Below are 288,358 nucleotides of genomic sequence, written 5' to 3'. Positions count from 1 at the left end.
TCTCAAACTCTAGTTTCCACGACCAAGGTAACCTCCTTGTTTAGATACCCTACATTCATGTTCTAGGCATCAAGTTCGAGGATAGCTGTAATATTACTTAGCAACTATATACAGCAATAACATGACTGACTACAAAACAATCTGACGAAAAACCTAATCACTAATTAGTCAATAACTGGTGATTATCCACTGATATGTGAAACAAGGTCATTCCTAATGGATTTTAAAGAATCACAGCATCAAGGGTCATGAATCAGTTTCACCGAGCCTAGAAACTGACAATGCGGAACTCAAAGCCTCTCATCTTGTCACTGAGCTTCTTGGAGCCATAGACGGGTCTGAAAACGAGGCCTCCCAGCGCCACCTCCTGCATTTGGAGGAACACACGTCTCAAAATACATTCTGAACAAAAGGGTTCCATTGCAAAGTAAGCCTAGCAGCCTCTTGGGTTGTCAGCATACTCGCCTCATAAGAGATCCCCAGTTAAATAAGCTTTTTTAACCAGCGTTTTCCAAACCTCCCTTATCCCAGAACCTAGAGCCCCACAGCTTGAGAATTTGGGGTAAGGAACTGGTTTTAGAATTTGCACATTTAGCAGGAGGAGAGGGTGGAGATTTAGTTTCATCTTTCTTTTATAGTTTGCTATTTTAATGACCAATTCTTCCACAATCAATGTAATCAATCATGCAGTCTATGCTTATTTACATTAATGACAGAAACTAGAGAGAGAGATAATTCAAAACAGCAGGTTGTTAAAACAAATAACAAAGAATTGGCTTTGGAGTGAGTTGTTGAGCTGATATTAACTTATGATGAAGTATGGCTGACTGGGCCAGACAGTGGCCCCAACACTCCAGCAAGCTCGAGGCCTTGTGAGCCACCACGGAAGATGGTGGGGTCTTTACACCATGTGGCCCCACATACAAATATGCACAGGTCCTTTATTCCAGGATTCAAACAAAAGCCTCAATATGAAGACATCACTCAGGTAAAACAGAAGAATCTATCTCTCCCAATCACTCCCAACAGTCTGCTCCAGACTTGGTAATACCACGTCTTTAAGACAAAACCAAGAATGTCGCTGCTGTGCTCAAAAAATTCACTCACTCTTTTTCTGCTTTACCGAGTAAAGGCGAAAATCCGGCGTGGTTCTTAAGGCCCTCTCACATCTGACCCAGGTCCACATCTGGCTCTGTTGTTTCTCCACAGGGAAGCCTCCGTCACCCCTGCTCTTTCCTTCCCTAGTCCACTTGCCTGCAGTGACTTTCTCTCTCCTTCCCAGATGTCGTGCATCGGTTTCCAATTGCTGCACAACAAGCCTGATATAATGGCTTATGACCACATATGTGTGTCTCCCTGTGGTTCCGTAGGTGAGAAGGCTCACATGGGTCTCGTGGGGATAACGCTAAGATGTCAGCAGAGCTGCTTCCTTTCTGGAGGGTTTAGGGGAGACTTCATTCCCTTACCTTTTCCAGATTTTAGAGGCCATTAAATTCCTAAGGCCATGGCCCCTTCCTTCATCTTCAAATCCAGCAACGTTGCGTCTCTCTGCCCAGCTTTCCAGAGTCATCTCTCTCTGACTCTCTTCTCACACCTCCTTCTTCTGTTTTAAAGGACCCCTGTGATTATACCGGGCCCACCCAGATAATTCAAGACCACCTCCCTACCTTAAGGTCAGCTAATTAGCAACATTAATTCCCACATTAATTCCCTGCAACTTTGATTCCTCTTTGCCTTGTAAGGTAATGTACCCACCAGTCCTTGGAATTAGGATACAGAAATCTGTGGCATTGGGAGGGATTATTTTGCTACTACATACGACAAGAGCACTTTACTTGTGAAGGTTCTGTGCCTCTGTAGTGTTTGTTTATTGCTTCTATTATACTTCTCATCACAGACTTATTTGTACTATTATTTACTTACAAACGTATCCTCCACTTCGTTACAAGCTCCTGAAGAGCAGGGACCACGTTTTAATCCCATTTTTGTCTTCTGAGGCCAGGTCCAGTCATTGGCACAAAGAATTTTTTGATGACTGGCATTTTCCCTGACTTTTGCAAATTCTGCCTTCTGTATAAGTTTCTTGCTCAACTTAGAATCAATTAGCAATCTGCAGCCAAAGCAAATGAAACTAGTGTTCACAAAGCCTTCACTTAGGAGATTAAGTGGTAAACATCTTGAATTATCAACACAGATCAAAGAATAATCCCAATGAACACTACAATTTTATAAGATCTCTTTATAAAATAAGGCCAGCGGCTTTCCAGGCCCACAATTTCAAACTGACTTTACCAAACCAGCTTAATTTTAGCCACAGATCCATGGCAGAAGAACATGTTCACACGTTCCCTACAAGTCTTTTTAAAAATTTGAAGAATGTGGCCAGGCATGGTGGCTCAAGCCTGTAATCCCAGCACTTTGGGAGGCCAAGACGGGGGGATCACGAGGTCAGGAGATCGAGACCATCCTGGCTAACACGGTGAAACCCCGTCTCTACTAAAAAAATACAAAAAAACTAGCCGGGCGAGGTGGCGGCGCCTGTGGTCCCAGCTACTTGGGAGGCTGAGGCAGGAGAATGGCGGGAACCCGGGAGGCAGAGCTTGCAGCGAGCTGAGATCCGACGACTGCACCCCAGCCTGGGCGACAGAGTGAGAGACTGTCTCAAAAAAAAAAAAAAAAAAAATTGAAGAATGTGTTAAAATTCGGAAATAAATGACAAGAATGTGTATCTGCAGACAAGACCCAGCAGGAAACAGCACACCACACTGACTGAGTAAAGGGGGTGTAATGAAGGGGCATTTCTAACCATGTGGGCAGAGTTAGGAATGGCAGCAAGGGGTGAGGCAGGATCTCAGGGCTGAGGATGGTGGGGGGTTCTCACTACTCTTTGGCCGGAAGGGGAAAGGGAAAGGAGAAGTTCCTGCAGCCCAGAGAAGGAAGCCCAGTGGGAGCCGTGGCCAGGTGGGGACTTCGCTCTTCCCATTGCCTCCCGCCTCCCGCTCCTGCTTCCCAGTAGCCCCAAGTAGGCAGAGGGAAAACAAGTACTGGACAAATCCTAAGTCAATAAAATAGAAAATGCAAAAACAAGAGAGAAAATTGTGAAAACAAGAGCTGATTGAGAGGCTGAACAAAGTGGATAAACCTCTAGCCAGACTGATCTGGAACAAGAGGAGACACCAATGAGTGATGGGAGGAATGAGAGTGGACCTCTCCATAGATCCCACAGACATTGACAGGGTGGTTAGGGGACATTAGGAACCACTGTGTACTCATAAATTCCACCACTTCAGATGAACAGGCAAGGAAATGCGTGTCCTTGAAAGACACAGGCCAACAAAACTCACTCAAGAGGAGGCTCCTTGCCAGCTGACTGGGACATCTGGCTGACAGTACACACCACGTCACACTTCGGGTAAGGGGTAGGCGTCCAGGCCCCACTAGAAAGGAGGAAAAGAAGGAGGAGGATAGAACATCTGGCTGACAGTACACACCACATCACACTTCGGTTAAGGGATAGCCATCCAGGCCCCACTAGAAAGGAGGTAAAGAAGGAGGAGGAGGAGAAGAGACCTCATTAGAAGGTAGGTAAACAGGTTGCCCCTAATAGGCCCATTCTAACTTCCCCATTTTTCCTGGGCCGTTGGATGGAGAAATTCCAGAATTTGAGCCTCCTTGACTCCAGGTCACCATTGAGTCCAGGCTTCACTCAGCCAACCTGGTAGACTCAAGCCAACATATTACATTCCAAATCCTGAATATTTATACCCACGTCAATAAATACAGCCCAATCACTGCTTCCATTTGATTTTTATTAGTCTAACAGCCTTCAAAGGCATCCCATAATGCTCCCCAGGCCCCAGCAGATGTACATTGGCAAGACCTGTAATTCTCTTGGTAGACAGACTATCTCCTCCAGAACAAGGATTTGTGCTTCTCCATCCGGGCTGTGCTGGGATCTAATCGTGTTATGCGCCTGGTGGCAATTGGGGTGGTAGGGCTTACAGCCGAGAGGGACGTGCACCTGTTTGTGAGCAGATCCGCAGGTGTATTCTCTGAAGGGCATTTATACCTGGAGAAGGAGTTGCCTGAAGACAAGTTCAGGGAGAATTGGAGGTTTAAACTTCTTAGTCTCTTGCATGTCTCGGTCTCCCACCTCTCCCCAACCAGCCATTACGTGAGAGTGACGGCCGTGGGGCTGTGCCTTCATCGAAGCTACAACTCCACAGCCCATACATCAGGCAGAGCTCAGCCACATCTGCCATGACTAGGAAGTGAGGAGCTCCCACCAAGCTGCCAGGCTTTCTCACTGTCTGAGTGTGCGCTGAGTAAAACACACGTAATACTAATCAATAATAATAATCCTCACAATCTCCAGTTTCTCCTTTTCTCTGTATACAATGTCTAGAGTCACCAGAAACAGCCAGCTGACCTCACAATCCTGATCTCACTTTTGTTGTCAAAGCAACCAGGACTATTGCCCTTTGATCCCATCCCTCGTCCCTGCATCTGCACTTCCTCTCACGCCACCACTGAGGACAATTTGAGAAGCTGGTGCTACCGTGTGGAACCGCGTACCAGGGCCTCATCTCCTGCAAAGCTATCTGTATACTTCTCCACTGTAGGAGCAGCCAACGCCAGAAGTCTTTTTAGAGGGTTTGTTTGCTGGGGCCATTTCTGGAACCAACAACCGTCAGTCAGATGCTATAGATGTTACACTTAATGCAGGAATTGAGAGAATTCAGTGAAGAAGCTATTTTGAAGGGTCTGCGCAAAAATGGAGATACATCGGTGACAGATTATTGATCGACTGATGACAGATAAACAATAACTAAATCATATATAGACAAATGACATAGATGATAGATAACTGTGAGATAGATAGATGGCATGGAAGGGGTTTGGGGAAATCTGTTAGGGAAAATGAGGGATCCAATTACGTTACAACAGTATGAGATCTACCTAGAGAAAACTGTGGCCTTGACAGAGGCATGCAGTCAAACCAAGGTCCCTGGATGCAGCCAGAGGAATCAGCAGCCCAACCCCACTCTTCTCACTGTGCCTCCATAAAAAGCCGCATTGAGGAGGAGCGTGTGGGTTACCCTTTGGAGAGAAGGGTGGAGCAGGGACCTGGAGGCCCAGAGAGTAGATGCCCAGCACATGATTCATCCAAAACCTCGCCTTGCCAGGTCACTAGATCATTCAGCCACTGAAGCTTCCCTCTGACTCCAGCTCACTTTCTCCCATCATGACCCATGCAGTCCTCTGATGCTCCAACAAGGACACCAAAAGGCAAATCAGTATTCACCTAATTTTCATTGTAAATGACTATCTTGTTAGTGAAGAGGACCCTCTCCTGCATCCTGTTTCCTTAGAGCCATCACTGCTCTTGGTGACCTGAATAATCCAATAAATCAATGTGTGTTCATGAGGTCAATTGTGGTAAGAACTTCATGCATTGCTTATATCACACAAAAGCCCAGACCGGACAGCACTCCACCCCAGTGCTCACTCCCCTGTTTACAGATTTCTCAGTGTAATATCCTTGGGAATACCACTATTCTCTGTCCTTTAAATAACTGTACGGTGCTTCCAAAGTTAACCAGATTAAATACATTTAAGCATTTTATTTAGAAAAGAATCTGATGGAAATAGTAACTCAATAAAATGAAAACAATACCTGTTTTTTTTTCAGTAGGACGCATATCTTTAAAAATTCCAGTGTTATATTCCTTTTAAAAATCTTCCAACTTAGGATAAAATTTCATTGGGAATTATCATAACCTGTCTTTAAAAAATCATGCTCTGGGTCGGGTGCAGTGGCTTATGCCTGTAATTCCATCAATTTGGGAGGCGAGGCAGGTGGATCACCTGAGGTCAGGAGTTTGAGACCAGCCTGGCCAACATGGTGAAACCCCATCTCTACTAAAAATACAAAACTTAGCTGAGCGTGGTGGCACATGCCTGCAATCCCAGCCACCCGGGAGGCTGAGGCAGGAGAATCCTTTGAACTTGGGAGGTGGAGGTTGCAGTGAGCTGAGATCGCACCACTGTACTCTAGCCTGGGCGACAAGAGCAAAACTCCATTTAAAAACAAACAAACAAACAAACAAAAAACATGTTCTGGAAAGTTAAGTAGTCTGCCTCTAATAAAACAGGACAGTAGGAAAAAAATGCTTAGTCACCATAAAGCATAGAATGAAGAGGATTTTGGAAACCAGAAACAGAAGGACATTTAGAAAACAAATGAAATGGAAGATGCCTGGAGAAAATATTTGTCTTACTCAATCAAGAAATCCATGCCATGTAGCATTAGGGTTAATTCCAGGTGAAACTGTGAAATAAGCAAAGTTGATATTTGATGATTTCATTGTTGAGTTGTTCTCTAATTGTTACCAAATCTTATTTGACCCCATAGACATTGCGTTTTCTTCCTCTCATCTCCTCTTTCTCCTCCTTCTCCTTCTCCTTCTCTTCTGTCTCTCTCTCTTCTCTTCTCCCCCCACCTCTTTGACAATTACCACCCTAATCTATCTCTCCTCACTCCATTTATATTTTAATTTCAAGAATCGGGAAAGTATCTCAGCAATTCATTCACATTGATGGTAAAGTGACTAATAAATCTCAGTATGTTACTATTTTATGAACTGTTACCATTTCACAGGTGACAATGGCTTTTTAAAACTCCAGGTCAAACTTATATAATTGGGGGAATTTAGGCAATAATAAGTGCAGTGAGGATGTCCCTATGATTGCAGGTGGGCTACAGCCTTCTGGTCAACGAACACAACACACAGCAAGTGCCTCCGTTGAGCCAGGCACCCTGCCAAGAGCTGGAAATGCAAATGCGATAATACACAAACTCAGCTAATTGAGAAAGCTCTCACAGTGCAATCTTCCCATAAATGAGCCAGGTACAGACCACTTCACCAGTAAATCGTTTCAAATATTCAAAGAATGTATACTTCTATTTCAACTCTCATAGAACATTGAGAAAAGTTTCACACCACTTTTACCATTATGTGAAATACTTATATTGAAACCTGAGACAAATAGCACTAAAAAGAAAAATAAATACAAGGTTTTCACTAGTAGAATGGCTGTTCACAGAAATTACCCAAGTGCAATAAGAGGAAACAGAAGGGCAAGTGCAAATTCCATCTTTGACACAACCAGGATACATCTCTAATAACCAGGATACATCTCTAATTCCTGATCACAATATTTGAGAATGGGCTGCCAAATGTCCACCCTCGAAGATATTCACCAGCCTCTCTGATGAACACAGATGAAAACAATCCTAGATAAATGAAACTGAGCAGTGTTTGTCCAAAATGAATTCATTATAGTCAAGTAGAGTTTGTCCCAGCAATAAAAATCTATTTGTATACCATATTAACTAAAGAAAAATTGTCTTATCTCAATAGAGGCAGAAAAATCATTCACTAAAATTAAACATTCACTTCTGATTATAAATAAAAATAATGATCTATATCTAGTAATAGAAGATATCTCTTTTAATTTGATATAAGTCATTAAAGTAGGGCTACATCGTGTGTAATGATGAAAATGCGCGACCATTCCTATTAAAATCAGAAATAAGGCAAAGATGGCTGCTATCATTATTTCTATTCCACCTTGGACTGAAGGCCTTAACCATGTAATATAGCAAGAAAAAGAAATACTAGGCATGATAATTGAAAAACAGTGATACATTGCCTCATAGAAAACCCTAGAGAATCTATGGAAAGACAACTATAATGAATAAGAAAGTTCAGCAAGATTGCAGGATTTTAAAAGCAACTCATAAAATAATTGGCATTGCAGTATGCCATAACACATTTTTTAAATGGAAAGGAAAAATGATAGATACAAAATTTCCAATAACAACAAAAACTGTAACTGACACAGATTTGATCTAGCAAAAGTTATAGGCCGGGCGCGGTGGCTCACACCTGTAATCCCAGCACTTTGGGAGACCGAGGCAGGTGGATCACCTGAGGTCAGGAGTTCGAGACCAGCTTGACCAACATGGAGAAACCCCGTCTCTACTAAGAATACAAAATTAGCCGGGTGTGGTGGTGCGTGCCTGTAGTCCCAGCTATCAGAAGGCTGAGGCAGGAGAATCGCTTGAACCTGGGAGGCAGAGGTTGCAGTGAGCCGAGATGGTGCCATTGTACTCCAGCCTGCGTAACATGAATGAAACTCCATCTCAAAAAATAAAAATGTTTTAAAAGGCTTTTTTGTCGTTGATTACCAAACATTACTGAAAGGCAAGAAGAATTGAGTAATTAGAAAGCTGAACTATACCCATGGATGAAGAGACCCAAAATCATAAGAATATCAATTCTCCCTTATTTAAAATATAAATTAAAAGCAATTACAACATAAATTCTAATAGAGTATTATAGACTTTGGCAAGATGACTCTTGCCAATATGGAATGTGGAAGAATAGTTAAGAAATGTTGAAGAATGAGGAAAAGTGTGGGCGAAGGATTACCCAGGTGCCGAGGCAAGAGACTGAAGGCACAAACTGTAGCAGTATAATAAAGCAAACGTTAGAATAAAGAAGAATTATAATACAAATTAGATATAGAGATGATCATGGACAATTATCAATCATTACTATAAACATTATTAATCATTAGCTTTTAATATTACCGTTTGTCGTATTACTAATATAACCTGGGAATAACCGGCGGGTATAGGGTCAGGTACTGAAGGGACATTGTGAGAAGTGACGAAGAAGACAAGAGGTGAGCCTTCTGTCACGCCCACGTAAGGGCTGCTTGAGGGCTCCTTGGTCAAGCGGTAATGCCAGTACCTGGGAAGGCACTTGTTACTTAGCAGACCGCGAAAGGGAGTCTCCTTTCCTTGGAGGAGTCAGGGAACACTCTGCTTCACCAGCTTCTTGTGCGAGGTTGGATATGACCCAGGCCTGCCCACAGTCATCCGGAGGCCTAAACCCCTCCTGTGGTGCTGTGCTTCAGTGGTCACGCTCCTTGTCCACTTTCATGTTCCTCCCGTACTCCTGGTTCCTCTTTGAAGTTCGTAGTAGACAGCAGTAGAAGAAATAGTGAAAGTCTTAAAGCCTTTGGTCTTTCTTATAAGTGTAGAGAAGAAAACGCTGACGTATGCTGCCTTCTCTCTCTGCTGCGGCTGCCTATAAGGGAAGGGCCCCCTGTCCCATGAACGTGTGACTTGCTTGACCTTATCAATCACTTGGATGACTCACCCTCCTTACCCTGCCCCCCTTGTCTTACATGCAATAAATATCAGCATGCCCAGCCATTCGGGGCCACTACGTGTCTCCGCGTCTAGGTGGTAGTGGTCCCCCGGACCCAGCTGTCTTTTCTTCTATTTCTTTGTCTTGTGTCTTTATTTCTACAATCTCTCCTCTCTGCACATGAGGAGAAAAACCCACAGGCCCAGTAGGGCTGGACCCTACAGAAAAGCAAATTACTTTAACAGTTAATGCAGCGTATGAAGCTATTGTAACTAATTTAGTGTTTTATTGGCATGGAGATAGTCTAATATACAAATGAAGCAGAATCCAGAAATAGGGCAGAGTGTATGTGAAAATTTTATCCCTAAAAGCATTGGTATTAAGCACACGGAGGCCAGGATTTCCTTCAAAATCAATATGGACATATGAGATATAAGGCAGGGGTAAGCATTGAATGGACGGGAATTAGCCAAGCGCTGGTGGTGGCTGGGGTTGGGAAACAGGCACATGAGTGTTCACTGTTTTTTGTCTCCTTTCACCAGAAAAACTTCTGTTATAAAAAGTATTTTAAAAGTATATCATACAGTAATATATCTTTGTTAAAATAAGTTTGTATTGTGTATTTTTGAGGTTTATAACATGACGTTATGGGATACATATAGAGAGTAAGATGGTTCTAGAATATATAATGGGCAAAAAATGTCCATGGTCAAATGAGAGATTATGCAATAAACAGTTATTGAACAATAAGTTATACTGTAGAAAACAAGACAAAATTCTTACTTTCGCAAACTCACATATACTCACCCCCCTCACATACAGGCACAGGCACACACCCTCCAGAGGAATTAAAGACTTAGATACAAAAAGCAAACTTTTGGAAGAAAATAAAGGGGAACATTTTCTAATTCTAGGGTAGATTATTATTTCTTTAACATGAAACACACATAAAAACACTACTAATAAAGGAAAAGAAAAATTAGTTTAACCATACTCACTGAAATTGAAAACCTCTCTAACACAAAAATGACTTAGAACTTTTTCTTAAAGCCACGAACTGGGAAGAGATATTTGCCATAGCTAAAACAGAGGATGATAATCCATAATATAAAAAGGACTCTTATGAATCACTAAGAAAATGGTAAAGAATTTTTAAAAACTAGGCAAAATTAATGAACAGCAAATACACAAACAAGAAATCCCAAATGGCAATTAACAATAGGTAAAGATTCTCATCCTTAATAAAATCTGACCAATGCAAATTACAACATCAGATACAATTTCATACTCACCAGCTGGATAAAAATTTTAAATCTGACAACAATTAACATTGTTAATTTGAAGTACTGGAAATGCACATGTAATGCTGGTAGAAATGTAAAGTGTTAAACTTATTTTGGAGAGAGACTTGGCAATGCCTATTATATAATGAAGATGTGTAAAACCTAAAACACAAATCAATCTAAAAATAAATGGCACAGTGGCTCACGCCTGTAATCCCGGCACTCTGGGAGGCTGAGGCGGGCAGATCACAAGGTAAGGAGATTGAGACCATCTTGGCTAACACGGTGAAACCCCGTCTCTACGAAAAATACAAAAATTAGCCAGGCGTGGTGGCGGGTGCCTGTAGTCCCAGCTACTTGGGAGGCTGAGGCAGGAGAATGGCGTGAACCCTGGAGGCAGAGCTTGCAGTGAGCCTAGATTGCGCCTCTGCAATCCAGCCTGGGCGACAGAGTGAGATCCATCTCAAAAAAATAAATAAAAATAAAAATAAATAAATAAATAAATGTATAAGAAAAGTAAAGCTCAAAATTATAATATTAAATATAGTGACATGTACAAATGGCATGAGACATGTCCACAAACGTAAATGGGAAAAACATTCCTAATAACAGAAAAAGGCTTACAAATCGTACCACAAAGCAAAACCCAATATTATGCTGTATGTAATCATTAAAAATAAAATTATCAGTGAAAGTGTGTTAGGCAAATACAAATAAAAAGAAGAGTTTGTTACTTTACTATGACTTCATTGATTTCAAGGCAAAAGTACTCAGTGAGGCAAAGAGCAAAGTGGGAGGAGTGGCACTACCCGACTTCAAGAATTCCTAGAAAGCTGCAATAATCAAGGCAACGTGGTACTGGTGGAAGAAGAGACCGGTGGAATTATAGGCCAGAAATAGATCCACACAAATATAGCAACTGATCTTTGGCAAAGCAACAGATACAAGTCGATGGAGAAAGGATAGAGCTTAAAACAAACAGGGCTGGAAAAACTGAACATCCACGCACAAAAAAACAAATCTAGACAAACACCTTATAACTGTCACAAAACTGACCCCTAAGGGATTATAGCCCTAAATGTAAAAGGCAAAACCAAAGTTCCTAGAAGATGCCAGAGGAGGAAGGTCTTGGTGTCCTCGGCTTGGTGGTGACTCTTTAGACACAAACTTCTTTTCTGAAACAGACACTCCTAAGAGAATAAGCAGACAAGCCACAGACTGGTAGGAAGTATTTGCAAAACACATATCTGATAAAGGACTGATAAGCACAATATCCAAAGTTTTCTTAAAACTCAGTAACAAGGCCGGGCGTGGCGGCTGACGCCTGTAATCCCAGCACTTTGGGAGACCGAGGCGGGCAGATCACTTGAGATCAGGAGTTCAAGAGCAGCCTGGCCAACAGGGTGAAACCCCATCTCTACTAAAAACACAAAAATCAGCTGGGCGTGGTGACACGTGCCTGTAGTCCTAGCTACTAGGGAGGCTGAGGCAGGAGAATCGCTTGAACCTGGGAGGCGGAGGTTGCAGTGAGCCAAGATTGTGCCCCTGCACTCCAGCCTGGGTGACTGAGCAACACTCTGTCTCAAAAAATAAATAAATAAATAAAACAAAAACTCAGTAATAAGAAGGAAAACAACCCAATTACAAAATGGACAAAAGATCTGAACAGACACTACACCGAAGTACACATACAGACAGCAAGCAAGCATGTGAAAAGATGTTCCACATCAGATGTCATTAGGGGACTGCAAATTTCAACGACAATGAGACACACCACCACACACCTATTAGGATTCACACAATTAGAGTAGCAGTCCAGGGATTTCAGTCATTTATCTGTAGAGTAAAAGTGGCTGTGAACTTTCATAAGCTGTTTCAAAAAAGCATGATTTTTCCAGACAGCCCAGGGGAGATCGTCTGTCTACTGGAAACAGTACGATCCAAACTGAAGAGCAGACAAACCAAGCTGCTGGCAAGATGAGGAAAAAGCGATGAGAATAAGACCCACCTGCGTATCAACTAAAGGGAATAAAATACTTTGACATCCACGACTAATTTTAATTGTATTTTAATTGTCATTTGCCCTACTAAATATAATCAAAGCCCTATCTGTCAATCATCAGTATCACAATGAAAATATTCTACAAATAAAACTGTTACAAATTTCATATACATGTAGAAAATATATATATATTTGTAGAATATTTTTTATATAGAGAGTTGTTTTCTCTTTTGAAGGATGTGGCTCTTTATTCTCGACTGTGCCTTAGATCACCTGGGAGCTCTGAAATGTCCTGCCAGGCCAGGCGCGGTGGCTCAGCCTGTAATCCCAGCACTTTGGGAGGCCGAGGCGGGCGGATCATGAGGTCCAGAGATCGAGACCATCCTGGCGAACACAGTGAAACTCCATCTCTACTAAAAATACAAAAATTTAGCCAGGCGTGGTGGCGGGCACCTGTAGTCCCAGCTACTCGGGAGGCTGAGGCAGGAGAACGGGGTGAACCCAGGAGGCAGAGCTTGCAGTGAGCTGAGATCGCGCCACTGCACTCCAGCCTGGGCAACAGAGCGAGACTCCATCTCAAAATAAAGATAATAATAATAATGATGATGTCCTGCCAGTAATATCAGAATCCTTGGAGGATTTTGAGTTTAGCTTACTTAAGAGGATAATTACCACTGGAAGATGCATTTCTCCTATTTCATTTTTTTTCTTTTTTTTTCTCCGAGACAGAGTCTTGCTCTGTCGTCCAGGCTGGAGTGCAGTGGCGCGATCTCGGCTCACTGCAACCTCCGTCTCCTGGATTCAAGCAATTCTCCTGCCTCAGCCTCCCAAGTAGCTGGGATTACAGGTACAAGCCACCATGCCCAGATATATATATATACACACATATACATATACATATACACACACACACACACACACACACACACACACACTTGTATTTTTAGTAGAGATGAGGTTTCACTATGTTGGCCAGGCTGGTCTTGAACTCCTGGCCTTGTGGTCTGCCCAACCCAGCCTCCCAAAGTGCTGGGATTACAGGCGTGAGCCACCGCGCCTGACCCTACTTCATATTTTTGACGAGCTCGCCTTTCACAGAAAAATGCTGACAACAATAATAATAGCTAATACTTTCACAGTGCCTATCATCTAATAGAAGATGTAAGAAAACATCATCTTCTTTACACAGAGCTACATTCTTAGCTTCTTCATGTACAACTAATTCCTCTTGCCCTTTGAGAAGATAAAATCCATTCACTTGGTTATGTTTAATTTGGGGAACAAAATGGAAGACATTGAACCTGTCCACATGCAAAAGCAGGATGAAGCAGGATGGAAAGCTATCTATTTTGTATGCTCCCAGTGGCATGAAACCTAAATTATGAAGAACTTAAATAATCCTGGGAATATTTTTAAAGCCATATTCCATTCCACCACAGTAATAGGACACTCTCCTTGTAGCTCATCTTGCCATATCCTTCAGATGTCTGACACGACATTTCCTCTCCATGACTATTTGTTAACATGTAGGCAAGCCCCCGAAATGGGACGACGGCCCTATCTGAAATGCAATGTGATCTGAAAACCACACTCAGCACTTCTACCTGTCTTCAAAACAGTCCAACGAGGCAATGCATGGACACACATGGGATGGTTCACTTAAGATTTGTGGGTAAAAGACTAAGGCGCGTTTCCCAGAGGAAATTGAATCCAAAACCCCATTAAGCAGTTTTGTTCTGTCCCTTAAAGTTTCTCTTGCCTGACAACTATCTCAACCCCTGTCTTCTCTTCCCTAATAAGACCTAATCCAAATATTAAGCTCTTGTCCTCGCTTTGCAAAACCCACTCAGGAGAACAAAACCCCACAACCAGCCTTCCAGTGGCAATCTACCATCGTCTCACTAGCAGTGCCCTTAGGGATCTTACCTCCCAGGACAAGCAGCCTCTCACAACACACCTCCCTACGAGACGGAGAAAAGATCTTTTCCCATTCTGTGCACACACAGTTGAACTTGTTTCCAAGGGGTTTTATGGAAGTCATATGACTAAATACTCCTTTCAACTCTACATCTACAGTTCTGAAGATACAAAAAGGCATTGAACTTACAGATGCCAAAACAAGGGCACTGAAAAAAGAGAGGGATTATCCAATATGCCACAGCTAATGGCAAAATTTATACCATAACCTAGTCCTCTGACTTACAGCCCAACTTTCTTCCCACTAAGGAGCTCTGCCTCCCAGCAAGGACCAACGTTTCTGCTTGCATTAGGCCCTTAATCTTTATTTTCTCATCCATAAACTGAAGCTGCACCTTGCCCTTGAAAATTGTACAAGGAGCCACACTGTGAATGTGTGCACACTTTGTGTTTCATAGAGGAAACATATTTAATCAGTACAAGGTGTTTCTCTAACAACGATCTATGTTTTGACCTCTGATATATGTCAATGACTGTTGTCATACATTTCAAAGCAAAATACAGCCCAATATTGTCCTGGTAAGCCAGGCATGTAAATTAACTCAGCCATAAAACCTTTAAAAAATTAAAGGAGGGGGCTTTAGCAACTAGATTAAAATATGGAACCACATAAGTGTTTCAGGCTGTTGGTGCTCCTCACTGCCATCCTGTATGCCACTGTCATGACATTGACAAGCCTGACTGGGACTGGTGACTCTGCTATGGGTTAGCAGATATTTTCAATCCTTTCAGATCATTCGTGTTAATGTATCTCAAACTGCATCAGCTCAAAGAAGAAGAGGAAATTGAAACTACCAGCTGAGATCAAGTGGATTATCGGTCTCACCTCCTCCCTCCCTTCTCCCGGCACTTTGCCTATCAGGGTACTGTGGCAAGCTGAAGCGAAGGCATAGCCAGTAAATCATTTTTCTTTATAATGTGGCTGATTCCTCTGTGCCAAGAGAAGCATGACATCTTAAAGCAGGTGACAGTTGGTGACTCAATGGCATTAACTTCATGCCCGGGAAACTGAATTTGCTGGGTTTTTTTTAAATATAGAAAACACATTTGAAATATATGTGTCTGGCAGGGGGGTGAGATTGGCATTAAGGTAAACAGCCAGCAAATTGTTCGTAGCAATGAACTGGGGTGGCGCCTTTTCATTCCAAAACTGCAGAAATTAGAGACTGTTCACCAGATGTTGTTTAAAAAAATAGATTTTTTGAAACTAATTTAACTACTAAATTGCTAAAAGGTACATTCTGGTAAGTCCTCTTTTAGCTGAAAATGTCTGTGTCTTGTTAAATGTTTATTGAATAGTGTAATTATATTGCTTTTGCTGTTAAATGATATTGACATTCTTGAATAAGAAAGATTTTTATTCAGGCAAGATGAAATGTGAACATCTGGCACCAGCCTTATGTGGAACGTTGAAACAAACAAACAAAAATCTTGACCAGTGTGTTCCTTTTTTTTTCTTTTTCCCTTTCCCAAGTTTTCTGGATGTGACTCACATCAGAATATACTTAAACCTGAGGACTCTGTCACTTACCATCGAAATGTTCAAAGTAAATCCTTAGCAAACCAGTGGCTGCCGAAGAGGAGTCGATTCACCCGTGAAACAACTGTTTCTCCAACAATGAGCCGGCTGTTTGGTTCACTTCAAACTATCATGAGAGTAAAAAGGAAAAACTAATTTTAAAAATAGATGGAATACAATGGCCATTTGTCATAATATTACAAGAAGCTTCATATTTTATACAACAAATTTATTTGGCCTCTAAGACACTACAAACAGGTAAGAAATTAATACCAAGGTGATATTCTTCTGCTTGCTAAGGGGCTTCTTCTCTACACAGAATGTCTCGCTTTTAGGAATCTCCTCATTTGATCCGTGGCATGACTGACTCTCATAAAGTGACTGGAAGAGGCTCAGCAGAGTGGCTGGCTCTCTGTGTTCCAGCACGTTTCTTTCTTCTCTTTCCCATTTCCCAATGTGTAATGGAGAATGACAGAAACTTGGCTCTCCTGCAACCCGAGAACTCTTTATTAATTTAATAGCAAGATTTTGATTCATAGGGAAAAAGAAGTTACCTATAACCCCGAGTGTTTCACAAGGAATCTTCAATGCAGAACTTTTGTTCTTTTAAGTATTCCTGTCAAAAGATAGATTTAGACATCAGAACAAGTAAAATATAATCAAATGCAAATGTCTAAGACCAGCTGTATCTACACAGCAAAGCAACAGTTGGCAGACCAGTTCCCTTCGTCCAAGCCCAGCTCTGAAGGCTTTTGTTCCTCTGAAATATCCACGGTGGTTATCAAGAATGTCCCCAGTTGGCCAATTTCTCAGCTTCCTGTTTGCTTTAGTTGCTTCCTCCCATACAACCATGGCGTGACAAGATAGGACCAGAGGTCTCGCTCCTGCTCTTCCGCTCATCCACACAAAGGCTGTTCTAGTTTGTCAGGAAGGCCCTGGGCAAGAGGGAAGATCCAAATTCTATAGTCCCTGAACAGGTTCTGACTCTAAACTATCGCCACTATCTATCAAAATAGCCTCGGAATCTCCACTGTCTGTTAAAATAGGCCTGGAAAGATGAAGAGAATTAATAGGGACATTCAAGTGGGGGAACAGCATATGAACGCACGTGTTGCTGTTCACAGGGTGGTGAAAAATGAGTAGCTGAAGCAAGTCAGAGCAGGGGTTGTGTTCAGTCTTGAGCATTGTGTAGGTGGAGGGTGGAAGTGAGTAACATAAGAGAACCACACGTACAACGGCTTACGTTAACCTCGCGAGTGAAGACGACTGCAAGAAACTTGGCATGGCTGGAGCACAGATCTTGAATAAGAAGAGATTTAACCAGCAATAAATAAATTAAGTAGGCAGGAGTCAGGTAAACACGTCCCCGGCAGGCTGTGAAGTTTGAATTTAATCCGAGAGGCAATGGTACTTTTGACAAGGGTATAATATGATCAGCTTCGTGTTTTAGAACGATCACCCCTATGATTTTAGAAGAATGGATTGGAGGGATAATAACATAAGGATGAAGAACAATATGGAGAGGAGAAATTCTGCAAAGTTAGCACACACAGGCCTCCTTGTGTGATAGAATGAGGATGGAGATGGAGAGCACCTCTGTGGTTTCAGTCACTGTCTCCATGAAGATGCTAGTCTTAAGTTGGAGGAAGAAGATGAAGGAGTTTGGTTTGAGATAGGATACACCAGAGCTTCTTATGAAGCTGTGCAGTGGAATCCCCAGTGAAATTCATGAAAGATAACTACAGAAAGAGAGAGAGAGAGAGAATGTATAATATATATACATACATATACATGCATATATATAAATTATTTGATTAAAATAACACATGTTCATTTTAGAAAACTGATATGCAGCTGGACTGGATATTACAGATTCAGTGGTTAAATATCTTAAGTAATAATCCCCATCCAGCTCATATGTGGAGCATACATTTCAAAGTTAGTATAGAATAAAATGTATTTAAAAGTAGAACTGAATGGTACTGATGACATAGTTTGACTATCGTGAACTAACGATGACTTTAAACAGCCAAGTTACCACAAGGAAGTATAGCTCAATATTAACTATGCCAAAATCTAAATTACATTCAAATGGGAGATACTAAGGAACACAGAATAAAGCCAGGTTAACTCTTCACCTTCACAGAAATATCTCCGCAGCCAGCTCATCTTGGCAGACCTGTTACAAAACAGCTGCCCAAGACACATATCCTCAGGTCCATCTACAGTTGGGGCAACTAACTCTACCCCTAGGATTTTCCATTTTCTATGAATGGAATCTGAGGATCTCAAATAATAATTGCTGAAATACATGAGCAAATCAAAGACTTTCTTTAGGGAAAAAAGTTAACTTTTTTTTTTTCTCTCTATAGCTAACTTCCATTGGGAAGTGAAGTGGAACCTCCTCGGGAAAGAATAAAAGTCAGGACCTGTCATTTTCTTTTTTAACTTTTAGGTTCAGTGGTACATGTGCAGGTTTGTTATATAAATAAATTGCATGTCATGAGGTTTGGTATTCAGATTTAATTCATCACCCAGGTAAGAGGCATAGTACCCAATAGGTAGCTTTTCAGTCTTCACCCTCCTCCCACCCTTTACTCTCAAGTAGGCCCTGGTGTCTGTTGTAGGATCTGCTGTTTTCATAAAAGATCATAAACTTTAAGATTCCTATATCAGTATCTGATGTCCATGGGAACTCTTCTCTCTCACGCACATAGAATATATGCACCCCAGGCACCTCAGAAAACTGCTCAATGTTTTCTTTGTTTAATGAGGTGTAACTTACATAAAATGCACAAACCTAGACGTGCATCACTTACATGTGAACTCTTACATGGGTATACACCTGTGCAATCATCAGGGCAAGACAGAACATTTTCAACATCCAAAAATATTCCCCATGGATTTACCCGGTAACCACTGACCTGGACGCTACAGATAAACACTGTTCTGACCTCTGCTGTCACAGAGTTGCTGTGCCTGTTCTTGAAATGCAAGTGGAATCACACAGTATCTTTTTTATCTGGCTTCTTTTGTTCGACACGTTGTTTTTGAGATTCATCCATGTTGTTGCATGTGTCAGGAGCTTGTCCCTTCTTACTGTTGTGTGGTATTCCATTGTATAAATATACCGCAGTGTGTGAATTCATCTTCCTTTGATGGACATCTGAGCTGCTTCCAGTTTCTGGCTCTATGAAAAGCTGCCACAAACATTCTGGTGCATATCTTTTGGTAGACATAAGCACTTCTTTCACTTGGATATTACCTACAATGGGTAGGTGTATGCGTAGCTTTGGATATACTGTAAAACAATTTTCTAAAGTGGTTGCACACATGTATGCTTCCACCAGCAGAAAATTTAATCATGACTTACACACCATTTATTTCCATACTAGTGTGGACAGAATTAATATTATATTGGAATAATAAATGAACCATGCCAACTTCTTATTCTCCTTGGTCATTAAGTGCAGACCTCGTTTCAAGCTAAAGCACCAGAAATGCTTGCGTTTATTATACTGTTTTTGATACCCCAAACAATATCTCATTGTATTTCATTAAAAATACATATAAGAAATAGACATAAGAAGAGTGAGAATTTCTCATTGTTATGACAGACAGCTGAAGGACCTTCCAGCTTACTCAAAACCAAAGACAGTTGGATTTGGTCATTTAAACACATTTTAATTTTTTTATTTATACATAATAATTATACGTATTTATGGGGTACATGTAATAGTTTGATATATGCATATAACGTGCAGTGATCAAATCATGGTATTTAGGATACCCATCACCTCAAAATTTATCATTTATTTGAGTTGGGAGCACTTCAAATCTTCTCTTCTTGACATTTTAAACATAGCCAACCTCAAAAGTAAGAATTTTAAAAATCCTTTGTGCCCTAAATTAAAAAGGACACTAAAATCAGAGTACGATATTGGAGTTGACATCAAATGACCTATGCAAATATCATAATAAATGCCCAAAGTAGAGAAGCCTACACACTCACTTGAGAATCAAGAGTCAAATGTTCACATCGACACTGCCAATTCATCTTGTCCCAAGGTAAACTACTTATCTTGTGGATTTCCAAACTTAGTGAATTTCATTCACCCAGTTACCCAAGCCAGAGTCAGGGATTAGCAAACTTTTTCTGTAAAGACTCATACAGTAAACAGTTGAGGCTCTGCAGACCGGATGGTCTCTGTCACTCAACTCTGCCTCTCACAGTGCAAAAGCAACCACAGACAACGCATAAGTGAACAGCCATGGCCGTATTCCAATAAAACTTTATTCATAAAAACAGGCAGCAGATCAGATTTGCACCAAGCGTTACGGTTTGCTTACCCCTGCTAATTAGGGAATCTAGGCTCCTCCAACTTATTTAATCCTTATTAAAAATTGCACTATAACTTGTTCCCTCTTCTAATGTGTTGACTATTCAAATTTATTATGTTTCTGAGTCTTTCCTGTTATTGTGTATGCTTCACTCACTTTTAGCCATTGCATAATATTTTGATGTGTCAACATTTTTTTAAAAACCTATTTATCCATTTGATCATCAATAAATATTTGGGCTGTTTCTACTTTGGGACCTCAATTTCCTCAACTAGAGAATATAATACTATCTACTTTATATGTTTTTATGGGTTAAATAAGACAACATACGTAAACTGCTTGAAAATGTGTCTGACACATGATACATCCAATAAAAAGTTTGCTATGATTGTTGTATTATAGTTATGTCTGGATGCCTCACTCCTACTTTACTGCTACTTAACTGAGTTTGAAGGTCATGTTCCTTCTCTGTCTTATTCGCAGGACCCACTATAGTGACTCAATGAATGATTATTAAATGTTGAAAATGAATGAAAAATTTAGGAGAAAATTGAACATGATCCTTATTTAACAAACGCATGCTAAGAAATTCCACCCAAAATCTCAACAGGGCTTCTGTGGAATTTGATAAAATAATTCTTAAATTTATATAACATAACCAAAGACCAGAAACAGGTAAAATATTTCTAATGAAGGAAATGAAGAAAGTGGAGGAATATATCCCATCAGACGTCAAGAATAAATATAAATATAAAGCTACTGAAATTAAGAAAATGTAGTATTTACATAGAAAATATAAAGCTACTTGAAATTAAGAAAACATAGTATTTACATAGAAAATATAAAGCTCCTGAAATTAAGAAAACGTAGTATTTATATAGAAAATATAAAGCTCCTGAAATTAAGAAAACGTAGTATTTATATAGAAAATATAAAGCTACTTAAATTAAGAAAACGTAGGATTTATATAGAGATAAAAACATTGAAAAAAATAACAGAAAAGAGAGCCTGAAAGAGGTTTGTGCATTTGAGGAACTATGATAGTTGTTGGAGGTGGCATTTAAAATCAGCCAGTGGGAAAACTGAGGGCTAAATAATAAATGATGCCAGGCAATTAATTATCAATATGGAAAAAAAATAAAATTGGCTCCCTACATCCCACCATATACAAAAATGAAGGGCATAAATATATGAAACAATTCTCTACAATTTTTTAGAACCATAAATATAAAACATAATATATGCTAAAATTAAATATTTCTCTTAATCATATGGCACTCCTTAACAGGGAAATTATGTTGGTAAACTAGGAGAAATTATTTGCAATCCATACAGGCATATACCTTATTTCATTGTGTTTCACTGTATTGCATTTAAGGGGTACTGCTTTTTTTTTTTTTTCTCCCACAAATTAAAGGTCTGTGGCAATGCTGCATCCAGAAAGTCTACCAGCACCGTTTTTCCAGCAGCATGTGCTCACTTTGTGTCCTTCTGTCACATTTTGGTAATTCACACAATGGTTCAAACTTTTCAGTTGTTATTGCATCTGTTACGGTAATCTGTGATCAGTGGCAGTTGTTGTCACTATTTTAATGGTGCCACAGACTGAGCCATGGAAGAAGGCGAACTTCCTTGATGAGTGTTGTGTTGTTCTGACCGCTCCATCAGCTGGATTTCCCCATCTCCCTCCCTCTCCTCAGGCCTCCCTATTCTCTGAGAACAATAATATTGAAAGTAAGCCAATTCATAACCCTACAACGGCCTCTAAGTGCTCAAGCGAAAGAAGAGTCATCTCTCATTTTAAATCAGTTAGGCCTCTTGTGGCAAACAATTAACCAAGTTCTGAACGCAAAGGAAAAGTTCTTGATGAAAATTAAAAATGCTACTCCAGTGAACATTTAAATGATAACAAAGCAAGAGAACCCTATTGCTGATATGGAGAAAGTGTGAGTAGTCTAGGTGGACCAGACCACAATAAACCAGCTACAACATTCTCTTAGGCCAAAGCCTAATGCAGAACAAAACTTAAACTCTCTTCAACCTTTTGAAGACTGAGAGGAGCTGCAGATAAAAAGGTTGAAGCTAGCAGAGGTTCATGAGGTTTATGGAAAGAAGTTGTTTCTAGAATGTACAATTACAAATGAAGCAGCAAGCGCTTACGCAGAAGCTGCAGCAAGTTATGCAGAAGGTCTAGCTAAGATCACTGACGAATGTGGCTATGTGAAACAACACATCTTCAGTGTAGTTGAACCAGGCTTCTTTTGGAAGAAGATGTCATCCAGGACTTTCACAGTTAGAGAGAAGTCAACATCTGCTTCAAAGCTTCAAACCACAGGCTGACTCTCCCGTTAGGGGCCAATGTATCCAGTGACTTTCAGCTGAAGCCAGTGATTAGTTACTGTTCTGAGAATCCTAGAATGCTTGAGAATTATATTAAAACTACTCTGCCTGTGCTTTGGAAAAACAAAGCCAGGTGACAGCATATCTGTTTACAGCATGGTTTACAGAATATTTTAATCCCACTCTTGAGAGTGACTGCTCAGAAAAAATATATATATATATTTCTTTCAAAATATTACCACTCATTAATAAGGCACCTAATCACCCAAGAGTTCTGATGGAGATACACAGGAATACGAACGTTGTTTCTACACCTGCTAACACAGCATCCATTCTGCAGTCCATGTATCAAGTAGTAATCTCAACTTTCAAGTCCTACAATCTCAGAAACACATTTTATAAAGGCTATCGCTGCCACAGATAGTAATTCTTCTAATGGATTCGGTCAAAGTGATTGAAATCCTGGAAAGGATTCACTGTTCTGAATGCCATTAAAAACATTTGTGATTCATGGGAGGAGGTCAGAATATCAACATTAACAGGAATTTGGAAGAAGCTGATTCCAGCCACTATGGATGACTTTGAAGGGTTCAAGACTTCAGTAGACAAGGGAACTGGAGATGTGATGGAAATAGCAAGATAACTAGAATTAGAAGTGGAGCCTGAAAACATGACTGAATTGCTGCAATCTCGTGATCAAACTTGAATGGATGAAGAGATGCTTCTTATGGAGGAACAAAGAACATGGTTCCTTGAGGTGAAATCTACTTCTGGAGAAGATGATCTGAACATTGTTGAAAAGACAACAAAGGATTTAGAATATTAAATCAACTTAGTTGATAAAGCAACAGCAGGGTTTGTGAGGATTGACTCCAATTTTGAAAGTTCTACTGTGGCAAAAGTGATGTCAAACAGCATCACATGCTACAGAGAAATCTTTTATCAAAGTACGAGTTGGCCGGGTGTGGTGGCTCATGCCTCCCAGCACTGTGGGAGGCCGGGGTAAGTGGATCATCTGAGGTCAGGAGTTCGAGACTAGCTTGGCCAACATGGTGAAACCCCATCTCTACTAAAATAAAAAACTACAAAAAATTAGCTGGGTGTGGTGGTGGGTGCCTGTAATCCCAACTCCTCGGGAGGCTGAGGCAGGAGAATTGCTTGGACCCGGGAGGCGGAGGTTGCAGTGCGCCGAGACTGTGCCACTGCACTCTTGCCTAGAGGATAGAGTGAGACTCCGTCTCAGATAGATAGATAAATAAATAAATAAATAAAGGAAGAGTCAATTGATACAGCAAACTTTATTGCTGTCTGATTTTTAGAAATTACCACCGGCCAAGCCTTCAGCAACCACCACCCTGATTGGTCAGCAGCCGTGGACATTGAGGTGAAACCCTCCGCCAGCAGAAAAATTATGATTTGCTGAAGGCTCAAATGATTGTTAGCATTTTTGGCAATAATTACAGTATGTGGGTGTATATATATAAAATACATATTTATGTATAAATATATAATCTTTAAGTATACAACATATATTTTATATATATACACATTTTTATATATATAGCATTTAAACATATGCTACTTCACACCTAATAGACCACAGTATAATGTAAACATAACATTTCTATGCACTGAAAAACCCCAAAATTCTCGGTTGTATTGTGAGATTCGCTTTATTGTGGGTTCTGGAACCAAACCTGCAATATCAAGGTATGCTGGTAACACTGACGAATGGCTCATATCTAGAATATATGCAGAAATTCTAAAACTCTAGATGAGGACAAATGACCCACTAGAATTACGAGTAAAAGATTAAAACAGGTGCTCCACAGAGGAGGAAATACATATGGCCGTGTCCTCAGCCTCAGCAATCGTGAGAGTGTAAACTAGGACCACGTTAAGAGGCAAAACCTGGCAAGAGTTAAGAAATCTGGGCTGGGCAAGGTGGCTCACGCCTGTAATCTCAGCACTGTGGGAGGCCGAGGTGGGTGGATCACCTGAGGTTAGGAGTTTGAGACCAGCCTGGCCACCATGGTGAAACCTCGTCTCTACTAAAAACACAAAAATTAGCTGGGTGTGGTGGCGGCGCCTGTAATCTCAGCTACTTGGAAGTCCAAGGCAGGAGAATCATTTGAACCCAAGAGGTGGAGGTTGCAGTGAGCATAGATTACGCCATTGCACTCCAGCCTGGGTGACAAGACCGAAACTCTGTCGAAAGAAGAAAGAAAGAGAGAGAGAGAGAGAGAAAGAAAGAGAGAGAGAGAGAGGAAGGGAGGAAGGGAGGAAGAGAGAGAGAGAGAAAGAGAGAGAGAAAGAGAGAGAGAGAGAAAGAAAGAAAGAAAGAAAGAAAGAAAGAAAGAAAGAAAGAAAGAAAGAAAGAAAGAAAGAAAGAAATCTGACAATACCAAATGTTGCAGAGAAGGGGAGCAATGGGAGTTCTTACAGACTACCAGTGGAAGTGAAAGTCACTTTGGAAACCAATTTGGCATCATTTATAATATGTAACATTTACCCAGTGACTACCTATATACCATAGATAAAGCCTCACACACGTACACCATGAGGCACATAGAAGAATGTTTACAGCAATACTGTTCGTAAGAGCAAAAAACTAAAAACAGCCCAAATATTCAATGGAAGGAAAATTGGTACATTGATTTTCTTTCTGTTTAGACAATGGACTATTGTACAACAGTTTAAAATAAATTAATTCTACATGACACGGAAGACTCATAGAAATATAATATTGAGTGTAAAAAGAAAGTCTCAGACCACTTAAAATTACAATTATCAAGCCCCAAAAAGTTGAACAATTGTTTAGAAATATAGACAAACAAGATTATATTTTTTAAGGTAAGAAGATGATAAAAATTTAAAAATTGAGATAGCATTCACTTCTGGCACCTAACAGGCACGTGTGGGAAAATGCCAGTTAGTGGAAACACCACTGGTTTCTGTGTGGGTTTATATTCTACCATTATACTTCAGTTTCCATATGTGTTACATATATTCTTTAATATCAAATATTATATAAAATTATAATTTTAAAAATTAAAGAATGAATGAACCAATCTCATTGGTGGGATGCCAGGCAAGATACTATTATTTGTATCAAACAGAGTTTAATCTCCTGCTCAGGCTTGGGAGGGAAAAGCAGCACATCCACCAGCGTAACGAGGAATAGATGACTTTCTCTGGGAACGTCTTGGAGTGACCAGATTTTCCCCAGCGAAAACCAAGCATCATTTCAGGTACGGAAGTAGGAAAAATGGTTTTGAAAAATATTCAGAATATAGAGGAGTTCACTCAAAGTTAAAGAAGAAATTCACAACCGTGGTCAAACTTCTATTTAGATAAGGAATTATACACACATGCAAAGGCCCAAATTATAGATGCTGAAGAAACCACGCATTTCCCCTGATTCTGTATAGTCGTGATAATGTGCTCTTCTCTTTAACCTGGTCTCCACTTGCTGATAAGGAGGTAAATACTTTATTAGATCATTTCTTTGCTAATTACAATTTTAAATCATTACAAACTTTAGTTGACAGTCCTACAGCTTATCAAATGCACTGTAATCAAATGCAGTAATTAATATACTTCTGCCAGAACTTCAAACCCAGTGAAAGAATTGTGTGAATCAACTCACTTTTCTAGGCTTAAGTGTAAAAAGATTGTTCCGTATCAGCTAAGTTTCACAAGCTGGAGATACATTTTAAAAGTACCCAGGTACTAAAGTTTTAATATGAGGTGAAAATTGATATAGAATTTTTTCCCACTAGAAACTTCCTAGACTCTTTCTAATATGTTATATCAGGAAGAACAAATAATTGTCTTGCTTTGATGCTGTCATGAAATTGGCACTAGAAAGAAACCTGTGACTTTTAAAGTGATCTGGTCTCAACAGCACCTAAATTCTTGCTCTCATTCCCCTCGCCACATTGTAGCATCTTTAAAAGATCTCTTGTTTTTCCCTGTTACAGAACAAGAACATTCCTCTAATGCTGATGCCCTGAAGCTCATTTTTTCCCTCATCATGAATTATTGAAGTCATGTGGCCTAAAAACGTGCACACTGGGTAAGAAGAGGCCAAAGCTATGACAAGGTTTTCTTTTCAGAACTGGTTCTTATTCTTAAAGCATATGATCTGAAAATCTAATATAAGATAGGGTAAACTTAATGTTCACAGAAACCACTCCTGGTACAACACAATTAAAAGAGAAGACGCAGGAAGTTCTAGTACAATGCGTGACTGAGCTGGCAGAAGGGAAGGGAGCTCCGAACAGAAAGTCCTTATCCCAGGAAGTGAGCAGGTGGTCACCAGAGCCGGGCTGTGCCTTGGCATCTCTGCCCAATCCTGGTGGCCGAGCTCCTGGATCGTAAGGGACCACGCACCAGAAGAGAGGAGGCAAAGCTGGGACCTGAACAGGCTAGAAGATTCGATCAGAGCATAGACAGATACACTGGGGAGCAGTGGCTCCTTCAAGTGAGGCGGAAACACGGTGGTGGAGGAACAAACTGGAGCCTCCATGCTACTCGTGCCGTTTTACTGTTCAGTTGCGTGGTGGGTACATGGGGCATGTTCTTTCCATGATATTTTTTTCTGTAATATGAAATAACTTTGCAGACGTCAAACCCATGTCAAAATATCAAGGGCAATTTCAGTTCAGAAAGCAATCTTTGTTGCCCATAAAAAGCACAGCTGGGCCGGGCGCGGTGGCTCCCGCCTGTAATCCCAGCACTTTGGGAGGCCGAGACGGGCGGATCACGAGGTCAGGAGATCGAGACCATCCTGGCTAACACGGTGAAACCCCGTCTCTACTAAAAAATTCAAAAAATTAGCCGGGCGAGCTGGCGGGTGCCTGTAGTCGCAGCTACTCGGGAGGCTGAGGCAGGAGAATCGCGTGAGCCCAGGAGGCAGAGGTTGCAGTGAGCTGAGATCACACCATTGCACTCCAGCCTGGGCGACAAGAGTGAAACTCCGAACAAAAAAAAAAGAAAAGAAAAAGAAAAAACAAAGAAATTCAAAGTAGGAAATGCAAAAATATGTTTAGCAATACCCTGTTACCAGAATATGTGTTCAGTTTCCCAAAGGACAACTCCAAAAAGGCCAATATTCATTAGAACATCAGAAACCTTGTGGTATGTTTCTAAAGAATTGGTTTCAAGTTGTTATACCCAAATGATGTTTTATTAATGAAAAATTGTCTCTGGCAATCCACAAACTAGTTAGAGAAAATGCCAGCTATTAAAATATTAAAGTTAATTCTTTTTATTTTGAGTATTTGAACAAATAAAAAAAAAACAACTTGCCATTTGCAATTTTAATTAGATTATTTTAAAATACAATCTGTAGTCTTGAGACCTAGCATCCCAGGGTATAATCTAAACTCAGAGTCGACCCCACTCCCCACCAGCTGTAATCTTAAAGGAAGACCTCCAATCCAATTTCACTGGCCTCTTGGCTCTTCCCAAACAACATCAGGCATATTCCACCTCAGGATGTTTATACCTCCTGTTCCTTTTCCCTGAATCACCCTTCAGCCTGGGACGCACAGAGCTCAATGGCTCATCCACTTGGCTGTTTAGCTCTTTTGCAAACTGTCCTCTTTTTTTCTGTGAGCCATCCCTACTATGCTGTTCACCACTGAACCCCTTCCTCCAGGATTCTCAATACCCCCGTCTTTCTTTATGTCTCCATACTATGGTCACAGCGATATACTGTGCTGTTGTGTATGTTTTTATTTTCTGTCTCTCACTGGAAGGTAAGCCGTGTGGGTGCAGGGATTTTGTGATTTTGGTCACACTGTGTGTTCATGTCCGGCCGCTAGGAAGTGCACCTGGCGTGTGTCAATCTGCACTAAATGGACTTGAATGAATGAGTGAAAGGAGGCTGCCTGTGCCCACCTATGTCGAACAATCATAACGGGGAAGCTTACAGGTAAAGATCTTTGAAATGAGCCCAGCCTTCCAGTCACCTTGGCTATGCGGGTCCACCAGCACGGTGGCGGCAGCATTCCCAGACACCGCCTGGCTTCCCAGCTGTGCTGCCCAATCCGAGTCAGTGAGCAGGGCACATTCGCGCAAAGAGTTTCTCCCTTTGTCCACTCCGAATCAAACAGGCATTATACAAACGTCCCTTATTCCTCTCGATCTTGCCAAAACCACCCAAAGGATGTCTCAGCACCAGCCCTCCGAAGACAGTTTCTCAGGTTGCTTTCCATGTCTGTTCTTCTCTCCCCATGTCAAATGCTTAAGCCTTCAAGTCCTGTACATTTCATCTGATGAGAGATTTAATTACTGGTATTTTGAGTGGTGCATGTTCACTACAGGAACGATGAAAGGCGCCTGGAATCCTTCCTGAGAGCTGTGAGCAGGCAGTGGTGATGATGGAAACGTGCAGGGCTGGGGGCTGCGTGCAGCAGCACCCGTCACCCAGGCAGGAGACCCCAGCCCACACCGTCATCCATCAGCTCAGAATCCCCCAAAGTATCAGACGATTTCATTTTCAGCATGATCCTCTCTTAAAAGGCTCAATGATAAAATCTTACTGAAACATGCAGCGGTGAAGAGCCAATTGTTGTTACTGTGTTCTTCCTCCTCTGTGCTACTTCTGAAGAAATAAAGTGGAATTGTTCAAACTGAAAATTAGTTCCTTGTACTCTGACATCCATCCATAACTCAGTTTCATTGGCTGGCTCAACGGTAAAATGAATATAAATAGAATAACCAACATTTTCTCCTTTAACACACTGGTTTCTTGGCCGTGTTCCATCCAGCTATTAATCCAATACAATTTACCGAATTTATGGAAGCTGAGAGTACACAGGTATTGGATGACAGTCACACACAGTGGAATGGAAACAAAATGATATTACTGACCAGCCACTGCTCGGTTTCCAAATCAGACAGAAACGGTGAAAAAAAAAATAGCTTCCCTCTTTATCTGCAGATCAGTGTGTGATGGTTACTGTCATCCGTGCTCGGGAATTCAAAAGAGAATATAACATTTTTTCAATTTATTCTATAGTGCTAATTACTCAAACTCTAGATGCAAAACTAACCTCCCACAGAAATCTCCTAAATCTACACAGACACATCCATATCCCTGATGGATGGGGCTTATTTTACGTATGAATCTTGCTCATGACTTAGAGTGCACAGAAAGTGCTGTAGCCTCACTTTTAAGTAGTTGCATGTAGAAGGGAACATGCTGTACACAATGCTGCCCACATTGAGGTCTTCTCATTCCCCTCCCGGGGTTCTCGTCATCTACATCACATCATCCGTACTTTCATGGTTTAATAGTTCCCTTCACATTCCCTCAATAATTGTCTTTACAAACCTACTTTTGTCTTCACTCCAAGTAATAATAAACCATCAGTTTTAGTCATTGGCTCATTTCGCAAGTATTTATTTGAGCATCTACTTTGTGAGGCACCTTCTGGGGAGCTGGAAATAAGAGCTGTGAATAGGCCAGACGAAGGCCCGCCTCACAGAGGTTACATTTTAATGGAGAGGAGAGTCAAAAAACAAATAAATACATGACATTCCTACACATGTGAAGTCCTCCACATTCTATCTGTAAGGATCACACACAGTGTTCAGGGACCCCGCGTTTGTGAGACGTTAGTTCAGTGCTTTGAACCCAGGCTCTGGAACCAGATGCTTGGGTGTGACTCCCAGTTACCCAGCTTGTTACCTGACAGAGCTTTTGCAAATCACTTCACCTTTCAAAGTTTCAATTTCTTTGTCTAGATAAGCAGGATGCTGATAGTTCACTCATGGGGGCTATTGTGAGTATTCAGTGGGACAATGTATATATATGTAGTACTTAGCAGAGTACCTCGTAAATCACAACTAGTAACCCCTGAATAACTGTAAGCAATATAACTAATGGTGACACCCAGTTCTTCTCACAATAACACAAACAACACTACGTTAATCTTGTAAATACAGGTGTTAATTTTTAGTTACTGCTGTCGTTAGCCCTAAGAAGAACCAATGTTTTTCTTTTTTATACTGGGCATTTAATAAACGGAATTCATATATTGAAATATTAACTGTTTTCGCATCTCGATTGGTGGTGGTATTGGTGGTGGTATTGGTGGTGGTGTTGGTGGTGGTATTGGTGGTGGTGTTGGTGGTGGTATTGGTGGTGGTGTTGGTGGTGGTATTGGTGGTGGTATTGGTGGTGGTGTTGGTGGTTGTATTGGTGGTGGTATTGATGGTGGTATTGGTGGTGGTATTGGTTTCCAAATAATTTTAGTGCTTCAGGTTGAAAGTTCCAGGAAGGCTTTTTTTTCGTTTTTGTTTTTTTTTCTCTCTCTCTCTCTCTCTTGCAGGTGAAATAACAGCTGGAACTTACCAGAATTCTCCTCCTCAAAGAGTCTGCATGCAGTGGCATAAAACTAACACAGGTGCCCCAGCATGCTGACAAAGAATAAATAGAAGCACATGTTCTGAAAGGTCCATAATACTTTGCTTCTCAGAATACTACTTATAAAACGTGGCCAGCTTTGTTCTGCAAATTGGCTGACACCTAACGTAGAGGCACCGCTGCTGGTGTCCGCGTGACCATGCCACCTGGATTCCCTTATCTCGTTTATTATTATTAACCGTTTCAAAAACGCTTTGGAGATTTAAAGAAAGGGATAGATTGTGATCTCTGCTCAGAGTGTGGTCCTGCCAGGAGGCCAAACGACTTGTTAAAGGTTCCTTTAGTGACATGGTAGGTCTTAACTGATATTTTCCTTTTAAAAACAACTGTCCTTTTGGGGGGTGCCCAGAGAGGATATGAGGAATTACATTTGAATAGAAACTTTGGAACTTGCTTTCCTGTGCCCCCTTTTATTTTCAGGGAAGAAATCCCCTTGGAATGTGGAAAAGAAATGAGTTTCAGCATACTAAATCCAAGTAACACAACGCTGATCTCTCTCAGCCACAAGTCAATACAACAGCAAAAGCCCCAATAATGTCAGACTCGCCATCAGGAGACGGGCACAGTGACATGCTGTGCCTGCGTGAGATGGATGGGTGGTCTGGAGGATGTGGTCCTGTAAAAACCGGGGCATATACACACACACGCTTATAAAAACTTCTCGGAGGAGACCTTCCAAGGAATCTCTGCGCCGCCACCTCCAATTCCTCCAACTACAATGGAAGAGCTACGTTTCCAGACTTTCACGAAGAAATAGCAAGTATTGGGCTTCCTGTGCTTTCCTGACTTGAGACTCACTTGACCCACCAATTGACCACCATGGGAGGGCCGCCTCCCCGGGCGGAATGCTGCACTTCTTCTAGTCATTGACATGCGGATGGCCCCACTTCATTGATTCTCCAACAGGAAATTCCATCAATTGAAATTCCGTCAAAAGACAGACTTTCAGAGTCAAGCTGAGCCCAGAGAGTGGGTTACCAAGGTCACTGATAAAATCGTTCACTGCAGCCCAAATTTACCTGAGGGTTCTTGCAAAGTTCTCACTTAGGTTGACCATGTGTAGATCTGCAGTTAAGCCAAAGTTAACCTAGGCTTGTGGTAGTAAAAAATACTAGAGAAAGTCTAAGGATGCAGTCTTTCCAACCTGGTCTCCTGAGTCTAAATGACACGCTGGTGTCAGAAATGCTTTCGGGAATTGGTGAAAGGCTAGATTTCTCTCCCTGGACTCTTTCTTCCTCTCGACTCTTATACTAAGTGAATCAACCCACATATTAAAAATGTAATAAGTTATGGATATTTATGGATAATTTTACAGCTAAAATGTAGAAATAGCATGGTCAGACTATTTTATGAAAGAGCCGAAACACATAGTAAATTAAGATTGATTTGCATGAAATGTTGCAGACATCCAGATGATATTTAAAAAAGGAAACAAACTTTGTTTGAACTCTGTAGCTGTTAGATTAGATTATCCCCCTTTGTCTGTACTCTACTCCTGTTCCCAATTTAACACCTGTAAATTGGCATGGAAATTGTATATAAAATGCACATTTCATATTGCAAACGTAGGAAGTTCAAATTGTGTGAGAGTCACAATTTTATTAGAAATTCTTCAGCTCATGCCTTTCCCCAGCCTTGAAAATATGGGCAATCCATTTTCTACTAATATCGTTTCTTTTTTGTACCTCATAGTGTTTGGCAATAGTCAACAAAGGTGGTCAGGAGAGCCCGGGCATTGGTAGGACCATAAACCATGGTGAAGAGATGGAACAGATTGAGTTTGGACTTAATAGTCTTCTAATTCACTATTTAAAATTAAGTTCTTGCCCTGAGGAATTCTCCACGTTTCTGTTGAACAAATAGACAAACTGAGGCAGCCCCCGGTAGCTCCGGTGATTCTAGACTCTTGAGATAAATGGTCGGCCAGGTCAGGGAAGGTGGGGCCGGCTTCTCTAACGTAAGTAGGTGGACTCTCACGGGCTGTGGTTTATTTAATGTCTCGTTATATTAGCTTTCTTCTTTCCACAAATGGACTTGCTGATTCACTGCTAAAAGAATCGAAAAGCTAAGGTGCCAATCAGAGAAATTATTTCCCAGGGGCACTTATGTACAGATTCTTCCAAAATGTTTCAGGAACTGGGGTTTTCCAGCAGGAGTGGTGAGACTTTGAAATCATTCTTGCCAATGTGCCTTTGCTCTGTTCTACTTTCTTGCCTGATCTCTCTCTCTCTCTCTCTCTCTCTCCCTCCCCCATTTTCTGAGGTGCAAGAGTACGGAATCAGCTTCCCACAAAATGCAGAGACATGTTTTTGAGTGTTACACGGATCTAGCCAGGCAGAGCTGTAGCGTGGGAGCCCTGCCTTGGAACGGGGCACTCCACCATCAATCAGGAGAGTGGCTTCTGCTCTTTAATCCTGTATCTCAGATGGTGTGACATAGGGATCACCCTGAGAGAAAGTTGTCACTGCCAGATTCCGGGATACACTGCCCTCATTTTTATAAATCCATGCAGTTAGCTATGACTTTAAATTGGTGCCATGGTGAACAAGCACGTCTTAAGCATACATGCCAAGTATTACAAGCCATTTTTCAATGACTTCAGCTTCCTCAGTTCCGAAACCTCAGATCTCACTCCAACTCAGCATCCACTATTACGTTCTGTGTCTCCATTATATTAGATTCGCAGGAGGTTAATGAGAAGCACAGCATATAATTCACATGAATAGGCTTTGAAAGCTAAGTGTGATGAAAAGTATTATTATTACTATTATGCAAAGTCCTTGCAGCAAAAATTACATTATCCTTTTTCCAAATATATCGTGAACCTATTGCTGAGCTGGAGTTCAGATCTAGGCTTTCTCGAAACTCCATCTGTGATGCTTGCTTTTACTTCATAAACTTCCCTGGGTATGGACACACTTAGGGTTTCTTTTCTCCCAAATGCCCCAGGCAGTTGACAGGTGGATAATGACATCAACAGGCAGGTGGCCATCAAAGACCCAGGATAGGTGTGTTTTTGTGAAACCCCAGATGGTTGATTTCTGTACGATACCTCTCCATAGATGTGAATTTCCCATTCTTTATTTCTTAATTTTAATAAATCACTATTTAAATAACAAAACTTAACATTCAATCATTATTTTAAAGATGACTTTGTAAAACAACTCAAACAGATGACGGCAAAACTTCCAACTAATTTGTATCTTTTCCCCACTTTTCTACCATATGATCAACTTCCAGTTCAAGGCTCATTTTTTCTCTGGCATTTGTCACATCTGTTGAGCTTCCCAAGAGCATCTCTCATGATCAGCTCATGGTCAAGGGCTAGTCATGGCTTCAGCTATTCACCTGGAAGGTCTTTGGTGACCGAGTGTTGATTTACACCTCCACAGACGTGTGGTAGGAGAGAGGCAAGGAAGAAACTGACAGGGGGAATCCTGCTGGAGCAGTCCTCCGCTGTCCAGTTAAGAAGTGGTCATTTCCACTCCATTCTTACGAGTTCCCACCACCTCTTAGTTCCTTAATTTTGCTAGGTAGCCCTAGGGGGCAGCCGGATTTGTGTATTAAGCTCATTTTTTGTGTGTCTTTACTGTTGGCAACAACCTGAATCCACAAACTACTTAACAAAGAAAAGTCTGGGCAAAATGTAGACAACTCTTACAACAGGCCTTTATTATCATTTGATCACACCATCCATCAACTGACGCTAATCTTCAACTGACAGTCACCTGGTCTTCCAGGGCAGGTTCCGGTAATGCAGTATAGCTTTAGCATAACTTCAGAACAAGAAATCCCAGTGGATCGTAGCTATCTACTTATAAATTATAATTTTCCCCTATGTAGAAGAAAATATTCAAGACCTATATAATTCACATACTTAGAAAAGAAAACAGCTTATTTTTTTCCCTCTCTCACATTGCCTGGAGGTAAAAAAAAAAAAAAAAAAAAAAAAAAAAGCTAAACGGATAATATCTTTCAACACTGAATTGATTTCTCAGCTTAATTTAAGCAAAGAAATTATGTGCCAGATGGCATAATCAACATGTTCTGTTGAAAGATTGCAATTTTATTCTTATAAGAAAAAATAAGCGTTTCTCCACGTGGTCTACGCAGCAGGGAAGAAAGTTTATATATGCCGGCTCTAACAATGCCATCTTTGACGAGGAAAAAGACAATAGCTTTGAATGTATTCACTGATCTGTTTGGAAAGCAGAAATGGTACTTTGTTTTATTCTGCCAAAAGTATTACATAAGACCTATGGTAAGTAACTGGAAAAAGAACTATTAAAATGAATAGTCATGAATATAGTAAAATTTATCTTTGCACAGTTGGGCATTTTAAAGATTTTCTGAAGTGCATTTTATTTCTAATCATGAAATAACTGTATTCATTCAATATCCTGAACCACGGTGCTATAAAATCTGAATATGCCCTTGGCTCCCCCTCCCAGGGAGGTCATTAAAAGATTTGCCTATCTTGGGGGAGATGGGAACTGCCTGTTTTCACAACTCATTCCATTTTTATGTGACATTTCTATTCCCTACACTTCCATAAAGCACTTTGCTAAGAAACTCGGCCATGAGCTAAAGAGAAAAGCACGATGTTTATAAGAAGGAAGAGTCCGAACAGCTCACTGATACAAGCGTTTGAGCACTCAGAGTTGCAAGGAGAGACGAGGAAAGGGGAGGAGGGAAGGAGGAGGGTAGAAGAGAGGAGAGGGAGCCACCAGCTCATAGAGAAAGAAAAGCACAGGTAAAATAATCAGTGACCTTGCTTCTGAAAAATGAGCCAGGCATGGTGGCTCATGCCTATAATCCCAGCACTTAGGGAGGCTGAAGCAGGAGGATTGCTCGAGCCCAGGAGTTTTGAGACCAGCCTGGGCAACATAATGAGACATCCTCTCTACAAAATATTTGTTTTTTTAGGTAGCCAGACACGGTGACACCACCGGTGGTCTCAGCTACTGGGAAGGCCGAAGTGGGAACGTTGCTTGAGCCCAGGAGGTCGAGGCTGCAGTGAGCCTAGATGGAACCACTGCACGCCAGCCTGAGCAACAGAGCAAGACCTTATCTCAAAACAAAAAAAGAAGAAGGTTGCCTCGCCTATGACAGGTAAATTATAGATAGAAAATATGGGGATCTCTCTGATTACTTTAGAACAATTTTTGTTTTTTAAAGACAAGGTTTCGCTCTCTCACCCAGGCTGGAGTGCAGTGGCATGATCATAGACCATGAGACTCACTGCAGTCTCAGCCTCCAGGTTTAACTGATCCTCCCACCTCAGCCTCACAAGTAGCTGGTACGTGCCACCATCCCTGGCTAATTTTCTTTTTTAACTTTTATTTTAGGTTCAGGAGTACATGTATAGGTTTGTTATACAGGTAAACCTGTGTCACGAGGGTTTGTTGTACAGATTATTTCATCATGCCAGTATTAAGCCTAATACCCAACAGATATTTTTTTCTGCTTCTCTCACTCCTCTCATCCTCCATCCTGAAGTAGGCCCCAGTGTGTGCTGTTCTCCTCTTTATGTCCATTGGTTCTTGTTATTCAGCTCTCACTTACCGGTGAGAACATGTAGCATTCGGTTTTCTGTTCCTGCATTAGTTTGTGAAGAATAATGACCTCCAACTCCATCCATGTTCCTGCAAAGCATATGATTTCATTCTTTTTAATGGCTGCATAGTATTCCATGGTGTATACCTACCACATTTTTTTAATCCAATCTGCCATTCATGGGCATTTAAGTTGACTCCATGTCTTTGCTATTGTGAATAGTGATGCAATGAACACACATGTGCATGTCTTTATGACAGAATGATTTATAGTCCTTTGGGTATATACCCAGTAAAGAGATTGTTGGGTTAAACAGTTCCATTTTTAGCTCTTTCAAGAAGCCCCACACTGCTTTCCACAATGGCTGAACTAATTTACACTCCCACCAACAATGTATAAGCATTTCCTTTTCTTTGCAACCTCACCAGCATCTGTTAGTTTTTTACTTTTTTGTAATAGCTATTCTGACTGGTATTTCATCATAGTTTTGATTTGCATTTCTCTAATGATTAGTGATACTTAGATTTTTTTCATATGCTGTTTGGCCATATATATGTCTTCTTTCAAAAAGTGTCTGTTGGTGTCCTTTGCCCACTTTTTATTGGGGTTGTTTGTTTTTTTCTTGCAAATTTGTTTAAGTTCCTTATACATGCTAGATATCAGACCTTTGTCAAATACATACTTTGCAAAAATTTTCTCCCATTCTTTAGGTTGTCTATGTACTCTGTTGATGGTTTCTTTTGCTGTGCAGAAGCTCTTTAGTTTAATTATACTCCATTTGTCAATTTTTGCTTTTGTTGTGATTGCTTTTGGCATCTTCATAATGAAATCTTCACCAGTTCATATGTCCTGAATGGTATTGCCTAGGTTGCCCTCAATATAGTAAGAGCCATCTATGGCAAACCGCAGCCAGTATCATACTGAATGGGCAAAAGCTGGAAGCATTCCCCTTGAAGACTGGCACTAGGCAAGGATGCCCTCTCTCACCACTCCTATTCACCATACTATTGAAAGTCCTGGCCAGGGCAATCAGACAAGAGAAAGAAATAAAGGGCATCCTAATAGGAGGAAAGGAAGTCAAATTATCTCTCTTTGCAGACAATATGATTCTATATCTAGAAAATCCCACTGTCTCAAACCAAGAGCTCCTTCAGCTGATAAACAACTTCAGCAAAGTTTCAGTATACAAAACCAATGGACAAAAATCAGTAGCATTTCTGTACACCAACAGCCAATCTCAGAGCCAAATCAGGAAGGCAATACCATTCACAACTGCCACAAAAAGAATAAAATACCTAAGAACACATCCAACCAGGGAGGTGAAAGATCCCTGCAGTAAGAATGCAAAGCACTCTTCAAAGAAGCCGGGGAGGACACAGACAAATGGAAAAAATGTCCATACTCATGGATAGGGAGATTCAGAAGCTACTGATTAGGAGTTTCAGTGGAAAAGTGGGGTCTGAAGCCATACCATCCTCTTTCCATGCCCATAGGTCCCATTCAATTGACAGGCGTTACACGTTTCACGTGGCTCAAAGATCAGTGATGCCCTTATCGAGGGTCATCTTTCCATTGAAGACTAGCCGTGTTCGTTCCCTCAGTCTAAACTGAACTCTGCAGCATCAGGCATGTCCTTTTCTTCTTTCTGATGGAACTCATCATGTTCTAAACCCTGTGGGACTCAAAACTTAGTTCTCACATCAAGAGCATCACCTGGAAACTTGTTAGAATACAGATTTTCTTCCACTCCCCAGACTTTATGAATCAGAAACTCTGGGATGGGGCCCAGAAATCGTGTTTTATTGAGCCCTCCAGCAGATTCTAATGCAATCTAACGTTTGAAGCCCACTGCTCTAAATGAGACCCTAAGGAAGGACTCAGCCATGCTACAAAGGCAAGGTACTGGGCAACGGAGCAGGCACAAGAACACATAGGAAGGCCAAATCCTAATGCTCATGATCTTGCATTCTAGGGAGGGTATTTGTGGGGACATGTAGGAGATGGGGCACATGCTAACTTTCGATAAAAAACTGAGAAAGGTTGACCTCAGATCCTTGGATAATCCATGAATGTTTCAGGCATCAGATGGTTCTAATTTAAGGATCTGGATTGAAAGTATGGAGTCCTTGTAGCTCTGAAAATCCCACAGGACAGTGGCTAAAATTCTAATTGTCAGGATAAGTTCTGTGGTTCTGAACTGACCTGTGGTTTCACAAGAGAAATACCCACAGCTGTAGAGGAAACCACGAAGATCTGGAAACTGCATGCAGAGGTCAACAGAGCCACAACATATTCTACAAACCATCCTAAGGAACCACAGAAAATCATCAAAAGAAAGAAAAATGCATTTCTTGGCTTGGAACTTATTGAATGTTTAAAATCAGGGAATGCACTGCGTAAGAAAGGAAAGACCTTGTTGGCTTTTTTTCCATAGAGAAATGGCAGTCGGATTCTACATATTCACTTCCCACTAAGGCTGCTTGATAGCAGAATACCAAAGAGGAGTTTCTTTCAGAATACATCATTATTGCATTTTGCATTTTGATTTCATTTTTCACCTCAAAAGACTTCAGGAACTTATACGCCTCTGCTAAAGCTTAACAATACTCATCTTTTTTGTTTAACAGATGTGCTTTTACAAAAGAAATGTTCAAGTAAGGAGAAAACTTCAGTTGTCTAACTTTAGCTTTCTGATCATTACCCTTAAATTCGCTGCCTAGGAAATAGCAACAAGTAAGTAATCACTGTTATGAAGCAAAACTGTTGACGTTTGGTTTCAGGCCGGCCTCCTGAGGAAAGGGCTCTGGAGCTTCCTTTGCGCGCCTGGAAAGGCCTTTGTGTGCGCCCCCTAGTGGGTGCTTGGAGCTCATAAGCAGAGGGTCATTTCCAAAGTCTGCAGTGGAAACGGACGCTGATTTTCAAACCCAAACCTCGGTCTATTGCTATTCTCCCCAAAAGGGACATTTTTCTCAATCTGCTATAAATATAGTGAAAGGCTGTTACTTTGTGGTACATTTTTAGCACCATATTTGAATAGTCATTACATTCATTAAATTATTCTTTAAAATTACAATTATAATGTTAGTACTTGCATTATACCTCATGTTTATATAGTACCATCAAAGTCAAACGGCATTTAATATTCATAGCATAAAAGATAAAAGTATCAGATAGTGATATTAGGAGGAAAACTCCTCCCGATATCATTAAGAGAACAATTTCTTCTAATGGAGAAAACCTCCATTCCCCGGCTTTAGCTTTTTCAGCACTATCACGTGTGCTCCGTGCCCCACCTCACCCAGCCATGGGACAGCCCAGCTCTTCTGACAGGCCCCGTCTCCTGCACCACCAGTTGGAAGGCTTCATTCCTGGCAGGAGATAAGCGAGCCTTGCTCTAGTTCAGCATAAATAACTCCTTTTTTCACCCCACATCCCTTGGAGATTCCCTACCCCCACGTCTCTACTCTTCTCCACAAAACTTTCTACCTCTGGCCTCACCTTCTCTCTTGAACATGCTCTGGTGAAAGCAGTTTTCATCTTCATGGCTCAGCGAAAATGGCGCTTTTCAAAAGCACCAGCGACTTTCCTCCGGCCAAATCCAGTGCTCCATCGGGGCCCTTTTCTTACTTCCTAAGTGGTATCTGTGAACGCACTGGCCGATCTCCCTTTCTGTAACATCTAGTGCTAACATCATGTGACACATAACAAAACTTTAGTCAATGATAGACTGCATCTATGATGGGGGCCCATAAGATAACAAGATACCATATTTTCGCTCTGCCTTTCTATGTCAAGATACACAAATACCATTGTGTCGCAATTGCACATGCTGTGCAGGTTTGCAGCCCAGAAGCAATAGGCTGCACTAGAATGTCCGATCTTTCGGCTTCCCTGGGCCACACTGGAGGAATTGTCTTGGGTCCTACATGAAATACATGAACACGAATGATAGCTGGAGGGCTAAAAAAAAATCGTAAAAAAAATAATGTGTTAAGAAAGTTTACAAACGTGTGTTGGGCTTGCATTCAAAACCATCCTGGGCCACGAGCGGCTGCAGTCAGCAGGCTGGGCAAGCTAGGGCTGCGTCAGGTTTGTGAAAGTTCACTCTGATGTTCACACAACAACAAACCCTGTGCATGATGAATTTCCTGGAGTGTGTCCCCATCACGAGGTAACGCACGACTGTATCTGCAACCCATCCAGGCTAAACTGTAGCTCTAAAACGACACACCCAAACCTGCTTCTCTCAGTTCATGGTACCACTGTCCTCGACACTTAAGGCCCCTCTTTCACTCACAAACATCTTCCACCTAACAGCAAATCCCAGCAGCTTAACTGCCCAAATAAACTCTACGCCTTCCATCCCCTGCCGATTCCTACCGCTGACACCCCAGTGTAGCAGCCACACCTCCACCCTCAGCAGCCAGGACCACCTTAAAATAGAGATAAAATCTCATCATCTCCCAGTTCACAATTCCCCAGAGGCCACCAATCTAATTAGGACAAAACACACCTCCCATGGCCAAGAAGATGCTATATCTAGTGCTACTTAGTCCACTACACCTGAAATCCCTCTGACCCTGCCTGTAGGCTCCATCCATCTTATCCACTTTTGCAGCAGCAGTTTCCTCTACATGGGATGTTATTCCCCTGCATGGCCAGCTCCCCCTCATCTTTCGGGAGAGGAGTCCTCATCTGACAGGACAGGAGTCCTGTCACTTCCTCTGTGCACTTATCTGATGGTGCTACCAGAAGCACCCCTTCCCACCATCCCACTGCCCTTTTCAGAATCTTCATAGCACCCCTCTCTATCCTAAATCATCTCATTGACTTGTGCCTGTGTTAAGAGTCTCCAGCCACCGGGATAGAAGCTCAACACAGTCAGAGACATATTTGTGCTTATGCAACATTATTGAGCAAATCAATGAATGAATAAATTCCACTCCCTGTGCCAAATGGCCACTGTGGCTGCCGGGGCTCACTCTTCCCAGCCTGTCTCTGGGTTTACAGCTTGTTTCTGTCTTTCAATACTGCTGTGGTGTTTAAGAACCTGCACCCACAGTGAGCATCCTCTTCCAATTTTCTCCAGCTCTGCAACAGGTGAAGTGCCTTAGAGGGAAGCTCTGACTCCAGTTAATCCTATTCCTGGCTCTGGTCCTAAGACAGATGACTTGGAAAGAGTGTAGGGAGCGGGCTGATTGGGGCAGACATGAAACCAGTATGAAGACTTTTGTCACGGTGCAGGAAGAAGGTAGTGAGCGCCTGAATGAGGGCACTAGCAGTGGGGTTGCTGGAGAGGGAAGAAATTAAAGAGGTGTCATGGAGGTCACATCATTCAAATAGGTATGTGATGTGAAGTGTATTAGTCAGCTCCAGCTGCTGTGACAAAGTACCAAAGACAGGTTGGCTACAACACGTTTTTCAGTTCCAGAGGCTGCAAGTCAGAGATCGAGATCAAGGTAGGCACGCCTAGTTTCTTCTGAGACCTCTCCTTGTCTTGCAGATGGCACCCCTTGCTGTGTCCTCCCATGGCCCTCATGCCTCTCTCTCTTCTTATAACGACATCAGTCCTGTTGGATCAAGGCCGTACCCTTCCAACCTCATTTAACCTCGGTTACCTCTTTATAGGTCCCATCTCCACAAAGACTCACTTCAACATGTGAATGTTGGGGAGACATAATTAAGTCCATAAAGGAAGGGACAGGTTAAGAAGCATTAGTGGGCCGAGCATGGTAGCTCACATCTGTAACCCCAGCACTTTGGGAGGCTGAGGCAGGCAGATCACCTGAGGTCAGGAGTTCGAGACCAACCTGGCCAACATGGTGAAACCCCATCTCTATTAAAAATACAAAAAGTTAGCTGGGCACAGTGGCGGGTGCCTGTAATCCCAGCTACTCAGGAGGCTGAGACAGGACAATCGCTTGAACCCAGGAGGCGGAGGTTGCAGTGAGCTGAGATTATGCCATTGCACTCCAGCCTGGGCAACAAGAGTGAAACTCTGTCTCAAACAAAACAAAACAAAAAAACAAGAAGCATTAGTGAGGAGTTCCAAATTACACGATTTGTCTGATTGCTTTTCATTGCTACTGCAGGTGTATTTATTGTGCACGTTCATGTTAAACACATAGGATCATTTTAGAGGCAGGAAAACTTTCTATTACCTGGAGGTCACCATCTGTACATTGGTTTTAGGACACAGAATCTCTCCATTTCCAAATCACATCCACAAATCCGTTTGTGCCAACTCGTGCACTATTCAGGTGAGTGTGCCAGTCGGTGTCACTAGTTTTAACCAACAGAACCATCACTGCTGACTCTGATTCCTTGCTGAAAGAACAGGGAGGGAACAAGTAAACCACGGGCCTTACCGCAGTGCCAACATGAAAATGAAGGGTTTGGAAAGCTCACGCTTGCACGCATCCAGGCGAAGGCACCCTGGTGGCTGCCTTTCCAATACACCATCTGTACTTTCTCACCTGCCTGCTCCCCACGCCCACTCCGCAAAGGCTTCTGACCTCACACAACACCGAACGCCCTCTTGTACAAGTTGCAGCACCCATGGCCAAGCCTCCAAACTTTACTGGACTTTGTGAGTTGACCTTGCCTCTTTCTTGAAGCACTATGTCTCCTAGAAAATGAATACTTTATTCCCTCCAACATTGTTGGCCCTCTCTGTTAACTCCCTTTGCTGACTCTTCCTACTTTCCCCAAGCTCTCAATGTTCCTCTCTTTCAGGAGTCATGCTTTAAAGATCACATCTATATTTCCAGTTCCTTTTTCCCTGGGACCTTCAGATTCCTACGTCCAGCTCAACACCTCTGTGTATAAATCTGATAAACACTGTAAACTGAACGCTTCGAAAACAGAATTGCTAAGATTTTCCCCAAAATTCACTCCTCCTCCAGTCTTCTCCGTCTCAGTAAATGTCACCAAATTCACCTAATTGCTTAATTCACCAATAATAATAATTACTAATACATATGTTCTTATTGGAGGCCAGATTCTGTTCTAAACACGTGTGTGTGTGTGTGTGTCCCGTGCACACTCACAATCCCCCGTTGAAGGAGATACTATGATCATCCCCATTTGACAGACGAGCACAGACAGGTTAAACACCTTGCCCAAATTTACACAGCGAGTAAGGAGCAAAGACAGGACTTGAACAACGTAGGCTCTTATCATCTCCTAACGCTAGGGTTAGGGTTAGTCTTTGCTCGTAAGCACTATGCTATAATAGTTTATCTTTTTTCTCACCCTCCCCACATTCACTCCATCAGCAAGGTCCCCAGTTCTACCTGCAAAGCACAGCTCAAATGCACCTGCTCCTCACATCTGCCTCCACTCCTTTCCGAGCCATCACTGTTGCAGGCCTAGGCTAATGCAAACGCCTGTGAATTCTTCTCCCTGTTTCAGACTCTTGCAACGCTATAGCCGATCTCTATACACACAAATCATCATCTTCTCCCCTGCCCACCACAATCCCAGAATTCCATGCAAACTCCTCATGTGCAGCCTGTGGGATCCGGCCTGACCTGCTTCCTGTATAGCTCATCCACCTCCACCCCACTGCTCTTGCCCTCTGTTCCCGTGATTGCCTGGAGGACCACTTTGCTCTTCCCGATCATATTCATGGATGCCTCGGGGCCTTTGCTCTTGCTGGTCCTTTCCACTTAGAACACTTCCCTCCTTCCCTAAATTCTCACGATTTTCTCACTTCATTAGGTCTCTTCCCAAATGTCATCTCCCTCAGATGTTTCCCACGACCTCCATGTGAAGTAGGCCCCCTGCCCTCCAGTGAGCCTTTGTCTCCTCCTCTTGCTCTCTGCTTTCTCAGTGGAATGCTCCCCCATCGGGCGTCATATTAACTATGCGTGTACTCATTATCGCTCTCTCCCTCCGGAACGCCTGTGCTACCTGGGCAGGAAAGAGTGCTGCCTCGTTTCAGGTGCCTCAGTAGAGCCTAGACCTGCGTCAAGCACGTAATTAGAGCTCGATCCACATGTATTGAATGAATGAATCTGCTGTTTTCTGGTTTCACGTTTTCTATGTTGGGCTTCCTTTCTGCCTTCGTTTCTAAGGGAAGCGTCTCGTGGGCAGTGGAGGCGCACACTCAGGTGACATGTGCACCGGCTCTCCCCACCCAGACTCCACTCATTCCAGCGCAGACTGCGAGTGCTGCCTGCCCACCTCCTGGCTTCGTCGGCTCCTAAAAACCTTCCCCGCCAGGCAGATGCCATGCTCCCTTTTCTGTGGTGAGAATTACCTAATGATAATAATTATCACGGCTGTTTTACAACTGGCATAAAAAGAATTCATGCAGACGATGTTGCCTTTGAACATTATAACAGGATAAACTATTAAAAGCACAACCACAAGAAAATACTCGAGCCAGAACTGGAGAGCCGCAAGGTAACAATAGGACACACAGTGCTTTCCAATACTTCCAACTACTGCTTTGTGTCACCTCCTTTCAGCCATGAGGAGCATGCTCTGAAAGACGCCAGCCCCGTGAGCAGCTGGGGCCTGTGATAGTGACCGGGAACACGCACTCTCTGCCTCAGCTTTTGGTGGCCATCTCTCATTGAAGGGCTCCAGGGCGTGCGGTTCAGTTTCATAAGCAATCCTGGGTCTGGGTAAACATGCTTGACTGATTAATGATAACAGCTCTTAAAACACCACAGACGTTTCCAGTGCCCAGAAATGTTTATTTTTTATACTAAATTAAATTCATTTTCCTTCTCATTCCCTCTAAGGAAAATGGTGACAAATTTAAATTCAGAGTGGACTGCTATATTGAAGATGGCCATGTGCCACAACCTCTAAACAGGCTATGGTTTCGGACTGTGTTTCATTAGGAGGATGGTGGGAGGGAGGAGATTCAAGGGCTGGGAAGGAAAGAGGAAAGCCCTGGGTGAGCATCATGCCAGCGAACATGAGCACGGAGCCGACTGCGCTGCTCGCCGAAGGAACGGTAACTATTTTGTATTTACCAAATACAGTCATGACCAAGGGCAACTGATTATGTAACAACTTAAAATATCGTCAAAAACCAAATAAAAGCCAAGTCAGTAAAAAATAATTAACTCATCGTCATGAAGAATAATTTCTTCTAGCACATAATAAATATTTATTTATGATGGAGAAAGGAAAGGAAACCAATATTTAAGGCACCTGCTTGTGCCATGCACCACGTTGCAGACGAGTAGAAAACATTATCTCCATCAAGCACCTTAAAAACTGAAGCTTAGAGTGGCTAATTTTCCCAAGGCAATAGAGGGCAGAACTAGTAGCTAATCCACAGCCCCATTTTTCCATCTGTTTACGCATGTCTACACTGCCTCCAGTGACGACGTCGACAATAGATACTTTTTATATGCAGTATCTATTTATTTTACTTCTATAAATCATTCTGGCCATTTTGTGCTTATAAATTAATTACCTCTTTTTAAAAGCTATATTAGACTATATTAGTCATAGCATCCTGACTGATGTGGGTTTTTCCACCACCGTGGCTCAGGTAATTCCTACCAGCGGTAAGTGGTCCAGTGGAGAGATCCTTCCAGAAAAGCACGCTGTCCACGGACAGCTGCCCCTGGTTTCTGAGGTTTAAAGCTCAGCCGTACGATTCAGAAACATGCACAGACCGTAGAAGGAGCTGGGGCGGGAAGACACATTCACATTATTGTGAATATCATTTTAAAACTGAGCTGAAATAAATAAGGGTTTGCAAATCAATTTCAAAGGATAATTACATGTTGCTTCTTCTCATTTTTTTGTGACTAAATTTTTGTGAATTTAGTCACAAATGGATCTGCAAAGGCACCCACAGTCACAAATAAAACAGGGAGATGCACAGCACAGCTGTGAACCCTCTTCCAAAGGAAAACATTTGACTCGCTGTTCGGGGGAGGCCATTACACATTTTGGGTGAATCATGATGATGATTTTGATTTTTCTACATGTTGAAGACAGGCATATAATTCCTTCATTTCGGAAAACGGGCATATTTTCTACATTTTAAGATTGAGGCAGGCTGGCCATATTTATTGATTTATTCCTCAATAAACATTCCCGCTTGTGTCAGGAACTGAGCTCAGCTTCAGGGTAACAGTTCGGCAAGACCCTCACCCTGCCTTTGAGTAGCTCAGTGTCCAGGACAGAGACACAGACGAACGTGGATGAGTTATCCTTACACACGATTAGTGCCAACGTACCAGTAAAATGCTACAAGCCATCGAAGACCAGGTAGACACAGGTGTGGTGACCCAGAGCAACCTCCTCTCCTTCATAAAACAAAAACAGAAAACAAAATACCTGGCCTAACCTAGTAGACATAATTAGATAGTTAGCATTAAATTCTTTGGGTTAAGGCTTTTTCTGCTGTTAAGAGGAACATGTTCCTGTAAGAAGTGATAAAAACTGCACTACCAACTTTCTGAAACATCCCAGGCCTTTCTGTTCTAATGTCTCTGATCACAATGAGCTTTTACCACAAACGGCTGTTTCCCGCTATCTCTGAAAGTCAAACTCTTATTCATTCTTCAAAGTCCAATAGAAAAGCCGCCTCCCCAGATAAGCTCTGCATGCCCTGGGCCTGCTTTCTCATAAGTACGTGCCCTTCTGGCCTATGTCATGGCTACGTTTTCTGATTTTTTCTTTAGGAACACATGGCTCAGGTTGAGGCTATCTGAAGTTACCAAAAATAGAAAGAGAGAAAGCACATCTGCATCCTTTTTTTCTGGAGAGTCTCTCCCACCTGGACAGCTAAGTTGGGGCCCTGAATTTCAAATGAAAGCCCCTCAAGGCCAAGGCGTGGGTACACCCGGCCACGGCAGGACAGCAGGGTCCGTGGCTTTCCAGGTGTGCCCTTCTCTGTCCACACCCGGCCTGGGAAAAGACCAGTCCATCCACGGAGCGCTGGAGCACACGGCACACGGGCGTCTTCCGTCCATGAACCCAAACTAGGATCCCAGTGCACATGAGGGTCCTAAGTAAGGTGAAACTGCACAGAACGGAACAATACCTGCTCTGTTTTGGCGACACGACGACATATCGGTCTGCTGAGGCTGTGTTAGGCTGCAGTTACAAGCAGCTCTGAAATCCCAGGGGCTTCCTGCAACAGAGGCGGCTCTCACTCCTGTTACAGGCATCTTAGCTGTGGCTGAAGAAGCAGTCTTTATTCAGATGAACGTGGAAGCCCTGGAAGGAAAAAAAAAAGGCAGATAGCTTCTGTCGCACCACGGCACAGGTCACTTCTGCTCTCATTCCACTCTCAAAGCAAGTCAGGGCCAAGGCTGACGTTAGTGGGATGAGGGTGTGTCATTCTCTCAGTGGGAGAAGCCTGTCAGAGGGGCAGTGAATATTTTAACAGCAATTTCATCTACCACAACATGTGAGAAAGATTTGGATATTGACGCAATCCAGAAAGAGCACCGGAGAGACCAGCAGATTTCTATGAAGTTTTAGTGGAAATCTGCTCATGTCATTGGCTGGTTCTAGGCCTTAACGTTCTCATCTATGAAATCAGAGGTTTGGTCTGTGTGGTGTCAAGATCCTTTCCAGTTCTGACACCGAGTCCAAAGCCTTGCAGGGTGGTGATTTATTTTGGTATTTTATCAAGTGCCAGCATCATTTCTATATTTCTCAGAGACCTCAACAAGTAGGGTGCTTGGAAACATCTGCACATTTGCTGAATAAATCAGTTAAACCCCATGAATAACTTACATGGGTATGAATTCATTAGATAATTTTCTGGAAGCCGCTGGATGGATGGAAGGTCCTAACAAACGCCAAGAGCTGCAGGTATGGTGGTGAAAAGACAGAAGACAAGAAGAGAAGCAGAGAGCGGCACCTGAGGGCCAGAGGGGCCAGGCTGGAAGGCCACGGCTGCCCACGCTCCACAGGCTGTTCCTCCCAGAGCTGCCCTGGGATTGGTCACAGTTCTTGATTTCTCTGTGGCTGGAAATTCCTTAACTTACAAAATCTCAAGCCATGTGTATTTTGAAACTACTGCAAATGGAAAGAGTTTTTTTTTTTTTTTTTTTTTTTTTTTTCTGTTCCTTGCTTTGTATTTGAAACCTAGACAAAAAACACACTCTCAAATCATTAGAATTCAATGATAGGAAATGCTGTAGTATTGTACAAAAATGAAATTCCTGATTTTACTCTGAAAAGGAAACGACAGCCTTTTTAACCTAACAAAATAGTCGATTTGCCAAGAAAATGTGCTCAACTGGAAGAAGCTGGCTAAGAAGAAATATACAGTCAGCGCTTTTGTTCTCATTCATTCTACCTTTGTGAGGTGATTAGAATTTTTTTAAATCTCTCCCATGATTTCCACAGATACACAGCACTGCTAACTGAAAAATTACAAAGGATAATTTGAATTTCATATTTGCTGTTTGGTTGGAGTGATGGCTCTTCATCTTCTCTTCACCCAGGCCATTCTTCCTGCTCACATAATCACAGCTTGGAGAGCTCGCTTGTGAGTTTCCTTCCTTTGCAACTGTGGTCCACACTCGCTACTCAATTAGTTCATTTCTTGGTTCTAAGAATAAATAGAATGTGTATATTTACTTCTTGTTTACCAATGCAACCTGAAGGTTTTAGAAGTAAAAAAGGTTTAGGCTCACAACAGATAAAATGTATCCCAAATAATCATAGTTGTCTGTTTTGTAAGCTGGGACACCACCGTGCTGCCGAAACACCCAACCTCATTGTCCCCTCGTCTTAAGTTCACCCTGATGAGCAGGAAAGCTGCAGACGCTGTCGTGACGATCTGAGAAGTGAAACAGAAAGCAAGTGAGGGGAAGCAGGAGTCTGTATACATGTTCCCTGAAGAATCCTTTGTTTTCATCTTTCCTTTTTCGGCTTTCAAGTGCTGCCATCACACCAGTGATTTGAACATTGCAGAGAAACATGATGGAGGGAAGGAGCCTGTACGCCCGGCCTTGTCAGCCCCTCAGAAGACCTGGCTTCTTCCCTGACATTCGCTCTGCGGAGGGGAGACATCCCTGTGCCTCTCTCCCTTACGGCCAGTGGCTTCCCCGGTCGGCTGGGGCATGTTAGCAAGGCATGCCCACCAAGGAGGAAACAGCGATTCTTAGGCCTAACGCTTTAAATCAAAAGCGTTTGATCCTTTTTACAACGGACCAGCATACTGCTGTTTCAGGAGGCTGACGCTTCCCATGGCGGGGAGGGGGTTAGGGAGAACGCTGGTTAAGCTTATCGTATAAGATGGGAAGTGCCCCTGGAACTCTCGAGTGTCACTTCACCAGGCAGCACCCTGCCCCGAACGAAGCACAGCTGCACCCTCAGTCAGAACGGACAGCCCGGCCGGGCTGATCCAGGAAGCCAGCCCAGCCTATTAGCACGCAGTTTTCCTTGGAGACGGGCCATCTTCACACTGCGCCTGTGTCCCCTCCCAGCCTTCGTCCCTGCTCTCTACCCACGACCCGGCCTAGGGTGCCTTGGACGGATCTCTTGCCATTTCCTGCATTCTGCCGGAGCACTAATTGAAAATTTGGGTGGCCTTGCTTATTTATTTTCCTGGAATGCAGTGGGTTATATTTTCATGGTATTTTCTCAGCAGTGCAGCGTTTCCATTTCAAACTACAACAGTAAGAAGAAAAGCCAGTCCCCATCAGCACGCAAACACACAACAGAAAAGAAAAAAGTCCCGGGTCTGACTCGCAGTCCTGCCTTTATGAATTGTAACTAAATATAAGCCACCAGAGTCGCCTGCTTTTTTCAGGAAGCTAAAAAGGCAAGTTTACTTCTTCAGGGAAAAGGAGAAAGCACAGTGATGTGCTCAGTTGCTGTGAAAAGCAAACGATAAATAAGAGGTGATATGAAAAGTTAGTTGGTACCATTGAACAATTGACACCGAGTGTCTAAAATCATCATAAAATGGACTGGCTCTAAATTTTGGTCGGGTTAATATAAAAAAACTAAAATTAAAAAGGAGCTTGCTTCATCACTGTAGCACTGGGGTTTCACGCTAATTTCAAAATGTGCATGTTGTACCAGCATTTTTTGTTAGGAATATGAAGATCGACGGTGAAATATTTTATTTTCTCAAGGTGCTACACCATGTCGCTCTAATAATCTACCATCACTATAAATTTCATATTGCCTGACATTCACAGGAGGCTCTAGTTCAGTGGATACATGTAAAAACACAACTTTGGCAAAAATTAAATTTATATACCTGGCTTAGATAATTTACACCTTAAAACTGACTTTTGATTTCATCTTGGACGTACGCATCTTTAATTTCTAAACTAATACAGAGAGAATAAATTGTTAACATCCGATGCATTTTGCACGATATATATTTTTTAAAAGATTTAGAATGGTTGAAAATATGTACACGTTTAGTAGACTTAATTATCAAAGACGATTACTTTAATTCAATACCCTGAAAGTGTGTCCATGAAAGACTAAGACATTTCCATTTTTCTATCTTTAAAATGAGACTGAACCTAGGTCATTTTCTTAATCTCCAGAGCTACTTTCTCTTGGTTGATACGCATTTCTGTTATTGGCGTAATTGATGAGCTTGGTAATTGTACATCAATTTACCTCGAAATGGAAAATGATAAGAACTTTCTGTGGAGCAAAAGGTGGCCGTGTCTGTGAGCTGAAAGTAAAACCTGGAAAAACACATGTGGGCAACCGATTTAAGAAAGAAAAGAAACTTCATCTGTACATATTAATCAAAAAATTAATGGTATAAACTTGCTATTTTTAGTTACTTTTTATAAATTGGTGATAGCACTAAATTGTCAAACAATCAAATTCTATCTTTACATTTAACAAAACATGTAAAGGTATCTGACTTCTTGGCTGAAATAACTTATTAAGGCCTTACTGTAATGCATAAATAGAATTTTTTCCATGCATATTTTGCCCAAAAATTAAAGGTGTCAAAGAGGGGAAAAAATCTGCTTGGACTTTGTCAATATTGCCAAGCTGAAGCACTTATTTTGAATGTACCCGTGTGAGCTAAATAAGATAATTAGGGTTTTTCACATGATACTGCTCATGCATTTGAAATGCAGAATTATAAGATATGCTGCACATATAATGGCAATACTTTATGTTTTTATAGCTCTTCATAGACGAAAGTATTTTTACATATGCAATTGAGATTCACAATGATTCTCTGAAGCTCACTTGTTTAAAAATATATTAAACTAAATAAGAAAAAGATAAAGGAAAATAAGTTTGTTTATTAAAAATATACACACAGTAATAGAACCGAGGATGAAAAATAGGAAATGTGTTGCAGTTTAAATAAAGAAGAGACTTAACCTTGGATGGCCCTGCAGAATATTTAATCCAGTACAGAGGGGGGTTCCTGCAGCAATTCCACTCTTGTGAGCAGTTTAGAAAACAAGCTAGAAAGCATTCATTCCCTTGGTAGATTAAAATATATTTAGCATTTTTTCTTTTCATTTAGCCTTTCTAAAATGAAAAGTTAAATGCAAATCACACTATTCGTGGCCATATTATTTTTTTCCCGGTCGTGAATCTCTGGATGTTTCTGTCCTGTTACATTAAATTACATCTTAAGAAAATAAATGACACCTGGGTTGTTACAGTCCCTTTGGCTGCTTGGGCTTTTGTAGATAAGTCTGAACAGATACGGGGAAAGGCATGTTTTACTATTTGTACAAAGCCTCAAAAAGTAAAAATTATACCTCTTTAATATTTTCCACTATCATTTCCACTTTGCTAGGCTTAACAATAAATTTTAGCAAGGCTGATGGTTTTCCTTCTGGGGTTGAAAAACTAAAATGTTTTCAAAGGAATGTACATCACAGAATAAACAAGAGCAAAATCACTTTTTGTGACTTACCCTTTCCTGGTATGGCAAGGGGCTGCCATTTCCTTTCAACAGAGACGAACGAGGCCAGAGCACGTTTCACAATCTGTGCACAGACTCATTCACAGCTGAATCTAGGCATTGCCCAAAAGAAATTAATTTCTGAAATTTCAAAACCATGCCTCACAAAAATGCGAAGTCTAGGCGGGAGGATTTATATGACAGAGGGTGGGGCCACCACCTGCAGAGCACACCAAGGAGGGACAAGGTTGCTGAATGGTACACACACAAAAAAACAAAACAAAACAGGAAAGCGTAAGTATGAACTACCCTCCCATCTTTGCTTTCCCTTGAAACTTAACGACTTAGACAGAACGTTGGAGTCTATGTACAATGTGGGTAACAGAGTTATTGGATCTATGTATCAGCTTTCTCTGTTTGACATTCAACTGTAAACAACAGACAACTCACCTGATTTGGATTAGTTTATCTAAAGCATCAGGCACAATACACCAGGTTTCTGATTTCTTTTTCTTGGGAAAATACATTGGTTCTTCTGAACACTTTCTAGCAACAGACGCAGAAAGAGGTACTATAAGAGAGCAAGGTACCTCTCAGACCACCAGGCCTGTGGATCGACCAGCGCAGAGACGGTCAACTTACTGCAAGATGGGAGAGAAGATGCCTCGTGGCCAGGAAGCCCAAACCCTCCCAAACACAATTCTCCAGTTACACAATCCACAGATGATCTTAAGGCCTGTTGAAAGCAAAGGACTAGTGAACAATCCTCCTATGATGAGTGGTTCAGCCACAAAAGAGAAATGTGTTAATCAGAGAGAATTTTTTTAAAAATTCGAATGCCGCCGTCAGCATTCTTTTTACATAAAATTCTGTCGAAGACCTCAATTTACAGAAAAAATCAAAGAGATGTAGAGAAAACAAATATTTAAATTATGATTGATGAGACAGAGTGATGCAAGGTAGGTTAAAACAAGGCTAAGACCAATGGAATCTAAACATCCTAAGGGCCTGGAGCCCCTGCAGCCTCTTCCCCCTAGTTCCTGACACCCACCGTTATGATTTCCGGTGGGACCTGTCCCCAGTTAGCTCACTGCAACTCTTATTGGTAGCTGCTACCTCCAAATTCAGTTTAAGTTTTTGATTTTTTCTTAATAGTGTGTGTGGGTGTGGACGTGGACGTGGATGTGTGCATGTGTGTGGGTATGTGTACGCATCTGTGCGTATGTGCCTGTGAGCGTGGGCATGTGGATGTAGGAGTGTTTGCATGTGTATGTGCAGGCATGGGTGTGCATGTCTGTATCTGTGTGTACCTGAGTGTAGGTGTGTGTTTGTGGGGGGTGCTGTGTGCATGTGCACATGTGAGCTTGCATACGTGCATGTGCGTATCCATGCCTGTGAATGTAGGTGTGTATGCAGGGGGTGGGGTGTGCATATGTACATGTGCACATGTATAGTATGGATGTGCTAGAAGACAGTGGTGGGCAGTGACCCACAGCCCTCCCTTGGGCTACCTGCCAGGTGGGCCTTGCCCATAGCTGAGGTGGGAGGCCCTCTGAGCAGGGAAAAGTGACTTGTAGTTGCAGGAGGCCTGCCTTCATCTGCCACTGCCTTGAGCTTCACCAAGAGTGAAAGCTAAAATGGCAAAGTCACGGAAGTTACTTGTTACTGCTTCAGAATAAAAAACTTCCAGTTTTCCCAGGAAAATTTGTTCTGTTAAAAAATAATATAACGGCGGGCTAGAAGGAAGAAAGGAAGAAGGGACAGAGGAACTTATAATCAGTTTATTGCCAGTTTTCCTCTCTGTCCACTTCCACTCTTTTTTTTTTTTTTTGATCAGTTAACTAATAGTTCTCACTTGCCTGCTGTCAGCCATTTTTGGTTTTGTAAAATTCTTTCTTCTTAATATTCAAGTGTGACTTTCAGGAAATAAAAAGGCACAGGAGGAATAATCAACCCTTATAAACTGAAGATGAATTTTTCATGCAAAAGGGATTTTGTAATTGACATCGGTTTCCTAATTGCTGTCTGTCGCCACCCTCATGTGCAGACCGAAGTGCTCGCTTCAGCCTTGTGGAATGTTCTGGGGGCCATCATCCACTCAGTGCTTGCGGACACGGGCACTCCTGGACTGGCCATTAGGATCTCTGTGCCGTATGCTTACCACGGCCTGAGGAGAACTCGGGGTGTGTCCGTAACCAAAAATACACGGCAATTTTCACATCTGGGACTCCCATAATTTCTATACATGAAAGAAGGCTTTCATCTCTAAGTGCTCCTCAGCAATTGGAAACTATTTTAAATTATAAATATTATTAGCAATGTATTAATAATATATTATAGATATGCCAAAAGGATGTCAGCGTAAGTTCACTGATCAAAACTGCTAAATGTTTTTATATTCAGTTATTTCACATTGAAATAAGCAGATTGCTAAGACTTCGTGGAAGTACTTCACTAAATGCTGTTTTCACATCACAAAAAGCTTCTACAATGGGAAATACTCTAATTTCTACTTTAAAATGTAAAGGAGCTTAGGTTTGTAAAAATTAAATTGATACTCCTATTAGTTTGTAAGCTAAGAAAACATGAAATTTCATTGAATAAACAAGAAAGCCTTGATTCCATTAAAAACTACCTGCATTTTATAATTATGTTTTATAAGGTTAGTATTCCAAATTATTTAGGTTCATTAAACGTTGTGAAACATAACATTTCTAATAATTTTAAATTTTAATATGTAGTTATTAGATTCCTAATCAGGAGGTACACACAGATTTCAAGCACTTTTGAATAATTAGCTATAATCATTTTACGAAAATCGTCATCATGATGTGTATTTAATTGTATACTTATCACCTGAAGATTACAAATGCCTACATAGTATTTCTACGTATTTCCAATAGAAGTCTCAATAATGTGTATGTGAATGTACACATATAATGTGAATTATAATATATATTTTTCCAGTATGAATAAGTTTGCATTAAAAGATGGAAAGATTAACAGACTATGGGGCACAACTAAAGTCGTGAGTTTATTCATCCTTGCCTTGTAAAAAGCTTAGTTGTGACAATAGCTTGTGCCTGGGACAATTTCTGCCCTCAAGTACTGCTTATATAACTGTGTTTACGTAAGCCTGACCAACAGGACAGACCTTTTTTCAGTTTCACTAGAAATTTGCTGATTTAAATATGTTAGAGTAAGCTTGAAAAATAAGCAGGAAAGACAGATTCTTCAGAGTTTCAGTAGCTATTTTCTCCAACAGATTTTCTCAGGTAACTGACTTGTATCGGTCCCAACTGTAAACACTGAGCGAACAAGACCTGGCACAAAAAATAAAAAGACAAACCTGGATTTTCCACTGATTGTCCACACCTCCCGCCATTCAAAATATGCTTTCCTTATTTTGTTTTTCGAAAATTAATATTGCAATAATAATTCGTGTTATCGTGTCTCTACTTTAATAGTGGATTAGCCTAACTTGTAGAAAGCAAGAAAGAATGTGAAGAAAAAAGAACAATGCCTGGAGTGTAACAGGCAAATGTCAATATTTGTTGACTTGAAAAACAGTTGAACATAAATTACTCCAATGTCCATACACAGAAGACCTCTCTGAATTAGTAGCTAGACAATTTGTGTGAACATAAACCTTCGTTGTAAGTGCTGTCCAGAATTGCACCGCCTCTAGGATCAGTGAAACACACATTTCTTAGACAGCTTTAAAGAAAAGAATTATTGAATTGTTGTAAACCAAGAAAAGAAAGTAATGCAAAAATTCTGTAAATACAGAAGATGGACCAAATATGAGAAAGACTCTCCTCTGTTTGATGTGGGAAGCTGACTCGTCTCTTTCTGGAAGAGCATCCTAAATTCTTTGAGAATTAATTTATATTTTATTTCTCTTAAAGTATGCCAAAACCCATTTGAGGGGCAAGGGCTGATACAGCCACGCATTTCATTCCCTTTTTTTTTTTTTTTTTTCTTGGCTGGGGAGTGGGGGCAATCTCTTACTTTACATTGTAGAGTTTCTGGCCTGAAAATATGTTTACTAGCAAAATCACTGCCAAAACTTAAGAGTCAGTAGTTACCAGCATATTTATGTAAAGCAAGAGCTTAGAAAGCTACATGGCGTTGAGGACTTTTTTTCTGGATACTAATCAGCATCGTGCCTCGTCACACAGTGCCTAGTCATCGTTCCACTCGGCAGCGCGAGAGGACCAGTGCTGTGAAGCAATCCAGCATTGTCACCACGGAAAGCATGGTCTATGAATTCTAGTTCAAAACTGGTTTTCCTAAAAACTGAAAATTTCCTTCTCAATGTGTTTTAACAAATACATGCTTGCAAACAGGAGGCCACTGAACAGCAGAAACAATTATATTTGAACATATCCAAAACAGAACAATGTGCAGGAACAAGCAGCGGTTACTGGCATTTTCTTTCACCAAACGAAGTCTGCAGAAAGGTTTACCAGCCACTGAGGTGCCTTTCTAGGATTTAATTCTAATTATGTAATTGAAGAGAGATTCTCCATTTGTTCTCAAATAAAGCTCTGTTGAGAATCCTCACTAGTCGACAGTCCTGAAAAGCTATTGTTTATCAGAAGGAAAGCAGACACGTGGGCTTAAATCTATCATTCACGTCTCTGCATTCATTTGAGTGCTAATGAATGTTAGTGGAATGAATATGCATCCTGTCAAACATATACATAAAGCATAACAATACTGCAAATCAACAAACACACATATCCCGCGTCAGAAAAAATGTGACCAAGCTCAGGGAGAATTACTTAATGGAAAAATAGGAATGCAATAAAAATGCAAAATTGAAAATGCAACCCACATATTTACCATCATATTGTTTTCCTCTTTATCACTACGCTTCACATCTAACCTATTGTGGTTTGGCTTTCTATGTCCATAACCCAGCCAGAGACTAAAAAGCAACGTTATCAGTTCTTGGAGCCAAGAGGTGTGGAAGTGGAAAGGACAGAGGAGCAAAAAGTGATAGAAACAGACAAGTACCAGCAATCTGCTTTAAGATCAGAGAAAGCAACCAAGTTCCCAGTTTAAAATGGATTGCCCTATAGCTAACACATTTAAAGAATGAAGCATCTGGAAGAAAAAAAATCCCTTTAATTGAATAGCAGAACAATAAGTGTGATCCACGACCACTGCTGGCATACAGAGTCATTTGGAAAAGCGCCACTACCGCCACCCACATGTCCTGTTCACACAGATGGCTAGACAGAGTCGCCAGAAGAGAAGGCCACACGGTTCAGCCAAGACTTGCGGTAGAATCGTTGTTTATTGAAAAGTGCAGCTGGGTGCGGTGGCTCCCGCCTGTAATCCCAGCACTCTGGGAGGCCAAAGTGGGCAGATCACGAGGTCAGGAGATCGAGACCCTCCTGGCTAACATGGTGAAACCCATCTATACTAAAAATATAAAAAACTAGCTGGGCGTGGTGGCGGCGCCTGTAGTCCCAGCTACTCGGGAGGCTGAGGCGGGAGAATAGTTTGAACCCGGGAGGCGGAGCTTGCAGTGAGCTGAGATCGCGCCATTGCACTCCAGCCTGGGCGACAAGAGCCAGACTCTCTCACAAACAAAAACAAAAAGAAAAACAAAAACAAAAAAGAAAGAAAGAAAAAGAAAAGTGCAGTGATGGGATTTTTGAGCTTACAGGAACTTTTGAGTTTCTCCTATCCAACCATCTTATTTTTCGAATGAGATAACTGGAATTCTCAAGAGGTGAAACAATCAGGGTCAGTATCAGACAGGATCCAGAACATAAGGTTTGAAATTTTTGATGTAATTTTTTTTTTTTTTTTAAACCAACAGTCCTATAGTCAACTCTTGATTTTTCAAGGGCTGTGGATATCTTTGTTTCTTCATTTTTAGTTTCTCACTGCTAAATATTTTTATTATTTTCTTTACCAGGTGTGAAAACGTAAATTTATACTCAAATTAACTGGCTATATTCTATGTTCTCATCTCTGTTACAAGGGCTCAGTCAGGAAGAACAAAGGTTCAGACTGTTGGCTAAAGTATGTCATGAAAATTATCTTTAATCCTGCATGTACGCCTCGTCCTTCAGTACCACAGAGAGTACAAAGAGGAGCTCACAGGAGGCAACTAGCTGCAGGGGGCAGGACAGATATCCAGAGACCTCCACTGGAGAGTGGCCAGGACACAACTGGTGGGCACTTGGAGCTGACGTCCTGCACGCCAGTGCATGCCATCACCTTCAGAAATTATAGCGCCTGCCTGCGAGGAGAACGCAGCTCAGGTAACGTCTTAAGGGAAACCTACCAAACACGGAGGGTGAGAAACCTGCTGTTAAGGAGTGAAAAATATTTTATTGGGTTTGTGTGAAACCAAGGTACTCGCTGAGCAATGAAAAACTCAGATAAAATTCGTGTCATGTTAGATGAAAAGAAATGAGGTGTAATGACAGGCTTTGTACCTCGTTTCATATGCCAGGCAACCCTGATGCTCCTGGGCAGTGGGAAGCCTTCATCAATGAGCTCAGATCCTGCAGCAAAGGCCAGAGGCCGGCACCGCGCCTCCCTCCGATGTGCGGCTGTAGCTGGTGCTTCTGCTCCGGGTGGGGTGCTGTGCCTGGACAGTGGAGGCACAGAGGGGCAAGCCAGCGGCTGCCCTAACACGCAGTCTACACGGCACACCACCCATCAGTGGGTGAAATCGGGAAGATGGTGCTTTTCCCATGTCTTTTCTATGACTGCTGACATCACTGACAAAATGCAGATTGGCCTTGTTCCCACTGAATAAAGACCTTCAAACAGAGAATTCCAAAAGACAAGACCAAACAAACCACTCCCCCCAAAAAATCAACCACCCACTCCCAGCTAGCAATTTAAGTTAAAATGCTATCATGCGGTCCGTTAGAAATCCTTCGTTTAGAACATAAAGAGATCTAAAGTCTTATTCACAGAAAATCACATAATTAGGTTATTCCTGCCCTCTGCAGCTCAAGGCAGGGCTGGCAGGGCCGGGAGAGAACCCCAGTCCTTGCTAAGCAGAGACATTTTCACATTCGGACCGAGTTGTTCCCTCTCTCCAGGTCCTGGCCTCTCGTATCTCTGGCAGCATGTGCCTCTCCTCAATTTCTCCTTTCCTTCTGGACCACCTACAGACACAACCCACTGCCAGAGACGCCCAGATATAAACACAGGTGCAAAACACATCTGCATTATTGTGCTGGATGGCAGCAGGGCCATATGGCTGGAGTAACACTACTGTAACACCATATCCCTGCTGTAGAACCAGCTTTATTTACAATTTTCTTATTAAAATATGCAAATAGCAAGTAAATAGAAAACCACAGAGCTCTGTTTTGCTGTAAAACTGATTGGAGACATTTGACTATTTTGAGGACTTTTGATATACAGAGCTATGAATATAAAAAGCTCTGAAGCCAACATAAAAGAAGATGGTTAAGTCCACTTAAAGGCATTTGCTAGGAGCACGACCATAGTAAGATGAAGGATAAAACAAAAGGATGTAAGGGGCTTCCTTAACCAATAGGTCCAATCCAGGAACTGCTAAAACAGAGTTGAAACTGTTGCAGTCCTGCAGAATTTCAAATTGTCCTGTGATCCTAAAACACAAAAGCCTCCAGCAAAGCGTGGCAATGCTGGGTGGTATGTGGTGAAACATCTCCATCATTCGTTTATTGTCAAGATGTGTACATACCAAATTTTGCTGATAATTTTGTGTCTTTAAGTGGCCACTCAGCATATTTTGAACTAGACAACTGGAAACAGGCATCTCCTCCAACTCTGCTACTATCTTAATGTACTGTACTCTTATTTTTGTTTTTGAGGCAACTCGTATTTATTGAGCATCTATTATGTGTAAGGCATGGATGAGCATTACAGCATCCCTCCTCATTTATATTCTAGTGAGGGGAGAGAAACACTTTTAGAAAACAAACAGATAATACTGTATTTGCAGGTTGTGGCGAGTGCTGTTCCTGCATGGTCAGCCTGATGTACTGAATAACTGGGCTAGGAAGCTCTGTGGTATCTACAACAGTGAATAAGGCAGGAATCTGCAAGCATGGAGTTGAGAGCCTGTGAATAACAGAAGGCCAAATAATCATTAGTCTTTGGTAAAAAGGATCTCTAAGATACAGCAAATTATAGTAGTTTTGAGGGTTAGGTTCTGTACTAATTATGGTTTACCACACGCTGATGTGCCATACAGTACAGAACACAAAAGGTGTTGATTTAACAGAAAAAAAAAAAAAAATCTAAGAACAGGGAATTGTGTCTCTCCTAGTACTTCTAAAGACTGTTTCCAAAGGGATTTCATGCTTCAAAGTTATTCTTTCTCTCCAGGTCAAACAAAACCTGAGACAGAATTGAAAACACAATGCTATGCAATGATATTCAATTGCTCCAACAGCTACCACTGCAGTTTTAGGTTTAATGATTTTATTTGCTGCCAACTTCTGCATATACTGCACTAATGTTTGCTAGCTGGTTTTGGAATTAGGACCAGAAATGTAAGAAAAAAGACAGAAAACAACACCAGTACTCTTTACATTAACAAAAGAGTCTCTTTCCTCTTCTGAGTGCTTTTGTTTCTGGAATACAGTGTTATTTGTTATTTTTCTAAACCAGGAAAAATCTGTGTGTTCTCAAGGCCCATACATCCTGGCTTAATGGCAGGATCACCTGACCTGGGAAACGGCGTCACTGCGACCGACAGGGTTTGGTTTCACTGCGAAGCGGGTGCGTCGCCAGGGATTTCTCCCTTTGTTTGTTCTCATGCTGCTGCCGAGCCTCGGATTCACATTTCCTAGTTTCCCCCTCGCTCTTTATAATTGATGATGCTGGGGACAGGCAAGTGATTGCGTACGGGGGCTGCACTTCAACACATCCTCTGATACAAAGGAGAGAACAATGGAGTCATGCTAGATTCCACATCACTTTTGTGTTCCAGGATGCATTTCCCTAAAAAGTGTGCAATTCAGCACATGATATTTGAGGCTGGGTGTGGTGGCTCATGCCATGGGAGGACTGCTTGAGCACAGGAGTTCGGGACTAGCCTGGGCAGCACAGCGAGATCCCGTTTCTACACAGACAGCAGCAAAAATAACCAGGCATGGTGGCACACATCTGTAGTCCTAGTTACCCTGGAGGCTGAGGAGGAGGATCTCTTAAGCCCAGGAGTTCCAGGCTACAGTGAGCTAGGATCTCACAATTGCAACCTAGCCTGGGTGACAGAGTGAGACCCTGTCTCTAATAACAAATATATATTTATTTGAATTGTAATACGTATAGGTTGTTTTTAGTCTGTGATAATAACAGCCTTGACTGGATTCCCCCAGAAGCTGACCCAGGGCTAGCATTTCACTTGGGAGGTGACAGCAGGAAAGAGCAGGAGGGGAGTGGGGAGGCCAATAAAGGTGTGCTGCGGGGCACTTCCCCGAGGGAGACTGAGGCAGCCTCCCTGGGACTCTGCCATGCATTGGAGCATGTGCAACCAGCCAAGCTACCCCCGCCAGGGGCAGCCACAACAGGGCATTTGCCCACCAACTGTTTGCCTGCCATTGGCCGAGGCCTTCTTCTGAATTAACTCTCCAGGGCTTCCGGCTTGCCGTGCTCCAGAAGGAAATCCCTCAAGCACAAACAGAGATGCAGGTGTTCCCAGAAAGCAGCCTTCAGTTGGGGGAATCTGGATGGGCACTGATGGCCTCTGTTGTCCTGCCTTGCAAGGCAGATCCACTGCTATAGATCTGTGTCCTGGCCCTGATTCCTCATCATGGTGTCCAGTCATACTTTACTGGGGGAGAAAACCCACCTCAGGAGGGTCAGCAGGTCGGGCTATACTGCCCACTGCTGCAGTTAGTCTTCAGGCTATAGTGATTTTCATCATCTTCCTTAATCACCCGGCTCGGTTCTCTTCACCTGCAGCCAGCACTTCTGTGGCCCACGCTGCTTCCTCGACGAAGTGACCCAGACCTTCTTCCCCGTGAGGTCTGGCCTTTGGTTATCATTCCTCGTCAGGCCAGGGTTGCTGCATTGCCCATCTACTGGCATCACCAGGCAAGGAAAAGATGTCCAGTGAGTCCCCTGCATTCCAGAAATAATCCTCCCTCCCGTGTCCTACTCATAACCAGGACCAAATTTTGTTGCCTGGGATCCATGAGGATCCCAAATAAGGAGAGGCTTTTAGATTTGGTGAACCTTGTGTCACCCAGGAGAGCATCTTCTGCACATCCCAGGGGCCAGGACTCCAGCTACTGGGGATGCAGCACCATACACTGATATTAGGTTCTGAATATAAACGGCATCCCACAGCACAGCTTCCAACCCCACTGCAGTGTTCGCTGTGCCTTTGTGGGGCCATGCTGATGTCCTATCAGGGTGGCAGTTCGGGGTGTGCGATCTATGGTGGAACCAGTGGAGCTTGCAGTCACATCCCCTTTGTCTGCCTCTTTCGCTCTTACAGGGTGCTTGGTCCAAGGTGGTCTTATGGGAAATCCTGTGATGATAAGGCAAGACATTCTGTAAGAAACTGGGTAGTCATGCCTGCCAAGGCTCTACCAGCAAGGAAGACAAACCCAAACCCAGAATATGCATCTGGAAATCAACTTGCCACCAACTGGCTGCTCGGTCTTCTTGAGGGACAGCAGCCACCACACCATGGGCTGCCCATTGGCCTCGCGGCGGGAGAGGGCAGAGGCACTGTCTAGATTTGCCTTGTTCAGTGGGTCCCTGTAGCCTCCGACCCTGTGAATGGCCATTCCATTTTCACAGGCCCGCTGTGCAGAGACTGCCTGACCCGCCCTAGCTGAATCATCCCATTTGCTCCATGCCTTGCTGTGGATGCTCTCTGCCGGGCGGGCGTTCGTGTAAGACACATGGATGGGCCAATGACTAAGTCTGTGTGAGGAGCACGTGTGAGTTCTTGAGCTGAGGCTGCAATATCCACAGCATGGTTGCGCAGCTGCTTCCCGGCCACCCTCCTCTCCATCCAGCTGCTGTGTTTCTCCAGCAAGTCTCCTACCTTAGGGAATTTCTGCACCAAAAGCAGGCACATACTCTTGGTCACATACAGTCCTGAGGGCAACCCAACTCTGCCAAGAACTCCACACTGATGCTCAGCTCCACTCTGACAGCAGCAAGCACAGGCTCATGGGTGCCTAGGGCCAGCAAGTACTAACCCACATTAGAACAGCCGAGTGAATTCCTCATAAGCTCCAAGAGGTGTCTTACCCAATTGCTTGGGGACTGTCTTTCTGTTCTTTCTTTCCTCCCTTCCTCCCTTCTCCTTCCTTCCCCTACCCTCCCTTTCCCTTTCTTTCTTTCGGTTTTTTTTTTTTTTTTTTTTTTTTTTTTTTTTTTGAGACAGCGTCTCGCTCTGTAGCCTAGGCTGGAGCACAGTGGCGTGATCTTGGCTCACTTCAACCTCCGCCTCCAGGGTTCACGCAATTCTCCTGCCTCAGCCTCCCAAGTAGCTGGGACTACAGGCAAGCGCCACCACACCTGGCTAATTTTTTGTATTTTTAGTAGAGACGGGGTTTCACCATGTTAGCCAGGATGGTCTCAACCTCCAGACCTCGTGGTCCACCCACCTTAGCCTCCCAGAGTGCTGGGATTACAGGCATGAGCCACCGTGCCCGGCCTGGGGGCTTTCTTTATAGTGCGGGGAGACTTTAGGGTGACCATATAGTGTCTAAAAGGAACGCTTTTGACAGTAAAAAGGGCACTCAATAATTAAGCCATCATAACAGACACAAATCAGAGTCATCCCAGGCAAAGTGGAACATGTGGTCACCTTAGTTATCTGCCTTCTTTCCCAGTGCAAGTGGCCAATTCCAGGATAACCAGAAAAATCCATCTAAATATTCTGTCATACCAGCTTAAACCCCATGATCCTGTCTAATGTCATTTCTCTGCATAGACCCCAAACTCCTCTGCTCCCGGCTCCTTCTTCTGTGTCAAACTCTAATCTCAGCTACAATTAATTTTCTACTAACTCCCTGCCTGCACTAGAGCAGTCAACACACACACAAGCAGGCTGACTGGTTCCATTTGAGACTTAAGACCACACATCCCAAGTGGGCATTCTGCCCTCCCTGGCAATCTGACTACATATGTTCAGTAATTTGCCTTACAATGTCTAAGACAACAGTCTCACCCCTTCTCAGTTCTCCCTTGCCCCCATTCCCTCCTCACAGGTGATCTTGTTGGTTCCTTTGCTAATAAAACAGAAGCAACAAGAAGAGTATTTTCTCACTTTCTCCTCACCATGTCTACCAACCCACCACAACTGTAGCTTCACATTCTGCTCACTCTCCTACTACACAGCTCAACTCTGTTGGCTCCTTTCTAAGAACGACGTCTGCCCTCGTGCAATAGGCCGTACCCTCTCTTACCTTTCTCAAAGACTTTACTCTGCAGTTGCTCCCTCTTTACCCGTTTCGTTAACAGCTCCCATCTTAAAACAGACCTTTTCCTTGATGCCATGCCCCTCTAGCAACCACCCGGTATTTCTGTTTCCTTTATCACAAAACTCCTCAGAGTGGTTGTCAAAGTAGCCAGATGAAAATACAGAACATCCAGTTAAATGTGAATTTCAGATAAATAATGAATATTTAGTATACCTATGTGATGTGCAATATTTGGGCCGTACTTACACTAACAAATACTAAAACAATGTTTTAGTAGAAGTATATCCCATGCAACATTACTTTAGTGATCTATCTATACTAAAAATTACTTGTTGTTTATCTGAAATTCAACTCTACTGGGTATTTGTATTTTTATTGCTAAATCTGCCAACCTAGGTTGTCGAAACTTACTTTTTTCCACTTCACTTAATATTCTTTTCACAGTCCACTCTGAAGAGATGTAGGTTCCCCTCACTCCTTTGAAACTGCTTTTGTCAAGGATGTCAATGACTGGCATATGCCAAACTCAGCTTTCTCTGGAGTCTTGGCCTCACAGCGCTTCTGAACATTGTCTAACAATTCCTCCTTCCTGAAACTATTTAGCTTCCAGAATCCACTACCCCCACTTTCCTGGTTGTCCTTCCTCCCTGACCACAGTCCCCTGACCCCGCATCCCTCCACCTGGAGCATCCCCTGACCCTGAGTAATCCCTCCTGACCCCAGCATCCCCAAGAACTCCTCGAACCTGAAAGATCCCTCTGACCCCGAACCCTGACCTCGAGATCCTCCACACTCCCGCATCCCCCGGACATCGAGCCCCTGACCCCGAAAAGCATCCTCTGACCTTCCCCACCCCGGAGCATCCCTCACCTCGACCTTTCCCCGACCCGAGCATCCCCTGACCTCGGTGAACCCTCGACCCCGGCATCCTCCCCTGACCCCCGACCTTCCCCGACCCAGATCCCCGACCTCGAGCATCCCTCTGACATTGAGCCCCTGACCCTGAGAACCCTTCGACCTCCTGAGATCCCCTGACCCTGACTCTTTCCTCTTCTGACCCAGAGTATCCCCTGACTCCTGAGCATTCTCACCTCGATCCTATTGTGAGATCCCCTGACTGGGTGGCGCCCTGACCTAGTGCAGCCCTTAAACCCCTGCAGCCCCCTGACCCCATGCATCCTCCTGACCCCGGGCTGCCCCTGACTCAGTGTTGCCCCCTGACCCCAGTGCCTCGTCCTGACCTGATGCAGCCCCCTGACCTGGTACAGTCCCCTGGCTCCAGTGCATCCTTTCACCTGCGCTGCTCTCCTCCTGACCTGGTGCATCCTTACCCAGTGTGGCCCCCCGGGGATGCACACTCCAGGGCCTCCTCCTGATCTGATGCTTCTTCCGGTCTCGGTGCAGCCCCCTGACCCGGTGCAGCCCTGTGATCCCATGCGTTCTCTGGACCTGGTACATCCCCCTGTCCCGGAGCGGTCCTCCGACCCGGTGCAGGCCCATCGTGCTGAACTGTGGTCCCACAAACGCACTATCATCCCAGTCTCTGAGACGACCCGAGGGCACGCGGACGGATGGCGCACCGGCCCGCCCCCTGAGCTTGTACCCTTCTCCTCCCTCACCGCTCCCCACTTCCCGCCGCCGCAAAGACGCCAGCAAAACCTCCTACGCGTGTCCATTCCGACAGCTGGGTCCCTCGGAACCCAAGACACGCCGGCGTCCACCGCCCACGGCCCCTGCTGACCTCCCGCCTCCGCGCCGGCCTGCTCCCCTCCTCCCAGCCTCCCCTGCGGGCGCCGCCCATCGAGGACTCGGCGCTCGACTGCCCGGCGGATCGATGCGCTCGGCGCTCGCGGCGGGCGGAAGTGAGGAGCCGGCAGCGGGCGGCCGCGGCGTCTTCGGCGAGACCTATCGGGCCCGGTCCCGGCCGGCCGTGGGCGGCGGCAGGCGGCTGGAGGTACGTGTGGGAGGTGGAGGGCCTGGCCGAAGGCCAGCGGGACACGGACGTCAGCTGCGCGGAGGTGGCCGCCGGCGGCGTCCGTCCAGGCCTCAGTTGTGAAGGGACAGCCGCGCCCACCCGCGCCATCGGTCACCTGCGGGTCCCGCGACCCCGCGCGGTTCCCAGCCCGCCGCCGCCATCCCCGCCGCCAGCCGCCTGCTGGGCTCCGCGTCCACCCCGCAGTGCCCATCCCCGCATTTCCCACCCCCGCAGTGCCCAGCCCCGCAGTCCCCACCCCCGCAGTGCCCATCCCCGCATTTCCCAGCCCCGCAGTCCCCACCCCCGCGGTGCCCACCCCCGCGGTGCCCACCCCCGCGGCCCCCACCCCCGCCGTCCCCACCTGCGCCGGTGCGGGGCGTGGGCGCCGAGCGCTGACTCCGGACTCCGGGCCCCGCCCCTCGCCCTTGCGCAGTCGCCGCCCGGTGAGATTGGAGAATGTCTCCGGCGAGTGAAGGCGGGGCCGGTTTGGCCTGTGTCTGCCTGGGAGCGCGTCCCGCTCCGGCCGTCCTGGGCTCTGGAGAGGGGCCCGCCGCTGTTGCCGGCGTTGCGTGCACGGACTTGGTCCCCGCGCGGGCGGACGCTGCCGTGTGAGCCCATTTTACAGATGGGGAGCGGCGGCTGCGAGTGCTTGGGCGAAGGGCCTCGGTCCGGTGGTGGCCGCCACTGAGGCCTCGCGCGACGGCCCCGGGTCCGCACACCGGCAGCCTGGACGCCTGGTGATGCCTAACCCTGTATCCCAAGATTGTTAAACAAACATTTTAGTAATTCCAAGAAATAGTTCTTGAAAGAACTCGTCACTGAATGGGAGTAAGTCATTTTTAATCTGCCAAAGGTCAACATACTAGTAAGTCTGAGAAATTTTAAGTTTGATGCCTGTATGAATCAGCAAGTGAACTTACAAGGAACACTTAAAGATATTTTTTTCTAAGTTAGCCACACTTTAATTAAATCATTTGTGTGCACTATGCGATATTGAAAGGTTAGTTCTGAACTTAGGTGGATCTGTCTTCTAATGCATAATAATGTTTTATGAATGTTAGTACGTACTGGCCCATGTTTTGTGTAACTGACTTCTTTAATGACAAATCAACTGAAAGCCAGAATCTTCCCAAAGATGATTTTTTTTGTGCTAAAAGTTGGTGATGCTCAGAGTAGTAATAGAAAGAGGGTGATGTGTGCTTAGTACTTTCATGCTCACTTCTTTGCCTAAGTAGAAACTTAATGAAGTTAAGCAGAGAAGCAGAGTTCCACCAGTGTGACTTGGAACAGCTCTTGGAAGTTTTAGAAAGTGATCTTTTTTTTCTTGTCAAGTATTTAATTTCCTGTACTGAATGACATTTTGAACTACAGTTGACCCATGAACAACCCTGGGGTTAGGGGTGCCCACACAGTCAAAAATTTCCATGTAACTTTTGACTTTCCCAGGACTGAACTACTAATAGCCTACTGTTGACCAGAAGCCTTACTGATACATAAACAGTTGACTTAGATGTATTTTGCATATGCATTATATACTGTATTCTTATAATAAAGTAAGCTAGAGAGAGGACAATGTTAAGAAAATCACAAGGAAGAGAAATGGAAGTGGAGCATCATGAAGGTTATTATCCCCATAGTCTTCATGAATAGATTGTGGAGGAGGAAGAAGAGGAGGGATAGTCTCAGGAGTGGCAGAGATGGAAGAGATGGAGGAAGTGAAGGGGAAGTGGGAGATGCAGGCACACTCAGTGCAACTTTCGTTGAAAAAATCCGTGTATAAGTGGACCTGCCTCATTCAAACCCATGTTGCTTAAGGGTCAACTGTATTACTTTTCTAAAAGATTATTATTAACTTGCTAAGTTCTTGGGAGGCCATTATGTAAGAATCATGGGAAATGAAGTTGGTAATGAAACAATTTTGCATGGATAGTCTTCTAGCAAAGAACTTTTAATAATTTCTAGTGTCAAGCAGCAGCTAGATTAGGCTGTACAGGAAATGCTAGTTACAGAGGTCCTCTCTCAGTTACTTTTCCACTCATTCTCCAGTTTACCCATCTGAATCTAGCCGGGGTTCCTAGTCCAGCGTCTGCCTTAAGTGTTTAAGTGTTTATCGAATGGATGAATTTTAGGTCACTGTTGAGAGGATTTTGAAACTGGGAAATAACATTCATTGACCACCCTGCTAAGCAGTGTGCTAGGATGTTAATTGTTCTCAGATCCTGGGGAATATGTTCTTGAACACTCTGGACTGCCTGCTGAAATCACATGGTGGTAGTGTTGACTTCTAATCATGTGCTTTAGAGTATGTTTATATTAGTTTAAAATTATTATTGATATGAATACACAAACTTAAAAGTAATTGTAGGGAAATTATTATGATTTTTTTTTTTTTTTTTTTGAGACGGAGTCTCACTCTGTTGCCCAGGCTGAAGTGCAGTGGTGTGATCTCCGCTCACTGCAAGCTCCACCTCCTGAGTTCACGCCATTCTCCTGCCTCAGCCTTAGTCTTTTACTCCTGCCTTAGTAAAAGACTAAGCTCATTCTGGATCAGGATTTGTTTTAATTATTTTTGTATCTTCCACTCTTACTGTATGCCTGACACATATATTAAAAATCAAATAATATTAGCCTGGATTCATAAGGGATATTTTTGCCCTCTCAATTAAAGAATAGCTAAGAACTAAACTCTGTAATATTGAGTGTAAGTCCAGCAGAAGCTGAGAGGTGGGAAGGATCCTTTGGGGCTAGAGTAATTGGGAAGCTTTGATGATAAGGGCCTGATGAAGGAAGGTGTGTGACCGCCTGGGCTGCACGCCAGGAGCAAAGGCCCAGAGGCTGGTAAGTGAGTGCATTTTGGATTATGGGTGCCTATTATGCCTTGACTGACAGGCAGAAGAGTTTGGAACTGATTTGTTAGTGTTTTTTTGTTTTTTTTTCCTGGAAAATTATATTAGGCCAGCTCAAAAGCTCTCTGAACATCCATTACCTTAATTCCCTTGGTAGCATTTCAGATTAAAAATACGGCATCCAGTTTGCTTTATTTTTGTTTTTGGGTTTGTCAGTTTTTCGATGTGACATTTTCCACAGTAAATCTTGGTGCCAGTAGTGGAAGGAGCACTGGACACAGGACCGGGGAAGACTGGATTTCAGTTTATGAGAAGGTGAGCAGGCTGGATCCAGAGAGCTTCGATTCTAGTGCCCGGCACATCTTAAGCGCTCAGAGACAAGTGCAGTGTCGAAGGCCGTTTTTCCCTTTGCTGCTTGCTAACAGTGCCTCTTTCCACAAGGCTGCCCCTTAGTTTCATTTGTAAGCATGGATGAATTTTTAAAGGCCTTTTTTTGTTTTAAAGATTTGTGATTTTGGAGGGTATATGATTTAACTTTCATTGTATTATAATTTTAGCAAAAGACAAAATGAGACAGAAGGCCATGTTTGGCTTTGGTTTAATTTTAATGAAAACCCTATGTGAGTGATGTGATGTATGTCTCAGCAGGAATCAGAAGTCATGCCAGATAGGTCAAATGAAGAAAGGCGCAGAGGGGATTAGGGACTCTACAAGGAGTGGTGAGGAGCGACGGGAAGCTGACCGTAGCTGGCAAGGACAGAAGGAGAAAGTATTGCTGTCTGGAGGAGGGTCCGACTATTGCCAGAGAAGTAGTGCTGGGGGCTGGGAGGGTAACACCAAAATCTCTCAGTGTTGGAGCTGGTCCACTTCTGAAATCCAAAGTGCAGGCCTCCCACCGTTTGCTTCTGGTCTCTCCGCTTTCGCAGTCTCACTCACCCCCACTGCACCTATCAGGAGCTTCTGTGGTCTTCAGTCACTGTCATGCCAGTGCGCTCGGTGGTGTCATCGTTCTTCTGTAGCATCCGCCCGGCGGGTTCTCAGCCTTGGGCAGTCTCAACTCTCTGCCTCCTGTAATGCTTGACCCGAGTTGCGGGGGCCAGCTGGGGAAATCACAGTGTCCAGATCTGTGCCCCTATAAATCCATGGTCACCAGCTCAGCGGGGCCATCACGGAATCTTCCAGAGTTTTCCTCGTCAGCACCCGCTTCTGACCTCTGCAGAATGTACTTCCAGCATTTTCACGCTTTTCAAACCTCTCATCCTTTCACATCATTTACACACACTCTTAGCAAGTGGTCTTGCCACCTACATCATAAATAAAAGAGACGTAAGTGGAGAATCCCAGGGGCTTCTGCCAAAAACTGTTCTTCTTCCCCCAGTCACAGTGGAAGAGGCTGTATTTATGCTAAGACCAATCCTCCACCCGGACTGTGGATCCCATCTACCCCTGCCTTTGTGAGGACTTCACTCAGGTGTGCATGTCTTACTGAAGGCTTCCTTCTGTTGGCCTTTAAACCTGCTTAGAGACAGACAACAGTAAAGCAAAACAGAAAAAGTAGAATCCTCCCTTGATTTCACATTGCCCTTTTAAAATTCCTCTGTTTTTCCCTTTCTGGCCACATTTCTTAAAATAGTTGTTTGTAGCCAAGTTCTCACCCATCCCAGTGCTGTCTGGTTTCAGCTACGATCACTCTACTGAAGGCCAAAGTCATTCTTGAGCTCCTGGTCACAAAATCTTGTTCCTGTCATTTCCTCAGGGTAGTGCCTGGGACATAGCAAGTGTATAGTAGACATTTATTTGACTGAATAAATCCAAGGATGTTTCCTCTTCACAGCCCTAGTGGATCTGTTTTTCTGGGGTATAGGAGTCCAACACTGTCATCTTTTGAGGATCTGGGTGACTAGTCGTTGCATCACAAATCTTCTTGATGGACTAGGTAAAGATAGAAATAAATGTTATTTGAGGGTAAGTTCCGTAGCTCAATGCCTGTAATCCCAGCACTTTGAGAGGCCGAGGTGGAAGGATAGCTTGAGCCCAGGAGTTTGAGACCAGCCTGGGCAACATAGTGAGACCCGTTTTCTACAAAAATTACAAAAAATTTAGCCGAGTGTGGTGGCACACGTCTGTAGTCCCAGTTACTCAGGAGGCTGAGGTGGAAGGGTCACTTGAGCCTGGATCACCTGAGGCTGCAGTGAGCCATGATTGCACCACTGCACTGCAGCAGCCTGGGTGACTGAGTGAGACCCTGTCTCAACAACAACAACAAAACAGAATATTATTTGATAATGATTTCTTCAATCTTGTTCAGGCAGTCTGTCTTTCTGGGAAAACAAAACCCTGACATGATTTTTTCTGAAAAACTATACTTCCTAAAATGCTAAGAATTATCTTAGCTACACCTATCCATGTAGATCTAATAGACTAGTAGGACATTGGGTACTACTGGCAATAGATTTGTGAATAAATAATGCTATGCTCTCGTGTGAAACTCTTTTGTTTTCCTATTAAGTAGTGTATCTTCTTTGAAGTTTCTGTCTTCATGTATTTGTTGGGGGCGGGGGGAGAGGGATGAATTTGCACTGACCTGGTTCAGTTCTGACATGTCATCAGTGTCCGGTGGCATCAGTTGGAAGTCCAGCCACCTTTAGACCTGCAGCCTTTCCCGGTGCAACATCGTGACAGCCCTTGTCCTCTAGGAGGAGACTTGGCATGCTAAGGCAGAGGGCTTTGTGGTTCCTGGGGAATAAAGGAGACCTCTGAGTAACTCTTCCAATTAAGACAGAATCCAGTGCTTGTTTTATGAGAATAGCCGAGTAATCCAGTATTTATGTAGCATGTCTTTTATACGGGGGCTCTGAGAGCTAAGTGGTCGGGCGTTCACTGTGTGCTTGTCTGGCGTCCAGTATTGCTTCCTGGTCATCTCAAGCACATTCTCGTCCCCTTAATCCGTTACCTCCAAACATTGTAGTGGGAGGGAAGGTCTTGATTCCCATTCCCAAAATAAATAAATACAAAGCAAGTGTCATTTATCAGTTATATGGTTTAAATTGTTGGATTATTTTCCCAAAAGAATTAAAATATACACAAATATGCTTTCATTTGAAACCGTAGATGATAGTTCATTTATTTTTGTTTGTAGAGGTAGAGAAAGGAAAAAAGTCTAAAAAGAGGTCCAGGAGGCTGGGCACGCGGTGGCCCACACCTGTAATCCCAGCTCTTTGGGAGGCCGAGGAGGGTGGATCTTGAGGTCGGGAGTTTGAGACCATCCTGGCCAACATGATGAAACCCCGTCTCTACTAAAAGTACAAAAAAATCAGCCGGGCATGGTGGCGCATGCCTGTAATCCCAGCTACGTGGGAGGCTGAGGCAGGAGAATCGCTTGAACCAAGGAGTCAGAGGTTGCAGTGAGCCCCTCTGCACTTCAGCCTGGCGACAGAGCAAGACTCCACCTCAAAAAAAGAGGTCCAGGAAAGCAGGACACATGGTCTCTTACCTGCTTAGTCCTTCTCTTCTGCAGATGGCCCTTCTGAGGCCCAGCGAGTCTTCTGCCTCTTCTCAGGCCCTAACTCTGTACAGTGTGGACCCCGTGGGTTCTTTCAGATCTGTGCATGGTTGTATTTTTGTTAACCATGATTTGGGGATGGAGCAGGAGGAACAAGATGATTAATTTGGAAAACTGGATTGCAGAGTTCATGACCCTGTCTCTGAGACTTGTCCCAGGGTGTGCTGTTATATGGTAGAATTTGTGGCAGTGCTGATGTAACTTGCTCTTGATCTCACTCAGGAAGACTGGAGTCTGTGTTTATAGAGAACTGGGGAAGAAAATCACCATTTTCCCAAACCCTTTTCTCAGTATCTCTGGGCCATCCCTTTGGGTCCAGCCCAGCCCAGCCCAGCGGGGACGAGTCTGTCTTAGGGGTAGGTTGAGCCTGATTCTAGAACGATTTGGTGAGTTCTCTACTTTGATTATATTTTAGGGTGCCCTGAGAGTCTGGCTGAGTCTAATTTTACTGTTGAAACTCACTAGGCAACTCCGCAACAGGATTCTTCGGGGGTCCTCTGGGCCCAAGATGGTTCTGGACAGGTAAAGCTACTGAGATTCTGCTCGATTTGTTCCCTGGTGATGCCAGTGCTGCCAGGTGGAGTCATATGTGGGGAAGGGTGGACGTTTGGGAGGGTTTTGTTTTTTTTTTAATGATTGTGGGGAAAATCACCTTTCTATAGTCTGATCTGTTAGGGAAATAGTGTTTTAACATCATGAGGCCTTCCGTGGCCTGTTGAGTAGAGGTTATCCTGGTCTTCAGTGAGTCAGAACTTCTGTATTTTTCCGGTTCCTGGCCTTCTCTAGCTGAGAAGAGCATCTGGGAGCATGACAAGGTGAGACCGTGATCACTCATTTTGTTCAGATTTCTTGTCTGCTATTGAAATTAGCGAAACTGTTCTTTACTAAAATAGTAAAAAGTACTGCTTTTATGATTCTAAAACTACTTTCAGTTGTGGTTTCATTTTGTGATTTTTTTCTTTATATTATTACTGCTTTTTTTCTATGTATTTTAAGTCTGAAGTTCTGTGAAAAATAACAACTTGCTGTCTTTTGTTCTAGTAGTAAATATTTTGGAAAATTAAAATTGTGCCACAGTTTTAATTTGAGATATTAAATATGGGAACATTACAGAATTAACATTTTCTGACTTCTATTGCAGAAAACACTTCAAATCCATCCCTGTGTGCTTCATTAAAGGAAAAGAGGCAGATGGTTTAATATTAATATAGTACATCTATAAGGAAAATGTATTTACTTAAGTGTACAGTATAAATTATAAGAAAATGTGGCCTTTTGTCTTGATTTTAGTGGAATGCTTTTGTAATAGTAATTTTCTCTTTTGCCCTGTGATGGATAGGAGGTTAATTGATGTTAAATGGATGCTTTGTTAATCCTTCATCAGCTACTAAATTGGTATGGGGGAGTACAGGTCAAGACTACACAAGGCCATGACCAGCTTGTTTTCTCAGGGAGGTTTATGGATTCCACCCGCCCCCTTCTCCAAACCACACATCACTCTCTCCAGCTGCACACAGGGAAGACTCTCCTGTCTCCCTCCCCCCTTCCTGCGGTGCTGTCTCCCCCCCCCAACCTCATCCTTCTCCCTCCCTGGGCTGCTGCAGAGTGACAGCTCGTAGACGTTGCGTGCGAGTGAGTTCAGCTGGCGCTGTGTGGTCTGAGTGTGTGGTCTCCCGCTCAGCCGAGAGGCTGCTAACAGGGTGGATGAGAGCGAGAGCAATACTGTTTACTTTAATTTATTTCGGATGCCGGAATTGTGCCCAGAGTTTCTCCTAAGCTTGATTCCATAGCGAGCAGCTTCAATCCCTCGCAGCTGTGGTGCGTTCTGAACTCTGGGCTGTCCTTTCCTGACAGGCACTTTCCATAGCATCTGCCTGCTTAATCCCTCGCGGCTCAGAAATGTTAACGGCACTGTTGAGTGCTGTGATTATTTTGCTTTCACTATGTCAAGATTTATGGCCTTCGAGAAGTTTCTTTTGAGATAGAGCTGGAGAAGTAAAGCAGAATTTGTAAGATCAGTGACAAAGTTGATGTATTTTTGGAAATTGGAAAAGCTATTATACAAAATTTGGGTCAAATTAATCCAACTTTGCTCATGTGAAAGAACCTGGGAGTTAGTGACATCCTGTCATGTTTAACAATTTTAATGAAATTAGCCAATTTAAGCTGACGGTTGGTTTCTTGACCTTTTCTGGAACTCTGCATTGATTTTGGCATGCCTGTTTACCATAGTTATTATATTTGTCAGCAGTGATATTGGTTTATTTCATCCTAGAGATTTGACAAGTTGAGACAAATGAAACTTTGTTTTTATGTAATAGTATAAATTTAGGAGAATATCTTTTTATCCAGTCCTTTCATTATGAATAGCTTAGTAATATTTTCTTGATTTTGTTCCTCTCTCATTCCTGAACATTCTTGTTGAGATGGTCAAGTATTTTGTTATTTGAGTAAACATATGTAGACTCTTGATATCACTTGGGATTTTGCATTGTTTAGCTTCTTTATTTTCATGTCTTCCTGGCAGTCTTGTTGGAATGGAGCTGGTGGTGTTGATGTTTGTCAAGGATTAGAAAGTCTAGGCCACTCACATCTTCCCACAAGGTCAACCTATTTAGCTTGGAGTTGTTCTGCTGCTTTTTTTGCTACTCTTCACCCTGGGTTTCAATACCTGAGCTCTGTTTTCATCACTATGAGGGTAAAGCTTTCTCCTACCCCCCTTGTACCTTTTCACTCCTGGCCCTGGTTTACTTTAGCCTCAACTGATCTGGAATCAGACTTCAGGAATGGAGTCATGTTGGGTACTTTTTTAAAAATGATATCATCTTGTATTTCCTTTTGTGTTACATTTTTTGGGTTCTGTGTTTATGGTGCTGATGATGTTAAACTAATGTTCAGAGGAGTTCTGAAGCACAGTTATTCACAAAGTTGAACAACCATCACCATTATCTAAGTCCAGAACAGTTTCATCACACCCAAGGAAAACCCGGAATCCATTATCAATCCTTTCCCACTTTCTGCCTCCATGGATTTACCTATTCCGAACTTTCATATAAGTGGAATCATATATGTGGCTTTTTATGTCAATTATGGCAAAATACATGCATGGTATTATTAGTCATTACCCTATGACTTTTACCTAGAAAGTGAAAATTCTTTGGAGAGAGAGAGAGGAAAAAATACTGATAAATGATGGTTATAGTCAAGTAATCATGTGTGGAAATGAACTTGTAATTTAGAAACTCGGGGCCGGGTGCGGTGGCTCACACCTGTAATCCCAGCACTTTGGGAGGCCGAGGCGGGGGGATCACGAGGTCAGGGGATCTAGACCATGCTGGCTAACATGGAGAAACCCTGTCTCTACTAAAAATACAAAAAAATTAGCTGGGCATGGTAGCGGGCGCCTGTAGTTCCAGCTATTCAGGAGGCTGAGGCAGGAGAATGGTGTGAACCCGGAAGGCAGAGCTTGCAGTGAGCCGAGATTGCGCCACTGCACTCCAGCCTGGGCGACAGAGCAAGACTCCATCTCAAAAAAAAAAAAAAAAAAAAAAAGAAACTCGGAAATATTTACTAGGAACTGTGGAACGCTCAAGGCTTGTGCTGGAGAGAAGTGCCCTGTGTGACTGGCTGTTGGTCATCGGCACTTTCCGCAGTGCTCTGTCGTGCAGGTTCCTGTTCCCACCCCTTCTGAAGCTTCACCAGTGCCAGTGCTAATTGGTTGTTTAAAATTCGATGTGGAACTCTCAGTGAATAAATCCTGATGGAACAGATTCCCTCCGTTTCCACCTTAGCTTTTACGGGCAGAATCCTCCAGGAGTTAACAGTGAGCGGGAAAAGGACCAGGGTTTTGCTCTCTGGTAACTGAAGTGGGAGCTGGCCTCGAGAGCAGCTGATTCTCTTGCCAAGGCCGAGAAGCAGAGTGTCTGGAGAACCCCAGTGCCTGGACAGCACTTTAAAAATCGTATTTCCGGCCGGGCGCGGTGGCTCACGCCTGTAATCCCAGCACTTTGGGAGGCCGAGACGGGCGGATCACGAGGTCAGGAGATCGAGACCATCCTGGCTAACCCGGTGAAACCCCGTCTCTACTAAAATAATACAAAAAACTAGCCGGGCGAGGTGGCGGGCGCCTGTAGTCCCAGCTACTCGGGAGGCTGAGGCAGGAGAATGGCGTGAACCCGGGAGGCGGAGCTTGCAGTGAGCTCAGATCTGGCCACTGCACTCCCGCCTGGGCGACAGAGCGAGACTCTGTCTCAAAAAAAAAAATCGTATTTCCGAATGCGTTTCTGTTGAAAACAGGTTTATCTTTAAGAAAAAGATTGCTACCTTTGTTTGGGCTTTTCTTTAGAACTGAAAAGTCAGAATTGTTTTATTTGTTCTCAGTACTATCCTATTCTCTTTTATGGCTGGATTTTTTAAATGGAAAAGTCAAGCTTAAATGAGTTTTGGCCTAGTTTTTGTAGGACTAAACGATAGTTGAAAAACAAGTTTTTCTGGTAACTTTTGTTATGAATATCTTAGTAATATTTTAAAATTTATTAGGGGCAAAATTCATTTTGGTTTAAACATTTAAAATACTTTTTTGGTGAGGGTGGAAAGGAGACACAGCATCAAAGGTCTGCACCTACAAATTAGAATCTCTGGATTTCGTGTAGTTCTGTGTGGAAGCAGTAATAGAATATCACACTTTTCACCTCTTGGGCCTTTCAGTTAAAGGTTGGATTTGAACTGGGCCTCTTGTCACCCAAACGTGGCCCATAGGAAAGGAGTTGTTCTGCTCAGATGTTTAGTTAATTTGGATTTATCTCATTGTTTTCCTTGGCGTGAATTGTACTGAAGATCAAGAGGAACTGTCACGGGTTGATTGTAACCTTTCAGGATGTAGTTAGGGTGCTCAGTTTTTACAGTGGTTTTGGCAGTTGCTCTTGTGACCAGATTTATTGGTTTAAAAGACAGTGCATGGCACACAGTACAGACTCAAGGAATGGCATCTGCCTGTGAAACAAATCTAACTGACACCCCTCTCAGAAGCCACATCTTATAGCTTCTTGTGGCAGGAATTTCACACAACCCTTGAGGGCTCTGCTGCCGTTGCTGAGGAGAAGAAAGAAAAGCCCTTCCAGAGAGCCCATGCATCCCCAGGTCTGGTCAGCCCAGCCACCATTTCACTGAGTGTCTGGCACTGGACTAGACACAAGGAGTGAAGAAAGAATATGACGACAGGCCGAGGCAAGCCCACGGAAGATTAGTGTCAGAGAGCTTGGCACAGTGGTTTTTTTTTTCTTCCCTTTTTCTTTAATGTAAAGGATACTGTTATTTGTTATAATCACTTTCTTAAGATAGTTAATTTACAGGAGAAATGGGCAACCCTCCAGCCCAGAAAAATGCATATAACTCAGAGCTGCCAGAGGAAGCCTCATGTGGTCAGCGTTCTTAAGGAGGCCCTCGGCTGCCTGGATCTCCAGCCAGCAGCTGCCCTGCAGTGCTCTGGAAATGGGCTTTTCTGTGTGGTCTAAGGCCTACCTACATTTCTAAAACATGTATATACATGCTTATTGCCACAGGGAAGGCAATATAAAAATATTTAAAAACACAATTTCCCTGGCCCCTTCACCCTTCTCCAGTCTCATTCTCAGGATAATTAACCCCTGGTGTGCATCCTTCTAGCCCTTTCTCTGTATTCCTTTAAGCATAGGCCCTTGTTTGTATAAAGGTAGCTTTTCTTCTTTTTTTAAATAGAAACATTGATTGGGTCCTGATTCTAACACATCAACTCCAAAATAACTTTTAGACCATATGGAAAAGTTGAGCTGGGACTGGGCGCAATGTCATTTGTAGAGATACAAACTAAATCATTTATGGGTGAAACGATACAACACTTGAAAGAGCTCCCTCAACAAACAACATAAAAGTATGTTGAGGAGGAGAGGCAGCTAAAACAAGAGATAGAATGTTGAAGCTGGGTGATGGGAACTTGGAGGTTCCTTATGCTAGTCTCTCTTCTTTTATGTATGTTTAAGATTTCCATAATAAATACTAAAAAAACAAAACAAAACAAAACAAAACAAAACAGTCGTCCGGAGAATAGCACAGAGCAAGGGCCTGGTTTTGAATGCCACCTCTTTCACTTAATCGCTGTGATTTTTGACAAGCTGTTTAATCTCTAATAATCCTACCCTTGTTAATAAAACCGTTTGGTCTTTTAGAATACTTCCTTCTAGGAACTTTTTCTGTACATCTGTCTGTTCATACCTATCTGCCTGTTTATTTAGACCTATGTCTATTTTACTAATTTGTTGTAAGCATTCTCTTGGTCTTGCATGTTTTTCATAATGTTTCGCTGGCTGCGTAATATTTCCTTGACTGAACCTTCACATTTTACTGGATGTTTTGGTGGATGTTTCCATTTTTTCCCCCTCTTGCTGTAATACATTTTTGCAGTTATGGGAATCTTCATGCCTAATAACAGTCCCCATGGTTTGAATTATTTTAGTCGTTGTTCACTTTTCAAGAATACGTTTTGAGTCAAAGTGTGGAAGCACAGCGAAGGCTTTGACGCACGTGGTCAAATTATTTTTCGGAGTATTGGAACCGTTTGTGCTGCTGCCGGTGATGTGTGCGAGCTGTGTGCAGATTCAGCTGAGAACGATGATCCTTTCAGATCATCTTAAAGAGCTTGTGTTGTTAATAGGCCGGCAGTGGAACCTCCATTTCAGTTGGCGTTTCTCTGAGGTTGGGTTTTGTCCATAAGTTTGTTGGTTGGTTGCATCTCCTCTGTTGTGAACTGTAAGCTTATACCTTCTCTATTTTTTTTTTTTTTTGAAGCTCTTGGTGTTTTCTGGATTGATTTTTGTGAGCTGTTTATATAATAAAGTTATTTGTATTTTGACATTTTGAATATTTTTGCAGACTTCCTGTTTGGCTTTTAGAGTTGTTGTCTTTTATTTAGTAACTTATAGAAGACGTATGTTTCTTTATGGCCAAGAACTTAGTGTGTTCACCGTTGTGATTTTTCTGTCAAGTCCAAATGTTGTCCTTCCACCCCCACAGCTGTAATATACACTTACTTTATGTTCTTCTAGTTTTTTAAATATACATATAATTAAAATTATATGTATATTTGGCTTTTTAAATCACCAGGAATTCTTTAACTATATAGATGTTTGAAGTTATGTAAGCAAGAACATTATGCTTTTGGACTGTGACTGAAACATTTCTTGGATTGGAGTTAATATGCTAAAAATTAAGAGGCAAGAAAATAAAGCAGTTGTTTGTTTAGAATAAAATTCAGCTTAATCTTTGGCTGTCCTGACTACGGCCCATCTTCAGTGTTTGGAATTTTCCCACCGTGTTACGTACTGCAGTGCTGTGGCTTTAAAGAAGCGCTTTCCCCACTTGCCCTGGAGCCCTGTGCCCTGCCTCTGGGAGATCATCACGGTTGTGTACTGTTTTGTTACTGTTACTATTTTGTGTCAGGCCTCTCTGCCTGCTGCTTTCATCTTTCTTAAGTTATGCAGCACAGATCTTAAACGGCTTTTGTATTTTCTCTGACGAAAATACTTTCTATCTTAAAACAATTGAAGGCCGTTCTCCTCCTTGCTCCCCCAGTCTCTCGCATGGCAGCACAGCTGATGACCCCCCGGCCCACGAATTCACCTAAAGTTAGTTTTTGAAGCGGGAATGGTAGCAACACTATGTTACTTTTATTTTGGGCTTTAAAGTTTGCAGAGATCTTTGGTACACATGATTCCATTTAATCCTTACAGGATTCCTGTGAATTTAGTTATTATTCCTATTTTAAGATGAGAAAACTGATAGAAATTAAAGGGACCTGAATAAATCATATAGTTAGGATTTGAATTTCTGCCGTCTGACTCTTGGTTAAATGTCTTTTCTACCTCTCCATAGCTGAACAATTTGATTTGTCTGGCAAAAGTGTGGTGTTAATGACGCCGGCGTTCTTTACCCCACATTGGTCAGGCCACTTTGCACTGATTAAACACTGTTGGTCGCGTCCTTTGTGCCAGGTAGCATCTCTCATTACATGCTCATGGTCACACTGAAGAACTGGTCAGGGAGGCAAGCACTTCAGGGAAAACAGTTCTTTTAGGGGGCCCTTTTCATATGTGAAGGACAACGTGAAGAGTGTGTGTGTGTGTGTGTGAGAGAGAGAGAGAGAGAGAGAGAGATTATAAGCACAGCTCCTAAGGCAAACTGCCTGGGTGTGATTCCTGCTGTGATAGTTATTGGTTGTGGAGTATTGGACAAAGTATTTAATGAGCCATCCTCATAGGGGAGTTTTGAGGATTAAAAGTTATTGCATGGCAAGAACATAGAAAAGTACCTGGATAAGGCCAGGCACAGTGGCTCACGCCTGTAATTCCAGCACTGTGGGAGGCCAAGGCAGGCAGATCACGAGGTCAGGAATTTGAGACCAGCCCGACCAACATGGTGAAACCCTGTCTCTACTAAAAATACAAAAATTAGTTGGGCGTGGTGGTGCACACCTGTTATTCCAGCTACTCAGGAGGCTGAGGCAGAAGAATAGTCGGGCGTGGTGGCACACGCCTGTTATTCCAGCTACTCAGGAGGCTGAGGCAGGAGAATAGTCAGGCATGGTGGCACATGCCTGTTACTCCAGCTACTCAGGAGGCTGAGGCAGGAGAACTGCTTGAACCCGGGAGGCAGACTCCATCTCAAAAAAAAAAAAAAAAAAAAAAAAAAAAAGGACCTGGATAAGTCATCAATGTTTGCTTAATATCTAAGTTATATTATCTGTTGATGGATGGCTAGTTGTGTCCTCATGTAATTTGTATTGTTTCTGATTTTATATTGAAAAATATTTTAAATAAAGGCAAGAGCCATGTGTATTCCTACATACACCACCTCAAATGCTAACTGTGCACTAAACACAAAAACTTTAACCCACTAATAAAGGGGTCAGAATCCCCATAAAGTATAATATGGGAAACCACAGAGTCACCAGAGGAACCTGTCCTCTCCATGATGTTGAAGAGGTTTAAAGCAGTGGGTTGACGTGGCACCCATTTCTTTTAGAATGGAGAACACGTCTGTTCAAGCACTCCTGAATGTCTGCGCACATTCACTGACCTTCTGTGATGATTTGAATAAAGGAACAAAAAGAAAAGCAAAAAACAATGCTATTACCATGACCAGTTCCCCCTAAAGTACTTAAAGGAGTTGAGAATTTCAAAATGTTTTTTGCTTTGTTTCCTCCGCCCCCAGCCTGAGAGTCTCGTTTTTTGGTGAAGAGGGAGAATTAGTATTGAGTCACGGTGGCTCAGAAAGGTTGAAAAGGGAAGACTTTTAAAATGTAGGTTTTATTATCATCTGGGTAGGGTGAGGCCAACAGAGTAGGATAAGATTGTTGTGGAAAACTGTGTTACTCACAGTTCCAGGAGGGTGGGCAAGCCGTGTCCCACAGGAAGCACTGGGGGTAGGTCAGGAGGCGGAGGGAGCGAGGGGAAAGCATGGGCCGCAGGCTTTGTTGTGGGTTTCTCAGGAAGGAATGGCTAGGCCGGGTAGGCAAGCTGAGCGAGTTCAGGATTGGATCATTTGAATAATTTTTTGGAGGGCTCTGGGCTGTAGGAATGGTCCCTAGTTGGCTGGCATCCGGGGTATGTAGGGCTGGGGGCAGTGTCCCTGATTGGAGGAGCCTAATTGAAGATGGGTACTCAGTCCAGGCAAGTAGTTTGTGACCTCTGGGAATTAGCCAGTTCTCAGAGGGGCAGTCCCTTCCCTGGTCCACAGGCTCCAAAATGTCAAAGCATCATAATGCACTGAAAACAAACGAACAAACAAACATGGTTAATACAAGGGCCAGGCCTTTTTGTACCACAGCTTCAGGATTTAGTAGCAGAGAGAAGAGATCAGTACGGTAGTTTCTCATTGCCAAGGAGAAGAGGCATGAATTTGATCTGGAAAAGAGTATGAGAGAAAAGCCTTTACAGTAGCTTACTCATTTCTCCCAGCAGTTTTTGAAATTATTGTGTTTTGCACATTTTCTTTTTTTCCACTATAGCTTACCCTCATTATTACTGCAAGGCTTTGATAAGTGTTCACAGTTCATATTTAGTACAAGGTAATTTTTTTTTAACCGAGTACATGAACTTTTTTGAGGAAACATGACCCAAAGGCTAGCTAGCTAAAAGAATAAATAAATAAGTCATTTTCAAGGCTCAGCAAATTCTGTCTTTATTATTTTTTTATAGAATTATTGAGGGAAAGGAAGTAATCATGTCAGCAGTCTTTATCATTCATTTGGAACCACTTGTTCTGTAATTATCATGGCAATAAAAAGCTCATTTTGGCCTTATCTATTTTGGTATAATGATTCAAATTTGGCTAATTGCATGTGAATTATGTAATCAATTTGGTATTTTCGCTTAATTTCTAGCTCAGAGTTTGTGCTGTTGTTCTTTGAACCAAGCATAGTAATATAAAATTTGATTAAATGTGTTGGTAGTTCTCAGTTTCTCATTTTTGGATTATGAGGAGTTTGGAGAGTTTGCAATCACACCTCGCTTGATTGCAGTTTGCTTTATTGTGCCTTGTGGATACTACATTTCACAGATAATGCTTGTTTTAAAAAAAACAAAATGAAGTTTGTCGTAACCCGGTATTTAAGCAAGTGTCTCAGCATCATTTTTCCAACAGCGTGTGCCCACTTCATGTCTCTGTGTCACATTTTGGTATTTCTTGCAATATTTCATACTTTTTAGTTATCATATTTTCAAGTTCAGTTGTGTTTCATATTGGGAAAGCAAATACAGATGAGAAAGATCCCTGCCAACATAGTAAAAATTTATATATGTTTTTTGAGTTTTGAAGTGTAAGTCTGATTTGTTTGGAGATTTCCTCGAGGCAGAACCCTTCGTTACTGATGGTGTCTAGTAAATGAGGCCTTAGTGCATTATGCTGTACTTTTGAAAACATAGATCTCAAAATATCTGTACTATTAGAAAAGGTTTTGCTCCTTCTCACCCTAAGGAATCTGTTCTTCCAAGAAATAGAGATCTTTTCTATTTCCAGATAGTCTAAAAAGGGCACTTTATATTTCTGAATAAATAAAATATGACTGCTGCAGTTTCACAGCTTAACTTTTGAGCCAAATACTGTTGAGGCATCAGTGGCACTAATTTAATGGAACACTAACCAGTGCAAATAAAAGACAATTGTATTGTTATCTTTTTTCTTTGATAAATGTGAATTTTTTTTGAGATGGAGTCTCACTTTTGTCACCCAGGCTGGAGTGCAGTGGTGCAGTCTTGCCTCACTGCAACCTCTGCCTCCCAGATTCAAGTGATTCTCCTACCTCAGCCTCCTGAGTAGCTGGTATCACAGGCGCCCGCCATCATGCCCGGCTAATTTTTTTTGTATTTTTAGTACAGATGGTTTTCACCATGTTGGCCAGGCTGGTCTTAAACTACTGACCTCAAGTGATCTGCCCGCCTTGGCCTCCCAAAGTGCTGGGATTACAGGGGTGAGCCACTGCGCCCGGTCGTGAATTTTAAAACAGAGTCTACAAACTTAATGAAATTTACCTTATCATTTAAATCACATACACTAAAGCTCTTAGTGAATTGTAAAATGTACTTTAATTTTATAAGAATGCAACTTACTTATATAAATACCGAAAACAAAACTCTTGCAGTTTCTGATCTGAGACGTAAGGAGCTTGGAGGTCACCACTCTAATCCTCACAATAAGGAAAAAACTAAACAAACTGAAAATCAGCCACTTTTCTTATATCTATCAGAAAATTGAGGTCACAGGGTAAACTACTGTCCCCCAAATAAGAGAGACAACAGGCAGATACAGAGCATCCCAACTTCTTAGTTGGGATGAAAATTTCTGTGGGAGACCAGTATTGAGTTGCTTTAACCAATACAGCATATCCAGCTTTGAACAAAAAATGACAAGGCAAAAACTAAAGACAACAACCCCATTTGGAAGAAACAGAGCGAGCATTAGAACCAGATTGAGGTGTGGTGAGGACGTTAGGATGATCGAACCGGTAATTTAAAACAGCTGTGATTACGTGCGGAGGGCCCTGATGGGAAAAGTGGATAACATGCAACAGATCAGTAATGTGAATAGAGAGATGGAGACTTGAAGAAGGAATAGAAAAGAAATGGTAGAAATAACTCACAGAAGAGAAGAGTGCCTTTGATGGGCACATCAGTAGACCGGACATGGCTGAGGAAAGAATCAGTGAACTGGAAGAAACGTCAGTAGAGTCTTCAGAAACTGTAATAGAGAAAAAAGGTTGAAGAAAATGGAATGGAACATCCAAGAATTGTGGGACAGTTACACAAAGTATAACATATGTGTAGTGGGAACCAAGAAGGGGAAGGAAGAAAAGAACAGAAGAAATATTTGCCATAATAATGGCTCAGAGTTTTTCGTAATTAATGATATTCCCAGATCTGGAAAACTCAGAGAACAGTAGGCAAGAAAGTACCCAAAAAAAAAAAGAAAAGAAAAGAAAAAATCTACACTTAGCATATTGTATTCAAACTGTAGAAAAATAAAAAACAAAATACTGAAGGATACTGAAGGAAGCTGGGGTTAGGGATGAAATGGACACCTTACATGAAGAGAGACAAGAATGGAAATTACATCAGACCTTTTTTCAGCAACCATGCAAGCAAGTAAGGAAAAGAGACCCACCTACATAGAATTCCTCATCCAGTGAAATTATCCTTCAAACATGAAGGGGAAATAAACATTTTTCCAGACAAAATTGAGAGGATTTATTGCCATTAGATTTGCCTTAACTATTAAAAGAAGTTAAAATGTTAGAAGTTGTTCTTTAGAGAGAAGCAAAATGATATAGGTCAAATACTTGAATCTGAAAAATTCAAGGATGAGTTTTAGAGAAGGAAGAAATGAAGTGGCTTCTGGTTCCTTCCCCTCAGGTCCTGGCACCTGGCACCGTGCCTAGCACCTGCACCCCCCATTGATGCTGAATGATATGGATGTGGAACGTAATGACTTAGTGGCTTAAAAAACAAATACAGTTTGTTGTTGTTGTTGTTGTTTTGAGACAGTCTCACTCTGTCACCCAGACTCGGCTCACTGCAACCTCCACCTCCCAGGTTCAAGTGATCCTCCTGCCTCAGCCTCCCGAGTAGCTGGGACTACAGGAGTGCATCACCATGCCTGGCTAGTTTTTGCACTTTTAGTAGAGACGGGATTTTGCCATGTTGGCCAGACTGGTCTCTAACTCCTGACCTCAAGTGATCTGCCTGTCTTGGCCTCACAATGTGTTGGGATTACAGGCATGAGCCACCGTGCCCAGGCTTAATTTTTTTTTTTTTTTTTTTTTTTCTGAGATGGAGTCTCATGATGTTACCTAGGCTGGTCTTGAACTCCTGGGCTCAGGTGGTCCTTCTGCCTCAGCCTCCTAAGTAGCTGGGACTACAGGTGTGCACCACTGTGCCTGGCTGAAAAAGACTTACTTTCTTGACCTACAGTTGCAACTTCTACATTTAAAGATACCCCAATGGACATAGCAAGTTCCCTGGCTCATGGAAAAGAGGAATTTATTCCAGAGACTTGGCAAAACTCTAAATAAGAAATGAAAATGTGTCTTACCCTCAGCTCTATAGATGTTAATAGTTACCTTATTGTGTCTTATGCAACAGAACATTTTCTTATGTGATGCAAGTTGTGGCATCATTTTGAGACCAATCATTCAGAGATTAAAGAGAAAGGAATATTTTCAGTGTGGACACTATGAGTTTTTAAAAGTCAAAATTACAGATTTTCAGACTGGAGGGAAGCATTCTATGGATTTAATTTGCCACACTGAAAAGTATTGATCACTTTCACCTGTGTGAACAGAAAGCCCTTTGAAGTCCTCCTCCCTGCCTTTTTTTTTTTTTTTAAATTAAAAAAAAAGTTCTTCAGACCAAAAATGAGAAAACCACAGTGGATTATCCTCAGCTGTGATTGGTCCATTTCTTGCTATGACCTCAGTAGGAGTCATTATTGTAAAATGCCAAGCACCTGTTTTAGTCCCTGGCTCTGCCTAAGTTTTTGGCCCAAGGCAGAATCCAACAGATAGTACTGCCCCCAGACGGGGATCCTGCACAGGGACATACAGCCAAAGAACCTGCTTGTGTGGACGCTGAACCGAACTTCATGTTTGCAGACTTTGGCTTTAGCAACGAGCTCACCTTTGGCAACAGGGTAGATAACTTCTGTGTCAGTGCTTCTTACACTGTCCTGAAACTCTTGTAGGCAACATACGCAGAAGTACGATGGCTCTGCGGTGGATGTGGGCGGCCTGGGAGTCACTCTCTATGCAGTGGTCGGTGGTCATCAGGTTTCTGTCTTACACTGGACAGAACTATTGCAGAGCTTCCAAAGCAGGTATATACCACATTCCCTTTACATGTTTGTGGAATATGAACACCTAAAGAAATTCCTGCTCCCAAACCCCAGTAAGAGAGGCACTTCAGAGGAAATCATGAGGGACCCACAGATAAATGTGGGCTATGAAGAGGAACTGAAACTACGTCCAGCCACTCCCTGACTCCAAGGACCCCTGGCACACTGAGTTAATGCTGTCCTTGGGCTACATGTCAGGGAAATTCTGGACTCATTAATGGGCTACCGGACACGTCAGCTGGAGGGCCACACCATCACTGTGAAGTCCTTTCCTTAGCCAATCCCACCAGCTGTTGCAGTCCTTCTCCATCCTTCCGGGTAGAGCCTAGGGTCTCTCCAGCCCAAAGCAGCGAGCCTGCTCTTCCCACATTTTCTTTTTCCTGTAACAGAAAGTCAGTGGCTTGAGGAGGATCAGGAGTCAGGTTGAAAGACCAGCAGAACAGTCAAAGTGCCTGCCAGTCCTCTGCCTCCCCTTGAGATGAAGACTGGCCCAGCACAGCCTCCAGCATGGCCTTGTGGCCTCCCCCTCCACCCACAGCACTAGCAGCAGTGGTGGAACCCCAGACAGAATCAGCTGTTCCTAGGGTGTGTCTTCCAAAGGAGACTCCCTTCATACTGGGCAGCTTTGGTTAGGACCAGCAGAATTTGCCAGAATGTATAACCTCAGCCATTGCCTCTAGCAACGTTCAGGGCTGGCAGGGGACCACAGGAGGTTCCTTATCTTCCTCCACAGACACCTGTGTTTCAGGTTGGCTGGAAAGATCTGGCATGTAGCTGGAATGTGGGGAGTTCAAGCTGTGATTGCTGCATTTCACATGGAGCAGGAAGAATCTGAGCTCCATGGAGTCCAAGGACATGGTGCGGGAGATCAGCCAGGTGCGGGATGCAGACAGGTGCGGGAGATCAGCCAGGTGCGGGATGCAGGCAGGTGTGGGAGATCAGCCAGGTACGGGATGCAGACAGGTGCGGGAGATCAGCCAGGTGTGGGAGATCAGCCAGGTGCGGGATGCAGACAGGTGCGGGAGATCAGCCAGGTGCGGGATGCAGACAGTTGCAGGTGGTAACACTTGTCCTTGAGGAGCAGACATACCAATTAGAGGTTCATTCCTAAGCATTTATTCAGCCCCTTCATGTGCCTCGCACCACGTAGGTAATAAAGAAATACAGTCAGCTCTCCATATCCATGGGTTCTGCATGGACAGATTGAACCAACCACAGATGGAAAATATTCAGGAAAAACAATGCAGCAATAAAAAATAACAAAAACAGTACAGTTTGATAACAGTTTACATTGTATTATGTATTATAAGTAATCTAGAGATGATTAGTAATCTAGAGTATGCTGGTGGATGCGCATGGGTTATATGCAAATACTATGCAATTTTATGTAGGGAACCTGAGAATCCCCAGATTTTGGTAACCACAGAATGTCCCAGGACCGATTACTCGTAGATCCCAAGAGAACACTCTTATCTCTACTTTTACTGGTTGAATGGTAGAGATTAGTATAGAGGGGGTGCGATTAATCCAGCCTGGGGCTGAGGGAGGTTAGGTTGGTGGGGAGTGAGGTGAGGGAAGGTGTAGCTTCCTACAGAAAGTGATGACTGAATGAGTGGATGGTGGAAGTTAGTTGGCTAAGGAGCAGGTGGGATAGGTGTTGAGAGACCCGATGCTGAGGATGACAGCAGAATGCAGATTTCAGCAGTGAGCACAGGGCTCTGCAGGCAATGAGAAGAGCACTTCTTTCACCTGAAAAGGTAGGGCAGAGGAATTAAGTTCTGGAATGCTGGAGGCCAACAGAGGGAGAAATCATGCGTCACCCAGAAGAGAGCGTGGGAAACAATGAGGGGACTGTAGGGGAGACATGATGGAGGCACAGCATGGCTGAGTCTCTTCCTGGGAATGACTTAAAGCATTAATGCCTGAAAATTTCCAAAATTATAATAGACAGCTATCCATAGATCCTGGGAGCTCAGAGAACATGGAGCAAGACAAATACCAAAAATCTACACTCAAACATACCCTATTCCAATTGCAGAAAATTAAAAACCAATAGAAACTCTTGAAAGAAGCAACTTACTATAGGGGAGCACAGATAAGAGTCATATGAGATGTCTCTTCAGAAACCATGCAAGGAAGAATAGAGTGAAGTGAAATAAAGTGCTGAAAGAAAAAAACCCAGTGTATTAGGGCTTTCCAGAGAAACAGAATCAACAGGATACGGATGGATGGATGGATGGATGGGAGGGAATTTATTAGGGGAACTGTCTTACATGACTGTGGAGGCTGAGAAGTCCCATGACAGGTGTTGGCAAGCCTAAGTTTGAAGGCCTCAGAACCAGGGGAGCCTACAGTGTGTCTGTCAGTGTGAGGCCAAAGGCCTCAGAACCTGGGGGGTGGGGGGTCACTGGTATAAGCCTGGGAATCCAAAGCTCAGAAGACCGTGGCATTCTGGTGATTCAAGAGCAGGAAAAGATGAGTGTCCCAGTTCCAGAAAAGAGAGAATTTGCCTTTTCTCTGCCTTTTCGATCAAGACCCTCAACCGGCTTTGGGGTGCCTGCTTACAATGGGTGAGAACAGAGCTTTCTTACTCAGTCCACTGATTCAAATGCCAGTTACTTCCCCAAACACCCTCACAGACACACCGAGAAATAATGCTTTACCAGCTCAGCTGTCTGGGTACGTCGTCTTCCAGTCATCACACTTATCACCATCAAATTCTGTATACAAATGAAATTATCCTTCAGAAGCAAATGAGAAATACTTTCTCAGATAAACAAAAGTTGAGGAACTTTGTTACCTGTAAACCGTCCTTGTAAGAAACACTAAAAGATATTCATCAAAAAACAACAAAACGATAATGATGTAGATTAGAAACTCAGATCTACACGAAGAAAGGAGGAGCATTGTAGATGAATGAAGGTAAAATAGTTTTTCTTAATTGATCTGACAGACAACAGTTCTGAAGAATAACAGCAACAAAACGTATGGTGATTATAGCTTATAGATAATTAAAATGAATGACACCAGTGTTGTAAGGGATGAGAAGAAGAAAGTGGGAATACTGTTACAAGGTACTTCCACTGTCCATGAATGGGGAAAGTATTATTTGAGAGTGAACTTGGTGTAGTTATAAATGCATATTGCAAACTCTAAGATAGCCACTGAAAAAATGTTTGTTTGTTTGGTTTTTTTTAACATAATTGCTATGCTAAGAGAAGAGGGAAAATGGGACTTTTAAGGCAGTGAAAGTATTTGGTATGATACTGTAATATTGGATACATGCAATTATAAGTTATACATTTGTCAAAACTCATAAAATGTACAACACAAAGAGCCCCAGTGTGAACTGTGGAACTTAGTTAATGGTGCATCAGTATTGGCTCATCAGTTATATAACAGCGGCCACACTAATGCAAGATGTTAATAACAGAGGAAACAGCAGGGACTGGTAGTGAAGGGGTAGATGGAAACTCTAATTTCAATTTAATTTTTCTGTAAACTTAATAAAACTGCTCAGAAAAAAAAGTTGTAAAGTGCCAAAACAAAACAGCAAAGCACCAAGTTTCCCAATTCTAAATAATAATTTAATAGACCTAAATTTTCTGAAAGTGATGCTGAACAGTTTTTGAAGTTCCTGTTGTAAACATAAGTAACATTTGAATCATTTGCTCAGTTTTGCATCAGTATGACTCCATGGTGAAGATGGCTTTACGTATTTTCCAGTGGCTTTGACTTTTCCTCCTAGTTTCTGATATATTCCAGTCAATATGAGGAAAATACCAGTGCTGGAAACAAGAGAAGTGTCTTCTACATCTGAAAATTAAGGAGTTACAGCTGAAAATGTTTCATGTGAGAATGTTATTGGGAGAAAGAATGCTGACTTACCATCACCTAACGAATTGGCACACTCTTTTTGTGAAGGGCAATGTAGTATTTTTTGGCCATGAGGTCTCAGTTGCTATTGCTCAGGTGTACTCTTTGAGTGAGAAAGCAGCCTTAATGACATGGAATCAAATGAATGTGGCTGTGTTCTGATAAAACTTTATTCACAAGAATAGGTAGCAGACTAGATTTCTCTTGATGACTATAATTTCTTGACTCTTATTTTTATTTGTATTTTCTGTAAGTTATTGGGATATAGGTAGTATTTGGTTACGTGAGTAAGTTCTCTAGTGGTGATTTGTGAGATTTTGGTGCACCCATCACCCAAGCAGTATACACTGCACCATATCCTGTAGTCTTTTATCCCTCACCTCCCTCCCCTTCTTCCCCCCAAGTACCCAAAGTCCATTGTATCATTCTTATGCCTTTGCATCCTCATAGCTTAGATCCCACATATCAGCGAGAACATACAATGTTTGGTTTTCCATCCCTGATTTACTTCTCTTAGAATAATAGTCTCCAATCTCATCCACATCACTGCAAATGCTGTTAATTCATTCCTTTTGATGGCTTCATAGTATTCCATCGTATATACATACCACAGTTTCTTTATCAACTCATTAATTGATGGGCATTTGGGTTTTCCACGATTTTGCAATTGTGAATTGTGCTGTTATAAACGTGTGTGCAGGTATCTTTTTTGAGTATTGAGTTATTTTGCTGTGGGTGGATCCCCAGTAGTGGGATTGCTCAATCAAATGGTAGTTCTACTTTTAGTTCTTTAAGGAATCTCCACACTGTTTTCCAGAGCAGCTGTACTAGTTTGCATTCCTACCGGTAGTGTAGAAGTGTTCCCTGTTCACCGCATCCGGACCAACATCTACTGTGTTTTGATTCTTTGATTTTTTGATTATGGCCATTCTTGTAGGAGTAAGATGGTATCGCATTGTGGTTTTGATTTGCATTTCCCTGATCATTAGTGATGTTGAGCATTTTTTCATATGTGTGTTGGCCATTTGTATATCTTCTTTTGAGAGTTGTTTATTCATGTCCTTAGCCCACTTTTTGATGGGAGTGTTTTTTTTTCTTACTGATTTGTTTGAGTTCACTGTAGATTCTGGATATTAGTCCTTTGTCAGATGTACAGATTGTGAAGATGTTTTCCCACTCTGTGGGTTGTCTGTTTACTCTGCTGTTTCTTTTGCCACGCAAAAGCTCTTTAGTTTAATTAGGTCCCAGCAATTTACCTTTGTTTTTACTGTCTTTGCTTTTGGATTCTTGGTCATGAAATCCTTGTCTAAGCCAATGTCTAGAAGGGGTTTTCCAACATTATCTTCTAGAATTTTTATGGTTTCAGGTCTTAGGTGTAAGTCCTTAACCCACCTTGAGTTGACTTTTTTATAAGGTGAGAGATGAGGATCCAGTTTCATTCTCCTACATGTGGCTAGCCAGTTATCCTAGCACCATTTGTTGAAATGGGTGTCCTTTCCCCATTTTATGGTTTTGTTTGCTTTGTCGAGGATCAGTTGGCTGTAAGTATTTGACTTTACTTCTGGGTTCTCTATTCTGTTCCACTGGTCTGTGTGTCAGTACCACGCTGTTTTGGTGACTATGGCCTTATAGTATAGTTTGAAATCAGGTAGTGTGGTACATCCAGATTTGTTGTTTTTGCTTAGTCTTGCTTTGGCTGTGTGGGCTCTTTTTTGGTTCCATATGAATTTTAGAATTGTTTTTTCTAATTCTGTATAGAATGATGGTGGTATTAGGCCGGGCGCGGTGGCTCAAGCCTGTAATCCCAGCACTTTGGGAGGCCGAGACGGGTGGATCATGAGGTCAGGAGATCGAGACCATCCTACACACGGTGAAACCCCATCTCTACTAAAAAATACAAAATTGGGGCCGGCTGTGGTGGGCGCCTGTAGTCCCAGCTACCGGGAGGCTGAGGCAGGAGAATGGCGTAAAACCTGGGAGGCTGGAGCTTGCAGTGAGCTGAGATCCGCCACTCCAGCCTGGGCGACAGAGCCAGACTGGCCTCAAAAAAAAAAAAAAAAAAAAAGAAAGAAAGAAAAAGAATGATGGTGGTATTTTGATGGAGAGCGCATGGAATTTGTAGATTGCTTTTGACAGTATGGCCATTTTCACAATATTGATTCTACCCATCCATGAGCATGGGTTGTGTTTTCATTTTTTTGTGTCATCTGCAATTTCTTTCAGCAGGGTTTTGTAGTTTTCTCTGTAGAGGTCTTCTGAAAGACCTACCTTTTTGGTTAGGCATATTCCTAAGTATTTTATTTATTTTTGCAGCTATTGTAAAAGGGGTTGAGTTCTTGATTTGATTCTCCACTTGGTTGCTGTTGGTGAATAGAAGAGCTACTGATTTGTGTACATTAATTTTGTATCTGGAAACTTTGCTGAATTCTTTTATCAGTTTTAGGAGCTTTCTGGTGGAGTCCTTAGAGTTTTCAAGGTAAATGATAATATCTTCAGCAAACAGTGACAGATAGACTTCCTCTTTACTGATTTGGATGCCTTTATTTCTTTCTCTTGTTTGATTGCTCTGGCTAGGACTTGCAGGACTATGTTGAAGAGGAGTGGTGAGAGTGGGCATCCGTGTCTTGTTCCCATTCTCAGAGGGAATGCTTTCAACTTTTCCCCATTCAGTATTATGTTGGCTGTGGGTTTGTCATACATGTCTTTTGTTACATTAAATATGTCGTTTGTATGCCAATTTTGCTGAGAGTTTTAATTATAAAGGGATGTTGAATTTTGTCAAATGCTTTTTCTGTCTCTATTGAGATGATCATGTGATTTTTGTTTTTAATTCTGTTTATGTGGTGCGTCATATTTATTGACTTGTGTATGTTAAACTACCGCTGCATCCCTGGTATGAAACCCCCTTGATCATGGTGGATTATCTTTTTGATATGTCGTTGGATTCAGTTAGCTTGTATTTTGTTAAGGATTTTAGCATCTATGTTCATCAGGGATATCGGTCTGTAGTTTTCTTTTTTGGTTATGTCCTTTCCTGGTTTTGATATTAGGGTGATGCTGGTTTCATAGAATGAATTAGGGAGGGTTCCTTCTCTGTCTTATGGAATGGTGTCAAAAGGATGGGTGCCAATTCTTTGAATGTTTGGTAGAATTCTGCTGTGAATCCCTCTGGTCCTGGACTTTTCTTTGGTGGTAATTTTTAAATTACCATTTCAATCTCGCTGCTCGTTATTTGTCTGTTCAGGGTATCTATTTCTTCCTGATTTAAGCTAGGAGGGTTGTATTTTCCCAGGAATTTATCCGTCTCTTCTAGGTTTCTAGTTTATGTGTGTAAAGGTGTTCATAGTAGCTTTGAGGGATCTTTCATATTTCAGTGGTGTCAGTTGTAGTATCTCCTGTTGCATTTCTTAGTGAGATCATTTGGATTTTCTGCCTTCTTTTGTTGGTTAATCATGCTAATGGTCTGTCAATTTTATTTATCTTTTCAAAGAACCAGCTGTTGTTTTTTTTGAAACAAAGTGTTGCTCTGGTGCCCAGGTTGGAGTGCAGTGGCATGATCTCGGCTCACTGCAGCCTCCACCTCCCGGCTTCAAGCAGTTCTCCTGCCTCAGCGTCCTAGAACTAGCTTTTTGTTCCATTTATCTTTTGTGTTTTGTTGTTGTTTTTTCAGTTTCATTTAAGTCTGCTCTGATCACGGTTATTTCCTTTCTTCTGCTGGGGTTGGGTTTGGATTGTTCTTGTTTCTCTAGTTCCTCGAGGGTGGCCTTAGAGCGTCTGTTTGTGCTTTTTCCGACTTTTGATACAGGTGGTTGGAACTATGAATTTTCCTCATAGTGCCACCTTTGCTGTATCCCAGAGGTTTTGATAGGTTGTTTCATTATTGTCATTAAGTTCGAAGAATTTTTTAATTCCCATCTTGATTTCGTTTTTGACCCAATGCTCATTCAGGAGCAGGTTATTTAATTTCCATGTATTTGCATGGTTTTGAAGATTCCGTTTGGAGTTGATTCCAGTTTTATTCCACTGTGGTCTGAGAGAGTGCTTGATATAATTTCAATTTTCTTAAATTTATTGAGGTTCATTTTATGGCCTATCATATAGTCTGTCATGGAGAAGGTTCCGTGTGGTGCTGAATAGAATACATATTTTGTAGTTGTTGGATGAAGTGTTTTGTATATATCTGTTAAGTCCATTTGTTCCAAGGTATCTTTTAAATCCATTGTTTCTGTTGACTTTCTGTCTTGATGACCAGTCTAGTGCTGTCAGTGGAGTATTGAAGTCCCCACTATTAATTGTGTTTCTGTCTGTCTCATTGCTTAGGTCTATTAGTAATTGTTTTATAAATTTGGGAACTCCAGTTTTAGGTGCATATATGTTTAGGATTGTGATATTTTCCTGTTGAATAAGGCCTTTTACCATTACGTAATTTCCCCTTTCTTTTAACTGCTGTTGCTTTAAAGTTTGTTTTGTCTGATATAAGAATAGCTACCCCTGCTGGCTTTTGGTGTCCATTTGCATGAAATGCCTTTTTCTACCCCTTTACTTTATGTGAGTCCTTATGCTGAGTCTCCTGAAGGCAGCAGATCATTGGTTGGTGAGTTCTTATCCATTCTGTGGTTCTGTATCTTTTAAGTGGAGCATTTAGGCCATTTACACTCAATGTTAGTATTGAAATGTGAGGTACTGTTGCATTCATCATGCTGTTGCGTGTGTACTTTTTTTGTTGTTTTTTTTTGTTTGTTTTTGCTTTGTAACGTGCATTTTTGTTATAGGTCCTGTGTGATTTATGCTTTAAAGAGGTTCTGTTTTGTTGTGTTTCCAGAATTTGTTTCAAGAGTTAGAGCTCCTTTTAGCAGTTCTTGTAGTACTATCTTGGTAATGGCAAATTCTCTCAGCATTTGTTTGTCTGAAAGACTGTATCTTTCCCTCATATATGATGCATAGTTTCAGTGGATACAGAATTCTTGGTTGATAATTGTTCTGTTTGAGGGGGCTGAAGATAGGGCCTCAAACCCTTCTAGCTTGTAGGCTTTCTGCTGAGAAATCTGCTGTTATTCTGATAGGTTTTCCTTTGTAGATTACCTGGTGCTTCTGTCTCACAGCTCTTAGTCTTAGCTCTTTCCTTAGTCAGAACTGGGTATAACCCGATGACAGTGTGCCTAGGTGATGATCTTTTTGCAGTGAATTTCCTGGGTGTTCTTTGTGCTTCTTGTATTTGAATGTCTGAGTCTCTAGCAGGACTGAGGAAGTTTTCCATGATTGTTCCCCCAAAATACATTTTCCAAGCTTTTAGATTTGTCGTCTTCTTCAGGAATACTGATTATTAGGTTTGGTCATTTAACATAACCCCAGACTCCTTGGAGACTTTGTTCATATTTTCTTCTTTTTTCTTTGTCATTGTTCGATTGGTTAATTTGTAGACCTTCGAGCTCTGCATTTCTTCCTTCTACTTGTTCGATTCTGTTGCTGAGACTTTCCAGAGCATTTTACATTTCTAAGAATGTGTCCAAAGTTTCCTGAATTTTTGATTGTTTTTTCTTTAAGCTATCTATTTCCTTGAATATTTCTCCCTTCACTTTTTGTATTTATTTGATTTCCTTGTGTTGGCTCCGCCTTTCCCTGATGCCTCCTTGATTAGCTTAATAACTAACCTCCTGAATTTTTTTTCAGGTAAATCAGGGATTTCTTCATGGTTTGGATCCATTGCTGGTGAACTAGTGCGATTTTGGGGGGGTGCTGAAGAGACTTGTTTTGTCGTATTACCGGGTTGGTTTTCTGGTTCCTTCTCATTTGGGTGGCCTTTGTCAGAGGGAAGGTCTAGGGCTGAAGGCTGTTGTTCTGATTCTTTTGTCCCACAAAGTGTTCCCTTGATGTAGTGCTCTCCCCCTTTTCCTGTGGATGTGGCTTCATGTGAGCCGAACTGCATGATTGTTGTCTCTCTTCCAGGTCTAGCCACCTAGCGAGTCTACCCGACTCTGCACTGGTACTGGGGGTTGCCCGCACAGAGTCCTGTGATGTGAACCATCTATGGTCTCTCAGCCGTGAATATCAGCGCTTGTTCCAGTGGAGGTGGCAGAAGGTGCAGTGGACTGCGTGAGGAGGGTCCTTAGCTTTGGTGGTTTAATGCTCTATTTTTGTGCTGGTTGGCCTTCTGCCAGGTGGTGCTTTCCAGAAAGCATCAGCTGTAGTAGTGTGGAGAGGGACAGGCGGTGGGTGGGGCCCTAGAACTCCCAAGATTGTGTGTTGTGTGTCCTTTGTCTTAGGCCAGCAGGTTGGGTAGGGAAGGACAATCAGGTGGGGTGGGGGGAGGGAGGGGTGGGTGGATGGGGGGGGGGGGGGGGGGGGGGTGGGGGGTTGGGGAATGGGGATGGGTGAGTCTTGGAGGATGGGGGTGGAGTTGTGTACCTAGGGGCCTTATGGCTGTCTCTGCTGAGTCATGCAGTTTGTCAGTGAAGTGGGGGAAAGCCTGCAGTCACAGACCTCACCCAGCTCCCACGCATAACTGAAGGGCTGGTCTCACAACCACCATGCCCCCCCACAACACCCCGAGTGGCAAGATAGGCATAAAAATCTGCCCCAGGCTACCTGCCTCCCAGCTGTGAACTAAAAAGGCTGGGTTCTCTCCCTGCCTGTGGAGTCTGCACACCGGATTTGCGTCCTCTCCCAAGTTCTGGCCAGGAGGCTTCTCACGCCGTTCAAATTGTTACAAAGTTCAGTTAGAGATTTCCTTCTCCCTGTGGAGTTGCACCCCCTGCTCCTCAGGCCACCTTCCAGATGAATCCCTGTGGTGCCAGGCAGGAATGACCTGCAAGGGGACACAGCGAGCTCCCAGGGCCTTTCTGCTGCTTCCTCTACCCCTGTATTTCACTCGCCTCTCCACATTGACTCAGCTCCAGGTAAAGTCGGAAACTTCTCCTGCAAACAGACCTTCAGCGTCTTCAGTGGGAGTGTGTGTTTGGGAGAGGAAGTTCCCCCTTTCCCACTTCCACAGCTGGGGCAGTCACAGTATTTGGATTGTCTTCTGGGTCCTGCAAGAGCAGTTTACTTCCTTCAGAGGGTCTGAGATTACTGGTATTGTTCTTGCAGTCAATCTGGGGCTAAAATTCACAATGCAAGCCTTCCCATGCTGCTCTGTCTGGGCCTGCGATCTAGTCCTGCCTCCTGTTGACACAATGATCTCTCCCCCTAAATCCGTTTCCTGACTCTTGATCTAAAATGTGCATCAGGGAAGCTCACTAAATAAGTAAATAAAGAGATTCGACAAAAGAAACTTTAGTGCATTCCTCAAGATTTCCTGCAAGGTCAGATATTACAGGTAAACAGTTTAGATTTTGGTTTGTGATTTGGAGACCTAGCATGAGTGACTCCATTTTGAGTTGCTCTGTTGGGTGTAATGCAGCAACTCAGTTCAAATCAGTGGCTTTTCATAATTTTATTTAATAATGCTATATGATCAAAGCTACAGGTAGGAAAAATAGTGGCTCTAAATGTTATTAAGCAAAGAGAATGAAAACAAATGGACTAAGTGTTCAGTCCAGAAAGGTAGGAAGGAAATAGCAAAATGCAAAAAGGAGTTAATACTGAAGTGGAAAGTGATGAATTTGATCATGGTTCTTCTGAAAAAGGAAAATAGAATTGACAACTTACATCAAAGACTATAAAAATTAGTAAAACAGTCATTGATTGGCATATCTAACTCTGAGAAAATAGATTTTTACATATAAAAGCATATTAAATTTGAAAATCAAAATGACATTTCTGACTTTCTCAAAATACAGTAAAATTGTCTTAAGACATACGGACATAGAAGCATGAAAGAAATTCCCAAATACTCATACCCAGCAAGGCACTAGAAATAGATGGTTTTAGAAGCTACTTACAGGAAACCTACAAGGAACAGATTATTCCTGTACTATTTAAGCTACTATAAGGTGAAAAGTATGGGAAACTTCACATTCTTTCTGTAAGTGAAACATAGCTGCTGTGGTTATAGAACTGCCCAATAATATTGAAATGTTGAATGTGTCTGGATACCAAAAGCAAATTAATAGTACAAGAGAAGATAATTCTAGACCAATTACAAGTAAAATTAAAGATGTAGAACTCCTAAGTAAAATGTTAGTAAATCAAATCCAGGAGTGTTTAAAGGACTGGAACATGGAACCCCAAGTACTGTTTATTCCTAGATTATACAGTAATTCAGTAATTGGAAATCTATTACTTTAATTTGCTATATTAGGTGAGAAATTATCTTGAAGGATGATGAAAAACTATTTGATAAAATTTAATATCCATTCCTAATTTTAAAAGTAGAACCCCAACAAATTAAGACTAAATATTTTGTTTGCATAATAAAGTATTAATAGCAAACATCATGTTAATGGTGAAATGTTAAAGCATGGATTATCAACAGGAGGAATAATTCTTGAGGGGACAAAATAAATCTTGACATAAAGTAAAGATATACATATAGTATATAATACAGATATATATTATATTAATGGTATTATTAATAAAATTTCATGAAGGGCAATTACGGAAAAAACCTAAAAAGACTCTTGGGGGCACTAATGACAATTTGGGAAACACTGCTCTATAGGATTCCTCATTAGTTACAAATAAGATGCTAGTACCACTGTTATTCAGCAGTGTTTTGAAAACTACATCAAACACAATGTCAGTTAAATAAATGACATAAACCTTGAAGAGTAAAAGCCATAATTATAGTACATGAAGATAGTAAGATTTTCTACATAAGAAACATAAAAGATCAGTTGAAAAATTATTTCAGGAGAGCTCAGTGACTTGACTGACTTCAAGATACTATATATTATGTGAATTCCCCAAGAACAGAACTGAATAATTCATTGACAGTCAAAAAAATGGTTTGAATAAGTGGGAGGATTTAATGTAAATATTTTAAATATCCTGGCTAGGTGCGGTGGCTCACACCTGTAATCCCAGCACTTTGAGAGGCCAAGGCGGGCAGATCACTTGAGATCAGGAGTTGGAGACCAGCCTGGCCAGCATGGTAAAACCTCGTCTTTACTAAAAATACAAAAATTAGCTGGGCATGGTGGCAGGCACCTGTAATCCCAGCTACTCAGGAGGCCGAGGCAGGAAGCAGAGGTTGCAGTGAGCTGAGATCGCGTCATTGCACTCTAGCCTGGGCGATGAGAGTCAGACTTTGTCTCAAAAAAAAAAAAAATATATATATATATATATACAAAATATCCTGAAATTACCTTGCAATTTATACATTTCATACATTCATGTAAAAATTTGTGTTGAACACCAGTTGCATGGCAGATACTGTTCTAAATGCTGGCTGTCCAGTGGTATACGGAACAAATAACTCCTCTAAGTTACATTATTGTGGTTAGAGCTAGACAGCAAACAAAGAAGTGTAAGTATGTACTATGTCAGGGTGGTGATAATTCCCAGCAAAATTCCAGGAAGATTATTTTTAGACTCTGACAAAATATTTTTGAGTTCCTCTGGAGCAATATCTGTGAGAGAATGAGAGAAGTTCTGAAAGATTGTCCTATTCGATATTGAAATATAATATGGAAATTAAATCACTGGTACAGGTGCAAGATAGGGCAGTGGGAGAAAATATAGAGAGGGCCAGGAAACATTGAGGCAAAAATGAGAATTTTTTGTCTAAAATAAAATTGACATTTCAGATTAGTGGAGAAGTGGATTGTTTAGTGAATTGTGTGTATCAGCTAGGTATTCGGTACTGCAAGATTTCAACTGAGTCAAACAACTAAGTCATAAAAACAGATAACATTAAAGTACCAGAAACAGGACTTTGAAAGCGATTCAATATTTCCCAAGAGCAAAGAGTACCAAAAACAGTGTGAAAAGTCACATGATAAACTGGGGAAGATATTTACAGTACATGTAATGGACAGAGGGTTAATGTTCTTGCTAGATATCTTGAAATCAAGAAAAATAAACTCAGTAAAAAGATGCGAAGGCCATAAAATGGAATTCACACACAGTGCAAGTTGAATTTTTTTTTTTTTTTGCCTGCCAGAGTGCCACAGATGAAACAGATTGCTAATACCCAGTGTTGCTGGTGGGCTAGAGTGTTCACGCAGCTTTCTGCAGACCAGTTTGAAAATATTTATTAGGATTTTAAAAGTGCATTCATTGACGAGCACTTCACTTCGGAATTTAACGCAAGGAAATACTTGGGTAAATGGGCAAAACTTATTTTGTACAAAAATATTCATTGTGTTCATAATAGCAAAAAATTGGAAATCATCTGAGTGCCACTTGTATTCTAACTTTATACATTGGAAAACTGAGCAGCCATGAAAATGATGTAGATTTGTTTCACCAACATGGAGAGATGCCTGTTACATATTTTATGTGTGAAGATGAGGTTGTAAAATGTATGCCTAGTATGCTATAATTTCGTACGACCCGTGGAACTCTATCTTCATGTACGATTGATGAAGATGGTATCAGTGTGTATGCCATAGAGATTAAAAGTGGTTATTTATCTGAGTGATGACTTTGTCTTCATAGTGGCGAGAATACTGAGGAGTGTCAGCAGTGGAATGCCTGCTCTTCTCATAACCGGAGCGGAAACGGAAGCGTTTTGTGAGAGGGCTGGCGGGCAGGTGAGAACGGCGTTGGCGCGCCCACCCGGCGTCGGCTCCAGGCCTGGGGCTGCGGAAGCCAGAACAGAGCCCGGAACCCGAGTGCCTGCCCTGCTGGGGCCCGGAGGGAGGGCGGGGAGGGCAGCGCCGGGGACCCCAGCGGACCGGAAGGACTTGTGGCACGTGGCATCCACCTCAGAGGCCCCGAGTTGCCTTCGCTGTGGCGTCATGAAGTTTCGCGCCAAGATCACCGGCAAGGGCCGTCTAGAGCTGTTCATCCACGTCAGCGGCACCGTCGCGAGGCTGGCGAAGGTCTGCGTGCTCCGCGTGCGCCCTGACAGCCTGTGCTTCGGCCCCGCGGGCTTCCGCGGCCTCCGTGAGGCCGGGCTGTGGTGCGAGGCCGGGCTGTGGTGCGAGGTGCGGCGGGGGGCCTTCCAGCAGTTTCGCATGGAAGGTGCCTCGGAAGACCTCGATGAGATCCACCTGGAGCTGACGGCGGAGCACCTGTCCAGGGCGGCGAGAAGCGCGGCGGGCGCGTCGTCCCTGAAGCTGCAGCTGACCCACAGGCGCCGCCCCTGCCTCACGGTGGCGGTGGCGCTGGCCTCGCCCCTGGGCCGCGCTCGCAGCGTGGTGCACGATCTGCCCGTGCAGGTGCTTCCCCGGAGAGCGTGGCGAGACTGCCCGCCGCCCAGCCTGCGCGCCGCCGACGCGAGCATCCACCTGCCGCGCTGGAGGACGCTGAGGAGCATCGTGGAGAGGATGGCGAACGTGGGCGATCACGTGCTGGTGGAAGCAAACCTCAGGGGCAGGATGACCCTGAGTATGGAGACGGAGGTGGTGTCCATTAAAAGTTACTTTAAAAATCTTGGAAACCCTCCGGAGTCGGCTGGTGTGCCTCCACACAGAGACCCGGAGAGCATGGTGCAAGTGCGGGTAGATAATCGGAAGCTCCTGCAGTTTTTGGAGGGACAGCAAATAAATCCCACGATGGCCTTATGCAATATTTGGGACAATAGCCTTCTTCAGCTTGTTTTGGTTCAAGAAGATGTCTCTCTCCAGTATTTCATTCCTGCTTTGTAAAAATTCAGCCAGCGTAGATTTCTTTTTTTTAAGCTTATGATCTTTTCAAAACTGAAACAGATCCTGAGTTAATTGGGTTGAAAGTTTGCACCTTCTCTGACTTATACAGGGCGTATATTTTGTGGAGCCCTTCCTCCTTTGCAAAATTTATATTAAAGCATTGATAAAACAGTTGGGTAATTTATGTTTTTGTTTGTTGGGTTTGTCAGGGTTTTTTTCCTGCTTAAGATTCTAACAAGAAAATTATTCTTCAACTCTTTTTTTCGGGGGGAAAAACAGGGTTGTAATGAAATAAATATTTTTGAATCCTGAAACAATTGCATCAGTATTTTATTATAAAATGCTGCTGTTGTAAAGCGGGAAAGTTCTCATTTTAAAATATGCATAAATGTTTTCCGAGGGTATTTCTTATGTAGAGAGCTGAATATATCTGCAAGATGAAAGGTATTTAGCGTGTGTGCGCATTACATATTCTTTGTTAAGCTGTGTTTTGTCGTAGGATATATCAAAGAATGTATCAGTATACATGGTTTTGAGATTTATTATCTACATAGTTTGAATTGCTTATTTATTAGATTCATTTTTCACAATTTTTCACATGTATCATATTCACATTAGGAATCAAGGAAATATAGGCATATCTCAGAGATATTCCAAGTTTGGTTCCACACCACTGCAAAAACCAAATATTGCAATAAAGACAGATGAGTTTTTGGATTTTCAGTACATATAAACCTTATGTTTGCATTACACTGTAGTCTGTTGAGAGTACAATAGTACTATGTCTAAAAAAGTACACATCTTAATTTTAAAATACTTCATTGGTAAAAAATGCTACTCATCATCTGAGCCCTCAGCAAGTCATAATCTTTTTGCTGGTGGGAGGTCTTTATCTCCCTCTTGATAGCTGCTGACCGATGCTAGTGGTGGTTGTTGGAAGGCTCAGGTAGCTGTGGCAGTTTCTTAAAATAAGGTAGTGAACTTGCTGGATCGATTGACTTTTGTGAAAGATTTATCTTTATCATTGGATGCTTTGGGTATTTTGTCCACAGTAGAACTTCTCTCAAAACAGTCAGTCCTCTCAAACCCTGCTACTGGTTTATCAACCAAGTTTATACACTGTACTAAATCTTTAGTTGTTATTTCAACAGTATTCACAGCATCTTCACCAGGAGTAGATTCCATCTCAAAAAAATCACTTTCTTTGCTTATCTATAAGAAGCAACTCTTCATCTGTTTGTTTTATCTTAAGAGTGTAGCAATTCCTTAAGGCTCTACTTTTTTTTTTTTTTTAAAATCAGGGTCTTACTCTGTCACCCAGGCTGGAATGCAGTGGCACAATCATGGCTCACTACAGCTTCAAACTTCTGAGCTCAAACAATCCTCCTTCCACAGCCTCCCCCGTAGCTGGGACTATAGGTGCATGCCACCATGCACAGCTAACTTTTTAATTGTATTTTGTAGAGAGGGAGTCTCACTATGTTGACCAGGCTGGTTTTGAACTTCTGTCCTCAAGAGATCCTCCCACCTTGGCCTTCCATAGTGCTGGGATTATAGGCATGAGCCACCATGTCCAACCTCCACTTCTAATTCTAGTTCTCCCGCTACTTCCACCACACTTGCAGTGACATCCTCCACCAAAGTCTTGAACTCCTTGAAGTCATTCGTGCTGGTTGGAATCATCTTCTTTTAGATTCCTGTTAATGTTGATATTTTGACCTCCTCCCATGAATCATCAGTGTTCTTAATGCCATCTAGAATGATGAATCCTTTCCAGAAGGTTTTCCATTTACTTTGCCAAGATCCATTAGAGAATCAGTATCCATGGCAGCTATAAATGTACAAAATTTATTTCTGAAATAATGAGACTTGCAAGATGAAATTACTCCTTGATCCATGGACTGCGGAATGGATATTGTGTTAGCAGTCATGAAAACATTCATCTTCTTTTGTGTCTCCACCAGAACTCTTGAGTGAGCAGGTGCATTGTCCATGAGCAGTAATATTCTGAAAGAAATCTTTTTTTCTGAGGATCAGGTTTCAACAGTGGTCTTAAATTATTCACTAAACCATGTGCTGTAAACAGATGTGCTGTCATCTAGGCTCTGTTGTTCTATTGATAGAACACAGGCAGAATAGATTTATCATAATTCTTAAGGGCCCTAGGATTTTCAGAATGGTAAGTGAGCATTGGCTTCCACTGAAAATCACCAGCTACATTAGCTCCTAACAACAGAGTCAGCCTGGCCTTGAAGCTTTGAAGCCAGGTATTGACTTCTCCTCTCTAGCTATGAAAGTCCTAGATTGCATCTTCTTCCCAGCTGTTTGTCTTCATTGAAAATGTGTCATTGAGTGTAGCCACTTTCATCAGTGATCTTATAATAGCTAGATCTTCTGGATAATTTGCGGCAGCTTCTGCATAAGTACTTGCTTCACCTTGCATTTTTATGTTCTGGAAATAGCCTCTTTTGTAAACCTTATGAACCATCCTCTAACTACAGCCTTTTCTTCTGCAGCTTCCTCGCTTCTCTAAGCCTTCATAGCATTGAAGAGAGTTAGGGCTTTACACTGGGTTAGGTTTTGGCTTAAGGGAATGTTGTGGCTGGTTTGTCTTCAGTTTAGATCACTCATACTTTCTCCGTATCAGCAATAAGGCTGTTTCAGTTTGTTATTATTCATGTGTTCACTGGAGTAACTTGATTTCCATCAAGAATTTTTCCTTTGCATTCATAACTGGGCTAATAGTTTGCCACAAGAAGGCCTGACTTTAGGCTGTCAGGTCGTTAGACATGGCTTCCTTACTAAGCTTATTTCTAGCTTTTGATTTGAAGTGAGAGACTTGAAACTCTTGCTTTCACTTGAGCACTTAGAGGCCATTGTAGGGTTATGAATTGGCCTACTTTCAATATTTTTATATCTCAGGGAATAGGGAGAGAGAATGCTGGTTGGTGGAGCAGTCACACACACATTTATCAATTAAGTTCCCTCTGTCATATGAGCCTGGTTTGTGGTGCCTCAAAACAGTTACAGTAGTAACATCAGAGAACACTGATCACAGATCACCATGACAGATAGAATGATAATGAATACGTTTGAGATAATGCAGGAGTTACCAAATGTGACACAGAGACATGGAGTGGCACATGCTTTTAGAAAAATGACACTGATAGGCTTGCTTGATGCAGGGTTGCCACAAACCTTCAATTTGTAAAAAGTGCAGTATCTGAGTAGTACAGTAAAGTGAAGCACAATAAAAGGAGGTAAACTGTAGTCAAGTTCATGTTAACTAAAATGTTGCTTTAAGGGTAATTTTTGGATAAATCAGGTTTCCATTCATCCTCTTCCCTTCCCCATCCCCAGCCCCACCAGTATTCCAGTACTTTACTTATAAAATAATTCTTACTGTTTCATTGTTTTGAGAAAAAGGAAGAGAGGGGTTATAAAAGGATGGTATAGTGATGAACAGTCTCAGGGAGAGGAGTAGCTCATATTCTTTTATACTAAATTTTAGTTTAGTTTTTTTGGTGGCTTATGCAGTAAGATAAGCCGTTAACTTGGCAACCTTTATATTTGCATAGTTAGTAAATTCCCATGACTACATTTTATCAGTAATGAAAAGTTTCCTACTACTAGATTTGGTGATAAAACACTTAAACGTGTTAATTTATTTTGTTTTGATGATTTCTAAATTCCACCTGTGGTGGTGTGGAAAGAACACACAAACGTTAGACCCAGGCAAGTCACTTGAACCCTCTGGCTTATTAAGATCTGTTTCCTTTGGACTAGATTCTGATTTAATGCTATTAAAGTTATAACATGGGAAGTTTAAACAGTTGTTTTCAAAAGTATTTCTGAAGTAGTCTTTAAAAATTATTAATAACCACTTTGGAGGTATAGTGTATGCTCTTTGAAACTATACCTTCTGAGTTACATATAAAAATGTGTGAATATTTTATTTGGTGAGCATTTTCAGAGCTGTTTGCGAAGTTTTTTTTGTTTTTTTGTTTTTTGTTTTTTGTTTTCTGAGATGGAGTCTCATTCTGTCATCCAGGACCGAGTACAGTGTCATGATCTTGGCTCACTGCAACCTCCGCCTCCCGGGTTCAAGCAATTCTCCTTCCTCAGCCTCCTAAGTAGCTAGGATTCAGGCGCGCACCACCACATCCAGCTAATTTTTGTATTTTTGGTAGACATGGGGTTTCCCCATGTTCATCAGGATGGTCTCAAACTCCTGACCTTGTGATCCGCCCGCCTCGGCCTCCCAAAGTGCTGGGATTACAGGCATGAGCCACCGCGCCCGGCCATAAAGATTTTTAATCAAGCCATTTTTTGGTTCATTTAAAAAATGTTCTGCCCTCATGAGCACTTCTGTAGACTTTATATTATTTTTATTTATTTATTTATTTATTTATTTATTTATTTTGAGACAGAGTCTTGCTCTGTTGCCCAGGCTGGAGTGCAGTGGCACAATCTCAGCTGACCCTAACCTCAGTCTCCTGGGTTCAAGTGATTCTCATGCTTCAGCTTCCCGAGTAGCTGGGATTACAGGCGCCCGCCATCACGCCTGGATAATTTTTGTGTTTTTATTAGAGATGGGGTTTCACCATGTCGGCCAGGCTGGTCTCAAACTCCTGACCTCAAGTTATGTGCCCAACTCAGCCTCTCAAAGTGTTGGGATTACAGGCGCGAGCCACTGCGCCTGGCCTTTTGTAGACTTTAAATGCAAGAGAAGAATGCAGCACACATGCCTTACTGCAGTGAGGAAGGTACAAGATCTGCAGGTATTGATTGATGTAACGGAAATTCCTTATCGTGTTTGTTTCAGGCATCACTTCCAAATTTTTTCCCTTTTCAGAGCAATTAAATGAAAATTTTCAAGCTCTAATAAAAAATATTTTTTACTGGTTTCATACTCTCTCTTCTTCTTTCCTCCAGTTGTCTGTCTCTAGTTCTGTTGCTTTGTCTTTATATACTTAATAAAACCAAGAGAAATGAAAAATCTTATGGTTTGTTTTAGAACATAAATAATTTTACAGTTTAATCTTTGATGGATTATTATGGTTTACTTTTAGTAATTCATTAACAAGAAGTATCTATCAAAAGTTTTATAGCCTAGTTTTGTAATGTAGCTTTTGAAAATGGAAAAGATAATTTATTATTCTACTTAGGTTATTTCCTAATCTGCAGAGATATGTTGCCTATAATATTAAAAATCAATAGAACATCTAAATATAATGTTTTAACTAATATTGTATAATTATACAATAAAAACATTTTACAATACAGAAATTTAAAAATGAATAGCATGCTATTATTATCATTTTTAGTTTAATTATGAAAAACTAGAGAGTGCCTGTTTCTATAGTCATGCATTAGTTGCTGAATTTAAAAGCTTTGTAAAGGACTCTCATAGGAACAAGAGCTCAGAAATGCCTTAGAGCTGATCTCATCCAATCATCTTGTTGGTAGATGAGAAAAGTTTCGCAGTGCGTAAAAGTCAACAAGCGTTTTTATTTCCTAATGCCAGAACTCAGTTTAGAACCCAGTCTCCAGACTCTTCATAAATGTTTCAAGAGACTTACAGCTTGGATATACTTTTGTTCATTACAATAAATCTAGAGTACCATATGAATGTTTTACTTAATTTATAAAGATAAAATTTAAATTTAAAAAACTCGAACCTTTTGGAAGGGCGTTGTCATTTTGTCCTTGTTTGAAGATGTCCTTTGCTCTTGCAGGCAGGCAGGAATTTATTTGCTGCACAAAATGATATTCAGTGAAAATAAAGTCTTACATTAAAAAAAGTCAAAGCCTCAAGTTTACAGATTATTTAAGCATCTTCCATTGTTTCTCATAGGGAGACTACTGAGAAGCAAGAAAACACTATGCCTTTTATGTTTCACTGTATCTGTAGAAAATAAGTGATTGGAAAATGTATTAAAGTGCTTTCTTATACCCAGAATTTATTGTCCCACTAGATACCATTTGCTGAAAGCTAAACTGACTTATTCATATGACAGACTTGTACTTTTTAAAAATTTTGCTGCTGAAAACAAATTACTCTTGAGTGTATATTTATTCAGTGAATATATTGCCATTATCAAAATAAATCAGACAAGTGTCTCTTACCCTGGTTAATTTCTATAAGGACCCTCCTGGTTCCGGTTATCCCCATTTGGGTCCAGGCATTTGAGAAATACTTGGTGAATTAACATGAGTCTAGAAACACATCAGCATTATGATTTTTTGTTTTTAAGCAAACCCGTAACTCTCTTTGGTAGTGGATAGTACATAAGTGTGTATTGTGGTTCTTAGGCTAGGAGTCAGTATGTAATAATTTGTACCCCATCTTATATACCTGTGTATATATGTGAAATTCCCAGTAAGTACTCCCATTCTCCCAACCTTTATTATTTTCCCATTTGCATTATTTAGTATTTTGTATATTGTTAGTTTTCTTGTGCCAGAGTCTGACCTAATAAAAATTCCTGATTCTTATCTGCATTAACTTTCCTTACATGAGTAATAATAGCTGTTTTACCTCTTTATCCTTCTGCTTTCCAAAGATAAAATTAGTTTGTGGCCAGGCACAGTGGTGCAGGCCCGTAGTTCCAGCTACTCTGGAGGCTGAGGAAGGAGGATCACTGGAAGCCAGAAGTTGGAGGTAGTAATGCACCCCGATCGCACCTGTGAATTTCCACGGCACTCCAGCATGGGAAACACAATGAGGCTCCATCTCTTAAAAAGAAAAGAGTTAGGGCCTGGTGCAGTGGCTTATGCCTGTAATCCCAACACATTGGGAGGCTGAAGCGGGCAGATTGCTTGAGCCTAGGAGTTCAAGACCAGCCTGGGCAACAGAGCAAGACCCTATCTCTGTAACAGAAAATATAAAAATTAGGCAGGCATGGTGGTGCATGCCTGTGGTCCCAGCTACTTGTAAGTCTGAGGTGGAAGGCTTGCTTGAGCCCAGGAGTTTGAGGCTGCAGTGAGCCGTGGTCACGCCACCGCACTCCAACCCGGTTGACAGAGCCATACCTTGTCTCAAAAAAACAGAAAAGAAGAGTTTTCAAAAGTTTGTGGTAGGTGCTTTTGGAATAGGCTTATTCACTTTATTCCTTAGTGCTTTTTTAATTGTCTTAAATGGCTATGAAGTTAAAAGACTGTATATTGCTTTAGTTAAACAAATGAAGTTTATGACAGGCAAAGTCAGACTTTTGTTGACCTCTGTTTAGCGTATTTATATAAGAAAGACCTTATGACAAATGTTTTATGTCATTGTTTTATGACAATTGGAATATTTGTGAGGAAAATTTGTAGACAATGACAGCTGTAGACTAGAGCGTTCCTTTAAACTCAAAGGAGTCTGGCATGGGTTGTCAGACTGAAAATATTCAGAAACTGAATTCTGTTTCCTTAAAGCCTTAGACTCTTTCCTGAAAGAAACAAATAATAAATTGTTTCATTCATTTGTGATTTTAAACATAAGAGCATTACCTATTGATAAGAACATATCAACAAACATAGCATACTATCACGTAGTATGTCTTTAACTGAAGGCAGGTTGAGAGGAGACATCTCTTCCTATAGTTCGTTCACAAATTACTGAGTGTATATTATGTCGCAAGAACTGTTGTATGTGCTATGCATACTGCATTGTGAAAGGCAGGGATGTTCTTATATTCGTAAATTAAATGACAGGTCTTCCTGGCATAATGGTCTGTTCTGGTTTGGGTATGTGTAGGTAATTCTTCATGGTAAGGAAATAGGATTGTTGCAAATGAACCAGTGTAATGCATGCTGGCTTTTCAGTTGTCTCTGCTTTGTGCGTCTGGAAGACACCTACATGTACTCTTGAGTCATAAGTAAGAAAATAGATCAGACTTTTTGATTTCATCACTATCCATGGTGGCCCAGACCTTACCTTTTATTACCAGACATTACTTTTAGTTGGACAGATTTTGAGGGTAACATAGTTAAGATTAAGAGCCCTGTGTAAATGACCTCAAAATGGATTTGAAATAGTGGGAGTAAACTGGAATTGCCCTGCCCTAGTTTTTTAGTTTTGCTTTCTGTGAGACCAGAGGTATTCTAATTGCAGTTATGTTTCACACCAGAGTGAGCCAGAGCCCCCGTCACTGGGGAAACAATGAAGGTTCTTAGAATGTGAGTGGTCACATTCACAAATGACCTCATAGGACACATGGTGGTTATAGAAGGAAGAGGATACTAGACTCTTATGAATCAGGACACCAAGGATCTGGTCTGTTTGACAGCTCGTCAGTTGTGTGCTCTTGAAAAAGACACTCAACAGCTCTAGGTTACAGTGTCTTCAGGTGAAGAGACTAGATGCCAGCTGGGTCAGGTCTCCTTTAGCTCTGATTCTGTGAAATACCAGCCCTACTGATAATCAAAACCACCAAGGATCTCTGACAGTCTGATATTTCTACTTACCATCTTTTCAGTAATATTAATGTCAGTGGTAATTATTTTTATTAGGTTTTCATACTACTGTTTTTCTGGAAACAAGGAGAGCAGTGTATTTCTACTGAAAAATTTGGTTCTTTATGTGATCTAGACCAGAATCTGAAAGTACTCTCTTGTAACCACATGCTTATTTAATTTGTGTTGTAATACTTAGGACATAGCTTAATCATGTCAAGAAGATAATTAAATCACCACCCAGTGGCAGCTTCATGTTCCATGCCAATTGAGGAAAGTATTTTCCTCTCACAAAGTGGTTTGTAAGCATTAATTAATGAGGTGGGTTGATTACCCACGTTTTGTTTAATACTTGCTTTCCCTGCAGTGTTTTGGTATCTTGGGGCAACATGATGTCTGTTTATTGAAGCTGTTGTTAAAGAACTTTGTGTTGAAATATGCCTTTGCTCTCCTATAATTTTTTATTAATATGTTACCATACTAAATCTCATGTTTATCAATTTATAATAGTTTTCTAGCACATTGGCAAAACAAGCTTTCCATACTTTTGTCTGTGTTTAGAAGCAAGTTCAAAGAGGTAGCAATAGTGTATTCCAGTAAAATAATACTTCCAAAACATGTAATTTTATATAAACTTAACTATTAAATTACCTAGTATGTTTATGTAATATCAGTTTATTTATTGCTTATTAGTGCATTTTGCTGTTGTCAAATGTGAAAATAAATATCTTTCAACTTTCAGGAACAATGAGCCTAACAGGTTGTTTAGCAGGATAATGTTAATGGGATGTGTTTGTGTTTAATTTCAAAATATTACCAAAGCATTATATTTGATAACTTTTTATTTTACTGTAACTTCAAACTTACAGAAAACTTTCCAGAATAGCAAAAGTACCTCCTATAAACCCCTTCCTTCCTTCCTTCCAAGTAATCAAGCAGCCCAGCAAGCCCCTTAACCACACCCCAACCAGCCGCTCCCAAACGTCCACATTATTCTTTCTCCGCTTCATATGATAGCTGTGGAACCACTTGGAAAGTGGGATGGGTATCATTCCTGGTCTTAACACACTTTAGTATGGCTATTAAGAATAAAAGACATTCCCGGTTTGTTTGAGGTTTACATGAATTCTAGGTGACTTTAGAGGCTGACGGGCGGATCACAGGTCAGGGGAGATGGGAGACTCATCCTGCTAACACGTGTGAAACTCCCATCCACAAACGTCCTCAATGGCCTGGTGGATGAAATGAAGCATTTGAGGTTGACGGCAGGAGAATGGCAGGAACCCAGGGGCGGAGCTTGCAGTGAGCCGAGGCTGAGGCAAGAGAATGGCGGGAACCCGGGGGGCGGAGCTTGCAGTGAGCCGAGGCTGAGGCGGAGGAATACCGGCGGGAACCTGGGGCGGAGCTTGCAGTGAGCCGAGGCTGAGGCGGGAGAATGGCGGGAACCCGGGGCGGAGCTGGTGAGCCGAGGCTGAGGCAAGAGAATGGCGGAACCCGGGGGCGGAGCGGGGCGGGGAATATGGAACCCGGGGGCGGAGCTTGCAGTGGAGCCGGAAGGAGGCGGAGGAATGGCGGGAACCTGGGGGCGGAGGCTGGAGGCGGGAGAATGAAGTGGAACTCCCAGGCGGAAGGAGCTGAAGGGAGGTGAGAATGGTTTGAATTTGGGGGGGGGGCGGAGCAGTGGATCTGGAGGGGGGTGGAATGGTGGACCTGGGGGAGCCAGGAAGGAAAGGAATGGAGGTGGAAAGCCTAGTGGAATGGAAGGAATGGAATGGAGGTGGAAGGAGGTGGAGAATGGAATGGAAAGGAAGGAAGGAGGAGAATGGAATGGAGGAAAGGAGGAATGGAAGGAAAGGAAAGGAAGGAATGAGCGGTGGAGCTGGACGGGCTGGGAGGGGCGGAGAATGGCGGGAACTTGGGAGGCTGGAGTTGCAGTGAGCCAGGCTGAGGTAAGAGAATGGCGGCGGAACCCGGGGGCGGAGCTTTGCAGGAGCCGCAGGCTGAGGCTGGAGAATTGGCGGGAATCCCTGGGCGGGATTTCGCGGTCGGCGGGCCGAGGCGAGAATGGCGACCCGGGGCGGAGCTGCAGTGAGCCGAGGCTGAGGCAAGAGAATGGCGGGAACCCGGGGGGCGGAGCTTGCAGTGAGCCGAGGCTGAGGCGGGAGAATGGCGTGAACCTGGGAGGCGGAGCTTGCAGTGAGCCGAGGCTGAGGCAAGAGAATGGCCTGAACCTGGGAGGCGGAGCTTGCAGTGAGCCGAGATCCGGCCACTACACTCCAGCCTGGGCGACAGAGGGAGACTCCGTCTCAAAAAAAAAAAAAAGAAGAAGAAGAATAAAGACATTCTCTTAAATTACAGTACAGTTACCAAAATCAGGAAATAAAATACTGGTACCGTACTGTCTAATCCAAAGTTGAAACAGACAGACATGAGGAGCCTTTCTTGATACGAATCACTGAGCAGGATCTGTGAGGTCCCCGCGAAAAATACAGACCCCAGATCACATCGGCAGGGACCGGCAGACAAAGCCGGATTGATTGACAGGCGCTCCGTAAAATCACCTGCACTCTTTGAAAATGTCAGGGTCAAGAAAAGACTAATTTGTAGTGCTCAGATTGTGTGGTTTGGACAGTGGGCGCCGCTTCAGTCGGCTCTGTGGCCTTTTGACACGTACTTCCTTACTGGCCCAGCAGAATCTTTCAGGCTTGTCTTGTCCTTGCCCTGCAGTCAGCCATTTCTCCAAGGTCACTGGTTCCTTTTATTGAAAAATGGTATTTGGGAGTTAGATATGCTAATTGCTACTGTTGTAGTGTTGCTTCTAGCTTCTCTCAGTGTACAAAGCTAGAAGATACACACTTGCACACACACAGAAATCTACCAGTACACCTCTTTGTCACATACCGTGTTAAAAACTGAGTTCGTATATCTGCCTTTGTTAAGTCTCCTCAGATCTTTTGCTCAAAAAACAAACAAAAATGGGTTGCTTCCTTCGTTACCAAATTTCAAAAGTTCTTTATGTATTGTTTGTACAAAGTCCTTTGTCATTTCTATCTATTGTGAATATTTCCTTCCAGGCAGTAGTTGCCTATTTATTTTATCTTGATCAGCAGAAGATTTTAATTTGGATGAAGTGAGAAAATTTAGTATTTTTCACTGTACTTGTGTTTGTCATATTGAACACAAGTCTTTAGCTACACCCCGGTAATGGAGATACTCTCCTATGTTACCTTCTTTATAGTTTATAATTTTAGTTTTTATGTGTATGAGCCATTTTGAAATAATTTTGTGTAAGTGATGTGAGGTTGCAGTTAACATTCTTTTTTTTTTTTTTTCTATGTAGCTATCCAGTTTTTCCAACACCATTTAAAATATTTTTCTTTCCCATTGAATTACTTTGGTGCCTTGTCAAAACTCATATAGTCATATGTGTTTGTTTCTGGATTCTAGTCTATTTCATTCATCCATTAGTTTATCCTAATGGCAACAACACTGCCTTGATTACTGTAGATTTGTTATAAGTCTCGAAGTCATGTACTGTGTTAAAACTTTTTTCCTCCTCCTAAAACTGGTTTGGCTCTTCTAGATCCTTTGAATATCTACTGGAATTTTAGAACAACCTTGACAGTATCTCTATATAAGCTTGCGTGAGTTTACAAATCAGTTTGGGGCGAATTGATACTTTAACAACATTGAGGCTTCTGATCTATGGTCATGATATAGATCTTCACTTATTTAGGTCTTTATTTTATTTCTGTAGTATATGTAGTTTTTAATGTAGAAGTCTTGTACATTTCATTTGTTAAGTGTATTTTTAGGTATTTGGTTTTATAGTGGTATTTTCAAAATGAATTTTAAAAATTTTATTTTCTAATCATGTCCTACTAAAATATATAAAAACTGATTTTTATATATTGACCATGAATACTAAGACTTTGCTAAATTCAGCTATTAGTGCTATTAGTTGCTTAGTACATTTCTTAGGATTTTCTATATAAGCAATCATGTTATCTGCAAATAGATATCTCCTTCATCATTTGCCATCTTTCTGCTTTTGATTTCTTTAATTCGCCCTATTGCACCACTAGAACTTCTAGAACAGTGTTGAATAGGCAAGGAAAGAGGGATATATCTTTTCTATACTACTGTTCAAAAGGGGGAAAGCATTCTGTATTTCACCATTAAGTGGGATGTTAGGTGATCCTCCCCACTCAAATAGTTCTTTATTAGATTGAGGAGATGCTCTCTACTCCTAGTTTGTTGAGAATTTGTAATCATGAATAGTTTTTAATCATGAACTTTGTCAAAGGCCTCTTTGACATCTATTTAGGGTAATATACGGTTTTTCTTTTACTTTTAATATGGTAATTCACAGTGATTGATGTTTGAAAAACTGGCCTTGCTTGGTTGGAATAAACCCTGCTTGATCATGATATATTCCTCTTTTGCTTTTTGAAATAATTCATATAGGCTTGATATTTCTGCTTCCTTAAATGTTTTATGGAATCCATCTGTGAAGCCATCTAGGTTTGAGTTTTCTTTGTAGGAAAGTTTTGATAATGAATTTAATTTAATCTTTCTGAAGATATTGAGATTTTCTATTTCATCTTGTTTAGTTTTGGTAACTTGTCTTTCAAGGAATTTAGTTCATCTAAGTTGTAAAATGTATCGGCCTAAAGCTGTTCATTATCTTTCTTTATTACTATTTAAATGTCTTTAGTATCTGTGGTTATCCCTTCTTTCATTACTGAAATTGATAATTTTTGTTTCATTTCTAGAGAGTTTTTTTTGAGATATCAATTCATTAATTATTGGTGAAGAACTTTCGGCTTTAATTTTTTTCAAATTCTTTTTACTTATGTTATTGCTTTCCATTGTTTATTTTTTTCCTATTTCTGTCTTTCTGCTTCCTTTTCCTGCTCTCCCTCCCCTTTACTTTGAGTTTACTTAGACCTTATTTTTCTAGTTTTTTTTAAAATGTGGAAGCATATATTCTTAATTTTAAATATTTTTTCTCTAATGTAAGATTTTAAGTTACTGCTTTGGTGGCATTCCACAAATTTTGATGTATGTTTCTTATTCATTTCAAAATATTTTGTTTCCCTCTTAATTTCTACTTTGAATGTTGGGTTATTTAGAAGTATATTAATTTCCAAATACTTGGATACTTTTCTGGATATTGTATTGCTATTGCTAACTTAATTCCTTTGTAGTCTTTGGAATTTCTATCTTTGGAATTGCCTGTGACTTATTTTATGGTCCAGCATCTGGTCTACCTTGGTGAACATTCCAGGGACACCTGAAAAGGAGTTTTATAAATGTCAGGTCATGATGACCAACAGTGCTGTTCATATCTTCTATGTTTTTTGCTTGTTTTTTTAATCTAGTTGTTATTCATATTGAAAGGGAATATTAAAACCTCAAACTATGATTGTATATTTATCTCTCCCTATCAATCAGTTTTTGTTTAATGTGTTTTGAAGCTCTTGTATTAGATGCGTACAGTTTTGATTGTTATGTCTTTCTGATGAATTTGTCCATTCATAATTATGAACTCTCCTACCAAATTGCTTTGTGGTATCACTTCCCCTTCAGACTGAAGAACTTCTTTCAGCATTTCTTGTCATACAGATTTGTTTGCAATGAACTTTTTTTTTTTTTAACTTGAAAATACCTTTTACAACTTTAATTTTGGACTTTTTTTCTTTCAGTACTTTAAAGAACTGTATATCTTTAGATAAATTTATTTCTATAACTATATTGATCTATAATCATGTTCACTGACTGTTTCTTCAAATATCTTCTACCTACTGTGCAGCCTAATCAGTGTAGTTTTCATTTCGGATAGTACACCTTTCAGTTCTAGAATTTGCATTGCATTTCTTTTTAAAAAATAATTTTATAATTTTAATTCCTCTGTTTAGAATAGCCATCTGTTTATTCATTATGATTACATATATGTTAATAACATTTGTTATAGACTCTTTTAAGTTCTTATCTACTAATTCTTCTGTCTGGTTCACCTTGGAGTCCGTTTTGGTTATCTGCTTATTTGCTTATAAAGAGATAGGAAAAAATCCCAGTGTTTTTCCTACTTTCTGCTTTCACACAGCCACTGACTCAGTACACAGTCCTGATACCAGGTGTGTGTGAAGTTTTCCCCACGCACCAAGCAAGCAGCTCTCCAGCAGACACCGGCTAGGGATCCTCTAACTCAGTTCAGTCCTGACATGATCATGTCAGATCCCACAGCTTGAGGAGCGGGGATATAAAATTGATCAAACATGTGTTTTCAAAGAAGAAACAGACAAAATATCTAAAATTTAACACAGTGGACGTTAAAATTATGTAGTAGAAGTTTAATAGAAGGAGGGATCAGGGAGACTAAACTAACATTTGAGCATGACTTGAAATATTGGTACAGATTTAATAAACTTGGAGATTTCTGTTTAGTGGAAACAGGGTGAATGACATGAATACAGGCACGTGGCAGGTTCATAAGAGGTGAATGGGCTCATGTGGGGAATGTCAGAGGAGAGGAATGGTGGAGATGAAGTAGGCAATGTTGACGAGTCTAGCTGTGACAGGCTTTGAACAGGATGTGGAGGAGGTTGTGGGCTGTGCAGACCACAGAGCAGTGGATTTCATAGAAGATTATTTTAAAGGTAGGGAGGATATTGATTAGCTCCACATTTTAGAGAACTAGCTCTGGCATTTGCTGAGGGTGGAATGCAGTGGAGAGATAATGGGGCAGAGTTACCAGCTATACGTCTGTTGCAGCATTGAGGGGAGAAGACGAAGGTCTTAAGTGGGAGAGCAATAGGAGGGAACAGTAGGATTGAGAGGAATAGTTGATTTTTGATTCAGACAAAAGATTCTGAGTATGTGATTCAGGTGGTGCCAGAGGCCAGGAGAGGAACTCAAGGTAACTTTGAGTTGTCTCATTGGGTTTATTGGATGAATGATAATGTTTTTCTGGACTTCCTTTTTTGTTGTTTCACCATTTTATTTGTATTAAATAAGTTACGTAGGCATGATTGATTAAATCTTGTTGGATTGAACTTAATCTCCAGCCCTGCCTCTCCACAGGAGGTTGGTTTGCTGGTGCTTTGCTCAAAACCCTAACCCTCTAATCCCATGGTCTTTCTGGAATGGCCAGTCCTGCTGTTGATTCATCTTGTTGGCCTGTACTATGGCATGGTTTGAGAGGATCATGAATAACAAAGACACTCCTATTGCCGGGAAAACACCAAGGATTTAAGACTCTCGCTCCCAGAAACCAGGGACAAGAGGTCAAATGCTCTGTTATATAACACACCCCAGACTCATTCCGCTGTCTCCTGCCATCCACGGCATTTCCAGATTCTTCTAATCTGCCATTTCTTGCTGGTTGGTTTTAGACATTGGCTGTCAGCCTCCCATTACGTGAGATAAAAGATGGTCACTCCCTAGTTTACCTGTCTTTCCTGCCCCCAAACACACACCCATCTTTTGTGCCTTATTTCAATTTTGTTTAAACTGGTGGTCAGTTACTACATTACTATATAAGTCATGTTTCTTTGGACCTTTTTGAAAATTTCAAGAGCTTTTATTCTTGGATTGATTTATTTTCATGGCATCTAGTTCTTTTAGGGGTAAAAAAAAATTCTAGATATTAATTTAAGTTCAAACTTTAGAATGATTTTGAAGTTTTTTTTTTTTTTCTGTGCCTGCTCTTGTTAGTTTGCTAGGGCTGTTATAACAAAGTATGCTAGACCAAGTGGCTTAAACAACATACATTTATTTTCTCACCTTTTTGGAAGCTAGAAGTCTGAGATGAGGGAGTCAATGGGGTTGTTTTCTTTTGAGGGCCGTGAGGGAGTGATCTGTGTTAGGCCTCTCTCCTTGGCTTGTAGACAGCGTCTGCTCCCGAGTCTTCATATGTCCTTCCCTCTGTGTGTGTGTCTGTCCAAATTCTTCTCATAAGGACACTTCTAATAAGGACACCAGTCACACTGGATTCGGACCCACCCATGGGACCTCATTTCACCTTGATTGCCTCTTTAAAGACCCCCTTTTTGAATACAGCCACGTTCTGGGCTACTGGGGCTAGGTTTAAAATATGAAATTTGGCTGTGGCGGAGTGAGGTGGGTGGGCATAATTCAGGCCATGCAACACCTGCAATATGTTTGTTCTGTGTTTTTTTCTTGTTTGTCTTTCTTCCATCTTTGTCTTACATATCTTTCTTCATTGCCTTTGGCTGCCCAGTGTTGGGGGTCAGAAAACGATACCCTAAAATACGTTGCTTTGACATTCTGCACGAAGGAAGCAGTCTCAAGCCCTCCCCGCAGTCCTCCTGTCTCTCCCGAAGCACAGGGTGAGGCTGTGCGTCTGAAGTTCCCTTACCTGCAGAGAAACTAGACTGACCGAAGAAGAACACATTTGCCTTCAGTTTCCTCCCTGAAATTTCATTAATCAGAGAAGATTAAAACTCACATCATAGAAAAGGAGACTGAAAATCAAACACTGCACCTGGAGCCCAGATGGACTTTGTTCTCAGGTCCTATTTAATTCTCAGAATTATTTATTAACTACCATCTGAGCATTGAACTCATTTATTCCCCCTAAAAATTATTTACTGCCCCTCCAAATGGCCACATTTCGCCCCTCCTCCCTTTCCCTTTGAAGAAGGGTCTGTAAGCATCTAGGCCCCACCGGTTTGAGAGGTGACCATACTCCTGCGAGTGCCCTGTGCTGATGCACATTAAAGAAACGTGTCTGCCCTTTGCTCCTGTTACCAGCCTCGTTCATCTCCAGCAGCCCTTGAGAGGGCAGAGGGGAGGCTTTTGCTCACGGCCTCTGTAGCTCCCGTGTTTTAGAGTGAGGCTGTTAACAGCCGATTTGATTGAGTTTGTGTGTGGGCAGTTTACAGCGAGTGGCTTTTCCATCAGGTGGTAGGAGGACAAGCGGCCCTTCCCTTTTTGCAGGGAAGACACTCAAGTGTCAGGATCTTTGGGTCTTACTTTCCTAGGACTCTTCAGTTTCTGCAGAGAATAATGCTTCAGTTGTGTGGACAGGGTGGGATTGGCAGGAGGGGCTTACACACCTCACAGTGGCGAGGGCAGGAGAAGGGAGGCAGCCCGAGGAGTGCCACGGCTTGCTGCACAGGTTCACCCCAAATCCCTGGTCAGCCTGCCCCCAGTTTCCCACACCTCTGCTGTGCTGGGGGTCTCTAAGTCCTGGTGCTCTTGCTTGGTTTCTTAAAAGACTAAACTTCTGTTCTCCTGACTGTGAAGGATGGAGGCAGGGGCCCGGGAGTCTCACTTTTTAGTCCATAAAGATACAGGTCACCAGCAAGTCTCACTGTTCTGCTCTGAGTCTCACCCCACCTTCTGGGGCATCTGAAACCCTGAGCACTTGAGTTCTCAGGGGTTTATTAGTAAAATATTATTATTATCATCATCATTATTATTATTATTATTTGAGACGAAGTCTCACTCTGTCACGCAGGCTAGAGTGCAGTGGTACTATCTTAGCTCACTGCAACCTCCGCCTCCCAGGTTCAAGCAGTTCTCCGCCCTCAGCCTCCTGAGTAGCTGGGATTACAGCCATGCACCACCACGCCCGGTTAATTTTTGTATTTTTAGTAAAGACGGGGTTTCACCGCATTGGTCAGGCTGGTCTTGAACTCCTGACCTCGTGATCCGCTCTCCTTGGCCTCCCAAAGTGCTGGGATTACAGGCGTGAGCCACTGCGCCAAGCAAAATTTTATTATTTATTGCTTGCCTCCTGTATGCCAGGTACTGTGCTTTCCAAGGATTATCCTATATATTCTTTACAATAACCTTATGAAATGCTTTCTGTTACTGGCTCCATTTTGCATACAAGAAGAGGGAGATTTAGAACAGATTTAGTAAATGGTAGCAACAGTACTTTATAACACAAGTCTACCTGGTCTCAGAAACTACACTTTTCCCTCCTCTGTTATACTCACAACAGTTAGCAAATTAATGCTTCTGCCTGTATCTACATTCTAGGTTTTGTAGAAATGTCAGTATATTGCATTGATTTGAGCATATTAAAAAACAGTTGCACACCATATAAATACAAAAGTAAAGTGAAATCCAATACACCTGTGGGAATGTAAATGTGTTTGTATTTTTGTGAGTATAGTTCTCCTTTAAACAGCCCTGGGGATAGAAGAGTAGAACAGTTCCTAGTATAAATTTAGGATTCAGCAGAGGTAGTCATGGAGCTACATAGTGACGTTAGTTTCTCTCTGCCCCTGTGCTGGAAGGTTTTAGAACCCAGGGCTTAGCTTTCTCTTATTCTCACGTCTTTCTTGCAATACTAACCAGAGTGTCCTTAGTAACTTAATGTTCAGTAGATGTTGGCTGATGGGCTAAATGACCCCTCAACACTTCAAAACTCTGTGTTTAAGAATACTTTTTATATTTGGTACTGACTGTCTAGCATTCTTATATTTTTAGTCAGTGCTTATCTCAGTTGGCTCTAATCCTTTTTTCTTTCTCTTTTAACAGATTACTTCTGTAACAGGATCACCAGTTTGCTCCGCAAGGCACGATGTCTCGATCACGACAACCCCCGCTTGTGACTGGCATCTCTCCAAATGAAGGGATCCCATGGACAAAGGTCACAATCAGGGGAGAAAACCTGGGGACTGGCCCCACTGACCTCATAGGTAAGGGCAGCGGCCCTGCGACGCACCCTGCTACTCGGATTCTTGTGTGGACGACGGAGACAAGAGATGTGATTTTCAAATAGTGAAGGTGATAGGACAAACATCTTTGTGGTCTCCACAGAACGCTCCAAAAAGATGAAAGAAGTATCTGGCTTTCTGATTTTTGTGTGAAAATCATATTTTGTCAAATCTTGCCTTATATTGTCTTTCACATCCTTCAGAAGGTTTCCCAGGGCTGAGATTTGCCTCCGAATTTTCCGCAGCTTTGATGCCTTGACTGCCGAAAGAGCTGCTTTTATATTTTGCTCTCATTAGTTTTCCTTCCCTTGTCTGCCTTGTCTGTTGCTTCTCAGGGGCTCTGTGAGTTACACCTTTTCTGTTCCTTATTGCTCTTCAGAGCAAGTCTCAGCCCCATCTCCCGGTGGCACGGGCAGCAGTTGGCTCTCTTCACTCCACCTGTGGGCGTGTGTCCTCGCTATGGTCTGTGGATCCTGTCTGCAGCAAGCCAACGTTTAGTTTTTAGGGTCAGTTTATGTTTTCTATCTTTTCTAGCAGAGTTTAAGCTCAAGGTCATGCATGGTTAGAACACCACACATCCGGTTGGTGTGGTGTGAATATTTTTGGATGTTGGCGTGCGTGGCACCCTTCCCCCTTCCATGATGTGGAGGCCTTTACTGATGGCCTGTTCTTGAAGCACTCAGGTCTGTCAGTGCTTCTCAGCCCTGGCTTTTCTGAATCTCCCTAGAAATTTAAAAGTAAATTATTTGGCCTATTAAGTTTCAGTCTCTAAAGATGGAGCCTAAACATTATTTTTTAAAATATACATGGGTATTAGGGACAGCCAGGGTAGAGAGTTTTAAATACAATTTTACGGCCAGTTATGGTTACCTGCCTGTGAACTGCTCAGGTGGGTATACGGATGCGTTCCAAACGAGGAAGGCCAAGACCTCTCTATGTGCTACGGAATGTATCTTCTGGCTTCCCATATAAATTTCTTCTAGACTCAGACATTCTCTCTAATCTTTTCTGCACTGATGACGGACTTGTTGGTAAGGTCCTGAAATCATGAGTTGGAACTTGCTTTTCCTGCGTTATGACTGCTGGTTGATAGATTGGTTTTTGGCCATCCAGAAAGCTCTTTAAAAAGAAAAAGTGAACGAGAGCTCAGCACTGTGTGTAGTGACTGAGTTTTGCACTGCCTAGCCAATTCTTTTTGCTGATATTATGTCTCATTTGATATTGTTTTCTTTTCTTTTTTTTCTTTTTTGAGACGGAGTCTTGCTCTGCCGCCCAGGCTGGAGTGCAGTGGCTGGATCTCAGCTCACTGCAAGCTCCGCCTCCCGGGTTCCCGCCATTCTCCTGCCTCAGCCTCCCGAGTAGCTGAAACTACAGGCGCCCGCCACCTCGCCCGGCTAGTTTTTTGTATTTTTTTTTAGTAGAGACGGGGTTTCACCGTGTTAGCCAGGATGGTCTCGATCTCCTGACCTCGTGATCCGCCCGCCTCGGCCTCCCAAAGTGCTGGGATTACAGGCTTGAGCCACCGCGCCCGGCCTGATATTGTTTTCTCTTAACTGTGACGGACATCTCTCCAAATGAAGGGATACCATGGACAAAGGTCACAATCAGGGGAGAAAACTTGGGTAGTTTTTGATTGTTTAGTAAACATCACTTCAATTTATTCCTGCAAAAGTAGTCTTATCTAATCCTATGCCTTGGTTTTTGATAAAGCTCATTCCAGATGTTTCTTTACCTAAGTGGAAAAATCCCCAAAATGTTTGGAAATCTACTCATGTGGGTGGGGGTTCTGTCCAGGATTTTTGCTGGCAGTCATTGTGAGCTCCAAACATGACAATGGTCTAGGTAAATTTTAATCTTGTTTTAGCTTCAGGCAATGCTGTTCTTATTTGACTAAGCGTGTATTACTTTTCTTTTTGTTATTTTTCGTTTTGAGATGGAGTCTCGCTCTGTCACCAGGCTAGAGTGCAGTGGTGTGATCTTGGCTGACTGCAACCTCCACCTCCTGGGTTCAAGCGATTCTCCTGCCTCAGCCTCCTGAGTAGCTGGGACTACAGGCGCCCGCCACCACACCCAGCTAATTTTTGTATTTTTAGTAGAGTTGGGGTTTTACCATGTTGACCAGGATGGTCGCAGTCTCTTGACCTAGTGATCTGCCTGCCTTGGCCTCCCAAAATGCTGGGATTACAGGCATGCCCCACCTTGCCTGACCCATGTATTACTTTTCTAAACCATGCTAGTTCAGGTTTCAACCGGCCTTATATATTGCCGAGAAACCATTTTTTTAAAAAGCCAACTTAACCTGCTAAATAATTTAAGTGTTTTTAGCTCAGATGATATCTACACTAGCCAGGCAAAGCACTATAAAAAGTACTTTACTTGGGATTCTATGAGTTACTTTTTTTTCCTAAAAGGTGCTATTATATTTCATGAAGCAGATTTCTTGCATAACTTAGGAAAAATGTGCTTAATAAATCAAGAAATAGGTCTTGTGATCTTTTTTCATAACGTTTAAAATGATCTACTTGGAGCTATGTTTAAATTATTTACTGATTATTCATTCTTTTGGAGTAAAAATGCGTAACAGATATTAAATCAGAGGAATCGTGAAAGCAGCTGAGACCCAAAGAATAAACTATTGTTCTAGGGGCACTTCTGTGCCCACGTGTACCTTCATGCATATCATTCAGGTTTGCTCATGTGAACGTTTTTTAATACTTTATATCTGAAGTTTGCTCTTATTCCTCAGTTTTAATCATAAGGTAGTTCTCTAGCAAGGAAATTTCATTAGGGATGACTTTTTTCTTTTAATAAAGATACTATTTGTATTTTTACATTGCTCACTGACATTAATTGTTGGGTTATTCTTCATTCTGAAGTGAGTTAATGTTTAAAAATCACAAAAATCTGATATTAAAATACTTAAAAATATTAAGTTTTCTGTTGACCTGAAATGATACCAAAATATCTACTGTTGAGAATTAAGCAGGTTACAAATTAAAACATTTGTTTAAAAATCATATAGACTGGTTTTTATATGCACAAAATCACTTGAGCAAGTGAACATTGACATGTTAGCAGTATATTTCTCTTGTGAGGTGGAGTTTGGAGAGACTTTTAGTCTCTTAAGTTATTTAAGTTTTTCGTAACAAAAATTATTAGGAAAAATATCAAAGACATGCCATCCAATTATTTTGAAAACAATAATTTTGAATAATGAATACATTTAAAAATGTGTTATTATAATTAAAATATACCAATAGAAACCATAGTCCCAAAGAAACCATTAAATGCCATTATTAGAAAAACAAAGTTGCAGACATTAGTGAATTACAGGTATTTTAGAGAAACCCCTAAAATTCATTATTTCAAGCAATGTATCTTTAAAGCATAGCTGCTTTTATCCCTTTGTGGTTTAACAGCCTTTACTAAATAGTTCTTTACGTCAGAACGAAAGATGGTTTGACTTTGTCCCTCCGTTTTAAAAGTCAGATTTGGCATTACTTGAGGTATTTCTGGTATCTGAAAAAAAGCCAAAAGAAAACGTTGCAATTGCTAAACCTTACTGCTGAGCATTATTGAAAATTAGATAATGAGAAAAGAAAGTGTGAAGTGTCTGCGGGGCATGGTGGCTCACGCCTGTAATCCCGGCACTTTGGGAGGCCAAGGCAGGTGGATCACTTGAGGGCAGGAGTTCAAGACCAGCCTGACCAACATGACAAAACCATGTCTCAAAAACAATATAAAAACAAAAACACAACAAAACAACTAGCCAGTCGTGGTGGTGACACTTACCTGTAGTCCCAGCTCCTTGAGAGGCTGAGGCTGGACAATGGCTTGAGCGTGGGAGGTGGGGGTTGCATTGAGCCAAGATCACGCCACTGCATTCCAGCCTGGGCAACAGAGCAAGACCCTGTCTCAAAAAAAAAAAAAAAAAAAAAAGAAAACGTCAAGTGTCTGTGTCTGTGCCACATACACTCTGGTTTCTTCTCTCCATAAATATTAATTCCACTGGTCTCTGCTTTGTGGAAACAGAAAATTTAAAGGCCATAAGTTGGAAGGCTGGCTGGCCCTGTGGTGCCGTGCTGGTACCTGTTCCGGGGTGTGAGTTGGAAGGCTGGCTGGCCCTGTGGTGCCGTGCTGGTACCCCCCGGGGTGTGTGCCTTATTCACTCCGTCTTTCGGTGCCTCTCGGTTCGGTTATTACCTAAATTTTGTTTCACGTGGTATGAGGGAGGTGACATCATGAGTTGACGTTTTGGGAGTGGAGGCTCCGTAAGAGCAGAATGTAGTGTAGCGACAGTTTCATCAGGAAAACACTAGGGCGGAGGAACTAGCTTGCTAGCAGCTATACACCGACGTAAAAGTGAGATAGTAATCCAGTAGTGCCTGAGCACACTTCACTAGACTACCATACTCTTGGTTATGCTTAAATAAAAAACCTACTTGAGTTCATTCTGTAATACTGTGTGTAAGTGAACACTAGAAAAAGTACGTGAAGTTTTTTCAGGAAGATGGGTGAATATAGAATGTTTTTAGAAAATGATACATAAATTTATTCATATACTTTAAAATTCTGCGGTAATAACTGAGACTTCAAATAATAGCAATAGTTTCCCTTTTATTACTTCTGAAAGCATTTTAAGATTCTCGTAATCTAAGTAATCTGGAATGCCTAGAACATAGTTATTGTGATTGTTCATTTTCTAATTCTACTGATGTTTGAAGAAACTTAAATGTAGCCTAAAATAAGTCTTAAATATTAGAGAAAAAAACAGATAAGAGGAAAAGTCAATAGAGATAACAGTATCTCTGCAAATAATATTGGGTATATTCAATAATAAATGTAATTATTGAACAAGAAAATTATTGCTAGATTTTAAAAATGTAATCTACATGATTAAGGTCTTATTGTTCTTGTCTTTGGATTTTTTAATGCACATGTGCTTTTTTCAGGCTTGGCAATTTGTGGACATAATTGCCTCCTGACGGCAGAATGGATGTCTGCAAGTAAAATAGTATGTCGAGTGGGACAAGCCAAAAATGACAAAGGAGACATTATTGTCACCACTAAGTCAGGTGGCAGAGGAACCTCAACAGTCTCTTTCAAGCTTCTGAAACCTGAGAAAATAGGTAAAGTCTCTCATGGGTTTATTTTAAAGAAGAAAGTAAACCTGAGTTTGTCTTTTAAGATGTAGAACTGGTGGATTCATGTAAAACTTACCTACTTGCATATCTCAACTTAGATTTAGTTTATGTTTATTTTGACAGGAGTGGAATGTTGGTTAATATTTGTATTACTTTCGGGAAGGCAGTGTGCTGAAATAACAGTCAGTGAAGCCTAAGGATGACGATCGTATGAGAACTACTTTTCTAAGTTCTCAAAATCTGTTCGTTCATTCGATATACCGGTTTTGCTTCCTTGATCTTGAATATAATGACATTGCTTTGAAACTCTTAAACAAGGTTTGAGGTGGAAAATCCTGATTTGGCCAAATTAGTAATAATATATCTAAACAACATTCCCTTTTCCTTCATTTTATCCATCCTTCAAGGCCCAGATGATACATTTCCTGGCTTGGCTGCTTCTAACCCCACGTGAGTGATACTCACTCTTCTTTGAACCACATAGCACTTGATGTTTTCCTTCTTTATGCACTGAGCACTTGCTGCCTTCTGTTAGCAGTGTTAGGAACTTGGTCTGAGAAGTCATGCTCTTCGAATTCTAACCTGGGCTGTCTTACCATGACTAAGTATGTAACTTTAATGCCTTGTTTCTCCATGAGCGAAAGTGGAATAATACTGGCTACCTCATAGGATTAGGTGAGTTAGAACACAAATGTCAAGTGCTTAGCCTAGTCCCTTACCCAACAAATTAATAATTTCTAATCATCTTTCTTGTAGCTATTTCTGTGCATGTCTCTTTCCCTTTTTAGAATAAGAGTAATGTCAGATTCATCTTTGTGGTCCTGTAATGTCTTGCACATGGTCAGCATTTGATAAATATTTGTATAATGTAGGAATATCTGAGGCATAATTAAACCCAGCCAGTACTTCTCTTTATGAAGAAAATAAATAATTTTGCAATTTTTTTTTTTTAATCTTAGAGCATAGAGGCTTTCTGCAGCATTGTTCTCCACAAATTCCTAGATTATTTTTATAAATAAAAATTCAAGGAATTTCAGGGAAAATTCAGAGTGGACTTTATGTATGTACATGCATGTGTACATATATACATATATAACATTTCCATTTTGTTTACTTTCTTTAGTGTCTTCCGAAACTAACCTGTGAAACTAAAGCAGGAACTTGTTACACAGCTTTCTAGAGGAACTTAAACATTTTGATAAAAATCTAGTATCTTATAATCTACATAGCAGATAAAGAAAACTTAGGTAAAAGTGGTAATTTTGTTATTCTAGAACACTCAGCTCAGGACCTGGCACATAGTAGGCTTAGTAAAGGTTTCTTTTTTCGTTTTTCTTTTTGTTTTGTGACAGAGTCTTGCTCTGTTGCCCAGGCTGGAGTGCATTGGCAGGATCTTGTTCTCGGCTCACTGCAACTTCTGCCTCCCAGGTTCAAGTGATTCTCCTGCCTCAGCCTCTGTAGTAGCTGGGAACAGGTGTGCGCCACCACGCCCAGCTAATTTTTGTATTTTTAGTAGAGACAGGGTTTCACCGTGTTGGTCAGGCTGGTCTTGAATTCATGACCTTGTGATTTGCCCACCTCGGCCTGCCAAAGTGCTGGGATTACAGGTGTGAGCCACTGCGCCTGGCCAGTAAAGCTTTCTTGAACTGAGCTCAAGAGTGCCTGGACTCGAGCAGAACCTCTGACAAAGCCCCTGTTGCATGCTGGCAGAACCACGAGTGCTGAGAGAATGAGTGGGTTCACAGCCTTGTCGCTACAGGTTGCCTGGTATTCAGACAGCCTTCCTCCATGAAGCTTTCTGACCCTCGCCTGGGGAGGTGGGCACGCTTTGTCTGTGCTCCCTGGCACTCGGCTCTTTTTCTGTTGCCCCCCAGGGCCCTGGAGGCCTAGCTGGTAAGACCTGTGCGAGGTTGAATGATAAGGACTTCGGTCCTGTAAAGGAAGATGCTGTTTTTAGAGCTTATGTTGTCTTGTTCACAGGGTCCACACCCAGTCAGTTTTCCCTGAGTAGCCTGGTCATTTCCGTTATACAAGCCCTGCCTTCCTTGAAAGGTGTTTGATATTTTATTGAATTTGCCAAATTGATTTCAGCCTAAATGGAAAGGAAGACCTGCTGCTTCTGCCATCTAGGACGTTTCCAGCACTGACAACAGTAGAAAGAATGAGAAATAGCAAGTAGCGTAGTATTTTTGCATAACTATTCTTGAAAACATGCCAGTGTTTGTAGAGGAAAAGAAAATAAAAGATGTTTCTTGAGAGCTTTCAAGAACCATTTAAAAAACATTTGGTTTTCATTTGTAGTGAAATGTCCTTAGGTAGCTTATGGAACCCAGAGGCAGAAACTCCCAGTATTAAATATAAAATCATATGTGCATAATGGTTTGTTGGCATTTGTCGTAAACCAGAAGCTTTCCACTGAGCTAACATTGAACGCAAATGTTTTGTGCTTGGGTGTCTCCCAGACGTTTTCCAAGAGTTCACATGATTTCAGAATATTCTCTTGAATAAACAGATATTGTAGGTCATATTTCATCTTACTAACTTTCTGAATTTTTGTACAGATTTAATCAGCTACATTTAACAATGTTTAATTGTAGAGTTTATTATTTGTAAAATACGTTTGTTATTGCAAAACTTTTTCTAAGCAGCTTAATTTGTCTTCTCTGTTGAGTAATGTACAATGAAGCCATAAGCCAAGAGGTGTTATTTTTGCCTTTTTATAGATTTTTTTAGTGCTTATAATTAAACTAGTAGTCATTTTTTTAAAATTTAGCTGTTATGTCCTCAAATCTCTTAAAAATTATCCAACTGGCATTTTGTATTAGGTCTTTAAGAAGCAAGGCAATAGGCCAGACTTAGAAGGTGCCTGGGGCAGCCTTCACTTTATTAAGCACATACTCCTCATTTCTGTAGGCATTTTGGATCAGTCTGCTGTGTGGGTTGATGAAATGAATTACTACGATATGCGTACTGACAGGAACAAAGGAATCCCGCCCTTGTCCTTACGTCCTGCTAACCCGCTTGGCATTGAGATTGAAAAGTGAGTACCATCTTGCTTTCAGTCTTCTTTATTTTTCAGTTCCTGAAAAGTTTTATATACTTACAGGAAAGGGACTCAAACTCCAGACACATCCCAGGAAGCACAACTGAAGACATCTCAGTTGTTTGGAGATGGGTGTTATTCACGAGGTCTGTTTAGCTTTGCTGCAAGTAAACTTTGCAATTAGTTAAAACTTCGGGCTAAAACTACTTTTACGTCTTTAGTGTTTTGATTTTGCATTTTGTGAAAAAGAAAAGTCTTTAGTATGTTATCTAGAGATGGTTAAGTTTAAATAGGTAGATGGCACCTGAAGTCAAAATAGAATACGTAATCTACTGTTTTCTTGATTTTTCTAGAAGTATTTTAGAATAGTCAGGTCTAATCTGGTCTTTAATTTTGTCTATAATGTCTACCTCTCATTCTTGCTTAATCCAGACTTATTTAACTTTAATCATCAGAATTCTGCCAGGTAAATGATATCTTTCAAGATTCCTTATAACTGAATCTAGAGTTTTTTTCCAAATTCCTAGTACAGTGTTTTAGTAACTTTTCTAAGTAGTGCCTTTCTACTTAAACAATTCACCTGACATATTAATCGCGGCTGATTTATCTTCTGGCCTTAGTGATTCTGCTTATGGAATTGTGTACTGAGTATTGCTCTGTAAACTCTCACCAAAAGTGACAGATTAGCACTGTTAATACTTTAACCATGGTTTTAGTTTAGGGTTTTCTAGGAATAGGGAAAATTCTCCAATTGTCTCTGTCTCTATGGTTGAAGATTGTTAGTAATTCAGACAGCACACTTCATTTCCACCGGCTGTTCTCCAATCGTCTCTCTCTATGGTTGAAGATCATTAGTAATTCAGACAGCACGCTTCATTTCCACCGGCTGGGGTTTGCCCCTGGCCGAGGGGAGGCAGCGTGCTTGTTTTGGGAAAGTTGAAAGAGTTGAGAAAGTCTGGGGCTTAGCAGCTTCGGGTGGACTTGGACTGTTCTAGGTAACGTCTTTGAAACATTTTGGCAGTAGGGGCCATTCTAGAGCTGGTTAAGGATTCCATGCCTCCAAAATTAAGAGTTTAAAGATTGGAAAGGTTTAGAAAAGAATGGTAACAGTTGGGTGTTTATTTGAGCGTAGTTTTAAGCATGAATAGACTTGCAGTTGATAGTAAGCCCCTTTATGGGCTGCTTCAAGGCTCTGGAAAGCCAGTCTCTTTCCAACCTGCCGCAGAAGTGTGGAGCCGGAGGCCCTCTGAGCTGTTCGTCATAACCAAGTGCCAGTTTTATACATGGGCAAAAGGAATATGCAGATATACAGAATACATTTTGTATGAGACTTGGACAAAGTTATCAAAGTTAGGATTCATTCGGATGTTTACTATCATAAACATGATTTCTTCCACTTTCGTTTTGGTGTATGCCCCTCACCCCTGTTCTCTCTGCCTCCTCACACCTTCTCAGCTACCCACAAAGTGGTTTGGCCTGAACTGCCTCTAACAGCAGTGTTCTTAATAAGTTTCAGGTTAATTATTTGATAACATTGGTAATGGCAGTGAAGAATAATGGCACTGAAAGTACTTAGCTTTCTTAAAATTTTCTTCTCTGAGAGGTCATTGGGTTTTGTGTGGGGCAAAACTCTCTCAATTTGAACTTGGGCTCTGCCACTTACTAGCAATATGACATTGAGTAGGTTACTTAGCTTCCTTTTGCCTCAGTTTCCTCAGGTGTACAATGCAGTACCTGTTCCTTAGGGTCGATGTGAGGAATCAGGGAGTGAGGAGGGTAAACAGCTTCCGAAGAGCATAGCAAGTGCCTGAGAAGTTCCATCCTTACAGGATTCTTTGCTCTTCTTGGATATATACTATTCATTGTTCTGCCACACGGGAAAAGTTTTTCTAATGACTTAGGATTCCAGGGTACTAAAGTGTTTTAAAATTTTAAAATAACGTTATGTACGTTTATTCAATAAGTACTTCAGTGGGAATAAAATTAACAGATTTCGTCTGTTACTGTACAGATGGTTACTTAAGTTTCAGAAATATTTGCTCAGCCATGGGATAAAGTAAAATATTAAAGGATAAGTTTTGAAAAAGGGAAAATCATGATTCTTACACAAATATAAAATGAATAGATGTCAGAGCTTTTATTTAACTCATAATTAAAGAAAGAACCAGTAAGATTTAATGTTAAATCCAGCCCAAAGGAAAGTCCAGAGGGGAGACATAACGCAACGAGAAATGCCTAAAGATGCACGACCATCACTCCGTCTCGGACGGGCCAGTGGTATCCTCACCTGACGTGCATTTCTGTGGGCAGGAGTCCCTGGCATCGCCGTTAGCCCTCCACAAGCCAGCTCTGTCTTTCTAACAGAGACTCAGAATAGCCAATGAACAGGAAGGCGCAGATCCTGTAGCATCTGGGAACACGGGGAGGGACCTGTAGGCCGTGAACAGACACCCAGTCATCCTTCTGTCCATCTGAAAGTGTTTGGCAAAAGACTTTCAAAAGAAAGACAGGCTAGATATAGAGATTCCAGGAGGCAAGAAAATGAAAGATGAAAGTAAGAATAGGTATAGAGGCCGGGCGCAGTGGCTCAAGCCTGTAATCCCAGCACTTTGGGAGGCCGAGACGGGTGGATCACGAGGTCAGGAGATCGAGACCATCCTGGCTAACACGGTGAAACCCCGTCTCTACTAAGAAATACAAAAAACTAGCCGGGCGAGGTGGCGGGTGCCTGTAGTCCCAGCTACTCGGGAGGCTGAGGCCGGAGAATGGCGTGAACCCGGGAGGCGGAGCTTGCAGTGAGCTGAGATCCGGCCACTGCACTCCAGCCTGGGCGACAGAGCGAGACTCCGTCTCAAAAAAAAAAAAAAAAAAAAAAAAGAATAGGTGTAGAAACAAAGAGAAGAAAATGCTTTTGACCAGAAAAATGCTTTTCCAGGTTTCTTTTTTTCTTTTTAGATACTGTCAAGAAAGTTGTGTTTGTCTTACTGAATTCTTTGACTTCCATTAGAGAAATCTTATTTTAGAGAAAGATAAAAGGAAGGAAAGGCAGATTGTAAAATATTAATGTGGGTTTTATTTTGCTGATTTCCTTACTATTTTTCAGATGAAGGCCTTGGTCTTTGTAGAGGATGGTGTTGTACTCAGGTCAGGATCCATACTGTCTTTTAGTTCTGTTTATTAATGTCATTTGCAGTTTTTAAAAAAATAATTAAAAACCTAGAGAGCACCTACTTTTTGAAAATGTCAGTATTGAAGGAATAATAGGGTTTTGGTATAATTTGTTTGTGGAAACATATTAACATATTAAACATATTAAAAAGGTTTGAGGCTGGGCGTGGGCATGGTGGCTCACGCCTGTAATCCCAGCACTTTGGGAGGCCAAGGCGGGTGGATCACTTGAGGTCAGGAGTTCAAGACCAGCCCGGCCAACGTGGTGAAACCCCGTCTCTACTAAAACTACAAAATTAGCTGGGCGTGGTGGCAGGCGCCTGTAAACTCAGCTACTTGGGAGGCTGAGGCACGAGAATCGCTTGAACTCAGGAGGTGGAAGTTGCAGTGAGCCGAGATCGCGCCACTGCACTCCAGCCCGGGCGACAGCGTCTGTCTCAAAAAAAAAAAAAGGGTTTGAAGAATTGTGAGTGCTGGCCATTAAATGCTCCCCTGTGGTTCCAGTGAGTTATCAGATTGCGGTGGGGAGGCGGCCTTCAGGAGATAAGTCCATTTGTGGTGATAAAGTCTCGACAGCTGACGGTCTAGTGTGCAAACTGAGAACCTGAGGGGCCCTGCAGGGTGGTGGCCGGTTCAGCTGAATGTGGCAAAGCCAGTGAGAGTAACAGTACAGTTGCCTTGTGGCTCTTTGGGGTGAGTCAGAGTTTAATAAATATTTTACTGGTGGACCCAGTGTGCATACTTTTTTCTTTCAGCCTACAAGTTTAATAACTTGGCATTTATTGGCTGTCTTTGGCTGTTAAGACCCTTCATATTCCTAAATTTGTAATTGATGTTTTTGCACACAGGGTGTCATGATACTTATAAAAATGTTACTAATTGCTCAGAAAAAATAACCACTTTGAATTGAGACTAGGATTTGCTTGTAAAAGGTCTATATTTCTGATTTACAATGGCAATTGTCACAAATATATGTGGTCTTTGCATGACTTCAGTTGTAATGATGACAAACTATTTAAACCAAAAAGGAAGGTAAAAACAGGTTCATGTTAAGTAAAAACCTTTGCTAGGCTTTGTTTCTTGAAATCAATACTCAATTGCCTAACGAGGATATTTATGGGTAATGTGTAGGAGACAGTCTGTATATGGGAGTGGGGACAGAAAACAGGAGCTTTGTGCTGTTTTTATATGATCTCCAACTGTTTTTGTGAATTATTACCTGGGAATGGCTGTCTAGAATAGTCAGTTGTTGCACCACTAGTATCTGTTTTATTTCTACGTGGGTTTTATGGGCAATGCAAACCTGATTTTCTTCTAATCGGCTTAGCGTTCAGACAGAAAAGACCAATTTCAATTTTCCCACCAAATTTAGAAGACTACATTTTAAAACAGGAAAACTGACAGCAAATTAATTCTTAATACAAGTGCAGAAGAAAAGAGCCTTAGGTGACTTTACCTTTAGAACTTGTGTAAAAATAGATGGGCAGTGAGAGTGCCTGCAAGTCCAGAAACTGGGTCAGACAAAAAAAAAAAGAATGGAAACAAACTTATGTTACTTAATACAACAGAGTGTAAACTATATTGCTAAAAAGTTAAAGCTACAAAAAATATGTGTAGCATGCACACAAAGAACTAGCAATGCCCACTTTCATTGTCGCCTCCCCCCTCCATCTTCCATCCACCAAATCAAGAAAGCGTGTTCTCTTCAATGCACACGCAGAATAAGACCACTGCAGCCAGGCCTCACTGTGGGGGCGGCGAGGGCGGCCTCAGAAGGAGCCCCGTTGATTTGCATGCTGCGTGGTCGTTGCTGCAGACAGTCCTCATACTGGAAAGCGAGTGCTGAGGTGTGAAGAACATGCCGGTTTGTGTCTCTTCGCTCAGTGCACAGGCCTGGGTCTTCCCCTGACTTGGGGCTAGCTGTTTTTTAGAAGGTTTAAATCTGACCTTACACTGCCATCTAATGGAAAATATATCTGTTCAGGGTGGCGGGAATTGTCAGTGACTGAAGCTGTGTGTTTTGATTCCTCGATGAAAACATTTTGTGAGTTTACACGTGGGGTCTATGTCACTTTCAGGCTCTAACTCTGTGCTAGTGGATTTAAAATGCAGGCTTGGTCTGAATTACTCAGAGCATATTTTGCTTTTCCTGATGTGTTTGAGCCAGCACTTCACTTGGAAATTGAGAGTCCAAAATCCAGTTATTCTGAACAAACATACGAGTTTTTACCGTGCTTCATTAGCTGTGTTGACATGCTACTTCTCCCTTTCCTATTGCTGTTATTAAGGACATTAGCACTTCTCTCCATTTGAAAGCAGCTCCCCTTTCACACTCTTCTGCATTGTCGTCTTTACGGATTTGTAGTTAGGATTATATTTCCTGTCTAAAACCCTCTGGTTCTCTGTTTGACAATAGAAGTACTAGGTTCAAATCTCAACTGTGTACATGTAACCTCTCAGAGGCCATTTCCTCATCCGGAATATGGAAATATTTAACTCAGTTATTGTCATGAGAATCAAATAATACTTAGGAAATTAGTCTGTAAGATATAAATAAGTATAAATAATAAAAATAATAGCAAATAACATTGTTGAGCATTTATCATGTGTCAGAAACTGCTACGGCTTCCACAAGCATTATCTACTCTGATCTTCAAAACATTCCTCAGAGGAATGTATTGTGATCCGTTAGTAATGGAATAACTTCTGGAGATTATTCAGGCGGATCGAGCAAACACTGAGACTGAACCCAGAGCCTGTGCCCTCAGCCGCTGCTTGTAACTGCTGCCTTCCGTTGGGAGTACTGAGATGAGCTGCCTGCACTTTTGCAGCTGTGTTACCTGTGGAGCTTCATGGACTCTGGCATTGGTATTCATTTTTTGTTTTTTCCAAGTCATCTATTTCACATTTTTGAGGTGTTTGCATAAAAGATCAGTATATTTAGGCATGTATTTTGCAATAGAATATTGAATCAGAATGCCTTCACCTGCAAGTAAGAGAAAATGAAGACATTTGATTTAAACAAAAATGCAATCTACTTTTTCATAATACACAATATTCACTGATGGTAGACTCCAAAGGTTGGTTGAGTCAGTAACTCAGTCATGTCACCGAGATGTGAGGAGCCTGAGTTTGCTGGCTGTTCTGTTGCCCTTAGCATAAAACACGTTTCCTTAGCAATTCCTGTGGTTGAAGCTGGACATAATGATGTTCTCAGGCAGAAAGATGCTCTCTCTTCTTGGTTTCCCTTCTTGAAAGTACGGAGACCTTTCCCAGACGTGCTCCAGCAGACCGTTCCTCAGGCATCACTGTCCAAGAACAAGGTGGCCCAGTCAGGAGCGGGGAGACACGACAAGTGTGGCTCATGGTGGTCCATCTCCCCCAGTTAAGGGGCAGGTGGGGGCTGTGTTCCAGCAGAGAGGTCCAGGGTGACTGGTGGGTCACAGCCAACGGTGTCCACTATACACGGGCTCTGGGTGTCCGGGCAAGGTTCGTCCTGGCCTTAATTGTGTGATTCGGGGAAGATTATTTGACATCTCTGTGTTAGAATTTCACCATCTTGAAAATAATGTCTGTCTTGTTCTTGTAAGTCTGATTTCTGCTGTAAATCTCAATACATGTCTTCCCATTAACATCAGCGAAAGAGTTTTAGTGTCTTAGGGGAGGTGGCATTTTGACCAAGAGATGTAGTGCTTTTCAAATTCTACCTGGCCCGCTTTAGGGGCCTTAAGGACCGATGCGTGCGGGGAGTGGCTGGTGGGCGGGCAGGGCTCGAGTCTCAGCGTCCCGCTCCGGGATCGTGGGCCTCGCTGCTCACTCCAGTGCGGAAGCCGAGTCTCAGGCTCTGCCTCCCGTGTCCTCCCAGCAGCCTGTGGTGCACGGGATGTTCGTGGCTGAAGAGCTGGGAGCGCGGGGCCAGTGGGGACCTCGCCAGACCCACTGCTTTCTCGCCAGGGGCCCCACTGCTAGGGACTGACTAGACCCATCCCTGCTCCTTCTGAGGATGAGGGAGGTGGGGACTCCTGGGGGCGGGAGAGTTTCTTAAAATCTTAATCCCTCTCCTGGAGCCCTCCGCTAGACGTCAGGCCTTTATATTATGATATAGCTGAGAGCAGTTTAGATTTGTAAAAATAACAATTGAGTAATGCATTGTAAGTGAGATGTTACCAGAGTTTAAGTGTCAGGGGAATTTTAAAAACGGAGTACTGAATGGAAAGCTCTGAGCTGCTGGTTCACGTTGTGCAGCACCGTCAGTCACCAGTGTAAGCTGCTGGTTCACGTTGTGCAGCACCGTCAGTACCACCGGTGTGAGCTGCTGGTTCAGGTTGTGCAGCACCCGTCGGTACCGCGTTGTGAGGCTGCTGGTTCGTTGTTGCGGCGCAGGTCGGTACCGCGATTGTGAACGCTGGTTCGCGTTGTGCGGCGCAGGTCGGTGCCGCGGTTGAGCTGCTAGTTCCGTTGTACGCTTACCGTCAATTACCACGGTGTGAGCTACTGAGTTCCGCGTTGTGCAGCACCCGTCAATTACCGGTGTGAGCTACTGAAGTTCGTTGTGCAGCTTACCGTCAGTACCACGGTCAATGAGCTGCTAGTTCCGCGTTATTGCAGCACCGTCGAAATACCACGGTGTGAGCTACTGGATTTCCGCGTTATTACCTTTGCGTCAGTACCACCCGGTGTGAGCTGCTAGTTCATTCAGCTTACCGTCAGTACCACCGGTGTGAGCTGCTGGTTCACGTTGTGCAGCACCGTCAGTACCACCGGCCATTGTGAGCTGCTGGTTCACGTTGTGCAACACTGTCAGTACCACCGGTGTGAGCTGCTGGTTCACGTTGTGCAACACTGTCAGTACCACCGGTGTGAGCGTTGTAACTGTTTAGGACAGAGCCCTTTTCTATGTGTGCTGTGTGCATTCTACTTTTTTAAAAGAAAAATTTATTTTGGCTATACACGTGGAGTATGATTTAGCTGCCAGACCTACGGGGACTCTGTGTTCTTAACTGTTTCTCCAGGGTGTGCAGCTGCTGTATTTTTGAGTTTTGTGTCTGCATTTTATACTTTCTTGGCCTACTTGCTACCACTGTATCTATCACAGATCCTTTCTTCACATTGTCAGCTCTTAACACTAGCAACCTCCATTCATTCCCTGTTTGCTTTTGGGCAGAGAAACACCAAGGCCCGGGGAAGTTCCACAGGTGTGGGGAAGGGGCACAGAAACTGTCTGACTTCTCAGCCTTCTTTCGTTTCTTTTTTCTCAGCTGTGTCCTATGTTACTTGGAATTCATTCCTGCTAGATGAGGCTTTCTTGTACTTAAATTATGTGTGAACACTGTTGTTAGTAGGAATTTAGTTGATATCAGTAGTGCATTTTGATTCTGTTCAGACCATTTAACTCTCTGACCCAGTGAAGCATGAGACACCACGTTGAATGGCCGTGTCTAGAAGGAAGGTTGACAGAAACATGGTCTGCAGCCACCGTGACTTCTCCTGCCCACGATGACACACCCTACTGATTGGTCATGTCGTTCTTTGTAGCCGAGTGGAGACGAAGCCGTGATCCCGCACGCCGTCTTCCAGGCAGATGCTGCTGCCGGTTAGAGCAGGACTGCAGAAGGAGGCACTTGTGGGTCACCTAGCCGGGGTTCCGCATGTCACAGCTTAGCCTAAGCCTCCACTCAGTCGCTACATTCCCCCAAAGCTCTAACTTGGAGGCGTGGGGTACAAATAAATAAAGTGAGGAAAACTTCCAAAGGTGAAAATTTTCTCACTAAGTAAAGTGTGAGAATCCAAACCAAAATGAACTTCTAAAACTCAGAGTTCTCCACCTCCCTCCCAGAGACTGCTGACTGGTGAAAACGACCAGCAAGCTCATGAATGCCACACGCATGTATCAGGATTCAGGCTGTAAATCTTTTAACTTGTGAAGCTGCTGAGGAAAGATGCGAGGTCCACTCAGTCTAAGTGGAAGTGGTGCCACCTCCTAAAATCTCATCTGTCTTCTCTTCTGTTATTCTAATTCTAAGCAAGGCATCCCCCACCCAATCAAAAAAGGAACACAGTGAAGCAGGGCAGTGTTACAGAACGTGAACGGGCTGCCCTGTCCTGGCTGAGATGCTCGTGCAGTAGGCATTTGACTTTAGAGTGAGGGGCGTCTCGCGGTGCAGGGTTGATAGAGGAACTCCTTGAGATCTGGTTTTGCAGCTCACATCCGCTGTTCTTCTAGGGACCACAGAGGGAGAGGATGTGTAGACAGGCGAGGAGGATTTGTGCAGAGGTACCTATGGGGAGCGCCGGCTAGGCCGTGAAGTGGGAGGATGCAGAGTGTGTGACCGTCTTCACTTAGGCCTGGTGAGTGGGACCTCCAGGTGCCAGTGTTCCCTGCAGCTGTGAGACACGGAGCCTGCATGGACAGTAGAGGTGGCTGCATTTTAGGGGTGTTCTCCATGCCCAGGTGAGCAAGCAGCGTGCTAGAGAGAGTGGGCTCCAGGCCGTTGGAAGTTGTGCCTGTGGGCACTGGTCACCTGAACGTGGAGGGGCTCCAGCAGGGAGTGTCTGCGGTAAGACTGAGAGACCCCTGGAGGCTGCGGGGTGGCAGGAGGAAGCAGATGCATCCGTGAGTCATGGCTGGAGGGGTCCAGAGCCCTTTAGGGAACCTGTGAAAGTGCCCACAAGACTCATGTGGGTTTGAATACCTGGCAGGCAGACAGCACAGGCCCCAAAGGACATTCCATTCTTACTTCTTTATCCATCCCACCCTTAACCTGTACGACAGAGCTGCCGTGTTTCCCCCAAACGAGCAAGCAGCCTGTTAACTACTGACTTTGGCCGGGAAGAGGGAAGAAAAACGTGTTACCTTTGGGTGAAGTTGGAGTGTTGACCACGGGCTAAGCTGCCTCATTTCTGAATTGAGGCTGTGTTTGTAATGATGAGACAGCAGGACTCTCCCAGAGAAGAGTAAGTACCACAGCCACCGGACCTACCCAGATTAAAAATTCTTTTGGGGCCAGAGTCATTTCCCACTGCGTAAGTGTTAAAGAGATGCTGCCCTATCAAATAATTTGTGTCTGGTTTATACCTTATGAGTTGGGCTTGTCCAGTGTTTCGGGTGGGGGACGGCAAGTCAGACGAGCAAAGTACATACCCACGTGGTGGAAACCAGCATGTGGACCGTGTAGTCCCTTTGAGGCTGCTGAAGCGTCAGGTTTCAGGCCTCGAGCGGCAGAGATGAGCCCTGAGAGACAAGCGGGTTCAGTTCCTGGACGTGCTTGGATTTCATCCAGTAAACGGGCGGCGGGGGCAGCAAAGGCCGCCAGCTTGTGGGCCTTGGTGGGCACATCTGGCATCCCAGCATGGAACGTGACCTATAGCAGATACTTGATGAGTGTTCGAATGAATATGTAAATGAATTGATCCAGAAGTCAGTCTTAAGCATGTCGGCAAGATGAGGGAGCAGCAGATGATGTGGATACCCTGTTGTTACCACAAGCTTTTCTTCAAGTCATGCTAGACATGGATGCAAATGTGGCTGCTTTGTGATTAGATGTGGTTTTATTAGTACTTTGATGATTTCTTAGGCAGTACGTCTTAACACAACTTTCATATAGGTTTTAACAAAAATCATTTTAACAAAGTGATTTAATATTTTAAAATTTCACTGTATTCAAATTTTGATTTTTATACATTGAGTGGGGATTGATGTCATATTTCGATAGGTTTAATAAAACCGACAACTCAGCCTGATGTCTTAATCCTCTTTAAACCTTATATTCTTTTATTGATGTAATTTCTGTATTTCAACTAGTTTCCTGTCTTTTCTATATATAATCAAAGTTTACATGTTAGAATAATCAGCCATGATGTGGGAAATGTATTTTGTACATATATACAAACATATTCTGGGTAATGTATGATTAATATGTATTGTTGTAATGGTTTGTATTCATATGTGTTACACTGGATACTCAGTGATACCTGTTCCATTTTTGTCATAATAACCACTGAAATCTATTTGAAACCTTTTTTCCCCTCAGAAGTAAATTTTCCCAGAAGGACTTAGAAATGCTGTTCCATGGAATGAGTGCCGATTTTACAAGTGAGAATTTTTCAGCTGCCTGGTATCTTATAGAGAATCACTCAAACACCAGGTTAGTGGATATGGGACTGTCAGCTGTAAAGGGTTTCACTCAGGTGCTAAAACTGGAATTACTCGGTAACTTGAGTTTTAGGTCTGGCTCTGCCTACAGTTGCATAGTTTTAGGTCTACGAGCTCTTTGACTTCGGGTTTGCCTGTGAACATCTTAGGGTGTCTGTTTCCTTATTTGTACAATGAGATGATTCTTTAGAGGCCTTTCATTTCCCACTGTCATTTTATGTTCAATATATTTCATTATTGGTGCAGGTTATTAAAAATTTATGGAGCCTTAGCTGGAGACTTAAACTGACACGTGTCAGTGTGATGTCTCCCTACTCACCAACATACAGATTTTAAGTTCTGGTGTAGAACGTGGAACGCGCTGCCTTGTCTGACCATAGGGCAAAGGAAGATGAGTTGGTTTATCATCATGTAAGGACCTGCCTTAAAATTAGCAAAAAAGTAGACAAAGTCATATATCAAATTTCAAGGTTCCCTTTTGTCTTCTAATTACATTTTACTCTCTGCAAGAGCAGGTTTGTAGCTTATTTGCAAGATTGATTTAAAATAATTATGTTCCACAAAAACGTTTGGATAAATCAATGGTTTATTGCTTAAAACTTAAATTATTGATAAATCAGTGTGCTAAAATATACCTTAATATAAATGTTTCATTCACTTATTAGGATGAAAAGCATTACTAGAAAACATGAAGAAAAGTTGGCATTTTAATACGTAGGGTAAATTTAACCTGATTGCTTTTTAAAGCAAATGTCCAAGGTGAATTTTTTCATTGTAGAAGATGATTCTAATTTTATATTACAGATGTAAAATTTCTATTGTTATAAGTCAAAATTGAGATCCGTTTCTTGTGTAAGTCTATCAAGAATACGTTTAAAGTTTTATAGCCAGATTTTCTTAGCTCAAATGGACATACAACTTCAGAAATACAGAGGCCTGCCTTCACTTTTCTCTGCTTTAGATATTGAGATAAGATACTGTGGTCTTCCTAGTTATTTAAGTTGTGAATTGACCCACAGGATTTACATAATTTTATTATTAAGGACAGAGGACTGAGTATTGATGAGTAGAACATTATGCTCAGTGTTCCACAATGCTTCAATGAATGTACAAAGCAGTTACACTTTTGAAATATTGTCTATCACTGGATGATCTGTGTCTTCTTATCTGGTACAGGATGTTCAAAACTCTTTATCCTGGTAAGTTGTATATATTATATATAGGTTATAAAAACATTACACATTTACTTCTTAGGGGTCTAATGTATTTGGAATTACCATTGAGGGCCCCAACACTCGTATAGCTGTTGTAATTTAGGCATTCGTAATAAAAGGTTTAGGTCTACGTAACAATTTGAAAGCGTTTAGTTTTCGTCTGGCTTCATGTGATATTAATCTGTATGCTGCTTAGCATCGGTTTTAGCATGTGAAGTGTTTTCCACCGAAGGAATTCTCTTTTCTTTTTTGCGTGTTAGGAGTGTCAAACGTTTGATTTCTTTATTTCCTTTCAGTTTTGAGCAGCTCAAAATGGCAGTCGCCAACCTCAAGAGACAGGCGAACAAGAAGAGCGAGGGCAGCCTGGCCTACGTGAAAGGCGGTCTCAGTACCTTCTTTGAGGCACAGGATGCCCTCTCAGGTAAGGCGATCCTCAGAGCCATCTGCCGGCGGCTTCCGCCGTGGAAACCTGACACTGCCTGCAGGGTGTTTACAGGGTGTGACATTCGGTCTGTTTTTATCAAAGTAGAGATCTAAAATGTGCTATAAATACTTGTTGCAGAGTAGGCTGGCATCTCTTTGAAGACTTGGTACTTTAAAAATTTATCTCTGAGGCTTTTGTTAACCCATCTTACATGTGTGAAATGGGAGACTACTTTAACTCTCTGTGATGCCCACTCTCCAGGGCTGATAAGAAATTAAATCCCAATGCGTAAAATTTGAGGATTTAAAAAATCCTCTCACAACCATCAATATCTTACAGATGTGACTAATTCTGTCAATGCCACCCACTGTGTGTTCACTTTGGAAAGGCGGATGACAGGATACCAGTCTCTTCAGCCCTTCTCGCCCAGGCCCCCACACGTGCACGCAGGTAGCTGTCACTGTGCCATCATCTGTGTATGGGAGGGACGTTGTGTGGAGTACAGATGTCATAGCTTTAGACATGTTAATGCAAGATGTTGGTAGGGTTTTTTTTTTTTTTTAAATAAAATTGCCTTTAATTAATAAAAGTTTAATTATTGCTATTTAGTAAAAAGCAATCTTTATTAATAAAAGTTAACTCAGTTCTTTTTAATAGCTAAGATACTTAAAGCTAAGTACCTGTATAGCTTAAGCATCCATCACTCTAACCGTACATTGAGGCCACATCTTCTTCAATTCGGAAAGGTAAATTTTAAAAAATTATTTTGTGTTCCTAAAGTATAGACATTCTTTTATTGTTTTAAAAGTCCCCCTCCCCCATCTCTACTAAAAATACAAAAAATTAGCCAGGCATAGTGGGTGCCTGTAGTCCTAGCTCCTCGGGAGGTTGAGCCTGGAGAATTGCTTGAACGTGGGAGGCGGAGCTTGCAGTGAGCCGAGATCGCGCCACTGCACTCCAGCCTGGGTGACAGCGCGAGACTCCGTCTCTAAATAAATAAATAAATAAGCCCCCCTCTTCCTGTGCCATATGTGCTTAATTGATCTCCGACACATTAAATGTGTATGTGATGCAGCTTCTTCCTTGCAGGAAGGGGTAAAATGTGAATGTCTAGAGGAGAACAGAGAAGGTCGGTGCTCTTCCTTGATAAATACATGTGCCTTATGTTTCTTGATGGTGTGCCATTCTTTATTTGTGCTTATTGCTGTTCTCTCTAAGTCACCAATAGTGAATCTTAGCATGTCAGGAAGAAAACCTGAGCATGTATGAACAGAGTTTGGTATTAATCAGATAAAGTGGTTATTCATATGCCCAGTAGCTGCACATATGTTTCCCACAAATTACTGTAATTAAAATGATTTATCTTAGCAACAAGACAAGTTTGGCGTTTCCACCCTTTTTAAAAAACATATTTACATCTGCATATATATTTGTATTTATGCTTTTTGCTTCTGTAAATGACTTCACTCTTGGCAGATCTTAAGAAGTTTTATTTGGTACCCCAGATTTATGTAGTCACATTTATTAGTCATTCACCCTAGACGTATGTTAGCAACTTTAAGTTTAATAAAGATAATGCTGACCAGCTACTAATGAACACATGAACTTATAGCATATAGGAAGTGATTATAATAGTAAATTTGTACTTTAGACACATGTATTTAGCTTTTGTTTTTTGAAATAAAGGAAATGCATATTATAGAAAATACTAAATAGATAATTAGCAAGAGTGTCTATTGTAGATATAATCACATTAACATTTTAATGTATTTCCTTTTATCTTCTTTTCTTAGCTTATATGAGTATCTATTACAAAGTTGGGTTTATATTGTATGTAGAATTGTGTGTGCTAGAAACCTTTTATTCTTTAGGTAAAACCTGTTGCACGCCTCTAAGTGATTATGTTAATTTACTATAGGATTCATACCTTTTTTTTTTTTTTTTTTTTGACAAGGAGTCTTGCTCTGTCGCCAGGCTTGAGTGCAGTGGCGCGACCTCGGCTCACTGCAACCTCTGCCTCCCAGTTTCAAGCGATTCCCCTGCCTCAGCCTCTGGAGTAGCTGGGACTACAGATGCACACCACCACATCTGGCTGTTTGTTTGTATTTTAGTAGAGACAGAGGTTCACCACATTGGACAGGATGGTTTTGATCTCCTGACCTCGTGATCTGCCCGCCTTGGCCTCCCAAAGTGCTGGGATTACAGGCGACAGCCACTGCACCCGGCCTATTAGCTTTTTATAACTTTTTCTAACTGTAGTCTTAAATGAAATTGATGTTTAGTTTTGTAAAAGGCTTTTTTGGTTAGGTTTGAGTGTTACTGTTACATGGTAACGTGGGGATCTCCATGTGTTGCTCTGTGTGCTGTCAGTGGCCATGTAGACTAGGAGTTACGTGGTTCAAATTTGACAGAGCTGATATGTAGTTGCTCAGGTAATTTGGTTTTACTTTTCTATTATGAATATTTTCGAACATGTGAAAAGCGGAGATGAAAGTATAATTAACTTCTGTGTACCTGTCACCTAGATTTAACAATTATTGCTCTTTTTTTATACTCACTTTTGAGGTTGGTTTGTTTGCATCTTGCTGATGTATTTTAAAGCAAACCTCAAGCAGCATGGTTTCCTCCTAAATACCTGAATGTCAGTCTCTCAAGTAAGGATAAAGACATTTATGTGCATAATCACAATGATATTATCATAGTTAACCAAATTAGCAGTAATTTTTAAATATCATCTCATTCCCAGTTCAGATTTCTCAAATTATCCCCAAACTTGTTTTTTCATAGTTGATATGTCCAAATCAAGATTCAAATAAAATTCAGGCATTTCACTTAATTTTTAAATCTCTTAATCCTCTTTTAAACTAAAACCATCCCCTCACCTTTCTTACCCTGTTTCTGGTTTTTCCTTTTTTTTTTTTTTTTAAATGGAGTTTCACTCTGTTGCCCAGGCTGGAGTGCAGTGGCGCGATCTCGGCTCCCTGCAACCTCTGCCTCCTGGGTTCAAGCGATTCTCCTGCCTCAGCCTCTCGAGTAGCTGGGATTACAGGCGCCGCCACCGCGCCCGGCTGATTTCCACACCCAGCCTGTTTCTGGTTTTTCATGCCACTGATTTGTTGAAGAAACAAGGTCATTTGTCCTGGAAGGTATCCCCCACTCTGAATTTGACCGATGACTTCCTCATGGTATCATTTAACTTATTTTTCTTGCCATTAAATTGCTTGGACTTACCTAATTGGATGTTAGATAGATTCACTTTCAGCATTTTCAGGCACGGATAGTGCTGTGCTTCCTGGTTCATCACACCAGGCAGGAGGGCGCTGGCGTCTGGGGCCTCTCCTGAGGACTGAATCAGTAGCTTCAAGGGGGGATTGGGAGCCAGCAGGTGAGACAGACAAGTGTGTGTGTACACACACACACACGCACACGCACACACACGTATGCTTTTCACCCCTCTACTATCTCTGCTTTATTTTGATTTTGTTTTCCCTGAAATTCTCTATTTTATCAAGATTTTCATGTTTTATTAGCATTGCATTCTAATTTTTAAATTATTTAAAATTCATGTTATAGGCCCTTTCATTATCTGTTTTATTTGTATGTTCTATGTGATTTTTTTTAACATTGATTTTTTAGGGATATCTTTTTTGTGTTTTTAAAATGTGTAATTTTAATTTTCCTCCTTGACTTAGTAGTTTTTAGTAAATTTTTCTTTTCGTAGTCTGTTCTTACCGTACTGTGAACAGAGAAAATGTTTCTTAATATATATTAAGTTTTTGTAAGTATGCCAAAAATTAAAAAGGATGGACAGACATGTTTTCTTCAGGGTCCACTATCTGATATAATATCAATGCCTGATTAATTATATTATTTAAATCTAGCTTCTTTATATTAAACATGACAGACAAATCTCCGTCTTTAATTTTGATTCTGTCAGCTTTTCTTTGTGTGTAAAGCATGTGTTTGCTTCGTAACTTCTGGTTCTTAGATTCTCTTGATGAGAATGTATTCTTAAGTAGTCCCCGAGATTTCCCTCAGTTTGGTGTTTTGCTAGGTGGACTCACAGAACTCAGGGAAAGCCGTTGTACTGAGTTACGGTTCATTACCGGGAAATTACAGATTACAGTCAGCCAGGGAGAGAGATTCATGGAGCAGATCTAGGCGATTTTCATCCATGGAGCTTCCAGTAGTCTCCCAGTGGAACTCCAGGCAGCACTGACTTTCCTGGTAACAGTGCGGACAACGCACGTGGAGTACTTCCATCCAAGGAAGCTACCCGAACCTTGTTGTCCAGATCCAGAGTCTCTAGTAGGGCCCCGTCACACGGACGTGGTCAAGGCTGACTTCAGTCTTCTCCCTCAGATCAGGCGGATATTGAGTGACCCTAAGTCCTCACCGTCAGTTCCACTGTTAGATTATCTAGTGTGGCCGGTGGTCCACAGGCAAACAAAGACACTCTTACCAGGCAGAACATTTCAAGAGTTTAGAGATTACCTCCCAGGACCTGAGGGCAAAGGCCAGACCTTTTGGGGGGCAAGATTAGATTATTTGATGCACAATAGCGTAATGTTAGCGTTTTATACCTTTCCTTTTGTATGCGTTTGCTTGGTATATTATTTGTAATATTCTTTGTAACCTTTTAGAGATTTTTCTTTTGACATGTGTCTTGTGTTGCTACATGTGGCAGGATTTTGATTTTTTAAATACTATTCTGAGAGCCTTTGCTTTTAAATAGAAGAATGGAAGCCATTTACATTTATCATAATTGAAATGTTTGTCCTGATATCTTTTTCTTTTGTCTTGTTTTGTTACCTTTTGTGCTTCCTTTTTTCTTCTTGGCAATGTAGACCATATTATTTGCAGATTTGAGAGAAATGTTTTAAGATTTTATTATAGGTTGTCTCGACTTCTGTTACATTGACAACAGTTTAGCATGTCTTTATTTCCCATACCTTTCCCTTTTTTTTTTTTTTTTTTTGCCTCAATTTAATTTGAAATTATGGACCCAGCTTATTTTACCTTTTCCAGTTTTAGATTTATTTTTTGTTTCTTACATTTAATTTTATATTTACCACAGTTATACAGTAAATATGTATATATAGTGTGTGTGTACATATCTATGTGTGTCTGTGTGAATATATGTGTGTGTGTACATACACACAAACATATACAGTACATATACACGTAAACTTAATTGGCTTTGATGTTTATTGCCTATGTTTTATATTTCATCTTTCCTATCCTTATCTTTGAAATTTTTTGTCTTGAACAATGTGTTACATCTTTTATGCTATACCTTTTGAATTCTGGTGTGTCTGGAAGTACCTCTTGCCTGTATGCATGAACACACTTGACTGTAAGAGAATTATTTTCTGAAGACATTGATCCAATGACTTTTAGTGTTGCAGAGACAAAATCCTGAGCCAACATAATTCTTCATTATTTGTAAATTGTTTGTTTTTCTCCCTATCTAAATGTTTAAAAGATGTATTTGTTTAGCCTTGGATTTTTTTAGAAACGAAAAAACACCTTTGCAGGATATACTGGAATACAGGTTCTGTTTTCATTCATTTTAGCCAACACTTGATAAGCCTTCCGAATCTAGAGACTCCCCTCTTCAATTCTCGGAGCTTTTCTTGTTTTCACGTTAGATAGAACTCATGGTTTTCCTCTGAATGTCTTGGGTTAACACGTCGCTCTCTTGCTTCTGCCCCTGCGCGCTGCCCAGCTGGCTTCTGTTTCTCAGCGGCTGCTCCGCTGACCAGCAGTGGATGCCTCCTCCCGATTTCCATCTGTTTTCCTGCCATTCTGGGATGTGGGGAAATTGTTCTCTAAATGGTTATCAAAGGAAAGGAGCTGTGTGGTTAAGAAAAATGGGGGAACAGAACTGTAGTCCTGAAGATAGTTACGGAAACATTGGAAGATGTTTCTGGTCTGTACCATCCTTGTGTTCCAGAGTTGGGCATAGGGGATAGGTACGAATCAGAGCTTTTCTCTGCTTTTTTTTTCATCATCTGCATGCTTCAGTTCCATCCAGTGAACTATTTCATACCCAGTCCAAGTCTGCTTTTTTTCAGTCCACCCAACCCGGTATACCGTTAATAGCCTTTACTCATCCTTAAGTTTTTATGCCATTGTCAGTTTTGTTTCTTCCTGTGGGTCCCCGCAGGTATTTTAATCAGAACTTGAGAAGAAATGTGTCTGGCATAACACCTGCCAATAGCAACCTTGGTATCTTTAGTACAGTTTTTTCTTTATTCTGCAAAAATGTTTCTAGCACCAGACTTCATTTTGCCATGGCCTTCCCTCTGTCATTCCCTTGTGTTCCCTTGAAGTGGGAGTGACCTGTGGGTCGTTAGCAGATGCTGCTCACACTGGCCCTCCGGGGTGGCGGTGAGGTTGGTGGAGCTGTTGGTAGAGGGTGAAAGGCCTTCCCGAGCTCCTCAGTGCCTCTGAGCACCACCTTTGTTTTGGTAGCGATTTCCCTGAATGCCCCGAGCTTGTGCATTTAATGACCTGTATAGTCTCTTGTTTTTAGTGACAAATCCACCATTATCACTTGCTCCTTTCAAGAACACCTGCAGGTCAAAACTATCTGAATGAATTTTGGTTACGGTTACACTAGCGTGAAAAGCCTGAGCAGAGCAAATGGCACATGTTGCTCCCGGCACTGTTTGTCTTATTTGTCTTCCTTCCCCTGTTCCTTGTCTTGCTGCTGCTTAACTCTGGGTGGCTCGAGCCATAATTGATTTTTTGACACGTTCTGTTGTTAGTGTCTGTTGATGTATGAAGATAATTCAGGTAAGTATCATTTTCAAGGACTCAGTTATCTAAGTGAGAATCATTCCTGTTAGACTTCTAGTTGCAATTATTTTATTATTTATTGATTTTCTTCAGTATAATTTGGGAAGAGAAGGAACCACAGAATACTTAACCCGTTTAAATATAATTTATATATGATTTGTCTACTCTGATAAAAGTTTGGTAAAATAAGAAATAGAAACTAAATGTTTGAAGGGCTCTTTGTCAATTTAAAATATTAATGCGTCTTACACTAACCCTTCCTCTTCTCCTACTTCAGTAAGTATAGTCCTCCTCAGAGGTCAGCATGTGAGCCAAATTAGGCCGCAGCCTTTGTACAGGCCGGGAGCTAAGCATGGCTGTGTTTTCCCATGCTAAAAACAAAACAAGAAGAATATGTGATAGAGGCCATATGCGGCCCATGAAGCCTGAAGTGTTTACTGTTTGGTTCTTCATAGCAATAGTTTGCTCATCTGTGATCTGGCTTGAATATTCCTGTCTCACACGGGCTAGCATTAACGTAGAATGCTTAGAGCATGTACATGCTTCTGTGCCCAACCCTGGATCCTTTAGATACTACCCTACACAGGCATTATTCCGTAGTGCCTCGTTTAACGACGGCATTTACATAAATGCATGGATGGGTATTATGAATTTTTTATTTCAATTGCAAATTTGACATCTACATCTTATTTGAGCATTAAAATGATCAAATAATCGTAGTGAACTAATAGTCTTTCTATAACCTTGATTTTTCTTTAAGAAGTGCTGTTATACATACTTTTTTTGTTTTCTCAAGTACAAACTTATAATGTTCAACTGCTTCACATATTTAAGTTTTAATAGATTAGAAACAATAACAAACCTATGATCATGTACCAAGTTGCTTACTGAGTTATTCTACTTAAAACTGTTTTCAGAGAAAATAAAAGGTCAAGTGAACCAGACATTGGGTTATTTGGTTTAATTTTCTGGAAAATAGGATTGCCTTTATCAGATGCCAGTGTCTCTCAGTCCTCATGCTTGGCTGACAGTTTGACAGTGACTCTGCTGTGGGGGAGACGGGTGGAGGAGGTTAGTCTGTCAACAAAAAGGGCTGTAAACTGAGCCAGGGGTCCGGGGTCACCTCACCTTGACCTGCTCATCAGTGATGGGTTTTGTCAATATCAGAAAACGTGGCTACATGATTCCCTTTAATGCTGATTTTGACTCAGACAGCAACCCGTGGAGCTGCTGTGGGGTGTGACATCTCAGCACGGCACCTGCTCAGTGAGTCCCGGTGTCCTCCTCGCCAGGACTGGCAGAGCGTCACAGCAGCACTTAAACCAAGAGGGAGAGCGGATCTGCACACACACAGGAGGGAGAGCGGATCCGCACACACACAAGAGCGGATCTGCACACACACAGGGGGGAGAGCGGATCCGCACACACACACAGAGGAGGGAGAGCGGATCTGGACACACAGGAGGGAGAGCGGATCTGCACACACACACACGGGGGAGAGCAGATCTGCACACACACACACAGGAGGGAGAGCGGATCTGCACACACACACACAGGAGGGAGAGCGGATCCGCACACACACACACAGGAGGGAGAGCGGATCCGCACACACACACACAGGGGGGAGAGCGGATCCGCACACACACAGGAGAGCGGATCTGCACACACAGGAGGGAGAGCGATCTAAAAATGTTACACAACAAGCAGGGGGGAGGTTTGACCCGGCACACACACATGGTGAGGGAGAGCGGATCCACATTACCACACACAGAGGGAGAATGGATCTGCACACACACAGGAGAATGGATCTGCACACAGGGGAGGAATGGATCCGCACACAGGACAATAGTGGAATGAAGGTGGAGGGAGTGGACGGTAACACAGGAGGGAGAATGGATTCGGGACACAGGAAGAGGAGATGGATCTGTCATCAACCACACACAGTAGTGGGAGAGCGGATCTGCACACACACAGGGAGAGCCTGGATCTGCACACACAGGAGGGGGAGAGCCGATCCCGCATACTACAGGGAGGGAGATGGATCTGCACACACAGGAGGGAGGAGCCGATCTGCACACACACACACAGGAGGGGAGAGTTTTGATCCAAGACACACAGCAGTGAGAAATGACCGCACACACAGGAGGGAGAGCGGATCTGCACACACAGGAGGGAGAGAGCGGATCTGCACAGCCACAGTGGAGGGAGAGCGGATCCATGTGACACACACACAGGAGGGAGAGCGGATCTGCACACACACAGGAGAGCGGATCTGCACACTCAGGAGGGAGAGCGGATCCGCACACACACGGAAGAGCAGATCTGCACACGCACAGCATGGAAGTCTTTCCGGTTTTGCTTTCTAGTACTTAGGCATAGCCTGACTCCTCTCCTTACAGATCGGGAAGGACGTTCCTTTCCATTTCACTTAGTGAGTTGAACCCCAGTTTCCACTTTGGTCTGTAGGAACATTTTATGTCACTGTTACCACACAGTTCAAATTCTGAAACGTGACAGAAATTACTTTCTCCTCCCTCTGAGTCAGCCCAACTCATTCAACTACAGTAGCTGGGTTTTCCCCAAATGTATTCCTTTTTTCTCTGAATGTGTTTCTTTGATAGAGGAGCAGTCTGTTTATTTTAGAATTTCAAAGAAAATTTGAGGTGGCTTACTGAAAGAAAAAAAAGATGAAAAATAACAGGATCATAATTAAAAACTAATTAAAAGGAGCAGAGAGAGAGACGTTAGCAGACATTGAGTGTGTGTGCGTGGTGCATTTGAGTACTCAGAGTTTTCTGACCAATTATCTGAAATGCCTGGGACCCAGCAGTGTTTCAGATTTTTAAATATTCGCATGACATAGTTATTGGTTGGACATCCCAAATCTGAACATCTGAAATGGGAAGTGCTCCAATGAACATTTCCTTTGACTGTCATGTGAGTGCTTCAAGTTTCAGATTTTGGAGCATTTTGGATTTTCGGATTGGAGATATTCAACCTGTAGTAGTGAGACCCAGGAGGCCTCAAGTCTCCCTTTTCTTTTTCAGTTCAGCTGTTTTTACCGCTTGGTCTCGAAGACAGATGATTGTGTTAGGTACTATTCTAATGGTGGTAAACTGTGAATAGCGTAGACCGGTGTCTGCTGGGTGCCTTGTACAGCGCAGCATGGTTTTACTCCTTTCCAGCAGTGAAAATACTGTGACCATTTAAAAAAGCTGTTTAAAAATAGCATTTTGATTTAATGTATCTTCACCCATTAAAATGGCCTACGTTTTAACTAGATTTTTTTTTTTTTTTTTCCTAGCCATCCATCAAAAACTAGAAGCAGATGGAACGGAAAAAGTAGAAGGATCCATGACGCAGAAACTGGAGAATGTTCTGAACAGTAAGTTTTGTGCTACTACCCATAACTATTTATGGACTTTATAACATGCTTTAAAATTAGTTCTTGGACCTGATATCACGGGATAAGGCAGTAAGTTGCATTTTAGTATTTATTTCTAAATGGTAATGATTTAATGAACACAAAGGGGAATAGAAACATTGAAAATGAATGTTCTGTTTCTGCTTGCATTTTATTTATGAGAAATCATAATTTGAAAACAGTCCACTTCTTGAGGAATAAAGTTTCCTACCATAAAACCGACCAGCATATAAACAGCATCTTCAAAGCTAGGAAAGCACTGAAGCAGTAGCCAGGATTGTCACTGACCAGCAACCTGGAGGAGCCGCCATCAGGTGTCTCCCAGCGTTAATGCAAATAACCTCAGCCGTGAGAGTAACAGATTCTTAGGGGCCATTTATTTGTGTATACCTTGCCTTTTTCCGAAAAAGAATTTAAGGCCGCTGGCTATTTAAGAATGTGTCTAAATCTGAGATATTTTGTAAAAATTATAGGCCCAGGGAAAATGGCTATGTGCAAAGTTTTGAGTTCTGTCCACCTTCCTGGTCTATCCGTTTTCTGACATCCTAGGTCCCAGCCCAGAAGAAACTGATCAGATGAATTAATCCTTACTATGACATTACTGGCTTAAAAATAAATCACTTAAAATAAATCTTTTCACACCTATAGTTTACATGTGATAGGAATGCCCATAGGAATCTCCTTATTTTTAAATACAACATATGATTTCATCATGAAGTAGAGTTAAGATTAATTGGAAAAATGAAGAAGCCTCACACCAGATCTTTAAAGATTCTATGAACGTAAGGCTGTGATGTGAAGCTAGTTTTGCGCTTCCAGCTTAAGTTAGTCCCATGGGTGAAACGTTCTGAGCCTTTATGTGAATATCTTTTCACAAACCTGAGTGATCCCTAAGAGAAAGCATTTTCTAGAAAGAAGTGTTCTCTTGGTAGTAGCGTTTGAGTACTTGGATATCATTCTAAATTTAGGAATTTAACAGCACTTAATTTTTTTTCCTCTGATTATTATTATTTAATTGCCTTGAGATTTTCCCTTGTTTTTATCTTTGAGAACCAAGTCACCAATTTTGTTAAAATGAAGATATTCTGAATTCAACTCGAAAGCTCATTGAAGCTGTTTCTGTGTTAGCGTAGTTAGAGATTTTAAGGTCTTGAAAGGATCTTTTCTACTCAAGGATGTTGTTTGCCCTGGAGAAGTTATCACACTATGATATCTGTATAAAAAACACGTTTACTTCAGTAATTTTTAAAAGGTGGCTTATAGGGCCAGTTGACATAGTAAGTATATCATGGTATCAGAGGAGACCCTTGTCAGGTTTGGGAAATTCTAGGGTCTGTTTCATGTGTTAGGCTTAGCGTAGTATGGTAATGCGATTTTTTTTTCTTTAAAGGAGTAGTTTGAGAAATCGTCCCTTGGGACTTGGGGTATTAAAAATTACCTTTTTCCATATATTCCTTTATAGCCATGCATTTTTTTTCCAGAAAAGCGTCATGTTAACTTTCTATTGAAGTTTGCTCTTTTTGGATAAAGTTCAGCTTAATATAAATGGCCACTTCTTTATGAGACCATTCGTCAGGACTTTTTGGTATTAAAATTTCCCTAAAATACCTTTCTTTATAACAATTCCCCCTTTTCCAGAAACATTTTTTAACAACATGATGTTGATGTTTGCTGTCCTAGGATATGTTTTTCCTAGTTGAGGCCAACTTGACAAACGTTTATTTAACTCCGGTTGTGTCAGGTTCCGTGCTAAGCCAGCCTGGGAGCAGAGCCGGAGGGGACGCAGCTCTGGCCCCCAGAGAGTCCTGCCCAGGCGGGTCTGTCGTTATCGGGGACTTCAGTGCTGCAGAACTGGTGAAAACACAGAATTAAAGTCACAAAAATTCAGTCAGTTCTGTTGAACCGAATTTATTTTATTTTAGAAAGGAAGGAAAGAATAAATGAGTACGAGCGTAACTTAGTTCGCTTAAATTATTACTAATGCTTTTCACCTTACGTATAATTATATACTAATGTATATGGATGCTACTTTACTTTTTTTTAAAGTTTTTTTTTTTTTGTCAGTTGGGCAATCTTTCTGACTTTTAAGATAAGTTTCTAAAGGATACTGTTGGCTGCAAGAAACTTAGGTCATTTATTCAGAGTTTATCGGTTTTGACACTTTTTTTGAAATTGTTAAAAAAACAGAAATTGTTTTTTGTTTTCATGGTGTGTGTTTCTCATGTTTGTGTTTGAACTTAATAACTTTTTCTTGATTTCAAGCCAGTGAGGACTATCAGTTTATTTATATCACATTCACATATTCAACTCTGTGTTCTTACCTGTTTCCAGTATATAGAACAGCATATTGTTCAGTAGAATTTCTGCAGTGATGAACATGTGGCTGCTGAGCTTCCAGTGCGACTGGTACAACTGAGGAACTGAATTTTAAATTCTTATTTAATTTTAATTAATTCAGCTTTAAATTGAAATAGTCCCGTGTGGCTGGTAGTTCCTGTGTTAGACAGTGCAGGTGTAGACATGCTGTGTAAGTATTTGTAGTAGTAGCTGTGGCAGTCATGGCTCACGCTTGTGGAGGGCTTACTGCAAGGCAGGTGTTGCTCGAAACTATCTACGTATATTTAGTCCTCACAACAACCCTTTGAGGTTTGTGCTATTATCTTCACCTTATTGATGACAAAACTAAAGCCCAGAAGATTAATTGAGCCACGTAAGGTTATATAAATAGGAAGCAGCAGAGCTGCAATTTATAGCCAGAACTCTGGCTCCAGACTTGTGCTTTGAACTGCAGGCAGGCCGTGCTGTGTGTGTGGTTTTGATAGGCACAGGTTTCGGTCATCGCGGTTCAGTTCATAACAGCCATTCCCCAGCAACACCAGAACTGCAGTTCCCACAGGGCAGTCACCATAGCTGCATAAAGTACGGTTCCCTCCAGCTCTTTAATTCACAGGTTGCTGTGTAATGACAGGTGCTGTAGATGATCGGCCACACTGCCTCCTTCCAGGCCACCGGAGATGGCCACTGTACGTCTGTTACCAGTTCTCAGCAGACAGCAAAGTGCGCAGTTGTGCTGCCTCCTTATCTCCCAGTGAGAAACCCTACTGACATTTTACAACAAATGGTTGATCGGGAAGGGATTGGTCGATAAAAATGAAAGTGTGTCCAAAACCAGAAAGCTCTAACACTGGAAGTGAAATGCAAATCCAACAAATGGAGAGTGACAGAAGCTGGCTGTGGGGATGTAGGCCCTGCTGCTGTTTGAAACTCAAGAGTAACTTGGTGGAGGGGAGCTTACCAACATAGGTGAGAAAGTGTGAAGAAAAGCAAGAGATGTCTCAAAGAAGTACTGCTCAGAGAACCTCAGAGATGTTTCATGATGTGGACGGTGCAAAGGAAAAAACATCAGAAGTTGATTCATAGTTAGAAAGGAGCAGGATAATCTGTCAGAGCATAGAAAAGAGGCTTGATTCATATTGTAAATTTTACAACAAAAAAGAAGGCAAACACTCTTGATCAGTTTTTCTACAAAGAAATATAGCATTTTAATTTTAAATGTTTCTGATGCTTTAAATTGTATATTAAATATTCTTTGTACTTCAAAAATTTTTGTTATTCGTTCATAAGCAACAATAGTGAGTTTTTAATGTTTGAACAAAAATTTCTGGGTATCACAGAACAAGTGCGATCTTCCCATTGATGATCAGATGCTCTTGCTGTGTTTTAGCTCGCACAGCCGCTGTCACAGTCCTGCACGCTGTGCAAAGCAAGGCCTGCCCGTGGGGTGTTGTCCCGCCTCTCTGAGTAGTAAGACACTGGTCATCGATTCACGCAGCAACTTTTAGTCAGGCATTTATCTGTAAGCATTTATCGAGCACGTTTGCTTTATCCTAGGGATATAAAAATAAAACGTGTGCTTTACCTCTGGAGATTATGGCTGAATGGAAGATACACACACATATTCAGGTGATCAGATGATGGTGTGATAATACTGCTCTGGTGGGAGTCCTCAGCTGTGGCTAAAGCCCACAAAAGGGGAAGCCAGCCAAAAAGTTGAGTGCAGAGAATACCAGGGGAGGTTACAGGAACCTTAAGAGAGGAGCAGGAAGTAGCCGGACAAGCAGAGGCTGGCGGTGGGCAGCTGAGTGGAGGGGGGCAGGAATGTCCCAGCAGGGCCAGCGCGTGAGTTCAGAGCAGAGATAGGCCGTAGCCCAGGAAGCAGGGTCCAGTGTGGCTATGTGCAGATAGGAGAGGTGTGGCCTCAGGGTAGACGGGGTCTGCCCCTGACCAACTTGCTGTGCAGTAGTGTGGAATCTGTCTTTATTCTCAAGACAAATAGTGAGCCATCGAAGGAGTTTCAATAACGGAACGATAGGAGATTTTTAAAGAGCAGTCTGCCATCTGTGTAGGGAATGGATGAGAAGGGAGGTACGTCAGAGGCAAGAAGGGAACAGCCAGAAGTGGATGGTAGGCATGTTACGCCGTGTCAGCAGTCATGTGTGCATGTTACGCCGTGTCAGCAGTCATGTGTGTAGTAGTGGAATAAAGTAATGTAAGGGTGACGTGGCTGCTAATGAAGGTAGAGCAAGTGGCAGGTGAGAAAGGGGAAGGGACAGGGAAGGTTTGATGTGTTACACAGGGAAAAGGAAGTAGTCGTTGGTGACTTACAGATGTCCGGCCTCAGATGGATGAAGGAGCATGTTTGGGGCATAAGGAGAGGCATGGAGATGAGAACATTCAGTTCAACTTACAGCACGTTGAATTTGAGATTCCTGAGGGGCGTGCCGATGGCGTTCTTGCTGGCTCTTCCTGTGTCCCACTGCGTCACGCTGGGCAAGTTGTAGAACCCCTGTGCCTCAGTTGCCTCCAACATAAAACGGGGGTAAAAACAGTGCCTGTCTTACAGCGACATAGCCATGTGCAGGTCAACTAATACACAGGAGGGTTTTAGAATCGCACCTGGCATAGCATCAGTGCTTCATGTCATGATTAGCTGTCATTATTGTATGTCTAGTGAAAATATTTTTAAGGATTGGTCTTAACGCTCGCAGACACATCTTGAAACACAGATTTGGGAGTCACCAGCATGAAGATGGTCGTTGAACAAACAGGATTGAATGATTTAACCCAAGTACTACGTGCAAAATGAAAGAAGAAAGCTAAGGATTTGGAACACTAGGGAATATCCAGAAGGGCCAGGATGTGGAAAAGAAACTGACATTTACTCAGTGGCTGGCCAGCAAATATTTCACAACGGGCATTCAAAAAAAAAAAAAGAAGAAGAGGAAGAGGAGGCGGAAGTGGAGAGAGAGAGAGACAGAGAGAGCCAGAGAGAGAAAGAAAGAAAGGAAAGAAAGGAAGAAAATTAGCCCTAATATTAGCATTTCCCAATTTCCAAGGTGTAAATACTCCCATTGGAGTTGGTTTCAAGCTGCCAGCTCAACTTGGAGATGAAGAGATGCTGGCAGCTGCTTTTGAGAAGGGCCCGTGCTGCCGTCAGCTCTTCCTCCTCGCCCAGGTTCCAGTTCCGGATACTGCACATAGAGGGTCGGGCGTGGTGCTGGGAACAGGCTTTCCGTGCTGTTAAGGATCTTGTCCGTGTAGCATCATTATGGTAGAGCCAACAGCCTATGTAGTCATTTTCTAGTCTGTTGAAATTGAGGTAGTTAAGTCTCTTTGTGAATTTGTACATTTTAGAGTTACCCTCATTTTCCAGGCGCCCTGATGTTTCGCTTCCTAATCTCATTCAACTTGCTTCTTCCTGGGATACGTTGCGCTGTCGTGGGTGGGGCAGCCGGTGAGGGGCGTTCCTTCTATCCTGCCTCTGACCTCTCCATTCCCATCAAGCAGAGAGCAGGTTAGAAATCACTTCCGTGGTCTGTCTCCAGTGTCAGTACCAAGGAAAGGACCAAATGGTCACTTTGAAATAAGAGAAAGCATAATATTTACTTTAAATAAACATGCTTGAAATTATAAGATACCATTAGAATTACAGGACTAGGTCTTCTAGACGACAGGAGTTCCTGGCACATGTAAAAATGCTTGTTCCCTTGTTAAGGATGTAAGATCACTGGGCAGGTATGAGTTCCACTGATTGGGGTGTAATGCTGGCTGGACTTTACTTCCCATCTTGCACCGTAGGAAAATTTTTCTGCTCCACAGACCCGACTGCACAGGTGGCAGCCACGCTGCGTTCACAACAGCATTGCTGTTAGTTCTTGCAGTTCCTGTGTGACTGAGACAGTGAGAGGCATTGTCCAAATTCACTGGTGTTGGAGACCATCTTTGGGTGAGGAGAAAGGACCAAGTTCCAGACCTTCGTTTGCCCAAGGCTGCCAAACGTAGATCAGGATTTGCTCTGCAGCCTCTGAGGCCAGAGTCATGGCCATCCACTCCAGTTAGACTTACTCTGTGGCTGGACACTGATGTTCAGACCCCTACCAGCTGCCTTAAAATTGGGTGTTCTTGGTGTGAGAATGTGTGTAGATTAGCACACGGGGGTTTTTATGGGATGACCTTTGTTGATGCCTTCCTGGTGGCATTATCTGTGACATTAGCCTCACGTGTGAAGAGCACCCCTTTTCTTTCATAATTTTGTTGTCTTATTAGTAGCCCTAGAGGAGAAAGACGTAAAATGCATTTTGTGAGCTACTGGTGATTTTTCTCTATTTGCACAAATCTTGGTTTCACTGCCCTCATGTATTTTATTACTGAATATATTATCTAAATGTATTTTGTTACTGAATATATTATCTAATAATCAGAGTTAGGAACTTCAGTTTTATTGTGAATACAATAAAATTTACAACAGAACAATAATTTATAGACAGAAGTTATCTCTAAATTAAATATTATAATCTCATAACTTATAAGTTCTCAGTAACTTATTTCTCAGTATAAATTAAAATTCTCAACATATAAGCACATAAATTTTGGCATAAACTTATAATTTTATAGTTTATAATTTTTCACACATAAATTTTTCTCTCTGTCTCTGTTTTATTTAATTATAAGTGGGTTTTCTTCCTGTACCTGTTTTCATACTTTTTAGAGGAGTTAAAATTATTAGTTGATAATATTTTACAACTTTAAAAATAAGATGAGAAAAATCTAATTTTGAACTCATACTTTTAGCCTCAAATTTCATTATACTAAAAACTAATAAAAAATGTAAAAACACAGTGCTTGGTGATTTAACATCCAAATCTAACATATAAGTAATTAACCTTTTAAAAAGATTCAGGCTCCTATACATACCTATTCATTTATGAGCCTCAATTCATGAAATTTGTATTTTTTAAATGATAAATACTTTAAAATAATTTTATTTGACCACAGAAAGTTTTAGCCCGACCAGATTTGAAATCCTAATTCAGCCTCCAGTATGTGGTATGGTGGCAAGAAGGAAATATATTTTTTCTCATCTTATAGTAGAAATGTAGTATTCTGCATTAAATAGCGTGTGGTGACAACAGTTATCCTGACAAAACAAAGCTTTTATATCAGGCCTTTAAAATTTCAACAGAATTTAAACATTATTTAGATAAAACAATCATGTTACAAAGATGACTTTTAACAGGATGAGGCCACCCACGGTGTGCACTAGAGAATATTGCATGCGAGCCACCCAGTGAGACTGAGGCAAGTTTTTCATCTTTGCTTAAAGTATAGTCACTAGACCAGATAGTGCAGAAACTTTTTACAAGCAGCGATCAAACAACCGAAAGCAGTTTATCTTTTTTCTCTCCTTTCGTTGTGGTTAATTAAAACTAATTCACAAGTTGCAAAATTTAAACTATTTTTGTACACAGCAAATTTTGCTTTAGATAAAGCAACTCTTTCATTACAGCAATTCATATAGTTTGAGGTCTTTTAGGTAAAAATTAAAAAAAAAACCTAGGAAATGTGCAGCTCATGTATACTTTTACAAGAATTACTGATTTAAGAAATATGATGCTGCCTTCACGTTTGTCATTTGTAAATTACTTACGTAATTTTCTTTGCCTGCTACGTAGAGATAATTCTGCCAAGAAATAGAATTCGTTTTAAATATTTCTTTTGAGCAACTTTTCTGAAAATGATTTTCTTGTTTTGTTTATTATCCCATGTGTAGATATTGAGTCCACAGAGTTTAGCTAATGTACATGTGTGTGCACACACATGCATATGTATGTGTTTTACCCTATTGTATGAAGTTCTGAAATAACCTCAGGGCCCATAATGGCTACAACATTTAGAAGAATAACGAAAATAAATGTAGGTTCACAGTAGAGAATTTATTTGGGCATGGTAAATATGGTTGTTTTTATATTGGATACCATTCTTAACATATGAAAAGACTTAGGCAAAATGGAAATTTTATTTTAGCAAACCATAAAAGAGACCCTAACCTTAAAACAGTCTGTTGAGTTTTCATGTAAAACTACAATAGCAGTCTTCACATTTTGTTTCTAGTGCCCAGTTACACATTTTCTGATGAAAATCAGCTTTCATCTCAGTTTCCTTTCCTCCCTTTAAAACAGGAGCAAGTAATACTGCGGACACATTGTTTCAAGAAGTACTAGGTCGGAAAGACAAGGCAGATTCCACTAGAAATGCACTCAATGTGCTTCAGCGATTTAAGTTTCTTTTCAACCTTCCTCTAAATATTGAAAGGAATATTCAAAAGGTAGAGTACATATTTATTTATGTACATATGGTTATAGATGTCATACATTTTTAAGATTTTTAAAGATGTTTTTTATATTAACCAAATGTCTTCATTTTGCTTTAATGACAGTTTTCAAAATGTTTCTTTATTTTAAAGGGTGATTATGATGTGGTTATTAATGATTATGAAAAGGCCAAGTCACTTTTTGGGAAAACGGAGGTGCAAGTTTTCAAGAAATGTAAGATTCATTTATTACTTTTAGATCTTCTACTTTCCTTTTATAGGAAGAATGTGGAGTGTGTTCTGCAAAGAATGTTATATGAGTTTTAGTTTTTGTTTATATGAGGCTCTCTTTAAAATGTAAAACATTACTTCAGAAATAACAGGATGACTTTTCTTATTTGATACGTAGTGAAAATGAGCAACCGTGACTAGGTTGTTAGCCTGAGACATTCTTTGCCATTTGTTAACCGCAATGCTATTAAAGAGTCTTAGTTTACTGGAAAGAATCAATGACAAGTATTTTATAGAGATGGAAACCTACATTTTAATCTTCCCATCTTCAGAGAGACCAATAGACTTATGAATTCTTAACTCATTTAAAGGAAACTCAACATCTTTTGAAATTATTTCCAATGCCAGAGTTACAGAAAAATATAAAAGTTTAAAATGCTTTTTGGTTAAAGCCTGATCCACCAGGAGAAATATCACAGGGCTTTATTAAATTTAAAAATGAAATCTGTAGGGACTCAGAAAACTAAATTTAGTGTTTTATTGTGGTAAAATATACATACAGTGAAGTGTGCAGACCTTACATGTTAGAGGTCAGTGAGTTTTGACGAATACAATCACCCTTGTAACCTACACCTGAGGCAGTGTCCTGATGACTGTAGACAGGGCCCTGGTGCCTCTGTGTTAGTCAGCCCTCACCCCACTAAAGCAACTACTATTCTGCTTTCTGAAATTTGATTTTAAATTTTCATTCTGTAAATCTTGTGTATTCTTTTCTTTTTAAATAGATTATGCTGAAGTAGAAACAAGGATTGAAGCTTTGAGAGAATTACTTCTGGATAAATTGCTTGAGACACCATCAACCTTACATGACCAGAAGCGTTACATAAGGTAAATCTTCTGCAAACATTTTGCTGAATCATTTGTATCTGTTTGGTACTGGATGTATCATGTAACCTTAAGGCTAACTTGAGGGACTTTAGGAGATTATGAAACGGTGAAGGGGAAGACAAATAGCAGAAATTTAGAGGTGTCTGGTGTAGGACATCAGAATTCTTTAGAATACTAATAGATTTGGGAGTAGTTATGGAGTTACTTTTTAAGACAACTGCCATTTTCGGGAAAGGAAAAGTAGTCTCAACCTCTTCCTCCTGCTGAGCAAGGGGTACCTCGCCTAGGGGGATGGTGTGGGTGCCCGTATGCTGTGAAGAGGGGCTCCCTGCGTGGCTGAAAGCAGAACACTGCCACACACTGGGTGGGAAGTGCGTTACGCCACAAGATGTGCTGCTGCTTAACAGTAGAGTAAGTTCTGGAAGGTTTTAGCCTGGAATAGCTTTCTGATTTCCAAGCCTTTAGTGGTCAGTGAGAGAGAAATAAAGTCACCAAGTGAGCATACTTTTTAAAAAATTGTAGTAATATTGGGCCAGGCACGGTGGCTCATGCCTGTAATCCCAGCACAGCACTTTGGGAGGTCGAGGCGGGCGAATCACTAGGTCAGGAGTTCGAGACCAGCCTGACCAACGTGGTGAAACCCCATCTCTACTGAAAATACAAAAACCAGCTGGGCATGGTGCTGTGTGCCTGTAATCCCAGCTACTCAGGGGGCTGAGGCAGGAGAATCCCTTGAACCCGGGAGGCGGAGGTTGCAGTGAGCCGAGATCTCACGCCACTGCACTCCCAGCCTGGGCAACAGAGTGAGACTCCGTCTCAAAAAAAAAATTGCAGTAATATTAAGAGAGGTGAATTTCACAGGATATGAAGAGAAGGCCTTAGAGCGAAACAGTACCACATAATGGGAACTAGCTGTTAACTTTGGGCAACTGACTTGAGTTCTGTTTTTCAGTTTCTTCATCTGTGAAATGCACATGGTAATCAAATCTGCATCCCAGGGTAGTTGCAGAGATAATCAGAAATACATTTAAGGATTTAATACCTCCCCCGGCACATACAAAGTAGTCCATAAATTTTATATGCATGTAGTTTATGTCAGGATTTGGAGATAAAGCGTATAAATTTTAAGGTTTTTATATCTGTGATTAAAAATACTAACCTCATTTTCTGCTAGGAGTTTTTGAGTTTGGCCTTTGTTCTCAGAATAACTTATTTTCCAAACTTAATGGTTTTTCCCCTTGAATTAGTGACATTGACTGAGTATCCAGTGGCTGTAAAATGACAGTAGACTCTGTATTTATGAATTTATCTGTGGTCCCGTGTGATTTTTGAAAATAATGTCTCAGGAATAGGCACGGTGGCCCAGACCTGTGATCCCAGCACTTTGGGAGGCCAAAGTAGAAGGATTGCTTGAGTCTAAGAGTTCAAGACTAGCCTGGGCAACATAGCAGCACCTGGTCTCTGCAAAAAATCAACAGTGAGCCAGATGTGGGGATGCACGCCTGTCGTCCCAGCTACTCAGGAGGCTGAGGCAGTAGGATCTCTTGAGGAGCCCAGGAGTTTGACGCTGCAGTGAGATGTAATTGTACCACTGCACTCGAGCCTGGGTGACAGCAAGATCCTGTCTCTGAAAAGAAAAGACTGTCTCTGAAAGAGGGTCTGGCCTGAAAGCTGCTGTGTGTGCAGTTGTGAACAGGGAAAGGATCCGCACCTGGACCTGTGTCCTAGTGACGAGGCGTACGGCGGGAGTATGAGCTGTCGTCCCTGGCAGCATACTAGTATTGCCCAGGAGGAAGCCAGCAGAGGCACTGGCGGTGGGATAAAGAGAGGGCACTGTGATTGCAGGCTGCCACCCCTGCACGTGTGCGGCGTGCTCAGGCACCATGTGGGATGTGTTCTTCGTGTCCTCTCTAATCCTGATCACCACCACGAAAGGACGCTTGTGTGGTGCCCATTGGACAGATGAAAACACCGAAGCTTGCCCAGCACACACAGTGACTAGGGGGACGGGATGCCTGTTTGGCTTCAGAGCCTACCCTTGCTTCTCTCTAAGCTGCCTTCATAAGAACGAATGTATGTGGGGTTTTTCCTGGTTTGTGGAATCCTCGAAATTTAAAGCTGGAAATAAACTACACGTTAGTTATCCCACTGCTCTATTTTCTACCTAGAAAGCTACAGAGTTCCAGGGAGGCTGAGCGTCGCGTCCAGGACACGCAGCTGGGTAGCGTCAGACGTCCTGAGGCTGCTGCTTCCTGCTCTGCTCCTTCGCTGTGTGTGCTTTGTGTATTTCTGACCTGTTTACACTTGTTATTTTAAACTTGCCTATAGTAATGTGTTAACTCTTACTGAGTGTACAGATTCTTTATGTTGTGAGTCACCATGTGAATGGATAACTCGTGCAGTTCTTATGACTATGTAACTTACTGGATATCCTTTAAAAGGTGGTGGTGCCAAAAAAGATTCTTTTAAGTAGCCTTTTAACTACTATTTTTCCTGTCATCTTAAAGGCAAAAGAGCAAAAATATAAACAAGTCAACAATAATTTATGTATTTTTTAATGATTATTTTATGATGCTTTGAGAAAATACTGAGCAATCGTTGCCTTTTTAAATTAAATGTTTAGTCACTAAGAAATAGAAAAATAAGATCAGAACCGGGTCAAATACCTGTTGGACTTTGAAATTCGTGAACATCAAGTAGGAATAGAGATAGCTTTATCATGAACAAAAATGTATTCATTTTCTTACATAGTTCAAATTATGCACAGTAGAAGGGAAAATCAGATTACCACTATATTGTCTTACTATTGTTCACAATTGTTTCCAACATTGTTCACTATTTTATCTAATTTAAACCTTCCCAGTTCTTCTCCCTCTCCTTATTTCTGCCTTGATGCTGGCAGGAAGCAAAGCTCTGCATATCCCTTTCCACAGCAGTGTAGCTGTGAGAAGATCATGTCAGAATATGACTAAAAACTTTCTTAATTCTTAAATTTTAAAATACTGAGCCTGTGTTCATCATAATTAACATTCTTTACATTGCTTTTTAATCTAAAAAGCCTTTTTAAAAAGTGTTCTTAATATGCAGTTTTAAAAGAAATGGCGGTAACATGTATCGCTCTAAACAAAGAGCTTTGAAATGGAACTTATTTTTAGCTGCATCCTAAAAGTAAACAAGAAACTTATTTGAAGAGCCCAGCACAAGTTGTCATACTTTTGAACTGAGTCTAGAATTTCTAAGAGAACAACTTTATCTTGCTTTGTAAAACTCTTATAAACTCCTTTACCTTAGTGCCCGTTAATAAGATGATAGAAAAAGTCTTTTGTTACTAAGTTTTGCAAGGACACAGTCAACATTTTAAAGAGACGTCTAATGTAAAAAGTTACTAAGCAAAGCTTATTGGTTCCTCTAGCTGTACTCCTGGAAAAGGAACCCTTGTACTGAACTGTCTACATTCCTGTTGAGTAATTTAACATTAAAAGGAACACCGTCCCTAAAAGAATATCTCTGTATTTTACTGCTAATACCGAATCGGAGGGCTACGTGAGTGGAAGTGTTGGGAGAAAGCATTGCAGAGGTGTTTGGAGGCGAAACAAGCCTATTTAGGGAGAACTGAAATGTATTATCCCCAGCAGGAAAGCACAGAATCACTTCTTCGGGGAGAAGAGACACAACGTACTATTTGTTGTGTTTACCGTTCAGGTAATAGAAGAAGAAAGCCTGTGTGAGAGAAAGAATCAGATTGGACTTTGGAATCTGAAATGAACCCCCTGTGCCAAGCTAAATGGAACTGGTTAGATTGTAGTTTTTCCTCAGGACGCTCTTCTTAAATGTAACTGGTTAGATGGTAGTTTTTTCCTCAGGATGCTCTTCTTATTTACGAAGAGGAGCCCTGGTGACTTCTTAATCTGGGCAAAGCTCTTTCTTCTAATTGAACCGCCACTTTCTCCACACAGAAACACACCCTGTTTGCAGCTGCCGGTGGTCACAGGGAGGAGATGGCACTTCTTGGCCACCTCTGGGCAGCCTGAGTGCGGCCCCTCTGCAGATGCCTGGATATCCAGCTCCCCACAGCACCCAGGCCCTCCCCGTCCGCTGGGAATGTCAGTGTTCTCAGCATTTTATTTGTTGCTAACATATTACAAAGTGGATTTGTTTCTCCTCTGATTGGCTGCTGATTGAGATACCTGAGTAACACATGCTCACCACTGGAGGAATGGGCTGGAAGCGTGGGCACACCCCTGAGGGACTGAGGTCTGGCCCCAGGTCAGCCTGGAGCCATTGATGACATTTGCCACTGAACAGAAACCTCTAGACCAGAGACAAAGGACGGCATATGGCTTAACAACAGTTGTAAGACAATAAATTCATTTGGACATGTTCTTGGAGTTGATTTAATTGGATTTAGCTTGCTATATTTTATATTTTGTGAGGGCTGAGGGCCAAATCTTAAATAATATTTGACAGAAGTTTTTCTGTTGAAATATATTTAAATGGTCTCTATGGGTTTGGGTGTTTTATATACAAAGACTTGAAATATTTTAAGAATATTTAGGAACTAAGAAAAGCATCGAACTATACTGTATTTTCTAGGGAAATATTTTCTCAGTCATGAGTGTGGACTTTAGAGGTGAGTTGACTCCAAATCTCCTCACAGTTCGGTTGGCCCTCGTGTCGCTAGAAGCGGTGCCATGCTGCCATCTCGTGGCCGTGTTTCGTATCAGAAAGGAATTAACAAGCTGCGATTTGAAAACTATTTGCCCAGTGTCTGCTGGCCCCCACCTGTGTCCAATGTAATGACTCTGAACTCAGTAGAAAAACTCTGTGAGCTAAATGTAAATATAAAGAGAAATGCCCATCGAGTAGATGGATCACTGCAAATCGTCCTTGTCTTTTTACAGAGAGCTGTTCTTAATAGTTTTTTCATTTATGATATGAAAAAAAATTTTAAGCTCTGCTATTTATTTATTTTTTGTTTGTTTGCTTGTTTGTTTGTTTGTTTGTTTTGAGATGGCGTCTCGCTCTGTCGCCCAGGCTGCGGTGCAGTGAGATCTCCGCTCACTGCAACCTCTGCCTGTTGGGTTCAAGCGATTCTCCCGCCTCAGCCGCCCGAGTAGCTGGGATTACAGGCGCACACCAACACCCTTTGCTAATTTTTGTATTTTTAGTAGTGACGGGGTTGCAGCACATTGGCCAGGCTGGTCTCAAACTCCTGACCTCAGGTGATCACCCACCTCAGCCTCCCAAAGTGCTGGGATTACAAGCAGGAGCCATCTCACTTAGCTAAGAAATTTGAATATATTTCATTGAGAACTAAATATTAAAGACTAATCTTTGATAGGGGACAAGACTAATTGATATAATTGTAGCCTTTAAAAAGTAATGATTTTAAAATATGCCAGCATTTCCCTTTGGCCTCAACCTTGGACTTGCTTTTTCAGGTACCTGTCTGACCTTCATACCCCTGGTGACCCTGCGTGGCAATGCATCGGAGCCCAGCACAAGTGGATCCTGCAGCTCATGCACAGCTGCAAAGAGGGCTACGTGAAAGACCTGAAAGGCAAGGATTTCTCTTCCAGTGTATTATGTGATTCCTTCATGTCATTTAAATACATTTTGGGAATGTTTTAATGAAGAAGGCAATGACTACCGATCGTCTTTTGTTTCTTTTGTGGGTTTTTTGGCCACTGGTTAGCATTGTACTGATGAAAAGGGACAGCTCTTGTATCGTGTCTGCTTTGTGGTTGATGGGCAGTGTTGGCGTTTCGGGACAGGCAGTGTGATGCTGAGGAAGTGACATCGGTCTTTGGTAACTGCCAGTCTGTACATCGTTTCGCCACGTGTATGTTGAGTCCTGCTGTGTGCCGTGCGCTGCACCCAGTGCTAGCAAGACGGAGCCACTGCCTCCCGGAGTTACTGCTGGAGGAAGGGAAAGCCACGAGGCATATAACTAACCAAACAAATGCTGGGACAGGTGAGGAAAAGAAAAAAGAAAATCAGGATGTTCCAAAAGGGAGTGACTGAGGAGAATGCTTTAGATGGCTGGTGTGGGACTGTCTCAGAAAAGCCTCCATATTAGAACTGGAAGGATGAAAAGTGCCTACTAGCCACCTCTGCCTGAGAAAGGGGCCACCTGTGTGGCGGCCCTGAGGGAAGCTGGGGGAGAGAAGTCAAAGGTCTGTTTGCATGCAGGTTTATTGGCTTTTGTTTGTATGCTGTCATTTGAAGAATATTGAGTATATTGAATGCCTGCTATGCTGCAGACACTGTTGGGTGCTAAAGTCACAGTAGTCAGGACAACAGACAAGGGCCTGGCTCATGCAAGCTCACAAAGTAGTAGGGGAGACAGGGAACTAGCCAGCTGTTAGAATATGATGTGCTGTTTCCTATGACTGGGGAAGTTCCCAGTGACATCGGAGTGCTTAGGAGGAGCCTCTGATCCCGGGTTTTGAGGTCAGGGGAGTGACGTTCTGAGAGCTGAAGGAAGTGACATCTCTTTTGAGATCAGAAGGCTCTCTGCATTGGCCAGTTGAAATAGAGGAGGAAGGTATTTAAGACTGTTCCAGGAAGGGAGAATGTACACAGGTTACAAGCACGAAAAGCCCTCTGAATCCTGTGTGCCTGGAGCTTAGAGCGTGGAGGTGGAGTGAGGAGACAAACTTTCTTGGCCCCGTGACAAGTTCAGACTTCGCCCGGAGTGCGCTGGGGAGTCGGTGGCGGATTTTAAGCGGCGGCCAGTGGATTGGGGGAAGACCAGCTCAGACTTACTTTTGAAAAGATGACGACTCTGGCCGTCCGTGGTGGGTGGATGAGAGGGAGCAAGTCCAGAGCAGCGAAGCTGGTGAGGAGACAGGCACCCCACCTAGTGTGGAGGTGGTGGGCATGTGAGGAAGAGCACGGACTCTAGGGCCGTTCAGGAATAGAATTGATAGGGCTGGATGATGGACGAGTGAAGAGGAGGAGGGATGAGCAGTGATATCCAGATGGCTGACTGGCAGCCAGTTAGGGTGGTGGTGCCATTGAGTTAGGGACCATGGGGGAGAAAAGCGATTCTGCCCGTTTGTTTGGACAGCTTGACTTGGGGTTATCTGACATGGAAGTAGAGATGAAAGTAGTTGGATTTAGAGCCTGAGAAATTTGAGCACGGTGGGCGTACAGGTGGTCCCTTGGAACTCACGCATTTACCCAGGAAGATGAAAAAAGAAGCAAACCCAGGAAAGAGTCCTGACAAGTAACGTTTAAGGGACTGGTAGAGGAAGAGAAGCCTGTGAGGGGAACGAAGGAGGGTGGTCATGGCAGGAGGGAAACACGGAAGGGAGTGGTCAGCAAAATCCCTGAGACGAAGCAGAAGGTGAAAGAAACATCCTTGTGATTGCTCTCAGGCTGTTGGTGGTGACTCTGGCAAACGCAGGGTCAGTGGCCTGAGCCCCTAACTGGGTGACGTAAGGAGGGTAGTGGTCCTCATCAGGTCCCTGGGAGGATTCGGAGCTGTAACAGGAGAGCAGTCTTGGCAGAGAAGGAAGTACAATGGAGAGGTCGCCATTGTTTATTTCTAGCATAGTTTTGTCATGAATTAGTTGGCTTGGGTTTGAGGACTTTCCAGCTCTGATTCCATTTTTTCTAGTCTTGATATTTAAGAAAACCCAAATATCTCTGCTGAAGCCATGTCAACATCCCCATTAATGTTATTAATTATTTTAGATTTTTTAGCAAGTGAAAATGACAGCAAATGTTACACACAGTCTGTAGTCTTTGGGAATATTTAGAGAACCTTACATATTTATTTCTCTGTTGATTCCACTAATAATTTTTGAGTCTACTCTGTTCGGCAGAGCTCACAACCTTAAGGACCCATCAGAGTCCACTGGGGTTTTTAACAACCAATTCTCAATTCTTGGCCTTACCCCTTCCCTCCGTGCCAAGCACATTCTAGTCTGTGTGGCTGGAGCCCAGGCGTAGGCATTTTCAAGCTCCCAGGTGGTTCAGGTGCAGCCAGGGCTGATCACCAGGGCGCTGGGTGCCGTGCCTGGAGCAGGAAGTGCAGTGCGAGCTGGCCTCTTGGAGCTTGTCGTCTAGTGAGAAACACATCACCTAAAAAATCACGTAGGCATGTATTCGGTCGGGATAGTGAAAAGTGTGAGGAAGTGGGGAGTACAGAATTTATGAAAATGTGTGACAGGAGGGTGCAGTCTGGTTGAGGGGAAGTCCAGGGAAGTCTCCTAGAGGAGGTGAAATCTCAGTTGAACCTAAACGACGACAGTCACTTCCCTAGATAGGCACTGAGAAGCGTTCCAGACACTTTCAGGTGCCCAACAAATGTCACTGCTCTCCAGCAAAGGCGGTGATGAATGCAGTCACCATATTCACTGGGTACAGGTAGGATGTGTGGTCTGACCAGGATTTTCCTACTTAATCTGAATACATAATTTGGTATGAAAATATTTGAATTTCTGGAATATGTGTGTAATTTATGAAGACAACATAATTGGAAAAATTCCAGAAAATTTCATCTATCTTGTCATTTCTTTACCTAAATATCCATCACCAAAGGTCTGAATCTTTCTCAGAGATAGAGGGAAACACGCCTTCATCTTCCCTTCCCTGACGTCTTAATGTACTGCTATATATATTCATTCTAAATTGCTTGAAGTCAGCATTTTGGAAAAAGAAAAGGTGACAGAAGCTTTTGTGTAACTCACTCTGAGCAAGCTTGTTGTGTACCTTGTTCATCACTTGGGAAATAATTGAAAGAATGTGCATGAAATGGGAGCAGTGCCTCAGGTTACTTGCTTTACTTCATCTTTTCATTAGAAAGTGGAGGGCCGGTGCGGTGGCTCACGCCTGTAATCCCAACACTTTGGTAGGCTGAGGGAGGTGGATCACAAGGTCAGGAGTTTGAGACCAGCCTGGCCAACGTAGGGAAACGCCATCTCTACTGAAAAATACAAAAATTAGCCAGGCATGGTGGCACGTGCCTATAGGCCCAGCTACTCAGGAGGCTGAGGCAGGAGAATCACTTGAACCCAGGAGGCAGAGGTTATGGTGAGCCAAGATCATACCACTACACTCCAGCCTGGGCAACAGAGCAAGACTCCCATCTCAAAAAAAAAAGAAAAGGAGAAACAATTCCTTACAACTCTTTGAACTTTACAATTTTAATGTCAGTACAATATAAATGTCTTAAATTCACATTTTATTTTTTCTTTTGACATTCAGAACATGCTTAACTGTTCCCTGTGTCATTGTCAGTAAACACTGCTAATCTAAATGTAGGTAATTCTAGCACATGAGAGCCTTTTAACTGGAAAATTGGGGTGGTTTTTTGAACTTAGGTCAGAAGTGATTTTCACTATTAAATTTTGGAAAATCCCACATATATTTAAAAGCAGAAAGGATAATGTAACAATACCCCATGTACTCACCCTGACTTCAGCAGTTACCAACTCATAGCCAGTCTCATTTTATCAACTCATAGCCAGTCTTACCTGCTTCTCTCCCCTTCCTCACTCTGGATTATTCTAAAACAGATCACATCATTTTATCCATAATTAATTCAGTATATAATTCTTAGAAATAAGGATTCTTTTTAAAAACTGTAGCCAAAATACCATGACCATTACTTAAAATATGAATACTTTTTAAATATGAAATACTCCAATTTCAAATTCAGAAAGTTTAATTTCTTTGGTATCTTTCTGAGTGCATTGATACCATTGCCTTTGAGCTGATACTCAGTGCATAGGCAAATGGTAAGTGAGATGCGGCATAGATGGAGACAGAATGTTTCCTCGAATGGAAGGAGAATTCGCCATTAGTGAAATAGAGGGTGCTTTGGCCAGTTTGCACTTCGGTATTTTTCCGTTTGTTATCATTTTTATATGCGTATGTCATTGCACACGTTAACTTTAATATACACATATCTACAGCCGGGCGTGGTGGCTCACGCCTGTAATCCCACCACTTTGGGAAGCTGAGGCAGGTGGATCACGAGGTCAGGAGATCGAGGCCATCCTGGCGAACACGGTGAAACCCCGTCTCTACTAAAAATAGAAAAAATTAGCCAGGCGTGGTGGCAGCGCCTGTAGTCCCAGCTACTCAGGAGGCTGAGGCAGGAGAATGGCGTGAACCCGGGAGGCGGAGCTTGCAGTGAGCTGAGATCGTGCCACTGCACTCCAGCCTGGGCGACAGGCAATGTCATTGTATCTGTATATGTATATGTGTGCATGTGTTTATATAAAATATTTGCCTGAATTATACGTTTGCTGGGAATACACACAAATTTTCTTTTATGTAATCTACAACTGTTGTTGACAAGGGACCCTTGGTGGATATTTTATCATTGTCCTCATTATATGTAACATAAATGTAAGGTAATACGGGGGGAGGCCCACTAAATATTATTTGGAATTTCTTTTGAGCATCCTCTCATGATTGTGACATTTTAGATGGGGAAGAAATCTGGGAAACTGTCGTTTTGTGGGTGACTTTAGATCTATTTCGCGTGTGACAAAGGTATCTCATAGAAGCCAGGGGACAGACCCTCGTCCTCTGTATCCTGAGTAGGGATGGGACTAGTGAGCGTCCAGATCTCCCCCTCTCACCTGATCACACTCCCTCCAGACCGGTGAGTTTTAGGGAAATAGGTGACTGAACACCTCCCTCTGTTTCGTTGTTGGAGCAAATACTGCCTCGAGCAGGATTTCTCACTGGAGTCAGAGCCGATGAGCATTCCCCTGGTGAGGGAAGGCTGGCTGGTACTTGGGGATTCGTGAAGAGCTGCGCCTGAAACTAGCCAAGCTAAATGAAGTGCTTCTGGTCTTTATTACTTCTATGCTATTTTGCTATACATAGGTGAATTCTATTAAGGAAATTTTACGTAGACCTCATCACTCACTCCTAAAATTATATATGCAGTGTAAATAAATGCTCTGAGAATGAGCAAGTTAAGAAAATGGAGATGAGTGAGAGAGCATCCAGTACCCCAGGAGGGATCCTGGGAAATGCAAGGCTGTCCCGGGAAGGCCCACCGTGCCCCCATCAGAGCCAGAGGAACTCATGGCAAGTAAGTTGGATGTAAAGTTGCAGAGCCAGCAGCCTGCAGCGGATGCCACCTCTCTCTTGATTGGAGTGTGTCTGGTTCTTTTCTGATGCCCAGTGCTTGGTAACAGAGTACTTACTTGTTTGCGTGGCACCTGCTGTTTCCTTGAATTGATTATAGCTGTCCACTGAAGGCTGGAGCATTTGAAAAGGCAATTACTAAAGTAAGAAATAGCTTAGAAATGATTTGCCATAAAAGGACTGCCTACATTTTATCTGGTACTTTGTTGTAAAACTACATTGTTTTTATGCGGGTTTTCTCAGGAGCCAGCTTTTAAAATGAAAGCTTACTACATTCCAATATAAAGAAAGCAAGTTTTAAGTAGTTCCTTTATTATAATGTCAGTACTTAGACTACTAACACTGTAAACTTGTTTAAGTAAATCCACCAGCAGAACAATGGATAAGAACAAGAATAGCTTTGTGAAATGAAATGCAGTTTTAAATGGGTAGACTATAAATATTTTAAACAGAAAAATAATTCTTGATGTCTTTTTAAAGTAAATGTGGTCTTTGTGCATGAATCTAAGAAATCTAACATATAAATATTTTTTTAAGTCTGCTTTTTTAAAGCGCAAAGACTTTTACTTTTCACTTTGGTGGTTTGGGGAAAAAAAAAAAAAGTTAATTGTATGTAGCCCTGTGGTATTCGGAGAAAATTTTATGAGCAAAGATGGTGATAGATTTTCAGAGACAGCAGTCCTACATACAAAGCTACCTTTTTCCAAGAAAGATCCTTTTGTAGATGAAGCATTTGGCAGCAGAGTTTGCCATACGGTTGATATTCCTATGAGTCCTGCATTACATCGTTCTCTGGACTCGTTTTTGTAGTAATAATATACACTGGTGCTAGCAGACGGTGCCCTTCGGAGCATAGCACGAAGACAGGACGGGAGCTAACCCTTGCACCTTACACACTCCTGGGCCTTGACCTCCAGACGCTCCACATGCCTCTGCCCATCATATCTGGGCAACTCTGTAGCCCAAATATGATCTTTTAGGTTTTTCTAAGGGTGAAAAAAGATGGGAGAAACAAGAGCAAACTAAGGTTAATATGTTAAAAACTCATCTTGAAACCTTTGAAATACTGATGGAAGAGTTTATTGTGTTTTTCCGGGCTGAACAGGTTAATCATGTTGCTTCTCTTCCCCTGTGTTCAAAGCAGCCTTGTGTTCTGAATTGTTGTACATGTTAAACTTTTACTACCTTATAAGAGTGTCACCCGTCTCTTAAAATTCCTGTGAAATAGGTCCAAAATTAGACTGAGTCTTCAGAGGTTTCCTGCCAGGAAAAGCCTTTGGTTAACCCCCTACTGACATTCACAAACAGGATTTTTAAAGGTGGTCTTCAAAGGTGTTTTTTTCTTTGTTCTGAATGTGAGTTAAAATATATGCTGGCTATGTCTGATAACTTAAGGGAAAAGGCATCAGGCAACTCAGAGTAAGCATTCCCTTCTTTCAGAGAGGTACTTAATTAGAACTTCTCAAAAGGACATAATTAGAATTAGGGTTCAATAGGCAACATTTAGAATATGAGCCAGAGTGTTAGGTAAGCAGTAAGTTCTCCAGAACAGCCACAGAGCAGAGGAAAAGACATTTGTACCTGGCTCAGGTTCTCTCTGAAAATGTAGACACGATATGTCCCATCTTGAGCGGTTTGAGTTATCACAGTGGTGGGGCTGTGATACTACAGAAAGAAAACTGAAGAACAGGCTGTGCTAAGTATCCACCCTCTTAGTAACGTCTAGCACTCACTGGAGTATTAATTACTTGCTGAAAGAAATAAAAACATTTATGTTACTCCAAGAACCTTAAGGTACACAAAGTCCGTATTTTCAACACAAGCTCATAACATACGTGCATAAATCATATTATTACAATTTATGATTTTGAATTTACATAGTATAATTAAACTTTTCGCATATTCCTGTATGCGACATTAAATTAGAACCTCCCTTAGGAAACCATTAGCAGATTCACTGAATTTTCTATGGAACCATACAAATATGTTCATAGGTAAAAAGTCAGTATAAGTGTATTGTTGTATATATGCTAAATCTTTTAACAAAATTATAATTTTAATTTTAAAGTTACAATGAAGTTATACGTTAGGAAGCTTCTTTTTTTGTGGAGTCAGTTTTCTAGAGATCTAAAAAATTGTTTCTCTCCTGAATATTTATCACAGCATGAACCCAGGATGAGAGAGGTTGGTTTAAAAAAAGGAAAGGCACAACTGCAGCAAGTACAGATACGAGATGCTGGTTTATGTCCATCTTCCCTCCCTGCAGCTCAGCGCTTGGGTGGTGTCTTTGTGAGCTGTGTGCAGCTGCCAGTGGGCTGACCTCCAGGGGAGACTTCTGCTGTGCACTTGTTCGTTTGCATGCTGCGATGACAGAGTTTTTCAGAATTGTCTTTAGAAGATGAAATGCTTAGTGGGGTTTTATTTACCTGCTTTAAGATGTATAAGCTATACTCTGTCTACCGTGTATATGCACACAGTGAGAAAGTAGATTCAGGAGAGGGAAGTGGAAGAAGAGTACCGGTTTATGATTGCAATCAAAATGATCTTCCCTCCAGCAAGCCAGTGCTCTGATTTTCCTTTTCCTTTTGTCACTGTTTCAGAGAAAGAAAAAAACCCAGGTGATATTTAATATGCCACAACTTAGACTTGAAACGCATATCATTGGAAACTGTTATTGTTATTTGTGAATAGCATAAGTTTGTGTAAACAGTTGTAATGACCAGAGTGCAGATCAGCAAGTGTTTACATAATCATTTTACATAATGATTTGATTTAAACTCTAATTTGAAAGCAATTTATCTTCCAAATTAAAATTAAGAGTAATAATTAATACTTGTAATAATTAAGCAGTTTTTTTTTAAGTCAGTAACCTGGGATTTGAGAATTTGATTTCTTTTGGAATAGCACACCACTCATTTGTAGATCCCCGTGCAGTAAAGTAACAGCTGTTGAATATCACAGGAAAAAGTTGGATTAAGGTCTCTTTTTTCTGTTTCTCCTGTTTTATAATAGATTCTATTCACCTTACAATGAATAATCTATCTTTTTTAGATCAGACAGGCCAAAAAGGCCATGTGAAAAGGCCCTTTTCAATTTGTGATTGTAGCAGCTGGTTCTTTTCTACTGCCCTGGCTTACTGTGCATCTGGAAGAAGACTTCTGGTAGCCGGAAGTCATTTCACGTCTAAACTTGTCCCCGTCCTTCACAGAAAAAAATGTTTGATGATGAATGTCAAACACACGTTGAATACTAACTTTACTTGGTAATTTAAAAATACTGATTATGATGAGTATTTTTGTTCTGTATTCTGTCAGTTTTGTAATTCCTTTATATATTCTAAGCATTTTTCTGCATGTAAATCTATATGAAACTACTAAAAGACATAGGACTTTAACAAAAGCATACATTTCGTTTTGATTATTCAGTTATCCAGCTTACTTATTACAAATATATGATTCTTGCGTAACTAGCCAATGGTAGCTAATAAATGCTTCCTCAAAGTTTATACCTGTAGTTTTGCTTTTAATTTACATTTCCTTTTTTGAACTCTTGCTTTGAATGATATGGAAATGCACATGCGAAATGCTGCCTGGAGCCTGTGAAGCACAGTCCTGAGTGAGTGAGTTAACAGGGGCTTCTTAACTATGCCTCCCTTTGTTTAATTTGGATTAAATGATTCTCTTTAAGGAAATGCCCCTGTCAGAACTTTAAAAATGTTATATATATACATATATATATGTATACATGTACAATCAGAAGATCAAAAAGCATTTTTATCTGTTGACACAGGTCTAATTCGTGAGGAATTTGTAATCTGCCTTGATACGCCCTCCCCACCCCCACCCCCAGCTTTGGCATTGAAATTCCTGCGTGTGGTGTGCTGGAAAGGAATCCCATCCTGCCTGTGTGTGGAGGCTCCCGGCCCGTGTTTGGTCAACAAGCAACAGTGGGTGGTCGGGCCGCTGTGCAGGACAAGGGCCCGCTGTGCGCAGGAAAATGTGTTCAAAGGTGTTTAAGGGCCATGAGGAAGTCAGCCACCCTTCTGAGAGTCTGAGGCTGCAAATCAGTGTTCCCCACACTGTTGTAGACTGTGAGAAAACTTGCTGTAGTATGCATGAAGGATGAGAAAATACAGTAATCTTATTCACCTGGCTCTGCCTCTGCAGGCTTCCCTTAAGAAGGGTCTCTTCTGCCCTTTATGTGGTATAGAGTGTTTTAAAAAAATACTATTTAAAATCAGAAAGACTTGCACAGCTTTGAGTGGAAAGGATTTGACTGATAAGGTTTCCTGGAAGTCCTACAGAATTCTAGGTATAATAAGCATTTTCCATAGAGCCTTCTTAAAGTCCTTATCAGTTTTTTGCAGTGTTGTAGGATTTTTAGAGTTTTAATATAAACCTTTAAGTTTCTGAGCTTTCTGGAAGATTTTTTCAGATCTATAGTTTAAGATAAAACTGAAGTCTTACTATGGTAGAAATTTCACAGTTGTTGGAAAAAATAGCAGATGTTTCAACTTGTTCACGGCAAATTGTCAAAGATTGTTTACTTTCTTTTAGAAAAATAATAAATTTTAAATTTTTGATTATTTTTACACTTCTAGTGAAGTGACTAGGATTGTTTCATTAATGTTCTGAAGAAAATTATTTCTGCAACTTCTGAAAACAAATTTTCCAAGTATTTTTCTCTTGTTAAAATTTCCAGAGGTATTTTTTTCTAATTTTATGTTAGTTTATAATTTGTTAAATGTATCTGCATACTTAAAATTAGAAAAAGAATTTTGAGGACGTCGCAAGCATATGTTATAGAAGCATTATTTAACTGGAAAAATAAAATACTAACTTTTGACTTCCAGTAGTTAAAAACTTCGTTGTGTCTTTTTTTAATGTTAAGTGGTTAAAGGATTTTATTTTTTCCTTCCAAGATACTAATTTCAGACATTTGTCATAACATGTGTATCTTTTCTTTGATATATTGACAAAATAATAACTCAAATACTAGTGTGGGGAAGTTAAAAGATATAGCTAGATCCTAAGAATATTTATTTCCAGAATTTTGTTTTGTATAATTTTTCCTGCAAACATCACATACAATTTTGTAATTAGAAATACTACAGTGATGGTTTCCCATGCTACAGGGTGATGTGCCTGTTTGCAATTTTGTATTCAGAGTAAGCTGTAGTTACTCCTCGTTGAGAGATTACAACCACATGTTTTTGATCTTACAAGTACTTACTCATTTGAGTGTTTATTACTGTGCTCACTATCTTTAAAATAGCCAGACTGAAGTCTGTAACAAAAATTATAAAATTCTGTTACAGTTTTCACTGTTCTTTTTTTTTTTTTTGAGACAGTCTCACAGGCTGGAGTGCAGTGAGATGATCTTGGCACACTGCAGTCTCTGTCTCCCGGGTTCAAGCAATGCTCCTGCCTCAGCCTCCCGAGTAGCTGGGACTACAGGCATGTGCCACCACGCCGGCCAGTCTTTTTGTATTTTTAGTAGAGACGGAGTTTCACCATGTTGGTCAGGCTGGTCTCGAACTCCTGACCTCAAGTGATCGGCCCGCCTTGGCCTCCCAAAGTGCTGTGATTATAGGCATGAGTCACCACGCCCGGCCACACTGTTACTTTTTTATTGCTTTTAGTATTTTTGGGATGTAATTTCCATTTTAAGACATAATTTTCACACTTGCTCTATGTGTAGAGGCAAACTTTTTATACATTTAAAATGACACCACCACTGATCAGGGTCCTAAATTGTACCAATAGTGATCAGAATCATTGTCTTGTCTGTGTTGTTTTTGGTGGCGATTTAAGGTTTCTGATTTAAATGAGTCATAGAGTCAGAATTTTATAGCTAAAAAGACTTTTAAAATTGCATAGTATGAAGCCCTAATCTTTACAGGTATATTTTACAGGATAGGTCAGTGGCTCCGTGAGCTGCTACAGAACCTAATACCAACTGCATGACCATGAAAATTCTCAATACAATTAGTCCCTGCCTCAATTTCAAACTTGGGGAACAATTTGGTAGTATTGGCCCAAATGAAAACATAGTTATCACCTTTTCAGCACGGCCAAAGGTAATAATTTCCTACTTGAAAAAAGGCTTTTTAAAATTTTTCATCCAGAAAAAAAAATTCTAGCAACAGTTAATTTCTAGAGAAAATTTACTGCCAAGAAAACAAGTAACCTCTCAAAACTCCTATCAATGCAGCATTAGTTTGAAAAGGGCAGAGTCAAGCGCAATTTTATGTTGTTACGGGATGTTAAAAACTGCACCCGGGGCCAGGCACGGTGGCTCACACCTGTAATCCCAGCACTTGGGGAGGCTGACGTGGGCAGATCACAAGGTCAGGAGTTCAAGACCAGCCTGGCCAACATAGTGAAACCCTGTCTCTACTAAAAATACAAAAATGAGCCGGGCGTGGTGGCGCATGCCTGTAATCCCAGCTACTTGAGAGGCTGAGGCAGGAGAATCACTTGTACCCGGGAGTTGGAGGTTGCAGTGAGCCAAGATCATGCCACTACACTCCAGCTTGGGCAACAGAGTGACACTTCATCTCAAAAACAAAAAACAAAAAAAAAAAACTGCACCTGACCACCATATGCTTTAGGTAGTGTGTATAGTTTTTTTAAATGAGATATTGCTATCATATTGTAAGGTGAAACAAGACTAATAGACTGATAACGTGAAATATTTAAAGCCTTTTGCTGATTTTATATTTTATAGAAACTATGTTTTTTTCTGTTTTTAATAGAAATGCTTACCATGAAACCAGTTCATATTTGTAATAATTTTGTGAGTTAGAAATATTAAGTCATGTAATTTAAGACGAGTGTCAGAATTATCGAGCTTTTTTTTTTTGGACACTTGGTCATAAATAATTTGTGACGGCTGATATTTAAAACGTTTGTATTACTTTTCAAAACATAAGCTTTTTAATTCTCTATAAAATAACTCTTTCTGAGATCATTTTTTGACAGTAAGAAAAATGCCAGTGTTAGGGAGAGAAATACATTTCTAAGCTGGTACCCACTGTTTAGTTGACAGGGCATATTATGCATTTGTGTGCAGCTGTGAAGCGCTACCTTCTGGACACTCAGCAAAAATACATCTTCCAAATGTATTCCAGAGCTGGTTAGTCCTGAGGGGCATGTGCTGTTCCAGCTGCCTGCTGCTGTGTTGTACTTATGGTAGTGCCAGGGCACCAACTGGAAAATTCCTTCTTGGTTACCTTTCTTTTCCTGATACAGAAAACTGATGATGTGCTTTCTAATAGAACAAAAGCATAGTAATACAGTTCCTGTTATTAAAGGAAAAAAATATCAATCTTTTAACCATTGCAAAACTCAAAATGTATTTAAACTATACAAATGGTTTAATATTAAACAATTTAAAGTTATACAAATACCAGTTATGAGGAGAAAACTTTTTCTGAAATAATTGTATTTTTGCAGAAATGGTATATGTGTACTTTTAGGAAACTAGGAGGTGTTTTCCTTCTTAATCACAAATTCATAGTCCTGAAACCTTCAAGAGTAAGTGAAATGTAACATTTTAAAGTGTTTTTTATACTTTAAAAATGTACATTTTAATATAAATTATAAGTTTTTATATGTATTTTTAATGTGATGCTAAGTTTGGGCCCCTTTATTTTTCTCTTTAAAGTATGTTAGAAAATTCATATTTTGATATTCATTTCCTGAATCCCACAATTGATAGAAGTGATACCTGTATAAACTTCAAAGGAAAATGTCATAAATCACTAAAACGTCCACACACAAATGTATTTCTGTATGAAAAAAGTCAATTAGAAAAATAATACTTTCTTCACTGTATTTTTTTACTCTGTATCACATTTTTTTTGTAACATAATGGGTTATATAAGTCTTCTTATCTTGGCTGTAATATTTTCCAAAATACAAATGTATGCACAGCATTTATTTAGCACAGTGGCCAAAACATAATAAGTCTTCAAAAAAATTTCTGTTGCACTAAAAAAATTTGTTCAAATGATTTAATTTCTTTTGAAGACCCACCAGCGAGACTCTGTGAGGATCCGGACAGAGGCGGTAGCGCCGCGTCCAGCGGCCTCACCGGGATCAGGCCTTTTCTCACCGCACAGTCACTATTTACCTCCTCTGCTCAGCGGTTTTTTGCTCTAGTTTTGTTGTTTATTATCTGCTGGTTTATTTTCTGCCTCTACCACCAGAATGTAAACATCTTGAGAGCAGGGCTTTAGATACTGTTCATCACTTTATCCCCGGGCCTGCAGTTCCTCGCATGTGGGAGGGTGCTCAGTAAATACCTGTTAAATGTTACTGAATAGTTCGCATTATCAGAGGCACAAAAATACTACTTTAATTTGTAAATACGTTTCATATTAGCACCTGAAAACAAATCCATAGGCTTTTAATATTCTATTCAGTTACAAAATAAAAAATATATTTTTTAGTGTCAGTCACTTACTACATGTGGCGGGAGTTATTTGTGGAAGGTCCAGTGACTGTGGGGAACATGGAGATACATTTACTTCTCATCCCTGAGAAAACAGCAGTCTTTGGTGGAGACAGGCAATACGTAGCTGTTAATGAACTGCAGACGGTAGAATGTGAAGTCAATTAAATTATATACATTCTCACTGCTGTCAGAGGGCAGAAAATATAGGTAGCACTTTGGGTAGATGAGTAAGAGGTGACCTTGACCTTGTGTAATAGCTGTATTTCAAGTGGTGTCTTTCAAGATGTGGGTTTAAATGGATGAAGAGGGAAAAAATGAGTGAGGCCTTTCCAATAGAGAGGATAGCAAATAAGGCAGGAAAATGTAAGGTGCATTTTTGTAGGGAGAATATTTAAGTATTTAAGTGTCCTGTGCACACTACCGTAAATACTCTGTGAATGCACATTGAATTCAGTTTATTTTAAAGCTCTTTGAATACTCAGCTAAAGAGCTTAGAGTGGTGTTGTAGACTAACAAGGTAAATGTTACCACTTCAAGCCAATGTCCTTACTAACTGGTTTGGCATTAGGAATTCTATTCCTAATGGCTTTTGTGATCCATTTTAGAAAAATTGTTTCCTAATTCTCAGCCTAATTTGGATTGGAAAACATTGGGGTAGACTTTATCCTGCCGGTTTTCTGGAAGACCTCTGAGAAGAGAATCAAAAAAGCAGTATTTGAGTGTGAGACAATAAAGACAATTTCTTGATAGCAGTAGAATGTTCTGGCTTCTGGAATACGAAATGTGAGGTGAAGAGGATCCACACTAGATGACTGGCATCAAGAATAGCAATAGGGAGTGAAATCACATGTGTCCAAGAAACAAATAGTGGGATTTGGGGATTTAAATGTAAAGTGTGGCATTAAGGGAGAAGTCAGGGGAGATTTATGCTACAAAAATGTGTAAGTCAGCTACATTTAAAGGAACAGAAGAGTCCGAACTCCATTACTTTCTTTCCTAGTGCCAAAAGTTGTTTTGCAAAATATGATTTTTTCCTGCTACTTTTTGTGTGTATAGCTTTATCCTCCCACCACCACCCAGTTTTGCCGAACCGAGAATTATTTTTAAAATCTATTTAGAGAAAATAGTTTTTAATTTTATTTAATAACTGCTTTATTTAAGAGTGGAGCAATTGAGCAAGAAATAGCCTCAGAGAAGCAGTCCATTAAATCAACTAAGCAAGAATACATAGAGCCTACAGAAATCTCTGCTTTCTTCCCCAGCTAACCCAGGCCTGCACAGCCCCATGCTGGATCTCGATAATGACACACGTCCCTCAGTGTTGGGCCATCTCAGTCAGACAGCGTCCCTGAAGAGGGGCAGCAGCTTTCAGTCTGGTCGAGACGACAGTAAGTATCTCCCTCTACTGCCACTGGGCCCTTTAAATTTGTACTCGTGTAATTTCAAACATTCATCTCTTGGAGAATTCCCCAATTTGTGTTGTTACCAGTGCTAAGTATTATCAGCCATCATCTCTTTTGCTTGTTATAGTAACTACCAGTAATTTAATAATTAAAGTATATACTACATTTAAAGAAATGCTACTTGATTTTTAAGTCATTGGGTGCAGGTCAGTGTTTATTAAACATATTTAGTTCAAGTCTAATTTTACTCTTTCTGTGGTTGAATTTTTTTAAAAGGCCACAGAAAAAAATTCTGTGAGAACTGCATTAAGATGGAATTTGCAACAAAAGTAGTATCAGCATACCGTTTTTGATGAAATTTAAACTTTGGTTTGGAAAGAGGGATTGGCTGTTAATTAACCATAAAATAATTGTTAATAATTTTTCCTAAGATGAAGCATCTAGAATTTTAAGTATGTTTCATTCTGAACTTTCTGGAGTGGATATTTACCGTTTCCCTATTTGAGATACAACATGATTGACTTTCAGGCATTCATGCATCCAATCAGAGCCACTAGTCAGGAGCCGGTTGTGATCTCAATAACAGATACGAGAAACCTGAATACACCAACAGAAACATCTTACACTATATTAAATTCAGATACCTCTAAAGTTGTTTAAAATGTCTTATTCTTACAAGCATTGCAGTAGGGAATTTTTCTAAGGTTTTATTAATATAAATGAATGTTCATCATAAGAGCACCTTAAAGTTGGGTGATTTATTTGTACTAAATGAGAGGCTTCCATAACTGTTGGTATTCCTTCTTCTTGTCTGATTCTCGTTCCTCTCCCAGCTCACCGAACGTTAGAATAAACAATGTTAGATCAGAACTGTTTGCTCCTACATTCTGTGGGACAGCGGCTAACATTATATAATGTTCAATGTAATTGCACAGAGGAGCTGAGATCTTTTGAAACGTTATTCTTGGGAAAGATACCATAAAAGAATCCATTTGCTGCAATATTAAGTTGTGTTAGTCTGTTTGTGTTGCTGTAAAGGAACACTGAGGCTGGGTAGTTTGTAAAGAAAAGAGGGTTATTGGCTCACAGTTCTGCAGGCTGTATAGGAAGCATTGCACCAGCATCTGCTATGGGAGGCCTCAGGAAGCTTCCAGTCGTGGCAGAAGGCGAAAGGGGAGCCAGCGTGTCACATGGCAGGAGAGGGAGCGAGGGAGAGGATGGAGACACCAGGCCCTTTTAACCCGTTTCCCGGTTAGGGAAAAAGGTGCAGCTCACTGCTGATGCTCACTTAACTTCACATAAACACACTCTGTGAGGCTGAAGCCAATCTCGCTGATTTTCGATGTGAAAACAAAATATAAAAACTGTTCTTGGAATTATTTCTCAACAGAACGCGTCGCTAATCCTGATGTAACAGAAATCTATATGGCTTTCCATTAGGATTAGAGACAAGAGTGTTCTCAGGGCACACGGGAAATGGGTGAAACAACTAGATCTCCTGTGAACTAACAGAGCGAGAACTCACTCATTATTGCGAGGATAGCAAGCTATTCATGAGGGACCCGCCCCCATGACCCTCCTCCAACATTGGGGATCACATTTCAACATGAGGTTTGGCGGAGACAAACATCCAAATCAGTCAAAGGCAAATCTTTCAGTGCTTCCATTTTTAGATTTTCTTGTCCTGTTTTTCACCTTGTCATTGGACCCTTGACACAGCCGGCCATGGCCTCGCCCTGTGTCTTGCCACCTGCCATCTGGAAAACAGGCGTTACCAAGTACTGTTGGGAAGAAGAGACCGTAACTGCTGTCTCCAGATGAAACTCGTTCAGCTCAGATTACCATCGTGCTGTATTCAATTGGTTAATTGACTGTTCTGTTGGATCCTGAGCTGTGAAGGCAGAGCCTGCCTAGTTCAGCATTCAGGAGCCTGCCTTGTTCAGAGTGAGTTTTGATCTTGAGTGGAGCCACATGATAAGCACACGGTTCATCCTCAGTAAATATTGTCTGAATACACAAATAAAAGTTTACAGTGTTCCCTTAAGTAAAGAACCATTACTTTCACACCTGTGAAAATGAATTTAAAACTTCTTCCTGCAACTCTTAGCATAGACAAAGGGCTAATATGCCTAATAAATAAATAAGAGGCTCTAGAGCCTACACAGAGGAAGTGTTATCGGTCCTTACACGTGTGAACAGACACTCCACCTCACAATAGTAAGAAGAAAGGGAGTGTAACACTGCAATGAGATTTGAGGTTGGCAAAAACTCTGAGTGCTTATCATTTTGTTTTGGGTTTTCTATGTTGTTTGTTCATTGCACACGTCACACTGGTGGAAGTGCACATAACCCCTTTGGGGGCAGGTCAGTAGTATCTATCAAAATTACACTACAGGTGCTCTTCGTCCCAGCAGTTCTTGTTCTGGAAGTTTTCTACGCTTACACCTGAGCATGTGCTAAATGATGTAGGTATACAGTTATTGGTTGAAACATTAATTTTAATTGCAAAAGACCAAAGACAGTCTTGTCCATTGGAAGGGAACTTGTTAAATTACGATACATCCAAAATGTGAAAGGCAGTGTAACTGTGGGGAGAAAAAGAGGAAGCCTTTGCCTTATGTTTGAATACAGAAGAACTCCAGGATCCATCTCGCTAAATGGAAAAAGCCAAGCTTCAAAAGAGTGTGTTTGCCATGCTTTCATTTGTGTAAAAACCAAAAACGTGTAAAGAACAGTTGGGAGGGGGAAAGACACATTTATACTTGCTTGTGTAGATAAAAAGCATTTCAGAAAGAGTCATAAGTACTAGTGACAGTGGTTTCTTCTGGCTGGGAACTAGGCATGTGGGAGTGGTGGGGCAGGAGGTAGACTTTTCACTGTGTACCTTTCAAGTGTTATTTTCTAACCATTATTACCTGATCAAATAACTATTTAAATTATTAAATCCTTAATAAAATAATTACATAAATTAATAAATATATTAATAATTTATAAGTATATAAAGTAATAAATATACATAAATTTTATTAAGATAGTTTATAAAATTTGCCCCTCCTTCACTGGACTAACAACAGCAAATCCTTTTGCTTGAGGGTATTTGGAAAGGAAGCTAGCAGTTAGCCTGGCCGAGGGAATAAAAGTTCTCGTGGGAGTCCACCTGCCCCTGAAGCTGCTGAGTAGGAGTTAGAGCCTGATCCACGGCATCGCTGTGCTGTGGACTGGACAGGGTGGACTCTGCAGTGCCCCTGTGGAGTGCAGGGCAGGAGGCAGCTGGGAGGGAGCAGGGCGAAGGCATGGCCCTGGGGGTAAAAAGAAAGAGGGGAGACAGAGGAGATGGGTAGTGGGTCCTGAATTTCTACACTTGCTTTATTCCCATGAACCTATTCTTCCCACAAGAAGTCTAAGCCCTCATTTCCCAGTTACAACAATAGCTGTGTTAAATGATGTATAGCCAAAGAGGTTTCAACGTTTCTAGTTTTTCTTAAATTTCTTGATTATAGGCGGGGTTATTTAGTGTGTGATTGCACTTGAATGTTTCTTTGTGATGACTGGATGCCTCCCTGCATTTTCACTTCTAGGGTGTATGATGGCATTTCTCACAGGCTGATATTAGCTGGAATTTCACAATTGACTGCAGAGCAGCCCCTGCCTTTGCCGTTGGAAGGCATGACTTTTTGAAGAGACATATACTATCCAGAGGACAAGGCTGACAAGTCAAAGCCACCTCCTCTCGGTAGCCCTCCCAGTCCTGAGGCTATGGCCACCTGGTCCCTCGCCCTGGCCTGCTGGTCAGCCGTGATGAGGAGGGGCTCTTCCTTGCCAGAGGGCAAGGAGGAAAGCGGGAGTGTCTGGTGACGAGCGTACCGCTGCCAGTGTCAGCCAAGTGGGCTGCGAGCTTCCACGCAGACTCAGGCTGTTGCTAGTGCATGTTTGAGTTTTGGCGGGGGGTGGAGAGGGTGCACCAATATGCTCAAAGATGTTTTCTTGATTCAAAAGTGTAATCATAGTATTTTATTCTTTTCCCCCTTAGCGTGGAGATACAAAACTCCCCACAGGGTGGCCTTTGTTGAAAAATTGACCAAACTCGTCTTGAGCCAGCTGCCTAACTTCTGGAAGCTCTGGATCTCCTACGTTAACGGAAGCCTCTTCAGTGAGGTGTGTATACGGACCCGATTAGAGGTGGAGCTGAGTCACTGCATTTCTGGTCTTAAAAATGTTAGATTTAAGTGATTTTTTAAAATGTAGAGGCCCAACATCTCTAGCCATCGTCATAGTTTAAGATTAAAGTGTTATAAAGCCCTGTCACTTAGTAGCTATATGACCTTGAACAAGTCACTTTTCCTCATGTGCAAAAAGAGAATAGTCTGGGCACCTGTCTCAAAAGGTGGTTGTAGGGATTAAATGAGATAGGCAATTACAGAAAAAAGAAAGCTTGAACTCTTCAGGGACTCTGAATTGAGATAATGCCAGTCAGGCCCCATTCTGGGTGATGTGTGGTAGACTGTGAACAAATGATGAAACGAGGATAACACCTTGGCAGCCTGCACCCAGAACAAAGTAATCCATAGAATGTGTAATTTCCTTCAGAAAGAATGTGAAGATTCTGCAATCTAGCCCCACCATTATCAGCTTACAGAAGTTTTTATAAGCCCGTCCATCTTCTGCAGTCACACATTTATTAATGCTTTAGTATCTTCATATGACTGGTAGCAGAGAAGGACATAAAGGAATGTCTCTGAGTGTTATGTGTGGCACGTGCAAGTCAGTCACTTTCTAACCTCACCTCAAGTGCGCCCTGAAAGGCCTCCAGCTCCTGGACATAGATTCTAGCGCCCTTTGCCCCAGGCTGCCAAGGGCACCGCACCTGGGGGACTGAGAAGACAGGTGTTTCGTGTCTGTGGGAGAACTCTGCACACCAGGAGCTCTGGGGGAGATGGGGCTTCTGAGGGTAACGGCTACTTTCTGCTTCTTTTTGACTTGGCAGCACACAAAGTGGACATGGACAAAGGCTAAAACTGTTCTTGTTTTTTTGCATAAAGGCGCAGGCTTTGTGGTTTAAGACCTCTCCTCCTTGGTGGAAAGTGGCTAAGTGTTGGAGCACCTTAGGTGTCTCTGGAGTCTCATTTGACCATGAACATAAATTCATGCTGTTAAGAAAATAGAGATGTGCTCTGGAACTTTTTTCTTTGTATATTTGAACTCCAAGTGCCTACTACCCCTGTTGTAAACCCACTGTATTCCTGCAGCCTTCTTTATATGAGTGGTTGGTTTGCCAACCTATAAAATTTACTATGTGCGTAAAAAGAGAAATGTGTAATGCGTGAATACACACTCCTTAGTGCAGAAAAACCAATCTGGTAAGCACAACTTATCAATGCATTTTTTTCTTTAGTTTCAGTAACCGGTTACTTTATAAGTGAACATTCAAATATTAAAGCAGTACACAACTTTCTTTTTTTTGGTAGTTATGCATGAACTCTATTGAAAAGTTAACTATGCAGAGGAAGTTCTTCCATGAAACAAATGTCAGGTTTCACAGGTCTACATATATGAGAGTTGCTTATTGCTGGCTTAGGAAGATAATACTTTAATTTCAGTTTTGTCCTGATACGTTTTTCCAGTACTCTGCTTTTGTGTGTGCCACCATCAGTTTGTGCCTCTGTGAATGTCCGCTGGGCGAGCTGTGGGGCTCACCGTGCCGAGGTCGAGCATCGGGTCCCTTGCCATCTGCACAGTGGCAGTAGTGGCACCGCGGGCACCGGCTTCCTCTCCTTGTCTGCTCTGTTCCTAAACCAAATTGTTCATATGGGCAGGAAAGATTAGATGCTTCCCTGTCATGCCTTTGGACAGATGGCATTCATAGGTTTTCGCATGGAACACTAGGAGCATAATGGAAGCATCCAATGTCTATCACCTTAGGCAAATTACTTCTCTGCACCTACTTATAGGGCTGGTTTGAGAATTCAGTGAGTTAGCATAAGTGAAGTGCTTATAATAATGTCTGACAGATAAGTAAGAGTTTGCTCTTATTATTTGGAATAAAATTTTTTCCAATATTTCCACTATTTGAGATCTTATCGGCCTGGCACACAATAGGTGTTCAGTGAACAGAATTTTGTAACATTAGAAAATAGTAGACTGATGAACTGCTGGAGTAGAATTGAATAATGTCAAGATGAATCAACTCATCTAAAGAATTAGTCTTTTAGGGCTGGGCGCTGTGACTCACGCCTGTAATCCCAACACTTTGGGAGGCCGAGGTGGGCAGATCACAAGGTCAGGAGATCGAGACCATCCTGGCTAACACGGTGAAACCCCGTCTCTACTAAAAATACAAAAAACTAGCCGGGCAAGGTGGTGGGCGCCTGTAGTCCCAGCTACTCGGGAGGCTGAGGCAGGAGAATGGCGGGAACCCGGGAGGTGGAGCTTGCAGTGAGCTGAGATCGCGCCACTCACTCCAGCCTGGGCGACAGAGCGAGACTCCATCTCAAAAAAAAAAAAAAAAAACCAAAAAAAAGGATCAGTCTTTTAGGACATGGATTTTAAACCATGGTGTTTATTTCCAGCAGTGTTTTTCCCTCGTTCGCATCAGTTCCTGCAGGTGGCCCACCACACATGGACAGTAGTTGCCTTCCCTGCAGTTTTTTTGAGTCATAAGATTCCTAAGAATTTTTGATCTAGGATATTTTAGTGAAAAGGGAGTATGTTTTGCTTTCTTACAGATGATACCTAATTATATAGCAAACATATGAATGAAATATTTGGTTGTAGATGAAAAATAAATGATCTGCTTCAGAACTCATGCACAACATTAATGTTGACATGAAAAAATGACTCTTAGTTGGTTGTGCTGAATTGGATATGCCTATGATATTTCTACCTATGTTTATAAACGTAAAGCGTATAGCAGTAATTATTAATTACACGTAATGTGCTCTGCAGATGTGGGCATGTCTGAAACCGTGTGCTGTCTTCTGAAGAGCTGGAGGAAAGAGCAGAGGAGCTGGGGACACTTGCTCCCCTTGCCAGTCTACAAGTGAAACCCAGATGCTGGGTTAAATTCTGGGAAGAGTTCTGGGGCTTTTGATAGCTATTTAATCTCACACAAGAAAGCATGATAGTTTTTAAACACAATTTACTTGAATTTTCTTATTTTTCTTGTGATAAAATTATCTTGTTGTATTAAGAGCCCATCCGTTAAAAATTCAGATGAAGTTTCCAACAGTTTAAAAAATAGTCAGTTCTTCAAGCCAGTGAAGGCCATGTGAAGTAACAAATGTGAATCAAAACAGTGAAATCCATCCGTTGCTCTCACCACAAAGTAGTTTTGGTCTGTGTGTGCAGGAAAGAGTTAAGGTTTCTAGTTAACGAAATGGTTAATAGTAGGTTAAGATCTCACCTTTAGATATATTTTAAATATAGTGTATTTTTAGATAAAAATCTTTAAAAACAGCCAAATAATTGTTAAATATTAAGAGTCAACATTTTAAAAAGTTACATAACTCAATAATATGCAAATTAAAATGCCTACATATTCCAAAATTAGATTTTCTTTTAAAAATAGGGCAAACTTTACATAATCCATTGTGTTGGAGATATTCAACTCTTTATTAAATTAAAACTGTAAGTAACAACTGAAAGGGGTCTGCCACACAACTAGCCCCCCCCTACTTTTCATATATTTGGAGACAAGTCCTTGAATTTTACAGAAGTACTGTCCAATAGATTTCATCATGAACACTTGTTTGTTGGGCACAATTGTTGTGGCAAAATTTAGCCTTAATTTTTATATATTTTTTAACAACAGATTTTCACTCTTTTCTTTGATTTAAAAGTGTGTAATAGAACAAATGACTATGAAATAATCTTCCCATTGCACAGTCTTACTATGTACAAAGTTTGGTATCAGGTGCTGTGGAGGATACAAGCAGAGGAAATGCCCTTTGACAGACACTCGCAGTTTTATACTGCCCTGTGCCTCCCTCCGCAGCACCGTGGAGCCGGTCCGCGTGAGTCAGGGGCCCCAGGGCCACAGAACCAATAGGGTGCGTATGCTGTACCTGCACTCACACACACACATACGCGAAGAGGTCTATTGTAAGGGGTTGGCACATGTCATTACAAAGACTGACAAGCCCCAAGGGTCTGCAGGATGCACTGCCCAGCTGGATGGCCAATGCTGTCAGTTCCAGTTTGAATGCCAGCTGGCTCAAGACCTAAGGAGAGCGCATGTTTCAGTTCAGCTGTGAAGGCACGTAAAGCCCGCAGTGTCTCAGCTTGAAGGCAGACAGACAGGAGGAGTGCCTCTGACTCGTGGGAAGATCAGCTCTTTTGTGCTGTTCAGGCCTTCAACTGATTGAGTGAGGCCCACCCACATCCAGGAGAGGTTCTGCTGTGCACAGTGCATTGATGTGCGTGTTAATCTATCCAGAAACAACTCACAGACATACCCAGAGTCATGTGTCACCAAATGTCTAGCACCCTGTGGCCCAGCCAAGATGACACAAAATTAACCTTCACAAGGTCCTTGACGAAGATTTAGCTCCTGACATTCCAGCAGGTGCTGGGCTCCGCAGCAGTGTCTGAATTCAACAAGCAAAGCAGTCCTCCTAACCCCCGACCTCCACACAAAGCTCTCCAGTCTCTGCTCATCCAATTTCCCAACATCTTCACCTCCGGAAGAAGAACTGGGCGTGTTAGGTTTTTCAGGAGCATGTCATAGGGTCACTCCTGGCACATCTGCCTCCCAGGGCCACTCTCATGTGGAGACCCAGTGTATTCGGGGCATTTACACTTTCTTAAGTGTATTCAAGTAGGTCTTGGAGAACCTTAACCCTAGGCGATCGTTTATTCACCAGGGACCAGGTACTGAGACACACATGCATGCATGCACACATTATATACACATGCATGCACACACACAACAGACACAACGCCTCATGTACACGTTTACATGTATGTAAACGTAATATAACACGTGTGTAAATGCATGCATGTACACTCAATATGTAGACATACACATACATTTACACACATATGTATCTACAATATGAATAAAACAGTCACCAAAATAAGCATGACCTTTCCTCTTCTAGCGACAGAACCCAAATAATTTTTTTTAATTATTATTTTAAAAATTCTGGTAGCAGTTATAAAAGAAACAAATAGGGTTGTAAGACAGAATATCAGCAATGGAATGGAGGTCAGGGAAGGCCTCTCCCTGGAGGTGATATTGAAACTGACATGTGGCACAAGAGAAGGACACAACCACACAGAGGACGGCAGGGCAGCAGGTCCCAGGCAGCGAGAAGGATGCCTGCAGCACCAGGAGGGCAGCTCAGCATATCAGAAAAGGAAGGAAGCCCCGACGGACAGAAGCATCCTGAGCAGCGGGAGGGCTGGCAGGGACGGGCCTAGCTGGCGGCGGCTTCATCCCAGGCCATGGGGCGGGGAACAGACCAGCTTTCCAGTTTTAAAAAACCCACTTTGGTTGTGTGTTCACAGTGAACTGGTGGGGACAGATGTGGGGGAAACCACTGAGGTCATCCGGGCAGGAAACAGTGGTGGTTTTGATGAAGGTTTTGTCAGTGGAGGTGGAGAGGAGTTGGTAGGTTTGGTTGCATTTGGGAAGTGGTGGTCAGATGAGGGAGAGGAGAGCACGGATTCTGACATTGCTCCCAGTGGGCTCCTGAGTGAGCAGGAGTGCCGTTTGCCAAGCCAGAAAGACCTAAGGAAGAGCATGCTTGGAGGAAGCTTCAGATTTCCATTGGTAATGTGGTCGACTGAGATTCCTGGGAGTTACTCAGTATTCACATCTGGGTCACACAGGAGATATTTGGGCTGGAGACAGGCGTTTGGAAGGCATTCGGTAGAAATGATATTTGAAGCCATGGGAACAAACTAGACAGTCTAGACAGAAAAGATAAAAAGCACCCACGCCTAAGACCTAAGAAGCTGCAACCTGCAGAAGAGAAGCCAGGTGTCCCCTCAGCGAGCAGGGCGTTCATTCGCTCTGTGTCCACACCCCGTACCACCCGCCGTGTTCTGACTCCGGCCGTCACACTGGGCATACAGAAACCAGCTGAACAGACGTTCAGAGCCACTGGTGTTAGCCCCGCGGGTGCGCGTTGGGTGGGAGTCCCTCTGGGCACACCTCCTTCCTCACTGCAGCACCCAGGGCAGGAGGTTCTCCCTCAGGCAGCCTGTCTCAGCCACCAGGGCCCACCTGCTGCGCTCTTAGCGTGGCTCTGCTCACCTGGGCCACCGCAACCTCCTGCTGGCTGGTCATGCTCCACACTGGCCCCTCATTCCTTCTTCTTAATGTGGGCCTCACAGCACTCCCCTGCTTAAAACACCTCAGCTCTTTCTGATTTGTCTTAAAAATAAAGGAAAAATCAACGTATAAGTTAAGCCCTGGGGTACAAAGAATTGTGAGTGTTATTGACCAATGAACTCAGGAGTTAGCTTTTTGAATGATTATTGAGATGAATTGCAGGTTTAGTTTTTATACATACCTTTAATTCTTTCAAGACAAAAATGTATTTCTACAAAGAAAAAAATGATAAAAGCTGCATAGTTTAATATAAAATTTCAAAATGGAAACTAGAGTTTGAAGGATGTTTGCCTGTGTCTGTGCTGCCCAGTTTTTTGTCAGGTGTGTCCGATAGTTCTGTTGAAAACGCCCAACAGTCCTAACCCATATTTTACTTACATCGAGATGTTCATTATATAAACTAACCGTACATGCAGTTTTTATAGCTTATACAGAAATAAATATATATACAATGCACATAACATTGCTTGCATTTTAAAATTAACTTAAAGTCAATATCATGATAATTTATAATGCAAGTGTTCTTGACTTCAAAGGTCTCTTGACTCGTCGTGCATTAACCAATAATGGATGAGCGTTTTAACCTTAAAGATTAACTTTTGCATTATGTCAGTGAAGTGTCAGAATTTTATTTTACATTATGTAATTGTATTAATGCTTCTTTATTTAGAAAGCTTCCTAGGCTTATCCTTCTAGGGTATTTTATATAATAATATTTAGTTAGAAAATTTGTGAATAAAAAGTTCACTGAAATCCAATTGAACAGGTTTCTCTTTTAGTCCATATAAAGTAGTTTTCCATAGATTAAGGAGAAAGAGACATTGGAAAAAAACATGAGTTATATCAGTAAGCCAACAAAAATTAATTCTAGAATGATAGAATGTATTTTATCCTAAATTACACTGAAAATCTCTGAAGGAAGAGCCATAGTTTATAGTATTTAAAAATAAAATGACAGATTTCAGAGTTTAGGCTTCCTTTGGTTTCTTTACTAGCTAATGAGAAATGATGTTGACAGTGTTATCATGGCTACGATACTTGATCGTTTAACCATACGACATTGTTGATGAAAATGGTAGATGAAATTCACCTATAAAATTGGTAGTTTCAACTTAACTCTTAGATTAATTTATGGGAATTGTACTTAAAGATTTTAGAAAGATAAATAACTTCTCATTGGGATAAGAAAGGTTTTCTAATTAATCGTTCTTTAATCAGAAACATAGATTATGTCTTAAGCATTTCTTTTAATCAAGTTATAACCATATTTAATGTTCTCTTTATGTACAAGTGCTAAAGCATTTCTTATTCTTATAAATTATTTCTAATGCGTTTTATTTTGTTTTTTAATTTTTAAGACTGCTGAGAAGTCAGGTCAGATTGAAAGATCAAAGAACGTGAGGCAAAGACAAAATGATTTTAAGGTGAGTAAGGGATAATAACTGTGTCGGCTTCTTCAAAGGTTAGGGTTTTTCCTTTCTCACTTTGTATTCAAGACATCCGTTATTGCCCAGGAAGCATCTTTTAGTTAATGTAACCCAATTAATTACATTAGAATGCAGTTATGCTTGTTCCTGGTTTTCTAGAAAATGATTCAGGAAGTCATGCACTCGCTGGTGAAGCTGGCCCGTGGAGCCCTGCTGCCCCTCAGCATCCGGGATGGGGAAGCCAAGCAGTACGGAGGCTGGGAGGTGAAGTGCGAGCTCTCCGGACAGTGGCTCGCTCACGCCATCCAGACCGTAAGGTGAATGCGGGCACATTATCAGAGAAAGGGGAACTTTTTCTTTCTTAACTTTTTGGAAAGAAAATACTCAGTATGGAATATTTTTAATACGTTCAGTAAAGAAGAAATTCTTTTCCTTCTCTGTGTCCTTTTGCCTCCACTGTTTCCTGTTCGTCATCTGACAGCTAAGTTCCTCACTGTTCCTGGTTTTTATGTTGGACGAGAATGTTCTTCTGTTTATGCATCTTCTCTGTTGTTTAACTCAGGATTATTCTTATAGTACAGTCCCTGCTGTGGTCTGTTTCTGTTTTCAGCCTCATGCTGTAGCTTGTAAGCTCCATGAGGCATGATTATACAGTGAACGTGATGCTAGGAATTGCTTTGCAATCCCACTCTGCTCACTTTTGTTTGGATGTGTTTGTTCGCAGACTTACTCATGAATCGTTGACTGCCCTTGAAATTCCTAATGACGTGTTACAGACCATCCAGGATCTCATTTTGGATCTCCGAGTACGTTGTGTCATGGTCACGTTGCAGCACACGGCGGAAGGTGTGTTGAGATAAATTGGTGATGTTTACTGTACAACAATTACCTGCATGTGCCACCTCCTTTTGGTTTCCAAATCCTTGAAAACTAGGGAAAATTACTCTTCTGGAAATTTGAATATATTAATTCATCTTATTTCTAGCTGCTGAATGGAGTGTTTTTCTTTTTGTGATGTGTTTTCAAATCAGTTTAGTTGAGAATTAAGAGTGTGCGGAAACTAAGATGGATACACTTGAAAACGTTTAAAGATGTAACAGCATCCTGATGATAAATGTTAAGTAGAAAACATAGGGTCTAAAATGTACATAAAGTCTGATCTAAGTTTTGAAAATATATGGATGTGTGTTTTAAAATTTTAATTGGTAGAAGTCAATGTCCAGTCAAAGGAAACCCTGTTAGTGTTGGTTCTCTGGATTCTAGAGATTATAGATGAGTCTTGTTTTCTTTATACTTTTTAAATTTTTCAGGCTTTTCTACTTTAAAATCATAAACAACATAAAGGTTTTCTTTACAAAGCAAACTTTTGGTTATTAAATATTTTCAAAAATAGTCAAGAATATTGCTAAAATGGCACAGGCCATTACTGTCTACTACCAGGCTTTTTAGGTAGGAAGCTTACACCCCTGCAAAATTGGTGGGTGATACTGTGTAAACGGGAAGGGAATGGAACCCGGGTGAGAAGCTGGATGTTCCCCTCTTAGTTTATTCCCTCCTCCTCACCTAGGAACCTGAAGGTTTGAGCAGGTGGCATTCCCTTAGCCAACTGAGAATCATATTGCCCCTGTCAGGAATGTGTAGGATTCAAAAAACATCCAAATTATTCATCAGAAAGTTTAGGAAAAAAAGTACTGTATGACTTATTTTGTACATGTCTAGTGTTGTGAAGAATCCTGAATAAGTAGTAAATCATTGTCTCAAGTTGTCATTAAATCTAACCTAGAATTCCCCAAATTGGGCTATGCAGTACAAACTTTTATTTACATTAATATCTTATTAGAATAATCCAGTGAACAATAAGTACTTAAATCCTCAAGTCTACCAAAATTATATTCTTTGCCTACTTTCATCAAGTTTTTACAAACCTGTTATATAAAACAATTAAAAACCATAACCTGTATAAATTTTTAATCTGTATAAAATGTACTGAGATTATTCTAATAAAACGTATTTGTGTGCCTCTTTTCATATAGAAATAAAGAGATTAGCTGAAAAAGAAGACTGGATTGTTGATAATGAAGGACTGACTTCTCTAGTAAGTTAAATTCTTTTCAGTTATTAGTCATTAGTGTGTATTTAGAATAAATGGTTTATCATATTAACAGGGAGTATGTGCTCCATATGTTGCAGCTCTAAATAGAAATAAATATAAGCTTCTTAAAGTTTTTCTTCTCAGAGACATTTTTGCTTAACACTAACTGTAAATATTAAAAAGTTAATGAAAACAGTGGGGTTTCTTTTAAAGTTGACCCTTTTCATCCTGTATAACTTACTATTTTTGTTTGAATTACTTTTTTAAAAACAGAGTATGCTTAATTCTGAATTACTTAGCAACTTGAGCTTTTCAGAAAAGCAGGATAGAAGAGATGATGCTGCTGGCTCCAAAGCCAAAACAAACCAAACAAACAAAAACCACCACCACAGACCACTGCAGATACATTCTCAGGCCAGGCAGCCAACTGTCACCTGTTTCTAGAATCTTCTTCTTTTCAGCTGGGACTTTTAGGTTTGAAAGTCATCTTCATGATTTCACGGGTTTTCACACTTGTCTCACGGGTGCTCCTCGCGGTCCTGTGGGTACCTGTGCCCGTGACGATGGCCAGGCAGCGGCCGAAACATCCCAGTGGCTTTCACCAGGGAGGGACTTCTGTCCTTCACAGCAGCCTGGCAGCGTGGTCCTGCAGTCAGTGTCCGGGGCTGCCTCTGTCCTTCCCCATGACTCTTCACACTGCCTCCTGCTCAGGCTGGCCTCGTGGCCACTCGTGGCCTGGCTGCTGTCAGGAAGGAAGTCCAGTCCCCTCCCAGGAGCCGTAGCTCGCAGCGCCTCTCCATTTAATTGGTCGGAACACATTCCATGCCTGTCCCTGTCAGCAGCAGAGGCTGGGAGAGCACGTGGCTGCTCCTGTTTTCTGTCTTACCTTATTAAGAAAAAAGGATAGGTCAGGTGTGGTGGCTCACACCTGTAATTCCAGCACTTTGGGAGGCCGAGGCAGGCAGATCATGAGGTCAAGAGATCGAGACCATCCTGGCCAACATGCTGAAACCCCGTCTCTACTAAAAATAGAAAATTTTGCTGGGCATGGTGGCGCACGCCCACAGTCTTAGCTACTCGGGAGGCTGAGGCAGGAGAATCGCTTGAACCCAGGACGTGGAGGTTACAGTGAGCGGAGATCACGCCACTGCACTCCAGCCTGGTGACAGAGTGAGACTCTGTGTCAAGAAGAAGAAGGAGAAGGAGAAGGAGAAAAGAAGAAAAGAAGAAGAAGAAATAGCAATTCTAGGAGGCAACTAGCAGTTTCTGCCTCAGATAAGGAAACTAGAATGAAATGGTCTTGACTCTTGCCCAGATTTACAAACCAGTGATGAGTCAGGTTGTCAAGAAACAATGATCCTGCATAGTATTTTTAAATTCCCTTGAATTTCTGTGTAGTCGTTCCTTGGTATCCTCAGCACAGGCTGGTTCCAGACCCCTTCATGATACCAAGATCTGAGGATTCTCAAGCCCCTAGAAGTTGGCTTTCAATATCCTTGGACTCCCTATCCAGTCAGTTCCACCACTGGTGAAATTCACAGATGCAGAACCTGGGGCATGAAGGGCCGACTGTACTTCTCATGAACCGTCTTCTGGGGGCTGGGGAATTTTTGACTTATTCTATTCCTCCAAAGTTCAAGGTCCTATCTTAAGTTAATATAAACATATCATTGTACCTTACTTTATATATGACAAGGTGATTTAGAAAAGCAATGCTTACTAACAATTTTTTGCAAATTAAATCATGCTTAAAATGAGTTAGGGAAGTTTATTATTTCTAATAAGTCAATTATCATTCTATTTTAAATGCTTTATATTTTATAAAAATATTTTAATTAGGCCAGGTTCTGTGGCTCATGCCTAATCCCAGCACTTTGGGAAGCTCAGGCAGGTGGATCACCTGAGGTCAGGAGTTCGAGACCAGCCTGACCAACATGGTGAAACCCTGTCTCTACTAAAAATACAAAAATTAGCCAGGCGTGGTGGTACATGCCTGTAGTCCCAGCTACTCGGGAGGCTAAGGCAGGAGAATCACTTGAACCCGGGAGGCGGAGGTTGCAGTGAGCCGAGACTGTACCCTTGTACTCCAGCCTGGGTGACAAGAGCAAAACTTCCATCTCAAAATATAAAAGAAAGAAAATTTTAATCGGTTGGGTTTCTACTTGTCACAATTATTTGTATTTAAAGAGCAACTAGTCTGTAGTTAATTCTCCCTCACACTAAATCTCTAGAGAAAGGTATGGACCTGCACCACTTGCACAAAAAGACAGAATGTAAACCATCTCCACTTTTTATATTGACTACGTGGGAAATAATAATATTTGGATAGGTTGCATTAAATAGATTATATGAAAATTGACTTTATGAGTTTATTTTTAAAAAGCTTTTAAAAACGTAATTACTAGAAAATCTAAAATTTCTTACATGGCTTATGTTTGTGGCTCACATTCTACATCTATTGGGCAGCACTGGTATGAAGGGGAAATTTATTGCACTTGATTTGGAATCGAACCTAGTTCAATCCTAAAGAAGCCATGTGGTCTGTCTGACCCTAGAGTCTCAGTTTGTAAACAAGGAGCAGAGCCCGTCTTCACAGTGCTGTGGGCTGGGATACGGTGATGTCCTGTGGACCAAAGCACCTGGTAAACTGCAAAGCTCTGGACAAACATAAAGGATTTTTATTTGTTAAATTAATACTTGTGATCACTGGGGCTACTGTGATAATAATACATTCAGTTTACTATTTTCAGAGCTCTTTTATATAAACCTATTCTAATTATCATAGCAAGCTTGAAAACAGGCCAAAAGGGATCATTGGACCACTGTCCACTGAATCACTTGCCCAAGAGGAAGCAGGTGCAGGCAGGTTAGACACACCTGCCTCGAGCCAGTTATGCGCAAATGGAAAAAGATGGTGTGTTCAGTTTGAGGAAGCAGAGTCTGCTGTCCAGGTCCTATGCCTCATTCTTAAAATCTGCCACAAATTCAGTAACTCTGAGCCATAAAACAGGGATTGGCTTCAGGTCCTTCTTCAGGGCAGTGCATGTGGTCCGCCAGTGTGTGCTTCCCTGGACCTCGGGACCTCGTTTGCCTGGTTGTAGTACATCAGCTTCTGTGAAGATGCTCTGAAATAGTTACTGTAGAAGCTTCTTTGTAGTTGATTTTTAAACTTTATCCTAGTGCAACTGCAACCATAAAATAACTAATTTCACATTTGATCTCTCACACAAGCCACATAACTATCTGCAGGGACGAAAGAACTGACCCCCAGTGCACCTTGCGAATGAGTGAGCCCTAGGAAATAGCATGTCCAGAGTCAGCCAAGACGTGGTCTAGCCAGAGGTCCTTGAAGAAGCGTCCTACCACGACAGACCTGATAACACTGAGTCTGTTTTAGCTATTCTGCATGGACCTCTTAAGAGAAAAGGTGAATCAATGCTTAGAGCACAAGTCTAGATTCCAGCTTGGAGTATTAGTATTTTAACCCGACTTGTATATAAAATTCTTAGACTTTGAACAGTGACTTAAGTTGTATAACCCTAACCTCTTATCACATACCAATCTAAGAAAATGTGTATTTTCTTAAGATTTCCATAGTGCCAGTCCTATTTGTTTGAGACGAGAAAACTTTTTTTCTTTCCTTGTGCCTGGGATAGGAAAATGCTGCTTATCCCATTAAGTACACCAGGGTCAAGCACTGCCTCACTGTGACTGTCCCTCGGCTGAGGCACTCTCTGAGCAGAGCTTCAGAGGTCTGAAACAGCTCACTCGAAAGCATCCTGTTTTCTTCTCATGTTGAAAATGGTTTCTGCCTTTTTTCAATTTGGATAATTCTGAGATTCTGAGAATTTTCTTCTTTCAGAAGAACTGGAATGATTTGTGATAACTTTTGACAGTCATCTAAATTGGATGACTCACTGACAATACACAGAGATAGGACTATCTCTTTCTTTTGAGAAAAAAGAAATACTGAACTTGTAGGTGATATCACCTACTCCCAGTTCAACCGAAAGCACTCATTGAACTTTCTAGTATTCTGTTTCTACTTATTATATTAGTATGGGTATAAAAATAAAATTAATAAGAAAGTTGAGTCCAAATTATAATAGAAGATATCTAAACAACCACACATGAACATCAACATACTTTTTTTTTAATTTTTAATTTTTTTGAGCCGGAGTCTCGCTCTGTTGCCCAGGCTGGAGTGCAGTGGCCGGATCTCGGCTCACTGTAACATCCACCTCCCTGGTTCAAGCAATTCTCCTGCCTCAGCCTCCTGAGTACCTAGGACCACAGGCACGTACCACCACACCCAGCTAATGTTTTGTATTTTTAGTAAGAGGGGGCTTCATCATGTTGGCCAGGCTGGTCTTGAACTTCTGACCTCAAGCAATCCACCCATCTCAGCCTCCCAAAGTGCTGGGATTACAGGTGTGAGCCACCACACCTGGTCAAACATCAACATGTAATGGCCTGTGGTTGAATCTCAGATTCGATTGTCAATATTATAGCAATATTTATCATTATAACATCTTAAGTTACCTTCTGAGGTGGGCAGGTTAGATGAGTAAGGTCAGTAACCTAACAAACATTTTACCTCTTTAAATGCTTTCTGTGCAGTTGGTATTTCATCCTCTACTTCTTATTTTATTACTGTTTTTGTACTTTCACTCTTAAGTATTCTTTATAATGCCCTCTGGTGGTTTCCAGGTGCAGTCATAACATGACATTAAAGCTGAGGCACATTGTTTTAGCTTCCATGAAGTCTGGATTCCTTTCCATAAGAAAATAAACTTGTCTTTTAAAAGATGTATGTAGATGTCATTTCCTTTCTTCTCTTCAGTTTTCTTCCCAAACTCTTTTAAAAATTAATGCATGTGTTGAAGAGAGGTTCTCACTCCCAGTGCTTTGCACACAGCTGCTTGGTTGAGCCTTGTGCCTTCCGTGTCTCGCTCCGGATGAAACCCAGCCCCACCCATCTCTCGAGACCTGTGCTCAGGTTCGGTGGTTGTGACACACAACCTTCCTGCGGTCCTGCTTTCCCGGTGGTTTCTTGCCCACTCCGCAGGCTGTGTACACTGTCCTCCTCTGAGAACTTGCTCCTCTCCTTCCCTGTTTCCCCAAAGGGCTGGTTCCCCTCGCTCTTCCCGTCTCAGCGTCAATGTTTTCACAGTCTTGGGGGCCTTCTATGACCATCCTATTTAAAGCAGATCCCCCATCATGATTGTTCTCTGAGTCTCTGAGTTCTACTTCTTTTCTTTTTTTTTTTTTTTTTTTTTTTTGAGACGGTCTCACTCTGTCACCCAGGCTGGAGTGCAGTGGCGCAATCTCAGTTCACTGCAGCCTCCGCCTCCTGGGTTCAGGCGATTTTCCTGCCTCAGCCTCCTGAGTAGCTGGGACTACAGGCGCCCGCCACCACACCCAGCTAATGTTTGTATTTTTAGTGGAGATGGGGTTTCACCATGTTGGCCAGGATGGTCTCGATCTCTTAACCTCGTGATCTGCCTGCCTCGCCTCCCAGAATGCTGGGATTACAGGCGTGAGCCACCGCGCCTGGCCAAGTTCTACTTCTTTTATTCATGGCACTTATTATTTTAAATTATGTTATTTCTATACTTTTTTAAACCATTTTGTCAACTGACTTTCATGGTCGTGTCTCCTGCCTGAAATGTACACATAATGAGAATTCTGTCTTTCTTACTCCTGTGTCTTCCTTACCTAGAGTAGTTCCTGGCACAAAGTGAAAACAAACACCCTTAGGATCTAAGATTCATTCTAGCTTATCTTGAGATGCCATTGGTTGGGCATATTTTCAAGTTTCATTTTCTGACTTAATGTAGCTAGAAAATGACTGTTTACAGTCTATCTGATATAAAGATCCTCTGCATCCTCTAGGCCATTATTAGTAACGTTAAGTTTTGTTGGACAGTTCCAGAGATGTGGAAGATCTGGGAGACTGAGCTCGTCCCAGAACATACCTCAGAATCCGCATTCAGTATATAAACCCCTGTATCTGCTCCTCATCGTGTACTGCCCTCTTAGAAGGGTAGAATTTTGAAGAAAATTTTTAGTCGAATCTGAGTTTTATTTTAATTGAATTAGATATACTTTGGAGTCTCAAGATTGATTCATTCTAAAATACGAAGTACAAAACATATGTCATACCTAAAACTCAATGACTAGGAGTTTACTTTTCACATTGTGTTTCTGCTCCATTCCATTAATCTGGAAAATGTGGACCTTGGGGCCATATTCACTTGTGTTAAATATGTCTTCATAGCCAGTGCTTGTTTTTGAATTTTATGATATGCTGTTTTCCCTTCAGCCATGTCAGTTTGAACAGTGCATCGTGTGCTCTCTGCAGTCGCTGAAGGGGGTCCTGGAATGTAAGCCGGGAGAGGCCAGTGTAAGTATTCCAGCTCCACTTGGACTCCACAGTTTCCCAGGAGCCCTCGGGAATCACAGTTGTAAAGTTTTGACTCATCGTATTGCGAGATCTTTTCTCCCTCTTTGCTCGCTTGTTCCATTTAGTTTAACTACGTAGGTGTGCTGATGTCTGATTCCAAGACAGGCTGATGCAGGTTAAAGTGTGAGTGCAGGTATTGTAGGTAGAGCAGTTACAGTGACAGCACTTTGTGGACAGCGATTGATGGGCCTGGCTCTTGACCATCAGCCCAGGACTGCATTGTCGTCTCCAGCCCGAGTCACTACAGTGAGGAGACCCACCCAGTAGGCCCACTCTTCACGCGTGTCCTTCTTTTAGAGGAAGGACACCACTCCTGAAGCAGTGTTCCACGTTTTAACTGTTTATATCTGACTTCATACACAAAAAGCCTTGTTTTCTTAGCAAAGTGCAGAAAGTTTAATCACAATTCTTCCTTGCAGGTCTTTCAACAACCTAAAACACAGGAGGAGGTTTGCCAACTAAGCATTAATATAATGCAGGTAATAATTGAAAGCAGTAATGCCCAAAGCCTCAAATAATACTAAGTATCAGTCAACCCTTCTCCTATTCATAATCTGCAGACGATGTTCACTAAATATGTATTCTTTTTTCATCTTGTCTGTGGACATAATAGTTTAGGGTAAGTGGGTAACAAAGTTTAACGTAAGATTAATTCCAACTTGTTTTAGCGATACCCAAATGTTTCATTTATGTTATGCTCCCCTTTTTTGTCTTCTCTTGGTACCTCACATATATTCTGTTAGAGCACAATGTAAATTAAGTGATAATTAGTTGCTCACGTCCTGTCTGGGATGTAAAGTATTGTTCTTGGAGCCAGTGCTTTGCAGGCACAGAAAGTTGAGAATGTGGGTGAGTGAATGAGGGAAAGTCTTTTTCCGAAAATATCTTCACAAGCTTAATAATTGATCAAAACATAGGCACTTCTAATCTTCCATTACTTACGTGATAGATATGGATGGGATATATATTTCATCATTAATGGGGCATACACAGTATATACACATATTCATGCATGCACACAACACCACACCACTAATGAGATCTATAATTCTACTTCATGTAAAGTTGTCTTTAATGTCCAAATAGATTAATACCTAGGAGTTCATTCCTCTGAGAGTTCTGAAACTTATTTTTTCACTTAGGTTTTTATATACTGTCTGGAACAGTTGAGCACCAAGCCTGATGCAGATATAGATACTACACAGTAAGTAAAAATTAAACTAATCTCATTAGTGCATTTAGGAGAATTAAAAATACAGGCTCAAATTTTATACTTGGTCTTATATCCTAAGACTTCTAGTAAGAAAGAAAGATTATTCATATTAAAGTAATATTTTTTTAAATATTTGACCTATATTCTTTCTGTAGTTTATCTTTTCAACTCATCTTTGCCTTATTAGAGATGTATCAAGCAAATTGAAGACATGATTAGCTTATTATCCAACGAACAGGTTTTATAAACAATAAAGTATTAAATGTAAATATATAACTCCTAGTTGATTATTTTTACGAGTCTGGTGTTAGGGGAAGGCACCATTACTCTTGTTAGAGACTAAGCATGTTGGTAGAATTATGTCTGGGTCAAGCTTAGTTATTGGAGCTCCAGTGGACACGTGTTAACTCTTGATGTTTACAAATCCATGTAGTAATTCTTTCATGATGCTGTTGTATAGGACAGCATTGTAAAGTGCTGTGTGTGTGTGTGTTTTTTTTTTTTAAGAAATCTGTTCTTTCTGAATTATACTTGGCATGTGTAACTTCTGTGTACTTTATGCTCTGACACAGATAATACTGAAATAAATGCCTCTTACATCTTCAGTTGACAATTTGGGAATTTATCCATGTTTGTCTGTTTACTGGTTTTGGCTTTTGCTTCTCAGTATATAAAACTGTCACCTCCCTAGAGACCCCATAAGTTTTTAATTCTTCTAGGTTTTCTTTTATTTGATTTCATATTTTTAGCTCATTATTTCACCAGGAATTTGCTGTCAGTCAGATCCCTAATATTATGGATTAAATTTCACGTTGCCCGTGTTCACAGATTATCCATAGTACCTTCTTTGAGCTGTTAACTGTTAAGTCTAAAACACTTATTAAAAGTTTCTGGCCAGACGCGGTGGCTCACGCCTGTAATTCCGGCACTTTGGGAGGCCAAGGCGGGCAGATCACGAGGTCAGGAGTTTGAGACCAGCCTGGCCAACATGGTGAAAACCTGTCTCTACTAGAAATACAAAAATTAGCCAGGCATGCCTGTAATCCCAGCTGCTCAGGAGGCTGAGGCAGAAGAATCGATTGAACCTGGGAGGAGGAGGTTGCAGTGAGCCGAGAACGCGCCATTGCACTCCAGCTTGGAGGACAAGAGCAAGACTTCATCTCAAAAAAAAAAAAAACAAAAAAAAGTTATGTGACTTTCACCAAATGTTTTCCATATAGTTCACTGCATTTTTAGATTTGCGTGTAGTTCATTGCGTTTTGGATTTGGGTGGTTTATTTGTAACTGTTTCTACTTGCTTCTCTGTTCAGCCTCTCTGTGGATGTTTCTTCCCCCGATTTGTTTGGAAGTGTCCATGAGGACTTCAGCTTGACCTCTGTAAGTCAGACGACAACTAGAAAGTGACCGTTTTAAACTGTGTGACAACAGTTTCACAAATCTCATTACTTTGTTCCTGCCTCGTTGCTGTAGCATGCGGTGCAGGACATTGTGCTGTGCATTGGAGCTCTGTTATGTGAAATGTTCAGGAAAGTGTAATTTACGTGAATTTCACACTTCACATTTTCAGCTGAAGTTGCCATTTCAGGCATTCCACATACTGTCTGCGTCTGTGTGGTTTCCGGGTGTTAAATGGGTGCCTTGTAGTTCCTGGTGCTTGAGAGTTGCCATGATGGATTGGGGAGGGGGCAGAGGACAGGGTGCCTCCCCCTCACAGCTCTTGCCTCTTCAGCCAGAGAAGTTCTGCTTTTCTCTGTTTTATTTCTGTAAGTTCCCTCATAGCCTTTAATCTGAGCACAGCCTCAACTCTACACACACACACACTTACACACAAACAGATGTATGCATACACTGCTTATATACGTATGTATATATACACACATACTTTTTAAAATGTATACATGTATTCAAGAAGATTCACAAACATATATTATCATATGTATAAATTCATCTGTTGAAACTCAAACTCTAGCTGTCATAAATAAAATAACCCTTTCTGGCCAGGCATGGTGGTCACACCTATAAGCCCAGCACTGTAGGAGGCCGAGGCAGGTGGATCACTTAAGGGCAGGAATTCGAGACCAGCCTGGCCAACATGGCAAAACCTCGTCTCTACTACAAGTACAAAAATTAGTTTGGTGTGGTGTCAGGCGCCTGTAATCCCAGCTACTCAGGAGGCCGAGGCAGGAGAGTCGCTTCAGCCCAAGAGGCGGAGCTTGCACTGAGCCAAGATGGCTCCACTGTGCTCCAGCCTGGGTGACAGAGTGAGACGCCATCTCACAAAAATAATAATCAATAACCCTCCCTGGTTTGTGATGAGTTTGAAGGGGGTGTGTGTGTTGTGTGTGTCTGTCTGTCTCACGGGAAAACGGTTTGACCCAAATTTTCTGCTATGTATTGAAGTATGAATACCTAAATAAGGAATTTGGTATATTAGAAAAAATATGGTTTGATCCAAGTAATTTAAACAATTATTCTAGATTCAATTCCTTGGATGACTAGGTAGAGAATGATACCATTCACTGAGATAGAGAATTCAGGGAAAAAACAGGTTCAAGAGAACCCTTTTTTGTTTTTGTTGTTGAATGGGTGACATACAGGTAGAGATATCCAGTGGGTGATTGAATGTCCTTGTTTAGATCCCAGGAGAAAAAAATATAGATACAGATTTGTGAATCAGCGGTACATAAGCAATATATAAGGCCTGGGAGTAGATAAGAACACTAAGAATTCTGGCTGAACAAAAAAGAAAATGCCGGTTCTTCTGCTGAGCCAGAATTGCAGGTGGAGTCACCCCAGGAGTGGTGGCAGCCATCCCGAGCCATCCCAAAGCGAGGTCAGCTGGCGTTCCAAAGAAAGAAGTGTGAAGTGCAGGGTGATCGGTGCAGAGCATTAGGGGACGACACGCAGGGGACGGCCCTGAGTCCTCACAAGCAAGAGCAGGGAGCGACGTCCTGCCCCGGTGTGCTGGCAGTGAGGGGCCTGGGTATGGACTTGACAGGAGGGTTTCAAGCATTGCCTCAGGGCGGGGCTGGTTTCTGCTGTTGAGCGACATGGTTGATCCTTCAGTGTTTTCCAGCTGTAACCTAAAGAGCGTCATCAGTGCCTGGGAGGTCGGGGTCCCCACTTGGGGGAAATCCTGTAGGGAAAGCAGCCAGCTGGTCCAGTCTGAGCCGCCAAGGCACTCTGTGCTCCTCCAACAGGGCGCCGAGAGAAGGCGAGGGAAGCTGGGGAACCCCACCCTCGTTGGAGGAGAGAAGGGCCAAATATATAAAAATAATGTTGAGGGTGCCAGTATTTATGGGCTCACCAGTAGCAGAGGGCCTCAGTTTGCCCTGAAAAGGGTTCATCAGAGAGATAGAAGGAAATCCGGATAGAGCAGCACAGCACTCCTGAGAGGGATGGAAAATCACATTTAAACCAAGGAATGCTTGGCAGCCTCAAGGGCTGAGGGGCTTGTGGAGGACGGAAATGCAGCGGGCTAGGGGAGTCCTGTGGAGACAGGGCTGCAGGAGAGGGCCTCCCGAACGAACAGAGACTGCTGGAGTCTTCCCCTTGCTGGCGCTCTGAATCCTGAGGCACTCCCTGCTGGTGTGCTGCGTCCCTGCACTTGGGGTGGTCCTGCTCTTGTGCCTCTTCCAGTGGGTGGAGCACAGGAGTCAGCCCTGGGCTCCCTGTGACCCGTGACGCTGCAGCTCTCTGCTGACTCGCACTGAGACTATTCTTAACGACCCCCAGGCCCCTCACGTGTGTCTCTGCAGGTTGCAGGGCCTCCTCTCTCCCGCCTTACTCTCCAGGGTTTTTTTGTGACCAAATTCAATTCCTCTGTATTCTCCATTGAAAGCTATCTCATTAGATTCGGTGCGATCTTCTCAGGGTCTTGTTCTGTTATCCAGAAGGGAAGCAGCTATGGTAAGAAGGATATCTAGATTCGGAGTCAGAAGACACTGGATCACATCCTGTGTGACCTCGGGCACATCGCTGAGCGGGCGCAGGCCCCGTGTTCTCCTGAACAAAACTGTGGTGGTGACGCCTGCGTCATAGAGATGCTGTGGGGAATCACTGAAGTAACATGAGACCGTATTCGTCACCTGCACGTGCTGCGTTTGATAGGTGGAGCTGCTGTTTTCAAATACACGTCTCCATCGTAGCTGTTAATAAGCTTCTGATTAGTCATCCAGGGTTGAGAGTCTACGCTGTTCAGTTTTTCTTTCCACTCTTACTGCGTCTGAATGATTAGATTTGAGCAACAGTGTGCTTGTAGGAGTCAGACTTTAAATCACTCAAATAGCTTTTCTGTGTTTCAAGAGCCGTGCAAATTACAATGGGAAAAACAAAGAGAATTAACAGGGCGGAGAAGATGTGGCAGGCTCAGGTCTGCAAGATAAGGAGGCTTGATTCTGGAAGGAAAAAGTAATTAAGGATTGATTTTCAAAACTGAGCAACCAGCTGAGGTTTTTGAGGCAAACAGCGTGTTGAGGGCAGCTGATGAAATGTCACCTTTAGTTATTCCTTGTCCTTGCAGGGACTGTGTCATGGTAATTCCAGGCCCAGGGACTGGAGGGGATGCTGCGTCCTCGTCCCTACCTCACCTGGACGGGTTTCCAGTGCTTATTCACTGTTTTCCTTCTGGCTGTTTATTCACGAAATGTGGAGGAGTATTATACATAATACAACCCTATTTACCCTGTCTTATACCCCATTTCCTATCTATAGAGTGATTCAAGGCCATTCACTTGCTTGACAATCCTTTAATAATCCCTAGGCCTTTTATTTACATTTGTTGACCAAAAGCAGGTAGTGAATAGGCTGTACACTCTGCCAGAAATAAAGATGGGAACATTTGAAATAAAAGAATCTAGAAAGTTTTTGGAAACTGTTGAGCTAAATGAAAGTATTGGGAGATATAAAATATGCTTGGCAATTAAATTCAAGGATGTTATCTTTTTTTCACATATCCACATTTACTATATCGAATTATTTTACTATAAGTTGTTCTGGTTATGCACAGAAGGAGCATGCAGAGTATGTGATGGAAAGGGTTTTTTTTGCCAAAGGTTTAGTCAAAGGATCTAAGTCAAGGCTCTAGATTAGTCAAAGTTGTTCCAGAAAAGGCCGCCGCCTGCGGGACATGGGTCAGGCACCCTGGTGAACCGCACCAGCAGCATCAGGGCAGTTCCTGGAATTTTATTTACCAAGTGGTTTTGAACTGTGAAAGGATACTGTGTTTGTTAGCATTTGTGTCTGGTAATTTTTATAAGAAATTACTTTAGGTGGACAGAACCCTGGAGAATGTAGAAGTAACTCGCTTGTACCCTTTCCTGTTGGCTACACTGACCGCAGCCTAAGCTGGAGTCCTCCACCCTCAGCGACCCTCACTGCCCATTAGAGGGAGATTGTTCCTTGTTTTCTTCCGCAAACACAAACGATTCTTAATGGCCTCAGGTGTTTGAAGGAGCCCATCATACAGATGTATGGCAGTATAATTCTCTTCCAAGTTATAAAAAATTTATGAACTATTTTATAATAGTTTCTACATTTTAAATGTAATTAATTATTAAAAATATTTATTCCCGTAGCCTTTTCTTGTATACAAAGTATTCAGTAAACAATGTAGTAGAACACTTTTCATAAGAAACACTGATCCCAGTTCCCAACTGATCCTGGTTAATGGGATTTTATCAATCTGTTTTTCCATACGAGCTGTTAAGTTTTAAAGGAAATACTTGATTCTTTAGTATACTGCATGTAACTCTAAGCAAATAGTGAAGTTGCAGGATTTTATTGTGTTTCTCTTTATGTTACGATATTGGGAAAGAAGCAGCCAAGAAAAGCAAAGCATTGAATATTGACGTTAAAGAGCAGAGATTATAATTAAACTTGGCCAGTGTTAATCAGCTCTTCTCTCTAGCACTATAAATGTGATTTTCTAAAACTGTGTTTTGCTTTTAGGAACAGCGCCTTTTGATAGTCCTAAGTAATTGCTGCTTTCTAGAACGTCACACCTTCCTAAATATCGCAGAACACTTTGAAAAGCACAACTTCCAGGGAATAGAAAAAATAACACAGGTAAGCGAGTTCAATGCACAAGTCGGTGGTTTTACCAGCTCAGTTTTCAAGTTGTTTCCTCGCCTGTGTTCTTCTGCTGTCAGTGCCCGTTCGCTCTGCGTGCCGCCCGCGCCCACACTGCTAGTCCATCTTCGGACGGGTCCCTTCCTTCCCGTGGTTCACCTTGAATGGCTAATATGATACTCTTTTCTTTTCTCTAGAGCAAAACTCCCTCAAGGTTAGAGCTGGTTCACTCCTCACCTGAGCTGTGGAAAAGTGAGGGAAGAAAATGCGGGAAAGGCAGCAAACCCAGATCTTTCAGAATCACCTCATGTTTGACTCATTTTAGGTGAACGTTTTAGATACAGCCAGAGCAAACTCCCCGAGGCTGCGAAAGCCTCTTCCTGCTTCTTCACACCCTCCTGCCTCTCTCCCTTTCTGTGTGACCTCGGGGATGCTTTTGCTTTGCTGCTTTGCTGCTTTGCACGTGCACACACACCCGCCGGCTCAGAACAGCTGCGGACGCTCTGCGTCCTGCCTGAAAACTGTGGCCTCCCCACTCTGCAGTCACGGCATGCAGAAAGGCTGGGCAAAAGGGACACTGGTAGAAATTAATGGAGTGAGTTTTCTTAGTGTTACACTTTGTTGTTTATATATTTTTCAACTAGGCAGAAAAGGAAAAAATGAAGTAACCTTGTTATTAAGGTTGGTTGGTTCCTGGGCAAAGGTTTATCAGATTTCTCAGTAAAACTATGCTAGTACCACTTTTTAATGTCAGTACAGTTTTCTCAATGCAAAGAATGAGGACGATAATGATCTGGTTAATCTTATAATCAGCATGCACTCAGGATTACCTACTTTTTACAAATGGTGGTTCCAGTTCATGAACTACATTGGGATTTTTTTGTCAAAGAATGAAAATGTCAAAGTGGGCGGCCCTGTCTTGTTTTCCTGCCTTTTCGTAAAGATTAATCATCCTGATGAGAAATGTTGTGACTTAAGCCTTTGGGGTCAAATGTCTAGTTTATTTCCAGAAATTTTTGTGTTAAGAATTGCAAAGTGCTATCTTGCAGTAAAAAAGTGGCTATTTGTAGAAGGTGGCTGCTTTGTTTTTGTGTAACAACAATAATGACATGAATATATTTATTGGAGGAATTTTATTTATTTTAAAATATGTGAGATGATTAGGAATTGCATGTAAAAGAAGCAACAAGTTTGGTTTTCTCTAGGTTTTTTGCAGTACTAAGTAGGAACTGTTGCTTCACTTTGTATCATTAAGAAGTATAATTAAATTAATTTTTTAAAATATTTTTTCATATCCTTCCTTGTCTTTGTCCAGATCATTTTGAGACCAAGGTAATACAGATGGTCTGGAGATGTAGCGGTATAAATGGCAGGCTCTTTCCCACTCAGAATTTGGATTTTTTTTTTAATCGACCATCTTGAATATTTTGAAATTCAGTTGTGTTTAAAATGAATAGATAGTAAACTCGATTTAGATGATAACGTATGCACTGATTTTATTAATTTGTGAATCTGTTACTTTCATGATTCCAACCAAGTAAAATCTATTTCTGGCATCAAAGGGAAAGGTCTGCTGACTGCCACTGTTTTTTATAGTTTTCCCTCCAAATGACAAATAATTCTAGAGGCATCGATCCCGGAAAAGTCAGAGGGCAGAGGTCACAGTGGGTGGCTTGTTCATTCTCTCTCTGTTTCTGCACTTGAAGATGAGGGTCTCTCACAGGGGGACCTCGTGTCACTGGCATCCTCATGTCACTGGGTGTCGGACCTTCTCTCAGACTCCTCTGGTGTGAGCCAGGCTGCTTTCTTACGGTACTTATGCCAGGAGAAGCACGAAACGGCCAGTTTTTCATTCCCTTCACCTGTTCCTCACCTTGGACCATGGAGATAAATTCGCCTTAATATAGGAACAGGAGACAAATGCATGTTTTTAGGGGATTATTAAAATGTAATGGTCAGTGACACTTGAAGCTAGAATGATTTTACACGTACACTTTTATTTGGTGCACATAGTCCTGGGACAAAATCGGGGATGGTATCATCAGCTCCATAATCTTCCTAGGGAAACATACCCAGAGAGGCCAAGGACTTGACCTGTCAGCAGCACAGCAAGGCAGGACTCGAAATTACATTTCCTCGTTCTCAATCCGGGATGCTTTCTGGTCCAGCACCACGCATCTTCAAGAACAAAACTGGTCTCTTGAGAATGCAGTTAACCCTTAAATAACTCAGAGGTTGGGGTGCCAACCCCCTGTGCAGTCAAAAATCTGAGTATAACTTCTTGACTACCCCAAAACCTAGCTACTAGTAGCCTCCTGTTGGCTGGAAGCCTTATGAATAAAACAGCGCATCAACATGCATTTTGTGTATCTGTTACATACTGTATTCTTGTAATGTCGTAAGCTGGAGAACAGAGAGTGTTAAGACAGTTATTAGGAAGAGAAAGTGTAGTAACACTATTCATGAAGTGGAGTGAATCATCTTATGAAGGTCTCCATCCTCCTCATCCTCACGTGGAATGGGCTGAGGAAGAGCAAGAGGAGGGTCGGTCTTGCTGTGTCAGGGTGGCAGAGGTGGAAGAAAATGGGTGTACAAGTGGACCCATGTGGTTCAGACCTGTGTTGGCCAAGGGTCCACTGCACACCAAAGAAATGAAAACAGGACATGAAGCTGGCTGGTTAGTGAGCATTGTTTCCGCCTTTATGAAACCACATTGAATGGTAATTCTTGAGATCAGGGTATCCAAATCATCGTGTTCCACAAGGTTCCTCCTTAAAAATAAGCCCCATTATAAACCTTTGGTGGACTCGGTGCTGTTTGAATCCAGACGGTACGTGCCAACAGGGAGCGTCCTGCCATGTGCATGCATTTTCATTAGTATTGCCCGTAACGTTTAGCTTTTGCTCAAGTCTTGGAGATGTCTTTTTCCAGTCATGCATTTTTTTTCAACTTATAAAAGTAAGACCTAACTGTTATTTTTAAAAAGAAAAAGTATTGGGAAGTCTAAAAAATAAAATAAAATAAAATAATCTATAATGCACTAACCCGCCTCAGTCAGCAGCCACTGGGAACCACTAAGCCACAACTTGGGAATGCCTCCTTCCTTCTGTTTTGTTTGCTCATTTTAATTGACAATCATGGTGCGTATTTGTGGTGCACAATGTGATGTTTGATCTATGTATGCTTTGTAGAAAGAGTCGGTCATCACCTCACCAGCTTACATTTTGTAGAGGACATTAAAAATCTTTTAGCAATTTCGAAATATACATTATTATTAACTGTGGTTACCATGCCATGCCCTTTGATCAACACCTCCCCTTTCCCGGCCCCGCTCTCCCCTCAGCCCCGGTAACTACCATTCTACTCTCTGTTTCTGTGATAATGACTTTTGTAGATTCCACATATAAGTGAGATCACAGTATCTGTCTTTCCATGCCTGGTTTATTTCACTTAGCATAAGGTCCTCCAGCACCATCCATGTTGCAGGTGGCAGAATTTCCTCCTTTAAGGCTGTCTAGTGTTCTCTTGTGTGTATGTACCACATTTTTAAAATCAATTCATCCATTACTGGGAATTATTCTTGACGTCATTCCTCATGATGGTTTTTGCCAGTCTTTCTTCTCAACTCAACCCCTGAACCATCTTCCAAATCCCTCTCTACCTCTCTGATTTTCTGTTCCCGTCCCGGCTCAGCCCTTCTGCATCATCTGACAGCCGTGGTGTGGTAGGGCCCTTCCTCGCGGGTGCTTTGCTTACTGTCTAAATGTTTCCCCTCTCCAGCTTACCATCCAGAGTGTCCAGGATGGGCTTTCAAAAACCCAGAGCTGCTCTTGGTGTTCTTCCTCCTCTTGTGTTTCAGGCTCCTTATGCCTGAAGAGCTAAGCTCCGTAGGCTGGCGTTTGTGTAGGATTTTCATCTGGCTCCCTTGCCTCTTTCTCTCATGGCTTTTTGTCCCCTACTCCAACACCTCATCGTTTAGCCTGCTCACCTGCTCATCTTTCCTTGAACATTTCATGTAGTTTGTCTGTTGATTCACTCATTCAGTGAATAAACATTCAATGCCAGCTTACTGTGGAGCCCTATTGTGGGAACATTGATCTGTAGCTTGTGTTGTACTCTTTAAGCCCAGCATTTTCTTTATGAGATGACTGTTAATGACTGGTCCAATTTCTTTAATGGTTATATAACCATTCAGCTTTTTTATTGCTTCCTGTTAGTTGTAGTCATCTAGGACTACAACTTTTTCTAGGACTTTGCCCATTTTGCTTAAATTTTCAAATCTGTTGGCGTAAAATTGTTTTATAATAGTTTTATTTTATTACTTCAACCTCAGCTGCTGTGTGGCCCTTTTTTGTACTTACTATTGCTTGTTTGTATTTTTATTCTTTTTTTCTTGCCAGAGTCTTTTTCAGAGAATCAACTTTTGACTTTAGTAGTGCTCATTATATCCTTGCTTTCTCTTGCAGTAATTTGGACTCTAAACTTGTCTTATTTACATAGTTCATTGATTCTAAACCTTTCTGTCTTCTAATATGAACACTTAAGGCTGCGAATTTCCCTCTGAGTGTCTTTTTAGCTGTGTTGCCCATATTTTAACAAATGGTATTTTAGTTATTCTTCAGTTTTCTATTTTTGAATTTTAATTCTATTTTAATCTTGGCTAGAAGTATTATTTTAAATTTCCAAGCTAAGGGAGCAGAGCAGCAGTTAGAATTAGTTTTCTCTTTGTTAGAGATTTTTAACATAATTGTTCTGAGGTTAGAGAATATCATGTTTTTAGGTTTGCTGAGACTTACTTTGTAAGCTGATATGTGGACAGTTTTCTGAAACCCTGCCTCAGTTGAAAAGATCGTGTCCTTCCGTTTTGGATACCACATTCCACAGATGTCTGTTAGATCAGGTTTGTGGATTATGTTGTTCAGTCTTATAGTGGGTTGTGTTGTTCAGTCTTGAGTGGGTTGTGTTGTTCAGTCTTGTATATCCATTCCTTTTGTTTGGTTGGTTTGGACTTTGATCTCTTGATTACTGAGAAGAACATAGTAAAGTCTTTCCTTGGCTCCTTTTTATATATTTTATTTGCCTCTTCTATTCTGTATTTTTGTTATGTGTCTTGGTATTATTATGTTTTTTGGCCTTTTTGTTCCTTTGGCTCTAATTGATGTCTTTAATCAATTCTGGAAATTTCTAAGCCATTATCTCTTCAAATATTTTTTCTTCTCTATTCACACTTTTCTGTCCTTCAAGATCTCCTATTGGACGTATGTTAGACCTTCTCACTCTGTTCCTCACATCTCTTAATTTTTTTCTTTTTTTTTTCCTCCTCATCTTTAATTCTCCGAACTGATTGGGGTAATTTCCTCAGCTGTCTCTTTTTGTTCCTTGTTTCTTCAGCTGTGTCTAATCTGGCTGAAATTTACTGTGTATTGAAATGTTATTTCAGTTGTGTTTCTTCTCCAGAAACTCTTTGTTTTTTGTTACTAAGTAAGGGGAAATTATTAACTTACTGTGAAATGGTATAATTTCAAAAATCAGGGAAGGAGATAGTAGTAGCAGTAAAGTTCTTTCCAATGTCTCCCTGATAATTCTATGTAGATAGAAAATCAAATACAAGCTATGGTCAAGTATAAGATTATCCTACTGAGAATAGTGGAGCAAACAAGTGAAGCTGAATATACAGGATGTGGGGTGACTAACGTGATTATTAAAAATTCATGGCTGGGTGCGGTGGCTCCTGCGTGTAATTCCTGCACTCTGGGAGGCTGAGGTGAGTGGATCACCTAAGGTCAGGAGTTCGAGATGAGCCTGGCCAACATGGTGAAACCCCATCTTTACTAAAAATAAAAAAAATTAGCCGGGCATGGTGTGCACATGTGTAATCCTAGCTACTTGGGAGGCTGAGGCAGAAGAAAGAATCGCTTGAACCTGGGAAGCAGAGGTTGCAGTGAGCTGAGAACGCACCATTGCACTCCAGCTGGGTGACGGAGTGAGACACCATCTCAAAAAAAAAAATTTCACAGAAAAAGACACCACTCACATTTTGGATTTGGATGCGCTGAAGATTAGTAAGACACTGGGTTAGAGCAACAGCAGGAGGGTGAAAGAAGTGAGGCTTGGAAGCCTCACTGACAAGTCCCGGAGACCTGGCTGTCCTTCTGTTTCAGGTGACAGTATATCCTGTTTCATCTCTAGTTCTCTTTTTTGTGTTAATACCTCTTCTAGGAATTAAGAGGTTTTTTTTTTAATTAGTTATTTACTTGGCATTTATTTTGCCCACATTTGACAAATTGTGGTTCAGTAATATAAAGGAATGTCAGTTTGCCACCTGTCCTGCCATCCATTTGAAAAGAGCTAAAAAAAATTAATTTGTCTGAACCTCGTTATCCAGATTCACTTGGATAGCTGTTCTGATGATAGTTTGACAACCTTATTTCTATACAGATGGCGAAGTTAAAGGCAGTCTTTCTGTCATGTTTGGAATGAAAATAATTGTTTGTTGTTTATGTTCTTTCTGGGAAGCACACTTTTTAGAAAGCATTATTACCAAAAATTTTTGAAGTCACAAATTGGAAATTTTAAATTGGAAACATTAAAATACATCAAAATAATGATTTTACCTTTTAAACCATTTTGCCTGTGTTGAAGACAACAGTAAAGAAATTAGAGAAATATGACATCGACTCAGGCGTCTCTTCTCCAGGACTGTCCATTGGGAGCCCTGGGCGGAGTCAGCGCCTGGTGCGTGAGGGGAAAATGTTGTTGAATGTACGTGATTGCTGCTAAGAAAGGCAGGACAGTGGCTTACCTGGGAGTATCGACTGCTACACCCACAGTCTGCCTCCAGCATGTGCCTTACCTCTGAAGGTTATTCCCAACAGTTTTTAATGCTTCAAAAGACCCTCCTCAGTGCTCATAAGTACGAATTCAGCGAGTCAGTCTATTTCCAAATATAGAGATTCCTGAACTTACGATGATGAGGCTACCTCCAGATAAACCCTTCCAAAGTTGAAAATATTGTAAGTGCATTTTCTACTTACGATACTTTCTTTCTTTTTTTTTTTTTTTTTTTTTGAGGCAGAGTCTCGCTGTGTCACCCAGGCTAGAGTGCAGTGGTAAGATCTTGGCTCACTGCAGCCTCCGTGTCCCGGGTTCAAGCAGTTCGCTGCCTCAACCTCCTTAGTAGCTGGGATTACAGGCACCCGTCACCACACCTGGCTGATTTTTGTATTTTTAATAGAGACACGGTTTCACTATCTTGGCCAGGCTGGTCTTGAACTCCTGACCTCGTGATCCACCCGCCTTGGCCTCCCAATGTGCTAGGATTACAGGCGTGAGCCACCGTGCCCGACCAGATATTTTCTACTTACAGGGGGTTTAACCTGATGTAGCACATCATAAGCCAGGGAGCATACTGAATGCATATTGCTTTCACACCATGGTAAAGTGGGACAATCATGAGTTGAACTATCATAAGTTGGGACTGTCTCTACACAATTAAATTGTTACCATTTTTAAAGAAGGCACCCTGTTTTTGTTAGAGACACCTGCCCTAAAAGGCCACTGTACTCTCAGGCACCTCCGCTCTGCCCTTTCTCACCCACCAGTGACCCGTAAGCACGCTTCTCTGTTTAACCACTGCATTCCTTAAACATACTGGTTTATAAATGCTTTCTTTTCTTCCTTTGCTATTAGACTGATTTCCTTAGTGTCAGGATGTTTTTAAATTTAATCTTTCTTCCCCACTCTCAGGTAGTGATTAATGGTAGATGGAGCTCACCCTTGCTTTTTGAGCAGGAATCAAGCCACCCAGTCAACATCTATGTTCAGCAGCCAGTGTGAACAGGGCATTAGTGAAAATGAAGCTGTTGAGATAATAGAAATAGCCGCTAGCATTTATTGTGTATTCACTTTCAGTGTGCTATGCAAGTTTCCTGAATATCTGTTTAAATCCTCACAACAAAAGTTATGAGCTATGTACTCCTGACATTGGTCCTGCCTTATCACACAGTAATACTGCCATTCTACTCTCTTTTTGTAGCATCTGCCTATTAACTATTTGCACATCCATTTATTTTCAACTTGTCTTTTCCCTTCTCTCTTTAAAAAATGAGGTATTTACCTGCAGTAAAAGGTACAAATCTTAAGCTTACGAATTGATGCTTAAGCATCACGCGGTCCAGCATATGCACGCGTTCCAGCATCCACCACCAGATGAAAATACAAAGCCTTCCCTTGTGCCCTGTTTCAATAGGCTCCGTTCTCAACAGCGTTCCAACTGCCACCGGCAGAGAATCATTTTGCCTGTCCCAGAAGTTTACGTGGAGTTCCATGAAGTCTGTAGTCTTTTGTATCTGGCTTCTTTTGCGCCAAATTAGTTTTCTGAGATTCATCCAAGTTGTGTGTACCAGTGATTCATTTTCTTTTATTGCTGAGTTTGGATAACCAGATTTTGTTTAATCATTCTCATGGTGATGGACATTGGGTTGTCTCCAGTTTTAGGCCTTTATGGATAAAGTTACGGCGAATATTCTTGTCAGTCTCTTTGTGGGCGTTTGTACTCACTGATCTTGGATATATACCTTGAAGTGCAATTGCTGGTAGTGGCACAAGCCAGTTAGGAACTCCGAGTCGTTTTCCAGAGTGTACACTCCATCGGTGATAAACTCGGTTGTAAACTGCATCCTAGCCAACACTTAATACTACCAGTCTTGTTTATTTTAGCCAGTCTCATTGTGGTTTTAATTGGCTTTCCCTGATACTGATGCCAAGCACCGTCTCTGGTATATTCAGACACTCACATTCAGGCAGCTTCTTTCTTGAAGTGCTTGTTTAGCCCCAGCTCATTTTGTAAATTGGATCAGTCATCTTTCTACTGACGATTTTTAGAAGGTTCTCTATAAGTCCTCTATCACACGTACATATTTTTTCAGTTCATGGCTTGCTGTTTTGTTTTTATAATATCTTTTGAGCAGAACTGTTTAATTTTGATGAGATCCACTGTATCAAGCTTTTAAAATGTTTAATGCCTTTCATATGTTGTCAGAATCTTTACCTGCTTCAATGTCCTGAATATTTTTTCCCAGAAGTTTTGTAATGTTAACTTTTATGTTTAGGTCTACAATGTCCATCCTTATGCCAATATTGCATTGTGTTATTTATTACAGGTTTATAGTCAGTGTTGCTATCATGTAGTGTGAGTCTTCCAACTTTGTTCTTTTTAAATTGTTTGGGCTATTTTGGGTCCTTTCCATTTATATATAAATTTTAGCCTGTGAATTTTTACCAAGAAAAGGCCTTTTAGGAGTTCATCGAATTTGGAGAAAATTACCAATATTGATCATCCTATTTATTTGTTTAGGCCATCTGTAATTTCTTTCAGCAATGTTTCATAGTTTTCAGTAGAGATTTTCCATGTCTTTTGTTAAGTTTATTCCTAGGTATTTTTTTTATGGTATTGTATTATAATTCTTGTGTGTCTATTATATAGAAATATAATTGATTTTTGTTATTGACTCTGCTACTTCAGTAAATTTGCTTATTCCATTAGTTTGTCAACCTGCTTATAATTTCTAAATACATGATCATGTCTTCTGTTAATAAAGACAGTTTTGCTTCTTCTTTTTTTGGTATTATTTCTTGCCAGATTTCATGGACTAGGACCTCGGGTATAATCTTGAAATAAGTGGTGAAAGGGGACAACCTTGCATTATTCCTGATCTTCTGGAGAAGGCATTCTCTATTTGTACCGTTTTGCAGATGCCGTTTACACAGCGGATTTTCTTTCTGGTCTTAGTTTACTGAGAATTTTTATCATGAAAGTTTTCTCAAGTGCTTTTTCTTCATCTGTTGAAAAAATACGGCTTCTGCGTGATATATTTTTAAAATTTATTTATTTTATTCGCAAATAGTTTGTTTGGATTTTTATGTCTTTGTTCATGAAGGCTATTGGTGTGAATTTTTTTCTCATAATATCTTGCTCAGTTTGGATATTAGGGTTATACTGGCTTCTTTAAACAAAATAGGAAATGCTTTCAGCCTCTGTTCTATGAAAATGTTTGTGTGTGCTGTAACTTCTTCCTTACAGCCTTGGTAGCATCCAGTGCAACCGCCTGGACCTGGAGGTTTTCACTGTCAAGCTCTTGCCTATAATGGATTCAGTTAGTTTAATAAAATAGGACTAGTTGTGCCAGTTTTTGAAGGTTGTGTTTTTCAGGAGATCAGCAGTTTCCTTTCTGTTGTCAAGACTTGATGGTATAAAACTATAATGTCCTTTTACTATCCTTTTAATATCTTCAGGATCTATAGGAATTTTTTTTTTCATTTCTGTTCTTGGCGACATATGAGTTTTTGTCTTTATTTCTTCTTCAGTCTTGCCCAGGAGCTTATCATTTTTGTTATTATTCCTTTTTAATTTTTAAAAATTTTCAAATTTTTTAAGAGGCAGGGTCTTTCTGTGTTACCCAGACTGGAGTGCAGTAGTTCAATCATAACACACTGCAGCCTCGGTCCCCTGGGCTACAGTGGTTCTCTCCCCAGGTAGCTGGGGCCACAGATGTGCACCACCATGCCTGGCTAATCATTTTGATTTTTATCTTCAAAGAACCTATTTTTAGCATTGGTAGTTTTCTTTAATATTTGCCTTTTAAAAAAATTTATTTCTGTTCTTTATCTTTTCCTTCTATTTTCTTTGGGTTTAATTTTCTCTTTTTTTAGATACTTGGGGCAGAAAATTAGAGCAGTGGTTTAAGTTTTTCTCCTTTTAAACCTTTCTTTGAAGACGTTTTCAGCTATAAATGTCTAGCCACGGGTTCCCTCTCACAGATTTCGATATGGTGTCCCTTCGCTGGGTGTTACTAGTCTTTCCCTTTTGGATGCCTCCTCCCTTTGAAGAAATCTTACTTAGCACTTGTATTTCACATGCCTGGGGAGCGTCTAATCGTCGATTTCGGTTTGTGTTTACAGACGCTAGAGAGAGAGAGATGAAGAAGGGCAGAGTTACTGCCGGTCACTGTTTCCTCAGTAGTTCGTCTTCTGCGTTCGGATTTATTTGATTTTAGGTTGGAGCCCTTGCTCATTACATGGGTGAAATACTCTTTGAACCTTTGCGTATCCAAAAATATCTTTCTTGGACTCTGTTAAGAGAATGACACGCTGCCTAACAGGATTCTTGGGTTCTGTTCTTTCGTTCCTGTAGATTTTAATCCAGTGATTTCAGCTCCAAGTATTGCATGTGAGAAATCTTATGTCAGACCAGTTCTTTCTTCTTTATAAGTAAATTATTCTTTTGATCTAGAAGTTTGAAAGTCAGTCTCTCACACTCTCTCTCTCTCTCTCTATTTAGAATAAATGTATTAGAAACTAGAAACTTTAACAGCCTAGATGTGTGGGCTGTCTTACCAGTCTAGCCTGGCACTCTGCAAGCCTACTCAGGTTGCAAACTTGGGTCTTTCTTTAGATCCAGTTAAATTTTCTCCTATTGCTTGTTTAATTAATACCTTTTCTCTAGCTGCTTATATTTCTTTACTTAAATTTCTATTTTTTGCATGTTAGAACTCCTGAATTTATCTTCTAGTCTTGTTCTTCATAATTTTCATCTCTTTACATTTTTATTCTATGCTTTGAAGTAGTTCTTGTACTTCAGATCAGTCTCAACAGTGACCAGTAGTTCCTTCTGTTAATCTACTCATTTGCTACCTTTGGAAGTCATATGTTTCACCTCTAGAAATCTTGTTTTGTATTATACTTTAATCTCCATAAGGGTTTTCTTTATTTTTTCTGTTCAAGTTGTTGCTTGTCTCTTCTGCCGCTGAATTTCACTGCTCGATGGGTGTTCCTGTGCATAGCAGCTGACTCCCTTAGATGTGTGTTTATTTTTCATTGTCGGTTTGTTGCAGCTCAGGCCTGGCATTGGAGAGAAGCCTGTCCCTCTTAGGCTAGTGCTGCAGAAGCAGAACAGCCACCAGCCCCCTGCAGAGTGACCTGGGCCCACACACTCTCCACACCCCAGACTTCCCAATCCTCCATGCTTGGATCTCTGCCTCCCGTGTCTTCCACTCCTGGCCTCCTGGCTGCTGGTGAGACCAGGCACACTCATATAGGGCCGATGCCAGCCTCCTTACCGTCTTCTGCTCCCAATCCCATCAGGAGCCCACAGCGCATGCAGCTGAACCGTGCCAAGGACAGGACTTTCTAATGGGGTCCTTCCTGTTTCTTTTTTCCCATGACAGCGAGCCCTGTGTCTGGCCTCTCTGTGGAGTTGCCTTAGAATCTAAGGCCTGACCTGCAGGCCACACAGGCAGAGCTGTAACTGGAGGGAGAAGCCAGGGGAGCTGCACTGGGGTTGCTAGAGTGTCAGAGCAGGATTATTTTCTATTGGTAACGCTTTTCAAATAAATTAGTTAATATGAAGAAACGTAGCGTAATTTTAAATGGTTCCTTTTTAATTGTAGTTTACTGGCTATTACAATTTAGTATCTATAATGCCTCTTGCTCTGCTTACAGAAATGAGAGGTTAGTATTTTCAAAAATGACTGATAGGGTTAGGCTTTCTGTCCTACCCAAATCTCATCTTGATCTGTAATCTCCATAATCCCCACGTGTCACGGGAGAGACCAGCTGGAGGTAATTGAATCATAGTGGCAGTTTCCCGCGTGCTGTTCTCGTGATAGTAAGTTCTAGCGGGATCTCACGGTTTTATAAGGGGCTCTTCCCCTTCCGCTGGGCCCTTCTCCTTCCTCTTGGGATGAAGGTGCCTTGCTTCCACTTTGCCTTTCACCAGGACTGTGAGTTTCCTAAGGGCTCCCCGGCCCGGCCATGCATAACATCATTGAGTCAGTTAAACGTCTTTCCTTTATAAATTACCTCGTCTCGGGCAGTTCTTTCTAGCAGTGTGAAAACAGACTAATACAATGACCTATAGTCCATCTATGGAGATTATTTTTTCTTTTGCAAAATAGCTATGCTAAAAGAGATCTTTGTTACTGAAAATATGTAAAATAAATTCACGATTTTTTGTAGGAAGATTGATAAGTGCTTTTCTTATAGTCTGAGGTATTTATTGTTAACATTATTTTACTTTTTCCATCACCCTCAAATAGGCAACTCATACTCGTCATTACGTGTTTCTAGGTTAGCATGGCCTCACTGAAAGAACTAGATCAAAGACTCTTTGAAAATTACATCGAGTTGAAAGCAGATCCCATCGTTGGCTCCTTAGAACCTGGAATTTATGCGGGATATTTTGATTGGAAAGACTGCCTACCTCCAACAGGTAAGTAAACAAAGTTTCTTGCGTAATATGTGGATATGCTTTTATCAATTGATACCTGCTTGAATTCTTTTCATTTTATTCTCATTTTTCTCATATCTACTGAGAGTGAGAGATTAATTTGATTTTAACTTTTTGTTCACTTAAACCCATTTCTTGGATAGTTTGGAAATTAGGACACTTTGTATTATTACTCAGTGGCTTAAAGCTGTTCTGAAATTCTAGAGAATAATTTATTATACTGCATAACATTAATCGTTTCAGTCATGCATTCCTGCTTCCTACGGTCTTTCACATAGATACAATAGAGTGGTTGTGAGTGACAGTTTCATGCAATGACCTTGTGTACCTCATCAAAAAAACGTATTGAAGAAATCTGGTCACTTCTATGTAAGACTTGATTAGTGATGCTGTAAAGGCGAAGGATAGGAGAAAAGTGTGTAGGAGTAAGATTATTATAGGAATTTGTCAAAGGGAACGGAGCCCAGAAGGATGAATGACACTGTTCAAGTATCATCTTTGTATCTCAAATGAAAGTCACTTGAATCACTTAAAATATATATTTTTAAAATAACTATTGCTTTCCGAATCAAACTTTTGATTGATCAAGTAGTTGTTTCTTTGTATGAAAAAATGTGGAAAACCTAAAACCAAGCTGCCTGTTGGCACTTTTGTAGAGAAGTGGTTTATGTAGAAGGGGTCATGCTGGTGTCGGACACGGGTTGGCACTTTTGTAGATGAGTGGTTTATGTAGAAGGGGTCACACGGGTATCGGACACGGGTTGGCACTTTTGTAGATGAGTGGTTTATGTAGAAGGGGTCACATGGGTATCGGACACGGGTTGGCACTTTTGTACAGGAGTGGTTTGTGTAGAAGGGGTCATGCTGGTATCGGACACGGGTTCTTCGTGGATGCACAGATGCAGATGCACCAGTGAGTTGCTAACAGGTTTGGTAACTTCATTGTTTTAACTCATCACTTTAACCTCCTTTTGTTTGTATTGTATAGTGCTTACACTAAACGATGAAAAATTGTTTACTGTTTAAACACCTTTGGTTTTTATTGTATAGTGTTCACATATAGTGATGCCAAAAGTCTAAAAACCGGGATCATTAAATTAGCCACAGTTACTTAATGTGACCACAGTTACTGAATTTGCTGAGCTCACAGTCATGGCAGTCATGCAAGCCTTTATTCCTCCTGTGCTTTTCCGTACACACACTTTTCTGTGCCCAAACCACATTCAGTTCATACCCTCAAAGTACATCCTTTTAAAGTCTAAGGCAGATTCTATCAGTATCTTACTTAAAATGCTTACAGTATCTTCTCATAATAGTAAAACCTGGGAAGCTGTGCTGTGCCAACCTCTGCCCTGGCAGCCTGCCCACTGCCCCAGTGCTCCGCCCCACAGCCCCTCTCCAGCTGGACTCAACCTCTGCCTTTTTGAAAAGCTCATCCTTCTAAAATATAAATTGAACCCTTTCAATCCCCTGCTGAAAATCCTTCAGGGAGGCTCATTCTCCCGGAAGCTAACCCCAGACTTCTCGACAAGGTGGCGTCCCCACAGCTACCAGATTCCACGGAAGCTCAAGTTCCTGGTGTGAAATGGTGTCATATTTGCATGTAACCTACGCGCATCTTCCTGTATGCTTTAAATCATTTCTAGATTGCTTCTAACACCTAATGCAATGCCTAATGCAATGCGTTGTGAATCGTTGTTATACTGTATTGTTTAGGGAATGATGACAAGGAAAAAAGTTCGTACATGTTCAGTACAGATGCAACCACCGGTTTTTCCCTGGGAATATTTTCTATTCATGGTTGGTTGGCTCCACAGATGCAGAAGCCACCACTGGGGAGGCCACAAATGCAGAGGCCACAGATGCAGAGGGCCAGCAGTACTCCCTGTGCTTGCTCTGAGTTACCTCCCTCTCCACGGGCTCCCCCAGGCAGCCGGCAGGCTGGGTGCTTCATGCACTGTGAACCCTGTGCCTAGTCCCTCTCACCTCTGCCCCCTCTCCTAACCTTTCCTGCCCTTCCAGGCCCTGTGTCCTCTGGAAGCTCACCCAGCCCATCCCCTGCATGTCTCCAGGTCGTGTTGGTCTACCTCTATCCATGGTACTCCCAGAGCAGTTCCTACAACTCCCTGTGCCCACAGGACATGTGTTGTCGTTATCTCCCTCCTTGCCGGACAGCCTCAGCCCTCAGCACAGGCCATCGTTTGGGTCTCTTGCTCTCAGAGATTTTAGCACAGTGCAGTTTCTGGCACTCAGCTGATACTGCGTGTGTGTTTGTGGAGTGAATGAAGACTGGCAGTTTTCTGTAATAATCTACCATCTTTCTAAATGTGCTGCTCCTTCTCTTCCAAGTGTTTGCCGTATGCTTTTGCCTGATTTTTCTCAAAATTTTTTTCGGTAGGAAAGTGCGTCATACGGTGTGCTAGTTTCCACTGTTCTTCTGATTCACTTTTTAATAAACAGTCCACAGTGGACATTCATATTTGCCGAATTAAAATGAGTTAGAGTACTCATTTTCTTGTCCTTTGTGAATTCTCATATGGTAGTTGTGTGCACTTTCTAAATTTCAGCAAGTGCATTTCAATTAAAATGCAACCGTCAGGCACATCTAACACATCATCAGTTCCATCTGTTCAACTCTTCAAACTCTTACTGAACAATGTGCATCACCGTGCAAAAAGTAATACATTGTTCGGTAATAGTTCAGATGAATTTGTTAAAGTTCATATCTTCCCCTATGATTAGCGTGTAAGTACATTAACTGTTTACACATCTAACACATCAGCAGTTCTATCTGTCTAATTATTTAAACTATTACCGAACTATTGTTGGGTAATGGTTTAAATGAATTTTGTTAAAGTTCATATCTTTTCCTGTGATTCGCATGTAAGAACATTAACTGTTCACTCTGAAATCATTCTTCTCTTATTTGGTTGTGTTCAAGGCTATTAAATCATTTGTGGTATTTCTTTGAGAATATTAAATCATTTGTGGTATTTCTCTGAGAATAGAGAAAAAACGATGGCACAGCCACTCTGAGTTTCCTGCGCTCCAGTGATTACTATAAAAATGGAGAACAGGCCGCCAGTCTCAGTCTCAACAAAGTGGTTCTCCTCTGTCGTCACTGAAATCTTGGAATGTTACTGAGAAAGAGGATTTATTTGCCCCGATGCAGAGGAAGACTTTTCTTGGCCAGCCCTGTCTCGGACCTGCTGCTTTTTAGCGTCTGCCGAACACCGGCCGGGGCCGTCGAGGATGTCTGCAGGTGGAGGGCAGGCCTTTCCCATCCACCCGCCCCAAGGTGTCTTGGGAAAATAGACATCTCTGAAGGCCCGTTCCCTGAAGGGCGGCGTTAGGTCCCAGTACTTCAGTGCAGGGGCTGCTGGCCATCGTCACGTGGCTGTGGATCCTGTGGCACTTCAGCGAGCAGTAACCAGGGCGCGGGGGGCGGTCAGCGGCAGGCAGTGCCAGACTCCCCGGGATCCAGTTTCTGCTGCATCCAGTGAATTTCCAAGTCCTCACTGGATTTATTTAAGGTACCCAGAGTCCTTTCTCTATGACCTTCATGTTTTCCAGCCATAACATTGAACTAGTGCAAGCCTCTGTTGTGAATTAGGATCAGAGCCTAAATGTAATCCTGAGATTGATCTTAATAAGAGTCTGTAACCTCAGATAATCTTCAATACAAAATTAAGATTCTTCTGGCTGTGTGACATTGAGTGGTGAGGCTTTTTTTTTTTTTTTTAAACATAACTTCGTTTTTTGGTTTTGTTTTTTTCTTAAGATAAACTTTCATAAGCAAATGACACATAACACCATACTGTCAGCAATTTATTGACTCTTTCTCAGATGCCAAAAACACGTAGAAGTTGTCGGTGCTCGTTTCACTTTTATAAGCTCTATTTAGTTCTGTTCTTTGTGTAGTTTTGACTTCATGATTACTAACTGAACCTCAGCCTTGCATAGTCATATAGTGATTTTTAGTTTGTTTAAAGCTGACTTAAGTTGAGACCTGGTGTAAAGTGAACAACCAAAATAGTTTGACTATTAATCTTCCAAAATAATTTCAATTAACAACTTTAGTATTATCTTCAGTTTTCTTCTTCAGAAACTGAATTTTGCAAATCATATGGGTAACTGATTACTTATTGCTGTAGTTACCAATAAATTTAGTTCCGATACTGTATGTAGTGATTAAAAAAAAAATCCAGTTGATTAATTTCATGATTCAAGAAGAGATACCGTTAAAGCCATAGCTATGTTTTTTAAAATCTTACCGTTGGATATTTAAATTGGTGTCACCTCTTTATTTGTGTATATGTCAGTAAAGATTATTCTGGTTAGTTCTGAGTCACAGAACTGCTGTTAAGATTTTAATTGTTCTGTTATCCACAATTATTAAGAGTTCTTAGTATTTGAATTTTATAAATGTTAAATAAATTAAGAATACTGTTGGTCTTTATTTACAAATACACATTGAAGTTCATGTCTTTGAAACATTAAATAAGAAAAAAGTATTTCTTTAAGTTTCTCTTAAATACTGGTTTTAACTATTTTTTCTGTCAAATAGTCATAAAAATTTAAATTAATATATATTATTTAAAGGTGTTTACTAAGTGAATTTAAACTTAATCATTTTCTATAGGTAAATAGTGAACTGATTTTTAATTCAAGTGCTCTTATATTAATTATAGTAATTGAAATTGGGAAGGGGAAAACTTTACATAATTTGTGACATGAGTATGTCTAGGACCATTCTAAAACTAACAGCGGAGTTGGTTGCTTGCATGTATGATGCGTATAACCTAGAGTAGAGTGACCTCCCACCCCTCAGATGCGCCAGAGCACAGGCTTGGGGCGCACAGTTAGTTCCGTCAGCGAGCGAGGCTTGTGTGTTGTCCGAGCAGTATGCCAAGCAGCACATTCCAGCAAATTGAAGAGAAAGAAAATGTAAATCTAATTATGGAGACAGAGGCGGAAGCACAGCTCTTCTCAAGTCCATGTTTGTTGAATTTTAAGATCTCTGCCTTTTGGAATGTGTCTTGCAGATGTTTTCACTGAATTTTACGAGAGACATTGCGCAATCAGGTTATCTCTTGCATCCTGTAACTTAAATCATTCAAAGCTCAGGTCCAGTGTAGAATTTCTAGAGAATAAGAAAAATGCTACAAGAATGGAGATAAGGAGAAATTGTAATTTTTGTTTGATTTTCAAAAAATGTGGAAACTACAGACAGACCTCAAAGTTTAATGTAGCTCTCTGAGAAAATGGATCATTAAAATGTTTTGGGGTCCCTATAAAATAAGTTGTATGTTACATGTATATGTGAATTTATACATGCATATATGCCTCACACATGCGTTTATACACACACGTTACTATGTACATGTTTAGTGACGTAGTCAGCATTTATCGCCCTTATACCATGTACATGGCAGAGGGCTTTGCGTAAATCACCTGATTTAATCTGTATAACAACACTTCAAGGAGTAAGCAGTATTTTTTTTCTCATTTTATAGATGAAGTCATTGAGCACAAAGAGCTTAAGTGACTTGCTCAAGGTCATGTAGCTAGGAAGTGGTGGGGTAGGGGTTCCAAGTTCAAATCCAGGCAGCCCTTAATTTTAGGCATTGTGCTGTGTTGCTAGACAGCAAACAGCCTCTATTAGAAATCCACAAAGAAAAAGGTAGATATGCTGGTAGAATAGACGCAAGTTCATGAAATTCACAAAAAAACTAATACAGCCAATAAAATATAAAAATAGGATAAAATTAATCAATTCTCAAAGAATGTAATTTAAAATACCGTTAGGGTATCATTTTGTTAAAACCCTCTGGATTGACAAATATTGTAAAGCTTGATAATACCTGCTTTTTGGCAAAGGTACAAAGAAACAAACTATTCCATCATCTTTCTAGGAGTGTAAATTGGCCCAGCTGTACACATACACGTGTGTGTGTGTGTGTGTATGCACACATATATATGTATAGAATTTACTTAGAAGTTTTGTTTCTAAGAATTTATCTTAAGGAAAGTTTTACAGAAGTAAGTAAAGAATTATGTGCAGTGATATTTATTGAAGCATTTTTTTAATATATGCAGAATCTGAAAAACTACCTGAATGCCCATTAATAATGAATTGGCTAAATAATGTATTATATATCTAAACAAATACTATGCTTTCTGTATAATGGATGAGACGGATAATGGGGGGACTGTCCATATATTGGTAGAAAATGTTGGTTAAGGAAACATGCATTCATTCTTTCCTCGTTTTTATTGAAAAAGACAGTGTGTCCATTTCATATGTACAATTTGACATGCATAAACATATCTTGAAAGGGGGTAGGAAGGAGCATGCTAGAAAACTTTAATTTTCTACTTTAAAAATTTTGTTTTTAAAAATATTGGGGAGGAATAGATGTATTTTTATTTTTAAAAAAGAAATTTCTATATTTTAAAGAAATGAAAAACTTCATGGAGACAGCGTGCCACAGAGAACAGGCACATACAATACTCACGCGTTTTCTTCTTGGACACACACTTGGTGTGACAGAAAAATGGCGTACGTGCTGAATTTAGGTTTCAGCAAGTCATTTGACAGTTCTTCCTGATATTTTCAGGAATCCCAGTTGCTGACTTATAACCATCATGTCTTCATGTCAGTCTAGAGGAAAGCCTTTAGTCATTGCAAGAACACTCACTGAACGATGTTCAACATTATGTTAGACATTTGAAAATGGAATACATTCCACTTTGGCTAAATTTATGAAGAAAAACCTAATAAAGTTAGCTTAGTAGTAGCACTATCTTACACTTAAAAAGTTCTACAATGCCTTTATGTAAGCCCGTGATTGAACTATCCTAAAATTAATGACAAAATGTAGCATGTTTTCTTAATCAGAACTGCCACAGAATAAAAAGTACAACCTTCAGAGGAATTTTGGTTTCAGTAATAGAGGAAGAACTTATCAGACTAACCCTTCCACAGTTAAAAATTGAACTCTACACAGAATATAGAAACCAGCTGTGAGAAGCACTGGAGAGCCATCAAAAGCGGACAGACTGGAGGGGGCGCTTGAACCCCTACAGGAGGGGAGCTTGCACCAGCCAGATCTGAGGCTGTCCACGACTGCTGCGGCAGGTGCCCAGCACTTCTGCAGAAGGCACAGAGGGATGCAGCCGAAGAAACACACTAGATGGAAACTTGAATCTAAAGGAAGGAGAAAAAAGTATCAGAAATGGTTGATATGTGGGAAAAATAGAAAAGACAAACTTTCTGGGTTTTGATTTTTCATTTTTTAAAAGATGATTGAATGTAGAAAAATGTCTATATTTATTAAGTTGAATTCACAATCAAAGACCTTTCTTTGTAGAAAATTCCAAGTCCAAATGGTTTTACTGATAAGTTCTATGTAACATTTAAGGAATAAACAATACCAATTTTCTACAGACTTTATCAGAAAATATAATAGGAAGCATATTCAATCTCATTTTATGAAACCTACAAAACCCCAAATCAAAAATATGACAAGAACATTACAACGAAAGAAAATTACAGACTAGTGTTCCTCATGAACATTGGAACAAAAAATTCTAACAATTATTTTTAGCAGATCAAAGCACTGTTGTCCATACGGTGGAACACTAATTCATTATGACCAAGTAGGGTTTATTTCTTTTTTTAATGTTTGAAATTTTTGTTTTATTTTATTTCCTTTTCCTTTAAGTTCTGGGACACATGTGCAGAGCGTGCAGGTTTGTTCCGTAGATGAAGGTGTGCCGTGGTATTTGGTAGTCATGGGACGACCAGAGACAGGAGCCACGCTGACTTCTTCACAAGATGACACCTCTGCGTAATTACAGTCATTGCCGAGTCTGGTGGTTCTTCCCCGTAATAAATGTCCTAAGGAATGACCAAACAAGGATTCTAAGACATTTTTCTTTCCACTAAACATATATTGCTCTTGCTTTTCTATCAATAAAAAAATAAATCCATAAGCAGAGCTACGCCCTCTGTTTAACGTAATTAAACTTCAAGTTCTCCTCCCTTTGCTGCTTTTTTCAGTTTTGGTTGAAGCATTTAGATAAACTTAAATTGTAATGTCTTAGTTCAGCTCTGCACCCCACCCACACCTTCATACTACCGCAGACATCACCTTCAAATAATAACATTGTATTCGCATTATCAGTTCAGCACAAAATAGAGGTAGTTTTCCATTCCCCATTGAACATTTTTAAAAGGAATTTAGAAAGGTGCATTTTAATCATGTGAGTTAGTGATATCACCAATAAGGTCATTTGAGGCCCGGGCTTCAGTGTTACAGCGAGCTATGACTGCACCACCGCACTCTAGCCTGGGCAACAGGGAGAGACCCTGTCTCAGAAAACAATTTTTTTTAAAGACCTAATTATACTTTGTCACCTGCCAAAATAAACCATACATTCATTGCCCTGTTTAAACTTAGTCTAACCTGAATTCACAGATATGAAAATATACATGTTTGGAACAGCAAGAGTAGAATAAAGTGAAATTAATCTCCTAATATGTATACTCAGTGTCTATGAAATACTTCATGTACAGATAGAAAGGACATTTGTTTTTCATTCATAAAGTCAGCAAATATTACCACGTCTGTTCTATACAAGGCAGTCTCCAAGTCTTCCAAGCTGTTCACATGGCAGTTTCTGATTTCCAGGTTTGAAGCATAAATAGAGAAGCCGACAGTGCTGTGTAGGAGGGAAGCACTGTGTTCTCACTTGACCAAGTTGGTAAGCACTCGTGTTCTTCAGCGTCCGTGGAGCCAGGGTACTCATCTCAGGAGTGTGCCCTGAGTGTTCTCCATTTGAAAGACACCGAACTGGTAGCACTTGGACACACCCCCTTGGCCAGCAGAGGCTCTAAATATCACTTTCTGGATAGCTCCATCCCATCTCTTACCTGTCAGGTTTCTTTATCTTACCTGTCAGATGTAGATTTTCAGATGTTACCTATCAGAACAGATTTTTTTCTTCCCTATCTGATGTCTTCCTCTCCAGTCTCACACCCTCAAATCCTGCTGAAATATTCTTTCAAAATTCATTTTTGTTCAGGTTTCTTCTTTCCTCACAGTCATGTAATGGTCCCTAGCCTTTGGAGGAAAACAGTTTTAGTACTGGTCATGTGCTGACCTGCTTAGCTCTGAAGCCTCATCTCTTCATACGAGCCATTCCTGGTTGTCTACACTCAGTCCACACTGGGCCATTGCTAGTTCTCAAAGACCCAGCATTCCCTCTCCCAGATGCCCTCGAGCACACTGCTGCCTTCACGTGACCTTCCTTTCATCCCCTCAGACCTGCCTGAGGCCTGGAGACACTTGCTGCACCATCACTTCACCTGAGCCCAGCCCAGCTCAGCGCTCCCCACACACTGTTCTCTGGTCCACCTGTCTGGATGTGAACCCTCCTGCTGGTGTCTCCTCTCTGTATCCGTGACTAGCAAGGCACCTGGCTTGGAGTAAGCATCCAGTAATAGATTTATTCAGTTATTAGTTAATTGGTTAATGCCTTGGTAAGGCTTACTCAAGCCATAATGATAGGTGAAAATAACATCAATAAAATACCAAATTTACCCTTGGTAAATTAATAGTTATTTTCAACAGAAAGTCAAATTGAGTCAACTATTTTTTATTCAATAAACGTCAAAAAGAGAACTTTGGTTTATTAATTATTAATTAGGATAAATAACCACAAATAACGTGGACCCCCTCCCGCCCATTTACAGAGAATTCGAGGCCAGGCATGGTGGCTCATATCTGTAATCCCAGCACTTTGGGAGGCTGAGGTAGGTGGATCACTTCACCCCAGGAGTTAGAGACCAGCCTGGGCAACATAGACCCCATCCCGACAAAAAACCACAGAAATTAGCTGGGCATGGTGGCACATACCTGTGGTCCCAGCTACTCAGGAGGCTGAGGTGGGAGGATCACGTGAGCCTGGGAGATGAAGGCATGGTGAGCCAAGATCCCATCACTGCACACCAGCCTGGGTGACAGACTGAGACCATGTCTCAAAAAAAAAAAAAGAATTCAAATATTATAAAATACCTGTAACACCGAAGATCTCCTAAATGTAGTTCTACCTTTCTTCTTTATTCTAAAGACTCTTTGAGCCCCACAGAATTTTAAGGGTGCCGTCATGAGCATCATATTCCTAGTGCTGTTCGTTGGGACACTTTAGAATCTGTTTTCATCTCCGAGCGTGGACTGTGGGTGTTGGTGCCCAGTGGGTGGCGGTTTCCCTGTCACCCACCCATCCCTCACAGGGTTCCTGTGTCCTTGTCATTGAGTACTTTGGCACTTTCCGACTTCTGCTTTGATCAAAATGGATACCAACTGAGTGGACTTCATCTCTGAAGAAAGAAGCCTAAGTCAATAATCTTTTTTTCTTTACTGAACTCTGATGGAAAACTGTCAGTTCCTAGGACTACTCTTAATTACATTTAAAAAGCTTAGAGGTAGATGTTAATAGTCTTGTATTTAATCTATTTAAAGCAAAAAGCGATTTTACATTTTCTAAAGGAGTATAATTTTCATCAGTCATCTTTTTTAAAAAAAAAAAAACACAGTTTCATTAAACTTCCTTGTTTTCAGACATTTTCTTCTCATTTATAAGCTGTTTGATATATTAGAGTCAGTGCTATAAAACCATTTGTACAATGCTTTAGACATTTGGTTATAGTTTCTTGGTCTGCCAAGCATTTTCCAATAAAGCTAGATTTTGGCTCAAATGGTCTTAAATGTGAAATTTATTAACTTCAAGATGACCCATGGCCTACATATTTTCTTCATTGCATGTCTTATCTGCTAAAGTATTTATTATGTATTAAATTGATAGCTATAAACTGTGCTGTTTGGCATCAGGGTGAACTAACATACTATTGTACAAATAAACAGTCCAAGTCATTTAAAAACTTTCAGTTATGGAAATTTTCAGACATATATCCAAACAGAACAGTCTGACAAATCCAGTTGACCTGTTGGCCAACTTCAGCAGCAATCATCCCATGTGCCCCTGGGCTCCCCACTACCTCTGAGATCTGTTTTTTTGAAATAAATCCCAGATATTAGATCATTTCATCCATACACACATAAGATAAGGACTGATTTTTTTTTTTTAAAGAAACATAATCATAATACCATTATTACATCTGGAAAAAGTTAACAGTAATTCCTTAATTTTATCAGATATTTAGTCAGTGTTCAAATTCTCATAGAAGCTTTTTAGACAGTTTGTTCATATCAGGATTCAGTCAAGGTCTACACATTACTTTTGGTTGATATGTCTCTTAATTAAGAAAAATAAACCTCTCTCGAGTCACTGTTGGTGCTCCGCCTGTTACCCACCCATCTTTAGCGGAATAAATTGGGTTCTTTGTTCTGTAGATTTTCTCACATTCTAGATTTTTCAGAGAGCTTCCTCATGGTGTCATTTAACCTGTTCCTCTGTCCCTTGTGTTTCCTGTAAATTTGTGGTTAATAAGGAAGCTGTCAGTTTGAGGTTTGGTTTTGTGTTGTTTACTTCCATCAGGAGATGCCTTGTGTTTGGTTTTCTCTGTTTTTGATGATAAGATTGAAAATTGAGTTCAAGTGTTATCAGCTTGGTATACCTTTAAAAGTTCACCATAAACTTTTCATCTAATGGTTATAGCACCACTGGTAATTGTTTTCATAATCTATTTCTTATTAGAAATTGAAAATAATAATTGTTAGCTGGAACACTAAATAAATTTTTTTCATTAAGCTCTGAAGTACACAGGAGGGGCAGGATAGATGCCTGATTAGTTAGCAGTTTTCAGAATGAGTTGGTTTCCTAGTATTTCTCAAAGGTCATTACTAAGGTATTTTTTATTTTTTGATTACCTTTATGAAGTCATGATGTAAACAAAATTTGATAAGCTTCAATTCATTGTAGTAGGTTTTTTTTTTTTTTTTTAATTTAGTTGTGCCCCCTTTGGGGGAGTCTCTTCAAGTGGGCCCTGGGTCCTGACAGTACAGCCTTGCCGTGGGGTGCCATGTTCCACACTCATGGTGGTTTTCTTGCCTCAGTAGAATCGGCCGTTGGGAGGAATTGACGGAATATGAAGTATGAACATCTTCCTCTCTTTTCTTTCTTTCCACACTGTGTCTCTGTCCACTCCTACCCCCTGGCTTTTTCTAACCCCATAGATCTCGTTCAGTCTCACCCCAAAGTCAGTTCTACAGCTGGATGGGCTGTAGCAGCAACAGTCATGGTACCTGGTGCTTCTCATATTCCAGCAGCACCATCACCTCCATTCAGAAGTCATTGCCAGCTGGACCCGCTCCTGCCAGGCAGGTGAGAAAAGCTGCCTCCCTACCCTCAACCAACCGTGGTCTCTCCATCAGTGAGGCATTGGGGAAGGTGTGCGTGTTTCTTCTGTCATATTCTATATCTGTACTAGGAACTCTGAGAATTTAGACTTCTTCTAAGGTGCTGTAGAAAGCGTTAGGGATTTTTTCTCACTTGACCTGGTTTTGTTTATCTCATTATAGAGGGACTCTTTCCAAAACTCATTTACACACTTCACAACTGTGTGTCCTGTGGTAAACAGCTAGTGACAGATACTTGCATAGATGCTACTGTCTTGGCATCCTCTTCCCCCATCCCAGCTATTATTTCCTCCTGGTCTTGGCTACATTTGGGGTGAATGTTAGCCCTGAATTTGTTGCTTTTCTTAAACAATTGGGGCGTTGGAAAACCTGCCTTTGTTTTGATCCCTTGGCTTCAGGCCTGCCCTGCAGAGCCAGGGAAGCCTCTGGTGTCTGCACACATGATGACAGAGCTCAGCCAGCTGTGCCCCACGGCTCTGTTGGGCTGGGGCTAGGGGTCCAGTGATGGAACTAGACAAGCTAGCTCTGTGCGCGGGAACATTGAAAGCCGACAGTGAGCGCTGCCGTTTGGATGGTCTTCATATACGCGTAACCTAGCAGCTGTCTTCCCTCCACTCCAGTGCCGCCCCAGGACCAGAGCCTTAGTTCACAGTTAGAAATGTGTATTCTCCTCGCATTAGGAACAAAGATGGCCTGCTGGAACAAAACCACTTGATTAACTTTAATGTATTTGCACGCTGCAGTAAGGTGAGATTTAATGAAACACTTTCAGGATTGTCTCAGTATTTGGATGGGTGGAGTGCACTGGACTAGTGGAGGGTTATAGACGGTTCCAAATTATTCCTTTGAACTGGAAAACTGTGAAAAATGTTGTGCTTTCCCAGTTATTTATAACATGCATCACAGTAGACAGCTGAGGCTCAGATGATTTCCAAATGTTATAGTTGGACTTCCTAACAAACTAAGTCACCATATGCCTTGGTGGTTTAGTCACTAGTTAACAGAATCTGAGGGATTAAATCACAGTGGTGAACCTAAGGACAGGCAAGTTTCCTAAAGGAAACCCCCGGGAGCCACGCTGTGCTCCCTGCAGACACCCACCAGCTGTGTGTATCTCTCCTTTGTTGTTGGAAATCGTATAGTTACAGTCATTCTGGCTCCTTGCTCCCTCCCAGGACCGTGATGTGCCCTGGCACCCTGGAGCCACACGGGCTGCATTCAGCCCTGAACCTGCTGCCTGTGCTCAGGACATCAGGGCATCGGTCCCGGGGTAAGCTTGCCTCCTGCTGTGGTGCTGACATTCTAAGGCCTGTAAAGAGAGCAACAGCGATGACAGGAAGACCAGGGGACAGACAGGGAGGACAGAAGACTGTGTGGACAGGACAGAAAGATGTTAAGACTTGAATTTTTTTTCATATATTTTCATTTACCTTCAATGCCCACGTTTCCTAACCTACTTTCCTGGTTTTGTTTGCCTCTTTGTTTTTTCTTTGTTTCTGGGGTAGGGTGAGGTGCAGTGGGGTGTGAGTGAGTTATAGTTCTTAATTGCCAACCTGGGGCAAGGGAAAAGTAATTCTTAGAGCTCAGCTGAAAAATGTGCCTTCCAAGTGTTCCTGCTGTTATACCATAATAACGTTATAAATTTGTTTCTGGCATGATATTCTATAAAAGCCAAAATCTTTATAGTTTCATCAAGAGCAACATAATTTGAATGCCTTTATTATGGCTAGAACTGAAAGCAATTTTAAGAACTGTTCGTTCAGAGTGAAGCCACCAGTACCTAACGTTTTCTTTTAAGCTGTTTACATGCACTGATCTGGTCCCTGGCTTCTGGAACTTCGCTGAGAACTCCTCTGCCCTCAGAGGGCCCTGCCTCCCTGGCTCCCTGCTCCCTCCAGGTCCACCCTCCTCCCCTCCTCCTGGGACATCACAGGCCTGACCCAGGGCACCTGCTGGTTCTCTGTCCTTTGGGCTTCTCCCCCACACACCTGCCCGTGGTGTGTGCTCCTCCCCTGGCCTCTGCGTCCCTTGGGCTTCTCTCATAGAGTCGGCCCCAGGTGCGACCCCCTTGGCCTCCCTGGAGCCCTGGAGCAGCTGTGTCTTCACAGCCCTCACCCTGCAGCTCCAAGAAAGCCTCACACGCACACCAGAGGCTCCAAACCACGTGCTCAGGGCATGGGAAGGTGGGAGCAGCACATGGATTTACCCGATAGAATTTGTTAAGAAAGTTAAACCACAGAGCAACTCTCTCTGTTTCCTGTTTTCTGCTCTGAGGTCAGAAATGCCATGTCTGTGACTTTCTCCCAAAACCAGGATAGAACCTTGAAGATAAAAGGTACTTGGTAAATGTTGGGTAATCATCTCCGATTTTCTTAACCACTTTCTCTGAGTAAGCAGCAAAAACGAACCCCAAAATACTCACAGGGCAGCGTAGTAGTAATAAATAGTTACTAGTTATTCTGCACCTTCAAGGTGGAAAAATTTTGAGTGTTTATTGAAATCGACTTGAACATTTCCTAAGAGACCACAGTCTTATCAGCCCGAAAGAGGCTGAGAAGACCTGTCACACCCCTTTCTTTTACAGTCGGAAACTGAGGTCCAGGTGAAACATTATCTAAGCCGTCAGAGAGCATTTGGTTGACAAAACTGCGACTTCTGCCTCTGCCTCTGCCTCCTAACACTTTTCAAAAATACATCATTTTTCAGCAAGCTCATCAATGTGCTTAAACTCTACATTGTATAAAGAGTCTAAAAATAGTACAGTTAGCGTAAAAAGCTCAGTTTGTGGCTAGATTTTTAAGTGTGTGGAGCAAGAAACATCAACAAAGCAGTTTATGCCTATGGGAGCAAATTAAAGACAATGTTATTAAAATCTTTCTATTGCAGAGGATATTTAATGGGGACTTAGATTCTTTTTGGATCAATTTACTTCCATTTTCTCATAATATCACATAGTGATAATCAAAATGTTTGAGTGACAACCAGAGTAAATTCATAAATATAATATATCTGAAACCCCCATTTTTCTTTTTTTGAAATTGCTGTCCTTTCTGGTTGCAAATGGTATGACAGTCTATGATTACAGTAATAAGGACTTGGAGAATTCTACATAGAATGCACATCACTTTTATCTAGTTTGTGTATTGAAGGAATTTAATAAGAGGTTTTATGAAATCACAAAAGCTGCCTTCATGGACTTTAAATATGATGGATATGAAAGAAACGAAATTCTTGTCCTCCACGGTTGGGTTGCATTAATGAAAAGAAAAATTGGTGTGTGCGCTTGGACTTTTTTCCCTTCTCCTTTTCCTCCTTGGTTTGTGCTGTGGGTTCCTTTTTCACATTCTGCTATAAGGAAAACAGGTTCGGCAGATCGTTTTGTTTCACTGGAGCTGTGCTGCTTGTGGACACCGGGCCGTGGGCAGCAGCACGGCACGTAAACCGTGGGTGACCGCGCCGTGCCCTTGGTACGGCATGTTTGTGGACACCGGGTGGCCTGGCTCTTCCCCGCGGGGACTGGAGCTCGCTGAAGATAACACACACGCAGTGACCCAGCTCCATTCCAGCCTGTACCCAGGAAAGGGAGTGTCTATACCCACCAAAAGACAGCAGCAGCTGTATTCCCAACCGCTCTGCTGGAAATACCTGAAAACGGGAGCTGGACACACAGAGTCGTGGAGCTGGCCTATTTTGTGGGGTTTAAACATCCATTGTTGAAAATACAATGCCAGATGACATTTTGCTTTGGTTCATATTGCAAACCTGATGGATTGATTCAGGTATTTCATTTGGTCCATTTTCAAATGAAGATATTTTACAGTTTACTTACTGTTTTCACATAACATTCTTGTATTTTATCTTCACACCAACCGTGTTGGGGTTTGATACCGTTTTCCCCATGTGGCAAATTTTTAAAATTTGGAGAATCAGGAAAGGCTGTGTAACTTGCTCAAGTAAGAGAGCTAGGCCCAACTTTTCATCTCCAATTCTAACTTTATCACTCTTACCCAGAAACATATGTACAGGGCATGGGTCAGAGCATAGGGCTAACAATACGGTGTCGTTTTGTGTATCTTAATATCTGTAAATACAATAGACCCTTGTACAACAGATGGTTGGGGTGCCAACCTCCCATACAGTCTAAAATCTTTGTTTAACTTTTGACACCCCCAAAATGTAACTAGGAGTAGCCTGCTGTTGCCCAGACAACTTACTAATAGCATCAACAGTCTGTTACATATTTTATGTATATAGTGTATTCTGTATTCTTAAGGTAAGCTAGAGAAAAGAAAATACTACTAAGAAAATCACAAGAAAGGAAAATACATTTGCTACTCATGAAGTGGAAGTGGATCATCATAAAGGTTTTCATCCTCGTCGCCTTCACCTTGAGTAGGCTGAGGAGGAAGAGGAGGAAGAGGAGGATCGGGGTTGGTTTTGCTGTGTCAGGGGCAGCAGAGGCATGAGAAAACCCACATATGGGTGGGCCCACACAGTTCAAACCCATGTTGTTCATGGACCAACTGGAAACGAGTTTGCAAAGTACTGTGGGCCTTCCTCGGTCCCAGGTGCTGTGAACAGAGCTGAGAAGGGGTCAAGGACTATGATCTGGTGGCCCTCCCCTGCTGACAAAAGGACAGTGGCTTCACCCTGAGGAAGAAGACGGCGTGTGTTTGTGCACCTTGCCCTTCTGACAAACACTGACCCGTGAGGGAGAGTTTCCAAGTATGGCAAAACTATAATGAACGAGAAAGATCCCAGGAAGAGAAGAGTAAAGGGGTCACACTTATTTTTGGATAAAGGATCTGCACAGCAGTGTACGAGGCACTAAGCAGCCAATTTGGTGGAGTGAAGCAAATAAGCATTGATGCTGAAGATGGAAGAACAGATGAGTAATTGCTAATAAAATCTCAAGAGAAATAATAAGCAACGTGGAATTCAGTATTTGAATGAGATTTTCTTAGAAAAAGAAACAAATCTATGAAGTGAGGCACTGTTCCTGCCCTTGCTGCCCTGAGCCTGTGTGCCTCGTTGGTGGCGTCCTTGGAGTGCACTCTAAGCTGGCACTGCAGCTTCAGAAACGCAGGCCCCTGCACCCCTGCAAGTGGGCGGCTTGCCCAGCTTGGGCTGGGTTCAGTGCAGATGCCCCCGTCCGGCCCTCTCTCGGCCTCACACTTCAATGTCATCAGTCCCAACAGGGTGCAAAGCCAGTGCTTTGTTGTTTTAGTCATCTAAACAGATTTGTGGCATGTTCAAAAATTAGTCTTCGAAAAGATATGCATTTCTACCTAGATTTCTTACTCTGTAAATGGGACTTTAAAATCCCAGTTAGCAATTGGCTTTTTAGCAATTGGGTTTTCATAGTTTTGTTTTGTTTTTTTATTTTTTTTGCCTTCCATTTTATTGTTACTCAAAATTGTTTTGAATTTCAAGGTGTTTTCTTTTTGGAAGGTTTCATGGCTATTTCTTCAATTGCATATGGAACCCTGCATTGAGAATAGGGACTATACCCTGTTACTTCTTTCCTGTGCTCCATGGTAACGACTGCAGTCAAAGGGATGCCGTAGCCACGCGGCAGCAGTCACGGTGCTACCTGGCATTTTGCACCATCTTGCATGTCAGGCCATGGCAGGAGCCCTTCCCAGCGTTCACTCATGTGGTCACGGGGACCACGCTGCAAAACAAGGGGCCAGGAGCCCAGCCTGCTTCAGACCTGCCTCTCTCGCAGCATTCATTGGTTTTGATCTCAGGTCATTAAAATCTTTAAAAACAAAGAACAAAACACCTTCTTGAAATTGTGAAAATCGAACAGTTAACCCAAGCCAGTTTATGAAGTAGATGTCCAAAAGTAACACCTCACAGTATGAAACAAGCACATTCATCTGCATATGTAGAATGAATCCCATTTTCTTGTCACTTTCACTTTTCTAACTGAAGTTTCCTTGTAATGAAAAAAAAATTTCTGACAAAAAACTAAATTGAAACAAATGGTTTAATTTGTCAGTTTATATTAAGTTAATTAACTTTCTACCTTTGTGTCTAAAATTCATTATATCAAGTTTGTGAAACGTGTTCTATGCTAAATGTATAATGAGTTCTGTAATATATTAGGATAATTCATGGTCTGTTTTACGCATCAGACTTTAAATTTTGAAATGAGAGGGGAGAGTGTTTTCCACTTGCTTATATTTGAGTCTTGAAAGCTGTTTGTCTATGAAGTTTATGCATCTAAAGTCTTATGAATATAAAGTCTTTCTTACAGATGGGAAAAAAATAAGCCATGTAACCATTTCACTGTTATTTTCACTGTTGGCAACGTTTTCTCTTTTCTCAAGGAAAGAGTTTTCCTATTTAGATTGATCATATTGATCAGTAGGAGATCCTACTGATGAAAGCAATGAAAAAAAAAAATCCTGGGATAGAAAATAGAAAGCAGAAGGGGGTGAAGGTACCCATTCATGTGCTTCATAGGAGGGGTGTCCTTTCCTCAAATCGTCCTTGAAAAAATCCACTGGAGGGCAAAAGACATTCATCAGTTTGGGAGTGAGGGCACGAAAACCTGAAGAAGACCTGGAACTTAAAACTCTTTCTTTATTCCAAGAGCTGATTTTGCTGCAGAATAATTAGGACTTTCTCTCTGTTCTACTAATAGTGATACAGTTTCTGGTTATCTTTTTTTTTTTTTTAATTAGGCAGTAATTTCAATAATGTGTGTTCAGAGTATAATTGAATAGATAATTTACTTGAAAAAAATACACCAAAGTTTTTTCATGTAGTGTTTCAGTTTGACAATAAAAAAAAGTACATTGTGGGATATTTATAGTATTTTTGAATCTATTTTTACCAGTAGACTGGGAGTGATAACTGAATTGGGGCATAGGGGTTAAAAACAGGAAATGTGGTCTATACAGTAGGTAGTGCCTCCAGAGTTTCCAGGGCTGATTCTTACAGTGTTGTCTGAAGAGTGTTATGCATCAAAACAACGTTAGGCTGAGTACCTTGAAATCCGCCTGTGTTTAAAGGAGCCGTCTTTCCAGTTATGACAGGAAATGCTTCATGGAAAAGGTTGCATTCTTGGTATAGGTTAAGATGGCATAGCCGTTGTTTCTGTAATTACAGCACGTTCTTTCTCTCCAACACTTTTCAGACACTCTATACAGTCAGAGTAAATCTTGTATAACTTTTAGTAAGTTTCCTTCAATTTTTGTATTAAAATTTTATTTTCATGAAAAGTTTTGTCAAATAGCTGTTTAAGAATGTTTTAAAATAGACTCTCATAGCTGAGGAGAAGCGTATATTAGGAATACTATTAATTACAGTAATGAGAGAATCCAAGTTAAGAGAATAAAAAGGCATGAGGAAATAAATTGGAGTATAATTTTGTGTGGCCTTTTGTGTGATAAGTTGGCAGAATCCATGAAAACCGAATAGCTTGAATACCTTTGCACTCAGCAATTCCACCTCTGGGAAGATATCTTATATAAACTGTTGTATTCGAATCCAAGAATCTATGTTCATTGCAGCAGCATTTATGGTGGTAAATTAAAAGGCAACATAAGTGCCCCATAGTAGGCGAATGGTCAAATAGATTATGATACATCCATGCAGGAATACTAAGCAGCCATCAAAAATTATAAGGTAGATACAAACAACCTGTTTGCTCTTCAGTGCATACTGTTTGAGTCAAAGACCTTAACAGACAACTTACCAAAGTAAACATGCAGATGGAAAATAAGCATATGAAAAGATGTTCAACATTCTGTGTCATTAGGGAATTGCAAATTAAAACAACAGGAAGATACCACTGCACACCTATTAGAATGGCCAAAATCCAGACCACTGAGAACACCAAATGCTGGTGAGGATGGGGAGCACCAGGACCTCTCCTTCCTCTCCAACACTTGGAGATGGGACTGGCACTGCCACCATCACTGCTAGTCGGACTGCGGAATCACCCAGCCACTTTGGAAGACAATTTGGCAGCCTCTTATGAAACTAAACATACTCTTGACCATATAATCCATGAACGACACTATTTGGCACTTAGCCAAGAGAGTGGAAAAGTTACGTCCACACAAAAACCTGCACACCAATGCTTGTAGCAATCTTATTCATAATTGCCAGAACTTGGAAGCAACCAAGTAATCCTTCAGTAGGTGAATAAATGTGTTATGGTCCCTCCAGAAAATGAATATTACTCAGCACTAAGATGAAATGAGCAAGACATGGAAGGAACCTTAAATGCATATTACTAAGTGAAATCAGATAAACTGAAAAGGCTGCATATTGTGTGATTCCAACTACCTGACATTCTGGAAGAGGAGAAACCACGGAGAGAGTAACAAGATCAGTAGTTGTCAGGGGTTATTGGGGAAGGAGGGAGCACAGAGGAATTTTAGGGCAGTGAAACTACTCTGCGTGTGTTCCCGTAATGGTTGGTACCTGTCATTGTATATTTGTGTAGACCAATAGCATGTACACCACCAAGAGTGACTCTAATGTAAACTGTGGAATTTGGGCAATAATGACACGTGTCAGTGTGGGTCTGTCGACTGTAACAAGTGCCCCACTCTGGTGGGATGTCGACAGTTGGGGAGGCCGTGTGTCTGTGCTCGCGGGCGGCGCGGCATATGTGAAATCTCTGCCCCGTCTGCTCAGTGTTCCTCTGAAACTAAAACTGCTCTAAAAAGTATAGTCAGTTAAAAAATTGTTACAGATTACAGAATGAAATTTAGCAAGATTCAAGAAGAGAATGTGTAACATCTCGTTTTTTAGGAAAAAAATTATATTCATAGGAAAAGATCTGGAAGAACATTCACTAACCTGTCAATAGTGGTTATTCCTAAGAAGGATGAAAGAGGAGTTTATTGGGCTTGTATTATTATGTAATAATAATAAACTGTTCTTTACAGTGAGCATTTAACTACTTAATTTTCCAAATAAAAAATTACGGGTAAAGACTTGGTGAATCCAAGGTGTTCAGTATTTTATTCTTTAATGTGGACCTTCTCGATTGAGGTTTCTCCACATTATTAAGAAGAAGAAGAATCCCGTCTGCCTGTAGAACACTTTTTATTTTGCAAAGCATTTTCCCATAAAGAAAATCAGAAGCTCAGATTAACTGAGTTTCCAGCTAAGATTTAAATCCAGGTCATCCCAGTACACAGCTGAACATTATGTAGCATCAGTTACTGCTGGGCGTTATCCCCAGGAGATCAGCACGAAAGGAACGCTGGCATCCACATGCAAAGGGGATCATTTTTTCATGAACGACACTGAGGATTCTCATCAAGCAAAAGCCCTGTGTTTGTCATGTAAGCTTATTGTTTGCCTGAACAATTGTATTTCACACATTTGCTTTCTTGCACTGTTTAAAGACTGTGTAAAGTTCTTCTCTCCCATGTGCAAAATGGTCATTTGTCGTATTAAACTTGGGTGTGTCCCTACTAGAGTGCAAGCCCTGTGAGTGGAGGAGCACTCTGTGTGTGTGTGTGTGTGTGTGTAGTCACTGCTGTATCCCCAGCCTCTGGAATAGTGTCCTGCATGTAATGATAATGGACCCTCAATAAATATTTTTAATAGTGTGCCAGGTTGCCTGTTCCAAAATCGAGTGACCTTCCTATATGATTAAAAGAGGAAACTGACAAATATACCAAGAAAGAAGGCTGCTCTACTGTTCTGATGCGTGAAAACAAGATCTTCACTGTTGGAGAACATGCTGGGTTATACCGGCTGGCTTACAGGAAACAGCCTACAAGTTCTTGCTCAGTGGAGATGAGCCTTGTTTTCTCCATGGGGAATTTCCACACTGGGCTACTAGATTAATTGCTAAGTGGTAGTCTAGGTTGACACTGTGTGGGTGGGGACACTTTTTGTCAAATATCATGACACATTCTAATTTCATATTCAGACAGTGGAGGAGATACATGTTGTAAATGCTTAGAAGCTGTTTCTCATTCCCTCACTTAAATAACATGGAAAGTTGTGGGGGTTTATTGAAGGGGAACCTTTTTAAAAACAATACTTATTACTGCACCATAATAATGTAGCCTTTATTTCTAAGGAGCAAATCAGTTTGCCTTATTTTTCTTGGCACACTGTCCACATTGATGATCCCTTCCCTAATATTGTGTACACCACAAATTTGGCATTTTATGGCCCACTGTTGTTGGAGCACAAACTAAAACTCAGGTTTCCTTGCACGCTTATGTGGTCACTCTGTCCTAATATATCTGGGCATCTTCCTAATATCCAGCACGTGAGGAGCATTCAGTAAATACCTAATGCATTATTTCAGTATATTGCTGGAAAAATAAAGCATATTTTGGAAAGCAGAGAGATTAAGCCTCAGCAATATTCTATACTACTGTACTTTATTCAAATTATATTTTTCAAATGGATCCTGATACTCAAAAGGACTGTCTTTGTTTTCCAAAATCCTACGAGAAGCGAGAGATTGTATGCTTTCCCAAGTAATACCTTCTTTCCATGTATGCTGAGGCACTTGCTTTTAGTAGATGACTCACATATCTTCTGACTTGAGCACTATAGAATTCTACATATATTGAGGTTTTTCTCTGATGTATTTGTTCCCTCATTCATTCACTTTATCAGCTGCATAAGTCTGCAGAACTTAGTAGTGAGCAAGACAGACATGGCCTTTGCCTCCCTTTGTTTGTCACTCATGGATACTTTTGAACACCTTGTGCCATCTATGTGCCAACCTCTGTGGTGGGAGCTGAGGCTGCGATGAGGAGAATGGCAGATGGTCCCCGTGCTGTGGAGTGCACGGTCCAATAGGGGAGACAGATGTTAACTGAATGATCGAGTGCACAGTCCAATAGGGGAGACAGATGTTAACTGAGAGATCGGAGTGCACGATCCAGTAGGGGAGACATATGTCAACTGAATGATCGAGTACACGGTCCAATAGGGGAGACAGATGTTAACTGAGTGATCGCACAGATGGCTGCAGAGCTGCCCCAGAGGGACTGGGGACACAGTGCCCGCGAGGACAGCGGTGGGTCCGGGCAGCACCTGGGGGTGCAGAGTGCGGTGGGGCCAGGCAGCACCTGGGGGTGCAGAGTGCGGTGGGGCCGGGCCATCCTAACACCTCCCATTTGTTGACTACCTGCTGTCTGGGAGATGCCTCCCTAGCCTCTTAAAAACATTCTTCTACTTAATAAATGGAAAAAGCTACAAGTCGGAGCAGTTCAGAAACTTGCCCCAGGTGACTCCTCAGTAAGTCACATGAGTGTCTGCGGCCCAGTCTAATTCTGTCTGTGTCCCCTGGTCCTCTTCAATCAAGCCATGGCTCAGATGTCACCACAGAAGCAAAGTCTTCCCCAGCCATCGCTGGCACTGAGACATCCTCAACACCAGTGCAAAGTGCGACAAAAGAGTTGAACTGAAATTCTAACTAACTTCCAAGGACTCTGTGAAACCAGCAAAATGAGGAGTCTCGTCAAGGACAGATGTTTCTGGTTCCAGCACATCACAGTCATGTTTCATGTTGTGTCCATGTTTTTTTGTTTTGTTTTGTTTTTGCTGTTGTTGTGTTCCCATATGCAAACTCCACTGTTAGCCATTCCTTGTACCACTGAAAAGATTAATGTACAGTTAGGGTCTGCAGCAGCTAAACGACAGTCAGACGGAAAACAAGCAATTGGAAGTGGTGCTTTCTGGGAGCAAAAGTCTTACTTGGACCCAAGAGCCCATGAGACAGGCCGGGGAGGAAGGCGAGGGTGCAGGCCTGCTGCTTGGCTGGTCTCTCCCTAGGCCAACACCCAGCTGTGGCCGGAGTGAAGAGAGAAAGGAAGCGAAATTCTGAACGAGGAAGACCACAGAGATCTCACCGGTTTCCCAGACACGGACACTGTCTGGTCTCTAGGCCCCTTGCCCTTTCTCCGTTCCTATCCAGTACTATTCTCTAACCATTTAAGGACTTCACAAAATAAAAATAGCAACCAAACATTTAACAAATTATTTTAAATTGGAGCATAAATTTTTTTATGTTTGGTTTTTGTGGGTTCATAGTAGGTGTATACACTTAGGGGTTACAAGAGAGATTTTGATACAGGCTTGCAAATGTGTAATAATCACATCAGGGTAAATGGGGCAAAGATGATTTTTACAACTTAAAATTCTTTCATATGACCATCCTGCATGTATTGGCAGGTCAAACTTGTAATAACTAAGCACTTTGGGGTCTCACATATATTGGAGATACATACGTGTTCTACTTGGAGCACCTCTGCCACGTGCCTGGTGGCATCCTCCATGTAGTAGGATCTCAATAAATTTATGTTAGTTGAATGAATGAGAACTTGTAGCCTTTCCCTTAGAATTAACAATTTTAGCCCAATCGGTAATAAAAAAAAGTACTTGCTCCTGTATTTAATTCAGTGATTAGCTTTTTGGAGAGAGACAATCAATGATTTATTTTTATATTAAAGTTTTTGTTACCAAAAATTATAAAACCAGCACAGGCACTGCCTTAGGAGGGTCTGGTAGGAGCTCCACCTCACGCCCGCCCTTTCCAACGCGTCCAGTCGCTGCCTCGTTGAACCTCACTGGCCTGATGTGTGATTTGACTAGCGGCACCATTTCCTGTCCAGCCCAGGACCACACGTTTTTCCCTTCTCTTTTTACAACATTACCAGTTATCTGTATGAAGCAGTCATTTGGGTTTTTGTGTGCGAGGGGAAAGAAGGCAATTATTTCCTTTTTTTTTTTTTTCATTCAGAAAGATAAAATCTCCTAGAAATACAAAAGTTCTTTCTTGTCCAAGGTTAAGTCTTTGAGCTCCTTATATTATCCATGTGAAACCTGTGGTCAACCCAAGATAGGAAACTTGCTTTTTTCTCTTTTTTTTTTCAAATTTTCTGTACACAAAAATATGGTTCTTTTGGTTCAAAGTGTCCTGTGCCTTTATTCTTCCCATTCGTAGCTTTGTCTTCAGCATTGCAATGAGTAATTTACACTTACCTCTTTTACGGGGTGTGTTATTAGCAGTGCTGAGGCTGGTGGGTCCTTGCCAGGAAGTGTTGATGCTGTCGGGTCCGAGTGGGAGTTGAGTTCACAGCAGGCTGTCACTGAGCATGTGACACTGCCTGGCTTCACTCTAAGTATAATTTTCTGCTTTTTAGTCAGCACTCTGGCCCCACTCTTTTCTTTTACATTGAGGAATTTCAGAAGTTAAAACACTGCCCTCGCGTTTCCAGTCATCCTTGCACCGTAGCACCTTAGAGCCCAGAACCCGACGCTTGTTCTTGCAGGAGTGTTGGCAGGACCCTGGTTCTCACTGAGGGCAGAGGCTGAGAGTTTTTTTCTGTTCCTCAGAGCATGGAAAATAGAAGCCTACTATTGTGCTTCGATTTTCAGTAAGTACATATGTTACCTGTGTGTCCACATGAGCTGGTCCTCCATGGCTGTGGCTTAGAGAGCCTAGACCTGAGCACGTTGATCTCAGCCCCGGGTGGGGCTGCCCAGAGGGTTTGAGCAGCACAGGCCAGGCCCCAGTGCCCCGACAGCAGGACAGCAGCGGAGCAGTCTGGGCACACCTGGGGGTGCGGGAAGAAAGCTTGCTGGTCTCCAGCACGAGCTCATTTATTTCACTTTCACGTACCTCAGGCCCCTTCCGTTCTCTCCTGCCTCCCAGATAAGACTTCTTACCTTGCAATTATCCTTTTTCTCAGGAAGAATCCGTTAATTTCTGGATTATATTGAATTACTCTTCACTCATCTGTCTCAGCAAAATAGACTTAATAACACCTGAACCTTCATAGACGTTTGTGTGTGTGTGTGTATATATATAAATATACATATACAAAATTGGCTTCTCAAAAGAAAAACAGTGTGCTTATTTGTATACCATAGTCTGTGAGACAGAATCAAAACCTGATTCTATATTTAGAATAAGCAAATGCCTGTTCAGAAGGTTGGCTGTAGTTCTCGATCTCTATCTCAACTTTCCCAACTAACCGGTAGCGTGGATGAGCCTCTCGAGAATATTTTCCTTCCTGTTGTTACATCCATGCTCTTCCAGTGCAGCATGTTCCCTGCTCTGCAGAGAAGATGTTCTCAGTGTGTGCAGCTCTAGAAGCCATTCTGGAATCTCCCACTCCAAGGGAAAGAAATTGTTTTGGAAACACAATAAAACAGTATTTTGTTTTTATGGGGGTTTTTGCCTGCAAAATGATGATAATGAAATCTTTTAGTGAACCCCGAGAATGCCAGGACCCAGGGTCTGCGTCCCCTTTAATCCTCACTGCAGCCGCCCAAGCGTGGGACAATTATTATTCTCATGTGGTAGATGAGAAAACCGAGGCTCACAGCCTTCTTGCCGAAAGTCACAGCTAGCAGGTGTCGAAACTGGGGTTTGGTCCCCAGTAGTCAGACTTCAGACCCCGCATTCTTAAATTTTGTGTGTGCCTGCTTTTGAGCAAACGGAGGCTCATTCAACCTGCACCTAAAATCTGATATTTTATTTTGTCCAGCCTTAACTTGCTTTACAGAATCAAATTCAGTGTGGTTTTATAAGAAGTTTTTCCTAAAAGTGATTCCTTAAGATGAAAATGGTCCTTCTGCTCAATAACTTGACTTTTACCTTTGGCAGTAAGATGCTATCATTGATATTTAATGTGCATTTTATAAGCATTGTTAAACACCCTCTGTATTTTGTCTGTTACTGCTTATACTATGTGTGTGTATGTTTTATAGTGTGTGTGTATATATATATATACACACATATATATGTTTTACCATACATGTTTTACAGTGTGTGCATATATATGTTTTACAGTATATATAGATACATATCTATATATATTCTGTATGTGAAGAAATTGAAGAACATTCTTAAGTTTTCATTTTGAGGCCAACTGAGTGCCAGTTATAGAGAGCATCAACAGTGACAGAAATGAAAAACAATGCAAGAAAACTTCTCATTTCTTTTTTTTTTTTTTTGGCCTGTATGGAAATACTCCTTTCACCATTTGATTCTCAAAAGGAAATAGATAGTGGTGGCATTACTTTCTGTTTCTCCTCAGAAAACTCTAAGGCATGGGGTACAGCCTGCCAGCAAGGGAAGGGAACTTGTGTTATTATTAATGCCTCTTTCTCTCCTTTATTTCAATTTCAGGTGTCAGAAACTATTTAAAAGAAGCACTGGTGAATATAATTGCCGTGCATGCAGAGGTAAGGTATCATTAGATGTTCCTAAGAGATACGGATAACCAAAAATAAAAAAAAGATGCAAATTTGATAAAATATATGGTGGTCTTTTTTTTCCCTCAGAATGTATCTTGGGTATAAATAAGGTGCAGCTCAGCTCTTACTCGCACTGTCTCTCTCTCTCTCTCTCTCTCTCTCTCTCTGTCTCTCTCTGTATGTGTGTGTGTGTGTGTGTGTGTATGTTTACCTGTGAGTCTTTTTCTGAAGTATATTTTCTTTAATAATTACAGCTAAATTCATTAATTTTTGAAAGGTGAAGATAGATTGCAAGAATGTTTATCCTTCAAAGAATAGTAAATCCCTTATCTTGGAAAATGCATTAACTTCTTTTTAGCCAGTGTACAAATAAGCACTGGTATCTGATTCCTGTAGCAGTGGCTGGGAGTCCAGAAAGGCAGACACTGCTTAGAAAGAGGCTCGGGGCAGGCGGATACTGGAACAGATGCGTGGTTTCCTGTCCATGGCTGACGTAGGGTCATGCAGACAGTACTGCTGCTTCTGGGCCATGTGAAAACTTGCACTCACTTGACACGCTTTCATCTTAAGCTTTGTGTTAGCATCCTCGATGAACATCCTGGCTAGGAGGACTCTTCTGAGGAACATTGAAAGAAGAGACCAGAGCTACCACCATGATCTATGACTATCTGTTTTCATTCAGTAATTTCAGGATTTGTTACTCACTGCTTTGCCAACACTTTCAGAAAGGCTGTGGCTCACAGACTAATGGGGGACCAGATAAAGTGGGGCAGATCAAAGAGGCTACCATTCAATTGTTTCCACTGTTGCCTGGGTGCCTCTGAGGCGACAAGCATCCAAGAAGGGTGTTTTTAGGTGTATGCTGCCTGCTGCATCCAAAAGTATGTGAGGCCATCAAGGTAAACTGAAAAAACGTGGTTAATTAAGAGTGAAACCCAAATATGACCAGAGAAAACAAAGATAACACTACCTGGTTCCTAAATTTGGCTAGAAGTTCGAAGCACCAAGAGCAGAAAGAAAACTGTAGAATGTTACAGTTTTCAGTTCTTAGTGAAAGGGAAACATACAAATTCATCTCTCACCATAGAGTTTTTATATGATTTAACTCAGGCAGGAATTTACCACATAGATCTTTTTATAATGAGCAATATTTTTAATTGTGATCGTATAAAAAACGTAAAAATTCTGTTTTTGTTATGTTAGCATCCTATAAAATTTGAGCCCGAAGTGCAAATGCAGGTGCAGTAGTTGCAAGCATTTCTCTGGTGGGTGGGCAGAACTGTGAAATCTGTGGAAATTGCTGTGATGGTGTTGATTCCTAGTGAGACAGCTTTTATTAATGTCCATTATCAACTGCCATGGGATTATAATGACTGAAAGTAGAATTTCATTCATAATATTTACTATTTGCTACATAATCTTAAATTGCCAAAAATTTCCTTGGACACTCAAGTTATGTGTGGGTTAATCCAAGTATTTAATGCTGGTGGCTCAATCTGAAAAAAGGAAAAGCTTAAAAAGAAAATATGATTTACTTTCATTTATAAATCAGGAGAGTCAGATTTCAGTAAATCTCCAAAGACAGTAACTCTCAGTTTGAAAATATCAAACTTTAAGGTTTGAAAATAGTGTAAGTCAAATAAAAGGAAATACATATTTAGCACAGTATGTGTAAAATTTTGGGGGGTGCCTGTTGTCCAATACAGAACGGGGTACCCCATATGAAATGGTGTTTGTCAGAGTTTAAGGAGAGTCTGACACAGTATTTGTTTAAATTGTGGTAAAATATTGACCCAGTATGTTTTTATTTCTCTAATTTCTTCTTTAGAGATATTTCTTTCTGGTAAAAGGGGCAAGAGGAAAAAGAAATGTTCAAAACAGTTTTTATTTTGTCAACATCAGTAATGCCTTTCAAATTTATATTTGCCAATATTGTATTTTTAAGAGAATTTTTGTTGTTAATTGGTCAATAGAATTTAAATATAAGTCTGTATCTTCCTTTCATTTATAATTTTGGTCTTTTAAAAATGACTTAGAAGTCCTATTGACTTCCTTTTGTTTTGTTTTGAAAGTTACTTTGTTTTTAACAAATTCAAGTCAGAAAGCCCCACAAAGCACCATGTCTTCCTATTTCAAACCAGGTGTTCACTGTTTCCAAAGAGCTGGTCCCTCGGGTGCTCTCCAAGGTGGTCGAAGCCGTTTCTGAAGAGCTCAGCCGACTGATGCAGTGTGTTTCCTCCTTCAGCAGAAATGGAGCTTTACAGGTAACAGAATCATTCGGTTTCATATTGAACTTCTGCTGTTATTTATACCATATAAAATGTCTGTAGTCATCAGTCTTATGATATAAGACAGGCTTCTAATGGATCTATGATTGAAGAAGTCCTTATTCTTTCTTGCATAAGCCATATCCATGAAGCATTGTCTGCAAGTTTCAGAGTTTGTTTCTTTACAGCAGAGCAAGACCTTAAAGACTTCTGCCAAAGTATCTGAATGCAGAATCCTTCAAAAGTTTTGTGATTTTTATTTTTATTTTCCAACTATCTTCATGACATTCAGTTCCGCAGGAAATTTTTAACAACTTGCTTTTAATAAGTCTTTTGAAAGCATTCAGTGCAGTTTGCATAGAAACAACAAATAACTGTCTCTCGTGTTTAAATTACATAATGATAACTGCCATAAACACCAGTTGACTTTGGCATGCACGTAACCAGCTGGTAGCTGCTGAGGCGTGCGTGCAGATGGAAGCATGCGCTTCTGGCCGCGTGGTAGTGAGTTTCAAAACGCAGTGTTGTTCTTCTTCCAGTCATGGCTAAGGAAGCTCCTATCAAGCCAGCCCTCCACAGATAACAACTGTAAACTTGAATATCAAAAAATAAAAATGTTTTTAATTTTGAACACATCCCTGAAGACACCAGAGAACGACCATTGGTGGGCAGATTCTAGAGGAAATGGCACCTGGGTGAATTTCTTATTTCTTATGGATTTTAACCTAAAGGCAGGTCCAGGAGTGCCTAAAACTCCAATACAAAACGTGCTTTCTGGCTTGAAAAACAGGCTTTGGAGCAGCCACAACTACAGGTAGGTGAGGGGCGTCCCAGAGAGGAGTCTCGCCATGTGCGTGGTCAGACTGTGCTCCAGCCAGCCCAGCTGAGGCCGGAAGAACTGAAGGAAGAATTGACTGCTGCCCAAGAGCCAGGAGTTCTTAGTTGGAGTCCAAATAAGTTAATTGCTTTTGCTGAAACAAACAAATAAAAAATCAGCAGTCCTTAGAGATATATTACAGAATCCAGAGTCTCCACAGCGTAACATTGAGTGTCCGGGATCCACATTTAATTGAGTTAAAATTTAATTGAAATGCACAAATAAGCAGGAAAACATGACTCATTCCTAATACAAGAAATGATCACCTGAAGCCAACCTTAAGCTGACCCAGGTATTGGAATTAGCAGGCAAGGATTTTCACACAGCTGCATCAGATGATGTAAAGGAAGCTCTGCTCCTCATGAATCAGTAGGTGGGAAATCTCGGCAGAGAAAAACCCTAAAACAGGAAATAAATGGAATTTCTGGAATGGAAAAACACAGTAGATAAATTTTTTTAAATCTACTAGATGCTAATAGTAGAATAATAGAATTTTTAAAAAGTCAGTTAACTTGTAAACCAATAGAAATTATCCAGTGTGGACAACAGAAATAAGGATAATTGGGGAAAAAAATAAGCAGAGCTCCAGGGATCCATGGGACAATTCAAAATATCCAGCATGCATGTAATTAGATTTTCAAAAGCATAAGAATGACCAGTCAGCCACATGGAAGGATGAACAACATCGTTAGTTCGCAGGGAAATGAAAACACAATACAATGCCATGATACGTCCGTCAGGATAAAAATGAAAGACTGACTATACCAAGTGTTGGCGAGAATGTGGTGTTCTGGAGCTCTCACGTCGTTGAGAATGTGATCTAGTGCAGCTACTTTGGGGAAAGCTCTCGCACTTTCTTTTCAAGCTAAGAGTACACATACACACCCTGTGACCCAGCTATTCCGATCCCAGTTATTTAAGCAAGAGAACAGAAAACATATTTTCAGTTTCGTATGTGTTGTATAAATAGGTTACAAAACATATTTATAAGAATGTTCACCATGGGTTCGAGACACAAAACATGTTTATAAGAATGTTCACCATGGGTTCGAGACACAAAACATGTTTATAAGAATGTTCACCATGGATTTGAGACGAGCCTGGGCAACGTAGTAAGACCTTGTCTCTCCAAAAAAAAAAAAAAAATTGTTTTAATTATCCAGGTGTGATGCTGTGTGCCTGTGGTCCCAGTTGCTTGGGAGGCTAAGGTGGGAGGCTTGCTTGACCCTAGGAAGTCAAGGCTGTAGTGAACTGTGATCGTGCTACTGCACTCCAGACTGGGCGACAGAGTGACACCCTTTCTCAAAAAAATAAAATAACTAAGAATGTTCGTAGTCATTTTATCATAATCAAAAACTGAAAACAACCCAGACATCCATCAGTACAGTAAATACACTGTAATACATTCATACAATCAAATACTATTCTACATTAAAGAGAACAAATTACTGACACAATGCAGTGAATCCCAGAAGCATTACGCCGAATGAAGGAATCCTTACACAGACACATGCGTATACTGTATAGTTTTCATTTACATGAAGTTCTGGAACAGATAAAACTAACTGTGATGAAGAACTCAGAACAGTGGCTTCCTCTGGGTGGTGGGGGTTCCTAGGGTGGGGCCTTAGGGATTGTCACAGGGTGCTGGTTATTGTGATCTGGGTTTCCATCACACAGGTGTCTACATCAGTCAAAACTCATCAAATGCCACACTTTGAGATTTGTCCATTGTGTAGTATGTACATTCTAACTATTAAAAAAAAAAAAAAAAAAAAAAAAAAACCTGGTGCAAAGAGTCCACTGCAGTTAGTGGCATGCGCCCTGAGGTGGATCAGAGCTGTAGGACTGAGTGGTGGATGGAGGCTGTGTGGTCATGTGAGGCTGTGTTATTGGGAGAGCCTGTGAGTAAACAGGCGTTCACTGTAAAGTTCTTTCCAAGTCTCTATACATTTGAAATTTGTTCAAAATAAAATACATATTTGGGAAAAAGAAGAGCAGAGAGCACTTGTTAATTTGGTTAGGAGAAAAAATCTGTTACAAAAGCTTCTGCTGTATTTCCATTTGCCGCCAGTTTTCTCTGAAAATTGATTTATCAGATCTTTGATATTATAGTTTAAGTTGAAAGGTCGTGGTTATTATAATAGTTCCCACAGGGGATCAGTAGTGTAAATTGTGTAATACTACAAATGAATTAACAGGCAGCTGCAGTGGCTACCGGGGGCCTTGCAGTCTTGGAATTTTAACAGGCATCTGCCCTCTCTACACATTACCTCTGTTACCCGCTTATCTGATGGCTAAACCACTCTCAAAACCAGCAGGGAGAGGTTGGGAAGTGATCTCAGAATTAGCTGGAAAATTTTTTCACATACACATGTCCAGAAACTGCTGGCCACCAAACTGTTCCAGCCTCCAGTTTTTGAGACCTCCTTGGGCCTGTACAGACGTGTATTTTGAAAAAGGTCGTTAGTCTAAACTCCCCACTTCACTCTCCCACTGCGAATGACTTTGAGAGCTTCCTTCCTTGGGGCCATAACTCTAAGAGGGATAGCAGGTTAACCTTGGATAGGCAATTACCTAAAGCACCAAACTCCAGAACTGTCCTGAGAGCTCGGTGAAGAGGGGAGTGATGGTTGGTGATTTTGGCAGATCTTTTAGCATGATGTTTTCTGAATTACGATTTTGTAGGTATTATATAGCTAACCACAGTTTTTATAATTGGCATAACTTATAGGTTAATTAAAACACTCTATGACCTTGATTGAATAAAATTTCTACCAGAAGATTGGTTTTGTAGTAATTTAATCTTTCTCCTAAAATAGTCAGCTGAAAGTTCTACCTTTTTTCCTGGTAGGTCTGTTTTTACCTATACTAGAATATAAACAAAATAGAGACAGAAATTTTCATACTTTCTAGCATTTGTAACTTTCTAGTTATATACTGTTTTTCAGGCTCCTAAGGGACTGAAAAAATGAAACCAAACAATTGCCTTCCAAACAGAAAAAGGTCACTGAATATCCTGTGTCATACATGTCTGCTTTGATCTAGATGGCTTACAGAATTTCTAATAAACTGTAAAGAGCTGGCTGTCTCTTTTGTCATTGTTTTCTGTTTCGTCCACTCCTTGAGAATAAGGGATATTTCTTTTAAATGTTCTCCTGTGTGTCCCACTCACTGTGGGCACCTACTTCAGAAAATCAACTTATCATCATCAGTGGGTCTGTGGGAGCTCCCAGGAAACCTGACTTGTCTGTCAGATCACACTTCTTCATGCTTGCATACAAGTGAAATCTTGTTAACTTTTTTCTTGAAATTTTTATGAAATATTTCATAGAGCATACGATCTGTCTGCAATAGAAAAAGAATATACAATTCAGTGATTTTTAGTGTATTCGAAGAGCTGTCCAGTCATCACCATAATCAATTTCAGAATATTTCATCCCAAAAGAAACCCCTGACCCATTAACAGAAAGTCTAATCATTTGCCTCCCACACCCCTTGTCCGTACAGACAGTTGGCTTTCTATCTCTGTGATTTGTCTACTCTGAAAATTTCATCTAAATGGAAGCATACAAATACGACCCTTTGTGACTGGCTTCTTTCATGTAGCATAATGTTTCAAGGTTCATCCATGTTGTAACATGTGCCAGTGCTTCACTCCTTTTTACATATGAGTAATATTCCACTTTAAATATGCCACATTTTATGTATCCATTCATCAGTTCATGGGCGTTTGTTTTTTTCCCACTTTTGATTAATATGCAGAATGCTTCTGTGAACACTCCTGTACAAGTTCTCGTGTGGACATCTGTTTTCATGTCTTGTGGATGCATACCAAGGAGCGGAATTGCTAGGTCGTATGGTTACTCTATAATTAATCTTCTGAGGAGCTGCCAGACTGTTCTGCAAAGTGGCAGCACATTCCTACCAGCAATTTTTGAGGGTTCCAATTTCTCTACATCCTCACCAGTATTTGTTATTGTCTCTCTCATTGATTATAGCCATCCTAGTGGGTGTGAAGTGATGCCTCATTCTGTGGGGTTGTCTTTTCACATTCTGGATGGTGTCTTTGTAGCACTGGATTTTTAATTTTGATGAAGTCCACTTTATCTGTTTTTTTGTTGTTGTTTATACTTTCGGCATGATTTCTAAGAAGGGTTTCCTAGCCTAAGGTCACAAAGATTTACGCTGGGTTTCTTCTGATAGTTTCATAATTTTATCTCTTACATTTAGATCTGTGATCCATGTTGAGTTAATGTTTGTGTTAAGGAAAGGATTCAGCTTCATTCTTCTAAGCATGTGGATATCCAGTTGCCCTAGCACCATTTGTTGAAGAGGCTGTTCTTCCCCCCCTGAGTGGTCTTGGCACCCCTGTTGAATAGCAGTTGATCATGAATATAAGGGTATACAGTATATAAATATATGTTAGCTTTGTAGTATGTTTGAAGTCAGAAAGTGTGAGGCCTCTAAATGTGTTACTCTTTTTTAAGATTGCTTTGGCTGTTCTGAGTGCCTTGCATTTCCTTATGAATTTTAGAATCAGCTTGCCAATTTCCATTAAGGAAAAAAATAAAAGCAGCTGTGATTTTAATAGAGATTGCATTGAATCCGTAGAGCATAGTTTAGTTTTTGAGATGAAGGCAGTGTGCCTGGAAGGGCACAGGTGTCAGGAAGCCAAGCCACATCCTTACCTCTGTGGGGCTCAGGCCCTTTCAGGGCAGTGTTCCTCTTGCAAGACTAAAAGAAAAATTGGTGGTTAGAGGGTAAATACAGATGGCTGGAAAATCACGACACAGTTTGTGCTTTTCATACTGAGATATCTAGTTCCCTGCCCTCATACAGTCATCCTTGACTACAAGTTAATTTTCAGTCAACGAATATTTTGTGGTAGCAGATTTCTTCGGACTGTTTTAGAAACTCTGCTTGTGACTGGCAGTCACCGCGGTGGTATTACGGCAAGCCCTGTCCTGCAACGAGCAGGCCGGAGACCCCTCACCTCAGTACTTGTTTATATTTGATAATATAAATTTTCCTGTTGTCACTTTGTCTTTTTCTCATTTTCAGGCAAGACTTGAAATCTGTGCTTTGAGGGACACTGTGGCTGTTTACCTGACACCCGAAAGCAAGTAAGTTGCAGTGTTCTTTAGTTCTGAGTGCTCTATTAAAAATACAGATTGTCTTACTGGTGAATTCTATCCTCTGTAAAGATGACTGATCAGAGCACATGCTCATCAATTTGTGATGTGATCAAGTTTATGTCAAGGCCACTTCTTTGTAACACAATGTAAAGGAAAGGGGTTTAATATATTTTGTTTTTCATTTACTACTGACAAATAAATCTTAGTCTTAAAAATAATACAGCAGAGTGTGACATACTTCCTAAAGCAAAAGAGGATAAGAACTGAGTCTTAGTCTATTCATAGCAGACTCTGAAGGGCAGCTCGAGTGCTGTAAATATCAGTATGAGGAAGCCTTGTGGTTTCTCTGCAAAATTTTGTAGTGGAAATTTGATGATAATTTTTAGCTGTTTTGAATGAAAGTCAGGATTTCCTACCATTGAAATTTCAGTAGGTGAAGTGAAACAGAACTACTGTTTGCCTGTGCGAGGTTGTTTACTACACGGGCAGCATTACCTAGGAAATACTGGGTGATACGTTGATGTCCCCGAGAGGCCAAGTAGTATGCAAATGGAATGTTTGAGGACACTGTAATATGCTTACTCACTCATTTCCAGCATCTGATAACATGGCTTGCTGTCATTCTCAATGTCAGCTTTGCGACTGAAAAGACTTTTTCCATTTTTTCCTAACACATGAAGTTAGCCTTTCATTCCCGTCGTCACAGCTCACCAGAAGCCATTTTTAGCGGGCCTCCATGTTCATTGTTTAGCCACACCTTTTCCCAGCCATCGTTTGTCTGCACAATATGCTAACAGGATGGAAAGCACCCAGCCCGTGTTGGATGTGTGCGCACTTCATGTAAATGCCTACTCTTTCTTCCTGCTGACTTAGTTTTACAGAGTATAAGGTACTCATCTGTAGAGGAAGATTAAAATATTCTAGGCAAGCTTTTGAGGGGATTAAATGAGAAAATGTGCCAAGTCACTTTTTAATTTTCAGTACCCTGCCAATAACAGGTGGTACAGTGTTTATCATTATTGTCGTACTGTCAAAACAATTCCATCACTTTTCTTTCAATTAATCAAAAAGAGGTTCGTAAGAAACAAGCTGATGGTGGAGGTAGAGGCAGTGGTTTCCACACCAGGAAAGAGCCCGCTGAATGTGGGGAGGGACCTGAGTGCACCCAGCCGCCCGTCCCAGCCCCCACCGCGCCCTCCCGGGAGCAGTTGGAGATGCCCAGCACCAGGTTTTATGACTCTGTTGGAACTTTTCAGTCTTCCTCTCTGTTGCTGTGACACTTGCCCCTGATTTGAGGAATACTGCTCAAAAACGCACTTCCTGGTAGATTGAGGAGGATGTTTTTACAATATAGAAGTAATGACTCCCTAAAGTCAAGAATAATTACATTTATTTCTTCACCTTAACCAATCATAAAAGAAGAGGTAAAAGTTAAGAACTGTTCCTTTGTGAATGGTACAAGTTATTCCCAAACAGTCTCCCCTATGATGCTTTTCATTTGGTTTGATAATTTTTCTAATACTTTCTCCTTGTAAAAGCTAAACATCCCAAAGTTGTCTTTTTAAAAATTCTTTCCTTTTACCTTCTTCGTGTAAGGAAATCATGTTGAATTTTTAAAGCATCTATATAACTCTCCATTTTTCAACAAGTTTTAAGTAGGCTGTATTTAAGTATTACAAGACATTGGCTGCAGATCAGGCCCCGTGCGTGCCAAATACTGTAAACACCCCGCTGTGTGTCATCTTTCGTTTCTTAGTTTCTTTCCTTTCTTCCCAGTTACTCCATCTGCAGTTGTTTGTTTTGAAAAGACTCCTTTTAAATTAAACATGTTCACATTAAGCTCTCCTCTGTCACCAGCGCATCCTCTAAAAGAAGATCTGTTTTTCCTTTAGCTTTTCAAGTTGCGTTTCATTTCCTACTTGAGCTTTTCTGACCCTGCTGCTACAAAGCCTCCACCTGGTAGCTGCACCTTCACTTTTACTTTTACTTTTTCTATTGTTTTTCACTTTTACTTTTTCTCGTATTTCCTTGCTTCACTGGCTTTTATTGGCTTCTCAATAATTAAGGGATGCTTAAGAGTTTGTCAGCAGTTCTCCTATGCAAGGCTTCAACTTCAGTGTGGCTGTTTGTGTTCCAGGTCAAGTTTTAAGCAGGCCTTGGAAGCCCTGCCCCAGCTTTCCAGTGGAGCAGATAAAAAGTAAGTCCTGTGTGCTGTTCTCAGGAGCCAGTTGCATGTGTCCAGCAAGGTTTTGTTACCTGAAGTACCTTTTAAAAAGGAATAATAATGATTTGGATTCTAGGAAGAGCAGAATCCAAATAAGAATCCGAATAAGAGCCGTTAGTAGGTCCATCTCGTCACTGTAACTTGCATGTCTTCTGAGTGACAGAATAAGGTAAGACCTTTCCTCTGGGTTGAGGATAATTTAGAAGTTGGCTCTCGTTTCAAGTGACTGGTACAGAAAATATCTTAAGAAAGCTCACTATGACTTATTCAGTAAACTGTATTAGTAGCATACATCCTTAAGAAGTAATGGAAGAAAGAAGACCGCATAGTAAAATGCAGGAGTCAGTGATTTTTTTATCTTTGAGTAATTCAGTAGTGTTCATTTTGTGTTCTATAAAATATAAAATGTTATGAAAGAGTAGATGTGCACATATGGCATCATAAAGTTTTATATATACGTATATATTTCGTTAGACCACACTGATGATCTCAACCTGACTTCAAACTTTACTACTCATAGAACAGGAAACAGACCTAAGAGAAAAATCTAGGCCAGGTAAATTTCACAAATATCGAGGCTCCCCCGCACTGAGGCAGCAGAAACTCTGCAGTAACTCCTTTACCACGCCCTCCGCACGTGGCTGCCGGGTCCATGGACAGTCGTGTGTGGTGCACTGACTGTGAAATGCTGGCACCGTGAACGCAGAGCAGACTCAGTGCAGGGCAGAGAGAGCACATGGGCTGGGCGATGGGGGGAAGCTGTCACATGGCACTGACGCACAGAGCGGGCAGCAGACCAGCCCTTCCACCCTGCAGTCCCCGCATCGCCCCTGCTGTGCGCGTCCCACGTGGGCACATGGCAGCCGTGCGGACAGTGCCTGCACAGTCAGCCCTTTCTTCCTTTTTCCTGCTGCTGCTTTCTCTCGCTAACTTCCAGCCTCTATTTGAATTGGTTCCAAACCCTGTTCATTTCTTTAAAATAAATATGATAAAAGAGTAAAACAATCACTGTTACGTTTCATATGTGGAACAGGGCTCAAAAGGTAGTGTGTTCGAGAGTCAAGAACAACACACACCCTGAAGTAGCCCCAGTCAGGACTGTATTTTAAGTTTGCTGTGGGAATAGTATTCTAATACCGAGCATTGTTAAACCGTGAAATAGTCTCTTGACCTCAGTACTGTTAAACCCACTTCTTGGTTGCTTCATCCAAACCAGGAAAACTCTAAGATCCTTTCTAGCTTTAAAATTAGATGACTAGGGCCAGGCTTGGTGGCTCATGCCTGTAATCCCAGCACTTTGGGAGTCTAAGGTGGGCGGATCACAACTTCAGGAAATCAAGACCATTCTGGCCAACATGGTAAAACCCCGTCTCTACTAAAAATAGGAAAATTAGCCAGGCGTGGTGGCGTGCACCTGTAATTTCAGCTACTCAGGAGACTGGGGCGGGAGAATAGCTTGAACCCAGGAGGTGGAGGTTGCAGTGAGCCGAGATCGTGCCACTGCACTCCAGCCTAGGTGACAAGGGCAAAACTCCATCTCAAAAAAAAGAAAAAGAAAAAGAAATTAGATGACTATATCAGATCAGTTGGGGAAACAGATTGAGATGTCAGGTAGCAAAGCGATTTGCCTAGTGGAATTAGCCCTAACCCTGCTTGCCCTGGTGATCAACCCACTGCTTTCACTCGCCACTCACCACTAGCTGTTAAAGACAAAATGCAAAATGAGAGGAAGGGAAAGTCACCAGTGGCTGCTGGGGGATGGGGTTAGGGAAGAGGCTGACTGGAGTGGCAGCAGGGGAGAGGGTGCAGCGGTACCCCGTGCTGTGGCCTGCTACACTCCGGTATGGGTTTGCCAATGTTCATAGAACCATTTAACAAAAAGTGAATTTGAAGGTGTGTAAATTATTTTAGAGTTGAATTTCTAAAAAGAATAGGCCCAAGCATCAGTCTGTTTTAGGGAGGAATCTAATTAATCTTGGGAGGGGATAGGAAGGAGATGTTTCTATACAAACATAAATACATATATCAGTATATCTTATTTGACCAACTTCTTTGATTGATGTGTTTCTTTTGCTGAGTTAAGGATCTACAGGTAGAACTTTCCAGCTGCCTTCTCAACACAGCAAGCATAGGCAGAGCCAGGCAGCTGGCTCCCCTGGTGTTTTCTTGTGTTGCTAGGCCACCCCATCTGTCAGGCTGTAAAACAAGTGTCTCCTTCCTCCAGGTTACTGGAAGAGCTCCTGAACAAGTTCAAGAGTAGCATGCACTTGCAGCTCACCTGTTTCCAAGCAGCTTCTTCAACCATGATGAAAACATAAATACCTGCCAAATAAAGGAAGTCCAGGAAAATAACAAGTAATAAGACTGTTCACTTTCTAAGTACCCTAAAGGTATTTGCTGTATTAAACATTGGGTTTGCCATCTCTCTCTTTTTTCCTTCCTCTGATTTCGAAAATTGTTGGTATACATTTCAACTAAAATGACCTCATTTGAAATGCCCAAGAAGTATTTGTTTTGCCATTCTTACTAGATCAGATCCTGTATGACTTTAAAATATGTTTTAAAATATACTTTGCATCTCAGCAGAAGGTTGAGTGCAGCAGGAAGAGCTGCTTCTGGAGGGAATGTTCTGGAATGGCGTGGTACATATTGAAGCATTTCTCAGTGTCCCATTCACGAAAGTGCAGGCAGCTCCCGCGACACATGGAGAGACTGACTGATAAGAGGAGATTTGGAAAGTTCTATGTAGACATCTTTGGAGCTCTTACTGTCCTACCCTGTGCAGCTGTGCTTAAAACCCTTATTTCATATAAATGGCCTTAAGTTTTCTAATTCAAGCAGATTTTTGGAAAAATTTGTGGTCTCCATTAAAATAAATATTACAACTGGGGTAGATTATTTGTCGTCCAGGTGTCTGTGATTTAACTTGGCATTTCGCTATCTGATTTTTATTTTTCACAGGACTAAGCACTAGCTTTTTTCATTCTCACTCACTCTTAATTGATGTGTGTCACTTCATGTCCACGTGTTGCAGTCCCTGAGGCCCTGTGTATTGTCTGTGATGGGGTGTGAGTGCTGGTCACTGGGTTACACTCACAGGTGCTGGCGGGGCAGCCGCAGACTTCAGGGTCCCCTAAAGGAAAGGCCAGGCTCCCCGTGGACGGCCGACTCCCTGCCCACCGTTGCCCCCTCCTTCAGCAGGTGACTTTCTCTCTGCCATCTCTTACCTGGCAAAGGATCTTGCTCAGTAGCTGGAAGAATGCTGCTCTCACACAGTCTCTTCTCGGAAACTTCAGGATGCTCCTTGGTCACCAGGCAGTGGGAGCTGTAGACCAGCCACGTGCACTTGCCCCACGTTCACTGCTGACTGGTTTTACTAGAACAGGTTCAGGTCACCGTGACTCCTCTCTCAGTCAGCCGCCCGCCCAACGTCATCACACCATTGCATCTGAAAACTGAGGAATTCGCTACTTGTAGTCGGCTTGTCTGGGTTTTCAAAATTGTCTAAGGTTATTTTGAAGTCTCCTTTTTTAAATGCTAAAATTAATGTCCTCATTAATGCAAGTAATTTTAGAGCACAGTGTAGCCATGTACAGTTTCCATTATTTAAAATAAATGAATGTGTTGGTTCATTTGGTGTATGGGGAAATCATAGTAACTGGAAATAAAAGTTCAATCTTTTACAAATGTGCTTGATAAAGCTGTTAAGAAACACACAGAATATTGTCTTTCCTAAGTCTGTTAACTGTTGTATATAACTCAACTATGAGCTAAATTTAAAAACTGCGACCATGAATGTTTGTGTTGTTTTAAATATCTAGTGCAGCACATTCAGCCAATAAAGAATCTGCCTTTAATCTAAGTTGTAATTTGCTTGACGTTTTTCTCCAAGTGTCTTTACTTCAACATTTTCATTTGCTGTATAACCTTTTATATTTCTACTGTTAACACTCGAAATACTTACGTTCTGGTTAACCCTGTATTGGCAGACACGTTGTCAGAAACCGTTTGTCAGGTCCTGCTCATTCTGTTTGCGGGGACTTACCACGTGTGAGGCACACCATGAAGTGTCTTGTTTAATCCTCACAACAGCGTTGTGACACGTGGGCTAGGTTACTGCCATGTCCGTTTAGCAGAGGAAGGAATCGGGGCTCAGAGAGAGGTTGGTGACTTCTCTAAGACTGCAAGGAGGATAAGTGGCAGGACTCATGTTCACTCTCTGGCTCCATATGTCCTTGACTTCACCGCTGCTCAGCAGTTCCTTCCAGCGGGACGTGCTTTCTGACATCCATCCACCTGGGTCACAGCTCAGAGAAAGTTCATCAATTCCAGAGGCTAATAAACATTAGCAACAAGGGAACCGGTAGTGCTTTTATGGCTCCAAGTGGAAGGTAAAGGCATAAAAACCCCATACCCAAATGAGGGAGTTCAAGGACTACTATTCCAACAAGTCAGGGGGGACTTCTTGGAAGAAAGGGGGATTTCAAGAGCTACTTGAGTTACAGAACACTGGTTTAGTGGGTAAGAGGAGATGGATGAATATGAAATAAGTTAGATGAAAGCTGAGAGATAAACCAGGCCCTGGAGCAAGTTAACGAGGCAGCTGAGAAAACAAATGAGGGAGTTCAGTGTACTTTAATGCTCTGGTGGCATTTCGTTTTTAGCACATCCGTGTTCTTTGTGGGCCGGCATGGCTTCATGTGAGTTAGCTAAGTTGGCCTCACTTGAAATGGTAAAGAGCTATTAGAAATAATTGGTTTTACTAAGACTTTCTATATCAATGTACCATGAAAGTGGCATGTTCTAGAAATGATTTGGGCATTGCAAAACAAGCATCATTGCCTTAGGCCCAGCACTCTGACTCATTCTCCTGTCTCTGTCATCTTTGCATATAGATTTTTTTAAAGGGAAGAAATAGAAAAGATTATATTTTTATTCTGGATTTGGTACAAGGTGGTGGTGTGTTTTTCTGTTTTGATCACGTGCTATGGGATATTCTGCTATTAGTTGCATAAGAGTGTTGTGTAATATGTTTTCAGAAAAGTTACAAATTTTAACTAGTTTTTACATCAAGATTAGGTTTCTGAAATAAAGTCAAATATATTTTATGTAATCATAAAATAATTATGCATACACTGAACTTGCATACATTTTTGTCACTAAACATGTATCTGTTCTGTTGTAAAGATTTTCGTATAGATTTGTGAACTGCTCTGAAAGGTATATTTAATGTATCACACCTCAATTAGAGCAGCAGCTGTAATTATTTTAGCTTCGCCGTAAACACAGGCGGATGTCACTGTACACAGGGCCATTGTGTTTTTTGTGTGCTGATCTCATCTCATTTCTGCTTCCCCACAGGAGGATTGATTGCACTGAGGTTTAGTCCATCTATGACTGGAAAGCCTTTGGTACCTGCCCAGGTTAGAAATACATAACAATAAACATCTTATGGACAAGACCTGGGTCTTTGGGTAACTTGTTTGCAGTTTGGCTAATGAAAGGCAATGGGATATCAGAGTGTCTTTCTCCTGTCTAGGCACATAAAATCCTAGACAAACTGGGCACTTAAGCTTGTCTTGTGCATTCAACAGTGTTTTACCATGACTGGAACCCATTGGTTTTATTCTTGTGGTCATTGTTGATATTTTCATGGTTGTTATCATTATTATCTCTTCACATGTTTAAAGAAAGATTCTTGTACCACCTTCCCACAAACCCTCTAGCCAGACACAAATCCCTGAGAACCAAGACCACTGCCCGAATTCTAACCGTCCAAGAAGGCCCCAGAAGAACTCATCACAGAGTAAGAGGAAAACCTGGAAAGAATGGAGTCATGAGGTCACAGAAATCAAGGGAACAGCAAGTATTATAATAAGAATAAAGAGGTTTTCAGCAAGGTCAAATAGTGCAGATGTCAAAAGGGTAAGTACTGAGAAATGGTTGCTAAACTTAGCATTTGGAAAACCAGAAATGACCAAGTAGAGAATGATAAGGAAGGAATCAGAGAAACATAATACTGTGAACCCATTCTCTTAATTGACAAGAACTAACCTCCTCCTCGAAGATCACAGAGTATCCTGGCCTCAAGGACAAAAGTGAAACTATTTTTTAAAGATCTCTTCTCTGCTACCTTTCTTATTAAATTATATTCCTGGCTGGGCACGGTGGCTCATGCCTGTAATCGCAACACTTTGGGAGCCGAGGTCACAAGGTCAGGAGACGGAGATCATCCTGGCCAACACGGTGAAACCCCGTCTCTACTAAAAAATACAAAAAACTAGCCAGGCGTGGTGGTGGCACCTATGGTCCCAGCTACTCGGGAGGCTGAGGCAGGAGAATGGCGCAAACCTGGGAGGCGGAGCTTGCAGTGAGCCGAGATCACGCCACTGCACTTCAGCCTGGGCTACAGAGCGGGACTCCATCTCAAAAAAAAAAAAAAAAAAATTATCTTCCCTGGGTGCCTGATCAATTCTTGCTGCCCCTGCTTCTTTGCCTATTGGACTGTCTTATAAAATATTTATACCCAGCCCTTTCTTTTCTCCTGCTTACTGTGTTTCTCTACCTAGACAATACAGGCTCCTGAAACCAGGCCTCGCCTGGGTAGATGCACATGTCAGATGACCTTGGAATTGTTTTCTGCTCTGCCATTCTTCCTGTGCCCTGCTCTCAACTGACCTCCAAGCCCTTCCGTGAGCCGCAGCTTCAGCCATCAGGGAGCCTGGGGATGGGACTGCAGTGCTAGCCCAGGAGCTGGTGCCAAATAGCCCCTTAGGAAATACCGTTGAGAGCAGTTGATGAAATAACGTTAGCAAATGTGTCAGATTATTTTTTAATCAAATACATAAAAAGTCAAATGCGCTCCATGACTGATTATGAGGTAGTCAGCCCTGTCCCTTCCTTTGCTTGCTCCCTAAAGCCATCCACTTCCGTTCTCCTAGCCGCCATCCACTTCTATTCTCCTAGCTGCCATCCACTTCCGTTCTCCTAGCCGCCATCCACTTCTGTTCTCCTAGCGCCATCCACTTCCGTTCTAGCCGCCATCCGGCTGTTTCCGCCGCCATCCATTCCATCCATCCACTCCCATTCCACCATCCTTCCCTTCCATCCTTCCATTCTCCTTCCTTTCCTTCCTTCCTTCCATCCACTTCCTCCTTCCCTTCCATTCTCCACCACCATCCATTCCATTCCTCCATTCCATCCTTTCCATTCCTCCTACTTCCATCCTTTCCATTCTCTTCCATCCACTTCCCTTCTAGCCGCCATCCACTTCCGTTCCTCCATTTCCATTCCTCTTGGCCATCCACTTCCTTCTGGCCATCCACTTCCATTCTCTAAAAGCTGCCATCACTTTCCATTCCTTGTGCATCCACTTCCCTTATTCCTCCATCCTTTCCATTCCTGCCACCATTCCCATCCACCCCTCCACCGCCATCCATTCCTTCCACTGCCATCCACCATCCATTCTCCTTCCATCCACCATTCCATTCCATTCCTCCACCATTCCTTCCATTCCACCCTTCCATTCTCTTCCTTCCATTCCCTTCATCCACTTCCCTTCTCTACTTCATCCACTTCCGTTCTCCTAGCTGCCATCACTTTCCATTCTCCTAGCTGCCATCACTTCCATTCTCCTAGCTGCTCTGAGTCTTTTGGTATTTACCTTGTGGTCCCCACCTTCACAGGTTTGTATTGCCACTTCTTAATTCTGTGGTTTTGAGCTCTATCATCTTCCTACAATAGAATATGAAAATTCAGCTCTCTTCTCTTTCATCCTCTCTACCACACACATACTCCCTTAACCCGTCTTCTCAGTGTGTTCTTTCTGATTAGACCAGCATCCAGTGCTCGCATTATGAGGCCTGTGTAGACGTCATGCAGTTCTAAGCCAGCCATACCCTATATTCTTTTCTTACTGTATTTTTTGTATCTTTTTATGTATTGTAATCATTTTCGCACATCTCAAAATATCCTCCATCCAAGTTCAAATGTCCTTGCAATATATTCAAACGTAGACATTTTACCAAGTTTGTCTTCTTGAACAACTTCCCTACAGATTTCTAGCCTGTCCTAGTCTAGGCTGGATGCCTGCTGGGTTGACATCATACTTGGCATCTCCTTTTGTAATCACCAACGTGGAGTTCCTTTTGCCTGGATTGGATCAGCTGCTTCTATACCCCATGTCTTCTTTTTTGGTTTGGGCCCTCACGTGATAAAACTCACCCTGTAGTGGCTTCCTGAGAAAATAGTATATTGGAGGTAAATATTTTGAGACTTTGACTATCTGCAGAAAATCTTTACTGATAGCTTCTTGAGTATAGAATTCTAGGTTGGAAATCATTTTTCCTCAGAATTCGGAGGCTTTTGTGCTGTTGTCCTCCAGTGTCTCTTCACCTGCTTCTCTCTATAAATTATCTTTTCTTACTTTTCTGAAAGCTCTTAATGTTCTGGGTGTGATGACTTTTTGTTCCTGGTGATGAGTCTAAAATCTGTCGATTCTGGGAAGTTTTCTTGAATTATTTTTTTGAATCCTCTGTGCCCCTCTGCTCCAAGAAACCAAAAGATTGTATCCAGGAAATTGCAGCTACTGGAGAGAGAAGGAGGATTTTAGAAAAGAAAAAACCAGAAACAAATCCTTGAATTCTGCCAAAATCGCAGCCTGATGTGGGCCTTTAAAACATGTAACATAAAAATGGCTTCCAAAAGAGCTCTGCTCACCCTGGCCAAAGGAGCAGAGGAGACAGTCATCCCTGTAGATGTCATGAGGTGAGCTGGGATTGAGGTCACCATTGTAGGTCTGGCTGGGAAAGACCCAGTACAGTGTAGCCATGATGTTGTCATTTCTCCTGATGCCAGTCTTGAAGATGCAAAAAAAGAGGGACCATATGACACGATGGTTCTACCAGGAGGTAATCTGGATTCACAGAATTTATCTGAGTCTGCTGCCATGAAGGAGATACTGAAGGAGCAGGAAAACCGGAAGGGCCTGATAACCACCTTCTGTGCAGGTCCCACTGCTCTGTAGGCTCATGACACAGGCTTTTGAAAATAAAGTTACTTTACTTTCGAAGTTACTGCTTGCTGAAGACACAAATGATGAGTGGAGGTAATTACACCTACTATGAGAATTATGTAGAAAAGGATGACCTGATTCTTACGAGCCGGGGGTCTGGGACCAGCTTCGCGTTTGCACTTGTGATTGTTGAAGCCCTGAGCAGCAAGGAGGTGGTGGCTCAAGTGAAGACTCCACTCGTTCTTAAAGACTAGAGCAGGAAAAAAAAAAAAAGACTAGAGCAGCAAACTGTGATGATCACTTAGATACCGCTAGGAACTATTCTCACTGTGTTCGCTTTAAACCAAACAATGGTAGGTTAATGTGTTCAGAAGCCGCTGTCATTACTGCTTTTGTGAAGTATAGTTGTGAAGTCACACCTACACAGATTTCTCAACCTACAAATTCTGTCTATACATTTCTGAGCCTTGTTCACAGAACAAACAGGGCATTTAGTAAACTAAAAAATAAAAATAAAAAAATCACTGGCTGGCCCCTGAACACTTGCATGAGCCAACTTAGGCCGAAGACAAAGATTTTAACTGAGATTAAAGCTACCACTCAAGAAACACTGGAGAAAACAGAGTTTGCAGTTCAAGTCCAAGCCAGATAATTACTTGCTAAATAAAAAAGAAAAGAAAACAAGATCCAGTTTATCCACAATTTGTTCTTCATAATGTCAGGGATAAAATCCAAAATTACCTGAGGTATGAAGAACAAGGAAGATGGAACACATTTTCAAGAGAATAGAAAATCAACTGAGTCCAACCCTGAGATTATCTAAACGTTCGAATTATCAAAGGTTTTAATGCACTTATAACTAATTATCCACAATGAAGTAAAATAAAATATGTTAGCAACAATTTAATAGGAGAAAGCAGAGACATAGAAACAATTTTTAAAATGAAAAATTTAGAACCAAAACATAATTTCTGAAATAAAAGAAAACTACTGACTGGGCTTAAATAGCACAGTGATGATAACTGAGGAACTTGAAGATAAATCAGTGGATATTATTCAGTATGAAGAATAGAGAGGGAAATGTTTGGGCAAGTTTTGCAGAGACCTGTTCGATATAATCAAATGGTCTTAACACATGGATAATGGTGGTCCTAGAAGGCAAGCAAAGAGAGAATCAGGCAGGAAGAAATATTTGAAGAAATAATGGCTGGCGATTTCCCAAATTTATGGCAGATGCAAATTTACAGATTCATGATGCTCAACAAACAGCAAAAAAGATAAAGACAAAAAATGCCACACTGCCACAAACTGTTAAAGCCAAAGCTAAAAAACAGGTCTAGTTAGCAGCAGTTGAGACCACCTACTACATACAGGAGAACAACACTGGACTCAACTTCTGGCTTAAAATCAGAAATTATGGAGGCCAGAGACAGTGAAATAGGCATCTTTAAAGTGATGGAAGAAAAAAGCTGTCAATCCAGAGTTCTTCCCTTCTAAGTGAAGATATTCTTTCAGGTAAATAAAGACATTTTTAGATAAAAGAAAACTAAGAGAGTTTGTTGTCAGCAGACCTGCACTATAAGAAATGCTAAACGAAGTTCTTCAAACGAAAAGGAAATGGTATCTGATGGAAGTGCAGATCCTCAGAAAGCAATGAAGAGCATTAGAGATGGTAAACCAATGGGTAAATACAGAATTCTTTCTTTTTGCTTTTTTTCCTCGAAGATTTGATAATATATATGACTGCGAGCTCCAGCCGCTCAATCAGTTGGCATGAGGCACTTACATATGACTGTTTAAAGTAGTATAGCATCATCCTGTGCGTTCATAGCCTATACAGATGTAAAATAAGGGAAAGGGGGAAATGGACCTATATTGTTGCATGATTTCTACATTTTACATGCAGTGGTAATATATTAAATGTAAAGCGACTGAAAAGTTAACGATTTATGTTGTTGTCCCCAGGACAATCACTGAAACAATAATGTGGAGGCATAGAGCTAAAAAGCCAATCCGAAAATTATAATTGTTTTTAAAATAGTCGTGTAATTTTAAAAAGGCATAAAAGGAAGAACAGAGAACAGATAGAAAACAACAGAATGGTATGTCCAAACACAACCATAGCAATAATTTCATTAAACATTAATGGATTAAGAATTTCAATTAAAAGGCAGAGGTTGTCAGGATGAATAAAGAAGCATGGCCCAACTATATGCTGTATACAAGAGATGAACTTTATATTTTAAAATGGCACAGATAGGTTGAAAGGAACTGGATGGAAAAAAAAAATACACTATGCAAATAGCATAAAGAAGGCTGGAGTTTCTATATCAATATAAGGTAATGGAGATTTTAAGATAAAACATCATAACAGATAAGGACTTTTCATAACTATAAAATGGTCACTCAGAAAGATATAACAATCACGTATGTATCTAATAACAAACCATGCAGATCATTAAAATACGTAAGACAAAATTGACAGGATTAAAGGAAAACTAGGCAGTGTCATCATTCTCAGATTGCAAGTTTTGAGCTCCTCTTAGCAGTTGATAGAACTAGATGAAGAAAATCATCAAAGACATAGAAGATCTGAATAATGATTGATATGCTGTGTCATGAAACAAATCTCAAAATTAAAATTTTCAAATTATGCAGTTAGTTCTCTGACCACAGTGGAATTAAGCTGAAAATCAATAACAATAAAATATCAAGAAAAGCCCTAAATATTTGGAAGTTAAACAGTGCACTTCCAAATACCCCAGGAATCAAAGAGGAAAACAACAGAGAAATTAGAAAATATTTGAACTGAATGAAGTTAAATAAAACACATCAAAATCTGAGGGATGCAGCTATAGGGTGCTTAGAGGAAACGATTTGTAATATTTTATGCTATGTTAGAAAATAAAACAGATCTACATTCAGTGATCTAAGGTTCCATCTTAAGATCTTAACAAAGAAGAACAAATTCAACCCCCACCCCAAGTTAGCAGAATGAAAGAAATCATAAAGGAAAGGGCAGAAGTCAAGGAAATAGAAAAATGCATAAGCAATAGAGAAAATGAGATCAAAAGACACTGCGCTGGTTTCTCCTTTCAGTTGTCATCAGCTCTGTGCAGTGCTGGCAAAGTCATGTGGCCTTTGGCTGCATCTGTTTCCTTGTGTGTAATAAGGGTGGTTGGACTTACATGATACACAAAGTGCTCTAAAATGGTACTTGTAGAAGTAGAAGAGGAGTAATCATGGAATTTTTAAAAATAAGCGTGTTCTGGCCATTGCTCAGTAAACATGCTGAGCATATGAGTACATGAAGCCTTAAAGGCTGTGATCACTTCTCCAACTACTTATTTTCACAGTCTGTAACATCGATTACTTTGCATTCTGTTTTAACACTTGAGGAATGGATCCCATGGGCACAGATACAACTCACAGAAACAGGGTTGTTCTGCATCAAGCAAGAGTTTCAGACTCTGCAAACCAGAAGTTACAGGTCCCAAGCTTGTTATCTGTTTGACTGTCTCCTGAGGCCTTTGGATAATCATTGTCCTTGTTCTGTGGGTCTGTTTCCCCACATGAGTTGTCTTTTTTTTTTTTTTTTTTTTTTTTTTTTGAGACAAAGTCTTGCTCTGTCACCCAGGCTGGAGTGCGGTGGCACAACCTCAGCTCACTGCAACCTTTGCTTCCTGAGTTCAAGCAATTTTCCTGCCTCAGCCTCCCAAGTAGCTGGGATTACAGGGATGCGGCACCACGCCCAGCTAATTTTTGTATTTTTAGTAGAGATGGGGTTTCACCATGTTGTCCAGGCTGGTCTCGAACTCCTGACCTCGTGATCCACCCACCTCGGCCTCCCAAAGTGCTGGAATAACAGGTATGAGCCACCACACCTGGCCATCTGCATTATTTTTAAGACTTAATCAGGCACTCAGCAAAGCCAAATTGTTTCCTGATGAAAATAAGTTCTGGTAAGACTGCCATTAGGGCCCATCCTTGATTTACCCCTTAGCTGTCTTTAAATCAGCTTTCTTTCTTGAAGTTACTTGGATTCTTAAAGTGACAGTTAAGAAAATGGTTTTAAGGTTCAGGAGGAAGCACGACACTAAAACCCTACACTTCAAAGGGAGTAAAGAAGCCCCTTGTTCCCTGTAGGCAGTGCTGGACATAATGAGATGCTCTCCAGACCAGGTCTGGAGAGGCGGCACACTCTGCTGCACCTGGCAGCTGTCGCAGGTCTGCTCTTGACCTGTGGCCATCACAGTCTAGGACTACCTCTTGAAGCTGGCAGGCCTCCTGGATCTGAGTCTCCTCCTGCCATGAATTAGGAAGTTTGAATAGGAGGACAGGATGTGGTGAGCCTAGTGTCTGGAGGAAAAAGCAGATTGGACCTGAGACATCTCCAATTTGCTGATATTTCACTCTTCTAGAACAAGCAGTGTTAACTTACCTTTTTGGCAAAAATACCAGAGAAGTGATGCTCATAACTTGAATTTAATCCCAAAAAACACTACACAGATTGAGGCACATTCTACAAAATACCCGACCAATATGCTTCAGAATTATCAAGGTCACAGAAGATAGAGACTTGAGGAAATACCCCAGATTGGAGACATGACAATTAAATGCAACGTGTGGTCCTGGATTGGATCTCAAACCAGAAAAAGGACGTCAGTGAGCCAACTGGTGAAATTTTGATAAGATCTGTAAATCAGCTCATAATATTATATCAAAGTTAATTTCCTGCTTTCGATGATTGTGTTGCGGCTATTTGAGATATTCATATTTGGAGAAGCTGGGAGAGGAGAAGGAATATGGGAATTCTTCATTCTATTTTTGAAACATTTTTATGTCAAATTATTTTAAAATGAAATACTGTGTTTTAATTTTTAAAAAAGAATAGATGTAGACTAGAAAACTTTCAAAGCAGTGTATATTGGTGAGGAATTAAAATAAAAAATAAATCAGTAGGAGTAACTAACATGGAAGGGGGATAGGTGAAGCACACAAAAAGGACAGTGAATAGAAAATTCAAACTAAGAGGGTAAAAATATTTTCTAATGGATTAGCACAATAACAGCATGAACTAATGTTTTCAGATAAAATAGATCCTCAGATTAGATCCCACCCCCCAAAAAATTCATCTATATGGTATTTCTAAATACATGCTATTTCTGGATCCTAAATAAAAGGACTCAAAAATTGAAAGCAAAAGAATGCCAGCCCTACCCCACTCCCACCACCAAGAAAAATGTTTGCTAGAGAAATATTCATGAAAAGAAAGTTAATGGTGCTAAGTTGGTATCACGCAAAATATACTTATGGCAACATTTTATTTAGGAATATATTAAGGCTATTGTGTAATGATGGAAGTAATAATTTGCCAGGAAGATAAAATGATTCTAAACTTAGGTACATTTAATAATATATTAATAACTTCAGGTCAGGCGCGGTGGCTCAAGCCTGTAATCCCAGCACTTTGGGAGGCTGAGGCATTAGGATCACCTGAGATCAGGAGTTCGAGACCAACTTGGCCAACATGCTGAAACCCTGTCTCTATTAAAAACCCAAGAATTAGCCAGGTGTGGTGACAGGCGCTTGTAGTCCCAGCTACTTGGGAGGCTGAGGCAGGAGAATCACTTGAACCCAGCAGGCAGAGGTTGCAGTGAGCTGAGATCATGCCATTGCACTCCAGCTTGGGCAAAAGGAGCAAAACTCCGTCTCCAAAAGAAAAAAAAGTAAATAATATATTAATAACTTCAATATATATAATTTTTTAATTATTGGGATTTGCAATCCATAATCATACTAGATTTTTAACACACTTTTCTCAATATTGATGGGTTAAGCAGTCAAAATAATTATCAAATGTATAGAAAATTTGAAAAGCACAGTTAGCAAGATTAATTAATCTGGCAGAAATTTGTAGAACCTTCTGACTTTAGTTGGAAGATTGACCACATTCTAGCCACAAACAAGTCTCAAGAAATAAAAAATCAGTATCGAATTCTCTGACCACAGTAAAATTATATTAGACACTAGTAACAAGAAGATAACTTTTAAAACCCTGCATATGTTTGGAAATTATTTTATTTTTTATTTGTTGTAGAAATGGAGTCTCACTGTGTTGCCCAGACTGGTCTTGAACTCTTGGCTTCAAGCAATCCTCCTGCCTCAGCCTCCCAAAGTGGCTGGATTACAGGTGCGAGCCATGCCTGGCTGACATCTGGACGTTTTAAAACAGACTTCTGAAAACCACACAGGTCAAAAAAGAAACTATTACAAACACTAGAGAAACTGATATCTGAACAGTAATGAAAAATTTTATATCAAAATGTGGGATGCAGCTAAAGAAACACATCAAGGTAAATGTAGAGTTTAAGTGCCTGTATTAAAGAGGAAAAGAGATTGAACATGAGCTATGCATGAAACTCAAAAAAAGAATGAGCTCAAAGAAGGTAGAGGGAAAGAGCTAATAAAAACCAATGAAATAGAACACAAAGATGCAATGGAGATGGTCAAATCAGTAAGGCCAATAGCTGGTTCTTTGAGAACATGCAAACAGAAAATCAAAATCTTGGGACCCCAAACTCATTAAGCCATTGGGAAAAGTTAACCTTGGGTTAACTGCCTCCTGTTTTGTCCCTAAGTAGATAGCTACAAAGATAGAAGGCCACATACCTCCCTAGGAGGCCCCCTTCACAATTTTCTCACAAGGTACCTCCCTGTGGGCCCCAAGGTCTTTATCCCAAAACAATGTTCTGTTGAATTTCACCCTGACAACGTGAATTCACCACTTACCTTCACAGGGACGGGACAGAGGCGGACTGGACGTCATTTCTCCCTCACCTGAGACAAACGCGTGCGTGACTGCCCCCTCCACTCTGTCTCATGTCAAAAGCACACTCGCTGACTGTCCCTCTGCCCCCTTCTTTTCACGGGCAGCACATGGATTTATGGAGCCCTAATCAGAGCTTCGCAAGAAGGTGACCATATCCTCCCTTTTTTTTCTTTCCTCTTTCCTCTCCTGCCCATTGTTTCCATCTAACTCTTGAAGCCTTGATGCCCTCTTTAGAGAAAGCGTGGATCACCGATGTTCCTGTGGTTCTGTTTCTTTTTCTCAGTCACATCCTATCAAAGGAGAAAAAGAGGAGATACAGAAGAAACATTAGGAAGACGGAGGGAAAGAAGTAAGCCTATACCCGCTTTTGAAACTTAAGGCATTTCTATAATAAAACAGTTCCTGAACACAGCAGCCTGGGCACGGGGACCTCAGCTGGAGGATGGGCGGGACGTGCAACATCCAGAGAGAAAGCCTCTGGCGGCATCACCGGTTCTCACTCACTGCCGTCCTGACCACACAGGAAATAGCATGGAGCCAGCCCTCCCCCAGCGCCCTGAGTCCTGTCAGTCACTCACACACGCTTACACACATCCTCATCAGAAAAGAACAAAACTATTTTGAGAGTGGGCACACGAAGATACAGAGTTTTTTCAGGTGTATTATCCTGGGTTTGACACACCAAGTCACAGTACGAAATCCCACTGTGTGCCAGGCTGATGGATTATATATTGTCCACGATGACATTTTGAATGACAAGTAGGTTTTGAAAATGTAGGTTCCTAATCAGACGTTTGGAAAATGCCACCGTTGGAGAATAAAACTGCTGCTGGTTCCCGACACACAAATGATGGTGTCCCCGCCACGCGGGAGCCCAGCGCCCACGCCCTGCCCTCACCTGTGCAGAGCCAGCCTCCCCGCAGCTTCTCCACAGGCTCGCCGAGGAAGACCGTGACGGAAGAGTGCCTTGGCGACTTGCGTTTTGCCTTGCTTTGTAGTTGTGTGTGTGTGTGTGGAGGGGATAATCCTTAATTTTGTCTGAGGAGTGGCTCTGCCGCCTTACAGTGCATTGGAGTGACCCGCTGGACTCACAGTCAAGTAACAGCCAGCCTGGGGTGGGGACCCAGGAGTCTGCACTTACCCCTGACTCTGGGTGGTCCAAGGTGCACCGAGGCTTGCGTGCCACGGCTAACAGCTCCAGCATCTGCGCTTCCCAGGCTGGGTCACGGTGCCCGTGGGCATGTGAGGACACTGAGCACGCACTGTCAGACACTGTCCCTCGTTTACATGGATTAGCAGCTACTCTCACCACAGCTTTTCAGATCTGCATAACCATCCCCATTTTACACAGGAGGAAACGGCAGTAAACAGGCCAAGTAATGCCCAAGGTCACGTAACTAGGTAAAGACAGAGCTCAGATTGGAACGCGGAGTCGTGCTCAGCACCCGTCCCCCTCACACCGTGCCTGGAGGTAGCACTGTTCTGCACAGCAGACTCCTCAGTGGGAGCCCACTGTCAAAGCAGCCCTCACAGCAGAAGCACATGCTCAGGTCTGCGGCACTCCACAGTGGGAACAGAGCAGCCCCGGGGCACGGGCAACTCCCAGGCCTAGGAGGCTGGGGAGCTGAAGCGCATGTAGTTCTGCTCTCGGGGGTGTGCAGGTTCGCTGGGGGAACAAGGGGTGCCCCACGCCCTCCACGCCAAGCCGAGGTGCAGGCACCAAGCAGTGAAAGGGCTGTTCTCGGCCCTCAGCTTGCTTGCCATGGGCAAATCTATTATCACAAAAGAGGTGGGAAGCATTTAACCAAAGAAAGCTAGACTGACAAGTATGGAATGAGTTTGATTATTTTCCCCACTCCCTGAGACTTGTTTGGGTGTGAAGAAATTGGACGTGCCAGGTGTGCTACTCAGGGACCCCCATGGCTGTGAGGACAGCAAGAAACCACAGTGGGATTGTAGACGTTAACTGAAACCAGGAGAGGGTGGATGAAACGAGGTTAGGACAGAACCACGAGGTGGACCAGGGCTGAGGGCAGATCATAGAAGACAGGGCTGCAGGAGGGAGCCGGGAGCACAGAGGCTCTGGCCAAAAGCAAAAGGAAAGAGACACATCACAGTTTGCTATTTAGAAAATGTCTTCAAACTTAGCCATTTAACCAACCCGTGTCCTAGAGGTTTTAGAAGGAAATCCTACACACCAGTTTCTCTACCCGCTGCCCCTGTATCTTCATATGCCGCCTAGTATTGATGAGAGAAATACTGCATTCACAGAGACACCAGGGGTGTGATGTCTATGTGCTGTTATGTAACAAGCTAATTATTCAGCTGTGCCAATAACAAAACAGATATCATCATGCACACTGATGCCCTCAACTCCTGCCCCGCATGTCTGCACAAGTGTGCCTATATTTAACCGTTCCTGCTCACCCTGACATCGCCTTTCACAGGCGTAGAACGCGGTGCTTTTCCAAGAACCTTCGTGTATAAGATTGTTGAGTTCCTGTGAAGTGAGCAGAATTAATATTTTTACATCTGGACTTTACCAAGGAGAAAGCTGAGGTTAGGAGACATTTAGTGCGTTTCTTATCATCACAAACGAGCTCGTGGCAGGAAGGCAAGGAAACCAAGACGCACCGAGTCCCAGTGCCAACGCCGCTGGTCGTGGGGATGAAGACAGTGTGTGACCTCAGGAAATCTCGCGGCTCCTGCCACTTTTCTCAGGAAAGATCCTGGAACCAGCTTCTTGCTCGAGTGCTAAGTAAATGCCCACCCATGGGCGGGAAACGCCAGGGCCTTGCCCTAAAGAAAGGGAGTGGATTTTTCTGGAGAGTCTTGTTTTAAACTCACTTCAAAACTTACACATCCAGCCAGACGCGGTGGCTCACACCTGTAATCCCAGCACTTTGAGAGGCCAAGGCAGGCAGATCGTCTGAGGTCAGGAGTTTGAGATCAGCCTGACCAACATAGTGAAACCTGTCTCTACTAAAAATACAAAAATTAGCTGGCTGTGGTGGTGCACACCTGTAATCCCAACTAGTCAGGAGGCAGGAGAACTGCTTGAGCCTGGGAGGCAGAGGTTGCAGTGAGCTGAGATCAAACCCTGCACTCAAGCCTGGACAACAGAGTGAGACTCCATCTAAAAAAAACAAAAAAACAAAAAAAATTTACACATCCAAATGAATTCTACCCTCGATGTAATTTATTTCAATATGCAATTGTTGGTAAACCAACTGTGCAGACATCACCTTGAAGATATTCAGAGGTCTCCTAAATATGGTCTGGGTATTGGATGAGATTTAGAAGTTAGTTTTGGTAGGTGTGGGGATGGTATTGGGCCTGTGAGAGAAAATGACCTTGTTTTTAAAGCTGGCCGGGCGCGGTGGCTCAAGCCTGTAATCCCAGCACTTTGGGAGGCCGAGGCGGGTGGATCACCAGGTCAGGAGATCGAGACTATCCTGGCTAACATGGTGAAACCCCGTCTCTACTAAAAATACAAAAAATTAGCCGGGCACGGTGGTGGGCGCCTGTAGTCCCAGCTACTTGGGAGGCTGAGGCAGGAGAATGGCGTGAACCCGGGAGACGGAGCTTGCAGTGAGCCGAGATCACGCCACTGCATTCCAGCCTGGGAGACACAGTGAGACTCCGTCTCAAAAAAAAAAAAAAAAAAAAAAAGCTGCCTGGAGATGTACAGGCTCGAAATAAGGTGGCATTTGGGCTGCACTCCTGCAACAGGATGGCAGCATTACGTTTATGTCGGCGAATTACACATCCTCAGTAGATGAGAGTTCTGCTGAATTACACATCCTCAGAGTAGATGAGAACTCTGCCACCTGGACATCAGAACACTCCGTCTCAGAGTTTACCTATTTACTGAGTTTTCAGCAACGCCCTCAGAACCAGCGTGTGAACCCCGGAGAAGTGGAGTTGCATTGCTTTAGAGAATCCCCCCTGAAGATCTGAGCACCTGCCCGACATCGGCCCTGAAAAGTTGCGCCATGGCCCATGCTTGTCGCCTCCCAGCACTCCCGCTTCGAGCTGGGACGCAGGAGACATTGAGTGTGGAAGACCAGCGAATCCTGACACTAGGACCTGGCGGTTTGATTTCTTCCTGTGCACGGATCTTCAATTGTTTTATTAAGTTCCATGGTCAAGTCTTAGACCAAGGCTGCAACCAAGTGTCTCCAAACAGGCTTCAGGTGTAGATTCTACAGAGAGCAGGGCGATTCTCTGCCACCCACCCCACTGCCTGGGCCTTGCTGCATGGGACCGAGGACGGGCTCCCGACGGTGGAAAGATGGCCCCTGGCGGGACAGGGACAGCGTGGCTCACTGAAGAGGAGGACGGGGAGGCAGGTGGGCAGAGGTGAAGCCTGGCTTGTTGAGCACACGGCAGCGAGCGAGGTGCTAAGAGGTGTGCCTGGGAACAATCAGGGCAATGAGGTGTTGCAGAGAATGCCGAAGCCGGTGACCGGAAACTACATAACCAAAGCATCTGTCAGGCTAGGCGGATGGAAGCATCAGGCAGGGGAGTGTCCCTCCCCCACACCCCACCCTCAGGGATTTCTTTAAGGTGTGGAAGAGATTTTCTAGTGTAAGCTATCAGGGGTTTTTTTCTCACTATTCAGGAAAATACCATACACTAAAGTTTCCTTTTTATAAGCAGCAACTGCGGAACTGGCAGCCCAGACATCCCCATTGCTGGGGGTGGGGCAGCCTCTGGGAGTGTGCAAGCCCCACCTGCAGCCTCAAGCCCCCCTCCCCCCACCCGGGGGCTCTCCCACCCCTCCCCACTCCTGCTCTCCCACCCCCCAGGGCTCTCCCACCAGGGCTAAAATGCGGTTGTTAAAAATCACGGTTCAGTAAGCATCACCTGCCCTGTCTTTGTGTCAGGACTCTGTGCAGTTAAACCCCCAGCAGTGGAAGGCCGCCGTGGCTGTGCACCGCCCTTGCGCTGGCTGCCCCACAGGGACAGGCGGGTGGTTTGGCCGCTCCCTCCCCCATCGATGTGGAGGCCACCGCCCAGCCTTGGCACCCGGCGGGGCAGGGGGAGGGGGGTGTTGCTTGACACCCAGAGGAAATGCATCTGCAGCAGCCCCCCTTATCCCTGCTTTCCACGGTTTCAGTGACCCGCGCTCAACCGTGGTCCAAATCTATTAAGTGGAAAATTCTAGAAATACGTAATTCCTAGGTTTTAAATGGTGTACAGCTCTGAGTAGTATGATGAGATCTTGTGCTGAGATGTGATTCATCGCTTTGCCCAGGGGATCCACGAGGGAGGCACTCCCTGCCCCTCAGCCACTGGGGAGCCCTGTCCCTTATCAGGCCGATTCCCCAGGTGGCCGTGCTTGTGTTCAAGGAACCCGTCTTTTCCGTAATAATGGCGCCAAGGTGCAAGAGCGGTGATGCTGGCAATTCAAATTGCCAGAGAGAAGCCATCAAGTGCTTCCTTTACGTGAAAAGGTGAACGTTCTTGACTAAGAAAATAATCAAAGCTGCCAGGCACAGTGGCTGACGACTGTCATCCCAGCGCTTTGGGAGGCTGAGGTGGGCAGATCACTTGAGCCCAGGAGACCAGTCTGGGCAACGCAGCAAAACCCTGTGTCTACCAGAAACACAAAAAGTAGCCAGGCAGGGCGGTGTGCCTGTAGTCCCAGGTACAGGGGTTGAGGCTGGAGGATGACTGGGGCCCACAGGTCAAGGCTGCAATGGGCCTTATTGCTCCAGTGCACTCCAGCCTGGACGACAGAGCCAGAGCCTGTCTCAAAAGAAAAAAAATGAAAAAATGTGTGAGCTGAAGTTGCTACGATCTACCGTAAAAACAAATCTATTCATGAAACTGTGATGAAGGAAAAGAAAATTTGTGCTCGTGTTGCTCTCTCATCTCAAACTGCAAAAGTTATGGCCACAGTGCCTGGTAAGTGCTCAGTTAAGAAGGAGATGGCATTACATGTATGGGTGGAAACATGAACAGACACGTGTCCTGATTGACAGCGACTGGATTTAGGACTCTCCATGGTTTCAGGCATCCCCTGGGAAGCAGATCCCCTTATTGATAAGGGGAGTCACCATGAAACTGCTCTCCCAGGCCCCAAATTTTCCATGTCCCACTGGCAGATCCTGTGAGAGAAGCCTCTACAGAGGCCATGTTGTGACCTTCGCACGACAGAGAGAGAGAGAGAGAGAGGAGGGAGAGAGAGAGAGAGAGAGAGACAGAGACAGGGAGAGAGAGACAGAGAGAGACAGACAGACAGAGACAGGGAGAGAGACAGAGAGAGAGAGACAGAGAGAGGAGGCAGAGAGAGAGAGGAGGGAGACAGAGACAAAGAGACAGAGACAGGGAGAGAGAGAGAGAGAGAGGCTCCCTGCAGACTTCACCAAGGCCAGGCCCTAATGAGACCCTGTTACACTTCATTTCAGGAACCCTGAACACCCTTTCATTTGTAAGAAAATCCTGTAAATGCTTTCATTCCAAAAAAAAATGTGTTTATTTATAAAAATAGACAATATCTTTGATAACTCACCTTGCAAATGAAACTCAAGTAATTTTGGATGTTTTAAAACATGAAGATACTCATTTAAAGAACACACAAAAAACAAGTGACTGAAAAGTCATCAGGCATTTGGAACTCCCTAAGCATTGCAGAATTTATTAAACGCTCCAAGTCAATGTCTCCAAGCACGTGGCCTTAGGTCAATGTAAGAAACTAAAATTCCACATTCTAAAACCAGACCTAAGCCCTCCTTCTTGGCTCAAAACAAAATTTCTCCTTCTCTTTGGACTGGTCTGCTCCAGCTCAGCTGGATGTAAAGCCTCCAATTTCCTTGCCTCCTACCTGATACTCTTTTTTTTTTTTTTCTTGAGATGGAGTCTCGCTCTGTCACCCAGGCTGGAATGCAGTGGTGCGATCTCCGCTCACTGCAAACTCTGCCTCCTGGGTTCAAGTGATTCTCCTGCCTCAGCCTCCCTATTAGCTGGGATTACAGGCGTGCACTACCATGCCTGCCTAATTTTTGTATTTTTAATAGACGGGGTTTCACCGTGTTGGCCAGGCTGGTCTCGAACTCCTGACCTCAGGTGATCCACCCCCATCGGCCTCCCAAAGTGCTGGGACTACAGCTACCTAATACTCTAATGGAAAAGCACAGTGAAGAGCAGACCATCACATTTCTGTTTATTCAGAAGTGAGTTTTACCAACGAGCAGGGTGCCTTGGAGATTGGGGTTGGAACATCCACCGGCCGGGTAGGACAAACAGAAGCTGCTGTCCTCCCCTCTGTGGTTGGAGCAGAACCCAGGCATCCCAAGGCTCCTCCCAGCTCTGTCACCAACCTGCGGTTACCAGGCTCGGATTCGGACACCCATTAGTCATTTTGTGAAAAAGTTTGTAAACTGTAAAGTGTCCCACAACCATTATCTCTCTCTGTATCAGGCAGCTGGTCTCTTCCCACAAGAAGCCACAATAGAACTGTGTGCTGGCACTTTCACCCTCGGGGCGGGGACCCGAGCGAGGGGTGGGGACAGAGGTGTCTGGTGGGCACTCCCTGTGCCTGCACTATCCTTCCTGAATGGCTACAGGCTCCATGGCGTGCGGTGGACCAAGCCCCTCTGCTTCTCCCTCCGCCCTGCTTAGCTGCAGCTGGAGTTTCAGGAGCTGAAAACCGCCGTGGTCCCCAAGGAAGGCTCGGTGCCCGACACACACTTGCCGGCCGCTGTGATAATGCCTGGCTCCCTCCCAATAGCGCAAGAATCGCTTCCATTTTAATTTCATTCGGATCTGGATAAAAGTCTGTATTTTAGTAGTGTTGACGTCATCGTTTTCTTAATTGTACTGTTTCTATAAAATGTTAACATTGGGGGAACTAGGTGAAGGGGTATATGGAGTCTCTCTGTACTGACTTTGCAACTCTTCTCTAAATCTGAAATTATTTCAAAATAAATAGTTGGGGAGGAACCTGAGGGCCATTTTCTAGACCCGTCAGAAGTTCCGGTAACACCCACACAGCGCTTGCCCTTGCCACAGACGGTGTGGAGCAGGCATGAGAGCAGGGAGGTGGTTGGAGCGGCCGTCAGAGCTGCACATTGGCTGGTCCGGTCTCCAGTGAGCTCTAGGAACCTCGCCAAAAAGAGCGTGCCCCGTTCCCTTTCGCCAGTGTCAGTTGTGCGACTAAACCCACGCAGAGCCCTCATCCTTCTTCGCTGTCCCTGGTGTGACAGTCTCCAGCGGGACCAGGATCTCCGGACCTGAGGACAGGTGATGTGTGTTTCCCACGTACAGACGGCCCTCGTGCCCTGAGTCTGAATTTTACCAGAGGGAATACCTCAAAAAACCTCTGAGGAAACAGATTCTTTGCTATTCCTTTTTTCATCCATTTTTTCCAACAACTGGTACTGCCTGCCTCCCGTATGTGAAGTGCCCTGGTAGTCAGAAATGAGGGCGGTCCGCAGCCAGCATGTGGCCGCACCGTGTCCAGCGGGTCCCTGACTGCTGGCGCAGGCCCGAGTGTCGTTCTGATTCCTTCCCACCATCTCCTGACCACAGGCATATTCCTGTGGCTCAGAGAACCGTTTGTGCCTCGCTGAACTCGTTGTCCTCAGGAAGCAAGTGAACACAGGTTAGACCAAATTAACCTCCCCGGTCTCATCTGCAAATGCCGCCTGCTACCTCCGTGGCCAGCCAGAATGCGGTGGCCTCAAATGACAAAGTCAAGCTCTTCAGCCCCAGATTCTTTTCATTCCTCATTTTCCTGTTGCCATGAATAGCATTCTCCTTCAAAGATCCCCCACTCACCCTGAAACCTTGAATTATTTTGCCTCCATCACGCGCCTCCTCCCTGGCCAGCCTCCTATCCTGCCCATGCCTTCCAACAGGGCTTCTCGGATCTGGTCCTTTCCTCACTGTCCCCTTCACCTGACCCAGGAAGAATGCCATTCTGAAGGAAAGTCCAAC

General features: G+C 41.7%; 2 protein-coding genes and 1 pseudogene across 9 annotated transcripts; all 3 read left to right on the top strand.

The window, feature by feature from the left end:
• Positions 1-66,764: 66,764 nt before the first annotated feature.
• EXOC2 (exocyst complex component 2) lies at positions 66,765-267,429 on the top strand. Of its 8 annotated transcripts, XM_021936925.2 has the most exons (29): positions 66,765-66,908; positions 122,279-122,439; positions 127,410-127,586; positions 130,515-130,641; positions 141,843-141,956; positions 143,475-143,599; positions 153,711-153,791; positions 162,350-162,495; positions 162,634-162,715; positions 163,497-163,599; positions 169,041-169,159; positions 184,440-184,565; positions 188,611-188,735; positions 196,272-196,337; positions 196,500-196,657; positions 197,065-197,186; positions 198,374-198,435; positions 204,758-204,838; positions 205,318-205,377; positions 206,041-206,102; positions 207,422-207,488; positions 212,061-212,177; positions 225,306-225,447; positions 252,994-253,049; positions 255,203-255,325; positions 261,270-261,331; positions 263,481-263,540; positions 265,792-265,922; positions 266,151-267,429. In XM_021936925.2, exons 2-28 carry the CDS (start codon positions 122,322-122,324, stop codon positions 265,883-265,885), a joined length of 2,775 nt encoding a protein of 924 aa, XP_021792617.2. In that variant the 5' UTR covers positions 66,765-66,908; positions 122,279-122,321; the 3' UTR covers positions 265,886-265,922; positions 266,151-267,429. The 8 variants fall into 8 exon arrangements, with proteins under 8 accessions (XP_021792617.2, XP_003896992.2, XP_021792618.2 ...); XM_003896943.5 differs by having other exon boundaries at positions 265,792-267,429; XM_009204338.4 differs by lacking the exon at positions 66,765-66,908 and adding an exon at positions 67,650-67,757 and having other exon boundaries at positions 265,792-267,429.
• HUS1B (HUS1 checkpoint clamp component B) lies at positions 100,799-103,489 on the top strand. The gene has a single exon (XM_021936928.2). It carries the CDS (start codon positions 102,200-102,202, stop codon positions 103,319-103,321), a length of 1,122 nt encoding a protein of 373 aa, XP_021792620.1. The 5' UTR covers positions 100,799-102,199; the 3' UTR covers positions 103,322-103,489.
• A 3,692-nt stretch (positions 267,430-271,121) lies between the features above and the next one.
• LOC108585333 lies at positions 271,122-276,156 on the top strand (annotated as a pseudogene).
• Positions 276,157-288,358: the final 12,202 nt, after the last annotated feature.

This window comes from Papio anubis, chromosome 6 (genome assembly GCF_008728515.1).
Source record: "Papio anubis isolate 15944 chromosome 6, Panubis1.0, whole genome shotgun sequence".
Taxonomy (NCBI): domain Eukaryota; kingdom Metazoa; phylum Chordata; class Mammalia; order Primates; family Cercopithecidae; genus Papio; species Papio anubis.
This window is presented reverse-complemented; position numbering and strand designations above follow the sequence as displayed.

Coding starts and splice junctions, on each gene's coding strand:
- HUS1B (XM_021936928.2), top strand. CDS start 102,200: ATGCCTGCTCTTCTCATAACCGGAGCGGAAACGGAAGCGTTTTGTGAG.
- EXOC2 (XM_021936925.2), top strand. CDS start 122,322: ATGTCTCGATCACGACAACCCCCGCTTGTGACTGGCATCTCTCCAAAT. Junction 184,566..188,610: donor TCAGTCTGGTCGAGACGACA/GTAAGTATCTCC, acceptor TTTCCCCCTTAG/CGTGGAGATACAAAACTCCC. Junction 261,332..263,480: donor TACCTGACACCCGAAAGCAA/GTAAGTTGCAGT, acceptor TTTGTGTTCCAG/GTCAAGTTTTAAGCAGGCCT.